Raw genomic sequence first — 267,001 nt, forward strand, 5'->3', positions numbered from 1 at the left:
ATGCAAGTGAAAATGTTTATATTGATTTACGTAAATAGGAATATTATCATAAAATGGAGAAAGTACTTGTATATCCTTAATGGTACTTCGTACTTTGTAGTTCAAGTTTTGTGTTGGAATAGATACCTAGTTTGATTAGAATATCTATACTATGTATTAAAAGATGTTTTAAATCAAGTTGATATGTCACGTGGTACTCTCCATGGCATTTTGAATCAAGTCTACATGCCACGTGACATTATCTTTTACCCTTGACCTCAAGGTTAATTAATAAAAACTTAAATAATTTGTGTCTTTAATAACAATAAAAGCTACTCTGTATAATATCTTAACTAGTTTTAGGCCAGGGCGATGCCCCGGTTTACCCACATTATTTCCATGATACAAATCCTTATTAATATTTAAATTTTATTGAATGACATGTAATATGGCAATAGCTTAGCGGTTAAAATGTTGGAGTTTAAACTTGAGGTCGCGGATCAAATCTTGTGATACATGTAATAATTCAAGGTATCGCCCGGGCCTACAATTTAATTTGAAACACATGTAGTACATGTATGATGTATCTGAGTGTAATAAAAATAGTAAGGAGTAATAATATTAATGTTTTTTTGTAGTGCAACAACCATCGTAGAAATAGTGAAAAATCATTCCTGCAAATAAAGATCTTTCACTAGATCCTCCAATTATGAAGCCCAAAAAAATTGAGGAACAAAAATTGAAGACCAAAAGAAGGCACCCTACTCATTTCTATAAATTGATGCTTTCTCCTCAACAGTCCATCAAGCTGGTAACCTTTCTTTCTTGTTTTTTCAGTAATTCATACTAATTTAAGCTAAATTGGTTTTATTTATTCATTTTTAAGTCTTTGGTGAGATCATTTCACAAGGGTCATTGATTTAATTTCATGTTGTCTTCTAATTTTATTTCATAATTTCCATTAAGTTCAATTCTTTGATTATATATTGTGAAGGGGTTGAATATATTTGTTAGATAGTACAACTATTCAATGTTAATTTGCAGTTTTACTTATGGTTAATTAAATATGTTAATGGTTAAATTAAATATTGAGAAACATAAAAGTCAGAGGGTATAAAATCAGAGGAGGAAATAGTATAAATGTATAATACCTGTAATATTAAGATAACGAGAATGAGGGATAGCTCAAGTGGTTACTGGTTAGAGCTTCCTTCTCGATTTCAGGTAGGTTGGTGATGATCTCAAAATATATATACATACCATTTTTTTGCTAATTGAAATGGATTAATTTGTTGCCAATGTTATCCTTGAGTTGGTGATAATCTGTTGTTAAAGATATGAGATATCGGAAAATAATAATCTTAAGACTGTTTAAACAGTCTTGTTATCTCATCAACTGCATCTATACACATGTACTAACAGAGGATTCCGAAGAAATTTGCAAGGACACGACGCAATGAGCTCTCTAGTTCAGCCATCCTTACGGTTCCAACGGGTGAAACTCGAAAAGTGGAGTTAGTCGAAGAGGACAATGATCTATGGTTTCGAGATGGTTGGGAGGACTTTGTGGAGTACTTCTCAATAGGCCTTGGTTACTTCATGTTGTTTGAATATGAAGGAAATTCTAACTTCAAAGTGAATATATTTGACTTAACTGGTTTTGAGATATCCTATCCATGTAATGAAGGAGTTGAGTATAGTGATGATGATGATGACAGTAAGAAACACGAAATCATAAACACGTCTTCCTTTAGCTCGAAAGCATCTGATGTAGAGGTAACAGGACTAAGTAGTGAAGAAAATGAATGTGTTAGTGATGGTGAAGTGATGGATGATACTAGAGAAGGCTTTCCATTTGGTAAGTGGATATGTTGAATTACATGTGTGTGTTTTGCTTAATTTATCGTCCTCTTAAGTCTTAAATCGAGGTTAGATTAATTGATTTAATCGAATATGCAGGGTATCCTTTGTGGCTAAAGAGGTATGAAGGGTTAATCAATGTTGTTATTGCTGCTGGAATTCCCTTGCCAAAAGATCCTTTCTTTGTTGCTGCGATAAAGGACTATGTTTTGGGTAACGGAAAGTACTTGGTATGATTTATGTAAATTGTTGTTTATTATGTTTGTATAGTTGTATCATTCTATGTTATGCTAAGCTATGTGGAGTGTACTTGCTAAGATTGTTTAAAACACGATTTATTCGTGCAGAATATTCCTAAGGCTTTCTGTGATGGGCACCTCAGATGTGAGATATACCAAAAGAAACCCGTTAAGCTTGAGGCATATGATGGAAGGCAATGGAATGTTGATTGTGTTAGAGACAGAACAAAATACATTTTTAGTCGAGGGTGGATCAACTTTGCGCGACAGATTGGTTTAGAAGTTGGAGATGTCTGTGTTTTCGAGCTAACAGATGCAAAGAAGCACGTTCTGAGAGTTCATGTTGCTAAGAACTCAAATACCTGCTGGGTTTCTGAAGATACATTTTGATGGCATAGTGCTAATTGTGTTACTCTTGCTCCAACTTCTGTAATAAACTAATATTAATCTACGTAGATAGAATGGACTCTTAACTCCATTCCAAAAGGTCCAACCAAACGAACTCTAATATCATGTTAATATTGTGTGGTGTATGCTGTGTAGGTTTGTGTGTTAATATTTTGACGCTTCATTTTTTTTTTTCACAAAAGCTACCAAAAGCACGCCCAGGACGTTAGATTAAAGAACTAAATGTGAAAATTATAGAGTAATATTAACATTAATTTTATAGATCAACGTGTGAGTTGTCATGCATTTCTAACAATATAATTGAAGATATTTTCTCATACAATTGGATTTCTTAGGAAATTGTAAAATGTGTTTGATTAACCATAGAAAGTAGAAATTCTAGTTACCTAGGTCTCCCTATGTAATTAAGTAACTTCATTTCATGGGAAGTTGATACTTCCTATAAATTTGTTAAGCAAATACCACAAAAGATTTTCGGTTCTTAGAAATTTAAACTTCTCATTATTTTTTCTTCAACCGAATGACACTTTAAATTTTTTTTAAAAAGTAATTACGGATTTATGGTACGTACATAGTTATATTACTCCCATAAATCGATTCTCAATTTCTCATGTATCTTGTACTTGTATGAGTTGTATCATTTGAAGGTCTATAAACTTCATCTTTTTACGTTTTTTTTTTTTAATCCTAAATTTAGTGAAGGGTATAAAATTGAAACTCCAATTGGAAAATGATTTTGGCACACCCCTATGTGAGAGCACAGTTTTCTATGCTCTTCTCCCATAGGGGTGTACCAAAATCAATTGAGGGTGTGCCAAAATCATTTTCCACTCCAATACTTTAATGCCACATTGAGAGTTCCAAGATCTACTCCTTACTTCCTCCACATTATAAAAAACAAAAAAAAATAAATTAAAAAAAGTAAAAATAAAGTAAAAATAAATTTTTTTTTTAAAAAAAAAAAAAAAAAAGTCTAGAGTCTAGTCACAGTAAACTCTGAGAGATTGCCAAGTGTGAGGTCTAATCAAAACTTATATGGTCAATTTATATATAAATAAATGTGGTTGGAATTACCAAAAGCGCGCTAAATTTACAGTGGGGTTGACCGTGACTACTCAACCATGGACCGCAACAAAGAAGAAGAGAAGATAATTCATCACAGAAAACCTTGCTGTTTTTTCAAGTTGATTCTCTTTCCTAATTCACAATCTAAGAAGTTGGTACGTAATTTTGCATTTTTTTTTTTTTTGCTAATCTAATGTGCAAATGATGATTTTATGATATTAAAAAAAAAGTTGTATTCTTGAATTATTTAGTATTGGTGATATGGGCACTTTTGGCTGATCAAAGAAACTGTCATAAATGTCGTGATAACCTGTCTTTTGGATTATTGGATTACCATACGGAGTATTAGTAGAATTTGTTGTTACATACACACGTTACTAGTTCAAATTATACTATCAATGCACACGACAAATTCTTAGAGTGTTTATATGCCTCTAGGGGTTAAGAGGTCATATTATTGTCATGTTATAATTAAGTTCCTAGCAGTGTAGCATACATGGACAAATGTTTCTGATTATTGTGAAGTAAATTATTAATTGGATATTTAATCTGCATTTTCATGTTTTCCTCGGGTTTTGTAGGACTGGACATCGATTATGCTTGTATAATTATGTTGTATAATGATGCATAAATGCAACTTCATGTATCTGATGCTTCTGTTACTTGGATATTTGCATAAACAAAGACAAACTGGCCGTAAATTTTTTTTTTTTTCTTCTGTTGTAATTTGTTTTGGAAGATTTGTGTGGATGATCACACGGAATAATCAAATTTAGTTCATGTAGCCGACCCCACTTATAGCTTTGATTGTTGTAATTTTTTTGGTTATGTATAGAGGATTCCGGAGAAGTTTGCTAGGGCATTCCACGAAGAACTCTCTGCTGTTGCTATCCTTAGAGTGCCTACAGGTGAAACTCGAAAGGTTGCATTAGTCGAAGAGGGTAACAATCTATGGTTTCATGATGGTTGGCAGGATTTTGTGGAGTATTACTCCATAGGCTATGCATCCTTTTTGCTGTTCAAATATGATGGGAACTCAAACTTCAGGGTGCATATTTTTGATCCATCTGCTTGTGAAATATCATATCAATGCAATGCAAGAGATGTTTTTAAAACACGACTTGATACTTGTCCTAAAGAAATCCATGATGATTCTGAGGACAGTCGCGTTGATGTGAAAAATTCTGATTCAGAAGAAATAGTGAATTTGGATAGTAATGATGAGACAAATGATGCAAGAGAACGCAGTCCATTTGGTAATCTACTAGAAAAATTACTAAAATTTAACAGGTTTCTGCATAATAAAGATATCAAAGCTATTCTTATTGCAGGGTATTCTTATAGTTACAACTTGGGGAATATAGAAGGGGTAATGAACGCGATAGCTGCTGCTGGAATTGCCTTGCCTGATAGACCTTTCTTTGCTACTGATATCAAGATGTATGCTCTGCATAGAGGAATGTACTTGGTAAGTTTTTTTCTTGTATGTTGCTGAAATGTGATCTGAATTCAAGCTTTTCCAAGATTAAAATCCAATTTATGCATCATTTTTGCTCGATAATTTACCTCTTAACATGGACATAATCTTGCAGAATGTACCTGTGTCTTTTTGTGATGACCATCTCAAATGCAATATAATGGAATCAAAGTTCGTAAAGCTTGTGGCATACGGTGGAAAACAAGTGACAGTTAAATGTATGAGAAGTCAATCTAGATGTACTTTTGGTTCAGGGTGGATCATATTTGCGCGAGGGGCTGGTTTGGAGGTAGGAGATGTATGTGTTTTCGAGCTTACTGATGCAATTAATTATGTGCTGCATGTTCATATTGCTAAGAAGTCACAGATCAAGGCTGCTGCTTGACAACTCTTAAGCCCCTTGTATCATTTTGGCTTAATTTGAGCTGCATTTAGATAGTAGGATTATGTATTTTGTGTTCTTGCATGAATGCTTTGTTAGTATGTAGTATCATGATATATGTTGTATATGTCGAACCATAACAGTCGTGCATTAGGTGAAATCTTTGTTCAATCTTTGCGCTTTCTTAATTTCAGTTGCATATTTGGACATACAGATGCAGACAGACATTATTGCCACAATCGAGTAATGGAAGATTTACTTCTTGAAATCAATAATATATATATGTGAATCTTTTCCAAATAGATCACTAATAATTGATCTTATACAAGGCTAGTAATATTTATGATGTAATCTCACACAATATTATGACTGCATTGTACACTTGTACTGCTCTTGAATTGAATTCCAAATCAATATTCTAGTAGTAATCATGTAAATGGAGGCTTCAATAAATATATTACAGCAAGCTTTTTGCTGCATGAAGCCAAGAATAGACCTATATAGTCATAATTGATGACTTTTGCCAATTTACTGCAACTCTAAATCCTCTTGCACAGTTTGCTAACGCGATCTTGCTCTTCGAGCAGGTTGCCAATACTGTTTCTGAGCATGAGGCTCCATATGATAAGCTAAAAAAGAATGATGTAAACTAGGATTTGATGACTCCCAAAGTTTCTGGTTTGAGTGAGACAGAATGCCTAGCATCACCAATGTGAATTTTGTGATCACCCAAGGGAATTCGCCTAATTCCTGCTCTATCCACCACACTCAAAAACTTGCATACATGGATGTGGACACTGACCCTCTGCTGGGATCCAGCAGGTACGTGGACCTTCTCGAATGCAACGAGTTGCTTGCGTGGAGCCCATTGCCCTGCTGGTGGCCTTGAGAATACAAGAAGGGTATGAGCTCCATCCTTGGATCCTTGGTTCTTTACATCCACGTGTACAGACAAGGACAATTGGTTGCACCTTGCATGGGTCACACGGATGGCCTTACCGGCATTGCTGGCATTGGACCTCCGGTGGCCATCCAAAGGTACTACAACTTCCAAGGGGGCATCAGCTATTGTGTGGATGAAGTGGGTGTAACTTAGTCCATATCCGAATGGATATACAACAGGCCCTTGATAGAACCGGTAGGTTCGGCCAGGGTAGCCTGGTCCTGAGCGCATTGCCATGTTGGTCATAGGGAGATTGTTGAGATATTCTTGAGGGTACCATGTCATTGGCAACTTACCACCTATATAATTACAAGAAGTATGCTATCATAAACATTACATATATATAGAAATGAAAATTAAGATTCATAAAATGTGTATATACTAGTCTTGTTGTTACCTGGGTTAGTTGTGCCAAAGAGAACATCTGCTATGGCTTGTCCACCTGCTTGGCCAGGGTATCCAGCCCACACTATGGCTGATATTCGTGGATCATTCTTCGCGAATGAAATATCCACAGGACCACCACTCATCAAGACCAAAACTACAGGCCCCTTTGAGGCTGCAGCCACCTTGGACACGAGTTCCTGTTGTCGGCCTGGTAAGAGTAGCCCACCTCTGTCCCTGAACTCTGCCTCGATAGACTGGTCAAGGCCCATGATGAGAACCGTTGCATCCGCTTGCGTTGCTGCAGTGATTGCTGGCCCAAATTGTTTGTCATCATTGCAGCCCACATTTGCACATCCTTGTTGATGAATTGTCTTGGCATACCTCCCTATTCCTTGAAGTGGGGTTGTGTACCCACATGCAATACCTAAATCAAGTCAAATAAACAAATGAGCAATTTGGAGTAACGTATGTGACTAAAGTTGTCAATTCAAGTAAACAAGTCGATATTGTATTTCATTTTGTGTCGATTTTAAATTGTTTAGGCCAACCTAAAAAACACAAGCCCAAATCCTAGCTCGTGCTAGATGAAGTTAAATGAGCACGAACATGAAAAGACAGTCTAGACACAAGCTTACCAGCGTAGTTGCCAATCATGGTCACCGTGACATCGGAATTAGGCCCAATGACAGCGACTGTACGGTGACGGATATGGGATAACGGAAGGGTTGGGCCGTGGTTCTTAAGAAGGACCATGCCTTGTCGGGCGGCTTCGAGGGCCAACTCTTGATGGGCTGGAGAACATACATCTGCTGGACCAAGGTGGCCATATGGTTGGGCTGATGGTGGACCATCAAACATTCCTAACCTCATTTGGACTGTCAATGTATTTGTTAAGGCATTGTTTACATCTAATTCAGTCAGTAGGCCCTTCTTTATGGCATTTTCTGTGTGGATCCCAAGGAATGGCCCACAGTCCAAATCCAAACCTGTAACATTTGTAACAATATTATAATAAATGTCATTAAATCTTATTACAAGTAAAATGAATATAAATAGAAATAAAATAAATTTTTATCTTATAGTATAAAATTGGAAAAGGAAATTGATTAACCTGCTTTGATAGCATCAGCAGCAGCTTCTTCAGGTGTTGATGTATAATGTTGGTTACTATAGAAAACTCCAACTGAGTCACAATCTGAAACTATGTATCTGTTTATGCACCAGAAAACAAATCAATTTTTGTCATATTTTAAAGAATAATGGATTAAAATGTACAATAGTAGTAGTCGATTTATAGGTAAATTTACTAGTATGGTAACACGTTGTGACAACAATATTAAAATTACTCGATTTCGTTACTTTCTTTGTTTGATTTAATTGTCATGTTGATAACATATTTTAAACGTATAACGTAACAAATGTCACCTTTTTTTATACTAAAGTGGATTATTATGTTCATATAATCTATTTTTTGCAAGACATGTACGCGACAAAATTAACAACTAATTCCGAATGGATGGAGAGAAAATGTACCCATTAAGGCGCCAATCTCCTCTAATAGTGTTACGGAGGAGTTTAGGGTCAGCACAAGTAGGGATGCCATTGACTTGATTGTAAGAGCACATGACACTCGCAACTTTGCCTTCCATCACACATTCTCTGAATGGCACATCATATGTATCCACCATGTCTTGTTTTGTAACCTGTCCAACCATCATTATATATTAGGAGTAGTAAAACACAAGAAAAATAAGTATTTACAATTCCATTTATAGTAACATCTTTAGAATTATGTTGACGTAAATAGTAATATAAACATAATGAAACGAACATATCACTAAGGGTGGTTTTCAGCATGTGCATTGTTATGAATCAAAGACCTGAGTTTACGGAATTATACCGAACCATTATCATTGTGATTTGTGAGTATATTTATAGCTCCGCCATCATTAACTTATACGGAGTACTACCGTACTATATAGGAATCTCAATTGTATGAGGCATTTAATTAATCAAATCTAGGGGTGCTTATGAGACGAGACAACTCGCGAGCTACTCGAGTTCGACTCGGTCAAAACTCGACTCGAGTGAACTCGAGATTGACTCAAAATGTTCACGAGTCGAGTCGAGTTGCTCATTACTCGACTCGAAAGCTCGTTAGAAGCTCGAAATCCTTCCTATAATATAATATTTACAAAAAATGAAAATATTTTGATAAAAAACTTTTATTATAGATTATTTATTAATAAATAAACATTATTTATGTACACTTATCATCATATATATACTTATCAAATGACAAAATTAAAGAGAATGAAGAGATGTTATAGTAAATTAGGAATTTTACTAAAGACAGTTCAAATTGCAAGCTACTCGAGATCGACTCGATTTGGTCAAAACTCGACTCGATAAAGCTCGACTCGATACGTTAATGAGTCGAGTCGAGCTACCCCAAACTCAAACTCAAACTCGACTCGCATCATAAGCACCCCTAATCAAATCAATAATAACCATTGAAAAGAAGATCCTCATTAATTCTTCAATGCAATATACAAGTATGATCTTTGACTACACGCCTCCTTTTATAAGCAAGTTGGCACGGCCCACTCTATCCAATTATCTATATGTCGGCCAACTTGCACAACTTGTGCAACATAATGCTAACCAGAGATATTATGTTGGTTACAATATTCTTTCTTTATGATATAATCATACTATGATTAGCATAATACAAAATACCAAATACGAAGTATAAAATTATTATAGTATTATATATTTTATAATGTGGGTTATTGTTTTAAGAGTTTATAGATCAGTATGTCAGAGGTAAATCTCGTGAAGTATTAGTAGTTTAGTACATTCCAAATCTAATGCTTAGTTTCATTTCAACTATTTCCAAGATTGTCACATTTGCACGCAATTTCAACAAATAAAACATTGTTTTCTATATGAAATTACTTTATAAAAATGTACTTTATCTTCTTGATCAAATATCCCACCTAGTGTTTCTAAATCTGTGGCGGCATATGAGAACATGAGATTACGAATTGTAATAGTAGAGTTGTTTTTACACATAAAAAAAAAGTCTAGAAATCAATAGTTTGTCTCAAGTACACGTAAATGTCTACATGGGCGATCAAGAACAAAGAGTTTGTACAATTCTAAGCTTTAAATACATTTTAAACCCGATTAATTATTAACCTGACCGAAATTCGTGCTAGGATAAACTTAGTACGTATGTATAATTACTCTTAGTTACACTAGTAATAATTGTCGAATTACTCACATCATACGCGCAATATGATTAGTTTAATCCTTAGAATTAACATAATTATTACCACATTATAAGATCAAATATTTAATCATGACATTAAAAAAAATACCTGAGCATTAAAATGGAAGCGATCAACACCACTCCAATTATCAAGGTCATAAGCAGTGTAGTGTTTACAAGAAGCAGCAACTTTCAACCGGTCACCGTCTGTACCCTGTAAACCTCTGACATAACTTGCGGCGTATTTACCGGCAACAACAGGGTCTTCACCGGGAGTCTCCTGTCCACGACCCCACCGTGGGTCCCTCAATATATTCACATTTGGACTCCAATAAGTCAGGCCTCCCATCCCTCCGTTGTACATTGCTCTTGCTTCATCTGACACCACCTTCATTTTCAACCAACCATAATTTCAATTAATATAAATACATTAATATCTAAAGATCTGTTTATATTTACTGAACTGAACTAATTGGAATTGAACTGAACTGAAATGAGAGAAGGAAATTAGGAGCTGAACTGAACTGAACTGAACTGAACTGATTAGACTTGAACTGAACTGAAATTAAACTGAAGTGAACAGGCCCTAACATACTTCAACAGTTTTGTTATTGTTAATAAGGTTTATAGTCATGTTCGACAAAACTTTTTAAGGGTGCAACGTGACAGCAGACTTAGAATCTGGTTAAACACGAGATATGCTGACACTACACATATATTTAAATTATAAGCTTGACTACAATATTTTGTTTTTTTATTTTTTATTTTTTTTTATATTTACCTTTTTTTTTTTTTCAATCTTCAACAAATGTAATAATGGAGCCCACTTTGTGTGATACTTCTATTTCTTCGTTGAATAAATGATGTCCAATGCAATTTGCAAAGGACTTTATATCATACCGTCATACGGTATTACGGTCCATTCAATTTGCTGAATGCTAGCTACTCAGCTAAATTTAATTCCTAACAAGTTGGTACGTTATATTGAAGCTTTAAAGCTTCAAATACAGATTCTTTAGGGGTTACAAAAATATGAAGTAAATAAAACTTGATGACTTTAGTTAAGTATTAAAGAAAGTGACATTAAGAGATAAGCCATGAAACTTTAATTACCATTGTTTGCTTTTTCTTAATTAGGATGTTATCCGAGGTAAGCAAGGTATATTATTTAAATGTATACAACTAATACCAATGATTGTCATGCAATGTCCAAAGTTCATGTCTAATGTTCATTATCGTCCTAAGTTTTAGTTTAATTTAATGAAACTATATTAAAAGAAAAAAAAATTTAATATTAAACTAGTTAAGAGAGACTCTAAAGGGAGGATGGCTGGATGGATCCTAGCATAAAGGGAAGATACGCCTATATTTGACATCAAACTTTTGATCCAATAATAACGGATTTTAATGGATAAAGGTATTCTAACTATAGTTAAAAATAACATGTAAGGGACAATTTACTTTGATTTGGACGAATGCATGATATATTACTAACAAGAGACGGCATTATAATGACTTATATATTACATACCAAATCTTCCCTACTCTAGCTGTAGTCCACCATGAACAACTCTAACATTACTTACATAGTACGCATATAATATCGAGTGGTAATTTTTCAAATTTAGTTGGTCATCTAAAGGAAGAAAATCATAAACAAATTATAAACTTTGATAAAACAAGAAATATTAAGCAACTTATTAACCTCTAATTATATACCTTTCACATTCGTTAAACCAACATGTGCATGCATGTTTTTTACCTACTTCATTGAAACTTGAAAATAAGTAGACAAGTATCTAACACATAGCACAAGTTGCATTATTATAGTCCATCTTATCTACGAAAAAAATATACATTGGTATAACATTTTTTATAATTTTATACTTGTATTTTGCAACCTTATAGACTTATAGTGTATGAGTTGCCTGCCAAACTGATAAACACCTTTTATCACTTTATATGATACTTTTCTACCATAAAATGACATAAGCTAAAGTTGTTCTTCTGATATTTTTCTCACCCCATTACCTAAAACAAAAGAAAAATGCTTCATTTTTGTATGTTTTGGGATTGCATTACCTTTATAGCACCCTTAAAGAGAAAAAAAGATACGTATGTACATCATCTTGAGAATAAATATCATCGTAATATAATATTCTTAAAATGAGACAGATGATAAGGTAAGGACTAAGGAGTGTACACTCAAGAATTAATAGTCACCTTTAATTTTTTACGGCCAATAAAATTAAAAGGTAAACGTGACTAATTATAAAGTACTACAAAAATTATTTGTTGATCTAACGTAGTCAATGAAAATCAATTCAAATACTTTATATAACTATGTACTCGTATTTAATAAGGTTGCCTACTCTGCGTTACACGAGTAAAAGAATACTCGTACAGCACAATGTAAGTTTGTAACGATGTTAGATCATGTTATAAAACTAACCAAAATACGGCAAGAAACAAGAAAAATATATACATATATATATATACTTTGTACTTTGTATGAAACTAATAACAATTGTTGCAAAGACAAAGGAAAAAATCTCACCCGTCCAATTTCCTCCCACAAAGAAGCATTGAAAGAGGCAGCAGTTGTAATAACTTGAGGGAAGCTAGTTGCTCCAGGAAACTTCCCTCCAAATTTAGTCCCTGGTCCTACATTAGACACCCCATGTAACGCCTCGGACCACCACTCATAGTCCTGAATTCCAAGCCTAGGGACCGAGGCGGCATTGTCCACCAATAGCTTTACCTTCTCTTGCAATGTCAACCGTCCAATAAGGTCCCGAACACGTTCAGGCACGGACAATCTAGTTTGACAAAACGGGAAGGCTCGGAACCCTGCATGCTTGGGGTTACAAGCAAACGGGGCCCGGGCCTCCCCGTTTAAAATAAAAACACTAAAAAGAAGGAGATAGAAGAAAATAAGAGTCCCTTCCATTTTTGGTAGGGAAGTTTAAAATGGAAGGATGTGATATTTTGTGTGTTTTGGGCTTTAAGGTTTGTGAGTGGATTATGAAAGTGTGTGTTGTGTACAAATATATAGTGTGAAGCTACTTGTATATTTTATTATTTTATTTACTTATTTATTAATTTAAAGGGTGGCTAGAAATTAGAGTATTGGATATGATGATATTAGTAGGATGATGTGATGTGAGATAGGAAATATATTGGGTGATATGATATGATTTGGATTTTCTTTTAAAAGTATTGTTTGTTAGATGTTTGGATAAATGGTACTAATATATTTGAAGTAAAGAATTAATTATTTGACAGCCAAGAGGTGGGGGAATATATGGAAAAAAAGAGCAAGTGAATAATTTGAGTGGTGAGAAAAAAGTAGCTGTAACTAGCAGTTGGTGTGAGCAATTATATGACTTTTTTACCAAAACTGGTTTTTTTCAATGATTTCAGTTGTTAACTTCCTAAACCAATTAAAATCCTTACTTTCATAATAATAATGTTGTCATTTTCATTTTTACTGGATTTATTCATATTGCTTACTCCTAAAGTTCATAATTAGTAAATCAAATCGACAAACCTAACGAACACATTATCTTTAAATACATACGACATATATAGTGGGTATCCATCTTTCAATCATGAGATTTGGAGTTTCCTGCCCCGTCCCTCTCCATTGTCATAATACCTCACCGATGATCATTATCATGATAGAGATATCTAATAATAGTTCACCGTATGTATAAGAACATGAAATTTTCGATTTCTTATTATCAACTCCAAACATCATGGCAATTACTCTACAAAAATTAAATTATAGCCAATTATAGAGTGATGAAATAGTGGTGTACATATATACCTTTAAGTTGCCAAAAAACAAACAAATTAAAGAAGGCCATGAAGTTATGGGTTGATATTATATGCATGCCCAAAACAAAAACTTGTGAAGTTAGCTATTGGAGGTTGGGGCCAATATATTCTGTGGACCCCCTCATAAATAGAGTCGAGGGTATTTCATATTTGGATATTGTTATTGTGGCCTATTGAAGATAAGAGCAAGTCAGATGTGCTTTTCTGATCATCATCAGTTCATACAACTTTAGATCTCTCACGCAACAAATTATAATCTAGTGGATGAGCTATTTGAATTGGTTGGGTTAATTAAGCTAGTGATAGAGACTTTACCATGAAGTGTTTTGGAAAATTATATGGATTGGATCGAGATTTTTATTATGGTATTTGGGTAGATTTACATTTAATTCGACTTGAAATAATTATGTTTCAAATTGATCGAGTATATTTAAGTAAATAGAAACTAGTTACGATTTATATACAACCTTAGTTAACTTTTAGTTGCAACTTTGGGGTATTATTTGTGAGATATAAAATATTCCAAAGTTGCAACTAAAAGTTAACAAGGTAGTAGAACTTTGTTTGATGTTAATTGCGCTCAACACCAAATATGACTTGAAATTGAGATTTAAACTTAAGTGATACTCAACCCTGGTCAAATAACACTTATGACATTCTTGCTTCTATTAAATTTGAATTCGTACCTAAACTCTTGAATTAACTACTTCATTTAGAGTCATCTTATTTTGAAACGATTCAATATAAATTTTGCCAAAGACAAAACCATTTAAAAAAATTACAAATTTTTGTGATGGAAAATCTAGTCATGTACTAGGTACAAGTAGTTGCTATTAAATTTTAAAATGAAATTTTCCCATACAAGAAAAGATAGAGCAATCACAATTTACAAATGACACAACTCTAACAACAATGATGGTTTAAATGTAACAAGATTGGCTTAACATATCATCATAATATCACATACTATACATGATGCAATAATAGATAAGAAAGCCAGCTTGTTGTGTCCCGCTTTTAACTCACTTTGGTGGCTCCAATTTAATGTAGAATGGGCAAGCTAAGCACAAAATTTGTTCTAAGGGCTGCTTATTAAATCTGTTCTTTACAAATTTGGGGCCTTAGCACCCATTTTCCGTGTGATAAAAAGCCAACCAAAGAAATTCAGTCTGGTGACAAAGATTAAACTCATTTAACTATTTAAGGCATATGCGAGGAAATCTCAGTTTACCATTTTAAATTTATGATAAAATTAAAAATTATTTATCTAGTGACAATTTTGTAAATATAACTCAACAAAAAAATTCAGTTATTTTGTCATTTTCGTGAATAAATCAATATACGTAAGTCGTGAGGATTCACATTTAATAAAACTAGGTTAGATCCCGTGCCATGCACGATGATCTTTATATATAGACAATATAGTTATATATTATTGATTGAGAAATATTATAATTATAAATTAGTCAAGACACAATAAAAGTATGTGATATGTTAATTTGATATTTGCAATTTTAATTGTAGCTTCCAATACACAACTAAAACAAAGTAGGCAAAAAAATCCGAGCCATATTTTTTTTATTGTAAAATAGGCACTAATTATTTAAAAATGTTTATTTTGGTATATATTGCCCAATTTTTTTTTTGAGAAAGATTTTTGAATAAATCTTTTATTTTAAATATAATAATTATTACATGCCAATAGGGAATATGTACAAAAAAAATAATGTGATTTTTTTAAATAATTTGTTTCCTTAATTAAATATTTTTTTAAAAAAATGAAAAAAATAACTAAAGACACACCAGGAGATGACACGTGTCATTGCTGGTGTGTCTTTTAGTATATAGGTATTGATTGATTGATGTTGTTTATTTATTTACAAAAAAATGCACGGTTGCTTTATCCTAAAATAATACAAGTATATGACTCATATCGAAAAATTTACTGCTTTCAAAAAAAAAAAAAAAAAAAAAAAAAAAAAAAAAAATTTACTTCTGGGTTTTGGGCTGAATGTATACAGATTTGGGCTACTGCTTTATCCTAAAAGAGCATGAGCATGGGGACTGAATGTATACAGATTTGGGCTACTGGGTTTTGGCCTTGAGAGAGGCAACCCAAAGTAACATATTATATTATAAAATGTGTCTATTTCAACAAGTTTAGACTAAAATTGAATTGAAATTTAAACTTTTGTTATTCACATTTCACAATAATAGTATAAAAATTTATTTAATATGGAGTACTTATAAAGAGAGAAAAATAACGTAAAGCCATTTTTTTAATATTGGTTTTTTTTTTTTTTTTTTTTTTTTTTTTTTTTTTTTTTTTTTGGGTATAGTGCCTATTTGCCTAATAATATACTTATCATTGCTTTACAATATAATGGACCAATTCATGGAAAAAAAAAAAGTTAAAAGATGATGCCATGAAATGATTATTACTACTACTATGCTTCTTACTGGCTTTGAAGTCACCAAAGAGAGTGGATGGAATTGGTCGATGATTTGTCAATTGCTTTGCTTAAAAGATAATAGAGATCCAATTGCTTAACTATTGTAATCTTCAACACATAATGGTTAAAATAAAAGTAGTAATTTGCATTACCTTTTTAGATCTTACAAAGTTTCAGCATAATTTTGATAAATTACAAAGTTACAAATATAATGTAGAGTGAGCCACAAGCACAAAATGTTGTTATAAGGGATGCTTATCATAAATGCTACTTCGGGTATACTAGTATTTACAAGAGAATTAGTCAAACGTGGAACCTTAAGAGCAAAGCCATTCCCCCACAATCAAAACGCAACCAATAAGATTTTAGCCATGTGATAGATATTGAGGGTCTATGTACGAAGGATCGTGCTCCCTTTTTGTAATTTATGCTCCTTTTGTTCTTGTTTTGAGGAATGCATGGAAAAATTGAGTGAAGGTAAGAAATGAAATAATAAAGTAAAAGAGATGAGTAAAGATCAAGGTGGAAGTGTAATAATAAAGTGGATAAAATAACAGTATTATGGAGTATAAATTTTGTTTGTTTTTTTTTTACAAAAATGTATTCAAACCCAAAAAAACAAAATTAGAAAAGCAACCTTCTTATTGTAATAGTTATCACATATATAATTCAAAGTGGATTGGACTGGAGGGGTTTGGTGTATGTATGTGTAAGATTTGGGCTACTGGGTTTCGTTCTTAAGAGAAGCAACCCAAAGTTACGATGAAGTCTCCACATATTCAATTAAGTGCAACCTAAGAACTTTCTTGAGTTCAAATTCAATCTAATCTAATTAAAATTCTTTTAAATTGGATGGACTATCCAATTCCAATCTACGTAGTAAAAATTTTGGACTAGGGTATTTGAATTCAAGTTCGATTTTAGTCAAGTCCAAATTTAGGGCCTGTTCTCATAGGTTTATTTTCAGTTAAGTTCAGCTCCTAATTTCTTTCTCTTATAAAATATTCATTGCAGTTCAGCTGAGTTCAGAGCCTGTTCTCATACGCTTATTTTCAGTTCAGTTCATTTCAGTTCAGCTTCTAACTTCCTTCTCTTATAAAATATTCATTTCAATTCAGTTCAGCTCTAATAAGTTTAGTTCAGCTCTAATAGGTTAAGTTAAGTTCAGCTCAATTCAGTCAATGAAAACAGGCCCTTAATAATTTTCTTGAGTACAAATTTAGTCCAATCTAAAAATTTTGGACTATGGTATTTGAATACAAGTTCGAGTTTGGTCAAGTCTAAACTTAATAATTTTCTTGAGTACGAATTTAGTCCAATAGAAAATTTTTGGAGTCAGGTATTTGAATTCAAGTTCAAGTTTAGTCAAGTCCAAACTTAATTATTTTCTTGAATACGAATTTAGTCCAATCTAATTCAAATTTTATAAAGATAATTTGTTTCTTTATAGCTCAATCATATTTCAAATCAAATAAAAAGTAGAAATTTTTTTTAGAAAATATAAATTTTATGGACATATTTAAATTTAGAGTTTACGAGATTGAGTTCATGTCTAGTCCAAAAATTTTTGATTTGAAACTTTTCAAATCAAATAAAAAGTAGAAAAGTTTTTATAGCTCAATCATATTTCAAATCAAGTAAAATGTAGAAAAGTTTTTTAGAAAATACAAATTTTATGGACGTATTTAAATTTAGAGTTTACGAGATTGAGTTTATGTCTAGTCAAAAATTTTTGATTTGAAACTTTAAAATCAAGTCCAAATGTCCAATCCAAAATAGAGTCACATAATACCCATAAATCAGAAAATAAACCAGATGAAAAGTCTAATTAAGAATAATGTCATATACGAGTGAATGAGTGATAACTTAAAACTAGATATAAACAAAATAAAATAGACTACGGCCATCATCAGCAGGCAGCAGAAGCCCAGAACAACACCATCAAGTGGCTGGGTAAGCTGCAAAAGTCCAATAGTGGCCGAGATGGTCCCATACGAACCTCTAAGGTGCGATCTGTCTCTCAACCTGAAAGGTGAAGACCACCTCGCCCCCATCTTCCCTACTGAAAAAAGAAAACGAAAACAAAATTAAAAACGGGTACGACAGGTACGGAAAAATAAAGAAAAATACAAATATACTCGAAATAAAAAGTTGTTTAAAAAAACTCCATACAACACAAATTTAAAGAAAAAAAAAAAGATAATCAAAACATGACAGAATCATCTTATTAAAATACTCCAATAATCACAATTCACAACCATCAAAAGAAAAAAAACATTGAAAAATAAAATAAAAAACAAAGACAGAGGCTGAGTGGTGGAGAAGGCTCGCGAGGTGGCAATCGCTACTAATCGCCGGTCTTGACTAAGGGTGGTCGCCTTTCTAGGGTCCAGATCATGAAATTGTTTCAAATCAGTTCTAGGGTTCAGATCTAGAATCAAATTGAAGGTAAAATAGGAGCCCGGATTTCCGTACCCATTTTCCGTGCATCACAAATAATACTAACAACAACAACAACAATAATAATAATAATAATAATAATAATAATAATAATAATAATAATAAAGTTACCTGAAAATCTCATCTGGTATCAGATCCACCTTCAGGTACATGCTACGTGCAATCGGGAGAAGATACGAGTCGATAGCCTCATTGTTGTTCCTCTTCCAGCGAGTTGTCTTAGAAACTTCAACTGCAAATCGCATCACAAACAACCCACCTAGCTAGCTTATATTGTAAATACATGTAAAAGACTTTAACATCTCGTTTGGTAATTGGTTATAAGAATGATAAAGAAATTGAACTACGTAAACTTGAAAGAAAATCACTATTCATTCTCATGATAACTCAAAATGATCATCAATATTAATTGTTCATTCCCACCTAATACCTTTTTTAAGTCGTAAAGTTTAAAAAAATGTTGAAAAAAATAATACATGCTCATCTATATCAAATGAGCGAGTAACGGTAAGTGTAACACAAATTTTTCAATTTGTATCTAATTTTTATGTAATTTGTTAATTATCAATTAACTGACGATAATAGTTATATTTGTTTGACGATTCAATTCAAGAGTGAAGCCCAACATATACCAAAATGTCTGTCAATAAGATTTAAACAAGACGATTATGAACAATAAGACGATTTTACTTGGAAAGTTTGATTGATTCCCTAGAAAAAAAGAAAATTAATTATTTACTATCTTGTAACTTCTCCTGCTATCACGAAGAAGTGGGAGAAACACCGTCGATATTTTTCTGTTTTTCACTTCCTATATAATTAATTGATTACGACTCTTAGAAATTTACCTAATTCGATCTAAGGAAACTTTACATACTCCTAAATTTTGATATTTTTTAAATTACCAAATTCTAAGAAAACTTTACATATTTTAATACTATACCTAATTCTAAGGAAACTTTGCATTCTTTTCATATTTTGGTTCTAGATTTTTTTTTTTTTTTTTTTTGTTAACATAAAAGGATCTTTTATCAAAACGGCTAGTTTGATAAAAGTATTTACCAAAACGGCTAATTATTAAATTTAATTCCCAAACTAGCTAATTTATTAACTTAGAAGGAATTTATCTATTTCTTATTTCCTTTGAACCGGTTTGGTTCACTTTCTTTCTTTCTTTTTTTTTATTTTGTTTTTTTTTAGTTTTATTTTTATTTCCTTAAAGCTTTTTTAAAGTTGAAAATTTAAGCAATATACAAAACTACGTAGAACGAACGTTAATAGTTGCAGACTCGCAGAACCCTAATTTCGATTAAAAAAAATTAAAATCCCTAATTTTTCATCTTGATCATATCAATCACAAAAATTTGGAATTTCAAGTAGTATTGTTCTATCAAGAATACCGCAAATTTATACAACGATAAGGGATTTTAAGGTTTTGTTTATTTTTTCATGTCTATTAATTGTATACTCTTTGTTAATGTCGGCTAATATGAATATTTTGAGTGGTTGTTTATTTTGTGTAACTTTTTTTAAAAATTGAGAATTGCTGCATATATAATATGTTGATTGTTATTGTTCAAATTAATGGGATATTTTAAACTATGGCATTAGAATTTAAACTAAACCATTTTTTTTAAAAAAAAAAAAAAACCAATTCTTTTTTTTTTAAAAAAAAAGACATAAAGTGAACCGAACCGGTTCAAAGGAATATAAAAAATAAATAATATCCTTAAATCAATAAATTTAGCTAGTGTGGAAATTTTATAATTAGCCGATTTGGTAAACACTTTTGTCAAATTAGCCATTTTGGTAAAAGATCCAAATAAAAGATTAACAAAGTTAATTACTCTTTTTTTTTTTTTTTGAGAACAACAAAGTTAATTACCTGGGCACTTAGTTGCGACGCAAACTATAGTTATCATGGCAAGCTACACGTACCTATGATGTATATAATTATACTCGTATAAAGATAACCTACTTAAAGATAGATGCAATTTTTTCCCCCTTGGTACACCTATAATTTGACAAGAATAACTCTTGTACAAATTAAGTCTAATAATAGATGATTCTCATGCAATTTAATGCAGGAATATTAATACAAGGCAATAGGTACGAGTACTAAATACTTCTCTTAAGTTTTTACATCAAACCTTTTTTTTTAAATTTCCCTTTCTTGAATGTTTTTTCTTCACTTTAGGTTGTGGAAAGTATATTACAATGGATGAACATGAACTAGTACATACTTCATACAATTAATGTTGATGTGTTTTCAACCCCAAACTAAGCCCTTAGAGTGTATCCTCTTACCAACCTTATTTGCAACAATCACCCAATTAGACACCTTCTTAATCTCATTTTTCTTCTCTTCTATGGTGTCTAAACTTGGCTTCCAACTTTTTCCCGAGACTTGCCTACTAAGATAATCCGGTTTTTCAATCAAATCCAAACCCTCATCATCAAACTCGCCACCCTCTTCCATTTTCCTATCCTCAGAATCCAATACCTCTCTCTTAGACACCGCAGACTTACCATAGCTATCTTCAATATTACCCATGGCAGGACAAATCTTAGCGAAAAGAGGGATGAATTTCGATGAAGAATTCAATGTTTTTGACCTAAGTATCGCGTTCACCCTAAGAAGAATATGATGAGCCTCTTGGGGAGACAAATGAGCTAGTTTACCTTTCCTTAGAGGAACCATAAGGTAAATTTTATCAACCTCTAGGGTTTTATCAGCTGGCAAAGGAGTAGGCTTTTTTTGTGTTGTTGTTGATTTTAGATCAACCACCATTTGTTGTGGATACTCTAACATTAACTCAGCCACAGTTAAGGGCTTGTCAAATTCTTGGATTGAACCATCTAGAAGGATCACTTTTCCGGTCACCGGCGAACCATTAGACACTTGATTGCCCATTGTGGTGATGATGATCAATACACTAGTAAAAAAATCTAAAGGAACTTTGTTACAACTTTCTTTTGGGTTGTAATGAAAGCTTAGAGTACAAATTTTTTTGAGAGTAGAATCATGTATAGGAAAAATTGTAATCTATGTATAGTTTAATTTGTAACATTAGATTTGTATTTAAGTAGAAATTGTAGGAAGGTGTTTGTTAAACCGCTCCATCTTTCAATAGATAGAAAAGGTGGACTTGGTAACAACTAAACAAATATTAACACTTTCGTATGACATGTTCATGGGGTTGTTGAACTGAGTCCAAGTCCAAATTTAATCTTTTTTTGGAATTGATGATGACATTTTCTGTTTAAGAGGACTTGTTAGATGGAATTTACTTGTTGTTCGTAAGATTTTCTTTCACTTTCTTTATTAAAACTTAAAGATAGGTTTACTTCTTAGATTAGGTGTTAGAGGAAGTTTAATCAATACTATAATTACAAAGCCGAACTACTCATATTTGACAAACAATACTCTCTTCATTTGTAAATGATCAATGTATTTTGGAGTATGTTTTAAATTCTCGTAATTAAGAATATGTCACATCAATTTCATAGTCCCCTTATACTCATGGTAAGGCTATATTGAGTAGGTCATAATGTTTTAAGTATACTTCTCTATAGTAAAGAATGCAACAATGTAACTATTTATATACTTCTTGTGCTAAATGTTCAAGGGTAGATTGCCAATATGTAATAAATGTAGTGTTACTTGGAGTCTTGGAGCACCTAAAGCTAGAAATGTGCAATGAACCGTTGAACTATAACCAAGTACGTCCGTAACTAGTTTGTGGGGGGAGGGTTGAATAAAAATAAAACTTAAGGTAAACGAAGCATACGCCATACGGTAACATTAATCTCTCTCTTCTTTTTTTTTTTTTTTTTTTTTTTTTTTTTTTTTTTTGAGGTAACAAAAAGAATTGCGTAAATTAATCATTGAACAAATTGTCCATTAATACATAGGGAAAATCTTCCAGGAATAGTGATTGTCCTAAACTTGTTTAACTCCGATCCAAGAAACTAATTTAAAGGTGATTAGAATCCAAGACACAAAATAAAAAAGTAGGTAACGACCTTTAAAAGACGCAATCAAGGTCAAATGTGTTGGTTGGTCACTTGGCTAATGTTTAACACTTGCTTAGTCCGATTAGAATAGGCCCATTATCTAACTTCATTATCTAAGGGCCCAGTTTGAGGAACTTTTTTTTTTTTTTTTTTTTTTTTTTTGACAAAAGGTTCTAGATTTAGCTAAGGGGTAGATTTTAGATATGAGTAGTAAATTAAAATAAAATTAAAAAAAAATGCAAGTTTTGAATATTAATGATGAAATTAATATGGCTAAATAAGTAAGTACTCGTAATTATCTACTCTCTGTTTCTTTTTTACTTTCATATGCCACTTTTGTACGTTTTTTATTTTTTAATTTTTTAATTTTTTTTATTTATTTTACGAGACTTTCGCACGAATTGTCGATTTTTGGAAAAGGAATTTTTTTTAAATTTAAAAAGTTAGACGCGTATTATTCTAATTAATCAAGTAAACAAGTTGTACAAAATTGGACACATGGAATTATTGATTCAATTACATCTTAATTCTAAAACTTATGCTATTATGCCTATAAATCTTCACAATTGCCGATCATTGCAACAAATTAGTACAAAATAAGACCAAATTCTTGGGAATTTTTTTGCTATGGCTAGTGTTTAAACAGCATCAATAACATACGATTAAAATCATTAGTACAAATTAAACAAGTCCATACATCAATATTATGATCAAGAATCATTAATTAATTAAATTGCGAAAATATATAACATCAATAATAACATAAGATTGGAAGTTCATAATTCCATTGTCTGAATTACAAACTACACAAGAAAGAATGAAATTACATTACAATTTTACGTACTCAACATCCATTAGACTAATAATATCATTAATATTAGGGTTTCAACTCATACTAATTAATATATATTAGGGTTTCGATCAACTTCCTAGCACGTACTCTTCCAAGATAGGCTCAAGAGCAGGCTTCCAAGCATTGCACCTCCTTCTTGGCTCGATTACGACGGTGATCCGACTAGCCTCACCGGGGGAAACCCTAGAGCCGCCACGTTTCCTTCTACCACCCAACAAATCATCACAATAAGAACGTATCACAATCTCATTAATAAAATTTAGTTGCACTTTAGACACTATAGAGTTGACTTTATCAACCGGGACTAGTAGGTAAACTTTCCGAGCAAGTAACACGTCATCAGCTCTCAATGCCCGAAGCTGGTAAGTTCTCCGGAGTTCTTCAATTGAAGTGACCGCGAAACCCGGGTGCTTAAGCATTATTTCAGCAGCTGTTGAAGGTTGGACTAGGATTGTTTTTCCATACGAATCAATTATTTTTGCCATGTTTTCTTTTTTTATTTCAAAACATGAACTCAAATTTCCCATCTTTTTTTTTAAGTTTTTTGCGAAGATTTGATGTGAGGAAATTAAAAAGGTTTTTGTGTGTGTCTTTTTTTTTTCATCAAAGAATAATGAAATAATAATTATATAGAACTAATAACATTGTGATGTCGTTATTTTAGGAAAGTAAGGAAACCAAATAACAGTAGGAAATTACGACTTTACGAGTAATAAACTTTACAAAAATATTAAAGATAAGAAAATAGGAAATAAAAAGGAAACTACCAAAAAACGTACTACAAATTAAAATACTTTCCTAATAATGAAAACAAAATAATTAACTTATTCCCTAAGAAAAAAGTGAGAATATAAATCAAGTTGGTAATCCTATTATTAGACTTACCTTTTTAGACGATTTAGATTGGAGTTATATCACTAGCCAATTAGCCATAATCTTTGGAAGTCATAATATAAAGTTTTTATAATTTTTACGTATATAAAAATAGAGATATAATCATTTTAATATGCGTCTTGGGAACTGAGTAAATTAAATTATATCCTTTGTACAAGAAAATAATAATAATAAAAAAAAACTTTTCGTTTTTAATTGATTTTTACATAAGTATCAAAATTACTACTCAAAACTAAAAAATCACTAATGAGTACTACTCGTATAGTCGTATATATACTTGTACATTCTAAATTTAATTAGCACCCTTCTAAAATAGGTTCAAGAACAGGTTCCCAAACTTTACAAAATCTCTTCCTTTGACCGGTTAAACCGGTACACTTCTCACTCAAATCCTTCACCAAGTTCTCCAATTTTTGACCATCTAAACCATTAGCCTCCAAGTCAGGAGAAACCTTCGAACCGCCACGTGTCCGTCCACCTACTTTTCCATTACAAGAACAAACAAGTGAGTCAATAGCAGCCAGTTGCAAGTCAGTCAACCTTGAGTTGACTTTATCAACCGGCACTAGTAGGTAAACTTTCCGGCCAAGTAACACATCGTCTGCCCTCATCGCGGTTATACGACGAGTCTCCCGGAGTTCATCCACAGGAGCGATCGCGAAGCCGGGATATTCTAGCATTAGTTCAGCAACCGTTGTAGGGAGGTTCACAAGTTTTAGTTGCCCTAGTGAATCTACTAACTTTGCCATATTTTTTGAGTTTGATGAATTTTCAACCTTATAACATGAACTCAAATTTCCCATATTTTTGTTTTTCCTAGAGAGAAATAAAAGGGTCAAATTATTTTGATGTTGCTAGTTTTGAAAGAAAGGGTCTATTTATATAAAATTTGGTGTAATCATAATATAATGTCAAAAGAGAGTGTAGTACGTGTGATTTAAGGGAAGAGTTCAAAAGTCAATAGTAAAATGATTAAACGAGTATAAGTTGAATGGAAAATGTCTTTGTATTAAATAATTGTGACGTAGAAGAAAATGTGTGATTATATTTTTAAGGGAAAGTTCATGGGTTATTTCCTTTTGGTTTTGGATCAAGATTATTTAATCATGGGTTATTTCCTATGGTTGTCTTCTATTTGACTTTAGTCTCGTATGATGTGAACATTTAGGAACGAAAAACATATGTGAGATATCATTCATACTCCTAGAGTCCTAGGCGTCCTACTGTCCTAGCTTCCTAGCTCTACCGACCTAGTGAAATTGATTCGGTCCGACTTGAATGACTAAATTGGATCGGTTGATTTAGACTCGGGTTTTGTTCTAAATATTTCCTCTGTTATTAAATGTTCTTCACATCTTGATTGCGTACGTTTGTCAATATTTTAATTTAATCATAAATATCTATGTTTACACATTGTAAAAAGTTATTACAGTTGAATACTAATAAACTACTCAATGAGACAAATCAAATTTGACCAAATAGACCTAAATCATATTTATATTAAGAGTGATTAAGAAGATTATCTCAACTTATGAATAGGTTAAGATTACAAATAAGAAGAACAAAAAATATCAAAGGGAGCAGAAATGAAAAGTAAGTTGAATTTATCAATAAATTAAATAAAAAGAATCGGTCGTCTAATTTCCACAATAAAAACAAAACGTAATCCAACTAGGTTAGATATAATCCAAATTGAAATGCTCCTCATTGATTCGTTATTAACCTCTTCCAACTAAGTAGCCTACATATGTAACTTCAAGCTCCAAAGAGAACTTTTGACATGTAATTGTGATAGCTAAAATCTACTTCGAGTGTGAATAATACTCCTTATGAGTGTGAATAATACTAGCATGTATGTTATGTCTCTTATGAGTGTGAATAATACTCCTTTTGTGCCATTTTATTTCAATATTCTTCGACTGATAGTTTTAAGTAATTTTTTTTTTTAGTTAGTACGTAGTAGATTTCTTCTCTTTTAGAGGGATGTTACGTGATAAGAGTAATACTATGAATTATACTCTGTGAGAGATAGACAAGCACATGATATTACTCTGAAGACAAACTAGGCCTAAAGGTTTAAATAAACTTCAAGCAGATATAAACTGTTAACTCAAAAGGGGTAAAAATCCTGATTAGACTGCATGATACAAAAATTCATTGGCTGTTCCATGCAAATCCGAGGCAGTAAAATTCTTAATCCCAGCCACTTAATTAAAAAAAAATAAAACGATTTCAAACTAAGTGATGTATAACATCAACCTCGCTTAATATTTTAGTTCATACCCTACATTCGATTCCTTGTTAACAAGGTGTGAAAACTTAGCCAACACAATCTTCTAGTTGATGTACTCAGACATCCACTTGAATCCTTCACCATAACCCATTTTGCGCACAATACTGCACATGAAAACCTCGAGAGGTCGGACATTGGAGCCAGCCAGGTTTACTTTGCCTTTGCCTGTTGTACAGTTGGACAGTCCAAGATGGTAGCGCAGTTCATCCTCTGAAGCTGCATATGGTATGTCAATTTTGTTGCCTAGGATGAGAAATGGAACGTTAGCCAAGGCTTCATCGGATAGAAGGGCATCTAGCTCCTTCTTTGACTCAAAAAACCTCTCCTTGTCGAATGCATCAACCAGGTACACCACAGCATCCACCTGCAGTCAGAAGATACATACATAACTTGTACCAAATAAAGCAAACATGTTCTATTTCATCAATTAAATGGCAAAATATAGAAAAATGGAATGAAACCCTGTACAAATATCCCAAAGATTTATTCTTTTCCGCCAGAAGTCCAGAAAGAAAAAAATAATCCTTTATTTATAATTAATCCGAATTCCACACAATAAAAAGCTTACTTTTATAAAGATATCCACTTTAAATAGAAGACACACAAAATGGGTCACTCTAATTGACAATTATGAATGATGGATATAAATTTCAGCATTTAAATATCTACAAGTATCTATTGTCACTGCAACTGTAGTATACAGCCCGTTTAAATGGAAAAAAATTAAAGAAAGGTGGAAGCGATTGAGAAGGAAAAGGTTCGCTATTTTGACCTTATTAGACTTTACTTTGTTGAATAGGGAAGTATGATTGAAGGTTTAGGCCGTCATCTCATCAGCCTCTCCTAGAGGCCAATTACTTTGACATTCCATCCCCTTATATTCATAAACCAGTCAAATCATCATCAACAAATTACATGGTTCAACTTAGAATCCTATAAACATTTTCCTTCCATCACCCTCTAGGAAATTCAACGTTCACTGTACAGAGTTTTCGGCACATATACAGTTATACTAGAACACCCAGACAAGAACATCCAGTGGTTCACCTCCTTTAGCTTCTGTCCTTTTCAACTGTATGGGTCCGGTTCGTATCAGAGTAAAAACAAAAAGGAGGGAGCTATCTAATTACTCCCAGCTAAACAGAAGTTACACTAATAGTCAAATCCAGCTATATTACTTAACCTATCTCAACACGGCAACACCACAAACACAAGCCACCCATCCCATATAAACTCACTGTATACCATCTTAGATTTGTTCTTTATTATATCCATCTGAATAAAACTTCCTTTCTCATTTCTCTTCCAGTCTTTCTACCAGAAGAAGGCCCTATCCCGGTTATAGACTAACAGGCAGAAACTTATCTAAGCAGGACATCCTGAATAACCATGCATAGAGCTGTGTGACCAGAATTTCGAAGTTTTTGTACCAAAAAAATAAAATAAAATAAAATAAAAAAGAGAGACCTAGGCCAAGTCCACAGCTTAAAGAGAAATACAAAATGCAAGCACGTTGGAACTTGGAAGATAAAGTGGAAATCATGAAATACAGATTAAAAGGTAATAGTACCATAAAACTAGCAAGGCGAGCTACAAATTATAGGCGAAGATGATACACAAGACTCATGGTAGTTTTTTAAAAAGACTTTAATTCCCTTACAGATTATAAGTACTAAGAAGCCCCTATATTAGCCTTAGCCAGAAGTCAATACAAGAGGAAGACCTCATCAAGGCTGGTATGATGTGAGAAAGGAGGCTAGTTTGCCCATTTTTCAAATACCAGTCAGTTTCACAGCCAATCCTGTATCAGATTATGCAAATTTCATTTGTATGCGCATTTTTTAAGTAAATATTGTAGGAGAGTCAGAAAGTTATTCTTATACGAAGTATATTTAAGCAATATGCACCAAGCTAAGTCTCTTGCAATATGCACCAAGCTAAGTCTCCTGCTTGCTAAACCTAGCTACAAGAAATCTGTAAATGAGATCTCATACTACGCATCTCCAAACAAGGCTAGATCAGAAGAACCAATTTCACTATCAAAGAGAATGCTTTCTACTCCATATCTAATTATTTCAGTCAAGCACTCTACCCGTGTCCAGGGCCCTCCAGGCCACGCCATGCCATTTCACTGATAAGACAAATAATCAGTGAAGGATTGTTGGCTTCTTTAGAGCAATGTAAAGCACTATCACTCTTTAAAGAACAGATAATTACATTTTGTCCCTTTCCATACTAAAAGGAATCTTTTATCAAAACCCTTAGTAGAAGTGTTGTACATACAGTGAATATGAGTTTTGGGTCTCCCAAGAGAATATTCCATTGAACAATGTGATTGTCTATGCTTGCGGCTTGATGTGGTAGGCTAAAAGGATCTGATATTGACCATTCCACAAATATTAACAGCACCTCTATCTTACATTGTTCAGTTTATTTGCTGTTAGCAGCTGGAATAACCGATTACCCTCAGAGTCTCATGCTTTCAAAACTCAATAGAACGAAAAAAATTAAAAAAAAAATTTGTTTGCGTCTATGTTACTTGGACTCGGATGAAGTGTGAAATTAGACACGGGTGTCCAAGCGTCGGACTCGCCCAATTTCTTGAAAAAGTTGCGTTTTTAATTAAAAATGAAGTGTCCAAGTGTCGGTGTCGGTATCCGACACGTGTCGACACAAACACGTGAGGTAAATGAAAGAGTCCGAGTAACATAGGTTTGCGTTGTTAGCCATATCCGAAAGCTTAAGCATACTTTTTCGTCCTTACTTTCCTTTTAGGGTTGTACCTAAAAGATTGCCCAACAATCTCTCTACTTTATTTACAAACCCACAAGCTAAAGAACTTATCATACCACTTAAATAAAACTCTTAATAAAGTGAAAAAAAAGGGTGGGGCAGTCTTTCAGAGACAAAGGAAGTGCTAAATAGATGCAGGCCATGCAGCTCATCCAGATCGATCATTGACTACTTCAAATCCCTCCTTCAGTTAATACTCCGTATTCTACTAGTTGAGCTACTATTTATAAAACCTATTGGTATTTAAAGCAAGCTAATTGCTAAGGGCTGTATCTATTACGTATTGTTTACACTGACCTCCTATAGCAAGCAAAAGAAGTGTGATTGCATGCCACTGTGTAAGCCCTGTAAAGTAGCTATAGCCTAATGAAGCAGACAATCTGACTAGTCTTAGAATTTGATTATCAATGTTTAATCACCAGCAGTTACTCCTTTTCGTCTTATGGATGCTAAGAAGGATGGTTCGCCTCCAGCGTCAACCATAATATGAACAATGCTTGCAATATATTGTACGTATATAGATTATATTATTCACTAACAAATAATTTTGCAATTACGAGAAATGACAAAATATTACAACCAAGTTAGCAGATGAAACACAAGAATATTGATCACAGCAACTTTGACCAACAATACCAAACTTCAACAATTTCAAGAACACCGTATAGTACATATCACTATATCAACTCATTATCAACCAAAATAATGTACCTTGGCATAGTAATCCTTCCAAACCCGGCGAGCAATCTGATGACCTCCCAAATCAAAAGCCTTGAACTTGATTTTCCCAATGCTCAACTCTTCCGATGTCGGGTGCTGTGTTGGCTGATGTTGAACCAGTCTCTGCACTCACCATCCAGCCATTACATATATCAAACAATAGCACACTTAAAAATCCCAACAAAGATTAAATCACCCAAATCACTTCAATTTCTTCATCATTTAGCCACAAATCAGAATACAAGAAATAGAAGTATATGCAATAATCAAGACCAAATTACACTTCTCTACATTACAAAGATCATAATAATTTTAAAAAAAGACATGCAGACACCCAACTTGGCCAACTATATTACTCATAAATCGGATCACATAACACATCGAAACTCAAATCGATCATATTTTTCTTGTTTAAGGCATTCCAAATATTCAATTTTTCTCCCTTCACAAATATAAGATGAGCATTCCGAAAATTCAATTTATTCTCAACAAAATTCATCAATATGTGATGGGTAATCCTTTTAATTCAATTTTTTCCAGTAAAACTCAAACAAATGAGATGGCCTATCTTATAATTCAATTAATTCCCAATAATCATACATATGAGAAAGGTATTCCAAAAAATTCAATTTTATTTCTAACATAATTCATTAATTTGAGATGGGTATTCCTAAAAATTCAATTTTTTTTCTAACATAATTCATTAATTTGAGATGGGCATTCCAGAAATTCAATTCTTCTCAGACAAATTTCATAAATATGAGATGGGCAATCCTAAAATTTCAATCAATTTAAAAATCAAAGCACAAACCATGAAAAAGAAAATTCAAATTAAATTAATTACAACAATACATCAATACTGATCAACTATAAATTATGAACAAATAAGACAAAATTAATAGTGAATATTACCTCATCTTTGAGCATATGAAGGAGGGTAGTTTTACCGGCATTATCAAGGCCTAAAAACAAGATCTTGGCCTCTTTTTGCCATAACCCAAGAGAAGCTAAGATCCCAGAAAACCAATCCCAAAGAAACATAATTATAAATTAACTTTTTAAATTTCGATTTTCTGGGATCTGGAAAAAACAAAAATTGAGAAACTAATTTGAATCAAACCCAGAAATTGAGATTAAAAATGTGGGATGATCAAGGAAATGAAAATGGTTAGTAATAAATGCAGCAGACAAGAAGATTAATTGGGAGAGAAATGGAGTGATGAGAATTTCTGGAGAGAGAGAGAGAAAGAGGGGAAGGTGATGTGAGAGTGGTGTAAGGATGTGTCATTGGGTTGGTGAATTATGGAATTTTCCAAACTATACTCTATTCAATTTTTAATTTTTATTTAATTTTAGAAATTATTTATTTTATTGTATGAAAGATTTTTTACAAAATTAACTAAATTACTTCATCAATAAAAGGTTATTAGGTCAAAAAAAAATCAATAAAAGATTATACAACATATAGGGCTTGTTCACATTTGCTAAACTGAACTAAATTGATTGAAGCTAAAATGAACTGAATTGATTGGAGCTGAACGAACTGAATATAACTGAAATGAATAATTTATGAGACAAGAAAATTAGGAGCTGAACTAAACTAAATTGAACTGATTGGAGCTGAACTAAAGTGAATTGAACTGAGTGACAGACCCACAATCATTACTAGAAAAAAATAAAAAAATTAGATCAAATAATATTTTAATTGGGCAAAAGAATTTATTTTTCAAATTCAAGCCTCTTTCCTTTATGGTTCAACAACACCAAAAAGTTTTTTTTTTTTCCTTTTTATTCAAATTGGTTCCTTAAATTGTGATGGTTTGTGGTCATGTGGAGGATAAGGAGTGGAGGGATCCATCTCCCACCCCTTCCCTGTGAGGTTGTAGTTACCTTTAGTTTTTGACAATTTTAAACAATCAAAAAGGAAAAAATGGGTTGAGGTGCTTCTCATGAATCCCACGAGACTTCAAGAGTCCATTTCAGTGGTTTTTAACTTATATGATCAACTAGTGGTCATATAACCTTGAGGTGAACCCATTTCATCCGAAGAGTTTTTAACACCAAATTTCAAAACCTTTAAAATTGGTCTGATTTCGTGTATTATAGCCTTGAATTCTGGGCAATAGTTTTTGACTTTTTCGAATCCGTAAAGAAAATACTTCAAAGTTTCCTATGGCCCTACGATATGTCTAGAGCTCAACTAAGTTATCGATTTAGTGATGAGTTACTTTCATGTTTAATCACTTTTTTGATAAATTTTGTGGTTTCAGTAGTTGAGATATAAAGTTTAAGATCTTAGAAACATTTAATTGAATTTGATCAAGATATCAAGTCATGTAAAATTTTACCAAATTATAAACACGTAGAATATTAAATTTAACGTTTTATCACTTTAATAATTGAAGCATTTTGCAGTTAGTTATTACTTTAATTTATATGGAGTAATAAAGTCAAGAATAAAAACTAAAATGAGAAAAAAGGTTCAAAATCAAATCTCTTACTATATTGTAAACACTATTCACTTCATTCCAAAACAATACACGAAAAGTCAAAAGAACAACTTGGAAAATTCGTCTATAGAGACAACATATAAATACAACTATGTACATGTATGTAACATGTACAACAATTGTTTGTGTGATTAAAACTACATCATCCTAATTAAATACATTCATTATTGTTAAACTTACACAAAAAATAGGAGAAAACAGCTTAATGAGCCTTTACCATTAATCATATATATATAGGCTTACAACATTAACCTAACTTACCAAAAACTCCTAATAAGATATACACAAATATATTCACAAAATATATCTAACTTAACATAAATATATCATAACAATTATTGTACAAATGCATAATTTGGAGGTTGAAAGTGTAAAGGGAGATAATAAAGATTTATAGATTTAAAGTAGCCACTTCATGAAATGTTCTTGGGATGCTTCACTACCACCATGGGACACTTCACTTGTTTTGCACAATCGTAGCTTACACTTCCTAGAATAGCCCTGTAATCATGAAGTTAAAAGTTGTCAAATTTTGATTACAATTTAGATTATATAATAACCTTAATTAAATTAATATTTTAATATAAAACTTATAAAAATAATACCTCTTTAAAAATCCATAACCATGACTCCCCATAACCAGCATATCAGCCCCTAATTTCTCAACTGTTCCACAAATCACTTCTCTGGCATCTCCACTCCCAACTTTCTTTTCTACCTTAATCTGTAATTTTAAAACATAATTAATAATACAATTAAAAGTGTTACTATTAATATTAATACATATTAAAACTAACAAATATAACAAAAATTAATTAATTATGCAATACAAGTGTACATACATTGATGTTGGACTTCATACAAACTTGTTGTGCTTTAGACATAACAGATTCAACAAGCTTCCTATAGTAATCTTCCAAATCTGCTACAACATCATTTCCAAACAAATAACCTGCCAAAATAATTTTAATCTTAGTACAAAAATCATAAAAGGGTTCCTAAAACCCGATCTAGTAAGCTGACCAAACTCGGTCTAGGATATATAATAAAATTATACAAATAAATGGAGTACTTCCTCCGTCCCAGAATTAAGTAATTAACATTAATAGATGCTTACCGGCAACATCGAAAGCGGAATAATTAGCCGGAGGAGGAGGCTTGACATAGAGAAGAACAAGAGTTGTAGAATTGGAATTATTTTGATGTGAATTAGAAATTACGTTGTTTAGAAACCATGATAAGGCATGCATACTCTCTTCACTTTCATCTACTGCTACCACTATTTTTTTCTCTCCTCTATTTTCTACTTCCATTTTTTCTTATTAAAAAAATATTATTATTATTTTTTTTTTTGGTTTTGTTATTTTTGTTTATTTTCTACAAAAACTATTGCTTCCTTTTTTTAAGTAGGTGAAGAGAAAAAAAGATTTTCATATTCTATTTATAGAGAAGATGAAGGTAGTGTTAATTATGATTGTTTGGATTATTTAGTTTGCTGAGGTGTTGTTTGATTTGTAAAGTCAAGGGTTTAAGAGTAAATTAGCTTTCTAGATATTATGAAATTGAAAGGCTTATTATCTTAATATAGGTGTTGTGTGGTTTTGCTTAATGAATCAACAGTTGTGAACCTTGACGCTTTCTTGGGTTACGTACTTTATATATAGTGGATAATGAACGTATGAAAAATAGCTCAGTTGATTAGAGTATTGCTCAAGTTTTAAGAGGTCATGGAAGAAGGAATTATGACACGTTAAATTTCTATATAAGGATTCCGATCCACTCTTTAAAAGTAATTTTAATGTTTACATGCTAAGTATAGAGTTTTATAGCGAGTCAATAACCAAATGAAAAAGTAGTTTTAAGGAGAAAGGATCTAGCTAGTAATAATTTTTTAATTTACATAACAATGGACGGAGGTCTAATTCCTCAAGGAACTATAAGGTAAGTTGTTTCTTATAAACAATAATCATGATTTTTTTTTGAAATAGTAGTCGCTTTAAACACTTTTTTGTTAATGAATACTTCACACAAATTAAAGTAAACTTTAAATAAGCAAAAAAACTATTCGAGAATAATTATATGATTTGTCTAACGTGTGTCTATTGTTACAAAATAGTCACTTTGAACATTTTTTCATTCATAAATACTCCTACTCCGTACGAAATAATTAATAAGACTTATGCAAATTAAAAGTTTCTTGAGAATAATCTACTACGGAGTATATACTTACATTAAGGACGACAGAAGTAATTAAACTTATAATATAATGAATCAAGCTAATGAGCTTAATTAATCAAAAAGCAACAAATCATTGAACCAAAGTTGATAAGAAGCTAGGAATTTAAGCAACCCAAGTAATAATTATATAAGAACAAAGGGTTAGTTGTTCGGGTTTCAAAGGTTTCCAAGTGGGTGATGCCACAACTCCCACATTGATTGATAATGAATTAGAAAGTGAGAGAAATTTGTATGAATAATGTCTTTCACTATCTAGTGATGGAAAGTGGGTAGATTGTAGATGGATAGAATGAGGGAGATCATGAACAAGTAATGTACACAAACATTACTTTCATCGTTTCACTTATAAATCTTTTCTCTTTTTTATACTTCACAATGGAAATTAATTAAGTGTACCTGAAATGAAAGTAATTAAAAAAAAACTAAAACAATCATTGTCTTTAACTTAACTCTCGTATATCATTCGATAATAGCTTTCAACTAGCTTTAGAGAGTATGAAGATAAATAAATAAATAATATTGTTTCATGATAAATAATGTTTTAGGGTATTTTTGATGCCTAAGGCGAATCATAAATAGAAAATATTAGTAAATCAACGCATAATTTTATCATTTGTATATTCTTAAATAATTTCAATTAACTAAATAAATGAATAAAAATACTTATGTACATCCTTTAATGCAAATGTCGTATAAATGCATGATGTGCTTTATCATGAAAAAGGCTTGTTATGAATGTTATCTACATATATAGCACTTTATAGTCCACATATACTGGAGGGCTTGAACTTTCTTGACAATTATTGATGCACAAAAGCGACAAAAGACTACAATAAGTCAGTGCTACCTATAAACAAATATCTTTTGTTTTTGTTTTCTTGATTGAAACCTACAAAAATATCTAGATATGAAGTAGAAGTATGAACAATGAGACTTTAAGTTTAGATTTGCAATATTCACATTGGAGTGTATAGTCAATAGTGTATACTTGTATAGTTGTATTACTTACAGCCTAGTGGGACCTGAAGAGGTTAATCGATGACTAAAGCTTCGGTTTATTGTATGTACATTTTTAGTTTTTATCTGGAAAGTCACTCTAAAGGCCTGATTAAATTTACTGAATTGAGCTGAACTGAACTGATTATTGAAGCTGAACAGAACTGAGCTAAACTGAACTGATTAGAGTTGAACTGAACTGAACTAAAATTAAGTAAATGTGAACAGGCCTTAAATCAAAGAATGTACGGAGTAAAAGATAAGTGTTAATAAGGGCTACATAAGCTAACTCTACGACTAAAATAAGTTTTAAAAAGTTCAAAGTAATCATTAAATTTTAGGTGAATAAAACACATCTTTCTTCCACTTGTTGATATTTGTTTCATTTTAATTTTTATAGTACTATTTAAATGTTAACTCATCCCTCATTTCATTACTAATATATGTGAAGATAAATGTTATTGCGTGTTTCATAAAAAAAAAAAAAATGTTACAGTACTATGTATTATATTGGTCGTTAATGAAAATCTTGATGTATTAGTTCTCGATTGTCAAATAATTACGTTTAACAAACACAATAATCAAATTGATGCATGTAGTATATTATACATGGATGGAGTAACTATGTACTTCCTCCGTTTTTTTATGGTTGCAATAGTTTGACTTTTACAGTATTCATGTGTTCACTTTGACTAGCTTTAACAATTTATACTTAAGTAAAATTATAGTCATGTGAGATCTTGTTAGATTCGTTTCAACTTATACAATTTTAATATCTAAGATTTATAATTTTTACATATTGATAATTAAAGATGTTAACTATTTAAAATATGTATCGACAAGCGTGAAAATACTATTAAAAAATATAGAAAGTATTTATATAAGGAATTAAGGATGCAATAATGGGCTAGATTGTTTGCTATTGCATTCAAAGGCGAAGCCTCCACACATTTAAATTAAATGGGCTTTTCACAGTGGGCTTCTTAGACCCGTTCATAATTTGGGCTTCTTCTACATTTGGGCTTACATTATTTCATTCTTGGACCCTTCGAGGAAATCACCATTTCGTTCCTCTTTACTAAGCACAATGCCCACAATAGCAAGCAAAAAAAAAAAAAAAAAAACAAAACAAAACAAAGTACTTTTAAGTGTTTGCAAAACTAATGTTTAAACAATCCCTCCGTTTCACAACAAATTTTGTATGTATGTAACTTGGTGTGTTTAAGGTAGATTTACAATTTTTTAAAAAATAAAAGTTATCGATATAATTTTGAACTAAGACTAAGCTAGTTATATCAGATGTTAAATTAATCACAACCACTTCTAAGTGTCAATTATTCGCATTAGTGCAAATCACTATCTTTAATGAGCCATTTCATAAGTTCTCAACCATATGTTTGAGGTAGTTCTTAGGTCGATTTTATTAAGCTAGCATAACCAAATCTCTTCAACCCGAATAAGGAATGTCATATATCGACTTGATCCTCGCCTAAGGTTTCAACTTTCAATGAATGATTCCAAGAAATAATTTTCTACCTGAAATTTATGTGTTTTGTTCTTGTACATAGAAAATTGACTTAAGTCTACAATAATTGTAACATCAACAGTGTTTAGAATTTAATAACAACTTTGGTGTTCCACTTAATTCTTAGGGCCTTGACTTGAATTGAATCTTCATAAAACAAATTATTGAAATTAATCAAATGTTGTTCTTTACAACTTAGCCAACTTGTTTAGATCTTTTGCCAAAAAAAGATTCAAGTCTAAAGGTGTGAGAGAGTGAGACCCACACAAACATAAGAAGAGAATTGACAAGAATTGATGATAAGAACAACAACAGGATAAGAATACAATTAACCACTATTTTATGTCAACTTACACAATTGATCAAATGATAATATATAATCCAGTCAAATAAATTAATTTAAATTACATGAAACATTAATTTGTATGCTGTCCTTATCTTTGATGCATTATTCATAAATTATGGTGCAATTATACAAACTTCTCCAACTAACTACCTCCTATATTAATTTGCATGACTAATCATCCAAACGACCAAACGTTGAGAGATTTTTTATACTTTGATCATAATACTTCCTCCGTTAATGGTTATTTGCAACAAAGAAATATTTTATATCTCACAAATAATACCCCTTTGTTGCAATTAATCATTAACGGAGGAAGTAATTACATTGATGAAAAATATTTTGTTTGGAAACTACGTCATCCTTCCTTGTCTCATGATTTCGCTCCTCTCATCTATCCTCACATTCTCGCTTTCATTATTTTCTTTGATTTTTTTCTACGTAACTTATTAAAATGTTAGGAAACAAATTAAATAAAGAAAAACTTTGTTACTCATTAATCATTGCACAAAAAATCAATTTTTATTTTACGAGTATATTTATTGTGAGGAAATTCAATGCCAAAAATTTCAACCTAACCTGTTTTAATCAATTTTTAATAAGAACTTGATTCAATTGCCTAAATGAGTGATTGGATTAATGTACATGACAAATGATCGTTGAGTAATATAAATCAATCACTTTATGTTTAATAGAAATTGTAACATAACATCAGTACATCATGCAATAGATATTGAATGATATGAGTATATGACTTAACAAGCTTAGCTTTCTTTTACCACGTACATATATATATCATGTTTCATTATATTAGTCCTCACACCTCAGATTCCTCACTCCTCATATAAAATGTTTCATGTCACACTTAATTATAGTGCAGACTACATGTTCCATTTAATTTAAACACGTAAATACATATTAGATGTTGACATGTTGTCCATAACTCTATATTGATGAATCGGTTTTAACCGTTAAATTATACAATAGGAGATGTGTGAGCCATGAAATACAGGAAAAAAAAAAAAAAAAAAAAAAAGAATGCAAATGCCAAGGTGGCATAATAGCAAAAAATTAGGTAAATAATATGAAAAATTAAAGCATAATTATTCCCCGCGTAATAAAATGGAAGAATACAGCTTAGGAGATGCTTTTCGGAGAGAGCGTGTTGTGAAATTTTATTTGTACGTTTAGAAAGTTTGATGAATTATGAGCTGAATCAATCATCAATTCGTCATGTCCCCACTCTTTTTTTAATTCAAGTACTCAATTCTACGTACAATTCTTTTGCCATTCTAGCCGTTAATCGGTTGGTAGCTCCTCTTTATTTATTGACATAAATTTGAAATTCCCACAAAAAAAAAAAAAAAAAAAAAAAAGAAAAAAAATGACAACGTCTTTGTGAAACCTACATTAAATTTCGACTACAGATATTATCCATATTATACAGAGTATTTACTTATTACATACGGAATAAATATATATCGTGATTTGAATAAAAATAAATATCTTAATTTAATCATAATACAAGTTTTTTGATTTAAGAAATGACAATATCACGGACTCACGGTTAATACTTATTAAATTTCACTTCGTATTTGATTTATTTTTCGGAGTTTAAATATTTTTTGCTTTGATTTATGTTAGTGATTTATACAGCAACATTAATATAGTACGGAATACTTGTTTTATTATATCTATATATATAATTCACCATTATACATCAATGCAAATTTAATTGTACATATAATTCGATCAAAGTGTATCAACCAGTAAAAAACAAATATTATGGTTATTTAGATACATAGGGATAGGGTGCATGTATTAAAAACTTTTAATGGATGGATCAATAATACTCAACGTTCTATGATTCTTAAGCACCAAATTAAATTATACATATAAGTTAGATTTTATTTTATTTATTATTTAGGGCGGCTCTAGAGGGACCCACTAGTTATGAAACCGCACTTGTTATTTATGTTCTCAATGGTGCAAATATTCTTCTAAGAATTGGTTTAATCTAAGGATATCATATCATGGTAGATTCCACAAGTTTTTAACGATAACTCTGTTTCATTGGTGTCGTGGAGCCAATGCATGTGCCACATCATAATGAAAAGAAGTTTCCTCAAAAAAGGGGGAAAAAAAAAAGAAAAAAAAAAACTTTTATCAAGCATTATACAATTACATTAACCCTTCAAAGAATTTAGAGTATTATTGAATTTAGGTGTGCCATTCCCCTAAGGTGCCACATGTTCTAATCAACTAACGACACATAAACAAAGGCTCAACCTAAGGGAATGCCACATGGCCCACTTCTACAAATACAACGTGGCAAAATTACAATTCTCGTAAGCACACTTCCTCTGTTCTATTTTAGCCATAATGTAATTTTTTTTTTGTTGTAATTTATTTTTTAAAACGTGTCAATTAACCATTACATCTTTATGTTAATCCTTTAAAGGAGCAATTTGATAAATTAACCTCATAACCGTCAATTATCATAACATTAGATAATATTTTGCGTATATTTTCAATCGAGTTTTGCAGTTCTCCCTAGCCAATCAAAATTAAGGAGCACTCGTTCACTCCCTCATTAAGTCATTGGTGAGGTCATTAGTGACATTGGACAAATCGTATTAATGGTATACCAAGTATATTGTTAGTTTAATTTGTTCTTTTGTCTCTCAAACTAAAAAAAAAAAACATTTCTAGCGTTGGAGATTTTCAATTTGTTTTTCTTTCTCAATGTCTTGCAAAAACATTGTGGCATACCGCATACGTCATATGCATACCCTTATTGTTCAAATTCGTCGTGCCTTACAATTACCATTGCTAATAATAGACATTTTGGTATAATGGTAGGCTACACTTTTGAATTGAATCATCAAACAAAAATAGTTTTTCCTCTTTTTTTGGTTTTTGAATTACCATATGTATTAAATATAGTAGTAATAACTTGCATAGCTTATTTCACAATCAATCTGTTTTTCGAGTTGATGTATCACCACCATACAACCCCACCACCACTAAATAAACACACATACAATAATTACACAAGTTAGATTTACACAAGTTAGATTTTCACCACCATAATAATTTATCTATAAATTTACATGTAAATTCATTACCGTTATTGTTATCTAGCTATTTATTACCCCGTGTAGAATCTGTGTCACACTTACAGCTTCTTTGACAGTTGGTAATAAATGCGATAATGAGAATGAATTTAAAGTATAAGATTATATGAATTACAAGACCTATAGAATTCATGGAAATTCGATCACATCCCCTAAACATCAAAAACATGTACAAGTATATATCTTTCTTCATGTTTACATTACCATCCAATACCACTTGAAAAGGTGATATTAGGTGGGAATCAGACATTTTGATATTCACCTAGTGATTATGCGAATGAACATTGATTTTCTTTTCAAGTTTACCTATATGTTAATTTTGATTACCATCATGGTTACCAAATGAGACGCGACGTTTAAGTCCTTCACATGTATTAACAATACAAGCTAGCTAGCTAAGCTAGGTACCTACAAGAAGACTATTAATATGAAAATTGAAGAATTGTAATAATGTGGAAACATCTAAGAAATATGTAATAATCCTTCTAAATCAAGAAAGTTGCACACTCTAATAACAGATCATTTAATGCAAGATTGGCTACAACATAATATATTGACTTTACAATAAGGTTTGATTTTTCTCCACTCAAAAATTGCAAAAATGAATAATTCGTTGACAATTAATGGAGAAATTCCATTGCTAATAAGCTATACAAGAAATGGTCAAGATCTCTCTAAATGCGTCGCTTAATGTGTACCCCATTACTACTTACAACCCAAGATCAAGAAAAATATGTAACCGAATTGTATGTAATACAAAATATTATGATACAAAATATTCTTCAAATTCATATACTTCGTATATTATATTATATATAATTGAAAAACGTGGGGCATTTTTTTAAAAAGTTGTGGTACAAGTAGATTCATTGCAAGTAATGCTACACGCCTACACCTCAAAATGGAAGAAAAAAACAAGATTGTTTTTTGTAATTAGTGATCTACATTTTGGCTTGACTAATGACTAATAGAGACTATTCATGAAATTAAGATTCTATCTGGTGCAAACAATAAAGATGCACTACTTTTGTTTTTATGAAATACATCTTATTTGAATTCTCGAGCATAAAGCTAAAATTTTGATTTTGAATATCCACAGATTATAAACTCCTTATTCCATATTGATATAAGATTAGACTGAAACATATACTAATGTGGAGCCTTGATAGATACATGTAAGGAATCTATGGATATTACAACTCTTTGAGGGTCTGTTCTCATTGACTGAACTCAGCTGAACTGAACTGAACTGAATATTTTACAAGAAAAGGAAATTAGGAGCTGAACTGAATTGAACTGAGCTGAATTGAACTGAATTTTAACGTATGAGAACAAGCCCTACATATAAGCATTTAATACAAAACATATACTGGTATCAATTAGTGACTTATTATTTAATTTTTATTTTTTTGGTATGCAATTCTAAAAAAAAAAATTCGTATATTTTTTATATTATTAAAGAGTATTCTTAAATTCAAGTTCAATTCCAAAAGTCTTTGTTTAATTATTTATTTGTCATCCCTTTTAGTATGACATACCCTAAGTCAATAAAAAAAAAAAATTTTAAAAAATATTAATAAGAATTAAATAAACCCAAAATATAAACATAGATAAATGATTATTAATGGCCTAATTTCACCCATATATGAAAAATCAAGTGATTCAGTCCTAAACTCCTAATTACTTTGTCTTCAAAAACAAAAAAACAAAAACTCCTAATTACTTAATTAGATGTAGTAATCAACAATTGGTATTTCTAGTTAGGAGCCTAGGAATCCAAATGATGTAACCCTATTTTGGACTTTTCCTAGTGAGAGAAAGTTTAGGAGAGAGAATCAGCTAAGACTGCCAAAGTGGATGAAAAAACTAAACATATCCATTTCAAAAAATATTATTTTAAGGGTATTATTGTCATTTCCTTTCTCCTCTGATCCTTCCATTTAAACTCCATTTCAAGCTCAAAAAAAAAAAAACAAAGGAAAACAGAGCAAAAAGAACCATCAAACCAAAAACAGAGAAAAGAAGAAAAAAAGCTGTAAAACTAGAAAAATATTTTGATTTTTTACAAATTTCATAGTTAACTATTTTGAATATGGGAGAAGTTGTATTATTTATGGAAAATTTGGATAATAATTTTCCAAATTACTGTAGAATTTGTCATGAAGCTGAGTTTGAAAGTTGCAGAAAATTAGAAGCTCCTTGTTCTTGTTCTGGAACAGTCAAGGTAAGTTTTTTTATAATTTAATTAATCTTAATCATGTTATTAATTCAAAGTTATAATCTTTTTTGATTGGGTAATTTATAATTTTTGTTATTTTGAGCAGTTTGCTCACAGAGAATGCATTCAAAGATGGTGTGATGAAAAAGGAGATATTATTTGTGAAATTTGTTTACAGGTTTGTTTTATTTCCCCTGTTTTTTCTCTCTTTCATTCTTTTTGTTCATTAATTTTAAAAAAATAAGAAAAATAGCACCATATTTTACTTGAAGTAGCGAATTTTGTGTTGAACAAAAATAAAAATTAGTAAGCTTAATATTATGATTTTTTCAATGGAGTACAATTTTAGTTAATTTCTGCACTAAATTAATTTTATTTTTGGATAGTCAAATGTAAGAAAAAAAATTGTTTTCATATAAAATTAGAATCTTTTTTTCCCTCCCTAACGTTTGGCTTTGCCTTCAGTTTTAGCTGTCTTCAACTCAAAGTTTTTCCTGAACCCAGAATTTTAAAGTTCCAATCTTTTTTCCTTCTTTTTATTTTTTTTTAATTCCATATTTAAATAAATAAATAATTCTTAATAATTAGGCAAAGGAGGAAAAAAAAAAAAAAAAATCTTTGACCATTTTTATAAGTTAGAAATTTATTGACTTTCTGGGTGTTGTACTTTTTTCTTACAAAATTTAAGTGTAATATGAAATGATATACTACGTACTTTTTTTTTTCCCCTTACTACTTTTGTTTCCTGTTTTATGAGTATTATTTATGACCCACTGTTTTATTAATTATTGGGCTATCTTATGTTTTTTTTAGGAAATTTTGATTTTTGCTGCCTCACAAATACTTCGATTTCAATTTTGCTACTTATCAAAATTTTTATTTTATTTTGCTACCTAACACTTGCCCTTTTTTTAAATTTTGCTACCACTGAATGGAATCCGTTAAGGAATCCGTTAAGTGGGTCCATAACGACACGTGTCGTGTTATTATTGGCCCAAAAAAATAAAAAAAAGGAAAAACCTAAACTACCCAGCCACCACCCCCTTCCCCCCACCTCACCGCACCCCTCCCCGAAACCACCAGGCGCGTCGCACCACCACCCCCTACCCACCGGAACCCTTCCCCTCCCTTTCCCGCAATCGCCTCGCACCCAAAAACCACCAAACCCAAAACCCTAGATCCCGAACCTGGCCACGAATTTGGCCACAAATGGCCGATTTTGGGTCTCAGTGGCCTTGATCGGCCGATTTCGGCCTTTTAAGGCCAAATTCGTGTTCGTTTTTGGGTAGGGGGTGGTGGTGCGTTTTTGGGTTTGGCGGTTTTTGGGGGCGAGGCGGTTGCGGGAAAGGGAGGGGAAGAAATCCGGTGGGTAGGGGGTGGTGGTGCGACGCGGCTGGTGGTTTCGGGGAGGGGTGCGGTGAGGTGGGGGGAAGGGGGTGGTGGCTGGGTAGTTTAGGTTTTTCCTTTTATTTTTTTTAATTTGTTTTTAATTTTTGTTGGGCCAATAATAACACGACACGTGTCGTTATGGACCCACTTAACGGATTCCGTTAAGTGGTAGCAAAACTTAAAAAAAGGGCAAGTGTTAGGTAGCAAAATAAAATAAAAGTTTTGATAGGTAGCAAAAGTGAAATTGATGTGTTTGTGAGGTAGCAAAAGTTAAATTTTCCTTTTTTTTATGGTGGGAAATTTGAGTTTTTGATTTTAAAAGTGACTTTAAATTCATGCAGAAATATGAACCAGGCTACACTGCAATTCCCAAACAACCCAAGAAAATTGTGGTACTTGATCAAGTTGTAAGCATCAGGTAACTTCTACACCAAACTCATCTACTTCGTACATTCCACCTAGTAACGTCTAACTTTTTCTTTCGGGTTCAAATATTTTCTATACATACAGTAACATCAACGTTATTCCAAAACCTCCAATAGACAAATACAATGAACATAATAAGTAAATGTTAGATAATTAGCCAGACTCATTACAAATGCCGAATATATAAACTATTCCATAGGGCCAGAAGTTACATGCTTACATCCCCTTGTGATATATAACTCCAAGAATCATGTCATTAGCTAGTTTTATCTAGTGCAAGTGGTGGCTCTTTTGAGTTGTTCATAATGATGTCAAGTTGTCAACGTTTTCTTACTTCAAATTAAAATAAAAATAAAACTAGAGCACGCCTAAGTATTTTGTAGTGGCACACTATACAAATAAAATTAAAGTTGTTTTTTCTTCTTCATGGTTTTCATACTTTTGTTGGCAACTTTACCGACTACTAAACTTAGGTAAATTATCACTAATATTTTAGTAGTTCAAACATAATACTTATGTCACTTCTTATGTTTTATACTATGGTTTATTTTATTATTTTTGAGTGTCACACTCTAATACTCAATGATTGAGGATTTAAATTGTTAGTTCCCTATGTCATAAGAAACATCTAGTAACTTTTTTGTCAACCCTTTTTTAAGGTATACTAACAACTTTGATTTTGCTTTTGCTTCCCTATATTCATTTGCTTTATAATTCTAAAAGTAAAAAAATAGCGTTTTGTATTATACGTATAATGCTATGGGTTTAAGGTTTAGACCATAAAAAATGTAATATATTAAAGTGACCACCTTAAGCTAACGTCTTGTTATTTTAACACTGAATTACTCCGTATATGACAGTACGTCGTAGTACTTTAATCGATCAAATGTTTGTCGTGTGATATACTAATAGAGAATTCGGAATATGACAACAGGGGAAGTTTGGAAGTTCCAAGAACAGAACAAGAATCTCAAAATTCAGAGTTATTAGCCATTGCTGAATGCTCATCAGAAGCAGAAAGAAGTGCATCTTGCTGCAAAACAGTAGCCCTTATTGTAAGTAATTTAATTCATTTATATATTATTAACAAAATAAGTTATACACCTAAAAAACAAATTTACCTTATTTGTGCTTATAAATATACAAGAATCTAAACTAAGGATAATGTTTATAATTAGCTCAATATATATGTCTTAATCTTAAAGAGGGTCCACAAAATTGCACACTTTGCTGGCCCATACTTACAAAGAGCTGTTATACACAATTGAAAGTTATATTTATAAGGAGTATATAATTGTGGAAATAAATATAGAACATCATAATAGTGGCTGATTTGTTAGGTTAATGATGATCGCTAATGTCACTATCTTAATCTCATACTAAGCTAAGCATGTTAGAAGAGAGACCACCCATAACATTATTACAGCTGGCGCTTAATCATCATCCTTTCTATTTCAAGTGTATGAGATTAGGCTAATTGATTTCTACTAGGCTCACTTGATTATATCGGCTTTGAACACATTAAATATGTCCTTAATTCGCCAATTTTCGTATTTGATTTGCATTCTTCTTACTTTAAGAGCGTATGTGTGGAGGGTTTCAGTGATTGATTACTTTCTCTATAGGGGTTTTCGGTGAATAAGTATGATAATTGATAATAGTTCAAAAAAAAGGATCGCAAATATTGACTTGAGTTATTGTCGTATCACTTAACTACTTGAGAGATCAATAGAGTCTTTAGGTGTCATGCACGACTTTTTCCAAGGATTATTGTCTAAAAACATAAAATTAGCCGAATGAACTTATGGTCTTATAAAAAAACACCTTAAACACTCGACAAATTTACAATCCTTTAATCACTTTCTTATGATTTTCTTTTGCTTACTCTTCTAACTTAAATTTGTGGTCATATTTTGCTCCCTTTTCTTTGGAATTTCTAAACTAATTCATGAATTTTCTTGTTATATTGGCAGTTTACCTTCCTTTTGTTGTTGAGACACATGTTTGATGTGCTACTTGAAGGAGCAGAACAACCTCCCTTCTCACTTTTAACTGTAATAATCTCCATCTTTTCTTTGAATTTGGCATTTGATTTTAGCTACAATTATACTTCATAAATAAATATTAAGTTGTATAAATTACTAAATATCTACATTGATAATTGATAATCTTATTGCATAATATTGCAGGTAATAATCCTACGAAGTTGTGGAGTAATTGTTCCCATGTACATTATCATTCGGACAATATCAGCAGTCCAAAACAACATTAGTCGACATCGAATCCTTCATGTAACTTTCTACTCCTTTCAATTGTTTTACTCCCTTTGTCCTTTTAACTTTTTTCGCGATTTCCTTTTTAAATTGTCCCCTAACCTTACTACACTTCTATATAAAAAAAATCTCTCCATTTTACAATAAGCTTGATTTATCGGTATGAATTTAACTAACAAGATTGTGTTTTTTAATTTCAGGAAAATCTTATGCAAAATAGCAATGATAACAGAGATGATATATATGATGAGGAGGAGCAAATTCATCTGAGATAACATGAAACTTTGCACATTTTCACCATTATTTACACACCAATGTACATCAATACTAGGAATCATACAGGAAAAAATAATTCCTCAAGGAAAATAGAAAAGAAATTAGAGTTTACATACACATTTATTAATTTATTATAGAGTTGCATAATTCAATTTGTTTTATTCCCCTTCAATCTTGGAAAATAACACTTCCACCGGTTTTTTTTTACAATTGCTACGACTAAATTTGACTTTTAAACCGTCCGTATACTTGCATTGACTATATTGAATAGACCACAAATGTCAAATACTAATAGTTAAATTGTTGCAATTATAATCTTGAGAAATTGAAATGGAAGAAAGGTAGTTTGCTTATGGTTGTCACAAGTGCCTTGTTAGTTGAAAGCTTGTCAGAATGCAGAAACAAAAATTCAACAAACCAACCAACTGCTTTTGCTTGTTTTCCGATGACAGAAGATAGGCAGATGAACAGCCAAATCTTGGACCAAGTTTTATGAATATATAAATCCAGAATATATAAATATAATAAATACGAAGTATATTATAATCCTTAGTCTTATAAGCAGTTGCATCAAAGACAGATGAACAGCCAAATTTTGCAACAAACTTTACTGCCATCAAAAGATTATAATATGATTCCCACACGTCTGATGAAAGAGGTGGGTGAAAATGAAGTCAAAGCATTGAATATTTGTTAAATTTACCAATAATATCATAGATTCATAGTAGTGAATAACCAAAATATAAATAACCATCCTTAAGTCAGTGTTATTCTGAAAATCATCTCAAACGTTTTCATCGTCTTATCATTTTCACACAACCACCGATCCCTTGTATCGAGTTTTTATATCGAAAAATAACTAACAGTTCAAAAGTTTTTCGCTATAATGTACCTCTTCAATGATCCCTTTATTTGGAAAATTATCCATATATGTTGGTTTTTTTAAAGATTGATAAAATTTCAAGTAACCAAATATGACATGCTTTAATTACATGTTGATAACGAAATCAGGAAAGGTAGTTTCCTGTCAAAGCCACAAGGAAAGGATAACAGCAAACACACATATTTCAACATCATAGCTTCCAGATTAGTCCTCATACTATGCAATTTCATCATAGTTTCTTGGGTTATGTCAAGCGCGATAATTAAACTAGCCACTTCAATAGGACAAAATAGATTAATGATAATCCAGAATATATTTGACATTGACGTAGATACAATAGTCATGTACAAGATTAGAAGGATTACCTGATATAGAATGCAAGTGCCCTATTTCTACATGGTTAGGGGATGCAGTCACAGGATCAGAATAACTAACAAAAACCTAATCCTGGATATTAAAAGGCTTATGTGCAAGTGCTTGAATTCATAACGAGTGACTATCTAGACTACCCATAATATTAATGTTAGAGAGACATGTACCAGTTGGAGATAGGAGTGATCGTATGCAAGCAAATCAATTTTGTTCCAAAAGAAGCCTGGCTTGGTGCTGAAGCTGACTGAGTGTGGCAATACTTGAATTTGAAGAATCATCTGAAGTACTAATACCGATCAGATTTTGGAAGAATTTAATGGTCTTTTCATTCCAATCCGGGACATTGTTGTTGGATCTTTCTTGGTGCCTACCATAAACAGCCTCAAATTCTTTCGACTTGGCAGCAGCTTTAAACAGTACACCATCAGGAATTCCTGAAATTTCAGACAGATGTTCATATTCATAGGAACAATGATTGGGAGATGATCATAATATGTACTCCCAGCTCAAAGGTTGGTGCTTCTAAAAGTGCAAGAATTTTCATAAAACTTACCAGCTAGCCGTGCAACATTAACACCATAACTTTTGGGACAAGCACCTGGAGTCAGCCGGTAAAGAAATGTGACTTCTTCCAAACCTCTATCACCTTTTCCTACTTGACATGCCATATGACATAGAGAGACCTGTAAATGAGAGAATATTAGGCAATTCGAGAGACAAAAAAAATCATAGCATAGACTCGTCTATTTGCATCTCTCAATTGGAAAAAAACACTCAATCAAACCACAGCAATGGAAAAAAACACTTATTTTCTAGAAACTGAAGATTGACCTTGAGATCTCGTTTATAGTCAATAGCTAATCGGTGGTAATGAGTAGAAAACATTCCGCGACACTGAACTTTGCGGACAAAATGTTCAAGGACAGATTCCCTGTAGAGAAATGGAAAAGGCAGAATAAGCAGTTAGATGACCCTGCACCAGTCCACTTGATCTCAAATTCTCAAGTAAAAGCAAATGATGGTCCATAGTAAAACTTTTAGGCAGTCAAATGAGGCAAAGCTGCTAACTAATTTGATAAAAGGCACTTACGCAATTGCTTGTCCATCTGAAGTTGAAGTGCCACGTCCAAGTTCATCCAACGCCACAAGTGAATCACGAGTAGCAGATGTCTGTGTGCAACCAAGTAAAAGAGAACTGTGAGCTAAAAAAAAAAAAAGAGGGAGCAAAAATTGCTTCCATATTCATTTACACGAGCTCGAGTCTTGATTAATAATCTTGAGCAGATTAGGAAGAAACTATTCAGCACAGATTTGAAATGTGTAAACTAGATTCTCATAGCATTGACAATGAGTTATAATTAATCTAATATATGGTTGCCCAAACCAAGGCAAATTTAAGCTGGAAATGCCTTGAGATGATTGGCTCAAATGAAGAAACTTTAAACAATGTGAAGCAAATCTCATTGTACACTTTATTAATGTATTTTCGAGGATAAAATAGTAACATGAAATAAGATCCAGAGTATCTTACCAACATAGATGCAGTTTCTGAAAGCTCTGTTAAAAATGTGCTCTGTCCTGCCATAATGTGATCTTTTGCTCCCATACGAACAAATATCCGGTCAACAAGTGATAGCTCAAAGTGTTCTGCAGGGACATTAGCTCCAACCTGCAATAAAGCCAACTGTGAGGGGAAAGAAATGAAACAAGATAACAATTCAACGTAGTTGTATGAGAAGAGATGTACTTGAGCCAAGATAACAGCCAAGCAAATTTGGCGAAGAAGAGTTGATTTTCCACCCATATTAGGACCAGTAAGCAAGATGAAGGAAGCATGATCTGAGCCACCAATATTAATGTCATTGGGTACGAATGTACCCCTGCCCAAAGAATCGCTTTTAATTACAGGATGTCCCAGACTTTTAGCTGCTAATTGAGGTACTTCATTAGTATTGATCCCAGTTGAAATACTTGGACGGCATGTCGGTCCTTCATAGTAATCACTTGCAATTACCAAGGTGATCAAGACATCTAGTTCTGCATGAAGAGTAGGGGAAATTAAACCATAGTTAGATGGATGCCATGTATAGAATACATTATCTGATAGACTACATTAAGGCTCTGTTGATGGAAAACATTTTAAATGTAAGTTGATTTCCCATGGATAAAATAATTGCAAATTAATTTTCCTTTGTTTGGTTCCTTGCAAGAAAAATTATAGAGAAAGAAAATTTGAAGTGGAAGGGAGAAGATGTAGAGGAAAAAAAAGGTAAGGAGTTGGGAGAAATTGTGATTTCCATTCCTTACAAAAGATAAATTAATTCAATCCTAGGAAAAATTATATTCCACCCTTGAAATATCCGTATTCCACCCCTTTACAAACCAAACTAAGGATATTGGGAAAATCACATTCATGAAAAATGTTTTCCACCCAACAAAACACTGTCTAAGATTAAAATTTTAGATGTGTAGAATATAGAGACAACGGAGAACTACATTTGTTGGTACCATATACCTGCAACAGCAGCAACCAAGCTTCTCCACATTGTGTGATGCTCACAAAAACGTTCTACCAAATCTTGCAACATGCATTTTAGTTTTGATTCCTTCACAGCTTGAAGCTGTGTCAGCTCTCCTACCATCTTCTTGATAAATGGTGTCCAATATCTGGAGAAACCCTGTGGGAATCAGGTAAGAAACAATCAGATAAACAATCAACTAACTTGCATCTGTATCAGACTAAAAATTTTATTACTAGATAATGTGACTGGTCTTTTCATCACTTAACTCAAACAAAACACAAGATTAAGAACTACGAGAAAAAATAATCAGTCAAATTTCAAAAATATAACACCCACGATACACATTGACATTGATGCAAGCACAAGGAGGTAAAGATGTAGATAATGTTACATTTACATTAGCAGACGACATTAGTAGAAAAGGGAAAGGACTATAAAAGAAGTGAAAATAGTACTAGAATTTACTCTCTAATAGAATAGCGGAGTGATTGTGGAACAAACATGGAGTTCAAGGATCTGACCTGTCCCACATTAGAATTCTAAATACTTCACAAAACTATCTAGTAATAAAATTTTAAGGATAATGGAGAATATCTATTATTAGGATCTGACCTGTCCCACATTAGCGAATGAAAACCCATTACAAGTATTTCACTTACTTCTAAATCACAATAGAATTCTAAATACTTCACAAAATTATCCCAATAACAGTCAAGGGATGATTATAGTCTCATACAAAATCCCACATCTGCCAATTAATTCAAAATACATGTATACAATGACTATTAGCTCAAGTATCATCCATGGCAATAGCTCACCACTTATAGCGCTTACACACCACTATACAGGTAACAATATGTCAATATGCCAGCCTACTGGGATCCAAAGTCATATCAGTAAAACTTGATTAAATGCACAATTGGATTCTTTTCCGCAACTTCCTTACCTTTTTGGATGACCGTAACTCATAGTCTTTGGGAACACTTCCACTCAATCTTTCAGGTACTTCTAACAGGTATATGTCCTTTCCAATGGTAACATATGTAATCTACAGACACCAGAAGGAGACAAATCAATGAAGCACATAAGATGCAACGAGAAAGTTTTATTTTTGAGTTAATAAAGTGTTCATTACCGATGTGATGCCAAGTGATTTTTTCTGTTCCACAATATGTCTCTTCAAATCAGATTCAATCTCCTCAATCTTTTTACTGGCAGAATCAAATTCTGCATCAGCTCCTTCAAGAGGAATTATACGGCCTGTATTATTAGCATCCACCCAATCAAACGCATCCCTGAATTCCTTTATAATGGAACTCATATTGGGGAGACCTTTGCCTGCACATTACATGCTATGAATATCAGCACAGCATATAGAATGAATAAAATACAGAAGTGCTGATATGATAGTTTAGACAGTACCAGGAACTAACAGATGATGTAACAATTTAGAGTCGGTATTATCCAGGATGGAACCTAGAGAAGAGCATGCCACAATCATAACTTCACAAGCACGTAATGCTGCAATGAATTCTTGAAGCTGTTTTTTTGCAGCATCTTCATATAGAACAATCTTACTTGCATTCCTCCCATTAGCTTCACTGCATGAAACAAGTGGACCAAAAGGTGAACTTCTGGAACAGGAAATTGAGTAAATTTTACAGATCCCTGGATTGCTGTACCTGCTAACAAAGAGGCGCGTGAGCAACCTCTCCATGTCTGGCAACTTGGATAGCTCTTTTCGAAATTCAAGTGCCAATGATATGTTTCCCTATAAAAACAAAAACCATGGTTTAGAACCCATTTTTCACAAGAAGCAAAACAAAACAGTTCTATCAAGGATAATGAATCATAGTGTCATAGTCTAAACCATGACTCTAAAAGATGTATGGTTTATTAGTTGAATTTAACAGAGGACATGTTCTCCTGCTTTTTATTTGCATCTGTGCAATTTAAGTAAAATTGTGACATAGTGTGTAAAAGGATGTTAAAAGCAGAGAAACAAAAGCAGAAAATGTATAATATAATCACATCAGCAAATAACACGGGGTATAAAAGTCATGATATTTGAGGAGTGAAGGACCATTCCAAATTAAAGACATTCATTTAGTTCAGGAAATATGAAAACAACACAGATTGCTTCATAATGTTAACCTCTACAACACTTCAAGCAGGACAAGGTATCTATAAAAAACTGCACTTTAGATGACACTGTGATACCAAGATCTATAAGGCAAGCTAAGTTGATTCATGTATCTAAACCAAAAAGGCATAAAGTGGGCAGTATACTTCATTACTCAGCACAGCACCAGAAGCTTTCTATCCTATATGATGTTGCAAGAAGCAGGTCATATATCCAAACTACAAAAACTGACAGCAAGTCTAACGAATAGCTGTAGTTTAAAGAGAAAAATCAATGAAGGCAATGCTTCCAAACCTATGTGAATTAGTGGAAAAGCCATGTGGACTTCATAACTATTAAGTATTGACAAATAAAAAGTAGCTAATTCTCCAATCTACAATACTGGTAAAAAGTGACACATGAGGCATATATCTGTGACCAACAGATCTGGACTCACATCACATACAAAATTAATATGTAAAAGCAAAAAATGTAAAATAAGCTTAAAAATAGCAGAAATCAGAGCATACCCTAAGGCCTGCTATAGCATCTTGTCGTTCCCTGATTGACTCAGCATGATAAAGAGGCCTTGCTAGCCATGTTTTAAGCAACCTCTTCCCAAAACCGGTCACACAATAATTAAGCTGGGAGTACAATGTCCTTTACAAAAGGGGGAAAAAAATAAAAATCAAATCAATCCAAGCCATATTTGCTAAAAACAAAAAAGACTTCATCAAACTCAAAAGTGTGAAGGTACCTACCCGGAGGAGCCCCCATTCTTACTGTTCTCAAATATTTCCAAATTCTCCAATGCAGCAGCATCTAACACCATATAAGGTTTCTTAAAGACATTACAGTACTCAGAGCATGGAAGTGATTCAAATTTTGCATATCTAAGCAAATTTTCATCCAAGAAAGCCTGTTTCAAGTAGTAAAGGATCCCTCCAAGGGCTGATAATGCAAGACTGCCATCAGTTTCAGCACTCAACAGCTCACTTATGAGCTTTGGAAGCCAACATGACTCATCTTTTATACTGGAGCTGGTGGCATCAGTTACTTCCTTTTGTTGCGAGGGAACCGGCGAAATATTGATGCGACTGTAGAAATTCTTGACTTCACGAACAGTCCTATCAGCATCCCAAAATTCCTCATTCGGAAGCAGCTCATTGATGAGGGGATTCCTAGTATACCTGGTAAGAGCCTTTTCAGTCTCAGGACTAAGCATTTTAGCAGGTTTAACAATCTCAACTGGCCTTAATTCAGATAGAAGACTGCATAAAGTACTGCACTCCAAATCATCCTTTATCTGAAGAAGGGAAAACGAGTTATGATAAATATAAGGGTACATTCAACACATTTTTGTTTCAGGTGGAGGGAAGGCAATTCAAAAACAAGTCTTTGACCATTAGAAACTGAAATCTCAAATTTTACCTAGCCCTAGGATGGAGTACTCTTATACAAGAGACAAAGGGTCCATATTGATCTTAATTCGAGATAGATTAAAAATGCAAGGGGAAGGGTATTTATTAAAAACAAATCCTTAAAACTGGGCTTAATACATAATTGACTAAAAATAAGCATGAGATTGAAAAAAATGAAGGCATTATTTAAACCACCACCAACAGTGCACCACCCATGAAATAGAAAAACAAGTGAATACAGTAAATCAAGCTAATAGCAGTGTTCAGCAAATTGTTCATTGAGCAAAACTGGACATCACCTGTACTAAGCTAAACCTACACCCTCAAAATACTTAAACAAAATCATCAATGCCATCTTTTAATGCAAGCCCACATAGACAGATTAGAAGAAAATATACATGGAGCTTTGAGTTTAAAAGAGGAACCTGGCCGATAATTACTTGGCTTGTAGTGACATCAACAACGCATACACCAAACAGGCGTTCTTCCTTATTTGAAGAAAGTGAACAACTTTCATTCACTGACATAATGTAAGAAGCGTCTGGATTTGCAGACAACATCTCTCCCTCCGTCAATGTTCCTTTTGTTACTACAGCACATATTTCTCGTTTGACTACCTGTATGTACAAATGGTTAGGAGGTAGAACCGGGTAATAAAAAGCTCAAAGCTATTAAACAACCCATCAACCAATCAACAAGAACAAGGGATTGTGTTGATGGTCTCAGGGGTTATAACGGCATTTTTCATAAATATAAACAAGTTGTATAAATACTGCCTCCAGAAGGAAACTGGATATCTTGGCATTGCCAATCAGTTAGCACAATGTTAGCTCGTGAGTAGCTTACTTTCCTAGTTTCCCCTATAATTTTCCTTTTGTTTTATACTTTAATAGAAAGCATGTATTATAGCATGGGGCTTATAAGTGCAGCATATTAACTGATTGCTCAAAGTAAAAACCCTGAATGTCCAAACCTTGTCTTTCGAACCCTCTTCTTTGCGGCGCATATCAAGCTGGTCTGGAGTTTCAGTCTGCTCCACTACAAGGACTCGATAACCCTGCAAAGCCAAAACAGTTCAAATGAAATCATTTCTCCGGCTCAAGTCAGGTTCCATCGAATATATGTAACAACACACTTAAATTAGATAGATACACAACAAACCTTTCTTGCTAATTTCTCTACGTTGATTGAGAAATTCTTTTCAGGAAATCCACAATGTGGCTGTTCTCCCTGGCAATATGAACAACTTTCAGACTCTTGATAGAAAGAATAATAGACAGTGAGCAAATGAAAATAATAAGATTGGTAAGATCTAATAATACTTTCATGTTTTCTCAAAAAAAAAAAAAAAAAAAAAAAAAAAAAAAAAAAAAAAAAAAACCTTTCATGTTGATGCAAGGAATCAGTATTTGAGGGAGGGGCACATTAGTCATAGCCTATTTAGTGTCTTGAGGAATAAGTTAGAGTTAGTTATGAGACTTTTTCTATAAATAGACCTCATTAGGAGGAGTAAGGATCATGTTGAATATTGTGAGGATTCTTATTGGGAGAGAGTGAGCCTCTCGAAAGCTCATGTTAGGAGAGCATCCACCTCTCGAAAGTGGAATTATCGTTTGATTAGTGTAATTCACATATTATAAATACAATCATCATTTTCAGTCCCTAATTTCTGCCATTGTTAAGCTGTAATTATGCCAGAAACCATGCTAATTCCTAGCAGTTGACTTCTCTTAATTTACTTGTTTTAAACAGGAACTAAATCCTCAAAAAATTAACAAGGGAATAGGAATGCACATTAAAGATAAATATAAAGCAAAATTTATATACCCTCATGTACTGCAAATCAAGTTCTTTTACGCCAATATGTGCATCCATTTCAAAAATCTCGTAGAATTTTCCCATCTGATACAACAGTGCAATCACAATCATTACCATGCTACACTGAAATAATCAAAAAGCAGGAACCATCGCAGCATAAAGTCTTGTGTATCAGTCTATCAGATATGATTAATGTAATACCTTAAAGAAAAGAACCTTATCCATATGCTTTGATTTAAACTCCCACCATTGTCTCTACAAAAGGAATTACACCACAAAATCAAAAATACTCAGCAACTAATATTTATTACTTTGCATTAAACATTGTTAATTGTTTAGCATATCTACCTGGCCACCTGTCAGACTTTTTAGAAACTGAGGGGGCAAATAAAGAGTTCTGGGATCATAATCTGTATCACCGGGGCGTCTCCTTTTGGCATCTTGTCGATCCCTATAAGTAGAGAAAGGGATTCACCACAGAATAAGAAATCACCTCAAGAAAATCAAGAGAACTAGTCCAGTAACTTCCATCGATCACAGCAAACAACAAAGTGCATTATAAATACACAACATGACAATGAAAACATGAAGCTAAGGATTGAAGTAGCACATACTTTCCAAGGAATGGAAACTTCTGTTCTTCACGAATACCAAACCTCTCCAATGCATCAGTAGTGGTGCTCTCAACAACATTATGTGATTTCGCCTCTGCAGAAGATAGTTCAAAGCCAAAATAAAAAATACATATAAAAACAATACACTGGCAACACTAGCCAACATCAAACAATCAAACTAAATTGAATAGAAACTAGAAAGGCATTGTGTTTGTTTCAAATCTTTCAGTCAAGTTTTAAATTCAACAATCATAAAGTGTAAAGAGAAAAGGCTTAGAAAGTTACAAAGAAAAGTATGATCATTGATATTTAAGTTAAATAGTTCATCAGTATACATAAGCATGTAAAAAGCTGATACCAGGAGAGAATACAAGACTTCTTGAAACACATAATTACTGCAAAAAAGGGTACTAATTAAATGCATTTGCAAGCTACAAATTATGCATCAAAGCTCAAATACTATATTTCATACTATCATGATTGGAAACAATGTGTATTACTAATACAAAGGTCATAAGTAGACAGACACCAAAACAGTATTGTCATTAATAAACCACCAAGGACATTGACAGTTAATACAGATTTCTATAATTTAATAAATCAAAGAAACCATATCTTATTCTGATTTGAAGAACCAATATAATCTTGTTGCTTATCAGAAAAGCATAATGTAACATCATTTAGCAGTTATATGAAGTAATGAACTATAGATGTCACAAAACCTTACATCTGATACAATTATTTTAAAATGACAGCATAACAGAACGAATAATCGAATATCAGCTCCATCAAATCATCAATTACCTTGCACATTGGCAACCGGCTTCGCCGGCTTGCTACCAAAAACACAAACCTCAACCTTCTTCTTCTTACATGAATTCGCCGCCTCTCCACCGCCTTCCTTACCCTTCTTCTTCGCCCCGCTCCCTCCAAGCTCCCCCCTCTTCCTCTTCAAACTCCCAACCTCCTTTTCCTCTTCTTCATCCACCAAATCCATCTCCTCCAAACAATCTTCCTCCTCAACCACCACATTCTTCCCCCAATCCTCATCGCTCGAATCGTCCTCCACCAAACCCACATTCCCCTCTCCCTCCTCCTCTTCCTCATCATCAACCACAATAGACACCTTCCTCAACCTCCTCTTCCTAGACTTCTTAACAGAAGACCCTCCTTCAACTTCAATCCACTCAATCTTCTCCTTAGAAATATCAATCATTTCCTCCTCATTATCATCATACTCCACCAAATGCTTCCCAGAAACCTTATCAAACGACTTCACACACCCCTCATACCACGCCTCATCCATCGGCCAATAAACCCTAATTCTCCGATTCACCACCTCTTCACCAAACAAATTCCCCTTCAAACCCACTTCCTTCGCCGATTCTTTTTGCGACCCAATAACTAACAAAGGCTTAGGTGTCGATTTAGACTTCGATTTTGCATTAATAGGAGAAGGGGTTGTTGGGGGAGATGACCCCGGACTAATATTAGGGTTAGGGTTTTGCGAATTGGGAAATGGGGTTTGATTAGATTTAGGAGGGGATAATTGGGGTTTAGATTTGGGTAAAGAAGAATCAGCTTTAGTGAAGAAAGAGGTGATTTGGTATTGTTTGTTTACCAATGGTGATCTGCCATTAGTGACCTTGCGTGAAGGCGCCATTGATGAAAGCTTCACTGTAAATTGTTAGAGAGAGAAAGGAAGGAGATGAAGAGAGAGAGAATGGAGGGAAGGAAGAACAAATAGTGAGGAAAATTGCGTGAAAATGGTGGAAGATGGCGGGAATTTTACAGAAGACAGAGAATGTAGTTTGGCGGGAAGATTGTTTTGCTGGTTTTCCGGCTTTATTTTTTTGGGGAAAATAAGAAATACGTAGTAAATAGAGTGACCTAAATAGACCACCTAGTGGCTAAAGAGTGGAGGAATAGTCTCTTTTTTTTTTTTTTTTTTTTTTTTTGAAATGAGTGGAGGAATGGTCTTAATTGTATTATAATCTCTTTTATTTTAATATACTTTAGTCACAAAATCTTAAACCTAACCTAGGGTTTACCTCATGTATTCAGTCTGTTTTGGGAAAAAAAATTCAAAATTATGTATTATAACCTTTAATTTTGGATTTTTTTTAGACCGCCAAAAAATTGTCGAGATGCTTCCCATAGATCCTAATATATCATGGAACTCTATTTGGGTGGATGAAACCTTTTACAACTTACGTCAATTTCATTAACTCAAGGCCACCACAGACATTTATGATAACATATAATGATCATATATGATTTCAAACGACATTATGTGACCCCGAGATGCATCCCCTATTATCTAAAGATTTTTCGACACTAGACCCCAAAACTTCTGAAATTGCTTCAAAAACATGAATTATAGTGTTCAATTTTGCACAATTTTTAACCTAGAAATAAAAATTGTCGAGATGCTTTCCATAGATCTAAATACACTTCGGAAGTCCATTTGGATGTGTAAAACCATTTGATCTTTTATAATCATTTTTGCATTGCAAAATTTATAATCGACTATATTAAATAAATTTATCGGCTAATATTTGAGCGAAAACATCCAAATCAGCTCAAAATTAGGCAAACTTAAATTTCATAAATTACCAAACCTAACTCGATACACTTTTTCACTCGATTACACTGTTCTTAAAAAAAAAAAACGGTTCTCGTATCCAACAAAAAGGAACGGAGGGATGAGTAAAAATGCAAGTACAACGGGTAAAGTAAACCATAACTCTCAAGAAGTAACCACGCCAACCACTGCCAGTCTGCCATCCATCGACTACCCGCCGCACCCATCTAACCACCCGTCTCTCCTACAACACTCGACACTCTCACTCTATCTCCTCTTTCATGGCCTACGAATGACTCTCTCCTCCTTAACTAAACGCACTCTCACTTCACTTTCTCTCTCCTCAGCAACCTCCTTTCATGGCTTCCACCACCATTATTCGACCGCCTTATGCTCCGCCTACAGTGCGGGACGATTACAACGTCAAAGAGGAGTTTGCTTCTTTCGATGGCAGCAACAGCAGCAAGTGTGCTTTCTTCAAGGTAGCTCTGTGCCCTTGTCTCGTTTTCATCAGTCTAACTTTGATTGTTGTGTTCATCGTTTTGATTGTCAAGTTCCATCTTATTTGTCATCTTCCATTGCACTACCTAATTTACAAGAAAGATTGTTAGATTCGGAGTTTAGGGGTTGTAATTTGAAGAATTTTGAACATGGGTTTTCAATTTCAGTTGTTCCCAATGGTTATTTTGTTAGATCAATGCCATTTTCTGTATATTCTGGGGTTTCTGTTGATGGGTTGTTGGTTTCTGTTTGTAATTCGAATTGGGTATTGCCTAAATTTGGGGGTTCGAAAAAGATGGGGATTTTGGGGTTTGGAGGATATTATAGGAGATTTTCTAGTTGTGGGGAGGAGAGAGAAAGTGATGGTGAGGATGGTGAGGAGAGAGAAGGGAGTGAAGGAACATTCGAGTCGAGTGCTGATCCAGAGGAAGTTAGTAGGGTGGCTAAGTTGATTGGTGAATTGTTCGCCTTAGATCGAAATATGGAGGCTGTGCTTAGTGAATCTGGGATTGAATTGAGTCATGATTTGGTTGTTGATGTTTTGACAAGGTTTAAGCATGCTAGGAAACCGGCATTTCGGTTCTTTTGCTGGGCTGGGCAAAGACCAGGGTTTTCGCATGATTCTAGGACTTACAATGCCATGTTGTTGATATTGGGGAAGACGAGGCAGTTTGAGACTATGGGTTCGTTGCTAGAGGAAATGGGGGAAAAAGGGCGTTTAGAAATGGAAAGCTTTATGATTGCTATCAAAGCTTATGCTGCTGGTAAAGAGAGGAAGAAAGCTGTTGGGGTGTTTGAGTTGATGAAGAATTATGGGTTTAAAGCGGGGGTTGAAACTATTAATTGCATGCTTGATGCCCTTGCTAGAGAAAAGATGGTGAAGGAAGCTCAAGCTTTGTATGATAGGTTGAAGAGTAGGTTTACTCCAAACATGAAGACTTATTCAGTTTTGCTTAGCGGTTGGTGTTGAGTGAAGAATCTCATGGAAGCTGGAAAGATATGGAATGAGATGATTGATCAGGGTTTGAAGCCTGATCTTATTACCCATAATATAATGCTAGATGGATTGCTGAAAGTTAATAAGAAGTCTGATGCAATAAAGCTTTTCGAGGTCATGAAAGCCAAGGGGCCAACTCCAAATGTCCGGAGCTATACTATATTGATAAGGGACTTGTGCAAACATTTCTAAGTTGAGAGAAGCTGTTGCCTACTTTGATGAGATGATGGCTTCAGGGTGTGAGCCAGATGCTGGTGTATATACTTGTTTGATAACAGGATTTGGGAACATTAAAAAGATGGACATGGTATTTGGTTTGCTTAAGGAGATGAAGGAAAAGGGTTATCCACCAGACGGGCAGCTGTATAATGCTTTGATCAAATTGATGACAAATAGGCGAATGCCTGATGATGCAGTTCGCATTTACAAGAAGATGATTCAAAATGGAATCCAGCCGACTATTCACACTTACAACATGATGATGAAATCCTATTTCATTGCCGGAAACAGTGAGATGGCTTGTGCCGTGTGGGATGAGATGGTCCAAAGAGGTTGTTGCCCTGATGAGAATTCTTACACCGTTCTCATTGGTGGGCTTATTAGGCAAGGGAGATCTGAGGAGGCATGTAAACATGTTGAGGAAATGATCAATAAAGGGATGAAAGTTCCAGAACTAGATTTTAACAGGTTTGCAGCCGACTTCTCTAAGGTTGGACGACCTAACATACTGGAGGAGCTGGCTCGAAAGATGAGGCTGTCTGGCAACTCTGAAATATCTGAAGTCTTTGCAAGATGGGCTCAGATGACCCAGAAAAGAGGTACTAGAAGAGGCACTTTTGACCCTGATGCATAAACTTCATAGACATCTTATTATTACAGTGAAGATTTATAAAGATTGATTGATATCCTACTGAATATTTCTACCCTGTATAAGTAGTTGTAATTTACCTTGGCTTGCCTATTATTCGGCTGATATTTCTTGTGAATAGTAGTTGAAATTTCTTTGTTTACACTGATAATATGATTCTTGTTCTGCTTTTATGCATATCTGCCTTGCTCAACTCTTGTATTTAACATAACCTTCCTGGCTTCCTATGTCTCATATTGATGAATGTATGACTAAAACACATTCAAACTCTACATGTTCATGTGAATGCAGATTCGTGTCGCTGAGGATTGTGGTTTTGATACAGGTGTACAGTGTACTCCTCCATTCCCCTACCTGAAATTGACTGGCTGCTTATGAAAAACTACACTGTTCATTGGTTTTTCTGAATTTTTGATTTTTTAACTTGATAGGAAGTTCTATACGAAGTATATTCTTTTGTTTGCCATTCTCTCTGCACTTTAAGAACATCTGCAATATTGAATTAGCAACTATTCTTTACTTGACTGGAACTGACTGCCTCACCAGGCCGTCGTGATCATCATACATCTATATTATTGGCTTAGCAATCATCCTTGTCTCTTATGCTTGGTGCGAAAAAAATCATTGTTTTAAAATTCTTCTGGGATGGATGACTGGTGTGATGGGGTGGTTTCCTGAGTAATTAGATAGGATTCTGTATATGGGTGATGGTATGGAAGTATGGAACTACAGAGGAATTATCAATCACCTCAAAGGCTGATTGTACCACAAGTCCACAATGGATCATGGCTAAAAGCCCAACTCATGAAATTGTTGATTTGATTCACTCTTTTTTTTTTTTTTTTTTTTTTTTTTGAGGACTTATGCATTATTCACATACTCTCTTTTTATTTTCATTTTTTTTGGACAGAGTTTACATATTCATGTTAACTTATTATTTTTTTACTACTCCGTATTAAAATGAATAAATGTTACTTCCTCCATGTTTCTTTATTGCACCATTTGGATTGTCATGTGAGATAATATAGCTGATTTTAACTAGATGATTGTGATCTAGTCAATATTTATAATAAAATAAACATTGTTTTTTTGAAAGATGGTGATAATCAAATTGAGTCTTACTAATAAAGGTGATAAACAAAAGATGATTAAATAATATACAAAGCTAGTGTAAAAAGTAAAAAAGAATCATCTCAATCTCAATATATATTAAGAGTTTAAAAATCATTTCATATATTCCCTGATACAGTCAAATATTGCACACATGTCCAATGTAGCTTGACCTTATTTTTTATAAAAAAAATTTGAGGCCAAACACGGGAAACATTATATTAAATCAAGCTCCTTATTTTTTATAAAATTAAATACTAATAAAAATTAATAGAAAGTTAAATTATGAAACTTTATAATTCACCTATCTAGCAACATATTTTATGATAAAATATATTTTTAGTATGTTAATAAAAACCTATATATAGTTAAAGTTAATATATGAATAGTGAAAAAAAAAACCAACGTGATAATTATTCTAAGATGGGGGAATGGAAAAACATTTAAAATTAATTTTTTTGTGCTAAACTTTATTAATTAAGGAGCATTATCACCATGATTATAATAATATCCAATGAGATATAATATCTATAGTATCCTTGCATAAAAATAAAAATTTATAATATCCAGTGAGATATGATATCCAACCAGCTGCATTATAATTGAAATATAGAAATAAAAATCAACCTTTTAGCTAGAGAAATCTCACACAATGAAAAATCTGAGATAATTATGGAAACAAATCAAAAGAATTACTTATATAAGAAGGATTTTGTTTGCTTTTGTTACAGTTCAGAATTTGGTATCAAGCCACATAAACATTTTTTTCCATACCCATTTATGATATATGTGTTCTATTCACCCGATTTTCACTTATATGACATTATTTTATCATATCTGAACTTATCTGAATTTACTTGAACTTATTAGACCTTATGAAAACTTATTTTAGTTGTAATTTGTAATTGGGTAACTCTTATTAAAACTTATTTTTCTTGAACTGAACTTATAAGAATTTATCAGAACTTACTACAGCTGTAATAAGTGAAAATAAAGTGAATAGAATAGGTCCTAATTCTACATAATACTCGATTAAAGCCTAATAAACATTGGTTTTAACAAAATCATTTGAGATTATAAGACTAGGGTCAAATTCCAATTTCCCCTTGGTAAAAAAAAAGGTCTAAAAATAAAATAATAGTAAATTATAAGAATTTTTTTCATTATTATTATTATTATTATTATTATTATTATTATTATTATTATTATTATTATTATTATTATTATTATTATTATTATTATTATTACTATTATTTATAAGCATTTTACCCTAAAAAATTTGTCACACAGGCTATCAATTCATATAATTACTTATGTACAAAAATTTATAACTTGACAAAGTTTGCATTGATTAAATATAATGTCGGTACAATTTATCTTAATTTTCCGATTACATGGTGCTTGAAATGGAAACTTAATACCATTAGATACTCGACTGAGAGATGATAGATTGTTGTCTTTTTAATATCATGATTGTAAATATTGCATGAAAAATAAGTACCTAATTAATAACAAAATTAAAGGTCTACTACTGGAAATAGGCTATTTCCGACGGAATCATTCCACCGAAAAGTGGAAAATGGTCATTGAAAAAGTATTTGTCGGAAAAACGACATTGATCTTTCTATTGATCGTTACAACATAAATTCATTATTATATCTCAAATAAAATTAAAATTAACATTTGAGATATAATAATGATCAACATGCATGTCTAGCTAGCAAGCTCATCAACAAAAGACCTATATATAGTTACTTCGATCGTGCCACTGGCTTGGTCAGATTGCTTCATTATTTTCTTCTGATACCTATTCATTCTTCTTTAATATCAAAATTATGGTGTTACTTGCGCAAAAAAAAAGGAATTCTAAAAATGATAATTAGTGCTTTTGAAATGATTTTCCCGGGTAGTAAGAAACAACCTTAACTATTACATACTTTTCATAAGGTAAATTAATCACAGACTATAGTGGTGCTCTTTGTTTAGTCAAAAGCGAAACTTTCTTGCTGTGTAGTAGCATTTATCTCAACCTTTACGTATACATACATAAAGCTTCGTGCACACTTGACAAAAAAATGCATATATATGATAATCTTTCATTTAATTGTAACATTTGCATAGAATTGTCTTAAATTATCTAGAAACTAAATTTTAGCTAAATGTTAAATACCTGACATATTATTAGTCTGCTAATTACATTTATCCGATAATGAGGCTACCACACTGATCAATATAATATAACTTTTTTATATTGCATATACGTATATAATAAATAATATACAATTACAAAATACTCTAAGCTAAGCTTAAATGCAATAGACATCACTTCATATTATAAACTACTTCATGTATAATTATCATTATATATTACTAATTATTGGATATAATAATAATAAATAATAAAAAAAAAAAGAACCATAACAAAAAGAGTTACCCCACCTACTAACAAGGTTAATTTTGACATTTTAGATAACATTGGCCAATAAAACCTTAATAGATTTTATAAACTCTAACATAAAATAGTATATAAATAGGGCATCAAGCTCACTCTTCAAACACAATAACAAGAGCTTAAAACAATCCTTTACATTAAATCCCTCATTTCTCACTTGTTAAGTTGCTATACATTTGTTTTTGGCAAATTCTCCTCTTCATTTCATCTTGCTACCTATTGGTAAGTAGATCTTCTTGAATCCACAAATTGGTCCATATGATATAAATAAATACATTATTGTCATATTAAGAGCTTTGCTATATACATTTATTTCATAATTTATACATTTTTAGACTGATTTTAACTTCATAATATTTATTTTTTAAGGTAGTAAATTTTTTTATTCAAAAGAATAATTTTGACAGGTTTTATCAATACATGTCAACTTCAAGCTACACAGTTCAATGTAAAAATTTATTCACTAGTACATTTTCTTTAACCCCCACATTAGTTTATCTATTTTGTGCAAAATCAATTTTAAATTTTAATATCTTTCAGCAAGATCTTTTAATTTTTCAAATAGCGCGCGTAAAAGTACGCACGTGCTTCATCACTTTGCAAACTCATACACGTGCTTCACCTTGCAAGCTCACACACGTATCTACTCATGATCAACATCAAATGGATTTGGATTACAAAAAAAAAAAAAAAAAAAAAAAAAAACGACTTTAATGTTATGATAAACCTTTTTTTTTTTTTTTAATAATTTTTACAAGATGATAAACCTTAGCTTTTCTCATTCATGTTTTTTTTTTTATTTTTTATTTATTTATTTTTTTTTTCATTTGGATTCAATTAAGCAAATCTTTTAGCATCTAAAAAGATTTTATATACTTTTTTTTGGTGTGAAAGAAAATGTTTATATGAAAAATCTCTGATGATCACAAGATTTGTTCATTGCTTTTCTCTCAAATCTGATTGATTTGTTTGAATATCATGATTGATCCTTTTTTTTTAGGCAAATCTTGATTGATCCATTTTTTTATTTTTTGGTATAAATACCCAATGTAAAAATGATACAGTTATTTTCTTCATTCATGCAGTGGGAAGAAAAATTTTTGCAAATGAAATTTCCAAACAAAATTAGAGAGTACAAATAAGTTATAATATTTTTTCTTCTGTACAGTTTATAAGAAGTCACAGTAAATAGTGATGTAAATGAGATTCAATCTCAGGTCTTAATTGTCTTTTATCAAAACATTTAAAATTATTATCTTTATTTCATTCAAAGTTTTAAGTTTATATAGTTTATAATTATAAAAAAAATATTTACTTATAATTTTCAATATATTAGTTTTCTTATACCTTTTGTTTTCTTCTTGTCCCAATTTACTACCAAAAAAAAAAAAAAAAAAATCTTTTGGGTTCAAAAACAGGAAAAGGGCCCAATTTTCTTTTTTATTATTAGATTAACTAAGGCATAATTAATTGCCTCCACAAAAATATAAGGAACTTTGTTACATTTGAAAATTTGGATAAAACCCTCTTCATAATTAGCTCTGATTTCTTGTTGATTTACTTTCTTCTTGATTTTTTCATACATCTACAACAATGGGATACAGTCTATCATCAACTTGCAAGCTTCAATGGCAGAAATTGTCAAAAAAATCGCGTTGAGGCCCCTTACATTTTTTGCTCTCTTGGTAAGCAATAACCACTTGATTTTTACATAAAAAGTTATGATTATTCCTTACATATTATTACTAACATATAAAAAGTTGATAAAAATATTTTTTTCCCAAACCTAACTTCATTTGTTACTAGATTGTTTAATAGTCGAGGAGAATCCTTGGTGCTATGATTATTTGAAATTTAATGGTGCTTTGTTACATGTTACATACAGACGCTTGCTGTGTTGTTGCTGCCTAGTGTCATCATCCCGATATGGTATCAGATGATGAAAAACATTGAGATGAACGTGGGCAAGGAAGCAATTTATGCTAGTTATGATGAGCTAGTTAAAAATGTTGAAGATGTAGCAAAACTAATTCCTCCCATAAATTCTTCAGCAATTGATCTAGCAAATGTTTTGAACATTGATGATACGCGTGACAAACTTTTATTTCCCGAGATTCAAAAGGAGGTTCGTGATCTTTTTTGTTTTGTTTAATTATGAGATTTGTTTTAACTTTATTATTTTCAAAAGAGTGTTATTTATTTTGGATTATCCGATCAACCATGCCGATTATATAGCAAAAATATAGTGATCATTATGTAAATATTATTTATATCATGAGTAAATTAATCATGTTTATTGATAAGTTAATCTTTAGCTTGAAATGCCACAATCACCATTGATAATAAGAATCACAAAGATATTCTATAGAAAAAATAAAAAAGAATCACACATATATTTAAGTAACAAGTTTTATCTTGTAATTTAAATATTTTTTATTTGTAATAATAAAAAGTAATCAAGTAATATATTTTAAACAAATGGTATGTAATAATCTCAATTACTATACACGGACTACAATTATTTTCAAGATTTCTAGAGTAAATTATTTGTTACTGAGGTATTATACAATAACTTTCCAAATTATAAGATTTTCTATTGATATGACAACTAAGGTTATTAGGATAAAATAGACGTGGCACGATGGTATGTAACTAATAGGTCACATACAGCTTTGATACCAGTATGTTATGTGAAATTGTGAATGAATAATAATTGGGGCAATAATATTTATAATTTAAGAAACTTCTCTAAATTAAAATGATTGATTTGATTGTACAATCACAACCATTTGCTGTCTTAAAATCAAACTAATAGTCTAACAATCATTTTTAATTCAAGAAAGAATTTTTTTTTTAAAAAAAAAAAAATTGGTGGTCTTTTGCAATATTTTTTTCTTTTATGAGGTGGTTATATGGAAAAAAAAAAAGATTTAAAAGGTGATTTTATGCAAAATTTAAATAATAAAATTGAGTTTAAGTTAGTAAACGAGTAAACAAAATTCATGTTATGATTAATGTTCATACTGTACTTATTAATGTTAATATCGTACTCTAATACTCCGTAATATTTTTATTATTTTGACTAAGTTTCAACATATTTTCAGGTTGCGCCTGCATTATTTATATCACTATTGGTCATACCTCGTACAATCCAAGCTTCATACATTGGTTTAAATGGCCTCTTCTTTTCATATATCAAAGAAGATGATCAAATATTTGCATTATACTCAAACTCAACTTTTGCAAATAATCTTGATCATTACACTTGGTATACTCAACTAGTAAAATCTACTGGTGGAGAATTACTAGGAGAAGCCAAGATCACAAAACCTCTCATTGTAGTCAATGAGATATGGTTCAAAATAGCTATGGATAGCGCGAATGGCTATGCATCATTAGGGTCTCGATGGAGTAACGATGAAAAAGAATCGTTGAGTCTATTATTCTTAGACACCGCAAGACTAGGTAGAGCCGGAGCTATCTCTCTCGAGTTTTCTAGTGAAGAAGTAACAACAACGTTCTTCTCTAGTACAAAATCTTTTGGGTGCAAGCTTGTACATGGCAACCCTTGGTGGTGACAAGGTACTAATAGAAGGTATAAAAGACGTCGACATAACAATTAAGGAGGCTAAAGCTTTGGTGCAAGGTAGCAACCAAACTTATATAGGTGAAATTTCATGCAATTCCAACAACAATGGTGTTACCAATATTGGTGGTACCGCCTTAGACATTGGAGGAGCCAATTTCATTTTCTATTGCTCGTCGATTGATGTTGCAAGGGTGCCAATGGTATGATTTCTTCTTGTTTCACAATCCATATGAATTACATTGTCAATAATTACATTTTCATTTTTCATATGTTAATAATTGTATGATTTTTTTGTAGGTATATGTATTGGCTTATCCAAGCAATGGACTTATAATCAATGTCCACAATCACACAAAGGTGGAATTGATACTTTTAATTAGCATGCTGATTGGCATGGTAATCTTTGTTTTCGCGTTTGTCACCTTGGTTGTAAGAGCGGCTAGGAGGGAAGGGCACTTGCGTGCAGCATACATGAGGGAAATGGAGAAAACAACACAAGCTGAGAGAAAGAGCATAAAGCAAAGCTTGGCCTTTGCAAGTGCTAACCATGATGTTCGCGGCTATTTAGCTTGCATCAAGGGCTTGACCGAACTCTCTGGTTCTGATCTTCCTCCCTCTTCTCAAGTTGCTTCTAACTTGCGGAAGATAGATACTTGTGTTGAGGATCTTTTAGGTAATACGAAATATATATAAACACGTATAGATACATGTTTTATTCAAGGAATTGTTCGTAACAACTAATTCATCTTTTTTTTTTTTTTTTTTTTTTTTTGTTGTTGAAATGCAGCATTAGTGAATTCCATCCTAGATTACAGCAAGATAGAAGCAGGGAAAATGCAATTGGAGCAGAATGAATTCAACTTAGCTCAACTGCTTGAAGACGAAGCTGATTTACACCACCCGGTTGCCATGAAAAAGGGAGTAGAGGTGATCCTAGACCCTTGTGATGGTTCCATCTTCAAGTACTCCCAAGTAAGAGGTGATCGCGGCAAGCTCAAGCAGATCCTTGGCAACTTGCTAAGCAATGCAATCAAGTTCACTTCACAGGGGAACATCTGTATCAAATGCCAAGCAAAGAAACCGAGCTTTGAGAACTCTATCATTGCTTCGAATGATCTCGAAGACATGAAGAAAATCAAGCAAGATTCAAACTGCATGGAGTTTGAGTTTATGGTGGAAGATACAGGTCCTGGGATCCCTAAGGACAAGCGTAATTCGATCTTTGAGAACTTTGTTCAAGTCAAAGAAAACTCTGCTGGGCAAGTTGGAACTGGTTTGGGACTAGGCATTGTCCAATCTTTGGTATGTATGTTTGGCATTTAAATTAAGTTAATTTATTTGCTAAGATGTTATTGTTTTTCTCATGGACTCATTCGAAAAATTACTTATATTACTAATGAGGTGTATGAAAATAATTTGTAGGTAAAATTGATGGGGGGAGACATAGAAATTGTAGACAAAGCCAATAGTGAAAAAGGGGCATGCTTCAAATTCAACATCTTTTTGACAGTACAAGAGAAATGTTTGGATAACCCACAATCGGAAATTGAAGAAGACAATGGGGATGAGTCTAGTGATGGGGAGATCAAGCAAGAAGTCCCTTGGGTTCTAATGAGCTCTAGCAGAGATAAGTCTACGTCGATGCCTAATACTACTCAGATGGGAGAAATACAGGAAGTTCCAAGGTAATGTAATGATATAAGTATATTCATCACTTACAATTTGTGGTTGATCCAAAAAAAATGTATTCAATTTCATATTTTTGTGTTAATAGGGATGCAGAGACCGAGAAATCTCCCTTGGAAGGGATAAAAATACTGCTTGTTGAAGATCATATGTTGCAAAGAATGCTTGCTGAAGCATGTGTTAAGCGCTTAGGTGCCGAAACTCAAACATGTGAAAATGGCGAAGAAGCTCTTGAGGTGGTCTGCAAAGCTTTGAGCAACCAGCCAAGTGGAGAACCCTCTAAGTTTCCATATGATTTTATAATCATGGATTGTGAGGTAATAAGCTACACAAAAATTTTTCTGTTCAGCTTATAACTTACAGTAATTCACAATTTTTACTAACCTGAGGCGTCTTGTGTTTATCTCAGATGCCAGTGATGACCGGCTTTGAAGCAACACAGAAAATCCGAGAAGAAGAGAAGAAGTACGGACTACACATTCCGATTATTGCACTGTCAGCTCACGAGGTTGATGGAGAGGAAGGCAGGAAGATTGCTGAGGCGGGAATGGATTTCCACCTGACAAAGCCACTCCGTGGTGAAGAGCTTCTAAAAGTACTACAAAATCTGTTATAAACTAAGATTAATTAATCAAAGCCTTAATTCCAAAAGTATCTTATACATGTACGTTATGTAGTAATAGGTCCTTAGAAATGTGCCTGCAAAATCCTGTTATTTATTAATGCAGTGTGCAGGTACATATAGGCTTTCCAAAGTAGGTACTAATTGTAATCCACATGAATGTTAGTTTACTCCTACAGTTTTATAAATATAAGCAACCATTTTTATGTTATGTTTTCCTGTCAATGGTGATACTTTAACAGCAATATGAGCGACTGCACACGACCCTGTAATGCTTGATATTGAGACTGGTAAATGCTAACTATTTCCAACTGATTATACAATATACATACTCCCATACTACCATACTTCGATTATTGAGTTACTCCGTAGCTCTTTACGTCCTTTGACTGCTAAAAGCTACTACATATAGCTCAAGTTTTTACTGACAAACGGTTCAATAAGTGATCTGCATTGCTCAAGTTGTCAACACAAGTATTTTCGATCAGAAACAAACCATACAGTATATATTTCATATTGATAAACATTCAACAAGTATGAGTATATAAGATAACGGAGATACGAAGAAAACAGATTCTACTACTATATTGATCAAAATTGTTGCCACTCACATTTATAATTTCTGGATATAACAAATTGCATGTAACAATGAAAGCAATAAGCAAAATTGGGTGAATATACTTATCACAAGAAAATAAATTAAATATTGAATCACTATTTTTTACTAGTGAAGTGAATACCGGCCTGGTTGAAAACTGATAATAAGTGAATGAACTCGTTTTGTGTGAGCTTGGATGATCTTTTGTCTGCGTAATCATACTGCTTCAACACATCTATCACCTTAGCTTTAAAATTAGGATCATTTGCTTGCATATCATTATCAGAGTCAGTATCCGAACCTTCAACCTCCATTTCATCTTCATCGGCTTTTCCATTATCCACTTCCATAGTTTCACCCTCGTCTACCTGATCTTCTTTCTCATCGGCTAAGACAGACATATCAATTGCTTCTGAGTCGTTCATCAACTGTCCTAAAGACTCTAAGGTCCTGTAGTTCTTCTCTAGCATTTCAAGAACCTTTTTTTGACCAAATATTGATCCAAGCGTTTTGTTCTTTCGGCTGAAACATAGAGAGAGCAGCCCATTCCACTCTTTAAGTTTGCCAGCTGGTATAGGAAGAGGCTTTCTTGGTTCAATACGAACAACTGAGGAGTCGACCTTAGGTGGGGGTCTAAAATTATTCTTCCCAACTTTGAGGAGATGGAAGACCCGAGCAAGGAGCTGAGTGTTCACTGAGAGACGGCAATAGAGCTTGTCACCTGGTTGAGCAACCAGCCTCATCGCAAATTCTCTTTGGAACATTATAATTGCACATCTGAAGTTTTGCCTTTGATTGATGTCCAACAACTTGAACACAAGTGGGGAAGAGATCTGGTAAGGGATGTTAGCGACGCAGATATCAAAAAAAGGAAGTTCACACTTGAGAACATCTCCTTGGATAACCTGTTGACGAATTGAAGAATGTCAGTACTCAGGAGGACATAACAGATCAAGATGCTGTATAAATGAATGATTCATTAATTTGTCAAGCCAAAAAATCAAGCAGAGTTTACAGTCTGATATGTAATCCAAACTTGTCTAGTTAAATGTTAACAGTCCTATCTCCAACCGATAGTAAACACCTTTCAATTCAAAATTCAACAATTAACAAAAAGAGTTCATTATGCTACAAATTGAGATGAAAGCAATAGATATGCCAGTCAACTGTATTGTTCCAAGGAAACCTCAGAGAAACCACAGCAGCAAGCTCTTTGGGAATCAAAGGTGCATGATTTACTGATTTAGCATACTGATCATTACCATACACATGAACGGGAATTCGATACAAATACAGTGGAGGACCAAAAAATCAAACTTATAAGAAATCAGGAGCTATGAACCCTACAAAGCCTGTTTATGAAGGTCCAATTCATTCCTCTTTTGTTCTTGTAGCCAATATTGCCTAAACTAAAGGATAAACCAGCAAGTACAATAACGAAAATTTGATTATAACACACCCAATTTAGATGCATCTAAAATCATAAATTTCTATAAACTAAAAACAACAAAGAACAGGCCCTAATTCCCAACCTTGAGTTCAAATCAGCATCACAGAACTCCCATTGACCTAATTTCTTCAACAAGTTTCATTCTTGCAACTCAGCAAAAGCCCAATACAACAAATAACCAAAAATTTTTTTCAATTTTTCCCCTTTAACAATTTATAATTTCTAACCATTAACAATTTATAAGAAATTCAAGCTCCACAAAATCCCATCAATTAAATAAAAAAAAAAAAATCAAATCTTTTAACAAAATTATAATAAAATAAGGTGGGTAAAAGAACCTCTAAATTAGCAGACAAAGGGGTGCCTTGAAAACGGCGTTTAAGCTCAAGAACCATACGAGGATCCAATTCAACAGCAACAACTTTCTTGCCAGCTTCTAGAAGCTTCTTAGTAAGATTACCAGTACCTGGACCAATTTCCAGAATAACATCTGTAGGTTTAATACCAGCTTTCTGAACGATTGATTCAACCAACATTGGATTTTTCAAAATATGTTGTCCCTTTGATTTGTGAAAGGGTATTCCTCCTTGAAAATGGTTGCTACCCTTTTGCTTCTCTTTTCTGATTTTTCCGCCCGCCATTTTTGTGCTGCCAAAAAACCTTCACAAGTTCGCAGTTTTCAGAGAGTGAAAGGAAGGTTTGGTTGTAGTATGTTAGGGTTTTAGAATAGCTGTTAATTTGTTGATGTTTGGGTGCCCTTTCTCCGAGAGAAAATACCCGAGTACAAGTTTATTGCAAATGGTAAAACTGGGCGTAAAATTATAAATAAATCAACAACTTTGAAATCTCACGAATATTGCTATAATTATAAAATTTTCACGTGATTGGATATTTTTTTTTTATTTATTTACAATTTTGCCGTTGTTGATTGATAAACGAATTTTAAGGCTCCAACCTCCCTTGAATAATGTCGCCAAATGTTCTACTTTCAATAAAACAATCTATTTTATTTTATTTTCCAATTCTGTCATTCACTTCAACAAATTCAACTTGGATTTTTATGATTTTTGTAAGCCTCAAATGCTAGCTAAAGTAACGGGTTGGTTTAAAAGCCAAAAATTACTAATTTTTTAGGCTCATGAACCCTAATTCTACAGAGTGTTTTTCTCTGAACTTTTAACAAAAAAAAAAACTCCTCCATGTTGATCTGGATTCTGGACAATAGACTGAAAAATTTGATCATATTTATTAGCGTTATAATAATGGGAATGCGAAGTTGTGAAAAAATAATTATAATAATAATAATAATAACAGGAATATATAATTAATCATCATAATTAACAACATTGTGGCTGTAGTTTAGTGGTTAGAATTCCACGTTGTGGCCGTGGAGACCTGGGCTCGAATCCCAGCAGCCACAAATTTTATGTTATTTTTTAAATTTTTTTTTAAAAAAACTCCAATCAATTCCCCTACCTTACCACGTCATCAACCCGCGCTTTTCTTCTCCCATTTTCCCGCCAAAATTCTCCCTATCTCTCCCCCTTTACCTTCTTTCTCCCTCCTCAAAGCCGCCATTTCTGCAACTCTCCACTTTCTCTCTCTACATTCACACGGTCTCTCTCTTCTGCAACTGCAAACATGAACAACGACGTCGACTATGAACAAGATCGAGGTATTTCCATGTCCTTCTTCTTCTATTTTCTCTCTCCTCTTTTTTTCTCTCTCTTTTTGTAATTGCTTTTTGTTTGGTTTTACAGGTCTTGCTCGAGATTTTCTCGTCAACTTTGCTGATATTCATGGCGAAGCTAAGTATATGAATATTCTTGTAAGTTTTTACTTCTTATCTTCGTATTTTTTCGTTTTAGGGTTTATGCTTTACTTCGGAAATTTGCAGTTGTTAGGGTTTATGTTGAGTTCGGAATTGTGCGATTATTAGGATTTTGATGTTAATTCGAAGAATAATTTGTTTATTTTGAGTTCGGAAATGTGTAATTGTTAGGTTTTTGATATTAATTTGAACAGTAACTTGCTTATTTTGGGTTCGGAAATGTGTAATTCTCACGTTTTTTGATGTTAATTGAAGAATAGTTTGTTTGTTGAGTTCAGAAATGTGTAATTGTTAGGTTTTTTTACGTTAATTTGAAGAGAAAGTTGATCATCTTTTTTATAATGTTGATTTTGATTATAGCAAGATGTGGCAAATCGGAAGAGTCGAGCAATACAAATAGATCTGGAAGATTTGTTCAATGTAAGTTGTATTTTTAATTTTTAATTTAATTTTATTTTATTTTTTTTTTTTTTTTATAAATGTAATTAGTGTTGCATTTTGATGTTTAGAGGTTCTAAGTTCATTCAATTTAACATGTGTAGTACAAGGACTCGGATGATGAGTTTGTGAGGAAAGTAACCGAGAATACAAAGAGGTATATTGGAATCTTTGCGGAGGCTATTGATGAGCTTATGCCGGAGCCCACAGAGCCGTTTGTTGATGATGATCATGACATTTTGATGACTCAGAGGGCCGAAGAAGGGACTGAGAACGCTGATGGAACGGATCTTTTTCAGAAAATGCCGGCTGAAATCAAGCGGTTTTAGTAAGCACATTTTTCATCTTTTGAATTGTCTATAGCTTAAGGTAGTGTTAGGTAACTGAGTAAATGCTTGTATGTGCTATTACGAGTTTGTGTTTGTCCATTGCAACTTAAAGAGAGTAAATTCTGAAATGTAGACAGAAAATGTGTTGGAAATTATTTCTAGAAAACATGAAAGAAAATTTAAGGGGATGAATGTGAACTGTGAAGTGCTGAAAATTATGAAAAGATTGTTCCTTTGTGTGATGAGTGCTCATCACTTATGGTGGTTGGTTCAGAGAATTATTTTTCATTCCAAACTAAGTGTTTATAAGGTTAAGTGCACAATGGAGTTATTCAGTATTGCATTAATATTAAGATTTATAATCAATAGAACATTATCATTTCAAATCATCGGTGATATATTGAATAAGAAAAGCTATATACTCCATTTCATATTATGAATCCATGAATCCACTTGTCTACTTTTTCTTATTTTTGTATTGTTTGTATTGAGGAATAATGTTAAAATGCAAAGTTTATTTTGCTAAACTCAATGACTTGTCCCGTTGCATAGGCTTTCAGAAGTTAAGTCCATATCTTTACCTAAATTAAACATGCTTAGTTTACTTAGTGGCCGGCTTTCCTTTTGTAAAGGAAGGTGCCTTAAAGGTGGTGCTACCTGATAGCATATGCTGTTTCCTAACGTGTCATTTTGTTTTATATACAGTGAGGTTTACATACATGCATCTTCAAAGGATCGGCCTTTTACTATACGAGAGGTCAAGGCTTCCTACATAGGACAGCTTGTCAGGATATCAGGGATCGTGACTCGCTGTTCGGATGTTAAGCCTTTGATGCAGGTGGCAGTTTATACTTGCGAGGATTGTGGTTTTGAAATCTATCAGGTAACTTTACCGATGATTTTTAAACACGTTCTTGTAGACATATGTACATTTATTTTTATGATGGCACCAATTTCAATAGTAGTATCCATCTTCAGAAAGTTACTGGCTCTTTAAGTTTACATCATTTTGAAGACCTTAGCTTCTCATTTGCTGTTTTTATTAGCTTATTTAACTTTTGTTGTGAACAGGAAGTAACAGCCAGAATTTTCATGCCCCTGTTTGAATGTCCTTCAAATCGTTGCAAAACAAACAACACAAAGGGAAACCTCATCCTTCAGTTGAGAGCATCAAAGTTCCTGAAGTTTCAAGAGGTAACCTGTTACTTTGTTCATCCTATTAGATAGGCAGATGAAACCATATATTTTGCCTTCTTGAAACTTAAGCAGTAGTTCCATTTTTTTCTTTTTTTTCTTTTTGTCTTTGTGTCTATTTCGATGCTTTTTATGTTTCTTGACACACTGAGTTTACTTTTGATACTTCCAACTTTCAGGCCAAGATTCAAGAGTTAGCTGAACATGTTCCAAAAGGGCACATCCCAAGGTCCATGACAGTCCATCTAAGGGGCGAATTGACTAGAAAGGTTGTGGCTTCTTCTTGCATATTGAGGAGGGTGCAGTTATCCCTGTTTAGTTTTATATGAGTGGTAGTTTCCCTGTAGTTTGTATTTACTTTTCCTTGGTAATATTTTCAGGTTGCACCAGGTGATGTTGTTGAATTATCAGGAATATTCCTGCCAATCCCTTATACTGGATTTAGAGCTATGCGAGCTGGCTTAGTGGCAGATACATACTTGGAGGCTATGTCCGTCACTCACTTTAAACGAAAATATGAAGAGTAAGATACTTTACTACCCCATCTGAACTCAGTGCCATGATCTACTTATATTCATTTCAATCTTTCATCTCACCTTTCCTCACTGAGTTCTAGTTCAGAAGAATCTGAAGTCATTTTGGATATTTATCCTCTTTGACTCTGAAAAATTATTAGTAGTCTTCTTTTTCTTGTTTGTTGCACAAGGGTTTGAAGAGAATAAAATTTATACAAGAAACACCATGAAAAAGGCCTTTAATTTCTTTTTTACAGGTATGAGCTGGGGAATGATGAGGAAGAACATATTGCTCGCTTATCTGAGGATGGGGATATCTATAATAAGTTGTCACGATCATTAGCTCCTGAAATTTATGGGCATGAAGATGTTAAGAAAGCCCTACTTCTGCTCCTTGTTGGTGCCCCTCACAGAAAACTTAAAGATGGAATGCAAGTAAGCAGACATAGAGAAAAAAAAACATTTTACTATTCTCATTTAATACATTTAAAGCCCCCCTCCCTCTTTCCCCACTTTACTCAGGTTGCTTATACTTTGAAAAGATCAGTTGCTGAGTGAATCATCGGGTGGTTTTGTATTACTTGATGATTGGATACTAAAGATTCTTTATTATATTTTGTATTCCTCTCAGAATTTATGTCTGCTTGAGCTACACTCTTATCCTGTTTCATTAATACCTTAGCTTTCCTGTTGTCCATTATTTAAGTTATACAGTTGCCTTAAAAATTGTTGGGTAGTAAGGGCAGGTTTTTTATGGCTGGGGTGGGAGATGGATAGCACTTGGTTCTTGATAAAGCCATTGTACAACCAGATTGAAGTTAATTTTTGTGTTCGCACATATGAGATTCTATTATTCTTTTACATTTCCGGTTATACTACCTTCAACCTGTAAAGATCTCTTTTTGGATTGCAGATAAGGGGAGATGTACACATATGCTTGATGGGTGATCCTGGTGTTGCCAAAAGTCAGCTTCTGAAGCACATAATAAATGTAGCTCCAAGGGGTGTCTATACCACTGGAAGAGGAAGCAGTGGAGTTGGTTTAACTGCTGCTGTGCAGAAAGACCCAGTCACCAATGAAATGGTCCTTGAAGGCGGGGCACTGGTAATAATACTTTCACAAGAATCAATGTACCCATTTGCTAAATAAACAGACTTGTCTTAGATTTATTATAAAAGTGCAACTCTAGATAATATGACAAGTTTGGCACTTTTCTGTAATGAAGAATTGGAGAGAGTGGTTTTTAATGCCTTGAGCTGTTTATTATTGTGTTGCAGCAGTTCATTGAAGATATCGTTTTTGTTAGGTGATGTAGAATTCATAGGGTTTCCTTAAACTATGCTGATTACTGGCTTCTACAGGTGCTAGCGGATATGGGTATATGTGCTATTGATGAGTTTGACAAGATGGAAGAATCAGATCGCACAGCAATACACGAGGTAATGGAACAGCAGACAGTAAGCATTGCCAAGGCTGGGATCACAACATCACTAAATGCAAGGACTGCTGTTCTTGCTGCTGCAAATCCTGCTTGGTAAAATTTCAAATCATTTGTGCAATTCACTTTTTTCATTGACTTGTGGCTTAAAAGGTTTTTATTAAGGCATTGTCAAAGAACTTAAAGTACCTCAGTTAAAGCTGTTGATCTGGAATGTTTCAGGGGACGGTATGATCTTCGGAGAACACCAGCTGAAAATATCAATCTTCCTCCAGCTCTTTTATCAAGATTTGACCTTCTATGGTTGATCTTAGACAAAGCAGACATGGATACTGATCTTGAATTGGCAAGGCATGTGGTCTATGTTCACCAAAATAAGGAATCTCCTGCTCTTGGGTTCACTCCTCTGGAACCATCGGTTCTTAGGTAGGACCTACTTTTAATCTCTTTCTTGCACAATGGATGTGATTGGGCTGCCAATTTTCTAATAGCATTTCTATGTGATATTTGGAAGGTTGATGTCCCTTTCTTTTGGAATAAAATATCTTAAAACTTTCATCTTGTCTTTTCCGTGTTTGTTGTATTAGCTGAACTCTAAGCTCCATTTTACATCTTATTCGGTGAATTACCCTCTTTGTGAATTACTATGCAAGCAAAATAATCCACAATGTTGAATGTTTGAATCCTATTACAGCATATGGATAGAATGGTTCAAGTTTTTACTCTTTAATCCTGATTCTCAGGGCATACATTGCATCTGCAAGAAAAGTGTCTCCTAGTGTACCTAGGGAGCTTGAGGAGTATATTGCTAGTGCATACTCTAGCATACGACAAGAAGAAGCCCGGTCAGACACTCCCCATTCCTATACAACTATCAGAACTTTACTCAGCATTCTGCGGTTATCTGCTGTAAGTCAACGAGCTTATTACTGTGAATCTAGGAAGGTGTTAGGCACACCCATAAGGGGGGAAAGAAGCTAGATACAGAAGATTTTAATTCTTCTTATTGAGATTGCTTTAATGTGTGCAGGCACTTGCTAGACTGCGTTTTTCAAATACTGTGGAACAAAGTGATGTCGATGAAGCACTAAGGTTGATGCAAATGTCAAAGTTCTCCCTGTACTCAGATGATCGCCAGAAATCTGGCCTTGATGCCATATCTGACATTTATTCAATCTTAAGAGATGAAGCTGCAAGGACTAACAGATTGGATATCAGCTATGCGCATGCTCTTAACTGGATTTCCCGAAAGGTAATTAACAGATCACATTGACCATAATATGAGGTTATCCAAATTTGAGGATGGTCATTAATCAGCTTTATTTGCCTTTTTTTTTTAATTACATTATCGATTTTCTTTTTCCTTTTTGAATTTATCTGTACTTGACAAATCTTTTGGTATCTTTTCTGTCTCAGGGATATAGTGAAGCCCAATTAAAAGAATGTTTAGAAGAGTACGCGGCCTTGAATGTGTGGCAGATCCATCCCAACACCTTTGATATTCGATTCATTGATGCCTAAATGTAGCCAGATGTATTTATTATCACACATGCAGGAAAAGCTTTGGGTGCCCTTCATGCTGGGTTGTAATTTTATTAGTATGATAAATTTGTAATGTTGAGGTAGATTTTTTTTTATTTATGTTTATGGTGATTAAATATAGTTAGCTGCAAAAGTTTGGGGATTCAACTGATTCTATGAACAGACAAGCAAAAAGAAGAAAAATTCAGGCATCGCAATTGCATTGGACAAACAGTTCAGGCAAAGTTAATGTAAAAGTGAACTGATGAATCAGTGCTACTTCAATTATAACAGAATATTGAAAATTTCAACTTTCTATTATGAATTTATGATGTTGAAATTATCTTATCAAATCATCAATCTTTGTACAAATAGGCTGCTTCACACTTGAAAAACCCGGTGAAGCTACAAAAGCTCTAATTTATAACCTTCTGACTAATGATACATTACATTATGTTACAGGATGTCTGAACATGTAACACGGAATATGCAGGATCAAAAGTAAATTGATAACTTTTTCTCAATATCATCCTGCAAAACATTACACTGATCTAACAATTGGCTAAGCCTATCAGCTCGCTTTTCATCTTCAAGAACCAAGGGTGTATTATTTTTTCTTGGATAGATATCAGAGTACTGAACAGTATGATTTTCTGAGCATTGATTTCTTTCTTCCACCAGATCAGGCATAGTAATCACGAAAGTATTCTCACTAGAAGCTATTGCTGCCACTTTTTGAAGACTCTTGGGAGAAGATCTTACTCTTTTGGAAACAATTGGGCTGCAACTGACCTCGACCATCTCATCCAGCGAGGGATGAGTAATGTAGCGAGATTTAGGAGCTTCAAGTTCCAACTTGTCAAAAAACAGAGGACTACCGGTTGATAAAGACTCCTCAAGAATGTAAGCTTTACGTGAGAAGCTTGCTGAACTATTTATATACCAGTTAAATACTCGTCGGAAAATGAGCACCCAATCTGGGACCACCTTGTATTCTGTATCATGAAGCTCAAGTCTAGTGTATTTTTGAACCATCAAAAGAGCTTCTTTAGTTGCCATCATTAAATTCAACATACTAACTGACTCTGTGAAGTATCTGATTAAACAGTCTTGAAGAAAGTGATTTTGATCTTCAATATCCTTTTCACTACTGCAGCCTCTGCTCAGCCGAGATACGTCATCAGGAAAAAGTGGCAGCATGCAATTTCGTAAGGCAGATATTAACGGCTCTACTTCTTCAGGCGAGCTCCATCCCAAAGTTGGCAAGAACTGCTTCATGGCTTTAAACTCAGCAGTAGCATCACCCAACAACGACAATTCAGGGCAAGGCCACCCAGTTGGATTCATGTTAGCAGCACTAATAATATTATCTATTGATTGATCCAAAGCTTGATTAAAGGCTGAGATACACTGGTATGGACCTACTTTATCACCCATAAGGTTGAGCGCATCCAAGCATGAGTTCAGATGAAAGGAAACTAACTCGCGTATTGTTACACAAAAAAGACCAAGTTGTGAGCGTGATTCAGAGGCTAACCACATCAGCCCCTCCTTTAACTTTTGATCGCTAAAAAAACCATGTAACTGCCCCTGACCCTCCTCATTTAGGCAAAATACCATAAAATTACCGATTCGTGACTTATCAAGGTCTTTAAGCCCAAGATTATCAATTATACTGCAGGAAAATTCTGCAAAGTTAGCTTCTCCAGAACCACTTGTAATCAAAAGAGGAATGCAAGCACCAGCAGGTAGTAATGTCACGAGATTGTTAAGCTGAGCCTTTTGAATGTCCCATGGGAGAGTCTCTGATATGGGAAACAGTATAGCATTAACTCCAGCTAGATTCTTCTCGAAAGCACCAGGCTGTGTTTCCTTGATGACAGATAAGCAGCACCTTAAGTCACCAGACTCATCAGAATCCCACTTCCTCCAAACTGACAACCCTGGAGCTGAAATGACCAAATTCTCCACAGATTCCTCTTTTCTGGCAGGAATCAGCTTGTAACGCAACCATTCATCTAGTGACAAATGTGATACAGGACTCCTTGCTTCCATTCCATGTTGCAACCAAGAGAACAGGATTACCTTCCAACATATGCAATTCACATTTTCATTTTTTTCCGCCAGCTTACTTGCCACAAGGTCAGAGACATTCCATCTCACCAAAGACAGCTGGCTCTTTTCGTATCTTTTGTTCATAGCTTGATCAATGTTTAACTTCTGGCAAGGTGTAGGCTTCTACACAAAAAAGGGACATTAAAAAAATACAGCAGCAAAAATAAACTAGGAAAGAAGATGAAATGTTGAAACTAACCTCATGGTTTTGCCGAATTGGTGGCCCGAGAGAGAGTGAACTTAAAGCAACATTTGCAGCTAATCTGTTCTGTTCACGGATAAATTTCTTCCTGACAGAGCGCCTCCTCCATAGTCTGCACAGAGAAATGGAATGTAAAATGATACCAAAGACGCATAAAAAGACTTTTAGTGTACAAGAGCAAAACCTTAGCAACAGCCTAAGCTTGGCCTCAGCAACTTCTTCGTCGTAGTTTTCAACAATATCAACATCAGTTTTCTGCTGCACATCATACAATTCTTCGATTGGCATTTCTTTCATGGACACATTATCTTGTGTTGAGCTCACAAAACTATTGGTTTCAGAAACAGGTGTTGGCACTTTTACAACATTTGCAGGCACCACTTCTGGTCGTATTGATTTGGGTTCAGAGTGAACCACAATCTCCGGAGAACTTTTGAAAGGTTCTTTAAAGTTATCCTGCCTTGTCCATACAAAATTGGATGAGTTGGCAACTGGAACAAACGGTTGTACAGGGAAACTCTGGGGAGGTTCCTTAAAGCTCAATTGACCAGCATCGGCAATAAAAGAGCCATGTCTTGGGATTACTGGAGAAGGTTGATTCAGCACGCTATGACTTTGAAAACTTGCAAAAGTGTCAAAGTTTTCTTTCGGAGATTTTGCAGAAATCATGTGATGGGGATCCATGAAAGATTGACTATCACGTGATATCATGTTTGTTGATATTTCAAGATTTGGTTGGTCTTGTATGTTACGTATTGGTGATGAGATAGCTTCAATTTCCATCAGTCCATCATCAGAAACAAGAGGACTCTTTGTTTGTAAAGGTTTCACTGCTGCATTATTATTCTTTCTCTGCTTGTCTGACTGAAGCTCCTTTCTAGGCTCAGATGGCAATAATGTTACTTGGTGTGAAGATATTACATCCTTAACAATGGTATCAGATTTCTTTCTGTGAACAAGTGTTGAACACCGAGTGGGATAATCTTTATCATCATTCAGAAATGGACCTTCCTTCACCATATATGGCTCTTCAAATTCCTTAATTAAGAATCCGTGATACTCCAGGAGGCTCTCAATGTCCTCACCCTGTAAATGCACAAATTCACGTTTTAAAAAAAAAAAAAAAAAAATCCACGTCTTCCATAGAGGCGGTGAAGGGACAAGGAATTACCTCCATGCCAAGCCACTTGGCAACTTGTGCCACAGGGATACCTTGATTATTCTGCAGACCAGAGTGTAGAGAAGCAAGTGCCTGTGTCCTCAACTGTTCAAGGAGACACAGCAGGTCAAAACACAGTACAAATACAAATTTTTCATAGTTTTGCTCTGACTGAAAACTAAATTTGCATTCATCTGCTAATAATACAAATACAGAAATATACAATGAAAGAAAAAGTTCGCATAAATTTCATATACTAGTCATTATTGTATCTAATACAATGCGTCTCTAGTCAAAAGTTTGAATACATCTTGCTAATACTTTGCCATTTCTTCTCTGATAGTAACATGATACAAAATTGTATCCACAGATGAAGGAAGCCTGTACCATTAGTTGACTCATTGTTCTAAATTCTCATAAAATCAAATTTGTGCCACCTCAGCCTCCTTCCATAAAAAAGTTATAGTTTGCAACTTCCCAGATTAGGCCTACTTCCTTGAGGATTGTTCATTGCGCCAGAATAAAAAGCTATCAGCTCACCCTCTTTGAGCTGCTTGGTTCACTATATTAATTGAATCGGTGCTAAATACACTTAAGTTAGGTTGCCTTAACTCATAGCTTCACCAAGTTCGTCATAATCGGTGTCACCCATATAAAACAGAGCACTTAGACAAAAGGAGAGAAAAAGAGAAAGATTCAGGCCCTCTTTGGCTATGGCCCAAGCTGGTTTATAATATATAAAGTTTTGACAAGCGATCATGCATTAGTGTCAAGATCAGACAAGAACCATGACAAGTAGGCATACTTGAAAAACCTTTTGAAAAAATTCGAAGGATTAAATCTGATACAAGCAGCATCAAAAACATACCTTTGAGAAGTGAGCATGCATCAGACATGCTTGAAGATAACTTGCTCTCCTTGCATGCCGGAAGAAAGCTACAAAATTGGCAGTTCTACAGGATCTGAAATACACAGATCATGCTAGTCATTATATTACTCTAAAAATGAACCAACAACAAAACTTTCACCAGGAAACAACCTCGCAACATCACGTGCAAATAGAACATCTAGTGTTTGCCTTATCTCAACCGTCATATTAGCAAGATCAAGTGAGAGCTCTGAAGGTTCCACCTACATAAGTTCATCCAGTTAAAGACATAATAATGTCAAGGTAGTGATTAAAGGAAATGTCGAAAAAAATTTGTTTTTGTTTTTTTTTGTGTGTGCGAGTGTGTGTGTGTGTTGGGGGGATGCTTTCAAGCGTGGCTTACTTTGTAACCAGGATGTTTGTCCAGTTTGAGGAGAGCATAATAACCACGAAATTCCTTTTCAGTAGGAATAAAGATTCCTCTCTTCCTGTGATCATCATACATCTGAAATAATTCAACAGATGTTTTGTTCATCTGTTCAATATTGAGGTGAGCGTCAAATCCTTCAGAAAAGCCTTCTCCTTTTGAGAATTCGCACAATTCATGCATAGCTAATATGTGAAGCCGAATCTGAAAATTTACAAATCAAAATTAGACCTTGAAGGTTATCATCTGATTTAAGTTTTCCTACCAATGAAAGAAAGGGCAGCAACAGGTCAGCGCACTGAAGTCAGCATAAAAACACATTGAAGCAAAAGCAAAGAATACAGAACACATCGGAAAAACAAAATAAGTAGTTTCCAGAAAATGAAACGGATGCAGTGAGATAACCAATATGTGAATCAAAGCCAGACCAAAAAAATACAATTACAGCACCCAAGAATGCAGCAATTACTCTACTTCCACAAACAGCATGCCCTTAGAATAGAATAGCATTGAACTGGAAATGTGGGAAAACTATGCAGAAACACAATGATCCCAATATATAACTCAGTTTCTTTTTACTTGCAACAATTCTCATTCCGCGCTTGTCAATGTGTTATTTCAGTCAATAAAATTTTTAGTTATCAATAAGTAAGAAAATACAAATATCAATTCAGATAAAATTAACAAGATCCCACATGACTATTTTTCCTTAATTAAAAATCATCAAAGTAGAGCATTTGAGTAGTAAAACAGCAATTAAACGTTAGTCACTGACTAGAGTTTTCCCAACTCCATCAAGAACTCTGTCCAAATCATAATGAATGGCTTTCATTCTAATTTCACAAAAATCCCAAGCATTCCCAGATGATTCTTCTTTTGACAACAGACCCAACGGATCAGCCTAAAGTTCAAAAACACACAGCTCATAAACACACCAACATTAATAACAAGCACACAGCTCATAAACACACTGACATCAATGGCACACAGTAATCTCCACCCATATAGCATACTTGGAATGAATTTTGGTGCTAAGACAGGATGTAAAACAAACCATTTGCTCCAGCATAGTTATGGCCCTTTCATTAAAGATGTGTTGCATTCTCAGGTCCATTCGTATTGCTCTCATCCTATCCCACATGAAATTGTACAAGCGAAGGAATCTATCATCATAAGGTTGATCTAGCAACCCTAATAGATAATCCATTGTCTTCTCCAATATTGGCAAGGGGCGAATTAACTCTGCCTCCCTTTCAGCAGTTCTATTATACTGAAATACAAAAAAGGAAAAAAGACCCATGAAACATATAGTAACTCCTAGATCACTGAGTATCCTATCTTAAAAAGAAATGTAAAGTGTAAATTGCTTGTGAAGTTAAGAGGCATAGCTGACATTACCTTCTTAACAGCGAGTGTCTCAGTAGTTTGATTTCTATCCCCATCCAATCTCTCATACTGATCAAGATCTCCTTTCCGTTCTCGTTCACCCCTCTCTGATTCTGTATATCACAAAAGATTAAAAAAATACTCAATAGTAGAACTTTTGACGTCACAATTTGAATGCTGATGCTGGTCAATTGAATGCATCCCTATCAAGTAAACTCTAATTTCCTGGTGGATAGGCTAAACTGCTACAGCATAACAGCTTGACTTCTACATGCCCTAACTTTGATAAGAGCAGGTCATACTGCATGCCTATGCAACAGACGTGATTGTTGTCTCAAATCTAGATACTTACGAATGGGTACTTGGACAGTTCACACAAGACAAAAACCCTTCAGAGGTCCAGAACGGACTAGACCCATGGTTTGAATTCCATAGAGATAAGCGATGATATTCCTGGTAAATTGCAAAATTTCTCATTCGCATCAATCCCTTGACCATTGACCACACAATAAAAATAGATGGATATGCATCCACAATCCACCAGCTTTGCTAGAAATAATCAAATTAATTTTTCACTCAAAAGTTAAACTGCAGTTTGGGGTTTTGGCAATCAAAATTGACAGCATCAGTTCTGTAATCCAAACACAGGATGTGGAGAGGAAGAAAATTTTAACTTCAGCACTTTTCCTCAAACAAATTCAAGCCAAGTGTAGAAAGCTGGTTACTGTAGAGAAGTTATTAATTTAGTCATTAAGACATATACCTGGACACATATCAGTACACAGCCCCACAATAGCACTGCTTGATAGCAAGTCTTCATTATCAATATCCTGGTTTTCCATTGATCCTGAAGGGAAGTCTCCCAAAGACTTTTGTTTTTCCACAACAGAACGATCAGTGTTTATTGAAGGAACTTTTCCCTTAGTGACATTTTGACCACGTTGAATTGTGTCACCTCGTTCACTTTCAACTATGTCATGCTCAGTCTTAAATCGAGCCAATCGCTTTGCCTTGGCTTGTTCTTCTCTGAATCATATAACAAAGATTACACTCTGGAAGAGTAATACATATTCAAAGAAATATAGAAGCAATCACAGCTGAAAATATGGAAAAAAATACATAACAGTTGTACCTATCAATATCATCTTCAGTAGGATTGGAGTTCATTTGAATAATTTGACCTGCAGAAGAGCTAGGTGATCTAGTTCGCTTCGAAACAGAGTGGCTCGCAGGCTTGGTCATAGAAGTATCGCCATTAATTCTATCAACAGATGGAGACTGTTGATGATTATATTGTGAATCAGGTAGTTGACCACTACTCATTCCAATCCTTGACTTAGGAGGAGACAAAGAGGGCCTGAAAAAGATATAAGCACTATTAGAAGTTAGATCAACACCAACAAAAGCACGTAAGGGGAGAGTTGACACACTACAGATGATCTGAATCAAGTCATACATGTACATGGATGATCTGAATAGTCAGACAATAATAGCCCCTTCCCATGTTGTAAAAAGAAATGCTGGCCCCTAGGCAAGATAAATAGGCCCTTCCCATTTTGTAACACCCAAAGTCATTGCCATAGTTCATTCTAAAATGAACAGCAAATGGAGATCAAGTTAGATAAAAAATTTTAAGATGGTAAATAAGTTGGAAGTCAGTAAGTCACTGATTGAGAATCTTTGGCTGAAGGAACATCATCAAAATAATCATCACTTATCGTAGTTTCTATGATAAATTTCCTGAAAAATAGAAGAATATATGCTACCTTTGTTTCTTATTATGTGCAACAAAGGGGTATACTTTGTAAGACATAAAATATTCCTTTGTATATAAGAAAGACCATCACGATACCATCCAATTACTCATGACTCTAAAGCAGTCTGCTTGAAGGGGGCCCTCCTCACCTCTCTCCTTCCCCTTATCATTCAACAAATTGGACGGCTCGGCCAAAAATAGGAATGCTCTAGTTAGAAGCGCAACCCCTGAAGTTGACTACACAGATACACAAAGTTTTCAAGACATATAAGGCATCCAAGGCAGTTTCAAACAAAGCAATTTTGATTTCTGAATAAAGGCAATTACATTTAATATTATGTTCCAAGAGTTGACACCACTAAATAAAAAGTGATCATATTAATCGGTGAAGTTGTGAACTTTGACACAATTGTAGTTTAAAGTTCCAAACTGAAAGAAAGTGAGAAAAAGAATGGAAAACAGAAAAAGGAAGAATCATCAAAAGGTGGTACAGTTCAGGAAAATCTTACAGAAAGGTTTCCTCTCAAGAAAAGTTTATCATCTGTAACATATAATGCATGCAGCCAGAATTACCTTCAGAATCTACAAAATTAAGTACTTTGTTTGACTCAAAATATATTAAGTACCCAAAACTGGCATGAATATATGATGTGATTTGAGCCCAAAACAGACAACACGTTACTTATTTATCTTTGGGGTGTGTGTGGGGGTGGGGGGGGAGGGGGGAGTGGGGAGGATGGAGGAGGAAAAACGGACAATGAGGACACCATTACACATGTAATAGATCACATAGTTTGTTTGATCTCAGACCAAAATGAAAAGAAAGTTGACAGTGAAAATAGTTTACTTCACCTTCTAGACACATCTCGGTGAACATAAGAACTCTGAAAATCATCCTCAGGAGACAGTTCTTTTGAATTCCAAGTATTAACATTTTTTGTTGGGGATATGCTTCTTTCATTTTGTGAGCTAGTGGTGCGCCCACCAGGTCTTCCAAGGACACCCCAAGTTTGAGAAAAAGTAACAGGTCTATCAGAAAGATAAAAACCATCAGCGTGAAATTCAACCAGCAAGGCCCAGAAAAAATATAGCAGCTACCTAGATGTAATAAGTTCCCAAATAAGAGAGGAAGAAAAAATAAATAAATAAAAGTTAAAAAAGGTACTTAATATTATACCCTTCCTGATATCAAGCAAGTAAGGAAACTACTGACTAATTAACAATGGAGCATTAACTGACCTTTGAGGATTACTCCAAGAAGGTTGGGGATGGATTACTGAATGACTTGCAGCAATAGTTGAAGAAGGTGACTGTCTTCTCTGTGTAGTTACACGGTCATGATAATCAGAGGAAACATCTGCATTGCTAAATAATATGGAACAATCGAGGTTAGGAAATACATTCAAGATGGAAAGTACCATAAAACAGATTTTTAAACAAGAGGATAATTTAGAGAGTTCAAAAGGTCCCCTAACAATTTTTCAAAACAGGTAATAGCTCAAAGTTGAACATTCTAACGTTGGAATACAATAAGAAAAATTGTTGAGCATACAGAAAACAGAAATAAATAATTATGACTTGAAAGTTGTAAGCTCTACCTCCCAACTTGTCAGTAAAGAAACCAAAACCCAAGTGAAATTTGAAGACATACTGAAATCTATAACTGTAGGCAAAAGAAGGATCAAAAGCCAAAATTCGATAGTCCAGTATGACAAGTCCATGAACCTAAAAGGTTGCCTAACTTGCCTTTATTGTAGAGAACATCGCCAACAATGTAATAATTTTAAAATGAAAAACATAAGAATAGTCCAAATACCAGTGGCTCTGAAGGATTTTGATAAGAGTATAGAGTGACATTTGCATAAACTCCTCCTCAAATTTAACCAGGGGATGCACAATATAAAGAGAGTATGCTTGTCACGGTTTCTGCACTTTTGACATCTACTCGTCATATAAGAAAAAAATTCACACACACACACACACAGGAGAGGGTATTTTAACTTGTAAAAGATAACCATTGCCCCTTCTCATCCGAAACACAAGTAATTGTACATGTATCTTCATATAGCACCCACAAACGCAATCGACCTAGGAATTACAAATATACAAGTCGCCCAACAGATGAATGACTAGACATTTACTTGCTAAGTGCACCTCATATTATCATGAAATTACACAAAATTAACCTTAAATATATTGCACTAGTTAGTCATTACAGAGGGAAGAAAAGAAAACTCACAAAGGGCCAAGACAAGCTTACCGTTCCATGACATCACTACCAGGATCTTGCAGAAAGTCATCATCATACCGAATAGGAGGTGATCTGGACCTCTCCGGATTTTGAAAGTGTGGAAATTTAGAAGATGTGCTTGTTCCAAGATCTTGCGGAGTAGATGGAAAAGGTCTCTTATTACTTTGGTTACCAAAATCTCCAGCTAATGGGATTTGCTTATCACCCCTATGCAACAAAGGAGCTCTAAACACAGGAAAAGGAAAACACAACGCCCGCTAATTAACAGTATTTCAAATTGAAAGTAAAATTAAAAAGTAAGAAAGTACTAAATTAAGGAAATAACACCTAGCCATGAAGACTCCCCAAAAAACACAAAGTATGCACAATCACTTGAATTAAGAAACTCAAATGTAGAGTTGATAATATTACTATCAGTCCGCATAATGCTTTCATCCAATAGCTAATCTCATTCGAAAATCAACGGGATAATGATAATTCAGAATTACCAATTCGCTATTCCCCACACCTACAATTTTAGGCTAGTTTAACAAAACTATGAAGTAAATTGAGTTCCCAAACCATGATTTAGGTTCAATTTGATCAAGTCCTAAAAATTAACCATTGCTTAGATTGCGAGTTCTTAAACTACAAGTACTGTAATCTAGAATCATCTAGCTAAGTTAGTACCATTCGGTGACAAACAAGTTTTGGTTAACTATTGCCCTTTGGTGATTGCCCCTATGTACTTTCGGATACGTTATCCATTGATTAATAAATTTGCTCGACGGTTTTCCTCAAAAATAAAAAATCACTATAAAGCAAATAAAATAAAATGAGAAAAAACATGATCATGATCTTACCTAGCTGGTGCAGCATATGGTTGAGACGGACTTGTTACTAGACGGGCGTTATGGCCATTATCAATAGGAGAAGGCGGTCGTATTCTAGCATGAACATCAAATGTCCTACAATCAAATTAAATAAATTAAAAAAAAGGCGGTATAAGAAACAACAATCAATTTAAACAGCTCAAATTCTTCAACAATGACTAGATATGAGAGATATACCGGGGGCTCGGAAATCGTGGACCGGGACCGGCAGAGAAACCGGAATCGGAAAAGGGAGGAGGAGACGGAGACGGTGACGGAGGACGAGAGAAAGACCCGAAAGAGGTTGGCCCACTTGGTGGAGCAATCGGCCCTGAACTCTTCCCGAATCCAAACGACATTGCTCAATCTAAACCCCTTTTCCTCTCCTCTCAAACAACCAAACTAATCACTGATTTGAGTATTAGTGACCTAAAATTCAAAATTTCTTCAATTTCAAGTGTACCCAGATCATTGATACAGCTAGAACTTCAAAAAATCAATGATAATGTAAATCAACACTTGAAATTTCCCAAATTCATAACATAAATTAGCAAGTAAAAAAGTGGAATTGTTGACGATGATGAGATTCACTCTAGTGTTATTGCGATTGAATTCTGGATATAGGGAGGAATTTGAAAACTGAAGAATTAGGGATTAATGGCGGGAGAATAAATTTGTGGAAAAATTAGGGTTTAGAAGTCGGTGGATTGAAGTACAATTGATTGAACAAAGGATTTTAAATAAAAAGGGGCGGTTTAGAGAAGATGCAAATTACAGTGACAATAGGAGAATAGAAGAAGAGAGGATTGAGTTTGAAGTTTGATTCTGAAATTTGATATTCTCATAAAGTCATAATCTAGTAATACGGGCCAAGTCGGCCCACCCACCACGCATGGTTAGTTCACCTTATATGGAGTGTTTGGCCTGATTGCTTATCTGATCTAATTTGATGTTCGGTAATATAATTTGAATAAACTTTGATCGTGTAAGGTAAACACACTAAGGAGTAAGTATAGGCCTATACAGCTATACCTAGTATGGTCCCTTGGTACTCCGTATATTGTTTGATTATTGATTTGTATAATGTTTTCGTCCCTTGGTATGGACCATACCTGGTAGCGGCCCATCACGCCTCCACACTTAAGCTATATCTATGTCATAATCTAGTAATACGGGCCAAGTCGACCCACCCTTGACGAATGGTTAAGTTCACCTTGTACGAGTGTTTGCTTATCTGAAGTTTTTGGTCATTTACCTCATCGTTTTATTAGATAATGTATCAATAGGTTGAGGGAATACATTCTCAACGAGCTAATGTGATGATTCTACTGAAAATAAATAAAAATAAGAACTCATATAACACAATAAAGATATAGGAAATTCATGTGATATAACTAGTTTTTAGCTAGGCTTAGTCGATATAACTTCTAAATATATTAGTATTTATACTAATATATTAAAAGGCGTTCATAAGAATGTCCATGTGCCACATAGTTCCTATTATGTTGCACCACGTCATCTTCCCAACATCTCATGACGCCACATTATCACTCAAACAATGTCACATGGTTCGAACCCTCGACTTCTTATAATACATATGACTATTTAACCATCTAAGCCAAAATCAACTATGTTATTTGTAAGAAGAAAAAAAAAAATTAAATAAGTGCAAACCACAAGGTTTATTTTTTAAATTTTTTTTAAAAAATCAAAGAATAACTCATTTTTGGTTTGACAATGACAATTGCAATTTTGAAAATCCTTTTTAAAAAAATTATCGATTGCACGTCTACAACAGTAACAACCCGGGGCAACACCCGAGCTACTCACTAATTTCATATTACGAAGAACATCATTTATTGAATGGTTAAAATTTTAATGTATAAACTTGTAGTCATGTGCTCAAATATTTTGCGAAAGCGTTGTGATAGATATATGTTTGTTCTTACGTAGTAACAAAAATGTTGTAATAAAAATTAAGGTGTTACTATTTGAAAAAAAAAATAAAAAATTGAGGTTTATTACCAAAGGAGATTAAATCTGGAATCTTGAATTGAGATATCCTTTGGTAATAATTTCAAATGTATTTTTTAAATCTCAATTGAATGAAAAAAAAATGTAATAAAGTGCTTTCATTCAACTGTACAAAAACACAACTCGAGTCAATAAACTTTTTATAAACATTCAACTTAACTCCAATGGCCAAGTTGTCTATTGCATTTGATTACAACAAAGTACCACATAAGGAATGCGAATTATTGACATTGTAAATTGTCATGATTGTAAGGTTTTAATGTCGGTTAAGGAATGTGAAATATTCCTATAAATCTACTATTATAGTATAATTCATAAAACTTATTTCGTTACAAACATGATCAATCCGCTCATAAATTAATTATAGTTTTGCGTGTATCGAGTATGGAAGACATAAAAAAAAATATAAATCTTTTATGGCTTGATTTTTTTTTTTTTTTTTTTTTTGGGGCATTTAGTAATTAGTATTACGTAATTGGTAAATTTAGTATTACTAGGTTGTGCAAAACTTTAAGTTTTAAAATCCGAATGAATATACACTTCATACAATTTATTAAGAAGTGATAAAATGTATCTATCAGATCGTATTGGATTGAGATCATATTGGATCGAGATTACTCTTATGGAAAATTTAATCATTTTAAATACCTAATATATGAGATCATATTGGATTGAGATCATGTCGGATTGAGCTTATTATTATGGAAATTTTGATCATTTTTAATACCTTGCATGTTTTGATCATTTTTAATACCTTGTATGTTACAAAGATAATTATTAGTCATGTAAATAAATCAATAAATCATGTTTCAACAATAAAATAATTCATTTGTAAATCAAGATTAATAATAATTTCATTTCATTCACCATCGTAATTAGCCTCAAATCCCAGATTTCGACAAAAATCGTTGTTTACTGTTCTCCCTCTTCCTACAACACAATCCAAAAATTGCAATGCCCTGAAATTCGTACCACCATCACCTGAACTAAAATACCCTTCATTTTCTCTCTCCTAAACCCTCATTTTCCGGAAACCCTTCTCTTTCTTCACACCAGCCTTTGTTCTGGGTTTTCTACAACGATTCAGGAGAATTAGGTAATTACCCATTTGATAATTTTTGTACTTTCATTTTGTTTTTGTTGTAAATCTCTCTATTTTTGTTGTGGGTAGTTTGAATTTCTGTTTCTTGGGTTTTTAACCAAAGTATTGAATTGATTAGGGTTTATTTTAGTGATTATTTGAACGAAATTTATGTGGGATTTTTTGCTGACTTGGGATTAATTGGAGGGTTATTAATTGTTCTTTGTGTAAAGTATGAAACTGTGAAAATTTGAGGGAGAAAGCTTAAGTTGAAAAGTTTAATTTGAGCTAGTTGATAATAGTAAAAGCATTGATTTACAAGAGACCTTCAATATCATTTTGTTCTGAAAGGTGTTTGATACTTATAGTTGTGACTGGAGTTTACTTTCTGATTGCTTCAGGTGGTTTTTGTTGGTCATGTAATCATGGATGTTAGAAACTGTACATCCACTGATTATATGTCTTCTATTCATTTAAAAACATCGAATATTTCGAAGAAGGTGGCAGATAATCGTCACCTTGAAGGGCGAGAGAGAGTTACTGGCCCTGTTGTTGTTGATAGAGTGCCAGAAAGTTCTCTCTCTGAAGGGCGAGGACGAGTCAATGGTCATGCTGTTGCAGCTGATGTTGATATTGATCTTAGGGAAATATACTTTTTGGTCATGCAATTTCTATCAACTGGACCATGCCAGAAAACTTTTGCACAATTGTCGAACGAACTTATGGAGCATCAGCTCTTACCCAGAAGGTATCATGCTTGGTATTCAAGATCTGGGATTCAAAGTGGGGAAGAGAATGATGATGGTGTCTCAGTTCCTTTGACGTTTGAGAAACTTCTGCATAGGTATGTGAGTAATAGTTCAATGTTGCTTTGCGTTTGCCCTGCTATATGTTTTATGAGGGTTTCACATGGAAACTGGTTAGATACACTCATCAATATAATGCACAGTGAATCTAGTATTAGTTTTTTTGTAAGTATTATTATATCAACATTAGTTATATTTGTTATTACTATTACCATTATTGGTGGTAATTTTTATTTTGTATAGGTATGTGAGTTATAGTTCAATATTGCTTTGCATTTAGCCTCCTATATGTTTTAAGAAGGGTTTCACATGGAAACTGATTAAATACAATCATCAATATAGTGAATCTAGTATAGTTTATTTTAAGTATTATAATATCAACATTAGTTATCTATGTTATTTCTAATTTTCTATTACCACTATTGTTGTTGTTTTTACTTTATATAGATACTTGAGTAATAGTTTAATATTGATTTGCGTTTAGCCTGCTATATGTTTTACAAGGGTTTCACATGGAAACTGGTTAGTAGTGACTAGTGAATCTAGTATTTCCTATGTTCTCTTTTAAATGCAACACTTTTCATTACACGTTTGCCAATGCGTTAAACCGCGACGAATCTAACAATATCCCACATAACAATACTTTTCCTTAACTATAAATTTTTAAAATTAGTCATAGTGGGTATATGAATAGTGTAAAAGTCAAAGTGTTGCATTCAAAAGAGAACTGAGGAAGCATTAGTTTTATTGTTAGTATTATAATATCAACAGTCGTTATCTTTATTTTGAATCCGGGGATCAAGAGTGTATTTTTGATGAGGCCCGAAACATTACCAATTGAAGCCATGTTTCATTGAAGTTAGGATGGAATGTCTATCTATGGTGAAATTATATTATATTAAACACTTCATAAGTTTCATATGTTCTTAACATCATCCGATTTTATATGTTCCATAATATTCTTAGCATACTCCGTATCTACTTTACTCCTTTTTTTGGCAAACCCTTTTACCACCAATAACTACACCTTTCCACTCTTACTTAATCACCGTTTTTCTTACACCCACTCATCCTTTTACATTCTCTTTCTTACTGTATCCGTCTTTCTTCTACCCCACTCACCTAACTTTACTATCTCTCTCTTTTGCCTTAATTTCATGTTCAAATAGTAAATGTTAAAAACATTACGAAAATGAGGTAGTATATATGGAAGCTCACGTAATGGTAATAGTAGCCTGGAAATGAATCCAATGGTGAATGATGAGCTGCAGCAAAAAGGGTTATCGTTAAGATCACTGGTTCTGTCGAATCTTTCATTTTTTGGTTGAAAATTTATTCATGTTTTCTCTCTGGATAAGAGGATATATTATAATGTAAGGTTATTGAAAATTACATGTGAATTTTACTAATATAGTAGACAATATATTATCTTTTCTTATAATTTTTTTTTTTTTTAACTGTATATCTTGTTATTTAGAGGTTACTGATTTAGATTGAGGCTTGAGGTCTGAGTGTTCTTTCCCCCCCTTTCCTGTCAACAGGTATTCCCACATCGCAAGAGACCATTTTGTTAGGCTTTTGAAACAGCTGATGCTTTGTTCCCCTTCTCCATCTCTTGGCATGGGCCATGCTCCAAATGCTGCTGATGTTCCTACTTTGTTGGGAACTGGTTCCTTTTCTCTTCTGAGCTGTATGGTCACTAAACTGCTTTGCTGTATTTTTTTAAAATTTCTTTTTCATAATAGTTGTCTGATTTTGCTGCGAGAATTTGTGGCTGTGTGGAACTGAAATTCTATTCCCACCTTATGTCTTAATTCTTATGCACCAGCTCATCTTATAATTTTTGTAGAAGACTATTATGTCTTAGACACCTATTATCATTAATACATTAGTTGGTTAACATTGAAAATTTGTGTTTGTGTCATTATGCAATCATGTCCAAGAATCAAATTTTGTTTCGTATCCACTTGAAAACAGCGAAAATTTCAGGCCTGATTTTCTTTCTCAAGGGGATGCCTTTTTTTTTTTTTTTTTTTTTTTTTTTTTTTTTTTTTCTTTTTTCTTTTTTTCTGTTCATGCCTTGGAAATTATATACTGCTACTATAAGATATTGCTGTCATATCTGACATCCTAAACATGTCATTAGCTCTTTTACTGGAACCATAATTGTTAGTTTTGAGGTGATCTGTTCTTCACAAGAAACAGCTTATTGCACCGAAGGCATGTTAATTTTTGGCTCATGTTATTGTGAAAAACGTTTATGTTCAATGCTTGACCGATAAGTTTATGGTGATGGTCTCTGTTTTCAGGTGATAGAAATGCAGTGGATAAACAAGTCAAGCTTCTGCCGCGTTACTTGCGCTGGCCTCATATGCAGGTTGATCAAGTACATGGATTGCATTTAAGGGCCATTGGTGGGGGCTTTACCCGACACCATCGTGCTCCATCGATACATGCTGCTAGTTATGCCATTGCAAAGCCATCAACTATGGTGCAAAAGATGCAGAATATAAAGAGACTTAGAGGACACCGGAATGCTGTTTATTGCGGTAAGTTTCTCATCATGTTTGAGTATGTGCTTGCAGCTTGCATATATGTGGATGTGATTGGAAATGTGTGTGCTTGTAATGTCTCATGACAACAGTGAAGAAGATAATGATTCGCATGGTTCTGTTTGTATGATTTAAGTTGGCAATAACTTTTCCAAATTTTGTACCCTAAACCTATACTTTATACTGTATGTGCGGGAGTTTATTATTCCTTCCTCTGAATCCACCTTGGCCGAAGTGACCTGTTGCTCTATTGTAATTTGTCTTTCATAGTTTCATCATCTCACTCAAACATTCATATTTTTAGCTGTTGCATATTCACTGTTTATCTATTTGGCTTCATCTTGCCCCGTTATGTCACCTTTGTAATTTTTTGGGGCTGTATTATGACTGTAACATAATTAATATTGCTGTTTCTGTTTTGTAGCCATATTTGATCGAGCAGGCAGGCATGTAATTACTGGATCTGATGATCGCCTTGTAAAAATTTGGTCAATGGAAACAGCATTTTGTCTGGCAAGTTGCCGTGGGCATGAGGTGAGTTGACTGTTTGCTGCCTTGCTTGCTTGGACCCAAGAAATTTAATTTGAATTGGTTATTTATTAGTCTTGCTTATGATGAATTTAAATGAACTCCTTATGCAAGGGGGATATCACTGACTTAGCTGTTAGCTCAAACAATGCTTTGGTGGCATCTGCTTCAAATGACTTTGTCATTAGAGTGGTGAGTCTCCTACTTCCAGCTTAATAATCTTGGCCATTACTTTCATTAGTTGCTAAGTATTAGTTTTTTTTGCAATTCAACAGTGGCGTTTGCCAGATGGGCTCCCGATTTCAATATTGCAAGGCCATACTGGTGCTGTTACTGCAATTGCATTCAGTCCCAGGACTGCATACCAACTTTTGTCGTAAGTTCTATTTCCAGATGAGTTTATACAGAAGTTTTTTTTTTTTTTTTTTTATTTTTTATTTTTATTTTTTATTATAGAATTCTTTTATCCGGATTTTTAGCAGGGGATGATTCTGTTAATTTTTAATTTACTCCTCTTTAAAGAAGTCTCACGTGAGATTGTCTTGCAGATCGTCTGATGATGGAACCTGCAGGATTTGGGATGCAAGGAATTCACAGTTTAAGCCTCGAATCTATGTGCCAAAGCCTGCTGATGCTGGGACTGGTTAGTTTAACATATGTAAATCTTGTATTTTACTGTAATTGGATGATTTTTGATTTTATTGAAATCTGCTCAGTTGCAGGTACAGCTCAGCAGAGCCATCAAATTACATGCTGTGCATTTAATGCTAATGGAACTGTCTTTGTGACTGGTAGCTCTGATACTTTTGCAAGGGTAAATTTTTACTATCTATTTATGTTTTAAGTTTAGACTATCTGGCGTGCAGCACTTATTGATGTGCATTTCCTAACATATCCTTGGTTAAGAACTATACAGCTATTCTTGTCATATACTTTTAAGGTCCAGTTCATTTGACCTTTTTTAGATACACATCTTAATCTTTAGATAATAAAGATCATTAACTGCACAATGGTAAATAATAATTGTTTTTCAATGTTTGAAATGTAAAATCATTCACGTGGAATCAAATTACAAGACTTGCAACTTAAAGTTTTTGGAGCAGGAGAAAGATAGAAAGACATTTAGTGGCTTTGGCAGATTTTGAATCCGCAAGTTGGTGGTGGCTTTGTAACTGTTGGTGGTGAATCTAATTGGTTGAGAAGCTGACTGGATGACAAGAAAGAATTACATTGGTAGGTGAGAGGAAGGGATGACAGAGATAGAGTCACTGGAGAAATTTGTTGGCAACTGGCAAGCTACTTATGCTCAATATTTTTATGGAGCATTAGAGCTTACAGGCTTCTATCATATTTTGTGACAGTCGTGTTTGAGAGTCATTCAACTTGTTACTTAGGAAACATACGCGACTTTGACTGGAAGCGAGTGAATTGGAGGGGTTAATATGGAGTTATATGCTCGTCTTCCAACTTCCCTGCTCAATGTTGTCCTCCTGTTACCACTCCTCAACTTCATATATCTAATCTTTCTCATGCTGCTTTGTTTTTTTTTGGTTTTTTTACCACTCATTCTTATTGCTCCATAACTGCTTTCTTAAGAATGGTTTTGGGATTGAGATCATTTCAACAAATCATCTGAAACTTAGGTTGTGAAGTAAGAAGGGTTGGCTTCAGGGAAAAGATTGAAGATGAATGTTAGGAAAGAATGACGGAAAAGTAAGGACAGTTATTGCTTGTTGGGCTTTTAAAAGAAGGAAAAGGGATGGAAGTAAGTTTAAGTCACCTGAAAGTGGAATTAGGTAGTATTGGACAGGGTTTGGTTGCTCCCCACAGTAATTATTAAGTTACTTCACAGATTTTTATTGTAAAAGGTACTATCTGACTGTTAATGCTTAATCTTGTCATCATCCGAACCATGATAAGAACTGTGTTAGCTAGCTGGATCCAGTCCAAAATACTGCTAAAAATTAATATAGATGGCAAATAGTGATAAATCCAGCACTAGAACTTCGTGCATACAAAAGCTGTACGCAACTTGAGAAAGAATGGGTCAATTGTTTTCTTTATGATGTATTTCGTCGGTTCCATCTTATTTTCCATTCTTAGAGCTAGTGACTATATAAAAATACTAATTTTTCTTGCTGCAGGTTTGGAATGCTCCCAAGTTCAGTCCTGATGATTCAGATCAACCATATAATGAAATTGATTTGTTACAAGGACATGAGAATGATGTCAATTATGTGCAATTTAGGTCTGTCTATTGCTCTACCAAAATAATATTCACCTTTAAGGAAATTATACCTGAAGGAATTCTCTTCTTGATTGCAGTGGCTGTGCTATTACTGCAAGATCAGTCACTAGTGATGCTCTTAAGGAGGAACAATCACTAAAATTCAAAAATTTGTGGTGGGTACTTGTGGCTATGATCTCTGGTTGTGATCCATTTTGGCATGTTCAATTTCTGTTTCTAATGCTTTTGAGCTTGAATCACTGTTCAAGTCGGTGCCCCAAGACCCCAACACCCTACCGGGAGGATTTTCTTGATCTCTTCTTTATTTGTGTTTTCAGGTTCAGTCATGATAACATCGTAACATGTTCTCGTGATGGAAGTGCCATCATTTGGGTGCCAAGGTCGCGTAGCTCACAAGTGAGTTTCCCAATTTATGAGATTAGCTTTCTCTTTAAATAAGTCTTCTAGAATCTGCCTAGTTTGTGTTTTAGGATGCCCTAACAAGTTTGGAGTGGAAGAAGGGTTACATCTGGAAAATTTTGTTCATGGTTTTAAGTTCTCTCTCTTTCTTTTACGTTTTAGTTTTCTATGCTTTATGATGCCATTTCTCTTCTTTGAGGAGTGGGGGTAAGTTGTCTTTCTTGTTACATGTAAAGAATATCTTTTTGATGATTTGTAGTTTCCACACATGAAATAACTTCAGTCATGAATTGTTTGACTCTCAAAGGGAAAAGTTGGGCGTTGGACTAAGGCGTATCATCTCAAGGTACCCCCTCCACCATTACCTCCACAACCACCTTGTGGGGGACCACGTCGGAGAATCCTTCCAACTCCTCGTGGAGTAAATATGATTGTCTGGAGTCTCGATAATCGTTTTGTGCTTGCTGCTATTATGGGTAACTTTCTTTTTGTTGTTTTGATTAAAGAAGGGTTAAGGCATCTGAGTGTAATCTTTATTTTTCTGCCTTGATTACATGTTTTATAGGCAGAATGAATTTTTCTCTACTGTCTGGTGTTATTGGAAAACATTTGTGGATTTGTCTGCTTCCACTTCTTTGAATAATAATTGAGGTTACAGTTACAACTTTTAGCAAACAATTAAGCAATTAAATAACCATTTTTTTTAGTTATCTATCTTATTTTTGATATCAGTAGACTTCTAATGTACATATTTTGTTCATTAAGTAATTGAGACTGTTATTGTACTTCCTTTGTTACCCTAATATTGCAACAAGGGGAGAAGACACGGAATTTACGATTAGGAGAGAGGAACCCATGTGATAAGTAGAGAGATAGAGAGAGACTGTGCAAGTATTGTATATGTGTGAAACTTCCTAAAATGGTAATAGTTGTAATATTAGGGGAACGAAGAAAGCAATATTCAATGGTAGAGTGGTATGTAATAAATTTATATGTTCAAATGCAATGAAATTCATTTTATAAAATTTGTGAAGTATGATGCACAGGCTTGGATTTGAGTGTCGTGTCCGACGGTGTTGGATCCTTCGACACTTCAGGTTTTACAAAAAATTCATATAAGGCCATTATATATTTGGGTGTCGTATCGTGTCAAAGTGCTGAGGATCAGGCACCCGACATACAGCAGGGTGTCGGAGTAACGTAGGTTGCAAATAAGTGGTAAATTGAAAAATAAATTAATTAATTGGTTGATAGTTAAACTGCCTGCTTCTTAATAGGTTACTAATAGCATAAATGAATATGTTTGACTGAATCGTTTAGCTTAAAACCTTTACATAGCAGCATCTAATTTGCTCTGATTTTTTATTTTTATTTTTAATTTTTTTTGGGTTTGCAGATTGCAGAATATGCGTATGGAATGCTGCAGATGGAAGCTTAGTGCATTGTTTGACCGGTCACACTGAATCTGTGAGTGCTGGTTAATTTAGTTTGTGAATACTAAGTATTTCTTCAACGAGATTTCTTTTGTAAGCATACATAACATATCATTTCATCGCATGCGTAAAAGGTGGAAGCATTGACTTTTGGAGATAAGTAGATGAATTTTGTGCAACTGTTTGATATAATTATCTTCTCTCATTTTCAGACATATGTTTTAGATGTGCACCCCTTTAATCCTCGGATAGCTATGAGCGCTGGTTATGATGGAAAAACCATAATTTGGGATGTAAGTCACACGCCCCCCCCCCCCCCCCCCCCCCCAAAAAAAAAAAAAAAAAAAAAAAAACACTATTTCCTTGCATCTTTTAATTTGCTTAATCAATTTATTTGGTGCTTTGAACTTCAGATATGGGAAGGGACTCCAGTTCGGGTATTTGAAATTGGACGTGGTAAATTGGTTGATGGAAAATTCTCTTCGTAAGTGAAAACCTTTTTTTTTTTTTTTTTAATTTTTTATTTATTTATTATTTATTTATTTATTTTTATTGTATTTGTAAGAAGAGTTTAATTCCATCTGGTTGTGATAATTCAAGATGTCACTTGTCCTCTAGTGAACTCGTGTTGGATTCAGAATTAAAATTAAGTTAATGCTTTTTATCCATCATTTGCAATGTTTCTTTTCGTTGAAATCTACTTGCATTTTCTGCAACTTTATATTTGTCATGCAATGATGTAAACTATGCTGTTTGTGAATCAGAGATGGGACATCAATTGTGCTCTCAGATGATATTGGCCAGATATACCTGTTAAACACCGGGCAAGGGGAATCTCATAAAGATGCCAAATACGACCAGGTGTTGTTTTATCATGCCCTGGTCTTTGCGTGTTCTTTCAAATAAAGATTTACATGCTTGCATCATGATGATTGCATCTGCTATTCTTACAGTTCTTCTTGGGAGATTATCGTCCTCTTATCCGCGATGCTCTAGGGAATGTTCTTGACCAGGTCAGAGAAAGTTATTTTCTGTACACAGTATACCATACACTAGACGATCATTATATATGTGTTTGTGTGCTTATTATATGCTATGGTTGATTCTCTGAAATATCTAAATATTATGATCTTCACAATATATGTCGTTCTCTTGCACTAATGTTGGCTTCAGGTAAGAATTAAGAGTAGTTATTTTTATTTTATATTATTATTTTTTTTTTGACAAATGTGCTACTTTAGATTTATCTTTTGCTATACTGGATTTGTCACTTGTTAGAATCTTTCTTTATAATCGTTAATTTATTGAGGACTAACTTTTGACTAGTATGTAACATTATGGTCATTGTGGATGTACAATGCAGGAGTCGCAGTATAGTCCATACCAAAGAAATCTTTTGGACCCTCTTTGTGATTCAAGTAAGCTCAAAAATAATTTAATATATTATGCATCTTCTCTGTTTCTGCCCCCATTGTGTTGAGCAAACGGATTGCAATATCAGGCATGATCCCATATCCTGAACCTTATCAAAGTATGTACCAGCGCCGGCGTCTTGGAGCACTCGGTGTAGAGTGGCGTCCATCTAATATAAGATTTGCTATCGGTCCGGATTTCAGCTTAGGAGAAGATTACCAGATGATGCCTTTGCCAGATCCCGAAGCGATTATTGATATTCCAGAACTTTTGGATGTTGCTCTGTGGGAACCAGAAAATGAAGTTTTGACTGATGACGCAGATTCAGAATATGATGTAGCAGAGGAATATTCCAGTGCCAAAGAGCAGGAAAGTTTAGGGACCAGCTCCTACGATGATACGGATTATGATGCAGAGAATTATGATGTTAAGCAAAGGCAAAAAGACGCCCTTCGTCGATCCAAAAGGAAGAGTGAGCGAGCGGAAGTAAGTCTTGTTTTCTTGATGTAAGTTACTTTTATCTCCTTCTGAAATTTACTGAGGATGATTTTTTGTTGTTTCTTAGGCTGAGTTTACTGCTTCTGGGAGACGCATTAAGAGGAAGAGTGTGGAAGCTTCCAACGGATCTTCTTCTGAGAATCGTAGGGGTAAGAAATTGAAGAATGGTCGTAAGGCTTCAAAAAAGAAGTCTAGTAAAGCTCAACTATTCAGACCTCAAAGAGCTGCAGCTAGGAATGCAATGAGTGTATTTTCTAGAATCCCTGAGACGTCTTCTCTTGGTGAGGATGAGGAGGATGGTTCTGAAGGAGATTCTTCAGACAGTCCATCAATTTCTCAAGATTCTGAAATTGGAGTGTATGAGCCAGCTTGGGATCTTCAGAATACCTCAGATCAAGGTGGAGAAAGAATTCCCTTTCATGAATCTGTTGCTGTAATGGATCCAATTCAGCTGTCTGAAGCTCAGACATCTGTTGGAAATAAAAAGAAATTGGTGCTTAAATTAAGTGTCCGTGATAAGAAAAATTCCTGGTCTACAAGTGATAACCAAAGAATGTTGGAATCTTCATCTTCTTTACCTCAAGCAGCAGATCACAAGCAGCGCAACTTTGGCGACGAGGATGTGGATTTACATCCTCTTGCTGCTGTTGACCAAAAGCCATCTCAAAGTGTAAACAGAGTCACAATCAAGTGTAAAGGCCTGCTAGATAAAACAAGTTCTGCTGGAAGTGACATCCCTGTGGAAGCCTCTTGTAGTAGATGGCTTGAAAGTGGTTCTAATGGAAATGGTGATGGCTATATTAAGGAAAATGCTGTTGATGTCAGTAATGGTAACTCTCATGATTTGGAAGAAACTGTTCAGCCAGTACCAAGACCACCAACCAGAATCAAGATTAAATCCAGTGGAATATTGAAGCAAGATAAAACTCCTAAACTAAAATTGGTCACTGGAATAAAAAAGCTGGGTGGTACTGATGATTCTTCAGCATCATATGTAGCTAGCTATGTTGGTGGTGTTGAAGAAAATAATTACAATACTGGTTACTATGAGAACTATTCTGGTGTTGATTTTCCTGATGCTGAAACTGATGTAGTACGCCGAACTAGGTCTATGGAGATTAAAGCAAGCACTCGTGAAGCTGGCGGAGGATGCCGTATGTTGAAGCTGCGGAAGAGTGACAGATCAGCAGGGTCATCAAAGATTTCTGATAAATCTTCAAGGTCTGCTAGAAGTAGGCATGACACCTTTTTTGAAGATGGCCAGGGCCCTCCAAGTACAAGTCTGTCTGATGCTGCTGTTGGGAAGATATCGTGGCTAATGTTGTCTGAGCATGAACCAGGTTATCGTTATATTCCCCAGCTTGGGGATGAAGTAGTGTACTTGAGACAGGTAATTCCATTGAGTCATATCTCGCTGTTGTGGTTTCTGTACATGACTGTACTTGTATTCTGCAATTAATGCTTTGACTGATTTTCAGGGCCATCAAGAATATATAGAAAAATATGCTCCACATGAAAGGGGTCCTTGGAATACAATGAAGGGACGGATAAATGATGCTGAGACCTGCCTGGTTGAAGGCCTTCATTATGCCTATGTTCCTGGTTCCGGGGAGAGCTGTTGTAAGCTCACACTTAAGTTCATAGACGATTCTTCAAGTGTTTTTGGCAAACCATTGAAGCTGACTCTTCCAGAGCTGCTTCATGCCCCTGATTTTTTGGTTGAGAAAGCATGGTATGACCTTGCTGTCAGTAGAAATTGGACTCCCGGGGATACTTGCTCAGTATGGTGGAGGCATGAAGATGGAGAAGGTGGCAGCTGGTGGGAAGGTCAGATAGTTGATGCAAAACCAAAATCTGTTGACTTTCCAGACAGTCCATGGGAAAGATATGCTGTTCAGTACCTGGGTGATCCTGGTATTGAGTTGCACAGTCCATGGGAACTGCACAATCCTGAATTTCGGTGGGAGCCTCCGCATATTGATTTTGATACAAGAAACAAATTTCTTGATTATCTTTCTAAATTAGAGAGGAGGAGACAGGTAACCCTCCCTTTCCATCTGGTTTCTTATCTCTTTGGGTAATTTGTCTGCTGTTTGTTCTTGATCCGTCTTTCCAAAGATTATGTTGTATTATTATTGTTCTGAAATGAAGAGAAGTCAATGCATTGATGATATTTCTGGAAAAAGATATAACCTTGTCTTGTTTTTTTTAGGACTATGGTATGGTCAATTTGGAGCAGGTCTCTCAAAGGCCAGATTTCTTAAACCGGTAAGTCTTTTCATGTTCACCCTTTTCTTTTCTTCAGGTTTATACCAACTCTCCTCAAGAAAGTATATAGTGGTCATCCATTTATGTGGGTATTACAAAGTTACTTTGATCTTAGGACACTAGCCAAGTGGAAATATAAAGCAGTGTTGATACAGTCATAAGCTTATAGAAGCCCTAAAAAATAAAAATACATTTAGATAATAGACACCAAGGGATGAGCAAGCCTATCCCTAGGTACCAAGCATTCGATCTCATCATCAATTTCCAGGCAATCTGGTTAGCGAGTTCACTGCCTTTGACATTCTCAGAACTCCTGATTGTCTAGATTTTCTGATATAAGTTTTGCATAACTAAAGGTGTGACAAAATCAATTTGTCTATCAAAATTGCCTGTGATTATTTGAATTGCACACTTATATTAGTTTTTTGGGTGCAGGTTTCCAGCCCCTTTGTCATTGAATGTGGTTCGATCTAGGCTGACAAACAATTATTATCGAAGCGAAAAAGCAGTAAAACATGATATCAATGTGATGATGTCCAATGCTATGTCATATTTTGCAAAGAATGCAGGAGTTTTCAAGAAAATGAAACGCATGGATGACTTTTTTGAAAGAACATTGTCAAACTTGTGAAACACATTTTTTGAGATTTAGGTTACATCACCAGACCACATTTTTTCAGTTCTCCCCAGATTTTGTTTAGGCGAGGTGTACCAGAGACCTTGTTCTTGTATGCATACATTGCAGTTTCACCCTTTAAGCTAACAGGGACCGTCTTTCTTTAACTATAGAGCTCCGAGTTGCTCCCAGAAGCTTCGGAATGTGTACGATGCATCTGGTGTAAATTTTACTTCACTTGGTACTAGATCCTGCTGCAGTTGGTGGTATTTCTCTGAGCTGTCATAGACAAATGAATAACTCTCTATTAATACAAATTGCTATAATTTCTTGGCTAGTAATCCTTTGCATGGGCAAGCCTACATGTCTGATCTCAATTTTTATTTTGTTTCTTACATTTGATGAGGCATGCTTTACAGTAAACCCTTGCTTAAAACCAGGAAAATCTGCCTATGTTCTTTCTTTCTTTCTTTGTTTTCCTGGAAGTTACATGGGGGTTGAGTTACTTTGGGTAAGGATCCTTTGTTCTTTCCTTGGCTTTCAAGTGTTTAGCCCGTGAAATATTTGGCCAAAAAATATGTGAAAGACACTTATTACTTCAAATTTGACATGTTCAAAGTTAGTTACACCAATGTATTAAACGATTGTTAAAACCAAATTTTACAAATTACTCAATTACAATGTGATATCTTAAGCACACTCTTACAAGTAAAGACGACTCTAAATGGTTTTGAGTCATACCTTTTGCTAAACCCACGTATCCTGGGATTAACTAGGCGGACTAACAAGTAAACCCGCTAGCTATAGGTATTGTGTAAATTTATTAAAACAACGGCTCAAGGAAGATTCAAGTCTGTATGTGATGTAGTTTAGAGTTAACCGACAGTAAGACACACACGACAAGGTGTCACGTCAAGCTTGTCTTATCCCCTTTGTTGTGCGCTGTCCCTTGCATTTTCATGTTATGTCAAGCCATGTCCCGACCTTAAGCCCAAGCTAATGCCATCTTTCATTGCTAGCAACAAAAAAACCCTATAAAATACATTGTTAATTTGGGTATATGGGTCGAGTTTGGTGAGATTGGGTAGGGTTAACTCTTCCAAATTTGACTTATTCTAAAGTATTGTGTATACACTAATAAATTAGATTTTGAGAGTGAGGGATAGCTTAAATAGTTAGAACTCCCCTCCCGCATCTAAGAGATCTTGGGATCGATTTTCATCACTTGTACCTGTGGCTCTCTAAACACTCAAAAAAAAAATAAAAAAATAATGATAATAAATTGGATTTTATTCGATTTGGGTTAGGCTTTGACACCTTAATAACAACATCCCTAAAGTACCCTTTCAAAACCCTACTGCAACCAAAGTATCAAACCTTAATCCTTTCACTCTCTGAAAACTGCGAACTTGTGAAGGTTTTTTGGCAGCACAAAAATGGCGGGCGGAAAAATCAGAAAAGAGAAGCAAAAGGGTAGCAACCATTTTCAAGGAGGAATACCCTTTCACAAATCAAAGGGACAACATATTTTGAAAAATCCAATGTTGGTTGAATCAATTGTTCAGAAAGCTGGTATTAAACCTACAGATGTTATTCTGGAAATTGGTCCAGGTACTGGTAATCTTACTAAGAAGCTTCTAGAAGCTGGCAAGAAAGTTGTTGCTGTTGAATTGGATCCTCGTATGGTTCTTGAGCTTAAACGCCGTTTTCAAGGCACCCCTTTGTCTACTAAATTAGAGGTTCTTTTTCCCCCCTTATTATATATTTTGTTTAAAGATTTGATTTTTACTTATTTAATTGATTTTTGTGGAGCTTGAATTTCCTATAAAGTGTTAATGGATAGAAATTATAAATTGTCAAAGGGGAAAAATTGAAATATTTTTGTTATTTGTTGTATTGGGCTTTTGCTGAGTTGCAAGAATGAAACTTGTTGAAGAAATTAGGGCAATGGGAGTTCTGTGATGCTGATTTGAACTCAATGTTGGGAATTAGGGCCTGTTCTTTGTTGTTTGAGTTTTTAGATTCTGAATTTAGTGAGACTTTTGATGTTAATAATTGGAGGAAGTATTACCAAGTATGTATTACTTTGCTATTATGACCGTAGATGCATCTAAATTGGGTGTGATATAATCATAAACAATGTTACAAGAAGTAGGGAGGAATGAATTGGACTTTTCAAAAAGAGGTTATGTAGGGAATAGGGATTATATAGCTCCTCATTTCTTATAAGTTTGATTTATGATGCTCCACTGTTTTTAATTGTTATGGTTTTGGAATTCTGGTTTGAGTTGAACTTAAATGTTTATAAATTGCTATTGTGGAAAGTAGAGATGGATGAAATTTGAGGTGGATAACGAATGTCTGTTTATCGCTTTGAGAAGAAGGTGATAGAGGACCCTATAATTGAAGTTTCATCAAAGAAGTTGATTGTGCAAATGGCAATTCATGTTCTTGTTTGTTCTAGAAGCAAAGAAATCTGGGAGCAAAGTCATATTATCTTGTTTCGTACTGTGCAAAAGAGGGCCCTAAAATCCAAATAAATCGTGCACTCCTATATCTTTGTGGTATTGTGTTTGGCTGAAGGCAAACACACACACCTAGGAGAGAGGTAGAAAGCATAATTTGTGTACCATTAAACTTATTCATTAGCCTCATTCACTACTTTTTCATTCTAAAATAAATATCTTCTGTGCTCACCATTGAATTTCCATTCGTGTATGGTAATGATCAGTGTGTTAAATCACGCACCTTCGGTTCCCAGAGAGCTTGCTACTTTGGGTTTGCTCTGAGCTTTCCTTGGAACAAAACAGAGTATCGTGACTGGCATATGTATTGCTATCATCTCTGCTTGTAGCCTATTGAATTCTTTTATTTGAGTTAACTGTTTAGTTTTGAATTTGAATTGATAGATAACATTTAAATAGACAAGATTACATCAGATTTAAAACTCTGCTTGATTTTGTGGCTTGACAAATTAATAAAGCATTAATTTATGCAGCATCTTGATCAGTTATGTCCTCCTGAGTACTGACATACTTTGTCAACAGGTTATCCAAGGAGATGTTCTCAAGTGTGAACTCCCATTTTTTGATATCTGCGTTGCCAACATCCCTTACCAAATCTCTTCCCCGCTTGTGTTCAAGTTGTTGGACATCAATCAAAAGCAAAACTTCAGATGTGCAATTATAATGTTCCAAAGAGAATTTGCGATGAGGCTTGTTGCTCAACCAGGTGACAAGCTCTATTGCCGTCTCTCAGTGAACACTCAGCTCCTTGCTCGGGTCTTCCATCTCCTCAAAGTTGGGAAGAATAATTTCAGACCTCCACCTAAGGTCGACTCCTCGGTTGTTCGTATTGAACCAAGAAAGCCTCTTCCTATACCAGCTGGCAAGCTTAAAGAGTGGAATGGGCTGCTCTCTTTATGTTTCAGTAGAAAGAACAAAACACTTGGATCAATATTTGGCCAGAAAAAGGTTCTTGAAATGTTAGAGAAGAACTACAGGACCTTAGAATCTTTGGGACAGTTGATGAATGACTCAGAGGCAATTGATATGTCTGTCTTAGCCGATGAGAAAGACGATAAGGTAGACGAGGATGAAACTATGGAAGTGGATAATGGAAAAGCCGATGATGATGAAATGGAGGTTGAAGGTTCAGATACTGACTCTGATAATGATATGCAAGCAAACGATCCTAATTTTAAAGCTAAGGTGATAGATGTGTTGAAGCAGTATGATTACGCAGACAAAAGATCATCCAAGCTCACACAAAATGAATTCATACACTTATTATCGGTTTTCAACCAGGCCGGTATTCACTTCACTAGTAAAAAGTAGTGATTCAATATTTAATTTATTTCCTTGTGATAAATACATGCATCCAATTTTGCTTCTTGCTTTCATTATCTCATACAATATGTTATACACCGAAATCAAAAATGTGAGTGGCAACAGTTTCGGAACTAAATAGTAGCATAATTTGTTTTTCTTTGTATCTTCGTTATCTTATATAACTGTTGAATGTAGTCTCCATAATAACCACCTTGGAAAAGAGTAGTCTCCATTCTCTGGTTCCTCGGTTCCTCCACCTCTGTAGCACCACCACCAGTCACAGAAGTCACTTGGCGGCAAAGAGCCATGTGACCCTTGAGAGCATGACTTTCATAAGGAAGATTTATGAGGCGGCAAAGAGCCCCATGACCCTTCAGAACATTATAGAACCGATTTGACTGCAAGTGCAGGTAACAAGTAAACAAATCAGTCAGACTGGAGGAAAGAAAGTGTTTACGAAGTCTAATAGAAACGGCTTTTATTTATACAACGAAAAACAAAACAGGTAAACATCTGAAGAAAAGCTCTAGGAAGTGTTTGACATAGTTCACTGATACTTCTTTCCAGGCATATTAAAGAGAAGTAATTAAATACCTGCATTGTCAATGTTCCTGAATAAGTTGTCTTTGCCAGTAAAGCAAAAAAATTAATCTGACTCTAGATTCTATTGGGCAGACAAATACTGTATTACTTTAAGAAGCTCTTCACGACGGAGTGGCTTTGTCAGGTGGAAATCCATTCCAGCCTCAGCAATCTTCCTGCCTTCCTCTCCATCAACCTCATGAGCTGACAGTGCAATAATCGGAATGTGTACTCCGTACTTCTTCTCTTCTTCTCGGATTTTCTGCGTTGCTTCAAAGCCATTCATCACTGGCATCTGAGATAAACACAAGATACCTCAGGTTAGTAAAAATTGTGAATTACTGTATGTCATAAGATGAACAGAAATTAATTTGTGTTGCTTACCTCACAATCCATGATTATAAAATCATATGGAAACTTAGAGTGTTCTCCACTTGTTTGGTTGCTCAATGCTTTGCAAACTACCTCAATAGCTTCTTTGCCATTTCCACATGCCTGAGTTTCGGCACCTAAGCGTATAACACATGTTTCAGCGAGCTTTCTTTGTAACACATGATCTTCAACAATCAATATCTTCTTTCCTTCTAAAGGAGATTCCTTGATCTCTGCATCCCTGTCAGCACAAGTATATAAAACTGAAGACATTTACCTTTGAATCAGACAACTTGAAATCATGAAGAATGTGAATATATATATACATCATTACCTTGAAACTTCTTGTATTTCTCCCATTTCAGTAGTTTTAGCTATCGATGTGGACTTCTCACTGCTAGAGCTCCTTAGAACTTGAGAGGATTCTGGCTTCTGAACATAGTTATCACTACAATTAGTAAGTTTCAAACTTCGTCTATTCCTTGCTGGCTTGATCTCCCCACCACTAGACTCGCCTATATCTTCTTCAGTTTCTGATTGTGTAAATAAAACTGCAACACGAGTATTGGATCTCTTTGATTTTCCATAAGTAGATCTTACAGAGTCACCTTCAAACTCTGGGAGAAGCCTTATAATCTTTGATAAGCGTGACCCATGAAGAGGTTCTGATACGATAAGATCTGTCGAAGGAAGACTCTCATCTTGTAAGCCTTGGAAATGAGCCCTACGGGTGTCAGGCCTATCGAGCCAAACTACCTTGATGCATGTCATGTATAAGTCCTTTCTAAACTCAGACACTGATCTCTGCATTTTCTGAAAATCATCCCCTGCATTGCAGTCTATTACAAGTAGTATGCATTTCACTCTCCCTCGAATAGTGGACCTTTGTACACCGGAAGGACCTCATTAGTACCATCCATCATACTGAGAGGAAGCAGTTTTGACCAACCTCTACCACTGTGATCAGAGCTGCTACTCAAGTAGGTTCCACGATGAGGGCTCGTGTCTGACATCCCTGACGATGAGTTGTAATACTGAGGCTCAATGAGCATAGATTTGACCTTCTTAAGAGTTGGAGGGAGTTGCTTCCCCTGGCTCAGGACCTTCAAGTTTATTCCGAGGCTCTTCATGTATCTATGGATCATTCCTCTTCGAGCATCATTCTTGATTAAGAGAATCACTAAAGACTTTTCAGCTCTAGGGCTACGAACACATGTGCTTAACCCTGAACCCGAATTGATTTCCCTATGCTCTGTCAATTCTTGCCTCGGGTTGTCCAAACCTTCCTCCTGTACTACCAAAAAGATGTTGAATTTGAAGCATGTCCCTTGCTCGCCATTGGCTTTGTCCACAATTTCTATGTCTCCCCCCATCAATCTTACCTGCAAATAATTTTCATTTAACACTGAATATTCAATCATAACATAAGTTGTTTTTCGAATGGGTGCAAGAAAACATCAACTTATTTTTTGATGTTAAACATACATACCAAAGATTGGACAATGCCTAGTCCCAAACCAGTGCCATCTTGCCCTGGAGAGTTTTCTTTGACTTGAACAAAGTTCTCAAAGATCATACGACGCTTGTCCTTAGGGATCCCAGGACCTGTATCATCCACCAGGAACTCAAACTCCATGCAGTTTGAATCTTGCTTGATTGTCTTCATGTTCTCAAGATCATTATATGCACGTTCATTCTCATGGAAGAACCGCGACAACCTGTTTAACAAGTTGTTCCTGTTTGAAGCAATGATAGAGGTCTCAAAGCTCGGCTTCTTTGCTTGACATTTGATACAAGTGTTCCCTTGTGAAGTGAACTTAACAGCATTACTTAGCAAATTGCCAAGAATCTGTTTGAGCTTGCCGCGGTCACCTCTTACTTGGGAGTACTTGAAGATGGAACCATCACAAGGGTCTAGGATCACCTCTACTCCCCTTTTCATGGCAACCGGGTGGTGTAAATCAGCTTCGTCTTCAAGTAGGTGCGCTAAACTGAACTCATTCTCCTCCAATTTCATTTTTCCTGCTTCTATCTTGCTGAAATCTAGGATGGAATTCACTAATGCTGCATTTCAACAATTAAAACAAGAGGAATTAGTTGTTACAAACAAACTTCCTTGAGTAAAACATGTATGTATAAATATGTTTATACTTCTTATTACCTAAAAGATCCTCAACACAAGTATCTATCTTCCTCAAGTTAGAAGCAACTTGAGAAGAGGGAGGAAGATCAGTAGCAGAGAGGTCGGTCAAGCCCTTGATGCAAGCTAAATAGCCGCGAACATCATGGTTAGCACTCGCAAAGGCCAAACTTTGCTTGATGCTCTTTCTCTCGGCTTGTGTTGTTTTCTCCATTTCCCTCATGTATGCTACACACAATTGCACTTCTCTCCTCTCCGCTTTAACAAGCAACGTGACAAACGCGAACATGCCAACCCACAAGATAATTATTAGAGGTATCAACTCGATCTTCATGTGCTCGAGGACATTGATAAGTAATCTATTGCTTGGATAAGCCAATACATATACCTACATTATAGTTATATACATATGAAAAATGAAAATTTAACAACACTTTGTATATGATATGTAATATTGACAATGTTATATATATGGATTATGTGTAAAACAACAAGAAAACATACCATTGGCACCCTGGCAATATCAATCGACGAGCAATAGAAATTGTAATTGGCTCCTCCTATGTCTAAGGCGGTACCACTACTCTTGGTAACACCATTGTTGAGATTGCATGAAATTTCACCAATAATATAAGTTTGGTTACTACCTTGCACCAAAGCTTTGCCATTCTTAATTTTTATGTCGACGTCTTTTATACCATCCATTAGTACATTGTCACCACCAAGGGTTGCCATGTACAAGCTTGCACCCATAAGATTTGTACTAGAGAAGAATGTTGATATTACTTCACTAGAAAAACCAAGAGAGATAGCTCCGGCTCTACCTAGCCTCGCGGTGTCTAAGAATAGACTGGACGATTTGTTTCCATCGTTAGCACTCCAACGAGACCCTAATGATGCATAGCCATTTGGGCTATCCATTGCATTTTTGAACCATGTCTCATTGACTACAATGAATGGTTTTGTGATCTTGGCTTCTCCTAGTAATTCTCCACTAGTAGAATTTACTAGTTGAGTATACCAAGTGTAATGATCAAGATTATTTGCAAAAGTTGAGTTTGAGTATAATGCAAATATTTGATCATCTTCTTTGATATATGAAAAGAAGAGGCCATCCAATCCAATGTATGAAGCTTGGATTGCGTGAGGTATGGCCAATAGTGATATAAATAATGAAGGTGCAACCTGAAAAAGTTTTGAAGCTGGTTATGCGATTTTTGAATAAGTATAAAATAAATTAAAAGTTATCTGTTCAAAATCAATTGTCACGGTACCAACCCTTTGTTAGTCTCATTTAGAATTTACCATGATTTTAGCTCCATACATTATTAAGTATGTTTGTTTGAAAAGATGGGTGTAAACGTTTGAATTACATTTTAACAAACATCTTCATAAACATGTTCATCCACTTCTTCTACACTCATGCTCTCTTTGCTTCTGAATTGAATCAAATCATTATCACAATTTTTAATTAGCTAATATCAAATTATCTCTGCTTTTCTTTAAGGTTTCATAATTATCACCTTTTAACTCATCATATGGACTACAATTGTTATGAATATTAATATTACTGTTAGTTGTAGCCCAAATTTCATAGCCCAAATTAATTTTGCCTAACTTAATCCATGAATGATCATGATTTATTCAGAATGTTCAATTGCAAAGAAGTCAACTTAATTAATTAGATTTTTCTAGTTATGAAGTTTCTAAAGGGTTTGAAGGTGCAATACACCGCCACTAATTACTATATATAAGGAGAATTTGGTAATTCATTTGATCATCCACAAAATAAGAGCATTCCTCCCCAATACTCTCTTCCGTCCTAATTAAAGAATGCTCTTTTTATATTGCTTGTTTTGCATTTTATGTTTATATTTTCTCAATTTATTATACGAATTCCATTATGTGTTCATATCCTAATAATTTCTAGGTAATAAGATGAACTAAACTAAAATTTTATTGAATAAGTATATATATGTAGTTTTAAATTTTCAGTACAAAATCCACTCTTATTGAATTATTTATATAATATTAAATACCAATTTCAATTAAAATATTAATATCCAAGCAATTATAAATAAAAAATCACGTAATAATGAGATTTTTTGAAAATTATTATTGCTAAATTTGTTGCTATTTTTAAAATTTTGAGTATGATTAAAAAATAAAAATAAATGCAAAACTATCTATGCAAAATAGATGTAGAGTTATAATGATAAATATATTTGTTGATTGCAATCAGTGTAAAAATTCTGATTCTGTTTATATTACAAATAATTTTGATTCCACTTTTCTTCCGCATAATAAGTTAATAATTGAATAATTAAATCTAATTACAAATCTTATGATAGTATATATAGGCAACATAGCCTTTTAATTATTTATTTTTTTTTTTTTACAAAAATTATTAATTTTACACGTAATATATTTAAATGGACAAATATACCATATCAATGATTTTTTTTTTTTGACGAGACCATATCAATGATATTAGTTGTCATATATTAATTCGGGAAAGTTATTGTATATGTAGTTATATTTTATTATTTATCAAAAAAAAATCGTAATCTTTTATTAACTAATAATTCTACAAGGTAATTGTGATTACATAATACTATATTTATTATTGAGTAATATTTTGTTACCTTATTACAATTTATTTTTAATATATATATATATTTTTAATACATGTACTTTTATTTGTAATAAAAACAATAAAAACAAAAATTCTACTTCTTGACACAGTCACACAGAAGGTATAAGGGTTTCCATTCAAAAAAAAAAAAGTATAAGGGGTTTATCATCTTCTTATAATATAAACCGCTCGATTAAGAGGAAGAAAAAAATATGAACATAATTTGTTTATTTTTTAATCAAAAAACTCAATTTTTAATGCAACTTATTTACGAAAATGTCATTTGATAAACATAATTTGTTTATTTATGTTATAAACTGGGGCTTGCTCATAATATAATTATCCTTCCTCAAAAAATTTAGTAATTTATTATTCATGGAATCAATCAACCCAATTAATTATTTAATCCAAAAAGTATCAGCATATATAAAACAAATCCTAAAAACTAAATAGGAAGGAAGATCACAAACCTCCTTTTGAATTTCAGAAAATAAAAGTTTGACTCTCGTATTACTGTCCAAAACACTTGTTAGATTGATTGCTGATGAATTTATGGGAGGTACAAGTTTTGCTACTTCTTGAACAAGTTCATAACGAGTAAAGCTTGCTTCCATATTCACATTCTTCACGATGTCTTTCATTATTCGATACCATATTGGGTTGATGACGCTTAGTAGCACCAACGCGACAAACATCTGTACGTGATAACATGTACAAATGCACGATTAAGTTACATATCATAACTTAGACAATCTAGTTACAAACTAGCTTAGCTCAAAGGAAGGGTTTTGAAAAGAAATACATAACTTCATATTTTTTTTTATCAAATTTATATGCAATAATATATACAGAAAATCATATAATTTAATTTTTTTGGCTATAAAAAATATAATGATTATTGCTTATCAAGATTATGAAGAAAGTAAGTAGCCTCATCGCGATTACTCTGATAGTATCTCCCATTCAAGCTTGTGAGTTAATGTATGAAAAAATTCAATACGAAAGCAAACTAAAAAAAAAAAAGAAATGAGAGCTAAATGTGAAAAGGTTTGCTCCTAAAAAGTAATTAAACTTCCTTTTATTATTCGAGAGACAATAAAACCTGCCTTAGTAAATCTATTAAAATAAGAAAATTGGGCTCTTAGTATCAGTGATTTTGAAATTAAAACAAAAGGAGTTAAATTATACTCGTATTACTATAATTATAATAATCTATATAAGCTTGAACTTCAAATTCCTTATGCAATTCTTTCAAATAAAAAATAAATTTTATGTAATTAATCTGTGAATAATTTGAATGAAGATAGTAATTTTTTAATGAATTAAAATTTAGAAAGAGACACTTGAGAGAGTCAAGACTTGGGATCGTATCTCATCAATATCACGATTTTCCTCAAAAAGCGTAGCCTTCAATTTTGTAATTTTTTGACCTTTTTTCGCCCGGAAATAAAAATTGCCGAGATGTTTACCATAGTCCCGAATACCCTCCGTGAGTCCAATTGGGTCGGTGGAACCATCTAATTTACCTTAAAACGGTCAATTTACCCGTTCAAAACTTGCACCGATTTCGTGAACTTAAGCCTACCACGGACATTTTTGAGACCATCTAATGGTCATTTATGGTTACAAACGGAATTATATGACCCTAAGATGTATCCCCTAGGGTGTCACGACCTTTCTCCACAGGGCCCCGTAACCTCAGAAATTCCTCAAAAAGCATGGATAATAACCTTTAATTTTGGAATTTTTTGACCTTTTTTCACCCGGATATAAAAATTGCCGAGATGTTTACCATGGTCCCTAATACCCTCCGGGAGTCCAATTGTTTGGGTGGAACCATCCAATTTACCTTAAAACGGTGAGTTTATCCGTTGGAAACTTGCACCGATTTCGTGAACCAAAACCTACCACGGACATTTTCGATAGCATATAATGGTCATATATGGTTTCAAACGTCATTATATGACCCTAAGATATATGCCCTAGGGTCTCAAGACTTTTCGCCACCGGGTCCCGTAACATAAAAAATTCCTCAAAAAGCGTGGATTATAGCCTTCAATTTTGTAACTTTTTGACTTTTTTTCTCCCGAAAAAAAATTACCAAGATGTTTACCATGGTCCTTAATACCCTCCGGGAGTCCAATTGGGTGGTTGGAACCATCCAATTTGCCTTAAAACGGTCAATTTACCCGTTCGAAACTTGCACCGATTTCGTGAACTTAAGCCTACCACAGACATTTCTAACAACATATAATGGTCATATATGGTTCCAAACAGCATTATATGACCCTAAGATGTATCCCCTAGGGTCTCACAACCATTCGCCACCAGGTCACAACCATTCGCCACCAAGCCCCGTAACCTTAGAAATTTCTCAAAAAGTGTGGATAATAGCCTTCAATTTTGGAGATTTTTTACCTTTTTTCGCCGGGAAATAAAAATTGCCGAGATGTTTACCATGATCCTTAATATCCTCCGGGAGTCCAATTGGGTGGGTGGAACCATCCAATTTGCCTTAAAACGGTCAATTTACCCGTTCGAAACTTGCACCGATTTCGTGAACTGAAGCCTACCACAGACATTTTTGACAACATATAATGGTCATATATGGCTCCAAACGTCATTATATGACCCTAAGATATATCCCCTAGGGTCTCAAGACTTTTCGCCACCGAGCCCCATAACATCAAAAATTCCTCGAAACGCATGGATAATAGCCTTCTATTTTGGAATTTTTTGACCTTTTTTCGCCCGAAAATAAAAATTGCCGAGATGTTTACCATTGTCCCTAATACCCTCCGGGAGTCCAATTGGGTGGGTGGAACCATCCAATATGCCTTAAAACGGTCAATTTACCCGTTCGAAACTTGCACCGATTTCGTGAACTAAAGCCTACCACGGACATTTTTGACAATATATAATGGTCATATATGATTCCAAACGTATATAACCATAAGATGTATCCCCTAGGTTCTCACAACCTTTCGCCACCGGGCCCCGTAACCTTAGAAATTCCTCAAAAAGCGTGGATAATAGCCTTCGATTTTGGAATTTTTTGACATTTTTTCGCCCGGAAATAAAAATTGCCGAGATGTTTACCGTGGTCCCTAATACCTTTCGTGTGTCCAATTGTGTCGGTGGAACCATCTAATTTGCCTTAAAACAGTTAATTTACATGTTCGAAACATGCACTGATTTCGTGAACTTAAGCCTACCACGGACATTTTTGACAACATCTAATGGTCATATATGGTTCCAAACGACATTATATGACCCTAAGATGTATCCTCTAGGGTGTCACGACCTTTCGCCACAAGGCCACGTAACCTCAGAAATTCCTCAAAAAGCATGGATAATAGCCTTTAATTTTGGAATTTTTTGACCTTTTTTCACCCGGATATAAAAATTGCCGAGATGTTTACCATGGTCCCTAATAGCCTCTAGGAGTCCAATTGTGTGGATGGAACCATCCAATATGCCTTAAAATGGTCAATTTACCCTTTCGAAACTTGCACCGATTTCGTGAACTGAACCTACCACGGATATTTTTGACAACATATAATGGCCATATATGGTTCCAAACGTCATTATATGACCCTAATATGTATCCCCTAGGATCTCAAGACTTTTCGCCATCGGGCCCCATAACATCAAAAATTCCTCGAAATGCGTGGATTATAGCCTTCAATTTTGGAATTTTTGGCCTTATTTCGCCCGAAAATAAAAATTGCCGAGTTGTTTACCATGGTCCCTAATGTCCTCTGGGAGTCCAATTGGGTGGGTGGAACCATCCAATTTAACTTAGAACGATCAATTTACTCGTTCGAAACTTGCACCGATTTCGTGAACTTAAGCCTACCACGGACATTTTTGACAACATTAATGGTCATATATGGTTCCAAACGGCATTATATGACCTTAAGATGTATCCCCTAGGGTCTCACGACCTTTCGCCACCGGGTCCCGTAACCTCAAAATTTCCTGTAAAAGACGTGGATAATAGCCTTCAATTTTGTAACTTTTTGACTTTTTAAACCCGAAAAAAAAATTACCATGATGTTTACAATGGTCCCTAATATCCTCCGGGAGTCCAATTGGGTCGGTGGAACCCTCCAATATGCCCTTAAACGGTCATTTTACCCGTTCACAACTTGTAGTGATTTCGTAAACTAAAGCCTACCACGGACGTTTATGACAACATATAATGATCATATATGGTTTCAAACGGCATTATATGACACCGAGATGTATCTTAGGGTCTCAAGGCTTTTTGCCACCGGGCCTTGAAACCTCAAAATTTCCTCAATAAGCGTGGATTATTGTCTTCAATTTTGTAATTTTTTTACCTTTTTTCGTTTGAAAATAAACATTGTCGAGATGTTTAGCTTGGTCTCTAATACCCTCCTGGAGTCCAATTAGGTCGGTGGAACCGTCGAATATGCCCTTAAACGGTCATCTTACCCGTTCACTACTTGCAGTGACTTCGTAAACTCAAGTGTACCACGGAAGTTTATGACAACATATAATGATCGTATATGGTTTCAAACGACATTATATGACCCTAAGATGTATCCTTTAGGGTGTCAAGGCTTTTCGCCACAAGGCCCCGAAACCTTAAAATTTACACAAAAAACGTTGATTATAGCCTTTAATTTTGTAATTTTTTGACCTTTTTTCACCCGGGAATAAAAGTTGCCAAAATGTTTACCATGGTCCCTAATATCCTCCGGGAGTCAAATTGGGTCGTTGGAACCGTCCAATATGCCCTTAAACGGTCATATTACCCGTTCACAACTTGTAGTGATTTCGTAAACTCAAGACTATCACGGACGTTTATGACAACATATAATGATTATATATCGTATCAAACGGCATTATATGACACCGAGATATATCACCTAGTGTCTCAAAATTTCCACTGGGCCCGAAACCTCAAAATTTCCTCAAAAAGTGTGGATTATAGGCTTAGTATTAGTGACATTAAAATTAAAACAAAAGGAGTTAAATTATACTCCGTACTACGTATTACTATAATTATAATAATCTATATAAGCTTGAACTTCAAATTCCTTATGCAATTCTTTCAACTAATAAAAAAATAAAATAAAATTCCTTATGTAATTAATCTGTGAATGATTGGAACAAAGATAGTAATTTTTTAATGAATTAAAATTTAGAGACACTCGAGAGAGTCAAGACTTGGGATCATATCTCATCAATATCATGATGCATTGTAACTTTTTATAAACTTTATAAAAAAATGAAAACTTTAATTTGTGCTCTAGAATTTCGTTTGGAAAAATATTTCTTCCATCCCCATGAATGAAGAAAATAACTATGGCATTAAAATAGGATAACCCAGCTTCTAATCATGGTTCACAGAGTAAAGGCGCATCATACTGTTCACTCTAAAACTGTAAAGATTTACTCCCTTCATTTTTAAATACTTGCTCTATTTCTCCATGTGCGGAGTTTTAGGAGAAATTGGAGAAAGAAATAAAATATGGAGGTAGTGGGGTTTGTGGAAGAATAAAAAAAATTGTAAAAAGCAAAAGTAGTGGAAAAATTAGAGGAGAGAGAATATGAAATTAATAAAATATGATATTTGTTGGGTCAACTAGGTGAGAAAAACGAATTCAATAATGTAAAAACTTTCTAAATAAGGAAATAGAACAAGTATTTAAAAACGGCCGAAAAAAGAAAGTGGAGCAAATACGGAGTATTTAAAAAAGGAGAGAGTATAAAAATAACGGGTCCTTTTTGTAAAGGTTTCCCAACTGCATGGGAATATAAAATCACAATCACCTGCCAACATCTTAAATGGTGCTCAAACTGCTAATGCCATCTCCAACTAGAGCAAAGGTTTCAAGCTTTTGGTACAATTCACTCATACATAACCATTATTTTTCGATCACGAGAAATTGTTGCTATAAAAAGAGAGAGATGGGAGAGAAACAAAGAGAGAAGGAAAACTGAATATGTAAAGATCGGGTGTAAAAAAATCTGTTTTTTTGGTATTAATCCTGTCAGCATTACAAATCTGATCCTTGATGATGCACTGTTCTAATAAACATTGCAACGACAGAAACCAATGCACAGAACAACTGCACAACTCAATTCTCATATCCTTTACGTGATACGTGCTCCACTTGTCCAGAATATCATAGAGCGCGCTCCTTACTTGGACTTCGCACAAGGCATGTATGGGAGATTAGCGAAGGAGTTGTTAAATGTATCAAATGCTACAAAGAGATTGTTCACAACTATGGATTGGCAGCTGTTTGTACCCTGGGTTTTTCCAACTTTACTTGTATAAGTCTGTCTAAAACTGGGGGCTCTAATGGAATTGGATCCAGACAACGCTCTACAGCAGCGTTAATTACCTGACAATTTAAACAAATAGCCATTTCAGTTTTGTACTTTCACTGTTATAAAGAACACAAGCAAGCCAATAAAATTGAGCTTGTGACTGGGTATTAGATGAGACAGTGATCAAAAGTTAAGAACAGCATACAACACTTTAAGTTCTGTTACCTCGTCAAGTAAAAAATCAACAGCGGCTTCATCCTCCACATTATCCTTTATAGAGTCCCTCAAGAACTGTGTGTCCAACTGGATTTGCTGAAATCCACTCCGGTTGAAGGTCTGCAATCGAACAAATTCTTGCAGACTTTTCAGGCAAAGCTTCACTATTGTAGTTAGGACAGAATCCTGAATCACACCATGCCCACAAATTAGCTGCAAATTAGCAACAGCTGCACTGACGTCATACAATAGTATCAAGGATTTACCTGTGTGGCATCAACTTTGGTAAAAATTTCCATTTTCTGCTTAAATAATTTAGCTAGATGGGTCTCAAGCAGATGACTCCTGGCCTTTTGAGGGTTAGATCTGGTTAGCAGCTTTTCATCACGCAATGGATTACTACGTGAAGATGTACTGCTGGCATTGCTCATACTATCAGCACGACGATGTTTACGGGTGGGTCCCTCAGGTAAAAGTTGTTTCACTTCGGACATTACTCCTCCCAACTGCAACCAAAATAAAAATCAACATGAAACGAATGTGTACCTAGGTATTTGTTTTCAGACGATACATCGATAATTGTACTGTTAGAGCCTGATTGGGATCCAGAATTCCAGATACAAATTGAAAAATGTCATAATAATTGAAAATATTAAACAAGAAAACAAACCTCTTGAAGAAATAAGTCATCAAACATGTGGACTTCTCTAGGCTCCTTGTGCTGTAAGAACCACCAAAAGCTGGATATCAGATTATTATAAACATACCAAAACAATCATACATGAAAATATAACGTAACTGTGAATTTGTACTTACCTTGATCCAATTGGGTGTTGTAAACCGCTTTTTCAGGAGAACTGAAACTCTCTGAGTTTTCATTTTTATGTACTGAAGGATGGAGAAAAAAAAATCGCAAAATGAGTAGTTACACAATATTTCAGTAAAAAGAGGGACAAGAAAGATCACAATAATAGGGCATGGGAAGAATTGTGACTTCTGTGAGAGAATACAACCTACTAATTTAAGTTTATTAGTTTTCAATATATAAATTCTTCAAATGGAGGCATACTCCATACACAATTTATTTTACAAAAAAAAAGTAAAGAAGGAAACACCATGCACTAGATGTGCTCAGCACAGATATGTAACCCCAATTCTCCCAACCCAAAATATAAAAGAAAGCAAACATGTAGACGAGATCCACTGTGAGCTATAGATTGTTATAGTGCCATGCATACATTTCATAAGAATCATAACAAAAATTAATATAGATAAAATTAAAATAAATTCCAATGGTCAAGTGTTGAAGTGCATGGGTGGATGCCTAAGAGTGTATTTGTGTCTCGGTGTACATGCACACACACACATAGGCAAAACAATGGCTCATAATTTGAGAATACTGTAATATTAATCTACTAATTTACAGTGTTAGATAATTAAAAGCAAAGAGCAAGGAAACCTACAAGGTGCAGAAATTTTTCAGCAGCTGATCGATAAATTCTGCAAATTTCTGCAGGGACAAACGCAGGGCCACTCTCATATTTCCGAATACTACCACCAGAAAATGAAGTTGCGATCTCCTGATAAAAAAGAAGTGCACCGTCATAGGCAATCCCACATTGTAGAAAGACAATTTAAGGACTCCATAACCAACATCAACCTAACAAGGATAGAGAAAACTCAAGAAAACTTGCCTCAGTGATTCTTGGAATGGCGTTTTGATCTATAAAAACAGAGAGCTGTGCCAGAACAAGAACAAGTCCAGCAACAGTCTTATCTCCTTGTATGCCATCATGAAAGATTATATCTTGAGTAGCTGAATTATTTTTCCCTGAAAGCTGTAGAAAGCGGTAATATAGTGATCTGAAGAAGTCTTGAAATCCTTCTTGAACCCAATCAACAATCAGATCTCTCAGGCTACTTAGCAGAGGCAGGCTATCATCCAGGAGTTGGCGAAAATCCTATAAGAAGTCACAAAACATTGATTTGAATCATTGACACAGCAACACTAATGAAAAACAAGAAAACTGATTTAGAATTAGAAATATGCCAGGGTGGCAGGGTATCTTGAAAGTAGACAAAGGGCAAACAAAATGTTAAGAATGTCTATGAAATTAGGACTGTGGTACAGAAAGCCATGCCTAGACTGCTATGATGTTGTGTTGCCTATGGGACAGGTAATGAGCATTCTTGCACAAGACATGACATAACTTTATAGAGTAGAAAATGCTTTTCTCAGTTCATGTAAGTTATGCACATATGTAAAGGTACATTTCATAGACACATGTATTACCAGCAAGACACCCATACTCCCTTGTATAACTGCCTTCTTGCTGGCCTCCAGTATTGCCTGCAAAGGATGCTCTTCTTTCACTGCCTCCTTTTGGTTGATTTGAACTTTCACCAGTGAGTCTGCAATTCCAAAATGTTTTATTAAATATAACCCATCAACCAAACAATTCCAAACGATGATCATTAACATTTAGAACCAATTTGGGTTGAGCACATATGCTATACAATGTGGTACTATAAAGTGTCCAAAGTCCACAGCTACAGAACTTACCATAACCAAGGGTGTATAACCTAAATAGCTAATAGCATTCATCACCTTCTATCTAGGTTTATCTCAATGACTTAATTCCTGTATGGTAGCTACCAAAACAAAGTTAGGACTCATTTAAGACTAAGCTCCATATTGACCTAGTCTGCTACAACAGAAACACATTTTGTATCACCATTTTCTCAATCTCTTTCACTTAATCAATTCCCTCCATTTTGGAATAATTGACACGCTATATTGGGCACATAAATTTAGAAAATAATGGGTGGGGGCATATTTTGAGTTGTTTAAAATAAAGGCAATATATTTATTTAATATTTTTAGAAAAGTGGATGTGTGAGGGTGAGAGAGTGTGTGCACTATGGTGGGTGAGATAGATACAATTTTATAATGGTGGTCCCTTTCCAATTATTATAGTGTGCCACATATTCTAAAGCGGCCACAAGAGAGAAATATGTTAAATCATTTCGAAACAAAGGGAGTAACTAGTAAAGCTCCGAATTTTTTTTTACAATTAATAAGAGTTGCAGCACCCCCAGAAACTCATAATTGCCATATCGACAACATAAAGAAGATAAATTTAAAAATTAAATCAATTATATTAGGGCTTGTTCGGTATGGCTGTACTTTATTTTATTTTTTTGGTTTTTTGTTTTTCAAAATCATATGATATAGGTCATATAATGAACCAAAAATTGGTCAAATTTTTAGTACCTGGATAATTTTTAAAACTGTCAACAGAAAAGTGGAGACAACTCTGTCTAGTTTTCTGTTTTTGGTTTTTTTTTTTTTTTTTTTTTTTTTTTTTAAGAAAACAGAAAACAAAAAACATTCGTGAACAAGCCCTTATTAATTTGTCGCTTGTTTCTTTTAATTGAACAATTAACAAATTTCCATAATATAGCTGGTATATAGGATTAGCACCCAGAAACAACTCAAACCTCGCTGACATAGTGACATGTACAATAATCCTAGACATCTTTTCTCGGATTCTAAATTATCATTCTTTTGAGTACCAAGTTGGGGATAATATAAGATATACATGCAGTGATGCAGCTGCTTGGCAAATTGCAACCTTATCGAACCAAATCCTTATTAGTACTTCCACTTATGCAACTAAAAAAAAAAAGAGGAATTTACCAGATATATCCTGCAAAAGATGAGAAAAGGCGCCAGCAATGTACTGTTTGACGGCATGGTTGGCAGCCTGGTCACAAATACAGGACAAGAAACAATAAGAACAGTATCCTTTAAAAGAGATGTGTCATGATGCAGGCTCTCATGCGTCAAAGTGGCAGAAGTTTCATAGAAATTATGTAAATGTGCAAGGAAAAACCTCCAAACAAGCATCGGCAACAGCTGCTTCAGGCAGTACTTCATCCATCAGCAGCACATCATCCCAGACAAGTCCTAAACAAGAAAATAAATTAATTTAATAACCTTGTGACATAAACACCTTTTAATGAAATTCGGAGGTGTAGTTTAAGAAACTAATATTTACTACCCAGAGCATGTTAGGAGCTTTACCCACAGCTCATCCCCTTTTTATAAGTAATAAAATGTAAACAATTACAGTCCAATGACCATCCCACAGTAAACAACTCTACTTAAAGGACAATGAACTCACAATTAAAGGCAAATTTACAGATTATGATGGAATAATCACAATATGCATGACCCATGTACTATAGGCTTTGGCTTAGCAAACCAAGTTACGGAGACTCTGCTACTCTGCTAGAGACCTTTAACAAAAAGATGAAGTCCCAAAACACCACAAGTTGCACTGTTATAGTCCTATAGCTTCAGACAGGCAGATGAGATCCTATAAACTATAAGTTTTATTAACACCTACTGACATTCCTCTTATTATGAGGTGTAGCCTGTAGGAGTCATATGAATTTTACTGTTTCCTTACTTTAAATGTACAAAATAAGTCAAGCAGAAAGCAGAAAAATTAGAATAATTATTCCAAGTAGCCGAAAAATCATGAGCAGGACCAACACTTGGACATAAGCAGGGGAAAATGAAACTTACGTAGCAGTCCCAACAATTCTGCTGAAGAAATTTGGTTCTTTATGAGCTTCTCAATGGATTCAAAGTGCCTGAAGCAACATAGTGATCAATTATCAATTAACAGATTATGGTAGATAAGTACAGAGAATGAGTGAAGCGATCAATTGAAAATGTTGAAGGTGATTCAACTTCTAATTACTTTATAACAAGATCGTGTGAGATTCTGATAAGTTGCTGTTCAGAATCCGGAAATATAACACGGTAAGCACGTACAGCCTCCACCAGCTCACGAGTTGAAACCTGTTCATGGAATGTCAAGTAACTTAAGGGACCACATATGCAAACAAGGAAAGATGTATCTAGTAGCTATAATGACTTAATGAGCAAGGAACCTTGGTACAATATACACATAATCGTCAAATTTCACATAATTCATGGATATTGTGTTTGTGCCAGCGGCATCACTTACTAAGGTACGGTATAAGAGAATTAGAGTCAGCAACCGTTACTAGGCTACTAGCAGATCCAAAGGCTTCAATGGCCATACAGCCCATACTCCTCTAAATTCCATATTTCTATCACTTTACAAAAAACAATGGGCTTTCCTAATGCTGTTAGGAAATTAGCGTCTCTTTTCTGGATTTTGAACAAAAAGTGGTAAGTGAATAATAAAAATAAATGCCATAATAGAAGCTCAATGACCCAGTCACATGTCCAGCGCATAAAGCAGGTTATGCAGCAAACCATACTAGTAGGCTACTAGGCTAGATATCACAAAGGAGATCTATCATCACAGGAATAATTGAAGCTCAGGCATGTACCCAGGGGAGTCCAATCCTTTGAACTGCTAGATCAGGACTCAACGATTTAGAAAGGTCTGCTGCTCCATGATTAAGGTGACAGCCACTACATGCATAAATTTAAAATGAAATAGGTCCGATTTCATGTTGTTTAGATCAATTACAATTGTTATTTCAACAGAAGTAAATGCATTGCATACCTCGTGAGCAGCAGGGATGTGATCTGGCGATTCTTGTTTTACAGACTCGTCTGCTTTTGCAGAATGGCTGCTATATCCGTCAAAGTGGAGTTGTACATCCTCAAGGGATTGCTCCAACTTTTCAAATAATTGATCTTTCAAGTTGTCCACCTGTTGAAAAGAATAAATTGTCAAACAGGGTACTGAATGAATTCACCATTGAGCAAAGTGCACCGAAACCATTTGGCACAACTTCAAATGCTGGAAATGACTACAAATCATTGTTAAGCTGATGTGATAGAGATGAAGAACACACCGGGAAATCCAGCTGCTTGAGAAGCATTACAGCCTCAGCTCTAGCTTGGATGGATTCTGAATCTGAAAAAAGCTTTCCCTGAAGTACAAAGAGCATGGAATGCTAAAGTTATCCTTATCTTCACGATTAAGTATAACCAGATACAATGATGAAGTATATAATGAGTATTAGCGTCTTTTTCTATTTTTTGTTTTTTCCCCTTCTACCAGATAAAGCTGCTTCTTTTAAGAGGGCGAGGAAGTTTAAGAAGATTAAGTGTCAGACTATCAGTTACAGCAAAAATTACAGCACAAGCTTACGCTGCTCCCAAAAGAGGGAGGGAGGGAGGGGGGGGGGGGCAATGAATTTGAAGAAAAGGTACAAGCAAAAATACTGCATCAATTCTTTGATCCTGTTTTCGGATACACCAACTTTTTTCATAATTTTCTTCCTTAAACAAATTTGAGTATTGGGTCTTAATTATCTTCTTATGGGGAACAACAAGTTTCACCTCAATTGTATCAAATACTTATGAGTTATGTAAACTCAAAAAACTCACTTCAGGAGTCAGAATGGAATAATTACCTGCAGATTCTTAATTATGATACTCACTGCTTCTTCAGATGCTTTCTTACAGTCTTGGAATGATGAGTCTCCATATACCTAATGGAAAGAAATCAAAGAATACAAAAGGGTGATTTTGAGATATCTAACTTCACTTCTATGCATTGACTCACAACACAGAGAAAAAGTTGGACCTATAAATTCAGTGCAGAGGGAAAACCTTAAAAATAGGCATAGCTCCAGTGTAGAACTTGACTGCATCAGCATAAGCTTCAGATTTAATGCACTTCCCAAGTCTTTCAGGTAAATCATATATGAACTGTTCTATTCCAGACATGTAAAAAAAATCAGTCAACTTGGTTAAATCTATGGTTTTAAGAAGCCTGGGAAACAACAAAAAGAAAAGAAATCCAGCACACTCAAACAATGGATTATTAACAAATCATGAAGAACCAACATCTAATTAAGTACTTTTATATATGTTTCAAATTTTAAAAGATAAATAATTTACAGCTCTATGACAGATGATTTCCAAAGTGCATAGTCGTACAAGGGTGGCCGCCAGTAACATATTACTGAAGTAAGCACAAGACCCCATAAGAAAATGGAACTAATCCTATTCCAGCTACAAAGGTACGTAAATAGATTCCTCAATGGGGCTCCTATACCAGAACATAATATCAAACCATCACCAATCAGGGAAGATATGGAAAAAGTGAAACTATAAATACAGTAGACATGAAGTTAACAAATTAGCCACCCACTTAAATACCTGAATTTTGCGAAGAAGGTTGCGGGTGCGGTGCAGCTTTTCAATGTGTTCCCTTTTCTCAAACAGTGATGTGTTGACCCCATCACTTCTAGATTGCACTGATAGTATCTGCAACACAGTCAAAGTTGAAAAATCAAAACAAATAAATGTTTACTTCAGTGGGAGATTGTTGGATAGATGACTCTTAATTTTTAAACTACTACACTACCTTCTCGAGTAGCTGCTCCATATTTGCCTCCATGCCCACTATGTTACTGTTCATCCTATAATATTAATAAAATCAAATTGATCGTAAATTACATAAAACAATCACATTGTAAAGATACAAGTATGAATCATAGATCCACAAGCATAACCATGGTAATTGTGGTATACAACTCTATATGTGCAAATTAGCAAGCATGACTTATGTGGATGCAAGCTCAACCACTTTCTTAACAGAGATCAATAGGAAAAAAAAATGAAAAAATATAAAAATAAAAAAGCAACAGAATTACAAATAATACAAGGCAGAGACAACATTAAAAGAAGACACAAAGGATTTACAGAGTATTAAAGCTTCACGCACATCGTAATACAACCAAACCCCCCATCATTAAACATCCAAATGATCACTTACCTTTTGATTGTATCCGTGGCACTAATGAACTTATTGTAGTTCTCATACACTAACATCTGCAAATCAGTGTCCAGATTTTTTATCTCAGCCGCCATTTCAACATGTCGTTGAAGTAGTGTTTCTAAGTTCGACTTTTGTACCTGTAAATGGCATTTATAGAATTATCCAAGTATAAATACGCAATTGTAGATATAATATACCTCCCAAGATTCGCAAAACTACTAATATAAGTAATTCTGAGAACATCTTCCATAGTAAATGCACATACATTACAAGATTACAAAACAGGACAATAACAAAGTTATTAATAAACTGTATCCTGGCAATAACAAAGGTAATGTTAATGAAGCTTATTATTCATTCTAAACTCAAATCCAAGACAACCCTCCAACAAAGCAATAAACAACTAAGATCAAACAAAAACGTAATAATGAAGGTAATATTAATGAAGCTTATTATTCATCCTAAACTCAAATCCAAGAAAACCTTCCAACAAGGCAATAAACACTAAGATCAAACAAAAATGAAATGCCTTCAGTACTCTATATAAGTTCATCCTGCAGGACAAAGTACCAAAGATAACTTTGCTATGCAAAAGTGTAAAATGAGTAAATGACAAGTTGACAACAAAAGGCCAAAAATTTTGGCTGTCATAGTGGTTGGTTTGTTGAGAGGAAAAATGGAAGATAAGAATATATCTTGAATCTCTAACCAGACATGCTAATGAAGCTTCTCCCAAAGGTTTTTTCAAAGCGTAATCCGCATTTAGACAATAAAGTACTTTTTGTAATTCTAGCTTCTAAAAAATTCCTAATCCTCCATCTTTGTTATAAACTTTGTATTCTTTTATCTAGTAATCCAAAAGATCAGGGAATCTAATGCAACTCCAAAGCATCTACTTTTCCTTGCATAACCATGCAAGCTATTTTGCTAGGCAATTAAGCAATTAGACATTGGACCAAGCAACCCTCTACATAGTCATGACTCACGAGTAAGAACAAATTTATCTCATCGTGCTTTTCTCAACACTGTCCTAATAAATTGATGTAATGAAAAGTGACTACAAATACCCTGGGTTTAAGAAAATTATAACATGCATCCACAATTTCTCCCTTGTCTTTATAGCGCCTCTCTCCCATTCTCATGGTCTTTATTTCTTGTCTCAATGGCAAACAAATGCCAATTGACCAATCTCCCTCTCAAATATTCCTATTATTTATCAACATGATGCCTAATGTTAATGGGGCAAACCTACGGGCATCAAAATTCTCCGCAAAAGCAGTCAACTAAGTATAAGTTTTTTTTAAATGCAATCCAAATGGTCCAATCTCCAAAGATCAACACTATGCTCCTTCCCAATCGACACAAAACATATAAACATATGTACAACATCAACACCATCAAAAAGTTTATCTACACTAAACCAAGAATTACAAAATTCTACCATAATAGGTCTTTGCATACAACAGAAGTACATCACATAAAATTCAATCATTTTCGGAGTTGAATTTCACCTAAGTTAGGGTAGCTAGCCCTATTGTACTCAATACACCCGTTGGTATACAAAATTTTGCCATTCTCACAGTCCCACTGGGATCAAGTAGGAGTCTAAATCTCTACGCCAAGCTCCTTTCTCTGTTTTTAGCACATTGCAATGACTTTCGTTCGGGTTATATCTACTACTATGATACTACATTAGTGTACATCATCTACCTCCCAAGTCCCAACTACAACGAGCTAGCCAACTCGACTATCGGCTAAAATTCTCAATGCCAGCCCCAAAATAAAGTAAACATCTTCTAAATCATTGATCAACAACTCCAAAAGCCGAAAGCCGATATCAAAACATAATCAAATCACCCACTTGATTAGCAAACATTACACAACTAAGTATCAAAATGCTTATAAAACAAAACTTATTCCATCAATAAAGAAGCTAAATCAACCAAATTAAACACACTAAAAAACTAAACCAATGATTTCAAGAAAGAAATTATAGAAGAGAGAAAGTACCAATAGATTCATGTAGTTGTCAGGATCAAAAGAAGGGGAATTAATCGTATCCAATGTAGCATACTTTGAAGAAACTGCATTTGAATAAGCTCCTGAAGTTGATTGATCCGTCGAATAAAAGCTCGATAACAGATCTCTCATTCTCTTCGATTTATCATCCAATGGCACATCATCTGCCGCCATTTTTCTGTACAATTAATTTCTATAATTTGAATTTTTGGGAACGAATTATGAATCTGAAATTACAAAGTTTGAAACAATTAGGGTTTTTTTTCAAGTTTTGATGACTAATTGGGGATTTGTGGGTGTGATGAATGTTTGGAGTCAAGAAATTGAGCAGGAGTTTTTTCTAACTGAAATTTGAGGTTTTTTGATCTGGAAAATGAGGAGAGAGAAATGGATGTGGTGTTTGTGCTACGACGTCGTTTGGTGAGTGCTGCTGATAAATTGTCCTTGTGATTGGTTTGGGTTCATATTGGGCTAATCTAATGCTTATAAAGTTATAAGTTATAACTCCATAGTAGTTAGGCCCCATGGTCTTGTTTATTCAATTGGATGTATTGTAATGACTTCCACTCGATTTTGAAAGTTCTTATTCGTTTAGGTGTACTCGGGTATATTTAAAATATAAAGTATGTAACGTTGTAAATCATTAGAGGCGTCAGTGATTATTATTATGTTCTACAATGGAAATATATGGCCCCATTTACACATTATAGTCTTAGTACATTCATAATTGACAATGCTTAAAGAGTGGCGATAATTCAAGTTGTTTGAGCTTTCATCCCAATTTAGGAAATCATGGGATCAATTCTCATTACCTGCTATTTTAATGTCTGAGTGACAAAAATTGCGGGGGGGGGGGGGGGGGGGGATAGTACTTTGAATGCAATCTCAAATACTAGAAATCTAGAATCAAACGCAATGATAGTTTAAGTGAGTTCGGTGAAAATTTTACCTATTTGCAACAGATTTCTACTTAGAAATTACATGCACGTAGGCAGAAAACTAGTTTTTGGTGTATCTTGTAATGCATTACAAGTAACTTGGTGAGGATCCTTCTTTCATGTGTATCGTACACCCACTTAGGGCCTGTTCACATTTACTGAACTGAATTGATTGGAGTTGAACTGAACTGAACTGAACTGAAATTAAGTAAATGTGAACATACCCTTAATGTTAGTTTTTGCTCTTCATTTGACAATAAAATGAAAAATAATAATCAAAATGAGAACAAATACTCATGGGTGTACGGTACACCCGGGTGTATATAAGAATGATGAAGGTGTTTCAAACTTGTCAAGAGAAGAAATACTACTTAATTATGCAACTTTAGTTTTTAAAAACTATAATCAATAAAGAATGGAGTAATATATATCATTACCAAAAAATAAACATGTCCAAAATGTAAATTATATTTAAATGTATAATTAAGAAGACTAATACGTAAATTACGGAGTCTATGAAGAAAAGTAAACCAATAAATAAAAGGATTATTCACCCCTTGTTCCTTTTTTCTCACCCAAAAAAAAAAAAAAAGGAATCTGAAGTAGAATACACGGTAATGCAGGCACGAAAGCTGACGTCATATAACATGCTGCACTACCATTTGGCATGTGCCAGCCAAAACTTGCCAAATGTACCACTTTTTATTTTTTATTTTTTTTTCTTTTTTATTTATTTTCTTATTCTTGTTTTTAATATTTCTTGCTCATATTGGAAGATTTCTTACCCACCTAACATCCATGGCCCCTCCTAATGTGCGCATCACATAATGACATATTGACATAAATAATACCGATGCACTTTGTATTAAAAAAATAAATTCCAATGTGCTCCACCTTTATATTATAAATAAATTACAGTAACAAAATATTTTAAATTGACAAAAAAAAAAAGGATAATTTGTTTTGACTAAACAAACAAACCAACCAAGGGAAGTACTTTTATTAGACTCAATCTTATCTAGAAACATTTAGTCAATTTTCTTGACAAAAAATTCAATGATTAATATTTTGTATCGTTAATAAAAACTAATCCGTATATCGGATAAAATACTAAGATAAGGACAACTAACTTAAAAAGGCAAAAAAGCCTAAGAAAATTATACTTTCACAAGTTTTAAAATGACAAAAAATTGTTCAAACAAATATGTATTGAGTAATTAAAAATTTGTACAAAATAGAAAAATAGCAATTATAAATAGGAAAATGATAAACATAGCTCTCAGGATTATGTATAAGAAACTTAAAAAGGAAAGATTGAGGAAAAATTAACATTAATTGCACCGATCTGCGCGTGATTTTGTCACGAATTCTCAACTTAATTTCAATTTAAGAAATACTCCCTCCGTCCCTAAATTACATTCCTCTTTGGAAATTTACACGGGAATTAAGGAGGAATGAGTAAGACAAATAACAATGATTAGATAATGCTATGGGAAGTACAAAGATAAATTAGTTATTACTCATGACATGTCATCAATCCTTTGCAAAAAAAAAGGATCAATCACATGCTCCTAATTGAAAATTTTTAACCAATCATATTCATTGTAATTTGGCACATGGATTATGAGTGAGATAGGTAAGGATGAGTGTGAAAGCATTAAATATAAAACAAAAAAAGAGAGTTGATTTACTAAAAAAAACTTATCAAAAATAGAAAGGAGGAATGTAATTTTGGAATACCAAAAATAGAAAGGAGGAATGTAATTTAGGGACGGAGGGAGTATATTTAATCTTAGGACTACATATATCATTACTCTTATAAATTAATGCAATTCTTAATATGAATTACCGATTACGGAGTACAGTACATAATTAGATTTTATAAGATCAGATTATTAGGAGTATTTAAAATAGGCAAATATCTTGTAGATTAAGGGTAAAAATTTGATGACAACCAAGATCTTAACAGCTAGCTAAAATATGTCAATAAAATAATAGGAATATAGGATAGGATAAGCAGCTTCCAAGAAAAACAGGAAAAAAAGCCCTTGAAAATTCTATAAAAACCGAGCTATAACCTTTAACAAAACCTTCTTTCTTCCTTTCTTTGCTTTGATTGCTTACTTTGCGTTTTCATCTTCTCTCTCAGATAAGTCTTTATCTTTTCTCTCTTTTTCCAACTTTCTTCTTTCTTCAAATTCCTTATTAAATCCCCAAATTTCTTCCCCCTTTTCTTTCTCAATTTGTTCTTGTTTTTAAGATCTAGGGTTTTTTTTTCTGATTGTATAGTGTATGGTTTGAAATTCAATTCAATGTTTTTCGAGCCTATATGAGCTACCAAATTCAGATGCGGAGGATTCGAATTCTCCATTCATTTTCAGTTGTTTTCCTCTACTGGTTCTACGTTTTCTCATGAATTAATCGCTTCAATTTCATAGATTTAGTTGTTTTTTTCTAGATTTTTAGATTTCGTCAAACCCTAACCCTAATTTCCGATTTCCCCCAAATAAAATCCCTTTTTTTTAGAGGAAAACAACCGATTTTCCGAATTTAGTAGAAGTTCTGTGTGATTTATAATGCAGCAATCGCAGCCGGTGAGTTCCGGGTCGGATTCTGACCCGAGGTACGCGAATATGGATGAACGGAAGCGAAAACGGATGCTTTCGAACCGCGAATCGGCCCGAAGGTCGAGGATGAAGAAGCAGCAGCATTTGGATGAGCTATTAAAAGAAGTGAATCAGCTAAAATCTCAGAATTCTGAGATTGCTCAGAAGACGGATGTTGTTACACAGCATTACATTGCTGTTGAATCTGAAAACAATGTTTTGAGAGCTCAGATGATGGAGTTAACTGATAGATTGAGATCTCTGAATTCTGTGCTTCAGTTTATGCAGGATGCTAGCGGTTTCGCCATGGATATCCCTGAGATTCCTGATAGTTTGCTTGAGCCGTGGCAGCTCCCTTGTCCCGTTCAAACGATCCCGAATGTGTTTCAATGTTAATGATAAATCAATGGTGGGAGTAGACGATTAATGTGTCTGTTTTCGAGATAATCTCGAATGCTTAGTAACGATCAATGGTGGCGAAAGATGGGATTATTATTTCGTTTTCGATTGCGAAGAAGGTTGCTGCTGTTTAATGTGGATGGATTGATGTTTAGTAGCTTGTCAAGTTTGTGGTTTTGGTGATTTAAGAGTCTTAATTGTGTTGGTGGTTGTTCTTTAGTTTGTTATTAGGTGTTTGATTGTAATGTGTTTGTTGCTTCTTTTATTCAAGTCTATTGGTGATTGTGTTGGAATAATAAGGTTGATCATGTAATACTATATTTGGTTTATGTTTAAATTTAGTTCTTGATACTTTATTTATGAAGATTTTATTAATTTGCAAGATGATTTCTTTGGTTAATGCTAATGTATGTACTAGTCATTGGTTCATTCATCATTTGAACAACCTTGTAATTTCTCTAATGAACGCGATTTGGGTACATTGGTTCCTTTCGGCTGCCCATGTACCAAGCTCTCAAACAAATTGTGTTTACTCAAATTTTGCATACAAAGTTTATTGCTTGAATTGAGCAAAGATAAATCCATTTCGAAGATAATTTTTTGCTTTTAATTGTGGCATTCTTAAAGATTGAATTTTGTGAGCATCTCTAACATAATTTATCATGGTTTTGGACTTGAATTAGCTATAAACTTGTACCATGTTGAGGGAAAGTGATATTTTGAGGCTTTATTCAAATGTTGTATTTTGCTGGAGAGCACCACAAGATCATGAATCTTGTGGTATGCTCTTTTAGCATAAATGTGCCTTTTATTGTAACCACTTTTGGTTTCTTAAGAGGGTGAGGAAACATGAAGAGGGACAGATCTTTTTACACACCACTAGTCCATTATAATGCTTTAAGGTGGAAGAGCTTTATGTTTCAGTGGATTGGCCTTTAAAGCTAATTAAAAGGGTTTGAAAAAGAATATCCTTTATATGCTTAGCGAGCTATTGATGATTTGTTTTTAATTGTGTTGGCATATTTATAATCACTATTTTAATCACGTTTGTCAATACACAAATTCATTAATATGACTTTTTTTTTTTTTTTTTTTTTTTTCATTTACATAAGAAACATAGTAAAGAGGAGTATGTGTATCTTGCAAAGAATTAATGTTAAAATACGAGAATTAAAAAGATAAAACAGCCCTTTACATGAAATGATTGGATTCCGACTATCACTTGTACTTAGCATTTCATAAAATTGCTAGCCTGATCCTAATATATATAAGAAGTGGCTTTGACTTCGGGCAATAGGAGTAGGTTTGAATATGTTTTGTTTTTAAACGTCAAGTTAATTGATCCGAAGGACTCAAAACAATTCGAAACTCATTAGTGGGCAAGTTAGCATTAGTCAAAACTTTTGTAAACTCTTCAAATTACTCGTGTTGTACTTGTAGTAAGTTTCCAAAACCATTGTGATTCATGCTTATAATCTAATGGTTTAGATAGAGCCACAGAGATATTAATAACTGTGTTGACTCGACCTACCCCGAAAGTAACCCAATTTGAATTTCGACAAACCCAAACTAGACTTGGTCGAAATTGACCTAGTACCCATTTCAACTCCTCTTGGTTCATGTCATGAAAGTGAATTGAGGCTAACTTTCTTTTTCCTTGTTTCATCCCCCCCACCCACAACAATAAAAGAAGAAAAAAAGTGAATTAAAAGGAAAAACCCTCCAACGTTTAATATTGCCCCCTTCGTAGTTTTTTCACTGCACCCCTCTCTCTTTCCCTCAATCTCCTCCATTGAATTCTTCGTTGAAGCGGCTTGTGAGCTTTCTTTCCTCCATTGAAGCAGCTTCTGAGGTAAGACACTTCTTTTTTATCGTCGAATTTTAATTTCACAATCTAGGGTTTCGTTAATTTAATGTCAGTGTACTCTATTTAGGGTTCGAATCACTGAACTATTACTTTGATAATTAAATCATATTTCTTGCTAATGTGTTGCAGGATTTTGTTTATACAATTCTTTACTATGAAAATGCATAATTAACGTGAACAATTTAGGTGAAAAGGGTCTTTTGGATGAATACCTTATCAATTTTTTCGAGCAATTTAGGTTTTGTTCTTATCAAATTACTAAGTAATTTTGTTACAGATTGATATTACATTCAGAGCTCCTCTGAAGCATTAGAAAATGGTAACTTTCATTCGTAATTCAATACTTTTTGGACTAACCTGTATTGCTGAATAAATTTAATTGAGGTCCATGCTTTATTTTTGGTGTTGGCAGCTATTCTTCTCGTATTTCAAGGAAATCGTGGGGCGTGAAGTGGTTGTGGAACTGAAGAATGACCTCGCGATAAGGGGCACCCTTCGTTCTGTTGATCAATACCTCAATATCAAGCTGGAGAATACTAGGGTTGTTGACCAAGACAAGTATCCTCACATGGTATCTCCTGCTCCCTACCATTTGATTTGTTTCCTTGAATTTTTCACACCCTTTCATATTTTGTATGATTGTATGGAGTATGTTGAAACTTTATTAATCAACGAGGCAATGATTTTGTGAGGATTGTGGAGCTAATGCTCCTTTGTGTTATTGATCTTAACATTTTGTTATTACTTCAGTTTTCACTTTGCGTAGTAATTATTGATAGGTTTTAATCAGGGATGAAATATTGCGTTCATTTTCTTTTTCCTTAGACATTTGTATATGAATGCATTAGTTTGAATGATGTATCCTAGGCTGCGTGATGCTCATATATGCTAGAGTCTGCTGGCCTGTGAACTTATTTTATCCCTAGATGGATTTCAGCGAGGAACATGCATTTCATCTGTTCTTCTTTGACATCCCCAAACCTCTCTATTGACTTTATTTGGATTGGTGAATGCTTTAGATAGTTTCAGACCTTTCCCTTATCCAGTCAATTTGCCTTGCTTGATGGTTTTAATTAGCTGTAGAGTTCACATTTGATTTCTCATCCCCTGAAGACACTGTTATCATTTTTACCTTTAGTAGTCTCCTTTGTCCAATGGTCTCTTGATGATCTTTTATTTCTTTATCTTCTCTTAGCTGGTAACTACACAGGGTGTTGGCTAATCTATGTTATGAGTTGGCTGTTCACCCCTTTAAACATAGATACACAGATCTTCTACTGTAAGTATCCTGTTAGGCAAGAAGTAGCTTTGCTAGTTAAGAGACATGATTTAAATTTACCAATCACCCTTGTCATACTTGTGCTAAAACCAATTTACTTGGGTTCTGACTTGGGATATTAGTTGGACTTGAGAAGGGAAAAAAAGGACATGGTATTCTTTTGCTCTTTGTTTTGGCAATTCAAGAAGATTTGTTCCGGGGAAAAAAAATCACAAATTGCTTTCAGTTGGAATTGGACCATAATTATGCATGGAAATGGAATGGATTTTTTCATTTTTATGGCTAACTATCTTTGTGGTACTGACATTGGCCACATTGGTTGTGGGTGGGGGTGACGGTTGTTGTTGGTCAATGAGAGAATTGTATGCAGAAAAGGTGCTGTGGCTGCATTTTCTGCTGTGAAGTACTTTCTTTCTCTAAATAATAAGCAAGTTTTTCATTTTGGCCCCGTTCATTTTGATGGAAAACATTTTTCATGGAAAATTATTTTCTAAACAATGGAACATGATTGGTGAAAAGGTTTTCCTTTGTTTATCATAAAACTTTTGAAGAAAAATAAGAATGGAAGTAAAAAGAGTGGAAGGATAGAGGAGAGAAAATAGAGAAATGAGGAGTAAAGAGGAATACGTGGCATACCATCTTACAAAAGGAAAATGCCCAAAATGGTTTTCTTTCGTTAGAAAGTAACGTTCCACTTATGGAGTTATGGGAATTCTTTTTTCCAACTATAACAAAACAAACAAAGGAAAATCATTTTCCATGAAGATGTTTTCCACCAAAACAGATTGAGCCTTAAATGAAGAAGTGGATTAATTGTAGCTGAAAATTAGCGTATAATATTTATTTTTGGCAGCTGTGTCCGGATCTGGAATTTTTTGCACCTTCAACCATGTCTCTGCTTAAAAATTAAATTATTTCAACGCTTAATTTTCATATCCCCACTCGAGTTGGAAATCCATTTCTGAGACTGAGCATCATAGGTTTAGTCCGAGCCTGCTCTAGACAAGTGAATGCTGTCATCGCCTTATAGGCTAAAAAACATCTCCCTTATCAAGTATCAATAGTTTAGCTTTTATATTGATGCAACTGTGATGTCATGACATGAATCTCAATCCCACTAAACAAGACTTATAAGATACTGGAAAATTTGTGGAATGGGGAAGTAGAGGAGGTTGTTGTAGAACCTTTTGGAATATTTGGTTGTATCGGAAAATTCCAACATTCTTGGGAGTAATCTAGAATTCTGTCTAAATTATCCTTGGGATGTGAAGAGTTGTCTCAAAGGTTACTTCGGCATGTATTGACTATTGTTTATGGTGCTGCTTAAAACATATTCAGTGTGAGTGGGTTCTTAATTTATAGTATTCTACTATGATTTTTATCAAGGAGTTTTATACTGCCACAGTGCTGTATTTTGCTATATCATGAATTGAGGGGAAATGTGCAGATCTGCTGTTGTAACTACTAACTAACTACTAACTAATTCCTCTTTACTAAGACATATGTGTAGTAGCTTCTATAAGTAGAGATCAACACCAGGCTACCAGCTTTTTTTTGGACAATTAGCCAAATTGTAAAATACGGAGCATTAAATAGGGAGATGATAAGACATATTCAGTAGACCCGTGTCCATTTTTGTGGATGTGTATCAAATCACTTTAATTTCTTTCATTTGTGGCTGATATCAACTTAGGCAGATTGAGGGGAATAGGAAAATTAGTAAAAGCTTCTTTGTGCTTTTCATTTGCCTTGTGAAATTAAAGCGAAATGTCAGTTGATTTTTCTCCCATTTTTTTCCATGAAAGCTCGGCCTTTTTATTTGCCTTGGAAGAGTGGCAACAGGACATTTCTGGTTTTCGCAAATCTAATCATCACATTGTATGATCACTTTGGATTCTCTTCTTAGTTTGGATCTTTCATATCACTGGTGATAGTCTTGGTTGGCAGGTGGAGCTAGCCACTGATAATGATGATATTTGTTTGCTTTCAATCATCAGTTTCAATTCCTTTGGCTACAGAAATTGACAATTATACTTGTTTTCTGCAGTTATCAGTGAGAAACTGCTTTATTAGAGGTTCAGTTGTGAGATATGTTCAATTACCACCAGATGGAGTTGATGTTGAGTTGCTTCATGATGCTACTAGAAGAGAAGCTCGCGGTGGGTAAATCTGGCAATGGTGCAGACTGACTTTCCTTGTACGAGCTTTTGGTGGATCATTAGTAGGTGCCTTTATTCGATGCTCTGGACCTTCTTTATCTGTTCTGGGGCATGTTAGTTTACCAATTGTAATGATATCAGCTACATGACCTTATACATTTGTGATAGTGAATGTTTGGAAACGCTGATATTATGAGATATGCTTGCACAAGTGACATACTGAAGCTGTGGTTTTATGTGCATTTGTCAAGCCCATGTGCCAATTTTCGCTATTGTTTCTGTACTTTTGTTATCTTGGTTCCATCACTTCTATGTTATATGAGGGGCAAAGAAGAATGGGTGTGTAAAATCCATGACATCAATGTGTGCATTTCTTCAAAGTGCCTTAGTGTTTACTAGACCTCGACGCATGTTGTTACCGTGCCTATACTACTAAATACAAATGGCAATAGTGTTAGGCTGTTAGCAAACTCTCCCACCACGCAAATCCTTGGTAATTTTTTGTGAATGCAGTATAATGCAAGTGTAGAAGCTTTGGATCTAAATACCTCCCTTATTCCGCTCTTTATGTTGTTTTTCTCAAGGTTATTTATGTGTTGTTCTTATTTAATTGCGGTTATAATACATCTGTTATTACATGTGTCAATTTTCAAATTAATTTGCATGTAAGTCATGGCAAAGAGTGTCGTGCACATACGTTGATACATGAATACATGATGTGTTAAAACACGCCATGCAATAAATGACTAAACGTCCTAGCATGTCATCCTTTCGATATATCCCGGAGTAATTTAAGGAAGTATTTGCAATTTTGCATATGCGATACATAAACACCCTAGCATATCTATTTTTTTTTTGATATATCCAGGAGTCTACAAGGAAGGATTTATAAAATTCATCAAAGTGAAAAAATTGTGTTCAATTAATTAACACATTCATGATTCATCCACATCCGAGAAATATTTGTCTAAATCCGCTCAATAGCTTCCTTAATTCATACATTAATGAATTTACCAAACATAATAAAAGTTTAAAAATGTCAAAAATAACCAGAAAAAGGAAACCAAATATTCATCTTACCTTTGTATAGAACGGTAGAATAACTTTGGTAAAGATTTTATCCATAAATTAATCCATTTTTTTTTTTTTTTTTTTTTTATGGCAATTTATCAAAATCTTTTGTAAACAACTGTAAAAACTCTGCTATATGTAAATTATTATTAAGGCTTTATATTATCCATATACTAATCCAAATTTATCCAATACAATTTTCTGAAGTAATACAGTTTAATTCATTCTCTCTTGTTCATAGTACTAAACAGAGATGACGATGCAGCAGGAGGCGGCGAAGCAAAGGCGAGCACAGTCGAATAGAGAGTCTGCTCGACGATCAAGGTTAAGGAAACAGCAGTACATTGCTCAACTTGAGAGCAAAGTGAACGCTCAAAGTGTCAGGATGATGATGTTGAGTGATAAAATTCGGTCTAAGGATGCCGTCATTCAGGCTATGAAGGAAGCTACTGGGATTTACGTCGATGATAGATATACGGATCATAATCTGCTGCGCAATCAGTTTCTTAGCGATGTCTGTGAGTATGCCAAGGGGTTTACTGATGTCCCTCAGACTCTGATTGCTGAGCTTGTGAATGTGCGAGGTTACTGAAGTTCTAATGCTAAATTAGTCTTTTTATTAGTATTGCTAGTTATTATTATGATTTCTTGTACTAGTACGTAATAATTGATAGAGTTTATATCCGATTTTGGTACTCCAACCAAAGGCCTAAGCGAATGGTTTGAGTCCCAAAATTAGTTTTATATTATACTCGTATCATGACAAGTTTATGATTTATGTTTTTTATTTTTATGAATTACTTTACTGTAAGGGTCCAATTAAACAATAAATATTATAGTCAACTACTCGTCTAAAGATCTATATATACAAAATTACACACCGTACCGTAACTCTAGGCATCATCATTCTCATTGATCTTCTTGGCTCGGTTTAGACTTGACTTTAATTTTTGTAGAACGAAAGAGCTTAATTTTTTTCTTTTCTAAGAGATTAATCTAGTTTTTTACTCTCGAAAAAAGCAGAAAACTCTAGCAATTCAAACATAAATTTAAATCAAGCAAATTAAAACAAGCTAAGCAAGTGTAAAAAAAAAAAAAAAAAAAATCAAATACCAAGCACAGGATTGAGCATTTACATTAATATGATTATGTATATCAAAGATTCAAGGGTTACAATAGCTTCCCCCTACCCTTTTTAATTCGAGCATAGAAAAGATCGTTAGAGCCCCTTAATTTCATCACATAATAACATAACCCCGTGCATAATTTAATTGATCATCAAGATAAGCCCAACAACATCCTATAATGATAATAACAACTAGAGCAAATTAAATATATAAAGTATACAATAACAAAATAAAAATTACTTAAAATAAAACTTATAATAACTAGTTATCATAAGTCTTGCATTCATCTGTCTCAGGGTTATCCTTGCAATACTCCTCAAGGGGGTCACTATCCTTGGCCTTGTCCCTAGCATGGCTAGCCGCGGCACTAACTTCCTCCACCACGTCCCAAGCTGCTACACACTCGCTGCTGACCGGGTCATCCGAGCACGTCTCTTGAGCCTCCTTGATGCTCTTCTCCACATTATCCGAAAGCTTATCCGGTGCGGCTCGAACCGCCACCAAACGGCTAGCATGCATGTTACTTTTTCTTATGTACGTGACCATGTTACATAACTTTGGTGTCTCAAAGTTGTTGCTAGGCTTATTGGTTAGCAACAATTTTGGGCTCATAGAAACACTCATACTAGCCATTTTTTTTTTTTTTTTAAGGCTTGTTTTTCTTAGCTTATTATTTTTGAGATAATTGATTACTGTGATAAAGGAAATATAGGAAGGAGAAAGTTTGATATTAATAATGTGGATTGATGAGTGAATTTTGTGCACATATTTCTTATCATGATATAGCCATTAATATGCTCACACGTAGAAATGTGTGGGATATTTTCTTTATTTTTAAATTATTGTGGATCTTTTTGCTTTTTTCTTTTGGATGTATCATTGATTTTTATTCTATTTTGTTTGTTATTGGAGGTGTGGTTACCTACAATTACGTAGTAAATTTGAGTAAATGTTTTTGAATTTTTGACTTGTTATGATTTTTCTAGATATTTTGAAGAAGTCCATTTATAGGTAAGAAAATACATGTAACAAGCAAGTAATAGTGAATGTTTTCAAAAAAAAAAAAAAAAAAAAAGCAAGTAATAGTGACTAATTTCCTACAATAATATAGATATAACATTAGTCAAGTTCGAACCTATTTGATTTGATAAAAAGGAGATTGCGTAATCCAATAAATATAATAAGCCTGAAACATAGCCAAATACATATTGGCTCGACGCTTTACCTAACTCAACTCGATTATTTGGCATGGAACAAATATCGTTTTTCACCAAATCGTGACTCGTCTTATATTTACCACTGTAACTTATTAGTTACTCAATATATTATTGATTTATTATGATGTGGCTCATGTGAGTAACTTGTTCAACACCAACTCACCAAGAGAGTAGTGAGAGGTTGTTATATACACCAACACACCGTACACCTATGTATTTTGTGTCTCATTTTGATGATTGTTTTTATTTAATCATTCAATAACAAAAACTAACCTTGGGTTTGTTGGATGGACGGTGGACCCGGGTGTATATAATAAATTCTAGAGGGTAGGAGACACAAACAACCAAAATCGTTAAATCACGTGTCAAATAATGATTGTGTTAGAGATGTGAGATATTGAAAAATATATATGTGAAATATTTTCTATACATATCATTAAGAGAATAATATATTTAGTTTTATGTATATCAAATATATAATTTAGAGAAAATGAATTATATCTTTACTTCTTTAGGATTTATGGTTATACAAGTATATCTTTTAAGAAGATTGTTTCACATCTTATTGAACCTATGTTTTGTATAATTACTCTAACTATCGGTGAATAATTATCCGGTCATTCTATATCTCTTTCACCGGTGAATTTGCCATAAGAGACCAACATTCTCTCCCTACACAAGCATGCAAAATTACAATTGTTGTACAACCAGTTCTTTTTTATCTGGTGAATTTGATTAAGTAGATCAATGATTACAACATTTAAACCAAACCAACTTTAAACAAAACGAATCTCACTCTAACACTCTACTAGTAGAATAGTACACTACATTTTTTTTATGTAATCTTTAAAGAATAATTCAAATCAAACTTTACATTAAAAAGATGCGACTTCATAAAGTCTACCATCGTTTTTCTTCTTCTTCATTCATCATTCAACACCAATTCAATCGATTTTCTCTCTCTTTACCTTCATCTTCTTCATCATCTTCTCTCTCTTCCATTTCCTTTAAATTCCCAGGAATTCGAACTTCCCAACAATTTAGGACTGTTTCTGGGAAGCCTTTTATTAGTACAATGAGTAGACTTCAAAGTCTTGTTCCTGTTGAAGCAGTTTCTGGGGAATTTAAAGCTGCTGCTCCGTCTAATGGGTCTGCTTCTAATTCTCAATTAGAAGGTAATTTTCACTTTATTTTTTCTGGGTTTTGTTTGTTTTGTCTTGTTTTAATTTGGGTTTTCTTTTGTTTATTGGATTGAGCTATAATAGATTTTTGATTTTTTTTTTTAATTGAATTTGGCTTTTCTTTGGTTTGATTGGGATTTGGTTTGGTTTGTTGAATTGGGGAGGTTTTAAATTTTGTTGGGTTATAAAAATAGGAACTTGAATTGAGTTGAAGCTGAATTGGTGAATGGTGAAAATGAATTGGACTAATTGAGTTGAAGCTAAATTGGATGAATTGGTGGGAATTAATGTACTATGATCGTATTGTCAAAAAAAATTGTAATATGATTGAGATTGATACTAATTGTATTAATATGTAGTTAGGGTCAGGGTTTAACCATTGTCTTGGATAATTGGACTGTAAATATAGTATATTAGTATACGACATGTTTCATGCTTCTTTTTTGAATAGAAGTCTTCATACTAGTATAATTTGTTATTTCTAAGTTTTACATGTAGAACAAAAATTTGTTATAATAATAAACTCCTATTGGCCTTGTGTTGTTGGATGGTAGATGTATGGAGTATATATTAATGTGGTGCAAAATTGTTGTATAGATGATTTGGGAACAAATGGTGGCTATCAACTGCCTCCGTCTGAAATACGAGACATCGTCGATGCTCCTCCCTTGCCGGCATTGTCTGTTTCGCCCCACAGGGATAAGATTCTATTTCTCAAAAGAAGATCTTTACCTCCCTTGATAGACCTTGCTAAACCAGAAGAAAAGCTTGCTGGTATTCGCATTGATGGAAAAAGCAATACACGAAGTCGAATGTGAGTATTTATGTGCAAAATGCTCTATACAATCCCCTTTCATGAACACCCCTTCAATAAGATTTATTTATTTTGACAGAAAGAAATAATATCATCAATGAATAGCCACACGACATCTACAATAATAATAAAGATTTGTAAACACCAATTTAGGACTGTTAATCATGTATATGCGCTTCATTATATATATAATGCTTTCACATTGACATCCCACCAAAGCATATATACATTTGTTCAGAACCATACATGCTTTGGTTTTCTCACTCTCAATGTGTAGTTTAAGGTGTATTTTCCTTGTTTAAAATGTTGGCAGATAGCTATAGAGAAAGTTGAAATTTAAATAGTAGATAACTAGATAATGGTACTACATTAGCAATATCCTAGTGCCTTTCACGATGCTTCTTTAATATTTAATATGGTACTACTTAGCAACAAACAAGGAAATGATAGTTTAGTGACAATGTGACACGAGTGAGAAAATGCATGTTGCCATATTAGGATATCTGTATATGCTCAAGGCCTCAAGCTAACATTTTCTTTCTATCTGGTGTATATCACAAGCTGACAAGCTTAATCATTTGTGTGCAGGTCATTTTACACAGGTATTGGAATCCATCAATTGACAAGTGATGGTACCCTTGGGCCAGGAAAAGAAGTACATGGCCTACCCGATGGTGCAAGGATCAATTTTGTTAGCTGGTAATCTGAGCAATTCCTTAACATCATTTAACTAATTATGCATTTACTAGAGTTCAGGTGCACTAAATGCTGATTTAAATAAAATTGACTTGAAGAGTTGTGTGTTCATTGTGATAAGTCAGTGAAATTGTTTTTCTATTAAGTGATGAGATTTACCTACTTTTATTACTTTGCTGTTAGGAAGTGATAGAATGGTACCTATGTGAAAAGTTGACGAAAATTTTCTCTGCTGGTAAAAGCTCTGGTCTTTTGAACTCAACAAAAAGCTAGTTTTAGGCCAGAAGTACATTGATAGTTTGCATGTTGAAAAGCTTTAAATGTTGTGATGTCTTGGATGTTAAAAGCTTAGTTTCAATAGCTATCTACTGTTCAGGGCCTCAATAATTTCTTAACGATTCTCCAAACGTGATGAGATGCATGTAATTATATTAAAGCTGTTGACAACAAATTTGAATTTTGTACTACCTTAGTATGGTCTTGTGGCTACTGAGGCCCTTACTTCCCCCTACAAACTCTTCTTTCTCATATCCTTCTTCAGGAAGAAGTTACCTCATTTTGATTTTTTTAACAAGCACAATCTTTGGTCTTATAGTACTGAGGTGTGATACTATGTGATCAATATATTTATGATTATTTATGTTTCTTGGACATAAGATTCTATTAATGTGCCTAACCTGTGAAAAATATTTGTGCATCACATAGATAATTACAATAAGGGGGTTTTGTTTTAATGAGGCTGCAAAAATGTGTGTGGTTTGCTGGTTCTCTGAAAAACTACCCATGGGATTGTGAGTTTAATTGGAGAATTTAAAGTGCTAGAATGAGGGTGTTAATAAATCTTAAGTAATCATGTTGTTGCTGCTGAGAGAATATACATGTGATTCTGATGGAGCCTTGAATGCCTCATTTTCTTCTGCAGATGAGTTTCTCAGAACTCACAATGTAGCTTCATCTGTATATGATGTATTTGGCTCCCAATAAAAATAAATATGTTGTGTATGGTGTTTAATTCTTTTTTCATGGACAAAATTTTCTGTGTACCTTCCCTTCCCCCTCTTCCATACAAGTATACAACATAACTTATTGCCTTTTATTTGTCTGACTTTCTCTTTATGATGATTTTCCAGGTCAAATAATGGTCAGCATTTAGCGTTTTGTGTCCGAGTTGATGAGGTAACCATCTTTCGCTGGTCTTCTTGCTTGTTGCTGCAGAATCTTTTAAATGTGCAATTATGTTTGCCTACTGTTCCCTTTTCCACTTCCTGCATTTAAAGCTATTTATTTCTTTTGTATTTTGTATTTTTTATTTATTTTATGTAATTAGATTTTTTCCCCCAATACGGTACACATATATTTTCCTTTTCAATTCTATTATCTGATCACTCTTCGATTTCATGATAATATTCTGTTTATTTTTGAACTTACTGCATGCTAAAAGGTAAATATTCTGAACGTTATAAACTCCTGGTGTGACCATTCTCCAACCCATCTGATGCATATTTTTTCTTGTAACCTGTTGTCTGGCACCCACTACCAAAATACTTTATCTTTTTTCAGGCTGTATCATATTGACCTTTTGCACTATTCACATACTCCACTTTGGCCATATATGGTTATTTATTTATTTATACTAAGGATATTAATGTATCTTAAGACATGATTACGAGGGGTGATAAGTCATAGGCCAATGCATAAGTTATAGATGGCTCCGTGAACCAAGTAGGCCTCCTGGGGTCTGTTGGATGCCCTAGGAAGCGCCTCAATGCCGAAGACAAAATCTGAAGGCAATATTGGACTATTTTTGGAGATTTCGAGATCCGGAAAACTCAAGTGATGACTAGGGATCCCAGGGTCATATTATGTTGTTTGAAACTATATATGCCCACTAGTCGGTCACATAAAGACCCATGGTGATCCCGAGTCAATGACAGGATGTGTGGACGTTACTGACTAAATTGATAATTATTATGCAAAGTGGATGGTTCCAACCATCTAAGTGGCCTCCTAGGGTTTCGTTTGGTCCATGGAAAGCACCTCATCCTCTATCCCTTTCAGTCCCGAAAAAGAATAAAATTCTCCACAATTGAAGGCTAATCCACGCTTTTCGACCAATTTTTGGGAAAGGTTTTCAGAATTGAATTGGATGTGGGGGTCATCTCCCGGTATCATAAAATTTAGGTTGGAACCATGGCAGACCTACCAATAGATCTATAAAGTTTCCAGAATGTCATGTGGGATTTTGTTCGATTCGTTTCAATATATATTTCGAAAATATCAACTTTTTATAATCTTTACTTGTAGATAACTAAAAGATACTAATGGTCGGACAATGTTGGCAAATGTAAAAGTCAATATGGTTAAATTACATAAATCAGAGGAAATTTATTTTTCATGTAGTTCCATAATTGCAAGTCCAGTTCCATTTTGACTGACATGACTATTGTTTGGAGCAGGATCTTGGTGGCAATGGCAAGCTTCAGTTGTGGGTTGCTAATGTGGAAACTGGACTGGCTAAACCCCTGTTCCAATCAGCAGAAATCTATGTAAACGCTGTGTTTGACAAGTAAGTGTCTTTATCACTTAAGACTTGTCAAATTGATTTATATATTATCTGAAGCTTTAGTTGACAGTTGATATTTCTGTGTTCCGTATTAGTTTTGTCTGGGTGGATGACTCTACTTTACTGGTTTGCACCATTCCATCCTCTCGTGGTGATCCGCCTAAAAAGCCTCTACTTCCTCCTGGCCCTAAGATTCAATCGAACGAGCAAAAGAATACTATACAACTAAGAACCTTCCAAGATTTGCTTAAGGATGAATATGATGAAGATTTGTTTGATTATTATGCAACTTCACAACTTGTACTGGCTTCTTTGGATGGAACAATGAAACCTTTTGGGCACCCAGCTGTGTACAAATCGCTGGACCCTTCACCAGATGATAAATACATAATGATAACTTCAACCCACAGACCATACTCTTATGTAGTACCTTGTGGAAGATTTCCAAAGAAGGTTGAATTATGGACAGTTGATGGAAAATTTGTTAGGCAACTCTGTGATTTGCCCTTGGCAGAGAATATTCCTATTGCCCATAATAGTGTGCGAAATGGGATGCGCTCTATCAATTGGAGAGCTGACAGACCCTCAACTCTTTACTGGTAATCTTCTATCTCTAAAGAAGACTCTAGTCCTTTCTTTTGTGAAAAATTATCAACTATGAGACATTGTGTTGTTAGCTATATGTTTCTGGTAATCTGGTAATGTGGGATGATTGAAGTATTCCGTAATATGTTTATCATTTTGTGGCATGTTAACTGCACCTGCCAGTAAGTAGCTCACATGGTAAACAGAAAAAGTGAACTTTGTGGTGTCTGTCTTTTGGCTTATAGAGTTAAAAAAGTCTTTCTATGGTTATTTCAGACGGTGGGTTTTGTGACTCGTGAGTTACACATGCCTTAATTCCTTGCTTTCCATTGTACATGCCTTAATTCCTTGCTTTCCATTGTTACTACAAAGATGAATTTATAAAAGATTTTGATTTCATTAAAATTGTAGGGTGGAGACTCAAGATGGAGGTGATGCCAAGGTGGAAGCTTCTCCTCGTGATATCGTTTATACACAGTCTGCTGAAGCAAGTGAAGGCGAAGAACCAACTGTCTTACACAAGCTTGATCTTCGATATGGGTATACTGTAATGTGATATTTTTGATGTTATTGACCCCCCCCCCCTTCCCCCTGACTGACAGCAATGTTGTTGCTACTGTGTTTGTTAATATAATTCTAGATTTCATGCATTGTCAAAAGCTTTCTGTCTGTGAAGTATAGATTACTGTATTCATATGTTGTGGCATGGCATTATACACTTCTTTGGTGATCTAAACCGTGCTTAATTGGGTTGTAAACTATATTTTGCTACCTTTGTATTGTTGTGTATTTTGTGTGATTGCGACTGTGGGCTTTTTTATGGCATAACATGACAAGTTTCTCTTGTCTTTTCTTTCAAAAGTAGAAATCTGTTTTTTCAATGAATTAAGTGCTAGCTTTGTGCTCAAACAACCTTTGGGATATGCCATAGTATCTAACAAATGGAAAGTATGTCTTCAGTAATTGTTGGTGAAAACATCCTCTATTTCCTCATTCATTTTTGTTTTGTTTTTTCTTAATATGTGGTCAAAGGCTGAAATTTTGGCAATATTTCCATACCTTTGCAGGGGGATATCTTGGTGCGATGATTCTCTAGCTCTAGTGTATGAATCTTGGTATAAAACACGGCGTTTAAGAACCTGGGTCATATCTCCTGAGAGTAAAGATGTTAGCCCACGCATATTATTTGATAGGTCATTTGAAGATGTTTATTCAGATCCTGGTTCTCCCATGTCACGAAGAACTTCGTATGGAACATATGTCATTGCAAAGATTCGAAAGGAAGGAGATGATGCAACTTATTTATTGCTGAATGGTAATGGTGCTACTCCTGAAGGAAACATACCTTTCCTTGACTTGATGGACATGTAAGTGCTATGAGGTTAAAATGAATTCCCACAGTCAATGTCCGTCTGATATTAGTCTAATGTAAGGTGCTTTATCCTCTGTCTGACACGTAATTCTATCAGTAATTCAGGTAACAAGGAAAGAATATGGCAGAGTGACAAAGAGAAGTACTATGAGTCAGTTGTTGCATTGATGTCTGATCATATTGAAGGGGATATGTTTGTTAACCAATTGAAAGTACTTACTTCAAAGGAATCAAAAACTGAGAACACCCAGTATTATATACAAAGCTGGCCTGATAAGAAGCCATTCCAAATTACCAATTTCCCACATCCATATCCTCAGCTAGCTTCATTACATAAAGAAATGATCAGGTATCAACGTAGTGATGGGGTGCAGCTTACTGCAACTTTATACTTGCCTCCAGGGTATGACTCCTCGAAAGATGGACCTCTTCCATGTCTTGTCTGGTCTTATCCTGGAGAATTCAAGACCAAAGAGGCTGCTGGGCAAGTACGCGGTTCTCCCAATGAGTTTGCTAGCATAGGCTCTACCTCGCCCCTTCTTTGGTTGGCCCGAGGGTGTGTTTCATCCTCTTCGACTGAAGCTTTAACTTTCACAGTTCTTATTTGTCAATTTACTTGCTATATCCTTGTATTATCATCAGTTATATCAAGTCTTGTCTAATTTTCATCAACAGGTTTGCTGTTTTGTCGGGACCAACAATTCCTATCATTGGCGAGGGTGACAAAGAAGCAAATGATTTGTAAACATTCATGCTCTCCTTAAAACTTTTTGTTCTTTGCTGTACACCTGTAATTGTATCAAGTTCTTCTGAATTTACCATGGTATTTTGGGGGATTGTGGGGAATCTTGATAATAGAAGATATTGCTAAGGAATGTATGATAAATGTCATCTTCATGACTCATATATAAGTGGACGGAGGGTACTCATGTCTGACAAGGTTACTTGTATAATTATCAGACTTGACTGTTTTATTAGGAAAACTTCTGATTTGATCCAATGACATGTCAAAATTTCTTTTCTTGGGCTAAAATGTTTAGGATTCGACATGGGTACTAAAGGTGAGATAAAGAGTCCAAGTGACTTATCTCAAATTGAAATTTAACTTGTAACTAGACCTTGCTAATTGGTATTCCAAAAAACTACTAGCTACTGTATTACTTTAGGCCCTTCCTTGTCAAGTCACTTGTGGAAAAAGGAGTTCATTTTCAATATTTCAGTAATCTTTAAGTTCTTCAGCCTCTATATTATGATTTATGGAGAATATTGAAGTTGTTCCATTTAATTATTTTTTTAATCTAGTGTGCTACAATCTTTTATGGAGAGATCCTCATCTCTTTCTGTTTAGTCACTTGAACTTTTTTCACCCTTCTGGACTGAATATCTTTTCATCAGGTATGTAGAACAACTTGTTGCTAGTGCTGAGGCTGCAGTACAAGAGGTCATTCGACGAGGGGTGAGCTGGTTTGCTTTTATATAATTTTTCTTTTGTTATCTGTGAATTGAGCAATATGATTTCAGAAAGCTGGTACTGGGCTGTAATAGGATGCTGACTTTTGACTGGCCAGTCTATGGACCAGTCCCACAGCATGGCACGGTCCCTGCTTAGGGCTTGTGCTGGTCTTCGCAAAATGTGGCCCTTGCATGCCCCACCAAGGGTTGCATCATGCCAGGCTGAGCCAAATTTGTGCTAGGACTGGCCAGCCCATTGCCAGCTTTTATTGACTTGGATAAACAGAAAGTCGTGGTTAGAATACCCTTTGCTAAAACATTCTGTAATTTTAAAGGTGGCTCATCCCAACAAGATAGCTGTTGGAGGTCACTCTTATGGAGCATTTATGACTGCAAACCTCCTGGCACATGCTTCTCATCTTTTCTGCTGTGGAATTGCTCGATCTGGAGCTTATAATCGAACTCTTACACCATTTGGATTTCAGGTACATATTTTGTTTCCTGTTACTTGACAGTTGACACACTACCCTTGTATTCCCCTTACGTAATCTAATTCTGTATGTACTTTTAATATTTTGGTGCCAAACTTGTAGAACGAGGATAGAACACTTTGGGAGGCGACAAATACTTACATAGAAATGAGCCCGTTTATGTCAGCCAATAAAATCAAGAGGCCTATTTTGCTTGTTCATGGAGAAGAAGACAGCAATTCAGGAACATTGACAATGCAGGTATTTGCTTTTGCGTTACTTCTCTTCTTGCCTGGAAAGAAGTATAAATGAACTATACCAAACGCTTCCAAGAGCATTTCTTCAGATGTTCACCTATGCTGTTAGTTGAATGTAAAAAACTTATAAAATCATTTCTATTACTATTTACTTTGTAAACACTAATTCACTTTCATGCCTCCTGTCTGATGATGTATTAATTTGTTTACTTGTTACCTGCACTTACGATATTGCAGTCAGATCGGTTCTATAATGCTCTGAAGGGTCATGGGGCTCTTTGCCGCTTAGTAATTCTTCCTTATGAAAGTCATGGCTATTCAGCAAGAGAAAGCATCATGCACGTTCTTTGGGAGACAGACAGGTGGCTGCAAAAGTTTTGTGTTTCAAACACATCTGAATTAGATGCAGATGCTGGTTCCTTTAAGAAAGAAGATAGCACAGGGAATGCTGATGGCAAAGTGATTTCTGCGACTGGTGGTGGTGTTGCTGAGACGGAGGAACCAGAGAATGGAGAATACTCTCTTCAGAGGTCATTGTTATGGTAATTTCTGCCATCAGAGAACTTAAAGACTTCAATGAGACTTTTTTATATGCCAAAAAAATAAATAAATTATGTTCTCGGATGTTAGAGTTTATATCATACCTGAGTATGTGCCCAAGTGTTAAACTTAACTATTATATGAAAGTTTCTTCCTTTATGGTCCAAAATTAAATGTTGAGGTACACCCATGTTAGAGTGTTGAAAATCTAACTCGAGAACACTAGGTAAAATGAGGAGTCTCAGCGACAGAGATTTTAGATTTTTTTCCTTTACAATATGCTGCTGGTTTGTTTTTGTTGGAGATTTTCATGATTTTATCTCATCTGCTGACAACCTTTTATTTTCTCTTTCTGGATTTATTTTTTCTAGAATGAATTTAGAGCTTTGATAGTGACACTGAACGAGTTTGAGCTATGGCGAGCGTTCCCTGAAGAGAAGTTTAATAAGATGAAGTTCATGATTTGAACCGATGATTCATCCACTTTGCTACGCTGCTTGCTCTGCTTCAAACAGGCTGAAGGCACAATAGTATGAAAATTATTGCATTATACTTGCTCATTATGCAAAAGAAATGCAGTTCCCATTGAAAAGATTGTACTGTTTATTTTTAGGACATATTCAAAGACCAAAGTGCGATTTCCATTTGGGTGTAGCTCACCAGCATAGCACACAACCATCAGCTTACCTGCTAATGTATACGAAATATTAATAATAAAGCAAATATTTTTATTTATAGACCCTCCTGTCTCAACTAATGATGACATTGTCTGATTTATTCTTTGTGAGATCACAGATCCATAACATAAACAAGAACAAATTGAGGGTTCGACTTTATTTTGCCCTTGCAACGAAAATAAACCAACTTATCTATAAAAATATGTTAAACTATACGTCAAATATTGAAGATGGACATCTATACTTTTTCTAATCCTATGATTAAAATGTTATTTCGATTTCAATTACTATTCCGGTCAATGTACATTGTTAATGTTTAGTGTCCAATGCCTAAACCATCTTTGTAAGTTGTAATCATCCGACCAACAGCTCGTAAATTGTTTATAAGTCCATATAATCTTTGTAACCGTACCGGCACATCAGTAGCCGTTTTTATGCAACCTAGGCCTTGACTGTCATCATTTGAGTCATTTCATATAACCCTTTCCCTCTGTGTCCCCAATCCCCTCATTGAAGGCGCAAAAGTGCTGGTTGATTACGCAATACTGCATTAGGTAAGAAAAATTCCATGACTTGTCGTTTATCTGTGTTCATCGAATTACAAGTTCCTGAGTAAAAAACAAAAAAAATATTAGGGCTTTCAGAATATTCATCTGTAAATATGAATTTCCAGAATCCCACTTATAATCAAAGCCTAATTCTGCTTTCTCATATAATTTTTCTCCCTTCCCTCCTTTTTTAACATGGATTATATAACTTCAATTTTTTTGTACAATTTATTTTTTAGTTTCGTGTTTATATTACTGATATTTTAGAAATTTGGAAAGGAAAAAAAAAGGGTGATTTTTGGGGATTTGATGATGATTTTGGATTATAGTTAGCTATTTGCCATATGTTATTTGCAAAAAATAAATGAAAAGAAATGATTTTTTAGAAAATATGTGAACTACTTGCTCTTAGTAGTAGGAATTGTGCTGCTCTCTGTTGTATGATCATATGAACTGCTGACATGATCAGAAAGAGAAGATTGTATTGAAATTGTGAGAAATCATCAAGAAAGTAACAAGTATTGATCTTTCTGGTTAATTTTATGGTGTTGTTGAACTATTATTGAAAAATATGGCTTTATAAACTTGAACACATACATGCAGTAGGAGACGCAGTGGAGGACTGTAGCCTGTAGGAGTAGCGAGGTGTAATCACGATTTTCGGACGAGAGTTATCGTTTAGGGGTTGATGGATGAACTTAGTTTTGTATTACTATCTCTATGAAAAGAATTTGTGATTATGCTAGATTGTTTTAAGGAGACTATATGATGAGCAGTTTTTGGAAATAGTCATTGCAACTTTTTCGACCTTTAGGGATTTACAACTGAGCCTGAAGTTCTTCCAGTCATAATCTTCTCTCGTTTAACACTGTCAATAATTCTTTTGTTGAATGATCTATCAACAAAAGAATTATTGACAGTAGCTTCAGCTATAGGAAGTCCTGAATCCTTTTTTAGAAGTGTAGGCTATGAAACTCGGATCCTTCACTTGTTGCCTTGGCTTGTCGTAGTCTACCTGTGTCAGTCATGTGTGTGATTAAAGCTGACTGAAAACCTAAGAGAAAACTAAGTATGTCTTTGTTGGAATCCGTATTTGATTCTGACACTTTTAGCGTGTCTGAGTAACATAGGGTGTAGGATATATGATTTGGAGGTTCAGAATAACTGCCTGTCCAAAGGTTGCAATGAGATTATTTATGTCTTGGGAATACTATTATGATTATACCTTCTTACAAGTGATGCTGCATTCCTTAATATATCTGTATTTGATGATCACACTTCGGAGTTCAGAAGTAGAGAGTTAAATTAGGATTCAGTTCAGACAAGTAGTGGTGTTTAGTTGAAGAAGTCTGCTCAATATTTGATTTGAACTACTTTGTATGCTATATGAACTCATAGTTACTTGGCAGATAACAGTTTTTGCAATGGGAAGCGAAACTGAGAAGGAATACACTGCCTTTGAGGAGAAGGTGAAGCGAACTGTTTATCTTGATAACCTCTCTCCCCAAGTTACTGAAGAAGCACTCAGAAATGCATTTAAGCAATTCCACGGTACTCTGACCAACATCTGCTTCATCCCAAGCTACACAGAGCCCAGCTACAATGCCAAGTTTGCTCTTTTGGAGTTGATCATGCAAATATGACTGATGTTTCTGGAATTTGATAGATTGTTATCAACTCAACGCCACCTTTTCTAGAATAACTCCAATCACATGTAATTAGTGGAATGCATGCAAATTACTTGATTTACTGCAAGTAATAGCTTTGAGGTTTTTTATGCTGTCATTTAATTACTTGTAAAGAGGCAAATTTCATTGTCATGTTCATATAGCCAAGTGAACTTCTTTGATTACTATCTCCAGGTATGTAAAGGTAAAGTGCACTTCTTCGCTGAAATCATTAGTTTTTCGAGTTGTAATTCATTTCTTATTTTCTTTCATGAGCTCTCTCTTTCAAATAAAGGGTTTGCCAGAAAATCCAGCCAGGTGAATAAGTTATTGAGAGAAAAGCAGTGAGTTCAGTGCAATCATCGAAGATTGTTCGAGTACATTTGTTTGCAGACCTCAAATATGTTTCCATCTAGATCAACAATAGTCCAACATATATGTTAATTTGATAGCATTATACACCAATCTGAAAAACCTAGGATATGACTCATATGAAGAAATAAAACAGAGCAAAAGGACAATTCAGCAGTCCAAACATTCAGAAATTATGACAAAGCAGGAACCCACCTAATTATACATGATTCATTGGCCTCACCACATGCTCGTTGGGACGATGAACGATTATATACAGTTCAGAAGGTCATATCTGGAGACGGGAATCTCAACTAGTGATGGAGTCAAGGTGAAATATGAAGGTGGAAGCTAGAAACAACGGAAAAGAGTTATCTGCATGATAGCCATCAGCACGCTTGTTGGAGTAACCAGGGTAGTCAGTCCTACGAAAGGGCACCTTCTGATGGAAAACAAGCCCAGTTTTCGCAGCCTTCTTGGCCAAGTCCCACTGGCTATAAGGCTGCCCTTCCTTGTGGCTCACATGCACCTCCCCTGCTGGATTCATTAACAGCAATTTCGCGTTCATCAGGAACCCCTTCACCAGCTGCTTGTTCAGCTTGATTTGGCAAATGCTGTCTTCAGGAAACATAAACCCGACATGAGGGAAATTATAGATAACGCGATCAAACCTCTGAGTAGAGAGGAAGTAATGCTGGCTCATTTGAGTGGCATCAACCCCATGTAATACAATACATCCCCTCTCTTCCAATTCCCTTACATTATCAACTCCAGTGCTGTACTTCTTTCCTAACATCTCAAGAGAATCAAGAGATGTCGCGACCATATTGTATGCCGTCTCAAATGCTCTAGCTAAACACAAAGCAAATGAAAAATCTCCTTCTCCTACCAACAATATCTTCTGTGATGATGCATAATGCATTATCGATTTCTCTCCTTGTTCCCACTCATTTTCGCTATCTTCTTCATCAGATTCAGTTTCGACTTCCTCCTCATCTTCTTCTTTCTCCTCCTCTCTTATATTGGGAATTGGCATTGCCCTTTCTTTCAGTTTTTAAATGGTTCATGTATTTTCGGGCGAAAATGTTCCAAAAACAAATTAACACAAAGTTATTAAGAAGCAGCACATTCATAATTTATCTTCATCTCAACTCAAACAGTGCAATTCTAAATAACTTGATTAACAGCAATTCCCTAAAATAACAGGACAATATCATAATATACATGAAATCCTACAAAAACAGGACAATATCATAATATACATAAAATCCAGCTATCACAATTTTATGATATTTAATTATGCTCATAACTAGCAGAATCATCCATTAATTCAATCATGAAATCCTTTGAAATAACAGTAATTCTTGAATTTCAACGATTTCCAAACCAAATAACACTAATTCACAATTAATATAAAAGAACAGGATTTCTGCTATTACTATTGTGAATCATTTAGGCAAAATTAAACAAAAAAATTCAGATTTTAACTAAATTGTAGCCTATTTGAGTAGCGATTAATAATCCAAAAGTGATCTACTAGAAAAATGGGAGAAAATCAGAATTTCAAAGAGCTACAAAAAAGAATGAGATCAATATTATTGTAAATATGATTATTAAGATAATTAACTGAAGAAACAGATCAAATTTTGATTAAAAATTAGGGTTCTTACCAACTATAGCTTGTTGGAGCTCACAAATCAAAAAGGAAGAGAGAAAAGTTGTACTCGTAGTAGTGAAGTATCACTGTATCAGGGTAAGCTAACTTGGAATATGTGTTAATTAACGGTATATGTGACTCAACAAATTCAGTCAACATTTACATATGAATTCATGCACAATTTATGGCTTATCGACATGCCTCTCATGTATGTTGTGTCAAGCTTTTAATGGGCTCATGTCAAAATTGATAATTTTCATGTCGTGTCTAACGTTTTAATCTGATAATTTTCATGTCGTGTCTAATGTTAGTCGACTTTTATGTGACTACTTTCTTCTCCAACTCTAACTAGTTTTAAGTAACCTTTAGCGCATATGGAGTATTACTAAAATTTGTAATGAAACTAAACATCTTCCTAGGCAATAAGAGATTGCGTGATGAATTGCAAAATCTGACTGGCATTTTAACCTCTTTTTTTTTTTTACAAGAGAATAAACTAAATTAGTCTCTTAACAAAGGACCAACTACCCTCTCAAATCAATACAAGAAATCAGATTTGGAATGACATAATTAGCCTCAAAATTTGTTAGTTGGCTGCCCTATCTTGTTTGTGGTTAGACTTTAGAATCTTTGATCATTATAAATTTATCATCTAGAGTTTTATAATGAGGTGATTAATATCAAATATAGTAATTAATTTCATATAAGTCCATTTTCTATTTTGGATTATCGTATAAAAAGTGTGCATTATCCATTTAAATTACTTTTAATTGCAACAATTAACTAAAAATGTTATAGGTTTTTAGTCAATTTATTGCAACTAAAAGAGAACGAAGAGAGTATATTATTCCCGAATGCAGTGAAAAAAAATGAGTGGGTAGAGCAAGAGTAGATGGAGCCATACGCCCATACTGCCATAGATAGATACAACATATGTGATTTAATTAAGGAGAGTAGCTTTTAACTTGTTTAACGAAGTATATGGAGCAGTTTACAATCTAATCGCTCCCAAGTACCAACATGGCAGCATATAGTGCTTCACTGCTTCATATTTCCCTTAGTTGTTAAACGAACAAACGATGCTTAAGAATCAATTAAGCTAAACATAAGAAGCTTAAGCTCATTTTTCAAGAGAAATTAAAAATAAACCTACCCATTTAAGTTTTACGTAGAACTTAAGTTTGTAACATATGTCTAAAATGCTAGAGTACAGTACTTAATTAAGTCATGTTAACAAAATTCGATATCAAACCTTGCTTAGGTATATATATATACTTTGAAGTACCAAATAAATTGTTTGAAATCCATATATTATATTATTATTTAGACACGACTATTATAGTAATATAGTAATAATAATAATTAAGCATGTCAACTTGAATTAACTTATATTATATAATGGGTTTGTTTATTAATACATGTATTAGATTAGCTGAGATTAAATTAAGTCTTAGGCTTGAGAAATTCCTAATTGTAATTCATGTATCTTTCTTCTTTTGAAATGAATTGTTATATGGTGTGATTGTCTGATTGAAGAAGCTTGTATTTATCCTTATCGAACTATTCAAGTAAGGGCGTGTGATCGATGGAAGTAATTACTTTACATAGATTGGATTGTACTACTCTAATTTTGATTCAAGACTTAAAATTAAAGTTTCTTTAGTTATTGAAAGTTCTGAAAAAAGTTGCTTTCTAAAATCTAAACTCCAAAATATCATCGAAATTAAATCATACTTAAATCATTGATATTTGTTAACTAGATTCGTGCTAATAAATACATCTAAATTAAATGGAGAAAGTATATACTTCGTATTACAAGTAATTTAGAAACGGATTACTATTTTAGTGATTTTGCACGTGGAAATATGCATGTGTTGTATATAACGTGGTTAATTAATAATTAGCATTAGCAAGAGTACAAAGACTAATAGTAACAATATAGATTGACTTCGTCGTTATGTGGAGCTCGAGCTGCACGAGATTACTTAATCTTGGCTTTCATGAATATTGCCAATCCATAATAATGTATTGTGTACAATATATTTTATCTTTTCTTAATCAAGTAAATTGGACCCCTCATACAGTCATACTCCATAATTTTTTTACCAATTTTGATACATTGTTAGATAAGTTATTTATAGGTAAAAAACTATGCAATAGATAAGCTGTTTTCCAAAAATGTGCGGTATTTATTCCATGGACGTGTCACATTAAAGATGTAATGATATTCATGTACCTTTTAAAATTTAATGTCTAGTGTACTATTGTAATATGAAGGGTAGTTGCTACTAAATTAAATAGGTGGTTTACGATATTAATATGTTGTCCAATTTAATCGTTTTGGTAGATGATTTTTAATTTTTTAGGTAGAGATCATTTAGGTCTGTAAATGAGCAAGTGCAAGATGCGCAATGGAACAGGGCCCCCGAGAAATGGGACCCCTAGTTTGTATAATACATAATTAAATTTGGCATGTACTTTATGCATTTTGCTCGTCATCTTAAATGTTCAAACTCTTTGATTACCTAATTTAGCTCGTCATCTTAAATGTTCAGACTCTTTGATTTACTTATACCTAATTTAGCTCGTCATCGTAAATGTTCAAATCTTGCAATAGTTGGATTGATGAATTTAGGCCACCACCACATTAAGTGACACAATGTTTGTGTTTGTCAGATATAATATAACAAAGCTTCATTTTTTTTTTTAAAAATGTTTTTGTATGAGTATTATCTTAACTAAAATTTTGGTAACTTTACTTTAGGGTTGTGAATTAACTTTTATTTGGTAGATTAGAAGGAGCAACCTAACTTCAAAGTGCCTATAGTATGGAGTATGGACACAACGTATGGTATGATTAGACTCATGGATATGAGATATATTGTACTGTTTGGGTAGTAATTTCACTAATGAATGAAGTAATTTGTTAGCGTGTACAAGTAGGTGGAAATCAATTGAAAAAATGTTTAATGATATTATAAAAGAATCGAAACAAATATTTTTTTTTTAACAACTAAACACATGTGTGAATTTTCCATCAAATAACCAAATTAAATTACTAGTACATAAATAAAATACGGAGTAAGATCTCTAAACAATAACAACTGAAAATGGACAACTTCTTATATTTTGGAGCAAAAACATGAACCACCTTTTTAATTTTATTTTGATATGAAGTAATTTTCTAGTTTTACACGGACTAAAATTTCCGTATATATCTATTTTTTTTCCCAAATATTACCAAACCCCACCACTCATCATACACATATTGTCATATTGGCTTCTTTTTTAACTTTTTTTTCGTTCATAAACAATTTAAATAGAAAATTCCAATCTAATCACAACTTTACAACCTAACATGCTCCTCAAGAAACTTTTTTTTTTTTTTTTTTTTTTTTTTGATTCATGCTCCTCAAGAAACTTTAAATAACGCTTTGAGAATAAAATACACACATTATTAGTTCTCAAATGTTACACCAACTCACCATCCTACCTAGTTCCTATACCTTGGAAACCATGCATCCTTCTTTCTCTAACCTCTTTTCCACCACTTCCCACCCATCTCCTACGTTCTCCTTACTAAAAATTTCACCCATCTAATCGAGTTCATATCCTGTCAATATCATTATCATATATAACCTATATTGTCACGTTCTATTATACTGTACACCAAAAACGTATAAATTTTCTATCACACACTCTAGAATTAATAACTAAAGTATTGGAATATAAGATAGCTTAGCTGGTAAAGTTTTATAATAATTTCTTCCAATCTTATTTTAGTTAACCAAACCTCGATCTATAAACATCGTTGTCGTTCAAATGAGATTAAGACATTAGTCACTATAATGGAATACTATCATACTATATACTATCCGTCTATCCCATTACTTTGTCAATTTCTTGCAAAAGTCACAACTACACTTACACAAAAGAAGATCACAAAATAAGGAATAAAATCAACCATATTATACACAATCAATTTTATTACCCCTTTAAAAAAAAAGAGATTCATTTCCTATTTTCCTACCTACAAATACAAATAATCTCAGTCCAAAAAAAACACCACATTCTTTTTTTCTCTCATTCATTCATTCTCTCTCCTCTCATTTTAACAATGGGTTGCATTTCCTTCATATTTTCCACCAAATTCATTTTCTCTCTCCTCCTCTTCTCCGCCATTCCTATTGGCATCCTCATCACCCTTGAGAGGACCCCACCATCAACCCACGTGTACCAATACCATAGCAACAGCTGGCTCAGGGAATGTGCCAAGTGGGATGATCTCAACCGTCGATTTCTCGTCTCCTACATGGAGGGTGGTGTAGGAGAGCTCAAACTCGAAACCGATGATGATCGTGTTTTGGATGAAATCACAGCTTTTAAAGACGTTGACTTGGCTGGTAATGCTTCCGTCGGTATTACCATTGACCGGTTGAGGAATCGTCTTCTGGTTGTTGCGGCTGACTTGATTGGTAATCGTTACGGTGGTCTCGCTGCTTACGACCTAACCTCTTGGCGTCGTTTGTTTCTAACTCACCTTACTAAACCGGGTATGTAATGTTTCTCTGTCGCTAAATGTTGTTCCTACTTTAATTTTTTTTTTTTTTGGGTAACGATGATTCTAGTAAAAGTAGGCATCCGCCAAATCAGGTAAAGTAAAGCATGGAAGATTTTGACTTTTTTAGTTAGGATTTGCTAGACTAATAAATCCTGGCTGATAGTAAATGTCGATTTTATTGGTAGACTACTAGAATTAGTTAGACCGTAATTTTACGTGAAATAAATAATGTTTGATTTTTTTTTTTTTTGAATATGGGATAATAATTGGTAGATTAGGAGGATATCTTTGTGACGAAAGAAATTTTGATTTTAAGGATTTGAATGAAAAATCAAACAAAGAATTTGAAAATGAGTGGCTCGCAATTTGACAATTGTTATGCTTAAAATATTAAAATTACCATATAAAATAGTACCAGATTTTTGTAATGTTGTTGATGACTTATTGACTTGTATTATCTTCTTTTGGATTGAGATTAAACTTTTCCTCCTGTCAAAAAATTAAAAAAAAAAAATAAAAAAAAAAAGAAAGAAAGATTTCCTTATAAAAGTAGCTACTACGGAGTACGTATTATTAACAACTCATGTCAGAATACAAGTACTAATACAATTTTAATATGTAGTACTCGTATTAATTTGGAAATTGTTAAAGATAGAGAAATTAATGTTTAGTAAATTATAATGGCATTTATAAAATTTTAATTACTACGAGTAATGATTAGAGAAATTAATGTGAGAATGAGCTTAAGTTTCCCGATCCCTAAATCATCATTTACATATAACTCGTTTTTATTAAATTTGAATGTTTGCTTGATTGATAATCGGTATAATCTTTGGTGATCCGATGACACATACAATCTGATAATTTTTGTTATCAAATCTGGTATATATATAACAACTTGATTCGTGATTATCTATCTGCACACATATAATATAAACAATGGATTAGTGATTTACGTAGAGCGTGTAACACAATAAACAAAGAATGGAGATCCGCATTAATCGTGTAGTGTTTTGTTTGGCGCACACAAATACACGATACCCAAAACTCATATTGTCCTTACAGTCAAACCTTCACCTTTGGTTTCTGTTCTTACTGCTCGACTATTATCGTAGGCAACAATATACCCCTTCCGTCTCACTTTACTTGTCTCGTTTGGTCAAACGACACAAGTAAATTTGTATAATATTTTTCTTTTAACTATAAGTAGTTTATTAGCAAATGAGAACTTTAGGAAATATTTTGAAATGTGTCAATTAATAAGAAATGAGTGAAGTCATTCAATTCGAGTCTAGTCATAAGAAATAGGTGAAGTAATAAAATTCGAGTCTAGTCCAATTGTTAAACAAATATAGGCCTCTAGATGTTCAAGTACTAGCAGATAAATGTCAGTTCATTTAAGTGTCAAACCAATTCACTCCATAAAAACTTCAACGTATTGTCTATTTGTCTTATCCACCTTAAATTTGAGAAAAATAATTTAAACAATCAAGTGGAGTAAAACAATAGTGTAGGGCATCAATTAAATTAATATGGTGAGTAAAGTAAATGTTATGCCTAAGCCTAACCCACCAATTTGACCTATATTAGTTACGGAGATACGTAGTAGGTAGTGCTCCGATCCTTATATTAAAGTCAATATTGATATAAATAAAGTACCATTGATATGATGTAATACGAAGTGAGTCGTATAGTCCATAACAACTACTCGTAACAAGTACTTAAAGCCAAACTCTGAGAGATTGTTATATACATCCGGGTGTACGGTACACCCATGAGCATTTTGTTCTCATCCTGATGATTGTTTTTCATTTGATCATGAAATGAATAACAAAACTAGCTTTGAGTTAGTTGGATGCACAGTACACCCGAATGTGTATAAAATATTTCACCAAACTCTAGAGAACATATGAAATACAAGAATAGTTTTATCAAAGCCGATATTAATATAGGAAATGTAGTGTCTCCTATTCTACTATATATGTGACAATATTATACGATAAATAGTTTTGAATTTTGAATATAAAACTAAAACGGAAATAGATACGGATAAAAAAAAAACTATTCTTTTTAGGGATGTTGTACCAATAAATGTAACTTTGTTTACATCTTACATCTAATACTAATTGCATACTAGCTAGCATTATTATATTTGTACGTAAGATAATGATTTGTGCATCTTCTAGCCCAATATTTACACCAACGACACCTAATTAAACTTACAAGCTTATTACTAAATGTTCAGGAGATGAAAAAGCATTTGCGGACGATGTAGCCGTTGATGAAGAAGGCAATGCATACGTAACCGATATAAAAAATAGCAAGATTTGGAAGGTTAATGTTGATGGAAAGTTGTTATCAATCATAAAAAGTCCACTTTTTACTCCAAAAGAATGGTACAAAAATTTGGTAGGACTCAATGGGATTGTGTACCACCCTGATGGTTACTTGCTAGTTATTCATACATTTTCGGGTAATTTGTACAAGATCGATTTGAAGAAGGGAGAGGAAATCACGTTAGTGAAAATCGTTAAGGGATCACTCCAATTTGGTGATGGGTTAGAGTTGTTATCTCCGACTAAGCTCGTGGTTGCAGGGAACCCTGCAGGGCGGTTGGTGGAGAGTACCGATGGGTGGGAGACTGCTTCCGTGGTTGGGAAGTTTTCCGGTGCAATGCATAGGTTGGCTACGGCTGCAACGGTGAAGGATGGGAAGGCGTATATAAGTCATTTGATTGGGATGGGATACCCTAAGAGGAAACATGTCATTGTGGAAGCTGTTTTTAGTTCTTAGAAAGGAGTTCATTTGTGGGTTAATTATGTTGAGTCATTGATACATTATTGTCTTAGACTCTTAGCTTAGGTTACTTACATTTTTTTATGTGTGTTTTCCTTGAATTAAGAGGAAAAAGAGTTGAAACAATATTTGAAGGGGGCTAGTTAATCGTTTCCCTAGCCAAGTTATAGTACAATATTGGTATAATATTGATTTGTAATTTGGTTTATGAATCAAATGAAGAAAAAGAAAAAGATGGTTTGGTTTGTTCTAGCTTTAGCCTAGGATGAAAGTATGACTTTGCCTGACTTTTCTTGTTCTAGTTATTCTTCCTAAGTTTTGTTCAACAACTCTAATTTTGGAGCTTTTGGGACATAATGTCGGAAACTCACAAAATGGCAAGGGATCTATCTTGAAATCATATAATGCCTTTTGGAAATTGGAACTATGTACGTTGTGTATATAAACAACTTAATTGACAGTTTAAAGTTAAAGTAGACGATTCCAACCATCCAAAAGACAACTTGGGGTATGTGGGGACCAATGGGAAGCATCCGACTTGTTTTATTGTCGAGTTCAAAAAAGTAAAAAATTGTCCAAATTGAAAGCTATTACCCACGCTTTGGACCAATTTTAGAGATTTCGAGACCTGGTGTCAAAAACTTTTAGAGTGGTAAGGGATGCATTTTGAGGTTATATAATGTTGTTTGGAATCATATATGCCACTAGTCGGTTATATAAAGACATGTGGCGGCTTTGAGTTAATTAAAGGAGGTGTGTTCGTAAACTGTTAAATTAGCAATTATATAAGGCAAAGTGAATAGTTCCAAGTTTCCAACCATCTATAATGTCCTCCCGAGGTGTCATGGGTCAATAGGAAGCATCCTGACCAAATTCCTTTTCAAGTCCAAAAAAGTCGAAAAATGTCCAAAATTTAAGGTAAATTGACCGTTTTAAAGCAAATTGGATGGTTCCACCCACCCAAATAGACTCCCGGAGGGTATTAGGGACCATGGTAAACATCTGAGCAATTTTTATTTTCGGGCGAAAAAAGGTCAAAAAATTCCAAAATAGAAGGCTATTATCCACGCTTTTTGAGGAATTTTTTAGGTTACGGGGCCCGGTGGCGAAAAGTGTTGAGACCTAGGGGATGCATCTTAAGGTCATATAATGTCGTTTGGAACCATATATGACCTTTATACATTGTCATAAATGTCCGTGGTATCCTTGAGTTCACGAAATCGGTGCAAGTTGAAAACGGATAAATTGGCCGTTTTAAGGCAAATTGGATGGTTCCATCCACCCAAATAGACTCCCGGAGGGTATTAGAGACCATGGTAAACATCTGGGAAATTTTAATTTTCGGGCGAAATAAGGTCAAAAAAATTCCAAAATTGAAGGCTATTATCCACGCTTTTTGAGGAATTTTTTAGGTTACGGGGCCCGTGGCGAAAAGTGTTGAAACCCTAGGGGATACATCTTAGGGTCATATAATGCCGTTTGGAACCATATATGACCATTATACGTCGTCATAAATGTCCGTGGTATGCTTGAGTTCACGAAATCGGTGCTAGTTGAAAACGGGTAGACCGTTTTAAGGCAAATTGGATGGTTCCGCCCACCCAAATAGACTCCCGGAGAGTATTAGGGACTATGATAAACATCTGGACAATTTTTATTTCCGGGCGAAAAAAGGTCAAAATTTTTCAAAATAGAAGGCTATCCACGCTTTTTGAGAAATTTTTTAGGTTACGGGGCCCGGTAGCGAAAAGTGTTGAGACCCTGGGGGATACATCTTAGGGTCATATAATGCCGTTTGGAATCATATATGACCATTATACGTTGTCATAAATGTCCGTGGTATGCTTGAGTTCACAAAATCGGTGCTAGTTGAAAACGAGTAAATTGACCGTTTTAAGGCAAATTGGATGGTTCCACCCACCCAAATAGACTCCCGGAGAGTATTAGGGACTATGATAAACAATTGGGCAATTTTTATTTCCGGGCAAAAAAAGGTCAAAATTTTCAAAATTGAAGGCTATTATCCACGCTTTTTGAGAAATTTTTTAGGTTACGGGGCCCAGTGGCGAAAAGTGTTGAGACCCTAGGGGATACATCTTAGGGTCATATAATGCCGTTTGGAACCATATATGACCATTATACATTGTCATAAATGTCAGTGATAGCCTTGAGTTTACGAAATCGATGCAAAATTGACCGTTTTAAGACAAATTGGATGGTTTCACACTTTCACCCACCCAAATAAACTCCCAGAGGATATTAGGGACCATGGTAAGCATCTCGAAAATTTTTATATCCGGGTCCAAAGAAGTGGAAAATCCACGCTTTCGGGCCAATTTTGTAAAATTTCAAACCTGGTATCGAATACTCAAAGGATTGAAGGAAATGTTGTTTGAAACTATATAAAAAAATTAAACGATCACATAAAAGTCCATGATGACCTTGAATTGATTTAAGTCAATTGTGTACGTGCATAATGATCGGACAAATAGAACTTAATCCAACGTACCCATCTACCACTCATGATTTATAATGTTGATTAGATTATGATTATTGATTTATAATTAATTAAACAACTCTCAACTTCTTATCTTTATGAATTTTGGACATGTCTCACACGTTCTTTTACTCTACAACTCACTCAGCTCCACCACCTCCCTTAAAAATCGATTCTTTTTTAGCATAAACTTTACCAAATAAAAAACTTAAATTATATTATAAATCGGCAAACAAAACTATTCTCAATTTAATTTTCAGATGCATTTCTTTGTTGTTCAAGCTTATTGCAGTAGCAAAGATGGAGAAGCAGAGAAATTGCTTCTCATTTTGGAAATCCACTAAATTTATGGTTATTTCTCTAACTCTTTCTCTCTGTTTAGTGTTCTTTTCATTCTTTTCTTTCTGGTTTATGCGAGCTTCTCCATTGATTCACCAAGAAGCTTATGTTCTAAGTTTAAGCTTTAATTCCTTAAATCTTCAGTCTTTAACAGTTCCTAGTACAAATCCATCTGATTTTAATTTTAATAATTCTACTAATTTGAAGAAAACCCAGTTACAAAAACCTGAAATTTCATCTGGGTTTGTTGTTAATAGTTCCATTGAAGTGACCAGTAGTAGAAATTTTACTGTTTTGGGTAAAAATTTCTCAGTTTCTAGAGTGAAAGTTGTGAATTTGGGGGATACCCATTTGAGGGAACTTCAAAATTCATCTGAGTTTGAGAGATCTTCTAGATTTAAGGATGGAATTGGTGAAGTTACTACTGATGAAGTGGTAAAAAATGAAGTTAGTTGGGTTGAAAATGAACTGAATTTGACCAAAGTTGGTAAAATTGAAGAGAAGAAGGGTAAAAATTGTGATGTTTCCAAAGGGAGGTGGGTGTTTGATGATAGCTACCCATTGTACACAAATTTCTCATGTCCATTTATAGATGAAGGGTTTAATTGCCAAGGAAATGGGAGGTGGGACAAAGATTACATGAAATGGAGATGGCAACCTCAAGATTGTGACATTCCAAGGTATTTGTAGTTGATAATCCCTTTTGCAATCATTTGTAGATGAAGTTAAGTTGATACTCGGACTTGCATTGTTGTTTTCGAAATGAGTATGTGTTCAAGTGTTGGACTCGAGTATTATATGAAGCGTTTTCGTGTTTTTTGACATTTTGATCCAAGGAATTATAGTTGTTTTTTTTGTAGGTAAACCAGAATATTTGATTTAGTTATATGTGGTAATTGGTAAGCTAGGATTTGGACTGTTTGAAAATACTAGTAATACTCTTTGATTCAAATGTTAGGTTCAATGCAACAAATATGCTGGAATTGATTAGAGGAAAGAGGCTAGTCTTTGCTGGTGATTCAATTAATAGGAATCAATGGGAATCATTGCTTTGTTTATTGACGAGTGCTGTTAAAGATCCCAATAGGGTGTATGAGACACGAGGTCGAAGGATTACTAAGAATAGAGGGGCTTATAGTTTCAAATTTGTGGTGAGTACTCAGCTCCTTCAGTACTTGTGTGTTTCCATAAATTGATTTTACTTCAAAATCATCCGCCTTGTTTAAATTCGTATTAGCTTTTACAGAATGTCTGAACTGATAGTGATCACTACTGTGGTGATTTTGCAATGTAGGATTATCAGTGCACAGTTGAATTCTATGTGACCCATTTCTTAGTGCGTGAAGGCAAGGTGAGGATGGGTAGGAAGCATAAGGAAACGTTGCGAATTGATAGCATAAATAGAGATTCAGCAAAATGGAGAGGAGCTGATATCTTGATCTTTAACACTGGAAATTGGTGGACTCATTTCAAGACAAAAGCAGGGTGAGTTAATTTTTATAAAATGTTGAAATAGACTGTTTAATACTTGTTGAGTTCAGATTGGAAAGCATCAGCACTATTAGGAATTATGAATCACATTTGTTATGTAAAGGCATATAAAAAAATTGTCACATCTCCTAAAATAGCAACAATTATGATTGGGAAGGGAATGAAAACATCGAAAGATTGTCTCAATTCTCTCAAAGTTATTATGTATCTTTTGTACGAATTCTATGTCTTTCTGAATTTGTATTAAACAATGCAATTGCATGTAGGATTAACTATTACCAGGAAGGTAAGCAAGTTTATCCCCACCTTGATGCTATAGCAGCTTACAGAAAAGCTCTTCTGACGTGGGCTACATGGATCGATAGATTTATAAATCCTCACAAAACCCAGGTTTTCTTTCGAAGTACAGCACCAGCTCATTTCAGGTTAGTTCTCTACACAAACATACAACTTACGTAAGATTATGTGCATCAAAGGTTGCAGTGAACCTTTTCACTCTAAAAACCTGTCTGGTTTGCTGAACAGAGGAGGGCAATGGAATACTGGTGGACATTGTAGAGAAGCAAGGAGACCGCTAAATGAAATGTACATAGACAATCTTGATAAAGATCATATTGCTCGGGAGGTCATCAATACGATGAAAACTCCTGTTACATTTGTGAATGTAACAGGATTATCGTCATATAGGATAGATGGTCATCCTTCCAAGTATGGGAAAAACCCAGGAAAGAAGGGATCGTCAGAAGATTGCAGTCATTGGTGTCTTCCCGGGGTTCCAGATGCTTGGAACGAGCTGATTTATCATCAGTTACTTATAAAACAACAGAAGAATCTGTATGCTAGGTGGTGAGCATTAGAACAGTATTATTATAGGCGTTCACACATTCTTTGATTAACTTTTTACATTTGATCTATTCTCTGCTGTTAGATACTTAGATTCAGATTTTTTTTGTAATGAATTGTAATGAAAGAGGGAAACAATGTATGTCTATTGACTAGTATAATACTGTAACAACACGATATTGTATGGTTAAGGGATTCAAGATTCGAGTATCAATTTACAATGGATTGTAATAAGATTTGATAAGACCTAAAATGGATCTGATTATCTTACCTAAACATAGACCTATGCAAATTTACTATCACTTGATGTTATTTGGAGCTTTAGATTGGTTTTACAAACGGAGTGAAAATTAATAGGCAATTGATATGAAGATGATTCATTCAAAAATTGACCTAAATGAACCATACTCGAACCATTGACTATTCACTCAAATGTGACTCAAATAAAATTAGACCAAACGGAACATGATCAGAAAGACCACTTTGGCACCTCTAGTCTAAGGTTAGGCTTTGATGAACAAAGGTGGTAGTGTGATGGGCGCATATAAATGATTCTACAGGATCATAGAAAAATGATTAGATCTACCCTAATTTGATACGAACCAAAATAATAATCACATTTGCTAAATTTATGATAATAAAAATGCCTCATACATGTTACATCTAAAAGCTGGAAGCAAGGTCTAAGCTACAAAGGCGCAGTACGAGTAAAAAAAAAACTTTCTATTGCCTCTATTTGTTCTTCCTACTTTGACTTTGTTTACCTCTTAGAAATTTCAATTAAAAAAAAAAAAGAAGAGAGAGACGGAGAGAGTATGATTCAACATGACATTTTTACTTCGACCTCTTACTTTAGAAGAAAACATAGGGCATAAGTGACCAGCTATTGATCAACCAACAGATATTGTACAAGTAAAAAAGAACACACACTCAAAAGTAATAGTTCAACTCTAGATTAATTTCTTATTTCATCTCAAACTTTTGCTGCATAACTCTTTTTATAACAGCATTACTTATTTGGGTAATGAGTCATCAACAGAATTTCCTCAAAAATTAAAAAAAAAAAATCCAGATTTCCATAAGCTGTAAAATTTCAAATTTTGCCTTGTCTAAAATAGTAAAATTATTATCTTCCTATTAAGATTATTATTATTATTATTATCATCTTCCTACTCCATATGATTATCAAACATACTGGCTGATTGACAAACAGCCACACAAGTCCACTCGAGTTCCAATGGAAAACCCATGATTATGTAAACACATACACTGACCACATACAGCTCAGCGAGACTGATGTTTCCTTGCACGACGACTCTGAGAAGATACGAGTTCATCCTTCTTAGATTCCTTAGATCTCCTGAACCACGAAGGTGCTTGATCAGGACCATAACGATAGTCATAAAAGATTTCATCCATGGATTCAATCTGTTGTCCGGCAAAAATACCAACCCGATGATCTCCTCCCACCAGTAATATCTGGTCAAAGGCACCATATTAGTTGAGCTGATTAACTCCCTATATTGGAGGGCAAAGAGAGTGCAAAACAGAAACTAGGTACCTTGCAATAGCAGTTGGGGTTTGCTGAGTGATTTGCAAACTTCAATTTGTCTCCTCGACGGCAGGCATCAAGAACATACTGTGATCAAAAGAAGTTGTCATTTAAAGATACAGAGTAACAGAATTTTAATAATGTTCAAACTCATGCTGAACAATTTGAATTTCCCCCATTGTTCAACTATAAGTAAGCTCATTGCTCCAGATACACTCGAACAGTGTTAACTTAAGCATTCTACCCCTATTAGCGAAAAACAAACATCTAATAACATAGCTATTTAGCATATGATTAAAAACACACACACACACTTACGTGATCATTCAAGTCAAATAGATATGATGAATCTACTCGATCATATATTTTTCCGCGTTTATCAGCTTCTTGATGCGATATCAATTCGCCTGTATATTCTCCAAGGTAATCATGTTTATTCACAGTATTCTGCAATATCATGACACACTTTGTTAGAAGAGCTTGAAAATAGCATTAACCATAGTTACTCTATACCATGTCTCTAACCTTGATAAAAGCTCCCCATCCAACAACATCCGACCGTCCCAACAATATCTGAGCAAACATCATATCAAATTAAGAATCTTTATTTAAGAGCAAAACACTGTCAATGAAAAATATTGCTACTTAAGCATTCAAAGTAGTCTACCCTCTGCTGTTGCCTCAAAAGGAGCCTCATATTTGCACATTGTCCATCTCCTCTCTTTGGTGGTTCGCCTAGATCACCCCCACCGCAACTGGAAAAAGAAAATGCAGGAAAAGAGGTTTTAGCAAGTATAATTAAAGCAACCAGCTAATTAAAGCCACATATAGACTCTAAAATCATCAAAGTATGCCATGTAAATTCCAACCAAGCTCTAAAATGGTGCATCCCTACCACCTAAGAGATCCAAAAGGTTTGCTCTCAAATTGCAGATAATTTCAACTCGACCATCTTTATTCCATGGTTACCAGACTAAAAATACCTAATAATGTGATGAGGAAATACCGAAATATGCAATTTTCATATTATGACAGTATAATTGTTAATAATTATTCTTCTACATTAGGAACCAGAGCCTTGACCTCTGCTACGTCCAGAGATACACTTAGGTTTATGATTCAGTAGAGCACAAGTAGCACAACCTTAAGAAGGTATTAATCATATAGTGACAGACTATTTTCGCAGATGAAAAGACAAACTGAAAGTTGTAGTAAATAATTACCTAACCCAGCAATTACGACAAACATCTGGATCACATTCACGATTAGCTGCAAAACATGGGCACTGCCGGCTTCTACACTGACTCTTTGCACAGTGGCATCCTCGAAATCTATTTTTGCAGCTTTTTGAACACCTGTTATGGATTATTTAGCTATTATAATGATTATTTCTTTCCAATTGATATTTCTATCATGATTTTTGGACTGGAGAATTTTTTTACTGCATTTTTATTCAGACAAAACTCAAAAGGTATGTGTCTTTACCCACAGTACTTTTCGCAACAGTTTCCGCTTACTACACAGTAGCAGTCCTTCCCACACACAGACTCGCATGAACATGGTTTGTACAGCTTGTATGCCTTGCTTGCATCACTATCTTTTTTCAAGCTAGATGGATGCCCATTGGACTTTGTAGAAAATTTTAGTCTTCTTGCCCTTCCTTTTTTACGAACTATTCTTGATCTGGGTCTCATTACTATTTCGTGCACCTGGATAAAAATACTCATTAGTCTGTAAAAGTGGTACTTGGTAAAAATTGAAAGCCAGTACCCCAGAAGTTACATATATTCATACATACTGACCACGAGTTCTAGACATATTATTTGCACAATGCTAGAAAATACACAAGTGGGAAGCGAAGAGATTGAAAAACAATTTGCTGCTAGGAGTGCTAGTTTCAAGTAAGCAACATGCTCCAAAGGAAAATGAGAAAGCATAATAAAAAAGAAGGGACAGGGGGCATCAAGCCATCAAAAAATGCATATTATATTATCTGAATCAGCTCTTACATTGTCTTCTGACGAGTTTGCTTTATCCATTTTCTGAGTCAACAAAGCCCCATCATTCTGCAGGTAACTGGACACCTCGCTACAAGTCTTCAAACCAGGTAGAAAGTTTCTAGCTATCAGGCAACTGCAAAAGTTATAAAACATCTTTAGATTGAGAAAGTATAATAACATAAAATTTCATAGTCGGGTGTGAAATTAACCTAATGTCCTAGTCTACCTTACAAAAACTTGCTCTCTTTCCATTTCAGCTATACATTTTTTTTACAATAGCATATATGCCCTGTTTCAGAAAAACATGAGCAACTACAGAACGCAATTTTCCAGATTATTTTCCAAACAGCTATACAACTAGGTCTTTACCAATGTGAAATAGTACATCATGCAATATCAATCTTTTTTTTATCAATCGTACTAGAACAGCTTAAAATTTATATGACGTAAATCATTTGACAAGCCTATTTCAGCCATGTCAAAACTTTTAATGATCTAACAACAAACAAACCATGCATAGACTACCACTACCAGACATTTCTACTGTAAAACACTTATGAATTGCAAGACATGACTAAAGTTAAAAATATGGAATAACTAGATTGAACAAACAAATAAGTGAATAACAAAGCCTGACTTCTTTTAAAATAAAAAATAAAAGGGAAGCTTTCATCTAGATTGAAGCCTGAAATCTCTATATTTAATGTTGTAAAATCCACAACTTTTTGATGAAAAAAGAGTATCATCTATATTCTAGAATGGCCAACAATAGTAATTTAAAAAGAAAACTAATGTGAAATAACCAAATTAATTGCTCACTGACCTGCTTTTGCCAAACATTTTCAGCCCTTCCAGAAATAGAGATTTCTCCAAAGGCTTCCACTCACAACTGCTTGACAAATTTCTCCTTCCAAAAGAAACTGGTGGCTTCAGTTCCACCCTCCTACTAATGTCACTAACTTCTTCTCCAATAATATCATGGGTATGAGAACTTGAAGTGTCATCAGAACTTATATCATATAAAACGCCAGTAGCATGCCCCTCCATAGGATGTTTGCCTGTCTGTTGATGATCCAGATATTGAGATGACTCAACACTCAATTTCTTGCTTTTGCCAGATGAAATTGCACTTGCTGATACAGCTTTACTATTGACAGTCGTTGATTCAACAGCTTGAATTTTTGCCAGCTTCTTATTAATGGAACTTTCGAAGCTACCAGATCCCTCTAACTCTCTACCATTGTCATCAGTGATCTTGCGCTTTGCCACATTTGCATGAACTATAGGCGCAACTTTTAAAGCAGATAGGACTCCTGCAGTAGAACCTTCCCCAGTAGCAGACTTCAAAGTACAGCCTGTACCAAAATTTGCACTGCTTATATTCACTTCACAATTGAGAACACTAGAGCCTCTACTTTCCTCTTCTAAAATAACATGATCCATATTCTGTAATAAACGAGTATCTGAGCTTTCCACCAATTCTTCAGCAGTTTGTCTAGCCTGGCAGTTTCAAAAAATTATAACTACATTATTCAAGCTTTGCACAATCAAAGAAAAAGGAAAAATGCACCCCAGACAGATTAATAATGTACAGTTGTCCGTTCAGTTAGTTAAAACATAATACAGCTTTCCTTAGAAAAAGATCAGGTCCAAAGCGAGTAAATTTGAGTTCACATAATAATGATTCTATGTAGCATGACTTTAACATATCCATAAGTCAAAAGCTGCGGCTAGCCGGCTAGCAAATGGCAGGTTAGATTCACCAGTCATTGTGAAAAACATATGGATGATAGAAAGCCACACTTTACTTCGAGAGAAACTCAGCTATATCACCACGACCCAACATATCAAACCACAACCATTTCACTTGCATAAACATTTTCATGAGTGTGCAAGAATTGGCAAGCATCACAATGATCACTTGCTCTACTTCTCACAACTACATCATATTATTGACAGTTATTGACTCGATTTTTTATAATAAGTACAACCTTTGAGTTTCAATTCTTACAAGCCACTATCACTTCAAGTCTTCAACCACGAGTAGGAATAAACGATTTGTTAAGCAACAATGTTGTAAAACTAGTACTGCTAATTGTTAATCAACAACCTTTCATAACCAACCACCACTTTAACAAAACCTCTAGTAAGACAAACATCTACGGATCTCATCAATCATTCAAAAATTGAACATTCCATAATATTTTTACACTACCAAAAGTACACATTTTAAAGGGTAAAAAGCGATCCAATGACCCATTGCTTTCTATATACTTTGTATGTTAAAGGATGTTGAAAACTTGAAAATACAGGTCAGAATCAAGCATGAGATATACCAGGAGGTAGCACTGGTCACTGCAAGGTTTCCTGCCCTCAGGTTCAGGCAAAGATGATAGTTTTTCTCTCTGAAAAACCAAATGTTTAAAAAGATCAAGGGCTGAATAATTGCAGGGAAATAAATATGAATATGAGGAGAAAATAGAAAGAAGATCTCACAGGGTTAGCAGGAGGTTGAGAGAAGTCATGCGAACGACAGTCAAAAGCCTGTTAGAAAAAATGCCATAACAAGGAAAGGATGATAAAACAATTATAGGATACAATAAGCTAAATAGAAAAATGGCTCTAATCTATTATAAGGGTTTATAATACTAAAGATTGAAATATACCAAACATCGGCGGCAAAAAAGATAGTCAAAAGAATCTAAACAAGCACTTAAACTCTTCTCAAGAAACATGTTTTTTCCAGAAGAACCTTGTTCTTCAGACGCCTCAAGCTTCAGCTTTAGTTCATTGTACCTCTCCTGAAAAATTCAAAACAGAAGAACCTTACCTATCAGCAAGGGGGATTCATGAAAATATGCGAGGTTGGGATTTTTCAACTAAAATTGGGTGTCAGGCAAAAGTGCAACAGGAAACATCCACATCACAACACTAAATCACAGTTAGATTCAAGATAATAATGAGGATACCTGGATTTCCACAGGGGTGCCTCTGACGAAATGGCTAACCACATCAGCAACATCATCATCTAATCCATGCTCCTGAAAAGCCATCCTTAAGAAAGGAAATAGGGAAAGTTCCTTTATATCAAAGTACGAAGTAATATTAACCATTCATACAAAAAAGGAACCAATATACCACTATAACAATAATGCGATAAAGAAGGGAACGTTGGATAATACTCCGTAGTTTCTCATTAGTACTTCTATTAAGTCACGGAAAGCTCTACATCACTCAACAGCTGTAAAATCAAAAGGAAAATGTGCACTCACAGACACCACAAGTACCAAACACAAGTGCATCAATAGAGGAAATCAAGTCTATTTATAAGTCCTTAAAAAGATACACACCAAGTGTACTATTGACCAAAAAGGGCCCTTCAGTCAAAAATTTATGTGAAATTAGTAAGAAATTTTTATAAGTGAGATATTAAATGTCTTCTTGTTGACTCTTATGAGTCTGTTGCAGTCCAATTTTTGGAGACTTAAAACAAATTAAATAAATAGCCAATAGAAAAACCAGATACTGAAGCTATGAGACAGGGGATCACCACAAACAAAATTTGATTTTTGGCGAATGAGTTCAAGAAATATAAGCAAAGGAAACATGTATACACATTGAACATGCATTTAAATGTAGAAAACCTTAAATTAACATTTTTAACAGCTCGGGCACCTTGAATATGCTTACCATAGAATTCGATCTTCACCATCAGAAAAATCACGCTTCTCTGCCTCAGCTTCTTGAACATCATCGTCACTGTCACTGCATATCAGTGCCTCTTTTCCAGATTGATCATAGTAGATACGTCTCCTACCAACGACTGACTGGTCTTCCGCCATTCTCTGATTTCTATGTTACATGAGAAATAATAATTGGCATGAAATTGTGGAGATGCTTAATCTTAATCAGGAGAGCATAAATCTTAAAAGGCCATTTACTTATTCTTTTTAGACAAATCAACATCCATTACATACATAAAAATATGATGTTCACACCTATCCAGAAAAACCCATGTTGTATATGTCGGTATCCTTTGAATCCTAGGTAGCTTGATGCTTTTGGTAGATATGATTTCATGAACATTAGCAAAGCCTTTGTCTGCTGAATCAAGTAGATACCCATTCATCATGCTGAGAGATGTTTCATTTCCTAAACAAGGAACTTCACATGGTTCATTTCTCACTGCAGAAGGTATCCCTTCAAATGTTGCTGCCATGCCTCCATGTATATGACTCTGTAGTTTCTTCTGACACTTATCAAGTTTTTCCTTCAGAAAGATACAATCACCATTAGTAAATAAGCCCTCAAAGTGACAGTGTCTATTCCCCAAAACCCTGAACCCCATGAGAATTATGATTAAATCATGCCTCATCAAAGAGGAAGCAACTGTATTAGTCTCTATCGAAGGACACTTGAAAACAAGGTTTAACATACAAAATACATAAAGGATCAACTGACAGCTAACCTTAATTTTCACTTTTCGATCTGCTTCAATTTCTTCTTCCAGACGGTAGATCTTGTTAATTAAGTTACCATAGCCCCTTTCCATCAGATCTTTCAAAGACGCCTGAACATTGATAGACTTAGCAAAATATTCCATACCATGTACAAATTTATTAATGATTTTTTTAATTAACGGGCATGACCCAAGTGACCGTGACAACATTCACTCAAGATAAAAGCAAACACAATTAAGCTGTCAGCACCTGTTAAGTCCAAATACTTTCTTGTCTACATCTCATCTCAAAGATGAAGATAATTAACACCAACGACATTGGGACAAGTTGCTATTGAATTGAACTCAAAATCAGACACATTCTAGTTTATAGTTTACCAAAACCCTTTAAATGCAATTTTATCCGCGTAGTTGTCACTTGTCAGAACCACCTATGGATCTGGTCATATGAGACAGGAATTATGTTGAATATATAAAAAAAAAAAAAATTCTTATTTGGGCTTGTGTCACTTTGAATCAAGCTAAATATGGGACAATTTAGTATCATACTGAGTTCAGGTTGGGTCAGTAAGATGTAAAACAGGGTCAGAAACTGGGTTGGTCTTGATTATATGCATTTTACAATATAAGAGAGCCAAAATCTAGAGATCATGACTCATGTTTGAATAGAGACTACAGGGGGTCCAAGTTGATGGGAAAAGCCAGCCAAAATTCATGACACCATGACAAGTTGCAACCATATATCTCAACAACATGACTATAATTGATAGCTCACTCACCTCACCAAGCAGTCAATCTCAGGAATGTCACATGTTAAGTGCCTCTAGGATATCTATAAAACTCTCCAACGCCTTACTAAGTACCAATATATAGAGCCTTCATTAAATCACACTTAACTCGGATATATATTGACTTAGGCTATAGGGCAAAGAATCCCTCCAAGACTAGTTTCTCTCTATTCTAAAGATCTTACATCATAGAGCCCAACTTCAAGCAGAACTATTTGCCACTCTTAATTTTAGACCAAAATAGAGACCATACTTACATAAGACCTTAAAAAACCTTTTATGTAAAAAAGACTAAGTCCACTTAATTCAGAGATAAAATTAAATAAATCATTGCAAGTTATATATAAAGATTGATTCTGCCATACTAGTTTCTGACATTCTGTAAGCTAAAGTATGCCAATACCAACAAAACCAAGCAATTTACATCATATAAGCTCCAGATAGGCAAGCAGTGACTTAAATAATCGTTTCCCATCACCATACAGAATTCCAGTTTATTTTTTTTAACCAACTAATATCATTCTACGCGTTAGACTGTCAGTGATACTAGAGAATGAAGGAAACAAAAATGAAAATACAAACATTTGAGCTGGCTAGTAACTGCAAAGGCTACATGCATCAGGATTTAGCAAAACCCCTTGTATCTTGCTTAAGATCAGTTAGGGATTCAATAAGGTTTAAAAGGACCACTATGCCTAATTTGAGACATAATTTTAGGATCCCAACTCCTAAGAAATAGACCCTGCAAACCACAATAAGTTTTTGATGGCGATGTGCTAAAATCTCTATATTTTGTTTTCTTATGCAAGCTTGAGAGAAGAATGAACAAACCAAAAGTTTGTACTTGCAATATGACTAATTTAGAGAACACCAAAAAATTAAAACTATAAGGGGAAATTGGTCAGTATTCATGCTCAATATGACCATAGGAAACCTTCATGTATAATAAGAGTTTGATTAGGGAACATTGAATATGGGCCAAAATTCACATCTATGTATTCTGTAATGGTGAAATATACGCCTAGTAGGTCTTTCCTAGATATAACCTTATACAGTTCATTAAAAGGGGTAGAAACCTCTTTTTTATAAAATCAATGCATCCTTTGAGAGATAACATTCAATGTAATGTACATCCACTTTATCACTATAGACCTCCTTTGTACTCTCTTTTTTATGCAGAGATGGTGTCAGTGTATTGCTTACACTAGTTCGTCATAAAAGGAATAGAACGTTATTCCTATGCTAGACATGCATATTAAACAGCAAGGCAGATTAAATTCCACATAAACTCCAGGTATATTCAGCTGTTCAATTTCTGTATTTAATATTACATTAAAAGCTTATATTTAACTAATTTAAGGATGTATAGTAGGAAAAAGTATGGCCAATAACTTAGTAACTTCCTACTTCAACAGGTGATCGATGCATTAAATAAGGCATTGCTACATCTCTCTATTGACTTTTATACTTATCTAAATTCAGGATGAATTCATGACATCACCCAAAGTCCTCAATAACCACTGAGAACAAGAAAACACAGTGACATATAGCTAAAGCAAACTATTAACACCATATTCTCCCACTTCATCCTACACGTTCAAGTATTTCATAAGGAAGCAAACAGTGCAAGGAGGGAAGAGATGCTGACCTTTGGCTTGGACAATGAATCATGAGTTCCAGACACCATGGCTCAGATTCAGAGGACAGCCAAAATTGTAATAAGAGTCCAGCTGCAGCACAGAAAGTGGAGGACTACTGTTAAAAACCCGATGTTACAGTACACCAGGCCCACAGTCCCTCAATGTACGTAAACATCCTACAACAAGAAGAAATAAGCTCTTAATGGCATCTAGCATTCTCTACAAGCCCATTGCTATGTAACAAACTTTGAACTCCCAACCAATAATTATCAGTTGAACAACATTTCGCAAATGTAGCAAATACAATATTACTTGCTGGAAAACTAGTTCAAATATTGAACATCACATCATTCAAAGGAACAGTGTTGCTTTATGGTACAGAATGTTGGGCTTCTAAAAAGGAGCACATTAAAAAGACGGAGGTTACGGAAATGTGCATGTTAAGGTGGATGTGCGGGAACACTCTCAGAGATAGAATCAGATTTGACTCAATGAGGTTATTCGCAAGAAAGTAGGTGTGGCAGGCATTGCAGACAAACTAAGGAAAAAAAAGTCTGCGTTGGTTTGGGCATATAAGATGGAGACCCGAGTGTGCACCGTTTCGAAGAGTGGGACCATGGAGGGGTTAAACGAGGGAGAGGGAGACCAAAAAATGACTTAGTTAGAAGGAGTTAAGAAGGATATGAGTTATATGGATTTGCATGAGGATGAAGCATTGGATCGTAAGGGATGGAGGAGGAAGATTTATGTCGATGACTACACGGAATAATCAAATTTGGTTCACGTAGCCGACATCTCTTATGGGATTAAGGCTTTGATTGATTGCTTGAAGAAAATTCTTCAAATCAATCAACAATCAATCAATCAAAGCCTTAATCCCAAAAGTGGGGTCGGCTAACAAGAAAATTCTTCAAACTTGGTGTTAATTAAGAAAGATGTCGATTCCCCTCAAACGTAATTAATAGTATCTGTCAGATGTGTAATTGTTACAGCTTAGCATAACACTGATTAAATTTCATGATAGCTCAGTCAAGTTCAGGTCCAATATGTTAGGGTGCAACTGTGAGAGTCATTCTCAGGCTAAAATCAAGTTAATAATATTTGTTCAAGGCTCCAAACACTCAACTTCAGTTCCCCTTATACTTTTAACTTTTTAATTCTAGCACTTAAAGTGAATTTCTCAGAATTTACTTGGTCCAACCTTAAAACAACCCGACTTAAAACCAATTTGGGAGATATAGATCAGAATGTCAGATAGGTCCATGATCCTAAACATTGAAAAAATGCCAGAAATAGGTTCCTAGGGCTGGACTCCATCAGAATTCTACTGTCAATGGCATGAAACCAAAATTCTAGAACTGTCATTCTCGAATTATGAGGTTAAGGGTTCAATTAAAGTCGGGTCGGTTTTTGACAAGCCTATCATGTCTCCAGAAAGAATTAAAAAAAAAAAAAAAATACTTTGTATATATCACAACTTTTTTTGGACACCCCAAATTAGAGAGGGAAACAATTTCAAGATAAATTTGATCACCCTTTCTTAAGCTCAATCAAATTATCAAATAAACAACAACAATTCCCACCCCACAAAAACTAGAACAGCATAAAAATCAGCAATATTCAATGAAAATTCATAAAAACAATTCCGTCAATACTTCATATAAATATGATCAAATTAACCAAAAACCAAGGAAATGATCAAAACATTCAAAACCCATGTCAATAAAAACTGATTATCATGGATTGTTTCAAAACATAAAAAAAGTTGTGTCATTTCATCAAAAATATCAATAATAACAGATACAAATTGGGGATGAAATCGAGAAAGGGGGATAACATACAAGATACTAACTTTGAGAAAATTTCATACCCTTTTAGCTTTGTTGGTCCTCCAAGCCTCAGTTCAAGGTCACCAAAACAGAGAGAGAAAATGAGAGAAAGAAAGAGAAAGTGGGTTGAAGGAATTTGGGAGAAAAAAAATGGAGAGGTTTTGATGATGAAGATGGTGGAAGTGGAGGGGGGGAACTGTAGAAGAAGAATTTGCTACTTTGAAAAGTGAGATATTTTGCAACTTTGGCCCATTTTAAAGGAGTGAATTCCTTAGGTGGGTCAAGTTGTGTATTTTGGTTGTGTTTATGAATGAAAAAAAAATTAGGGAAGCTAGAAATTGATCTAACATCTTTTTTAATCTAAGCTTTGGTAATATCGAATTAGGTTTATGCTATCTTGAACTATTGGTCAAATGGATAGGCTGGATGAAGCTGGCACAGGCTGTTAGTCAAAATGGATAGACTGGATCAAGCTGGCACAGGCTATTGGTCAAAATGGATAGACTGGATCAAGCTGGCACAGGCTGTTGGTCAAAATGGATAGACTGGATCAAGCTGGTACAGGCAATTGGTCAAAATGGATAGGCTGGATTAAGCTGGCACAAGCTATACTTGGTGAAGGCATTATCTATGGATGTTGCTGCCAGCTAAGTCATTGCTAGACAGCTTCTTGTTTGGTAATAGTAAAAGGAAATTTGGCCAATTGGCTGAGGGTATGGGTATTATTGTCATTTATTAGTCAAATTATTGGTCAATAAATTGGTTCACGTCATAAAAGTATAATATCTCATAATACCTTAAAAATCTTCCAGCATTAAAAGATGGAGGATATCAAAATTTAATAGCGTTGGTCAAAATGAATAATTGAATATACTAGGTCTAGCTGGCACAAGGATTGTACAGCCACGTCATAAGACATTAAGTGGAGGCATTATCTATGGATGTTACACCCACCTAGGTATCTCTGGACACCTCCTTGCTAATGGTAAAAATAATTTGGGTCAATTAGATGAGCGCGGTGGCATTAGTCAATTATTGGTCATAGTTCATGTCACAATAGCAAGATATTTCATGATACCTTAAGTAATCTTTCATCATTTAAATAATGGAGGATACCGAATTAGTATTGCCATCGTTTAAAGGATGGAGGATACCGAATATTAGTGATTTAATTGAATTGATCAAAATGAGTATACTAGGTTAATCTAGCATAAGACTAGTACAAGCCACGTCATAATAAGACACTAAGTGTTGGCATTATCTATAGATGTCGCTACAACCTAGGTCATTGTTGGACACCTCCTTGCTTGGTAAATGTAAAAAGAATTTAGGTCAATTGGGTAAGGGCATTGGAAGTATGGTCATTCATCTATCAATTATCGGTAAGCAAATTAGGTCACATTATAAACGCGTCATATCTCATGAATTTTTTAAAAATATATCTCCTATCATTTAAAGAATGAGGATATTAAATTCATATAAGACTAATTTAGTAGAGTTGGTAAAAATGAATAAAATAGGTCAAGCTAGCGCGAAATTAGCACAAGCCGCGTCTAAAAATACTAAGTGGAGGCATTATCAATGGACGTTGTTGCCGCCTAAGTTGTATGTGATACTATGATACCAATTTTCAAATATTATAATCTAAAAATTAAAAATTTGGGTATGTTATCATATTAGTCTTAAGATGAACGATTGATAGCTAAGAGCAACTTCAACCACATAAAATTTTTAAGTATACCTCTTTTGGAGCTATTTTGTGCCCCAATAGTTAGTTACTAGTATAATACGCGAAATCAGAGCGATTTAGGAGGTGTCGGGAGGTGGTGTTGGAATTTCACATAACACTACGGGATGAATCCTGGGATCATATAATATTGTGTGGACCCATATATGACCATTAACCAGCAACGTAAAGACCCCGTGAGAGCTTATAGCCAATACAAGAGGCATGTACGAAAACGGGTAAAATGACCATTTAAAGGCAAATTGGATGGTTCCACCCACCCAATTAAACTCTCGGTACCATGGTTTCACCACTGGGCCCCAAAACATCAAATTTCCTTTAAAAGCGTGGATTATAGCCTTCAATTTTGTAATTTTTTGACCTTTTATCGCCCGAAAATAAATATTGCCAAGATGTTTACCATGGTCCCTAATACCCTCTAAGAGTCCAATTGGGTCGGTGGAACCATCCAATATACCCTAAAACGGTCATTTTACCCGTTCACAACTTGAAGTGATTTCGTAAAAATCAATCCTACCACGGACGTTTATGACAACATATAAAGATCATATGTGGTTTCAAACGGAATTATATGACCCTGAGATGTATCCCTTAGGGTCTCAAGGCTTTTCGCCACCGGGCCTCAAAACCTCAAAATTTCATCAAAAAGCGTGGATTATAACCTTCAATTTTGTAATTTTGACCTTCTTTCGCCCGGAACTAAAAAATTTCAAGATGTTTACCATGGTCCCTAATATCCTCCGGGAGTACAATTGGGTCGGTGGAACCATCCAATATGCCCTTAAACGGTCATTTAACCCGTTCACAACTTGTAGTGATTTCGTAAACTCAAGCCTACCACGGACGTTTAGGACAACATATAATGATCATATATGGTTTCAAAAGGCATTATATGACCCCGAGATGTATCCCTTAGGGTTTCAAGGCTTTTCGCCACCGAACTCCGAAACCTCAAAATTTCCTCAAAAAGCATGGATTATAGCCTTCGATTTTGTAATTTTTTGACCTTTTTTTGGTCGAAAATAAAAATTGCCGAGATGTTTACCATGGTCCCTAATATCCTCTGGAAGTCAATTGGGTCGGTGGAACCATCCAATATGCCCTTAAACGGTCATTTTACCCGTTCACAGCTTGAAGTGATTTCGTGAACTCAATCCTACCATGTACGTTTATGACAACATATAATGATCATATATGGTTTCAAACGGCATCATATGATGCCGAGATATATTCCCTAGGGTCTCAACACTTTTCGCCACCGGACCCCAAAACCTCAAAATTTCCTAAACAAGTGTGGATTATAACCTTCAATTTTGTAATTTTTTGACCTTCTTTCGCCCGGAACTAAAATTTCCAAGATGTTTACCATGGTCCCTAATATCCTTCGGGAGTCCAATTGGGTCGATGGAACCATCCAATATGTCCTGAAACGGTCATTTTACCCGTTCGCAACTTGCACTGATTTCGTAAACTCAAGCCTACCATGGACGTTTATAACAACATATGATGATCATATATGGTTTCAAACGACATTATATGACCCCAAGATGTACCCTTAGGGTCTCAAAGCTTTTCGCCACCGGGCCCCGAAACCTCAAACTTTCATCAAAAAGCGTGAAATATAGCCTTCAATTTTGTAATTTTTTGACTTTTTTCGCCCGAAAATAAAAATTGCCGAGATGTTTACCATGGTCCCTAATATCCTCTGGGAGTCCAATTGGGTCGGTGGAACCATCCAATATTCCCTTAAACTGTCATTTTACCCGTTGACAACTTGTAGTGATTTCGTAAACTCAAGCCTACCATGGACGTTTATGTCAACGTATAATGATCTTATATGGTTTCAAACGACATTATATGACACCGAGATATATCCCCTAGGGTCTCAACACTTTTCGCCACCGGCCCCGAAACCTCAAAATTTCCTCAAAAAGCGTGTATTATAGCCTTTAACTTTTTAATTTTTTGACCTTTTTTCAGCCGGAAATAAAAATTTTCGAGATGTTTACCATGGTTCCTCATACCCTCTGGGAGTCCAATTGGGTCGGTGGAACAATCCAATATGTCCTAAAACGGTAATTTTACCCGTTTGCAACATACACCAATTTCGTAATCTCAAGCCTACCACGGACTTTTTATGACAACATATAATGATCATATGTGGTTTCAAACTGCATTATATAACCCCGAAATGTATCCCTTAGGGTCTCAAGGCTTTTCGCTACAGGACCCAAAACCTCAAAATTTCCTTAAAAAGCGTGGATTATAGCCTTCAATTTTGTAATTTTTTGACCTTTTTCGCCCGGAAATAAAAATTGCCGAGATGTTTATCATGGTCCCTGATACCCTCCGGGTGTCCAATTGGGTCGGTGGAACCATCCAATATGCCCTTAAACGGTCATCTTACTCGTTCACAACTTGCATTGATTTCGTAAATTCAAGCCTACCACGTACGTTTATGACAACATTTAATGATCATATATAGTCTCAAATGACATTATATGACCCCGAGATATATTCCTTAGGGTCTCAACAATTTTTTCCACCGGGCCCCGAAACCTCAAAATTTCCTCAAAAAGTGTGGATTATAGGCTTGCTACCTTGTGATTTAAATGAGCCTCAGCTTTTAAAATTACCTTTTATAATTTAGCGGTTTGATTACTTGGTTAGCATTTCATTAACTACAAAGTTTATAAGTTTACTAGCAACAAAGTTTACATGTTTACTTCTCTCTGACTTTCCCAGTAAATACGATTTACCCTCAAGTTATACATTTTTCATCCTATTTTAATCAAAAGTTCCCCCCTCAAACCTAAGTATGTTGCCTTTTACACTCCCCTAATTAAAGTTATAATCAACAAGACTCCACTATCTTAATCTTTTTATCCACCTCGTATACAAAAGACAAACTAGCGGATGGAGAGGGATTCGAATCCCTAGTATTCCTACAAATAATACTTCGGTTTTCAAGACCAACTTCTTCAACCGCTCAGATATCCATCCCCTTCGCCCGGCGTTATGCCTCTATTTCTTAGGCGTAAATACTTGATTTAACCCATGGCCCTATAAAACCACTCACAAACCAATGTCCATAGTCCATAGACCCAATAATTAATACCAAGTGTTACAAATTCTTACAGAGACAGAAATTTGCAACAATCACATACTTAAAGAGCATATGAGCATACATGTTAAATGATAATGTTTTCAACATGTATACCTTTCTTTTTTTGGAAAAAATATGTTGATAATGAAAATACTATCAATGCTTTTAAGAACATCTTCCTGCAAAAAATTGTTCTCATGTTCTAACTCTAGTACTAAAATTTTGAGGTAAATGAACAACTCAACTTTCAAAATTCCAACCATTTGGTATAGTATACACAGGTTACTGGGGAAATCACACCATCAGGAGCACAATGGTTTATTCGAGGACAAACACCACAAGGTATCATAGAGAAAGCTCCCACTTTAGTGCGTTGTGATTTGAGTTTGTAACAGTCCTCATTGATAGGAAACGATGCCAACTCCCCCATTCCATTGCCCTTCACTCTACTAATCTGCTTCTCCAAAACCAGATTATCAAGTATATCCTTCACCTGTTCGACCGTAAAATCAACTTGAAACACCCCTGTCATCTTAATCTCATGGCGCATTCCATCAGCTGTAGCAACCTTCTGCTTAGAAAGTCTTTGTAAACAGACGCGCTTCAAATTTACAATTAAATCCTCATCAAGCATACCCTCATGATACCATACACCACCAGTTAACTCCTTTGAGGGCTCAAACTCCATAGCCATGAGTCGCTTCTTCCCCTTGGCTTGAACATTAGGCACCTCTTTGATCATTTGCTTCAATTGGAGAGACTTAACACAGTTATCAATTGTCTTTGCGTTGGTGATGTTCAACTCTTTTCTTATGTCTCCCTTCCATATACCCATATCTCCCTTGCTTTTAATCAGATCATATACATTACGCTCATCAGCTGTCAACTCCTTTGATCCATCCGAACCTGGGCGTGGCCGCTTGAGGCCTGAAAGCCCTCCTCTTCCACTCATCCCTCCTCTTCCACTCATCCCTTAGAAATCAAACCTCACTACTGGAAGAAAATTGTATACTTCCTAAAAACAAACAAAAGCAGCAGAAAGATAAGTTCTATTAGGTCAAAAACTAAACCCTACAAAGCTACACCCTCATAATCAAATCAAAAGAATCAGCAACAATCATATTAACTAGTTAATAGAGAGTTCTCAAAATTCTTCATTTTTTTTTTTGTAATTCGTGCTTAAAATTTAACTTATTAAAAGGCCGAATGGGTTGAAGCACGCAAGCAATCATTGGCAAGCCAGTCGCAGAGCTAGGGCAAGAGGGGTGGTCAAAGAGAAAATGTACATTTATAAAGTTCCATCCCACAATAAAGGGGTAATGATCTTATGAACAACATCCTGCAACACATTCACAACCAAATATGAGCCGATTATCAAATTAAGCTCCTAAATTCCCCTCAAATTCTTCTCGCTTAAGAACATCAACATAAATAGCACATAGTAAAATCCTAGCAACAAAATTGAGGGTTACGAGCAATAATTTGCAACATATTCGCAATCGAATTTGACTCAATTATCAAATAAGGCACAAAAATCCACATCAAATTAATTTTGCTTAAGAACATCAACATAAATTGCACAATGCATCATTCTGGCAACAAAATCAAGGGTTATGAACAACAGCCTACAATACATTCGCAACCAAATTTGTCTCAATCATCAAATTAGGCTCCAAAAATAAAATTAAATTCGTCTCACCTAAGATATCAACGTCAATTGCACATAGCTAAATTCAATCAACAAATTTCGATCGTTTTATCGTTCATAGCATAAAGTAATTATAATCAGAAGTTCAATAATCCAGCCTCGAAGAACCCTAAATTGACTATACTGACTATTAAGTTAACGATAAACCCTAGATAGTGAAATTGAAATTCAATAACTTTTTTGGAAAAAGAAAAAGTTCTTACCTGAGAAGTTGCTTCAATGGAGGAGAGAAAGATCTGAAGCCACTTCAATGGAAGATTCAGAGTACGTACTTCAATGGAGGAGGGAGATGAGAGGGTACGGCATAATAAAACAGATAACTCCAAAAAAATGAAAACTTAGGAAAAGAAAATTTTATACGGAGGAATGTCAACCGTAGATCTAAATAATATCAACGATCAATATTCGTTTTTTTTTATTTTTATTTTTTATTTTTTTATTTTTAAGAATAGGGCTCTATTGGGCCGTAACCGACATGTCCTCCCAGCCGGGGTTAGCAGGGGCACTTTGAGAGTGGGGGGAAGGGCAAGAGAATTCACACCCCAAAGTGTCTCTAGTAGAATTTGTTCCTTCAACCTTATGGTTGTGAGGTACAAATTTTACCACTAGACCAAGCTATGTTTGGTAATATTCGATATTGGTTACGGAGCACTTTTTATACTCTCCATTTTATGGAATACAAAAATAACTCTAACAAACTAAGTTTGGTCTAGTGGAAATAAGAGTATAGAGAATCCCCACTAGTGACAATTTGGGGATGAGATATTCTCCCAAATTTGTTTAGCCCACTAGCCACTACCCTAGATCGGGTTGAACCGTGGAATTTTGCCTGATAGAGCTCTTCATCTTATCTAAAATATATTATGCTAATATAATGAAAAGATTTGTCATCTCCTCTAAAGAAGAAAGGTTTGTCATCACCACTAGAGAAACTTTAGGGTGGAATTTCGCCATCATTCCCTCTATTTGTCAAATGCATAACCTTGATTTTTAACATTCGTAATTGTGTTGGACGATGTGTTTTAAATTACTCGTAGGAAAGAAAATCAAATCAAAGTAACTATGTATTGTTGGTAATTGAAACTCTATCTGAAGCCAGAAGTTGGTTTTTCATGTATGATCACCTATACACCATTCTTGCAGTCTTGCTGTTGAAGCCTCATAATTCTTCTCTACGAAATATTGGCATATTATTGCCCTACCAACTATTGATCCAATTGCTTACCAGTAAGTCAGTAACACCAAATGCAGCTTTACCCTACATTTACTCTATCTAATTTTTTCAAATTGCATATTATATCGGACATAAAGAAATTTTTCTTTTGAGACGAAGGGAGTACGGAGTAGTATATGCAAGATCATCAATTGCCGATCAAGCTATAATCGGATCTGTATTACTTCATTTATATCACATTTACAACTTCTCAAAAAGATGTAATACATTATACAAGTTGAAAAACTTCCCACAAATATTTAAGGAAAAAAAATTAAAAACTATGAAAAAAAAATGTAGTCTTGAAATAGTTGACTTACATCAAACTTTATCTTCATCCTCTCTAATGAGCTCAATATTAGAATCTTGATCAATATTTGTTACTCCCCTTTTAAAAATAGTCATACCAAACCAAATAATTGACTTAATAATCCTAGCCATCCCAATTGCAACGGTCAAATAATACAACCACAACCCAAGAAAATCACCCAAACCAACTTTCATCATCATTTCCCTCTTAACCTCCACCACCACCACCAATGACTCAACCTCGTCTCGTAACCGCCACCACGACAACGCCCCGAAACAAGCGGCGAGGGCCCACCTCTCGGCCATCCTCTCTTGGCGGGCCCCACCGAAGATCGTGTCATCAACCACGGGCCTAACTATGGTCCTAGACCAATGGATCATGGTCTCATGTAGGCCCAAAAAGAAAACCAACTTACTCAACATGGACCTTTCATCACCAAACCCTGCCCCATCAACCCCTGCCTTAATAGTGGCCTCAATGCCTAGCCCTACACACACTTGTAAGGTGCATAGGAAGATCCACGCCGCGTGCACCCGGGGCCTAAATATAGGCCCTGGGTGCTCGCTTATTAGGCTAATACGGCCCGTTAAGGCATGTATTAACGCGGCTAAGCTAATAACGGACACAAGGGCGTGTAGGATGTTTGGATTAGTGTTTAAAAATAGAGAGAAAACAAGGGATTTCGGAGGCGAAATCGAGGCTAATGACAAGAGGTAATGAGCACTTGATAATCTTGCTAATAGCAAGAATGATAGAGGTAGTAAAAGGCTAAGAAGAGTTATGGAAATAGCATAAAATGGTTGCACCAAAAATGGGTAATTAACTATCTCAAATTTGGCTGAAATTGCCTTCTTTTTCCATAATTTCCAACCCATAATTTTATTTCTTGATGTTTCTAAGAAAAAACTAGAGTATTTGAAACAAACAGAAATTCACCTAGAATTTGTTGGGAATTTTGGATCAAAAGGAAGATTATATTGTAAAGTTTTTATATGAAATGAAGTTTGGTAAGGCAGCTGGTAAAAGTGGTTGCCACGATTAGATGTTAGTTGACTAAGAATCTTTAATCATATAATATAGTAATAATTAATATAAACGTAATTAAATAATTTGTAATATAAGTTGTATGTTGCATTGGTGTAATATTTGATTCATGATCATGGTTAGTTTTAATAATCATTAAATCATTTTGCATCATGTGATGCTTTACCAGCATTGTTGTTAACAACTTCTTATAAGGAAACAGAGTATTATTGTTAAATTATTTTAAAAGAATTAAAAAAAATAAAAGAATTGATTATGAATTGGATTATTATAACTTGATAACATCATCAATTATTAAAAATTATTAAGATATCCATCTGGATCAATTAAAGTGTGGCTAATGACAAAATATTATTTTTATTTTTTATTTTTATTGATCAATCATAGGCGTAATACACCAAAAAATAGGTCACATATACCACGCACATAAGATAAATTAAATGAATGAATAAATATACTCTGACTGACCCTCCTTTCATACTTATAGACTATACAAGTGTAAATATATATACCGACTATATTGTCATCTAAATTTCTACGTATTACACAAAAATAGTTTATGCGTGAATGATAAATCCTAATTGCACACCTTTCATTTATAATGATACAAATAACACGACAAACTCTTAATTATGAGGGGTGGGATAAATATAAACGTGCAGTAGTGTAAAGACTAATTTCGGATAAAGGGATTATATCTTATACTCCGTATGTCATATTCATAATCCAAATAACTGATTAATTAATTAGCAAAGTAGAAAAAAGATGTTTTGGATGTTGGCAAGTCACTAGCGAGCATTTAGTATTTGGTAATGCATAATTGAAAATAAGAATTCAATTAATTTAGAGACGTATTATGATATACATATACCTAAGGATGTGTCCAAAGTTTAAGAGATGACATTAATCATGCATGTAAATATATAATTTTTTTTTTTTTTATATAATTATGATTGAAAATTTGTAATTAGCTAAATAGTTAATTCTGGTTCCTCTATGCGTAATTACTGTGGTCCTGCAAAATGTCTTAATTATATTTTGTGTTTCTAAAGCTATTTGTTGGACGTTGATCTGGTTTTTGTGATCAACTTTATCCTAATAATTTTCATAATTATAAGCACGTGAAGTATTAAAATGATTTACAAAATATTGCTTTCTATTTTTTCATTTAATCGAAATACGAGTATTATAAATTGAGGAATATATAGGTTTTTCAACAGAAAGAAAACTATCCAAGAAATTCTTTTGCATTCTAGTTTATGTTTAGTTGTAAGGAAAAACTATAAATTATAAAATCATTGTTTAATAAAAAAGACATTCGTAACTTGAGTAGTACTTAAAACGAAAATTTGACCTTTGCTTGTTTAAACAGTCAAATCCTCTTTTCTCTTACATTACATGCTAAAGAATTAAAGATCACACATACATTAATCTTTCTTAAACTTGCACCAAACTGCGTCAACAAACAAATTAAAAACAAAAATCGAATAAATTAAATAATATGAATGAAACAAAAATAAAAAACAAAAACAAAAAATTTACACCAAACATACGATAAGAGGGTATCGATTTAATTGGATATATATGATCATATGTTGGGTGGACCAGCTTGTTGTTACTTGTTAATTAAATTATTGCTTAGAAAAATGTACGTATATTACACGAAATGATTATTTTTATTAATTGTTACAAGTTGTTTAATTATGTAGAATTGTAAGATTCCTCCTAATCATTCATATCTCCTAGATAAATATAGATTATAGATAGACTCCTTGTATTTACATGCATGATTAAATATGGGGTGAAACAAGTAGTGGGAACGAACTTGGTGACTTCAAACTTCTAAAGTCCAATCCTAATTAAATTAGTTCAAGTTCCCCAATTATCGTATAATAGTAAGATGGTTATAATTTAGAGTTTTAAATGAAACATACATGTGTGACAATATCCTTTGCAAAAGCTATCTCATATCCTAAAACACGTAAAATGGTTAAATAGTAATATTAAATTGTTGGCTAGCTTGTATATTTAATTTGTATTTGTATTTGTATTTAATTAGAGTAATTTATGCTCGAGAGAGATCAGTGTGCATTCTATAATTATTGTAGAAAGTCATAGTTACTTCAAAATTCTAATCTTAATAAAAGTCTCCAATAGCAACATGTTAACTACTTATCTACCATATTATCCCAATGTTTTCGCAATTAATACAATTAACATGATATGACATTACAAAAAGAGAACATTAATCCCAAACGAAGAGAGCATAATGCACCCTCTAACCCTTCTTTTTTTTAAAGTAGTCCAATTCTACTTTTTTTTTTTTTTTTGGTTTTTTTTTTTTTTATTCAAAATCAAAGTTGTAAATTCTTACCATCAAATTAAATATACTAAACAAATAGCTAGATTGAGTAGTTGCATTACTTTGCATGAATTTATGGAAGTATAGTTATTATATATATATAAGGAGAAAAAAGAAGGTGGGGTGGGCAAAGTAGCATAATAAGAGGTTATTGAGATAGGAATGTATATTGTGATATGATATTATGAGAATAATATCATATGAGATATTATGAGAATAATATCATATGACAATATACATTCCTATCTCAATATATTTTCCGATATTATCTCTAACAGAGGTGTTGTTATACAATAATTTTGTTGATTATATTATATATCAATTTATGTGATTTGACCGTTATATATACACACTCATTTTGTTCCAAAGAAAAAATAATTAGCAAATCAACCAAAAATAAATTGCTCTTATTATGGATGGTTCTTCTACTTCTACCTCTCTAAAACCGCAGAGAAGTTCAATGTCCGAAAATCAGGCCTCCAAAAAAAGGTGGGTTAGTTCTTAATTATTGTCTCTAATTATGATCTAAGAAGTTAATTAATTAACTTTTCTTCTTGCATGTAAGAAACATAAGCTATATAATGAAAGTTTATGCTTCTTAACACTGACTTTCTCGGGCTTTAGTTATCAAATGCTAGTTCAAATTACGCTATCAACATGTCAATTAATTCGGGACGAAATGAGTTTGTTTATGATGGTTTGTGCTAACTTATTGAATCATTTGGTATCAGGAAGCTAGAGGATGATGAGAAGATAGTAGTGAAAGTTAAGATTGAAGCAAAAAAGGGAGATCAACAACAAAACACCAATGGGCCTCCTTCTGATTCTTGGTCTTGGAGAAAATATGGACAAAAGCCCATTAAAGGATCTCCCTATCCAAGGTTATTTTGTAATAATGTACTCCGTAACTATTTTTCTTACTTAGTTGTTAAGCCCGTGCGTTGTCCTTGTTCGTGGTTCGCATAGCACGAGTAACGAGTCAATTAATCGATTAATTATAATGTTGTTGCAGGGGTTATTATAGATGCAGCACAATAAAGGGATGCTCAGCTAAGAAACAAGTAGAGAGGTCCAAAGAAGATGCTTCAATTCTTGTAATCACTTACACATCATCCCACAACCATCCTAGCCCAAATTACCAAAATACCCCAAAGAAGAAGGCCCAAGAAAAAGCCCAAGCCCATATCATTGAGGCCCATTCTAGCCCAAAAAATGAACAACCAAGCAACAAGGAAGATAATGTTGAAAATAATCCTTGTGATGAAGGGCACCAAGGTAATTTCCATTACATGCAATCTCCAACCTATAGCTCAAATGAGACACAAAAGATGGTAAAGCAAGATGAAGAAGAGCCTTATGTGGTACCATTTGACAGTTTTACCCCTTACTATCCACTAAATACCTTTTTTGCCACTCTTCCTCTTCTCAAAAATATTACATCAAAAATAACACAAGAAAACTTTGATTTCTTTGATGAACTTGATGAGCTAGATTTTACTACAAATAATAATGTTTTTCATAAAAGAATGCTTGAACAATAAATTCTCTTCTTTATTTTCCTTTTTTTTTAGGTATGTATCGGTTTAGTTTAGGTAGTTCAAGTGAAAGTCGAAGAGATGGATAGATATTAGTTAAATTAAGGTGAAATGAGTAAGAAAGAGGTGCCAAACTGCCAACCCTCGATTTTTCCACTCTTTTTTTGCTTTTGTATATGTGCTCATATTACTTTGAGGAAGATCTATTGTAAATTAATTATTAAGACATGTTAGATATATGCATGATACTCTGCTTTGCATGTATAGTACTCCCTCCGTATTTTATTACTTGCTTCATTTCTCCATATGCGAAGTTTTAGGAAACATAGTAGAAAGTATATTAGAATATCCGAAAAACATAATCACATTTTTAAAATGATAATGGTCGTGATACTATTAACATATAGATCAGAGTTATTGTTAAAATAGTCATTGTTGATGTACATAAGGAATTTTATTTTTGAACGAGGCACTACATTAGTATATAGTATAACATGTTATCTTTGTTTATGATGAATATGGAGAGGTGATGCACATCGTTAGTAGAGGGGACATGGTATTTCCCTAGAGAAACAGAGACATACTTGAAGAATATTTTGTGTTACGACACTCGCCTAATTTGATAATGATATGTGGGCCCAAATATTTGTGATTAGTAAAAACGCTAAGTATAAATTAAATTCACCTAAAATCAGTACTCGCGTATATTATTTTAAGATGTCTAAAAAAAGTTGTGACATCTCGTAAAATACAACTGTTTTTCCTCAATTTTGCTATGAAAGTATGAACACCATAATCAGTGGTAAAGAGGAAAACAAGACATCCATTATCAGGAATATTTGGTAAAATCACGGTGCATCTTAATCAGAGTATATGGATTGGAGACAAAAATAAAGGGGTATAGATTATTAAATTGAATTAAACGTCAGCTTCCTTGTGACTCTTCCCTCGACTTAAAGCTGACGGGCAGAGGAGAGAATCAAACCAAATACGAGCTGCTAGAGTTCTAATCTACATAGTAATATTCTTTCATATGATTGTAAAAATTTACATAATTTGGCATGATTATACCTTATTAATTCCATAGAATTATGAATCATACAATACTACCAAATTATTCTCACTCGTAATAGATCATATCACATATTACGACTTATATTTTCTCGGTGAATGAGGGCCTTTGAAGGTGAACCCTGCTAGATATGAGCAGCTGCTGTACATCCTGCAGGACCAACACCTGAGGCAAAGGATAAAAGTATGTATTTGTATATATCAGCAGGTAGCAGTTTGGCTTGGTATATTGCCCTGAACTGCCTTGTAACACTGTAGGCTGCAAAGTGGCAGCTTCGTCTTTGAATCTCTGTACTTGTATGGATTCGTACAAGATGGGCCAGCACATCTTTCACGAGGTGGAGGATAACTGAAAATCCCAGAAACCGAGAAGAAAAAAGAAAACAGGAAAATAATCATAATGATATTTATTTGGAACTCAAACATGAAAAGAGCTAGTATTGTAGCATTCTACAAGGCAAGTTAAAGTTCCAAAGAGCATTAACACAAAAGCTACATACTTTCTGAACTACAGCAGGATATCTCAAAGGCATTCTCAATTAATCAACATTCAACACACAGTGAACTTTTATCAGGAAAACTAATTACATAGTACTACTTGATGCAACCAATGGTACCCTAAAATTAAGCTGATAGATATAAGCTTGTAATTGGTTTTGATTTAATATATAATGTTTTGTGAAAATCAGTTTATAAACTTCACAAGTTTCCCTATGTTTGGTTCCTTGATACAAAAAAATTACTTCGTAGGAAGGAAAGGAAGAAAGGAGATAGAGGAGGAGAAAAAAGGTATGTGAAGAAAAATATTGTGTCATTCCTTTCTTGAGTTCTTCTACAAGGAAAAAAGTCAAAAACAATCCACCCTTGCAAAAATACTACTCCCTCCGTCCATAAATTACATTCCTATTTCTAGCATTTATTCCTCACGTAATAGAGGAAAGTAGGAATGTAATTTAGGGACGGAGGGAGTAGTACTTTTTACTAAATAAATTATTTGCATCCCTTAACGGCTTTACATTCCAAATGTCCAAATAAATTATTAAATACTAGATTATTTTTAGGAGGGACATTTACAAAGATGAAAAGAGTTAATAATAAAGACCATCAAAGACTACAAAATCGATACAACTGTTGATCCAGAAAAGTGGATAAAACATCAAAATACTCCCAACACTAAAGGTATTGAATTTATTAGGACTTGGATAACCCTTAACAACTCTTATCTAAAGTTATCTGAAATAATTAGTCTTAAATACGTGAATTAGGTGAGCTGAACAGGGCCTAGATCTGCATCAATGGCCACTCCGATTCTTCATAACCCAGTCTCACTTCTCCTGCCAAGGGATACAACCTCCCAGGTTTTTGGCACTGGAGAAAATAATTTCTTCTAGACAAGTGTTCTTACAAACATGTGGCTGAAAACAGTCTCAACCACAAACCTAGCAAACATTTCTTCATATTCATATAAGATAAGATTTACTCCTCACTACTAACACATAATATGACCACTATAATCTATCCTCAGCCAGTGTCCAACTTTGACATTAAAGACACACATACAACTTTGGGACTTCGAGTTCTTCTATATCCACAAAAAAAAAAAAAAAAAAAAAAAAAAAAAAAAAAAAAAAAAAAAAAAAAAAATTAGCAACAAACAAGCACTTGCACAACACACAACCACCAAAAAAAAGTACAGCCAATACACAAGAAAAGAGAGAGTATAACAAGAGATGAGAATGTAATATACACATATATACCTGCAGGGTTTTGGGTCAAAAAAGCTAGGCAACATCTCCTTTGGAAAGGTAACAGTTGTCCCACTAGGTCCCATGATCATTCTGATACTATTTGATGCACGCATAAGTTCATCAGCAGCCCTCTCCTGCAAAAAAAGACATTATCAATAATCTCTTCCGTGTTATACTACTCTTGAAAAAGGGAAGTAAATAATCCATAGACTATCCAGTACCTGGGCAAGCTCTTTTACACGTTTCTTCTTTTTGTCTTCCCTCTTTTTCCTATTGGAGTCTTGACCGAGTATTCTTCTAATTGCCTCAGCCTGTAACAAAGCTTCCATACTCAGCTCACTTGAAAAAAAATGTCCACACAGTAGAAATAGCAAAGGAAGTAGTTAAAAAACCTCTGACTCCTTAGCTGCCTTCTCATTTTGCATTTTACGTCTCTGAGCAGCCTCAACCTTCTTCAATTGTTGATCCACTTCTGAAAGCTTCTCCTTTTGCTCTGTTAACCAATTTACATTAATATTTAATTAATAACTGGATCTAAAAATATATGAGATGATGATAAGCAGAACAGATTAAAAATCATACTTCTAGATGGTGCTGGAGGTAACCCATTCGGAAATTCAACTGCAGTTCCACCAGGTGCAGAGCAATCTTTCCCTGACTGAAGTGCCCGTTGACGAGTTGTAAGCGTCAATTCCCGCTTAGGCTCAACAATTGCGTCAACAGGTTCCTTCTTTGCTTTCTTCTTTTTCTTTCCCTCAGCTTCACCATCAGATACAAGTTCCTCCTCTCCCTCATAGTCAGTATCCTCAGAAGGTGATCTCTTCTTTCCATCTTTCCCCGACCGTGAAGAAGCACCAACTTCTGAATTTTGAGAAACATTTCCTGAAAACTTAGACAATCTTCTGTGCTTTCTGCTAGATTCTTCTTCATCCTCTCCAAATCCATTAAAATACTTTGCATTTTTTAGTTTTTCCAAATATCTGATCTCATCATCATCGTCTTCGTCATCAAAACCATCAAGTGCACGCTTCTTTGATGCTCGTCTACTCTTTCGCGCTGAATCAGATTTGTCACCTTGCTTTACAGAGCTATTCTTCCCAGCCCCCTTCGTAGAAGATTCCTCCCTTCCAAGGGTAAACCCCACTTTTGAGAAATCTTTCCAAGGAATTCCCTGTAATCCACCCTTTTTATCTCCAGAAGGTGAGTTATCAATTTCTGAATTATCCTGAAAACCAGAATTTAAACTTCCCATTAACCCTAGATGCTTTTCACTACCAAATTAAAATGAGATCACAACAGAAGAACATGTCTTAAATAAAAGAAATTGCTTCCAGCAATTAAATGACATGTAAGCCTTCTACGTCAACAGGAAGTAGTTCAATATGCCATATTTCAGACAAGGCGATTCAAATAAGTGCTGATCCTCATACAAACATGAAGAAATCTAAAACCAAACAAATCCTCTCTAATGGACACAAGATTTTTACTAAATTGCAAAAAACCACACACCAATCATCAAGCACAAAGTGAGTAAATCGAAAATAAAGTTGTGGCATATATTGGCAAACTCTAGCATCATAACAGATTAACAGCTATACAGGTTCATACATTGATTAAAATTTAGAAGAATCACCTACCTTATGCGCTGACTTCTGCCGCATATTTGTAGCATCCGAAGCACGAGAACTCTTTGAATTAGCATCAATGGTACGAGTGACACCGCCAACTTTGAGCTTGACTTTCTTTACCTTGTTATCATTTCCCAGCCTATCTTGAGATGGAACTACACTATCATCAGCCTTTTTATTTAATGCCATGGTCTTCTGTGGTTCCGGGCTTTCATTCTCCCTACTAGTACTTCTCCAATTAGCGGGTGCAAGAACTCCTTCGCTGCTTCTTTTGTGATTTGAGCCACTCCGTCCCTGCTCTGTAGTGTCTTTTGAACCACTATTTCCATATAATTCATTGAGTCCAATATCTACTTTCTTATTCTTTCTTGAAGATTTTTCTCCCTCCACACCACTAGGTCCAGGAAATCTTGATGCACATTGACTAAGGCTAAGCTCTTTCCTCCTCGAATTTTCACCACCGCTATTCTCATCACTGGAGCCTGCCTTTATTTCATCCGATGGAGGTGTTGAGGATAAGGATGAAACATCACGCCCATCCGAAAGAGGTTGAGATTCAGGGCGAGGTCGCCTGGAGGTATGACTCCGTCTCTTTCTAACAGTGTTCCCTATGCTTTCGAACCGAGAAGAACTGTTCTCTTCCATTTAGGAACAATATAATCAAACAAAACTTCCAGTATAGCCACTAACGCCTAGCTCATGTAGTAGAGATTCACACAGAATCAATACAGCACTGCAATACAAACTCAACAAATAAGTCTCATGATCAAGCAGTGCATAAACCATACTAACGAAAACAACATTTCATAGAATATCAGAACTAATGCAATAGCTTAGAAATTGAAATTGAATTTACATAAAACACATAAATCCAATAACACAAAATAATAAGCATACAATGTACACTGAAAAAAGGAAAGCGAATTCTAAATACAATATACACAACAGCAGATTTGCATTAACAGCATTAATATAATCAATTTGAGGGAAAATAAAACCAATCAATAATATACGGAGTATAAAATTACAAATAACAATTTCCATTTACATAAACCTCAATCAATCACATTAGCAAAACCCTAATTGCCAGGATTACCCAACCAAAACCCCCAAAATAATTCATCACAAAACACAATCAAACACAACCCAAAAACCTAAAATTCGAACAACAGCATGAAAAAACTCAAAAACCCACAAAATTACTCCATCATACATAACCAATAAACAAAACCCAGATGCCAAATTACAAATTAAAACCAAAACACCCAAATATAAAAACAAATTACAAGAAACATTACCTTGAAAGATTGAAACTTGGAGAGAGAAAACAACCCGAAAGAAGCGAAAAATGGAGAGAGAAAGCTGAGAAATGGGAAGTAGTGAAAAAGAAGAGAGAAAAAATGAGAAAAGGGGGTCTAAAATATGAAGGAGAGAGAAAAAGGGGTAAGCTTATTTTAGGGCAAAGAAGAAGATTTAAGATGATAGTAGTAATTGGAGAAGAAGAAGTTGGTCTAATAATAATCTTCACCATTTTTTCGATACTATAAAGTTTTTTTACAAAAAAGGGAAAAATAAAAGAAATAACAACAATAACAAAGACCACAATTCTTCACTTTCTCTCTCTTAAACCAGGCAAGAAGTTTTTTCGTCTTTCTCTCTCCTACAGTTTTCTTCGCTTCGTTTTGCTTCTACCAGGATTGTGTTGCGTATTTGTCTGACTTGTGAAACTGCGTCTATTTGCACCAACACATGGCTTGTTTTAAGGAGGCATCAGTCTATCACTCTATCGTCGTAAAACTCAACTAGCTTAGTCGGTTAAAGTCGTGTGAAAGAAGTGGAAATTTCAAATTTGGTTTTATTTACATTTCGTTTGTGACTCTCTAAAGCCGAAAAAACTTTAGAAATTTAATATGGTTAGATGTAAGACCTTTTTTAGTTTGGGAAACCAAGATCGACAAAACTATGTGTCTTTGTTTAACTCGACTGACTCTTTGAATGTTAATCCCACAAACTTTGACCTTTATTGTAGGAAAGATAGCTTCGTGTACGATATTGTTAATTTCCTTCTTCCTTGTACTGTATTATATTTTTTTTAAAAAAAATAAGAGTTATATAAGGCAAACAAAAAGGGACAGATGGGGTATTATGTATGGTGTCACAAATTTCAAAAGAAAAGTCCAACATAGTTCGAGCTCATAAATAAAGTGCCTAGGCCAGTAGGCCCACAACCTAACAATTGTCATTTGTCCAAGTGTATATCTCAATGTCTCATATTTCAAATAGTATTTTTTATCGTGTTGGATTATGTCATGTCTTGAACCAACTCAACCTAATGTCATCTTTACTTTCTAACCTTGGCAACATTCACAATTGATCTCATAAAGAATTTGTTTCCACCACATTTTATACACGTAGAATTGTAATATAAGATAAACATGTATAAAAACTTGAGAGGAATCAATTTATCAATTGAGAATAAACACAAGAACTATCAAACACACTTGTTATCATCATATACAATATTACAATGTCCATCTTCGAATCAATTCACTCTTACATGGAAGGAAAATGAAAATTAGCACACTTGATCAAACTTGTAACAACTTATACTCTTCCACCAAGCATCCTTCTTGCAGTCGCAGCAGTAGACTCAGCAGCAACATTGATTGCACCAGTACACAGCAATTGTGTTCCGCTCACAATTATCATGATCACCTCCAAAGTCCTCTGATTTTTATACCAAAATCAAAGCAACTTTATTAGTTTAGTTTTTGTTGCTTCATTTTTCCCTAAATAGGTTAACTTCATACTAAAGCAAAATGATCTAAAACATAAATAAAGGTAGAGATAACAAATTACTCACCAAGTTAGCACCAGTATATCCAATATCAATTTCCTTACATGCCAATCTGCAAGAACAAAATCATGGTGCAATACTCATAAGTTCAATCAATCTTCGCGTGACACTTGGTGTGAAAGAACAAGAAAAGTACATATTCCCTCCGTTCAAAAAAGATTATCCTCTTTCACTCTTTGTGACATTATAACATGTCACGGTTTATAAATTTAAAGTGGACAGGTTTTTAAGGACCGAGGGAGTAACATTTCAATGACGAAAAATATTACTAAGACATAATAAGCATAAAAAAAGTTGTACATACCCCATGGCAAGAATAGTGAGTGCAAATGTCCCTAGAGAAGAGGTAGCAGCAGCATACAAACTAGCAACACTCCATTGCATTACATTGAGCATTCCGAGAACTGAAGTTGTGATGCCAATAACACCGATAAGAAGAGAGAAAATGATGAAGAATCCGGTCGCCATGTTCCCCATTGGAAAGTAGATTGGGAAGATTCTAGCAGGAGTTTGTAGTACAGAAGCTGCAAGCACCAAATATGCCCGACCAATTATATTATAGTCGCATAAAAAGTCAAAACAGAAAGAACTTTTAAAGACGAAGGGAGTACTTCTTACCTGACTCGTGGGTTTTTTCAATAGCATGGTTAACAGCCCAAGCAGAAATCAGCATGATAATGAAATAGAGTACTAAATTGACAACCAGGAGCAGTAAAGCTGCTGATCGCGGGCCTTCTGAAGCCATTAGTAATTAATTAATCCTAATGATCTAGAAATTGGAAGGGAAGAAGAGTTCTCTTTTATTCTTTTCTGGACAATTACAAGCTAAGGTTAAGGGAGATATATAGGTGCATTGTTAAGGGTGGTTCTTTGCTTGAATTGTTTGGCATGAAAAGGAGAATAATTGGTAGGAAACAAAAGCAGGATTGGAATAACAGTTCATTGCTTGAAATGTTTAATGTTTGTAATCCCCACTTCTTGGATAAATACAATTAAATTCTTGGGTGAAGGTTTCTTTAGGTTAAAGGAAAGGTTCTAAGAGGTCCAACCTCTTGGTTTTTAGCTTTTCCTTATCTATGGACAAAGGTTCCCCCGAGAGCTTCTTACGCATATACCCGGATGCACATAGAAGCTTAGTAAGTGCACTTAAGGATAATGTTTTACTCATTTGATATTCTTTGCTCCCTCAATTTTTAAGCAAATAATATCATTAATATGTGTCTGGACAAGAGTACACAGATTTAGGTCTCTAGTTTATCATAAGTTGAAATAGGTAAGGCTAAATAGCAGCCATCAATTTTAGAGATCAATCATACTACATATAGAACATGATTATTATGATTCCACTGTCTCTTCATTACAAGTTATATTTGTAGAAAAAATATTTGATAAAGAAAGATTAATCAACAAACAAGAACACAATTTTTATATGGTTCACCAACAATGAGTATGCGAAAGGAAAGTTTTACTGATTTCGAGGATAATTTGGATAACTCAATATAAATACACGGCTATTATGTTCACTGTACTCAAATGCACAGCAAATCTGTCATTCTTGCAATAAGATAAGTAAAATAATTCCAGAAGAAAACAGCAGCCTGCACATTTGTTTACAAATTCACACTAAAACCTAAAAATAATCGATTGAAAAAGAGACAAAGAAATTCTGCTATGAACTTTCTAGTAATCCAAGAATAAAACAGCAGCCTGCACATTTGACTTTAATTACTGAACTCTGACAATTGAAGTTGAATGTACACGGATTTTGTACTTTAACAAACAGGGTAAGAAAGGTAATCCCATAAAAGAGAAGAGGATAAATCAGGTGAGTAAAAAAGTAAGGAATGACCTTAACTCATAAATCTTGTAGGCCCTTGTAAGATAATGAAAGAACCTGATCGAATCATAAGCAATATATACATTTTATCACAGTGATGCAGCAGGCCAGCAACACCACAGCCTCACCGCTACAATCGGGAATATCACAATAATTGTCTATAGAAGATGAGGATTTTGATTTCCTGCTAAGTAAACCTCATTGATTCCCACTTCAGCCTTGAAATGCATAGAACAACCTGCAAAGCTGACTAACATGAGCCGATTCCTTGCTTTCTCCCTGAGTAAGCAAGTGGATGGACTGTAAAATTCAACTACCACCACCCTTTTCATCTGCCTTCATGAAGATCTTCAGAAAAAACAGCGGTTCGAGATATGTTTTCGTCGAAGGTACTCAAACCAGAGTAAGGACCTGATGAGAAAATTGAGGAAGTCCCATCGGATTCAAAGGTAGTAGAAGACTGTCTAAGGTTTGGTCGCATGTTAGCAGATCCCGTGGCAGCGTCTTGATACTCAGTCACCCGTTGTACCATTTTAAGAGATTGCACCACCTCGCCCATCGTGGGCCGTTGATTTGCTTCAGGAGCAACACAAGCAGCTGCAATTGTGCAAACCCGTAAAAAATCTTCCTTTGGGTAATTTCCCTGAAGCTTCGGATCTACAAGCTCTTCTAAACGATCTTTATCTCTCAAAATTGGCCTTGCCTGTAAAAGTGCAGAACAGTCAAAATTTTGTGAATACCAACAGTTACCAATTTATTCAGGAGACCCTCACCCAAAAGAGAGAGGGAGAAGCACATGAAAAATATAACTAACCCAGGTAACAAGGTTCTCCTGGCCAGCTGGCTGTGACATATCTACAGGTTTTCTACCAGTCAGCAACTCAAGCAGGACCACCCCATAGCTATAGACATCACTTTTAACAAGTAAATGACCAGTCATGGCATATTCAGGGGCTACATACCTGTTGGCATCAATCAAATGCATTTCAGAAACTACAATCTTACATGAGGAATTAATATGGTAACTGCAAGAATAAAGATGGGGGCTGACCCAAATGTTCCCATGACTCGAGTAGACAAATAAGTCTGCCTGCCTTCAGGCGCCTGTTTGGCCAAGCCGAAATCGGCAACCTTAGCATTGAAGTTATTTTCAAGTAGTATATTTGATGCCTTGAAGTCTCTGTGGATGACACATGGCTGTGAGTCTTCATGCAAGTATGCAAGTCCTCTAGCAGCATCAAGTGCAATCTTCATTCTCGCGTCCCAATCTAATGGACAATTTACCCCCAAAGGACCTGTAATACGGAGTAGAGGGCAGCATTCTTTAATTTAACGATTATATTATACGATCTAAGAGAACACATAGTATAGACACAAAGTTCTACAATTGACTTAAATTAAAAGCTATCAAACAGTTTCATCAAACCAACCATGAAGCCATGCCTCCAGACTTCCATTAGGAACAAGCTCATAACAAAGCAGATTTTGAGAGGCTTCACGGCTGCTATAGTAGCCCACAAGTTTCACAAGATTGCGATGATGCAACCTACTAAGCATATCAACCTCAACAAGGAACTCCTTATCGCCTTGAGGCCCACCATTTGTAAGCTTCTTGATTGCAACAGCTGTGCCATCACTCAAAACACCTTTGAAAACTTTGCCAAACCCACCCTCTCCAAGTATGCTGGATTTTTCAAAATTATTAGTTGCCTTTTTCAGTTCTTCATAAGTCAAAAATCTTGTACTGCTAGGGTGAGCAAGAGATCCTCCTGCTGTGCCTCCATCTGAAGTCCTTGGCCTTGATCCCAGAATCTCTATAGAAAATGGAAAAGTAATCAAATGTCAATAAATACCATACCTGATTGAAACAGATAAGAAAGGAAAACAATGGGTGGTGGAAGAAATAACATATACCAGGTGCGTTAAACTATATAATTATGAACAATTAATTAATTATATATACTACCAAAAAAGCAATGGAAATTCGTGTGAGCTTCAGCAGACAAGATAAACAGACCCTTAATGCTTAACATTGCTTTAAATCTTTAAAATAGCATATCAAAGTACTATGAACTGAAAAGATATTATAAAGGGAAATGCTGCTAATGTAGATAGAGCTAGTGTTGAGCTTGATAGTCATACCTGGATCTTTCATTAATGGTTTTGGCTTCTTACGGGATGAACAAGAGCACATAACTAGCACAAATACGACGACAATGATCAAAATTCCAGCCCCAATACTAAGAACAAGAACCAAGCTTGAGTTCTTGTTATTAGGAGCCTCTGATGTTGTAGAAGCTGAAGCCTTATGATCTGGTGTTTTCATAGGTGATGCAGCAGATACTGGGGCTGTAATTAAGAGAAAGACTAGTGTTATAACTCGTAATACACTCCAGAAGTTACATATGCAGAACAAGGAAACCTATATGCTAAGTCAGGCTGCTGCTCAAATAGACTGCTGCTCAAATAGTTTCCAAGTTACAAGCAATCATCTAGATTTTCCAGAATAAAAGTGCAGAATAACAAATAAACAATAAGAAACAACTAAATGTAATGCAACTGCAGAAAAATCTAACGCAACATATACAGAGCCTAAAAAAAGAAGTATTCGCTGTATAATTACCTGGTGATGGAGCAGGAGGCTGATACCAGGTCACATTTAGAAGTTTGTAATCACCCACACCTACTATATCAGGTATGGACACCTTATGCAACACAAGTGAGGAGTTTATAGCAGATGCGGCACCAGCTGAGAAACTGATCCCAGTATGTGGAGTAATGTCCAGTGAAATATTCAAGCTTGTCAGGGTAACCCAATAAAAGTTATTCATTTGCATCTGAGGAGCACGGAGGCCAAGTGCAGAAGAGAATCCATCAAGGAAAAGACTCCAATTTGGATTTTGTGACACATTGAAAAGCAGAAGATCAACCTTAATTGGATAGACACAGTGGCAGCTGGGGGTCTCTCGTTTCTGCACCATATCAGGTTTACAGCAGCCTGGAATGTAAGAATACACACCAAAGTCACAACAAATGAAATAATTAATAAGCCAACGGAGGGCACTGAATTTTAATACTATTTTGCTAGTTACACGTACAACAGACAAGTTAGATTAAATGCACATATACATTCTAACCGATATACCATCACAGTCCTAGTCAAGCTATTTCTTAAAAATGCACAAGGTAGGTTGGTGTCAGCATGTGAAGCTTTAGGTAAGAGAACAACCCTAATGGACGCAAATTGCGTGAGAAACATAGAGCACTGAGTGAAGTGGCAAGAAGCAATGAGAAAAGGGAAGAGCAAGAGATAACAATATAGAGTATGAGTCGAGAAACATGCAGACTACTACGGAACAGAAATGATAAATGAATAAGGAATCTTTCCACATATCTTTGTGCACCTCATGAAGACAATGCACTTTGTTTTGCAATTGGCTCATTGGTGCTAGGTGCAGAGGAAATCTTTTTCCCCTTTTCAAGAACAAGATGCTAACAGTGTACATAAGCTTCTAATGACAAGCACTCTTACTTGAAACTTCTGGAGCGAGAGATGGCATTAGGCCTTCAGCTGGTGGTACTGATCCATTATTATTCTTAGCCAAATTAGGTAATCTAGAACCGGCAGGAGGATGACTACTTGCTTGTAGTGGCTCATGTGGAGCCTGAACTGGTGCTGATGCGAGATTCCGCCTCATGAATTGTGACTTTTCCTTCAGTCGAACAAGTGGTGTATTGGCATTCGCAGCAAGAATGGGAGCTGTCAAAGGTCTTTTAGCTGCTAATACTAATGATGACTGTAATGGAGATTCATAGGATTCCACATCAATATGGAATGCTGTACAATATGATACCAGAAGCCATATCAAAAGCTTATTTGGAATATCTGCAGTGGTCAAAAACAAAATAAGACACCTTCAAAAAAAAAAAAAAAAAGTATAAAACAAATTTTGAATGACAAAATCCAATGGAGAACATGTCAACAAAGAGCATGACACAACTAGAACCATTAGAATAATAGAGGCAAATGCTGTAAGAGCATCCCTAAGATACAGAAACTAAAAGGCAAGGGGTTACCACTTCATATAATTTCTTTAAAACGTAAGGAATCAGCAACTAAAATTTTCAGATCAGAATAGTATTTATAAGTGCAGTTAACCAGTTAAATTATTGCATTTTTTGATAGAAACTCGTCAAGATTTTTGTATCCAAAAATAAGGATGCATGAACTTCTAATGACTCCAGCTAGTGAGAGATGTGAGACCAAACTATACATTATTTTTTAATATCAGTAAAACGAATACCGCAAACCTCATGTTGCTATGGTTAGCTGTCTTTTTTAGTGTCAACTACAAACCTTAGAAGTCAAATAAGCAAAATACAAGGTTTGCTAAGCAGATAATCTTATATCAGCATCAACATTATACTCAGTGTGAGAACTGACAACTGAAAATATGTACTTTTTATGGCCTGGCAACCAAATACGGAATAGTAGCTTAATTTACTCAATTCAACTCAAAATAATACACAAAATTATCATACTCACGATGATACAAAATAAACATTAAGCTATTGGTTTGAGGTTTCTCTCTCCTGAATGTACTCACTGATCCAACACTGCCCATTTAAAAAATGTAGCATACAACATCATATAAGACATCAGACTTAATACTTCAAAACTCAAGCTTATACAACATCACAGGCTTCAAGCAACAAATCTTCATGTAAGATAGAACCCCAAACATACCCACTTCACTTCATTGTTCACACACCAATTTCGATTTTAGTCCTATCTCTATCTCATTGTACACATACACGATATTAGGTTCTTGGCCAAAACAATATATTGCGAATATATAAACAGGCCCTCACTAATGTGTAGAGAAGCAACAAATTACCAAAATCTTCAACTTTCCAATCTATGCCACCACCATTTATATCCAACACGTCAGAAACAAAACCAATAGTAGCCTTCCACTCGGAACACGATTCAGTAAACGAATTTCCAAACAATCCGATACATGAATAACTAAATGTATCTAACTACAATACTCGAAGGAAGGATCCTAGAAACATCATAAACTAAATCAACAAACCACCTTTAGCTCCCAATTCCTAGACTCCTATTAATTCTTCTTCAATTGGTTCAACATTTCACACCTCACTAAACATAGAATAAACAAGAATAGAAACCTAATTCATCCACTAATTCCGAAAATAAGATTCAAATAAAACCTCAACATAATCCACAATTGATCAAGAACACTAATTGAAGAGTAATGAGGTACTCAATCTTAATTCCAGACAAAACCCTAAATTCCAAACCCCTAAAAACAGCTAAAATCATACAAAAAAACAACAAATTCCTGCAAAATCCCCAACATTTAACAAATTCACCGACAGCAAATTTCAGCTAAACAACAAACAAAATCTAACATATAATAATAATTAACAAATCAAAACTAAAAGACAAACCCCAACAACAAAATTCCCAATAATTAAGAAATCAAATTAACCCCAAAACAAACAAAACCAAATTGAATTACCGGGAATCAGTGGAAATCGCTTCATCGCCGCCGACACAAAGAAGAAACGAAGAGAGAGAAAATAAAAGGGGGAAGAACTAAAGCAGTGTTTGGATCTGAGAAGAAGAAACCCGCATCAGAAAGAAGCTTGCAAGTAAAGCAAACAAGGAGTTAGTAGTAGTAGTAGTAATGAAGGAGTGAATAGTAGTAGTACTAGGAAGAGGAGCAGCAAAAACCGCCATTAGAGGTGAGAGGAGAGAGAAAATGGAGGGGAAAAAGGAGCTGGTGTAAAACCATGAATCGAAAAAACGGGAGGAATGGAGGAGAAACGTTTCGAAACTGGGACGCCATAGTTGGAAAGAAAATCGGGGGAAATGAAATCTGGGGAATTGAGAGAACTTTCAAGTTTTATTGGAGGAGAGAGAAACTAAAAAGAGGACTCTCCTCGTGCTGTGAGCCTGTGAGGGTGTACACTGTCTTTAGTAATTTTTCTTTTTTTATACAAGTATTTTTAAGGGTGTCACTTCGGATAATCGGATCGGGTCTGATATGGTCGGGTTGGGTAAATTTTTAAAGTTAAGTTATATTAAATTATTATGTCCACGCGAATCCAAATCTGAATCAAATATTTTCTGGTCGGTTTCGAATCGGGTCGGGTCAGGTGTGCTTTTGACACCTCTAAGTATATTGAATTATCAAACTATTTTTTATGGTTGGCCGGTGGCCATTGGCTACACCGTACAATCAGTCGTCATGAGAGTTTTTCATTAATATTATTGGAATTAGTTGGTCCGTGTTATAAGGTTACTTTGTTAGTGTTATAGGGTTGCTCGATCAATGTAATAAGGATTATCAATCAATACTTAAATTTTTATATAAATATAACAAAAAGTTGATATTGTTTTATAGTCAACTTAAAGTTTTTTCGTGAAGTTATTTCTGGATAAATATGTGTTAGAGAAAATGCATCAACGATTCAACGGCAGTTTGCAAGTCAATTGAGGAAACATGGTTATATGGAATAGTCTATATGGAATTATGAAGTACTCCTTAAACCATAAATTTCCTTCAAAGTATTCCCAAGTTATGGTAGAAAATGACTACTCGTAGTTTTTAATATGAACCTAACCCCCCAAGAAGAAACAAGCAATTAGTCACTTTCTTGGATATACAAATACAATCAATATTTTTATACCCAATTGAAATTGAAGGGATCTTTGACTAATTTGGTCACATATTCTATATTCCAATGCGTTTCTTCAATCTTCACTTGTATAATATCGTTTTTAATTTCATTTATCTATCAACTAGCTGAATTGACCGTTGAAAGTAATAATAATACCTACGAAGTATATTTTTGTAAAAAAAATAATTTAAAACAGTTTTATTGCCTTTTTACTTTTTTTTTGGGTTAGTATTAGAGTATATGACACTCTATCCAACCATTATTTACTTTATGATATTATATATATACACCTATCAACCTTTAGAGTGAAGCTATTGTAAGGGTTTTTTCTCTTTAAATTATTTCCCTTAAAAAAAATATATAAAAATAAAAGAGTCAATTTTATTATGAAAATAATGGCGGGAAAAATTAAAAGTGGTATGGGTCAATTACAAATTGGTATGTAACTTTTGTACAACTATTTGTTGTTAGCTATAGAGTGCTTTACTCAATATTCGCCTAAGCCCTAAAAAATATGTAACTAAATCATACTTCGTACATATATACTCCAAATTACTACTCATACCCCATCAAACAAACTCCTATTTCCTTGACCGAACCATGCAAATCCTTGTGTTCTTTGTTTATCATCTTTATTGCTTTTCTCGTTCTTATTTTCATTGATTTGTTCCGCATTAATCAAACACAATTGCAACCTTATTTCCTAACAAGTAGTATATAGAGCCAGGTTTTAGGTGTTTATAGATTAGTTTGATTAAATTATGCCAATGAAATTTGACATTGAGAAATTCGATAGGCAAGTGAATTTTGGCCTATGGCAATTAAAGATGAAAGCCATCTTGGTTCAAAGTGGTTGTCACAAGGCCCTTGAAGATGTATCCAAAAAACCTTCGGGCATGCATGACGATGGATAAGTGGGAGGAGATCGATTTGAAGGCTCTTTCGGCGATTCAATTATGTCTCTTTGATGATGTTTTGAGAGAGGTTGCCGAGGAGACAACTGCTGCTAGTTTGTGGTTGAAGTTGGAGTCACTTTGTATGACAAATAGCGTAACCAACCATCTACTACTCAAATCTAGACTTCATGATCTTCGTCTAGAGGAAGGTAAACTGCTTAATTAAGTACTTTTAGATGAATTCTTCTCTATTATTATGGATTTGCAAAACAACAGGTTGAGATCGACGATGAGGATATGGCTATTAGATTGTTGTGTTCTTTACCGCCTACGTATAAGCACTTTCGAGATACTTTATTGTATGGTAAAGATAATTTGAGTTTGGAGAATGTTAAGGATGCCTTAACTCATAGAGATTTAATTAATTGACAATATTGGTTAATAAATCGAATAATCCGGCTCAAAATAATGCTTTAGTTGCTCATGGTGGTAATAAGAATTCCGGTAAAGGAAAAGTTTGTAACTATTGTCATGTGAAGGGTTATATCAAAGCCAAGTGTTGGAAATTAAAGAAGAAGAATGAGGAGAAGTCCAATGAGGACAAATCCGTAAATTTTGCCATCCAACACCGACGATGATAATGACTATGCACTTTAGGTTTACGAGCTTCGGGGTTGCGGTTTCTACGATCTCTTCATGATAAGTAAGTTTAGCAAGAATAACTTAATTTTAGTAAAAATAATATCAATTCAATAATAATAAGGTGAAGAAGACAAGGTTACTTGAAATCATAACACACCGAAATCAAATTAACATACATGTAATGATGTAAACAAAAACACCTTCCATACTATACCAATTGGCGATAAATAGTAAGCCGATTCTACCGTACTTGAAAATGATCCGGCTCGTATCAAACCGAACGACCGCCTATACGGGCTATACCGATAAGCCACGATCCACCAAATCACAACCCATTTAAACAAAGTCACAACCTGCCCGCCATCGTGTCACTCTTTCTTCCTCCCCCTCTACCTCTTTCGTTCTTCCCCAATTTTAGGGTTTTACTGATAACAATTTGGGGCTTTTCATCTTCTCCCCAAAATTCGCCATTGATTTGAGCTCGACCTTCAAATCCCTACCATGTCAAAGCGCAAATTCGGCTTCGAAGGCTTCGGAATCAATCGCCAACAAACCTACAACTTCGAACGATCTCAACAACAACCTCAACGCCTCTACACTCCTCCTTCTTCTTCTTCGCGACCTCATGACCACCACGAAGATACCGACGTCGACAACATCGACTTCGACGACGGTAGCAACAACAACGTTTCCGACGCCGGAAATCTCGCCGGCGACGAAGAGATTGATCCATTGGACGCTTTTATGGAGGGAATTCATAAGGAAGTGAGTGAAGCGCCCCCGCCGAAGCCGAAAGAGAAGCTTGATAAGTATAGAGATGATGATGATGAGGAGGATGATCCAATGGAGAGTTTTTTGAGGGCAAAGAAAGATGTAGGGTTAACATTGGCGTCGGATGCGCTTCGAGCCGGGTACGATTCCGATGAGGAGGTTTACGCTGCTGCGAAAGCGGTTGATGCTGGAATGGTTGAGTATGATTCTGATGATAATCCGATTGTGCTTGATAAGAGGAAGATTGAGCCTATTACTGCATTGGATCATAGTGAGATTGATTATGAGGCGTTTAATAAGGATTTTTATGAGGAGAAGCCTTCAATTTCTGGTAAATTCATTAGTTTTGCTTACATTCTTATCAATGGAAAAGTTTTAGTTTGCTGTTATTTTATGAACGTGCAAATTAGGTTGATGAAATTTGTTTTGTTTGAGTGTGAATTAGAGTTAGAAGTTTCTTATAAGAAATTATGCAGGTTATATGATAAGAATAAAGTAGTTGGTATTAATTGGTTGGCTTCTTACATTGTTCATACTGTTTTTTGCAAATTGGCATTCAGCTGAATTGGGTTTAATGATATGCCAATTTTATTTATTTATTTATTTATTTAATTTTTTCTGAGGGACGGATGATAATGTATCTAGTACCAACTGTATAACAAGGGACTTCATAACTTTTTTGCCAAATTTGATTACGAATAATGGTCAAAGAATGAGGCATTTGTAGATGGGTTTGAAAATCAGTCATGAATTGAGCTCTTCATGACCGATACTCGTTTTTGAGGGGGCCAATTCGTTTTTTCTGTTTTATATTCCTGGCTTAAGCACTTTCAAGTTTCAATATCCATGTGAAGTCTGAACAGCATTTTAGACATGGAGTAGTTATTTTATGACATTGGAACATTTTTTGGCAAGTTTTGGTAAGGTTTTCGGAGAAGCCTTGTTTGATTATTGAGGAATCAATGCCAGCATCTGTTGGTATTATGTGACAATTTATTGTTTTGCCATGCTGTACTGTGATAATTTGCTATATTAGTATTGAGCTAATTGTTTTTTGTTATTTTAGGAGCTAACTGTTATATTATGTACTTCCCATATAGCTTGCATTGATATACTTATTATGGCTTTTTTTACTAGGCATGAGTGAGCAGGACGTCACAGAGTACCGGAATGCCTTGAAAATTCGTATTTCTGGTTTTGATGTTCCACGGCCAGTTAAAACTTTTGACGATTGTGGCTTCCCTCAACCACTGATGAGTGCAATCACAAAACAAGGTTATGAAAAGCCTACCAACATACAATGCCAAGCTTTACCAATTGTGCTGTCAGGAAGTGATATAATTGGTATAGCAAAGACTGGTTCTGGAAAAACTGCTGCTTTTGTGCTTCCTATGATTGTGCATATAATGGATCAGCCTGAGCTGGGCAAAGGAGAAGGACCAATCGGAGTGATATGTGCACCCACCAGAGAATTAGCTCATCAGATATATTTGGAAACTAGAAAATTTGCAAAACCTTATGGGTTACGTGTGTCTGCAGTCTATGGTGGGATGTCCAAGCTTGATCAGTTTAAAGAACTCAAGGCAGGAGCCGAGATTGTTGTTGCTACTCCTGGGAGACTGATCGATTTGCTGAAAATGAAGGCATTAACGTTGAAGAGAGCAACATATCTGGTGCTTGATGAGGCGGATCGAATGTTTGACCTTGGTTTTGAGCCACAAATAAGGTCTATTGTTGGTCAGATCAGGCCAGACCGTCAGACTTTACTCTTTTCAGCAACAATGCCCCGAAAAGTGGAAAAGTTGGCAAGAGAAATTCTTTCTGATCCTGTACGTGTTTCAGTGGGGGAGGTAGGCATGGCAAATGAAGATATAACTCAGTTTGTTCAAGTGCTTCCATCAGATGCAGAAAAGTTACCTTGGCTCTTGGAAAAGCTGCAAGGAATGATTGATGAAGGTGATGTTTTGGTTTTTGCTTCCAAAAAGGCCTCCGTAGATGAACTTGAGTCCCAGCTTGCACAGAAAGGGTTCAAAGTTGCTTCTCTTCACGGTGATAAAGATCAGGCTTCTCGGATGGAGATTCTGCAGAAATTTAAGTCCGGAATATACCATGTTCTTATTGCTACCGATGTTGCTGCTCGAGGTCTGGACATTAAGTCGATCAAGTCAGTTGTCAACTTTGACATTGCAAAAGATATGGATATGCATGTGCATCGCATTGGTAGAACAGGTCGTGCTGGTGATAAAGACGGAGTCGCATACACTCTCATCACACAAAAAGAGGCCAGGTTTGCTGGGGAAATGGTCAACAGTTTGATCGCTGCTGGCCAGAATGTGTCCGTGGAACTGATGGATCTTGCCATGAAGGTAATTGCGTTCTGTTTTCTTGTTACCTTATCTGTTTTTTGAATGCTTCCTGTATATTCTTTGATTGTGGTGTAGTTGTAGCTTGAGATACATATATTTTTTGTAATTTTTTTTTGAAAGTGCTTGCTTAACAATATTGTATTACAGTGTTATAATCTAAAGGGTTGTATCTTGTGGGTGATTTGGCCATTAATTGAGGGGGGTTATCTTTAATACTGGTCTGATGATCAGTTTGTTGTAGGACTGTGCTGTATGACTGTGTATTGCATATTAATCAGGCATAGATGCTTTGAATTACAGATTCTAGGATTCTTTTGTGACTTATGTTGTCCCTCTTTTTTTGCTACATTGTATTTGGAACTGTTGCTTGTAGTTTCTACATTTATCTTATCAATTACTCTATATCTTTAGGACGGAAGATTCAGGTCTAAACGTGATGCAAGGAAAGGAGGTATGACACTTGCAAATTTGCGGTCTTTCATATTAATTGCTGATTTCTAGTTTTATGCTTGCCTTGTCACTTTCCCATGTTATTTCTGGAATAATGTCTACAACATTTTTTGCAATTTGCAAGTGTAATCCTTTTAACAATTCATGCTGAATATTGAACCATATATTTACTATCACTAAATGGTGTTTCATGTATTCATGCAGGTGGAAAGAAGGGAAAAGGGAGAGGAGGAGGACGAGGAGGTGGAGGTGGTGGTGGTAGAGGTGTCCGTGGAGTGGATTTTGGTTTGGGCATTGGGTATAATACAGAATCCAACAGTGCTCCCTCTCAAACTCCCAGTCGGACTGCTGCAGTTAATTCACTTAGGACTGGTATGATGGCACAGTTCAAGAGCAGCTTTGTGGCTGCTTCACCTGACTCTCAGAATCAGGCGACAAACAATTCGAACGTGTATGCCAACAAGCGCCCAGCTATGACTGGTTTTGTTTCGGGTGGTACCATTGGTGGGGACACCAACAGACCTCAGGCAACCCCTACAACAAATTTCATGCCAGCATCCGGAGGGAGCATCGGTGGTCAGAATTCTGATCAGAAGAGCAATGAAAGGTGAGCTACTCTCTCCACTCCTTTGTGCATACTTTCATGGTTGCTTACCCCGCCCCTAATTAAAGAAGTAATTCAAAATTTAAAATAGTGATGAGTGTTACGCCACTAAAAATTTATTACTCTGCCATTAATTGAATTTGTTAATTCTTCTTGATAGATTAGTAAAAAGTGGCATAGTGATTTTGGATAGCAGTGAGTAGTGATTTTTATTTGCTTATAGAACCTTAATTATTTTCATTTTATGTTATTTCAGCTCAAGAGAAAGGCAAAGGGAAAGGCGAAGGCCCTCAGGCTGGGATAGATAGCAAAATTGAAGTTTTCTGTTACTTTCATTGTATTTGGTTCTTTTCGTACAAAAAAATGCTACATGTAACACTATTTTATACCTAGTATAATTACTATGAGAAATTTTGACTTCTACTCTGTTATTCTGTAAAAAATTTCTGCTCCCAAGTTTCATGTTTCAGGATGCTGCTGTTAAGGAATTGTAAACCAGTTGCAAGCCTTCCAATTCAAAAATTTTGAGTTCTACTCCTTTTGTCTGTAAAAATATTTCTGCTACAGAGTTTCATGTTTCAGGATGCTGCTGTTAAAGGAATTGTAAACCAGTTGCAGCAACTGAGCTTTATTTTTATTTTTATTTTTTATTTTTTTCCGAAATAATGGACTTCAACCTTTTATGTGTGGGTATGGCATTCTATGATCGCTATTAGTGGTCTAAAGTTGCACAAAATCTTCATATACAAATTGTTTACTTTTGCTCGAAATGTTGCACGTACTTTGGTACTTAACCTTTTATGTGTGGGTTATGGCATTTTATGATCGCTATTAGTGGTCTAAAGTTGCACAAAATCTTCATATACAAATTGTTTACTTTTGCTCGAAATGTTGCACATACTTTGGTACTTGTATATTGTTTTATGAGCAGGTTTTGGTGAGACTACATTGATTGTTCTTGATAGTGTAATTATTAGCATTCTAAGTATAATTACCAACAATAAATACAGAATATCAGTATTGAATGATGCATTAACCCCAAAACAAATTCCATCAGGTAATATAGTTGTCATCTGTCCGTGAGTTCGTGTAATATGGAGTATAAATCGCGAGTTTGCATTCAAATATATCACCATGCTTTACACTTACGAATATATGTACAATAGAAATTTTTTATACATTTTCAATTTTTCTTTGCAACAAAAGCAGTACTCTACTTATGTTCAGTTCATCACTCGTATATGAAACTTGAAAGTTGAAATTACTACCTCCGTTACATACGGAGTATTTTGCAAATAATATGTAACGGAGATAATATATAGAAATCAAAAATACTCCTTGACTTATTGTTAACCAAAAATCATGCTTAAAAACAACCATCCAAAATAATAATCATGTTTTTTTTTTTTTTTTTCCTTTCCTATTTTCGGAAAAATACTAATAAATCAAAGAATCAGTCAACAATCAACAAGGTAGCTTAAATCGGCAGAACGGGCAAAAATGAGTCCTTTCAAGCCACCGTATAATACACTCCGTATGATAAACATGTAAACAGGGTAACATTATCACCTCCGTCCCGATACCTAATTTTTCCAAACATATCGAACATTCTCCCTCGTCTTCCACTTCCGCCACTCTCTTCCTCTCCAAACCCTCCACCACCGCCTCTAACGGCGGCGCCACCTCCATCTCCGCCACCGCCGCAACTCTCCGAACACCTCTCTCATTCTCTCTCCTCCCTGACTCGATCCTCCGCTGTATCGCCTCCGCTCTCTCCGGCGAAAACTCCTTCGCATCCAAACTCACCTTCACACAAATCGAACCTCTCCGATTACAACTTCTTCGCGATAATCTATCGACGTAGAAATCGAAGTGCGCCGCCATATCAGACCTAATTGTTTCCGGAACTTCGAATTCCTGCAACGTATTCATCATCATCATCGAAGAAGTTTGATTGCGAGGGATTCGAATTGATCTTGAAGATTGTGATCGTGATTGAAAGTTCCGGTACCGGAATTCAATCTGGAAAACTTCATCTTCGCCGGCGCACGACGCCGCCGTGTCGCTTTGCACGACCGTGAAATCATACAGAGTGTTTCCGGATAAAACCTTCATTGCAGAATCAATTCCAATTCCAACAATCAAGAATTGTTTTTCCGATTATTGGACAGAGAAAATCGAATGCTAAATCATGGTGATTCAAAGAAAATTGAAAGCTCTGCTATTTCATTATGAAGGAGAAAATTAGGTTTCCATTTTTTGAGATTAAAAAGATTTCATTGCTGTTTTTTTGTATGTTATGCGAAGAAGAAATAGCTTTCCTAGTTATATAGGAGTGTTTACCGAAATTTGTGATTTGTTTTCGTGTTTTTATTTTTTTATTAAATGGTACGGAGGGAATTAATTAAAATTTAATTGGACGAGGAGGCGGCGAGCCTCAAAGTCTCAAACACATAAAACCCTACTCATGTCGTTTTTTGTATTATGATTTTTTTTATTGATTTGAGTAAATATTTTTAAATGACTTTTAAATTTTATTTTATTTTTGGTGCAAACTTTTTAATTTTATTTGATTAGTTGGTCCGCTTGACTAGCATTGGTCATAATTACAATTTTTGTAGGTTTTAAAACTTTGGATGCAAGGAATTGAAGTATTTATGCTCAATAAGATTTAATATTTTTTTAAAAAATAGATATTTTATATTTTTATTATAAAATTATTAAATTGGTATAATAGTTTAGAAAATAATACGTATGTATAATAATCAAAGTATTAAAATTGTTAAATTGGAACGAGTATTACATTATGGATGTTAAAATTGTGAAATTGATACTTTTACAAGTCTTTGTTTGAACTTGGTGTGCAAGGAAACATAAAAGCTCTAGAATATTCTATTGTAAAAGCAAATAAATCTTAATTCGTATATTGTTCCTTAACAATACGATTATGATTATACTAGTAATTGTATAGAACTCAACTCATGTTATAAAGAAACTTTCAAACATCAACAACATACATAATCACACTAAATTAACTATACTAAAGACTTCTATAAATAATTAACTACTTGTCCAACAACTATTAACAATTAAACATAAGAATGATGAAAAAAGATCCTCTATTATTACAGTTTACACAGGACTAAAATCTTATGATCTAGGGCATTGTGTGGTTTTTGACATCCTGTTACCACCTTTCGAACCTCCTCGAGCAGGAGCAGCATATGGGCAACCATCCAAACATGGCTCTTGCAAGGCACTATCATTTTCCGGTTGAGGAGGGGTAACCCCAAACTTGAACTGTCACGTACATATGCATAGACTCGTTAACAAACTAAAGCAACATCAAAATTAGATGGTGACACACATATAAGTAAGATATGTACATGTTTACCTGACAACTATAATCTGTAAAATTAGGTTCCATAAGAAGTGGAATTCCCATATGATCCTTGAAGAAGGTCTAAGGCATACAACAGTTGTTTGTTAGATGAACGAAATGTACATCAATTAATGTATATAATTTATAGTTGTCTTAATCTTTTTTAAGTACTAACCTGAGTTGGAATTTTACAAGTATTAACACAAATTCCCACACATTTGCTTTCTTCCAAGTACTTGCATCTCTCTACCAAAACCTACAAATATGGGAAATCATACAACATTTTCAACAATCAATGACATTACAGACATATTACTATCCAATATATATTTATATATTAACCAACCCCGCTTTGACATGAAGATCCATCGCGAAGCTCAATAGTGTTAATCGAGCAAGGTCCCATGAGCCATTGACAAGTGAATATCGTTACCCTGGCTTCAAGAACAAACAAATTCTTGAGAAAACAGAGGTAGTAGTATAGACTATAGACTAAGTATGCATAGCAATGAACAAAGGTGCGTAGTAGTGTAGCACTAGTAGTGTTAACTTAGTATTTTGAATGGTTACATGAACTAGGGAATATCACGTACCAACCATCATAGCCGCGATCCTTCCTCCTCCAATCGGGGTTATAAGCATTTGATAAAGTTCTAGCAGGTATGGAGGGAATAGAGACTTGAGTATTCGAACCTGCCATCATCATCGAGGAAAGATATAAAGAACGTGAAAAGGCATACATAACACAGAAAACGTACAATTTTATTACTTTAGTGGAGCTCGATATGAGGTGGGTAGGGTTATCTTAGGCTATGATCATCTTTTAAGTTTAAAATTTACCTTACCATACATTTTCAGTTCTCCCTTTATTAGAGGCTTAAACCTATGCTTGTACATAAATCCTTAATAATTAATCGAAACAAATTGTGCATTATTTAAATGCGCGTGGCAAAATTCAAAACGGATAAAATATACGAATTAGTTTCGAACTTTTAATGGTACCATTTATTTTTTTTTATTTTGGTCACAGATTACAGCACAAAGGACTCAGCCTGATAGGAAGAATGAGAGTCTTTTAGAGGAAGGCCCAATAAAGAAATTTGGCACCCTATCACAAAAATTTATTTAATAAATACAAAATAGACAATTTAGAGTCAACAATATGCCTTCTTAGCTCAGTGGTAGAGCGCGTGGCTTTTAACCACGTGGTCGTGGGTTCGATCCCCACAGACGGCGTTTTTTTTTTTTTTTTTTTTGGCGTGTGTAATCGACTAACTAGTTTATATGCTACAATCTAATGAAATGGGAATAGTAAACTGTGGTAACAAAGTTTTTCATCAAAAGATTAAGGATAGCACATTTGCTAATTGCTATATACTCTAATATTGGAGTACACTAACAGTCTAACACACAATGTCTCATGACTCGTGTAATCATATCACAAATTAGCATACATGTTAGTTGACTTTGGTACACGCGAGTATAAAATAGAGTAGATAAAATAGCGGAGAAAATGTAAGGACAATGAACACATACCGCTGCTTGATTAGTTTGCTGAGTAGTTCTTCCAAGCATTAGCCCATTTACAAGTTCCATCATCCCATCATAGCCTGCTTTCTCTGAATCCCATCCAACCTCCTATTATTTCATCACACATCAACAATTTTTCATCAAAAAAGAAAAAAAAAAGAAAAAAGAAAAAATACAATCCTCGTTTCTAAAAGTTTTTCCTGTTTTAACCTGATTTTGCGGACAATCACTGTCCAAAAAAATCAAACTTTTAGAGACGAAGCAATCACTTTTACCTCCACTAATTTCTTCCTAAATGAATCTAAAAAGAAACCATCTAGCAAATTGTGCTTGTATTCTGATCTAGCCACCAGTTTATCATCTTCTACCTGCCAAAAAATAATAATAAAAAAAGTCAATGAGCTATACTGATGTATGTTGAGAGTTGGGAAGCAGGAAGCTGAAATTCAAGATATACCAATTTGGATGAAGATGATGAAGAGCAAGAAACACGAAAATTTCGAGATTTCGAGTACGATTTGATTGGCAGGTATTGATTTACGGAATGAAAATCCAAGCATGGAGGATGTCGATACTGAAGAGGATGGAAATTGCTCTACATTTTTACAAGTAAAAAGAATAAAAGAAAATAATTAAAGGACTGGCTTTGCTTTGCTGGCCTTATATATACTCTTCACTACAAGATAACGAATTTTTAACTGCTTTTAGCGGGTTACCATTATTTTTACTCCTTTTCTTTTTACCCTTTTTACAAACCTAAAAAGGTTAATACTTTGTATTTACCATCAATCCTTCATTTATCATTAATTGTAAGTATAATTAAGTAATCACGGGTGTGAAATAACAATCTTTTATAATCAAAAGTGAACAAAAATTAATTTATGGAAAGTTAGTACGAGATAAAATAAAGGTCAAATTCAAAGCTCGGCGTTAAGTTAGTTTTTGTGGAACATAGACAAACAAATCAGCCAAAGATTTATAATTTTTCCGGTTATGATACTGTGCATAAATAAGACTCTCATATTAGACCGATTCGGGCATTAATGGCCACATATTGGACCAATTCGGCCATCAATGTCCACTCAGAAACAAGAACAAGGATGCTATTGTGTTTACATGACACGATTAATCGTGCAGCAGTTGAACCTTTTTGTTACGGGTATGATGGCTGTCAGTCTACAAACAATACTGATAGGCCTTGCTATGAATCTGGCTACTGCAGCTGCTGCGTGAACTACCCTGGTTCTGCTGTCTAGAGACCGTAGCAAGCCAACACGGCTTATTGCAGACTGGTACAAGATTACTGTAAATTTGCTAGGTACAAGTACATGACAGCAAAACTAGTGAGCCTAAGGTGGAAGAATCATACAGCTCAAAGGCCTCAAACCAATACAATAAAGTCTGATTAGTTGTAACAGTAATAACAATATAGTGAATAACACAGAGATCAATATATAACTAAACCAATGATCAGTCTCAGTATAGCTTTCACACTTCAGAGAAAGAGAGAGACATAAGGGAACGAACACCAATATCCTGCTTCACACGGAGTAATATGTAGTCATGTACACCGTTCTAAAGTCATAAAAGCGAGAACTTCACTATAAAACCAGAGAGAAATTGTTATAAAAGAGACTACAAAATTTTTGGATACCATTTCACTTTATTGTAACTAATCTAAGAACTAATTTCCTCAAAATTTTATTGACCAGAAAGGCCATCAGCAAAAGCTATGATAAAAAAACATTGTATAAAAGAATAATGTGGTCTATGATATTTCGACTCTTCACTTTTTCTATCATACCAATTTCAAATACCATTACAACTCTACAAGACACAGAGCTGTACAGTTATTGACAATGCCGATTTTCACAGCAAGATTTTAAATAGATCATGAAACTGACTCCAGGCTCCAGCCAATGGGTAGTGTAGATCATGAAACTGACTTGAGAAGAAAGAAGTACCACAAGTGCCACTGAATGACTACCAAAACTCCAACAACATTGCATCCCAAATACTCATCTCCCTCCTTCATCCATCCGTACATTTCCCTCCACTTTTGTGTGTGTGTGTGTGTGTGAGTGTGTAACGGTAGGCCTGTAGCCATTCTACGGCTTTCCGCCACTACTCTTTGGTTATCCTCTAGAATCCTACCGCCTTCTTTGAGTTGAATGAACTGCTGGACTTGGATGAATTGGTGCTAGATGGCTTATAGAGCATATTGGAAGCAGTCCCCAGACAGTCACACCAGGTCTTCCTGGTCACAAACTACCTCCAAATACACTTTGTCAGGGTGCATTCCTAATCCAGCCTTCTGATACAAAAAAGTTTTAGGAGTTAAATGGACGTATTAGCACAATGATTAAATGATCATATCCAAAATTCTATCACTACTTTCACAGCAAACACATTTACACAGTGTGGCCTTATGTGGATCTAGAGTGACACAATCGACTATGCTACTTTTGAAGATTTTCTTAAGTATGCACGAGCAACTCCACATTTGACAATATCAAAAGTTTAGAGAATAAGAAAATACGGAAAATAAAGTATAGCATACTAATTGATATTCGCCACATTAGAAGAAATAAGGTTCAGCATCCAACAAAAGCTTAGATATACAAACAATGCAAGGCCTTAGAACACTCTTAGATTACTGGACTTGGTACAGTTAAAGTGAAAATTTTACTCACTCCTGTCCGTGTTGACTAAGCAAATAGAAGTATCTACAAGAAAAGAGTATAACATAGCAGACACAATGCTTGGGATGGGAATTGAGACACTACTGAATGTGAAGTTGCATACTAGCTGATGAGAGATGACATACACTTCTAGCAACTAATAGTCATAATGAGAGTCTCTCTCACTAGCAATTGAAAAAAAAAATTGATTTAAGTTCTAGGAGTTCTAGCATAGTCCTATAGCACATCAAAATCCAGCTGTGAATCCAAGTAGATATTACACATAAAATTTGGGTTGAAAAATACAAGAAAAATCAACCTAGGGTTTCCAGTTTAGCACTCACAAATTTGTGACCAATCAGTAGTTGCAAGAATGTGTATAAAAGTCGCAAATTTCTGGTTCCGGTAATCTTCTCCCAGTCTTTAAAGCCACTTCCACATTTAGCAACTGTCTTTGCAGTACCAAAAAATAAAATGGCAATCAAAAACTGTGGTAGCATCACTTTGCAGATGACTTTTACATATACTTTTTTTTTAAAAAAACCTGGGTTTAAGGGCCATAAATTTATGGTTTCTGACAGTTACTAATATTAACTAGCTCATAGTGCTCAATGTTTTTTATAGTGAGAAGATACAACAATTTATTGTTGCTCAGCAAAGTGACAAATTACCAAGTAGTAACATGCACTTGACTTCATCTAGCTGCCATAGATCAAATCAACACCTTATTATGGAACAGACAGCCTAAAATAGATAAAGAGCTGACCTTTACAATATACTTTGCTCAACTGACTATCCAAATACAACCTATAACTTTGGCAGATGGCCCGACCTACCTGCAGACAAAACACATTTTGAGACACTGGACACAAATACTCTAGCCATAGTTACCTCACTAACCTTTAAGAAATACTCCAGATTCAGTTCACCTCAAAGAAGACTCCTTCACTTTCCTCTAACACACCACATGTCCCCTGGCTGCTTAGATAGTCAATTAGCAACCATTCATACATCGCCTAAAAAAAAAGTTCAAAAGGTCCTACTCGGCTATGAATACAGGGTCTCAAGTCAAGAAAAGGCTTCATCTCATTCTTGTAATGGGAGTGAATGCATCGAAAGCCCAGACAAGTTTCTCTCTCAATTTGCAGCAGCGGAATCCATATATTATAGCTTTATAAGTCATTTCCTAAGACGACCCTTTCTCAATGAATGAAATGTTACCCAAATGAATTTCAGTTAAGTTTGTCATTAAGCACAAATAATTCTTCAACTTCAGAGTTACATAAAATTATATTAATTTCTTAGCAGAATTGAGGGTAAAAAAAAGAAAGAAAAAAAGATCCTCAGATTTCTTAAACTGTACTTTAAACATAGAATGAAAAAGAAAGATATTGAGCAAAACCCTGCTAAAGAATATAATTGAATTTTGAACATAATTAATCTGATTTAATTTGAAAAGTAATTGTTAATTAAATCTAGCATTTGCTGCAACAGTGAGACTTTTTCCTACCTATTTGAAAAATTCTACAATTCTGCAGAAGAATAAACTTAGCCAAATCAGAGGCAACTTGTGTAAGATAAAGACTGCAAAATAATACAGCTATGTGCAAGAAAACTGTTTGAGGTGCTAAGCTCTTCAGAAATCCATAAACAGAAAGAAGAAAAGACAGGTTGAGATCTATGAATGTCTAGATAAGGGGCTGAGAGGGTAATGGGACACAGTGGAAGAACTCAGGCTTTTTTGACAATCAAGAAGAATGGACTTATTAAACTACTAACAAGAAGCAATTGCATAATAATAAGAAACCATTGCCCGAATTATCCCCCACATTAACATGAAAGTCATTACTTGTTAATAAATGCATCACATTTACATAACAAAACATCATTAACCTTATACATGTATTTATGCTAATGATTTACTGCAGTCTGCAGAATATAACAAGCAACTTAAATTGTTGAACTACTTGCTGGCAGTTTTATGGATTCAACAAAGGAGTAGAAAATATGAAAAACTTGTGATTGTCAGAGGAGAAGAGGACAAATATTAGCAGCATACTATTATACTAACAATTTTCTTTATTGTAATTGACAGTACACTTGGCTGGAAAGTAACAATTGTGAATAACCTGGTTCAAATTATGTGATATGATAACCACACGCCTTCAAATGGAAAAAGACAATTCAATCAAATTATAATTTGCAAAGATAATGGTATAACAAACTGATTCCCCCATATAAAAACTGATCTTCAAATCAGCAACATCATTGAATATATAGGTAGTCAAAGTTTTCAATTGAGTAAGAGTATATGTATATATTCCAACTTACAAGCTTATAAGCAAAGGGACCCTACCATAGCTACTGGCTGCAATGATGTAGGCTGTCCCTCTCTTCAAGCATAGTTCCCTTTGCTACTAAACTTGACTTGAACCTCAGTGCAAAAACCAATGAAACCTAAAATGTCAATAGAAGGAATCTTGTCAATAAAAAGCATCCAAATAAATATCAACCAAGGGCATTTACTATGGTTTTGATAACAATTTTTACGCGAGATAAGAGTCTAACCATTGCTTTTTGTTTGGTGTACGTTCTGAAAAATCAAAAGCCCGCACAAACATCTCATACTAGGGTTGCAAGTTGCTGATGCTGAATTAAACAAGATACGGTAACTGCAACAACTCTCTGTGCCAAAATTAGTTATAAGCAGATTTTGAAGTAATCCTGGCCCAGAACTCATGGAATCCATTGCCATTAATTGAGGACTCAACTAGTTAGCGCCTCACCAACAGGATCAAATAATGCTTTGCTTAACTATGAACTGTCTTTTGAATGGAGTGCATTAATTAGTTTTTCAGAGATTGATCTATCCAGAGTAAATCCCTTCTCCATCATCTGATCCCACAAGCTACAAGCCACCGAAATCTTGTTTTTTCGTATCAGCCCTGTAATTAACAATTTAAAAGTGACCTCATCAGGACAGGGTCCTGCCTTTTGCATATTGTGATACAAACTCATAGCCTCGTTCATTCTAGAGACTTTACACAGCCCAGTTATAAGGGCATTGTATGAAACTACATCTGGAGTTGTCCCATTCTCGACCATGTCTTTGAAAACACTTTGACCCGCATCAACTTTGCCCGTCTTACAAAGATGATTAATAATTATGGTATACAAAACACAATCGGGAAAAATGCCCATTCCTGTCATTTGATCAAGAAGACTCTTGGCAATGTTGGAACTCCCTTCCCTGAGAAAAGTTTTTATGAGGATGGTAAATGTCATAGTATCAGGGGTGATACCTTTCCGGAACATTTCCTCAAATAGCTTGTAAGCCCTTTTCGTGTGTTGGCCACTGCATAGTCCCTCGATAATAATATTATAAGAGACAACATCACATAATCCTTTCACTTCCATGACATCAAGCAACAAGTACGCCTTGTCCATGCGCTTAGCTTTACAAAGACCCTTCAGAAATTGGTTGTAGCTGTATATATCAGGTTCAAGCCCATTCATTTCCATCTTTTCCATCAGTTTCTCAGCCTCCGTCAGCATAAGCTGATCACAACAATAATTCAACAGTATATTATGTGTGACCCGATCTGGCTCACATCCATTCCTCTTCATATAAGATTTGATAGTGAGTGCTTTATTGATCTGGCCAACCTTACAAAACCCACTGATAAGGGCATTATAAACCAGTATACTTGTAGGCGCTCCACATTTCATCATATCTACTATAAGCTCGTAAGCTAAATCAACTTTACCACCACCACATAAACCAAGAACCAAAGCTCTACAAGCTTTGTCATCTGGATTCAATCCAATCTTTATCATAGTATGCCAAATCTCAACAGCATTGTCAAATTGCCCTACTTTACACAATCCACTAATAAGTATAGTAAAAGTTACAGCATCAGGTTGTCTGCCCTTCTGCATCATATCCTGTAATAAGCTTAAAGCCGAGTCTATTTTATTTTCCTGGCACAACAAATGTAAATATATATTGTATGCCCATATGTCCGGCACAGATCCAAGCTTTTCCATATCCTCCAACAGATACTCAATGAGCTGATGATTCTTCACCTCACACAAAGCACATATAAATCTCGAATATGTAAAAGAAATCAATGAAAACCCTTGTGGGATCATTGTGTGGTAATAATGCTCGGCTAAGTCAAGACGGGATTGTTTAATTAGAACCCCGATAAATCGATTGTAATCTATACTAAATACTCGACAGTTTGAAGTAATCATCTCGTCAAAAGTTTCAATTGCTTGATTTATAAGCCCTGCTTTAACAAATCTTGATATAAGAGCTCTATAGACAGATCGGCGTTTGCCAAAACTGCAAATCATATCATGCATTCAACTCTATGTGGAACGCAATAACACTACCCACTGGGGTCAAAACCATGTCGATCAAAGCCTCGACACAGTTCAGCCAAAGTTGTTTCTCTTTCTTTTACTTCAGCTTTTCTCTTTCCTTTCAATTTCAACACTCAAGGTATCCACAATTCACCCCTGTTCAATAATTTCAACCATCAAAACTTCAACAAATAAAAAGCATCATAACAACAATATCTTAGCTAAAGTAGTACTCAAGCTCAACAATGTAATACATTACTTGTATAATCATTACCCAATTTACAAAATAAATGCCATAATGGTATTAAATAGCTTATTTAGCTAGAAAAGAGCTAAAATAACACAATCCACAATAAGAAAGCTAAACTCAAAAGATCAAAATCACAAAAAAAAAAAAAAGGCTTCAAAAACTAATACGAAGTATAAATTATGCAAAATCAACAAAACAAGCCCAAATTCATCCAGATTAAACACTAACAATCAAATCTTTTTTCCTCAAATCCTAATCAACAAAAACAAATTCTTCAACTGGGTATACATCAATCTTAAATTTCTGATATAATTACTAATTAGAAACCCCCCCAAAAAAAAAACCCAACAATATGCTCCAGTCAATCACAAACCATTAAAAACCCCAACTGTACAATACTTACACAAAAGAAACAATCTTTAAGAAGTTTAAAGCCAAACATAGAAGAAATTTGCAATTTTTATGAGAAAATTACCTTAAACCAAGCTTTAATCTGAGAAGTAAACGAACCCCAGCAATGTAGGAGGAGAAAGAAAAGTGGGGAAGTTGGCAGAAGAAGTTGCGCCACTAGCAAAAGCGGCGGAGATTGGGAGGTCAGGTGGGTGGATTGATGGGCGGCAGAAATGTCAAATTAGCGAGTGAAGTTCTGAAACGAAGAACTCCATTATAGGCTAAAACTGGTTCTTGTTCAACTTTCAGTTCAATTGGTAAGTGGGCTTTTCTTGTAGATTGAGCACAGATGACTAACGGGCTTCACTAATGTTGTGTTGAGCTGGTTCTATTCATAAATTCTAAGTAAAACCCTAGTAGCTCTAGGTTGTTTTTTTTTTTGTTTCCTCTAAAATCACTCGAGCGGGAGAGTTAAGAGGTGTCAATTCTGGTCATTGGTTGGACATAAGTTAACCTAGTTTATATGTATGGTGCATGCTATTCATTTGATTTAACTTATTTGGACTAATTTAAACTTATTGAATACATTTGCTATTAATCTTTATCCTAACTATTTTTTCTTCAAATCTATCTTATTTATAGATGTTAATATGACTAAAAAAGATAGAGTCAAAATGATTGACTTGTCATCATTATGACATGAATAAGATTAATAAACTTAAGAATTACTTCACTTATCTCTTAATATCTTTTTCCACTAATGTCACATGACACTCTTTAAGAAGATTATAGTCAATTCACATCACATCATTACACTTATATGACATCTATATATTTCATGAATTTCAAAATAGAGTCAAAAACTCATTCTTGGTAGTTTATGGACATCTTTATCGGTGTCTTATGGTTTCAAACCTCCTTGTATGACCCCAAGAGTCATTCAATACATTCAGTTCATTTTTTTGAAAAAATGTCAATTACTAACCCGAAATCTTTTATTATATCCTTCAATTTTGGCCAATTTTACACTTATTTTTACCCGGAAATAAAATTTGCCGATATGCTTACCATGGACCCTAATACACCCCGAGAGTCTATTTGGGTGGGTGCATCCATCCAATATGCCTTTAAACGGTCAATTTACCCGTTCGCACCTTGCACCGATTTCGTGAACTCAAGCCTACCACAGACATTTATGACAACATATAATGGTCATATATGGTTCCAAACGGCATTATATGACCTTGAGATGTATCCCCTAGGATCTCAACACTTTTCGCCACCAGGCCCCGTAACCTCCAAAATTCCTCAAAAACCGTGGATAATAGCCTTCAATTTTGGAAATTTTTTACCTTCTTTCGCCCGAAAATAAAAAATGCCGAGATGTTTACCATGGTTCCTAATATCCTCCGGGAGCCCATTTGGGTGGAAAAAACCATCCCATATGCCTTTAAACAGTCAATTTACCCGATTACAACTTGCACTTATTTCATAAAATCAAGCTACACCATGGACATTTATGACAACATATATTGGTTATATATGGTTCCAACGTCATTATATAACCCTGAGATGTATCCCATAGGATCTCAACACTCTTCGTCACCGGACCCCGTAATCTCCAAAATTCCTCATAAAACGTGGATAATAGCCTCCAATTTTGGAATTTTTTGACTTTTTTTCGCCCGGTAATAAAAATTGCCGAGATGTTTACCATGGTCCCTAATATCCTCCGGAAGTCCATTTGGATGGAAATAAACATCCAATATGCCTTTAAACAGTCAATTAACCCGATTACAACTTGCATAGATTTCATAAAATCTAGCTATACCACGGACATTTATGACAGCATATATTGGTTATATATGGTTCCAAACGTCATTATATGACCCTAAGATATATCCCATAGGATCTAACACTTTTTGCCACCGGACCCCGTAACCTCCAAAATTCCTCAAAAACCGTGGATAATTGCCTTCAATTTTAGAATTTTTTGATTTTCGCCTGGAAATAAAAATTGCCAATATGTTTACCATGGTCCCTAATACTCTCCGGAAGCCCATTTAAGTGGAAAAAACAATCCAATATGCCTTTAAATAGTCAGTTTACCGGATTACAACTTGCACCGTTTTCATAAAATCAAGCTACACCACTGACATTTATGACGACATATATTGGTTATATATGGTTCCAAAAGTCATTATATGACCTTGAAATGTATCCCCGAGGATATCAACACTTTTCGCCACCGGACCCCGTTACCTTCAAAATTCCTCAAAAACCATGGATAATAGCCTTCAATTTTGGAAATTTTTTTGACCTTTTTTCGCCCGAAAATAAAAATTGCTGAGGTGTTTACCATGGTCCCTAATACCCTCTGGGAGCACATTTGGATGCAAAAAACCATCCATTATGCCTTTAAACAGTCAATTTACCCGATTACAACTTGCACTGATTTCATAAAATCAAGCTACACCACTGAAATTTATGACAGCATATATTGGTTATATATGGTTCCAAACGTCATTATATGACCTTGAAATGTATCCCCGGGGATCTCAACACTTTTCGCCACCGGACCCCGTAATCTCAAAAAAATTTCAAAAACCGTGAATAATAGCCTTCAATTTTGGAATTTTTTGACCTTTTTTCGCCCGAAAATAAAAATTGCTGAGATGTTTACCATGGTCCCTAATATCCTCTGGGAGCCCATTTGGGTGCAAAAAACCATCAAATATGCCTTTAGACAGTCAATTACCCGATTACACTTGCGTTGATTTCATAAAATCAAGCTATACCACTGACATTTATGACAACATATATTGGTTAAATATGGTTCCAAACGTCATTATATGACCCTGAGATGTATCCCCTAGGATCTCACCACTTTTGTCACCGGACCCCGTAACCTCCAAGATTCCTTAAAAACCGTGGATAATAGCGTTCAATTTTGGAATTTTTTGACCTTTTTTCGCCCGAAAATAAAAATTGCCGAGATGTTTACCATGGTCCCTAATATCCTCCGGAAGACCATTTGGGTGGAAAAAACCATCCAATATGCTTTAAACAGTCAATTTACCCGATTACAACTTGAACTGATTTCATAAAATCAAGCTACACCACGGACATTTATGACAGTATTTATTGGTTATATATGGTTCCAAATGTTATTATATGACCCTGAAATGTATCTTCTAGTATCTCAAGACTTTATGATACCGGGTCCTGAAATCTCCAAAATTCCTCAAAAAACGTGGGTAATAGCCTTTAATTTTGATAATTTTTGACTTTTTTGGGTCGGAAATAAAAATTGCCGAGATGATTACCATGGACCCTAATACCCTCTGGGAGTCCATTTGGGTGGGTGGAACCATCCAATTTGCCTTTAAGCATCCAATTTAATTAACCATTCTCGTACACGCCTCTTGTATTGGCTATAAGCTTTCACGATCAGGGCCTTTATGTAGCCGAATAATGGTCATATATGGGTCGAAACAATATTATATAACCCCGTGATGCATCCCGTAGTGTTCGTGAATTTCCAATACCGGGTCCGAACAACTCCTAAATCATCTTTATAGCCTTTATATTTAGCTTCCGTATATCATTTTTTTTACCCGGCGAGATTATGCATCCAAGTATGTTCATGGGTTCTCAAAAGGCCTTGGGAGTACATAGTACCCAAAACCATCTCATTCATCCTTAATCATCATGTGTTAACACTTTTAAGGGCTTTTCTTTCAAAAAAAAAAAAAAAAAAACAATTTTAAGGGCCTTGGGAGTATTTTTGAGTAAAAAATACACAATACTTCATAAAACCCTTTAGGGGGTGTTTGGTTCAAGCATATTAGGTATAAGGTATGGGTTTGGAATGACTAAAACCCATACTTTGTGTTTGTTTCTTGAAATTTCATTTTTCAAACCCATACCTCAAGGTATGGGTTTTTGAAACCCAAGGGGGGAGGTGGGTATGGCTCATACCCATTTTAGGTTTAAAATTAAAAGGAAAACTATCATTCCTAGATAAAAACCAAACACATGAAATCAAGTATCAAGTTCCAACCCCATACCACCCAAGTTTCATTCCTTATTCCAAACTCATACCATTGTTTGAACCAAACGCCCCCTTAACACTTAAACCCCAATACCAAACCACTATTCACCATCACCAAGATGATGCTACAATCACTGAAACACAAATTAAAGCTCACAACCACCATCACCCGCCTCATCTCCGGCAACTCTCTACTTCTCCGGCGACTTTCCACCGCAACATCACCACTTCCGTCAACAAAATCGCCAGAAAACCGCCATTATATCTCCAAACAAGTTTTACAGAAGAAATTATGGGCAGTGTTGAACACAAGCCAAACGGTTTCAGATGTTCTACACCATATTATTCGAAATGGCGAGCATTTCACTAACACTGACTGTCACGAAAATATGGGGTAGAAGCAGTAGCACGGGGTTGTGAAGAGTTTTCAGGCACAAGAGAACCCTCACCAACCTCTAATACATATTCCAAATCATCAAGAAAATCGTGATCAACACCAACATAGTCATTAGGCACACTCTCGGCACCCACAGTAGAAGAAACCGAATCACCATCTTTCACAAACGGGAATTCATTCTCATGGAATTTAACATCACGGGAAACAAAAATATCAGCGGTTTCCAAATCATACAACTTCCAACCCTTCTTGCCATGAGGATAACCCACAAACACACACTTCCTACTCCTAGGTGCAAATTTGTCACCCTTAGCTTTTTGGTTATGAGCAAAACAAAGACAACCAAACACCCTCAAAGCATCAAAATCGGGTTCTTTGTCAAAGAGAATTTCATATGGGGTTTTATTGGCTAGCAAAGTAGAATGAGTACGATTAATCAAATAAACCGCCCCAAGGACACACTCACCCCAAAAAGTAATCGGCAAATTACCTTGAAACATCAAAGCACGACTCACATTCAATATATGTTGGTGTTTACGCTCTACCCGACCATTTTGTTGAGGTGTGCCAACACAAGAGGTTTGGAAAAGAATGCCATTTTCAGTAAAATATGGGATCATGGGTTTAAATTCTGTGCCATTGTCACTCCGCACACACTTAACATTGACATCAAATTGACACTTAATCATAGCAAAGAAAGAGCAAAAAGAAGAATAAACTTCGGTTTTGTCATTCAATAAATAAACCCAAACACCACGTGAAAAATCATCAACAATCGTCAAGAAATAATGGGCACCACAAGTAGAAGGCGTGTTATATGGTCCCCACAAATCACAATGTATCATTTCAAGAATATGACTAGCACGACTATCACTATCAGGAAAACTGGCTCGGGTCTGTTTAGCAAGAGGACAAATTTCACAAGCTTTATGTAAACACTTAGTACCAGTAGTACCTCGAATAGTAGGAAGCAATTTGATAATTTTTTCCGATGGGTGCCCCAAACGTCGATGCCACAACTCAAATGTAGAAATCTCTTGACTCGGGAGTGCACATACTTTTGGGAGACGCCGGAAATAATATAGTCCATCTATCCGTTCACCGCCTCCAATTAAGCTCCCCGAGGATTGATCCTGTATAGCACAAAGAGAATTAGTGAATCGAACAAAGCAATTAAAATCATCAATTAACTTAGACACCGAAATCAAATTACAATTTAACTGCGGAACAAATAGAACATGTTCAAGAATAATTCCATCCGCCAAGAAAACACGACCCTCCTTTGTTGCAAAGGCTTGAGCACCATTGGGAAGACCAACGGGGCATGATAAAATGGAGTGAGTATCAAATAATGAAGACTCGTCACCCGTTACATGATGTGAGGCGCCCGTGTCAATAATCCAAGATAGAGAAAAATAATCACCGGTAATACGATCGGAAGGAACTTCAAATACCCCACCCACAATTGGGTTAATGTCGGCAGTTTGCTTAGAATGAGAAGTAGCAACAACATACTTATTAAATACTCCACCCAAAATTGGGGTAGTTGTGGCAGAGTGATTAGAAGACAAATTAGCAGCATCATACTTATCAAATACCTCAGAGTGATTAGAAGAAAAAGTAGCAGCGTCATACTTATCAAATATCTCACCCAAAATTGGGGTAGTGGCGGCAGATCGAGGTAGAGTAGTAGCCAGAGAAGAAGAACTACCATATTTTTCAAGCCACCATTCGGGTAGCCCATGGACAAGAAAACAAGTGTCATAATCATGACCCGATCGATTGCAATGGGTACAAATTATTTGTGACTTAGCATTCACCGTTGTTGATAGCAATGTAGCAAGTCGACAATGTAGAATAGAAATTCAGAAGAATAATTCAAAAGAAAATTTCAGAAATTCAGCAAGATAGCGATGTAGCAATTCGACAATGTAGAGTAGTAGCAATTTAGAATAGAAATTTAGAAGAAAAAATTCAGAAATTTAGAGTAGAATTTTAGGGTTTTTAGAGTATTTTGGCTCCGATACCATGTCACGAAAATATTTTCCGTAGTTTCATTAGAGTGTAGAGTAGAGTATTTATACAAGTAATTAGGGCTCAAGAAATAGGCCCGTTAACTATACAATATAAACACTAATTATAGGCCCTAACATTGACCTTCGTGCTTGCATACATACTCTCCGCAAATATGGCCACTACAGCCAATGCCTTGAGGTTGATTTTTTTTGCTTTGCTTCATTTATTTTGATGTTTCTTGAAATGGGTATTTGAGAAATTAGGGTTCTTGTGATTATCTGATTCTGGGTCTTGAGTTATCATCTCGAGACTTTAACGAACTAAGCTAGTTGATATCGACTCTATTTTTGTGAATTACTATATGGGTAAACTATATATATGTACAATTTTGTTTTTGCAATGCTTAGTGATAGATTCTAAGACTCAAGTTAGTGACTTTAGTTTTTCATGGTTGATGCTTAAATGAAATAGATGGTTGCTTTTTTGATTAAGGATTGAGAATTTATGAAGGGTAAGGTAAGGGGTATTTTTAGGGAATATTGTTGTTAGCTTAGGTTTTTTTAATTTGAACATAGGAATAATAGGAAATGAAACAGATGGGATCATAAGTATCTTATTTGCATTGCTTGATGAAGCAATTATTACATTCTGAATGACAAACCATGTAGGACGAGTAGTCGAGAAACCATATATATGAACTGACAGGAGTAACAAGACATCCTAATATTTGTTATCCTAATTGAACAGGAAACTGATTCAATGCTACTCTATATATGTTTAGTTGATTGCTTGATTATACAATGGAAATTGGGGAACAAAGTAGTGTGTAACTCTGGCAAATGTACTCTATGTTCTACATGTTACAAAATTTGACCTTTATGTAATGTATTCTATATTCCACATGTTACAAAATTTGACCTTCATTTGCTGGTCACTTCGCGAATATGTATTCATGCTAGCTCTTAAAACAGATGCACTGGAATGAGCTTGATTGCCATGCTAACTTGACGTTGCTGGTTAAGTGTTGAATATTGCAGAACTTGTTTAGCAATTTATTTAGGCTAACAGTGTTGCATCTGTTTGAGATAAGCTTCATTTTGTTGTATTTGATCAAAGAAGGCGACCAAGTTAAATGTAGGGAGTATATGATTTGGTTTAATTTCCCATGAATGTGAAACAAATGTGGAGCTATTTCGTCCTTGACGATGGGCTTTAAAACTCATTATTCAGACTGCTATCTGCAAGTCTAGTCTTTAATGGAGTACTTATCATTATTCTAGAGACAACTGGTAAAAGTGTAATCTTTATTACAGAGTACTGCAATAGAAGTGCCCTTTGTCAAAGTTGTTGCTCTTATCTTTTCTATAGCATGTCCTTTTCTCTTCTTTATATCTTCATATCCTCCTGACATCGCTTTCTGAGAATAGCTCATGTATGGATTATGATTTTGACATATGGATAAAAATTGAGTCCAAAATGTTTCAACTGCTGTTAATGTGTCTTTGCCTACTGAGGTTTTCATTATGCTGAATATGAACTGCAATTCCCGCATGATATTTGCATTCAATTCTCTCTCTTTTCTATTGAATTGCTACTTTAGATTTTGTTATCCTTCTGGTCTTGAGTATGCTTTTAAGTTACTGCACTCCTAATTGTAGGCACTTCTATCTTTGATTTTTGCAGATACTTGAATGGATGGATAAAGGTAGATCTGAATATTCAGCTATAGACTATAGATTGCGTTTGAGTTTAATGTGTCACGTTAAGAGCATTGATGATGTTGAGAAATACTTCAACAGCATTCCTAATGATGCCAAGAACCATGATACATATGGAGCATTTCTAAATTGCTATTGTACTAAAATGATGACGGATAAAGCATTGGCTGTTTTCAAAAATATGGATGAACTGAAATATGTTTTTAATAATATGCCCTTCAACAGTCTCATGGATCTATACATTAAAGTAGGCACGCCGGAGAAGGTGCCATTGCTTGTAGAAGAGATGAAGCAAAGAAAAATTCCACTTACCAACCTCACTTACTACATCTGGATTCAGAGCTATCGATATGCAGTTGACCTTGAGGGTCTTGAACAAGTTATGCATGAAGTTTATGAGCAAGACTCTGTAAGGGATGATTGGAAAATATACAGCAACCTTGCTGCAGTGTACATCGAGGCTCATCAGTTTGAAGAAGCTAATACTGCCTTGAAACGAATGGAGGAACTTTTTGATAATCCAAGGAGTGTTGACCGCAAAGCATACCATTGCCTGATTTCCATGTATGCCAAAACTGGTAATTTAACTTCTGTTTATAAGGCATGGGAGAAACTGGTGTCAAATTTTGAAGTTTGTCATAATGCAAGCTACCTTACAATGCTTCGAGCCTTGTCAGCGCTAGATGATATTGAAGGTCTCAAAAAATTATTAGAGGAGTGGGAGACGGGTTGCTTAGCTTATGACGAGAGGCTACCAGCTGTCGTTATAGGTGCTTACCTGAGGCATGACATGCTTGAAGAGGCTGAACAGCTGCTGAGAGATATAAAAGTTAAGGCTGATCGGCAACTAAAGTTTGCCCATGTCCTTTTCATGAACTACTTCCTGGAAAAACATCAATTTGATTCCGCATTGAAACATATGGAAGCTGCAATGGCTGCCAAATGGAAGCCAGTAGTAGAAAAGCTTGATCCTTTCTTCAATCATTTCAAAGAAGAGAAAAATGTTGATAGTGCTGAAGAATTTTGCCAAAAGTTAGAGAAAGTCCAGCCTCTCGATTCGAGGATCTACTTGTGGTTGCTTCAAACTTATGCAGCTGCAGGTGAAACAGCCCCAAATATGCGTCAAAGGATGGAGGGAAGTGGTATAGATATTACCCCTGATCATGAAGAGTTGCTCCAGAAGATATGCTAGCTATGCCCTTTACACCTCCAACTCCCCTGGCAAGTTGGCTCCCTGTTCTGTGTAATCTTTTGAATAATATTGCTCAATTAGATATGACCGAATTAACTTAGGAGTCACAGTTAAGCTTTTGTTTGGAGTAATGTTGAATGTTATTTCCAAGAATTCCAACCTGTAAAGGCTGTAATTCTGTATACGATCACTATCAGCAATAGAATAGGCACGAACAAGTGATATTACTGATATGAATAAGAAATTATTCATGTAATTTTGTTTTTGCATTATTTATTTTCCTTCTCTATTAAATTGATCAAACATTTTAGTCTTATGTAAACTTTATCCAGTAGGAGTCATGTCCATTAAAGACAGTCTATTAAGGGCCTTGTAATATTGGCTTTAATCGTGTACTCATTGTGCTAGCCTACTCAATAACCAGGTGTAGTTGCCTGTTATATATTTCTTTTCTCATGTACAAAAATTGAACAAATTTATTTCGCTCATTTCCCAAAATAAAGCAAGTTTTTTTTGCTTATATTCTATTGAGTGCACAATGAGTAAATTCACAAATTATTCATGAATAATAAAAGCAAAACCGACTTGCTAGTTTGTGCAAATTTATCAAAATGTACCTATGCATGCGTGCAAATACGAGTAATTAAAATTGGTTTACCCCGACAAATGATTAAACCGATTGTATGGTGATTAGTGAAGAAGTTGGTCGCACCTCGTAATCCCTAATCACCCCTCCATAGTAGGGATGTCAATAGGGCGGGGCGGATGTTGGCTTTCCCATCCCCATCCCCACCTAACATTTTCATCCCCATCCCCATCCTCGCCCCGGCGGGTACAACTCCAAAACCATCCCCGCCCCACCCCCCACTTGGATATCCATCCCCGCCTAATCCCCACCAAATACTCGCCTAATCCCCACCCAAGACCCACCAAATTTCCGTGTCTCAAATACACAATCCTACATAATTAATACGGATTATAATATTAAAAAAAAATTCTTAATATTACACACATTTTTGTTTATAATACTAGTATAAGTGTAGTACAAAATATTATAATTAATATTTATTTCACGTAATTATTTTTATAAAATAATATAAAAGTATATAGCTGTGGGTATGAGGTGGGATGGGGCGGGTACGAAGTGGGGCGGGGCGGGGCGGGGATGGGGCGGGTACAACTTAAAATCCACCCCCGCCCCATCACCCATGACGGGTATCGTTTTCATCCCCATCTCCGCCCCACCACCCGCCAAACCGAGACCCATCCCCACCCCACTGGGGCGGGGATGGAGCGGGTCTCCTACTTAACCCGCCCCACTGACATCCCTACTCCATAGTCCATCCATAACATAACAACATAAACCCTTGATAAACCCCAACTCCAACAGCATTACCAAACAAACAACACAATGTTTTTACAATCACTAAAACACAATTTCAAGCTCACAACCACCACCTTCCGTCTCATCTCCGGCGAGTCCCAGATTCTCCGGCGACTCTCCACCGCCACACCACCAGTTCCGTCTAAAACTCCGCCGGATATTCGCCGTAACATCCACAGAGAAGATTTGCGTCAGAAGATATGGTCGGTGGTAACTTCAGGCGAAAGGATTCACGATGTTTTATTCAGGATATTGCGAAATGGGGAGCAGTTTCTTAAGACTGATCTTATATTTTGTCTTAAAGATTTTCGTAAGATTTTCGTAAGGTTAGGTTTACTTTTGTTTCTGTTTTGGGTAAATTTATGCAAGAAATTTGATTTTTTGTTTCTGCCCAGATTTTATTTTGCAATTTTCTGAAATGGGTATTTGATTAATTGTAGATTTAGCTAGGTCTTGACTATTGAGTATAATCCAATGTTTAAAGTTTGCATTTTTGTTTGACTTAGTTAGGGATTTTTTCTCTCTCTCATGTATGAACTATGAAATTATGAATGAATTTGTAATGTTGATCAATTGGTGGTTAAAAAACTGATGCATATGCAAATTGCAATGCTTAATTTAGAATATTCTAGGCTCTAGCAGGTAAACTTGCTGCTGATTTTTACTATGAACTATGAATTAACTGTGTGGAACTTTTATTATTATGCAATGGTTGATACCTTAGTATATGGACGGTCGATTTCTTATATTGATGATTGAGAATGCATTAATGGAGGAAAATAGGGGCGTGAAACGAGATTTTGTTGCTGTTTGTGTAAATATAATAAAGGAATTGGTGGAGATACAATGGAGAGGATCCTTATGTCTATTTGTAGTGCTAAATGAAGCAAAAACTACATTCTAAGAGACAAACTAGTGGCCGACTAAGTCAAGTCGGAGTTCTTGAAGATTTTCAATACCTAATATTCTAATAATAGGTTCTGTGTGTTTGATGAAAGTTGTTGGAATTTTGGCATTAACTTATGGTTTAGGCAATAATTAGGCATATGAGAGGTCTAAAAGGCTCAATTTTGAATAAGTCCAGACAGCTTTAATAAAATAATAAGGACAGTTTAGATGAGTTCAAACATGTTCACAAATTCTTAAGTGAAAGTAAGTTCAAGTAATTGTAGATAAGTTCTGATATATTTATAAAGATATAAGTCAAAATAATTTGAAGAGAATACGCCCTTTATTTTGCTGGCAATATAGTAGTTTAAAGGGCTTATATCTTAGCATAATCATAGGGTTTTACTGGTACACAACTCTTGCAGTCTTGCCAATTTACTTGCAAAATTCTACATGTTATTCCGAACAAATCTTTACCTAAATATGTTGGCACTTGGCAAATATGCATACATGCTTGCCTGTCGATTGTGAATCTCACTATGCTTGTTTCGCAATTTGTATGTATCTGACCCTATATGACAAATATGAGTAAATAGTTTTGCTTCTACTTTGGTCCTATATTTCTTCAAAGATGATGACCAAATTGATTGCAGGGGGTATATAGCTTAGTTTTATTTCCCATGATTATAAAACAAGTGCAGATCATTCTGTCTTGGAAGGCGAATCTTAAAACTAGAATTCAGCCCAATATCTATGATATCCAATCAAACCTACTATCCATCATTTTCTAGATAATAGTAGCCCATACAACAGGTTAAAATGAGTGTTCTTCAATCTTTTATTATCACACTGGACGATATATTGATGCTCCCTGCTTCTTTCTGGCATGCATTAGTTTGTGTTCTTTCTCCCTCCTATCTATAAATCACGCCCCTATTAATAGCTTCAATGTGTGTTCTGTCTATAGACATGTGTGCATAACCTTCTCCTTAATCCTTCCTCCTATGTACTCTAATGGAATGCTCCTATTAATAGCTGTCTTAAATAGCTATCTAATTTTGACTTTCGACTGCGAAAAATTGAGGACCTGGAACATCTTAATAATAATCAGGGGATTGATGATCGTTACTCCTTCAAGGGGAGGCCATGGCCATTGAGAAAGTAATATCCTAGGGTAGATTTGTAATATGTTAACACAAGTCCCATATTATTCTATTATAACAACACAATAGCTTATAAAGAATAAGTGAGTTGCTAAAATGAAGCATAATCAATCAATCAAAGCCTTAAACCCATAAGTGGGGTCAGCTATATGAACCAAAAGTGATTATTCCGTAATATTCATTCACAAAAATCTTCCTCCTCCTTCCCTTATGATCAAACCTCATTCTCATGCAAATTCATATGCTTCATATCCTTCCTAACTCCTTCCAACCACGTCATTTTCGATCTCCCTCTACCTCATTTAACATCTCCATGATCCCACTCTTCGTACCAGTACACCCTTGGTCTTTGTCTTACATGTTCTAACCAACAATGTCTGCAACACCTACTTTCTTGCGAATAACTTCAATTCTGATTTTATTTCTTAGAGTGTTCTTGCACATTCATCTTAATATGCGCTTTTCCGTAACCTCCATTTTTTAATTTGCTCCTTAGAAGCTCAACATTCTATACCATAAAGCAACACTAGTCTCACGGCAGTCCTATATAATTTCCCCTTCAACTTTAAAAGAATACTTTGGTCACATAACACTCTCGTGTTCGCTCTCTATTTAAGCCACCCCGACTAAATGCTGAGGGTCGGTCTTGATTAGTGTCACCATTTTTATGGAAGAACGACCAAGATATTTAAAACACTCACCCATGGTCAAATCCTTTATGTCCAAACTCACTACATCATCGCTTATTCCCCTATGTTTACCAAAGCGGCGTACCAAATATTCAATCTTGCTCCGACTAAGCTTAAACCCTCTAGATTCAAACCTTTGCCTCCATTGCTCCTATTTGGCATTAACCCCATCTTGAGTTTCATCCACCAAAACAATATCATCCGTAAACAACATACACCATGGAACCTCATCTTGAATTGGATTGGTTACTCCATCTAGAACCATTGCAAAAAGAAAAGGGCTTAACATAGACCCTTGATGCAATCGAATTGTAATAGGAAAATCTTTTGTCAACCCACCACATGTCCTCACATTTTTTTTGACACATCCTTAACTAGGTCCACCGTCCACATACCTTCGTGGGATACCTATCTTCAATTTTACCCACCAAAGTACCTCAACTTAAATTACCAAAATTTCTTTTTTCTTTTTTTTTTTCTCTAATTTAGGAGCATTGCTACAACTTTCTTTCTATTCTTGTCAAAAAGATTCGTATTAATTTTCCCATTTAGTTAGGAACAGAATACCTGTTTGAGATGATTTGATTGTTTGTATTTATGAGCTACTTGTAGATTAGAATTTTAACTCCATCACAGTGTTAATTTTTGCATTCTCTCTTTCTTTCAAATTGCTACTCTTAGGTTGTTATTTTGGTGTTGAATATGCTTTCTGCGTTGCAGATACTTGATTGGATGGGTAAAGGTAGATATGGCAATGCTGCTACAGACCATGCATTGCGTATAAATATAATGTGTAAAGTTAAGGACATTGATGAGGTTGAGGAGTACTTTGACAGCATTTCTCCTGATCTCAAGAACCAATATGTATATGGAGCACTTTTAAGTTGCTACTGTACTAAAATGATGACAGATAAAGCATTGGCTCTTTTTGAAAAGATGGATGAACTGAACTATGCATCCAATGATCTGACCTTCAGTAACCTCATGAGTCTTTATATGAAAATAGGCCAACCAGACAAGGTGCCTTCTCTTGTAGAAGAAATGAAGCAAAGAAACATCCGACTAACCAACCACATATACTACATCTGGATTCAGAGCTATCGATATCGTGTCAATCTTGAGGGTCTTGAGCAAGTTATGCTAGAAGTTCAAGAACAAAGCTCTGTAAAGGAGGATTGGCAAATCCATAGCAACCTTGCTGCAGTGTATATAGCGGCTGGTCAGTCTGAGAACGCTAACGCTGCCTTAAAAAAGATGGAGGAGCTTTTTGACAAGCCTAAGAAAGCTGACCGCAAAGCATATCATTTTCTGATTTCCATGTATGCCAGTACAGGTGATTCAGAGTCTGTTTATCAGGCATGGCATAAACTGAAGTCAAGATTTAGTGTTTGTCCGAACATGAGCTACCTTGTTATGCTTCGAGCCCTGGCAACACTAGATGATATTGAGGGACTCATAAAGTTTTTGAAGGAATGGGATACGAGTTGCATAAATTATGATGACAGACTCCCAACTGTCCTCATAGATGCTTACCTTAGGCATAATATGCATGAAGAGGCTAAGGATCTGCTAAAAGACGCTGAAGATAAGGCTGAACAGAAAATAAGGTTTGCTCATGTTGTTTTCATGAACTACTACCTGGAGAAACATAATTTTGATTCCGCTCTGAAGCATATGGAAGCAGCAATGGCTGCCAATTGGAAGCCATTAGCAGATAAGCTTGATCCTTTCTTTGAACATTTCAAAGAAGAAAAGGATGTTAATGGTGCTGAAGACTTATGCAGTAAATTAGAGGAAGTTCAGGCTTTCAACTCGAGGACCTACTTGTGGTTGCTTCAGGTTTATGCAGCTGCAGGTAAAACAGCCCCGGAAATGCGTCAAAGGATGGAGGAAAATGGTATAGATATAGGTGCTGAGCATGAGGAGTTGCTGCAGAAGATATGCTAGCTGTCCAATGCCCTGGGCATTTTTCTTATATGTTTTAATTAGAGTTGCTGAAGCCTGAAGTAAGTATCCCTGAATTAACTTAGGAGTCAAAATTAATATTTGGTTTAGTGATGAAGTTTTAGAAACATGCAACCAGTAGATTATTGAATTCTGTTGATTAGTGATGTTATATTTTTTGAAATTTGATGTCATAATTAAAAGAGTTGTTATCTTTAAGATTCTTATGAGTAAATGCCAAATATCTCAAAGGATATACTAATAAAGCTGTCTATATGTACTGCCTCCGTTTCAAATTTTTTTCAACTTTGGGGTATTATTTGTGAGATATAAAATATTCCAAAGTTGCAAAAAACATGAAACAGAGGTAGTAAGTTATTTGACCATTCTAATATTACTAAAACCGCGTAAAGGGATATCCGGGAAGATTTTGTGACTGGCGTGAGTGGTTGTACAACACTGCGTGACTAATGTAAGTGGTTTTTACACTACATGGCTAATGTGAGTGGTTGGTACAGTACGACAATTATTTTGGGAGAGGATTTGAAATTTGAGTCTAATTATTGTCTTTTAGCTGAGACATCCAGCTATAAAACCCCGATGATGGGCATGGGAGCTAACAAAAAACATACAAAATGATGCATAGACTCTTAACCAAAACAAGGTCTTTACACACCACCAGGCGTGTGACGATTCCGGCAGGCTCTCACCTTTTCCGGATTCATTTTTCAACAACACCGAGCTTTACCCCTGAAAATCCACCCATAAGGCGTCCGGAATTCAGCAACCATAATCTTTACAGTAGATTATCGTTGGTGCGATCCACCGGCGAAAAAGTTTCTGATGTTTTGGACCAGATTTTGAGAAACAACAATCAATTGAAAAGGGAGGATCTTGTTCAATGCATTTTGATGCTACGTAAGTATGGCCATTACCAGCTTTGCCTTGAGGTAACTTAACTCATCCTCTTTAATTTTGATATGGGATTTAGCCAACCCTTGTGTTGTTTTGACATGCACAGCATCTGGCATGAATTACATTTCCTATGATATTTATCTCATGATTCATGACAAAATCACATGTCCGATCCGTTGGTGTTGTTAATGCTTACTTTTTCTACTATTAGCCTTTGATACGCATTGAGTTGTTGGCATTGTTGTATTAGAAATTCTCCTAAGTCCTGATCCCTTTGCCTTTTCTGTAATTGATTCTAGATTGTATCCGTGCTGATGATGCCTTTTCTGTAATTGATATGTATACATATATGGTATAAAATGAATTTGGAATGACATTAGTGAGACTGAGAGTAATCTGAGTATTAATTTTTGTGCTTGTTTCACTTGATTATGATTTTGCGATTTTGTTGATTTGTGAGTTTTTTGCCCCTATTGATAATATGGGAATTGAATTTTGTGGAATTGCTTTAGATTCTGGAATGGATGGAGAAAGGTCAAATTGGTCATTCAGCGTTGCATTTGAGTATGATATGTGAAGTTAAGGGTATTGATGAAGCAGAGGAGTTCTTTTATAGTCTTCCTCCTGATGAGCAAAACAGAGATACATATGGTGCTCTTTTGCGTGGCTACTGTAATGAGAAGATGATTGATAAGGCATTGGTTCTTTTCAATAAGATGGATGAGATGAATTTTGTATCGAGTGAGGTGGCCTATGCGCATCTTATTTCTCTCTATATGAAAGTGGACCAGCCTGAGAAAGTGCCTCCTCTAATACAGGAGATGAAGCAGAGAAATATCCCCATAAGCTGTGTGTGCTACCAACCATGGATCCTAAGCTATGCGTGTCTTAATGATCGTGAGGGTATAGAACGAGTCATGGAAGAGGTTCGACTACAGAGATCTGTAAAAGATGAGTGGCTTATATACATCACTTTTGCTTCAGCATATCTCAAGATTGGCCAGTTTGAAAAAGTTGATCAAACCTTAATACTGCTTGAAGAAATTTTAGATAATTCATTTGATGATCCTGACAATGTTGGATATCATGTTTTAATTAACCTTTATGCTTCTTTAGGCAGATTAGAGGCTGTTAATAGGATATGGGAAAAGTTAAAGTCAAGATCTGACGCCTATGACAACTTATGCTACTTAACTATGCTTCAAGCCCTATCAAAATTGGGTTATATGGAGCTTCTGAAAAAGTGCTTCATGGAATGGAACTCCAACTATAAGAGTTATAATACCAGGATACTTACTGTTGTAATTGGTGCTTTCCTGAGGCATGACTGGTTTGATGAGGCTAATCTGATTCTGAAGGATGCTGCAGATGGAGGTGGAGATAAAGCTTGTGCTGCCCATGTCACTTTCGTGGATTACTACTTGGAAAAACGCCAGATTTACCCTGCTTTGAAGCATTTGGAAGTGGCGCTGGCTAACCAATGGGCTTGGCATTCATTTGCAGGGAGGCTTAATAGATTTTTTGAGTATTTTATAGAAGAGAAGGATGTTGATGGTGCTGAAAATTATTGCAAAATGTTAGAGAGAAGCCAGCCTCTTGTTCCGACGACCTACTTGGGGTTGCTTCAGACCTATGCAGCTGCTGGGAAAACGGCACCTGATATGCGTAAGAGGATGGAACAAAGTGCTATAAATATTGGAACCGAGCTTGAGGAATTGCTTGAGAAGGTATGCCCTAATTGAGTTAGGTGTTGCAGATTTACAAGCTGTGGAATATCCTGAAACAGCTTCACTGTTTTGGGGGGCTCTAAATAATGTCAGAGAATTGTTTCTCTCTCATTTGAATCAGACTGTTTGAATTCTAATGTGATGTTATTTATGATTGTGTCATTGAGCCCTGTTTCTCTTTTATTTCTTTGTTTTAATATGAAGTAGACATGATTTAATACTGCAAAGCCTACAACAGTTCAGAATGCATACCAAAACACAAGTCCTTATTCTCGAATGCTCTTTCCAGCAGTGAACAATGACTACTTGTCTACAGTAGTCTGTAATGTTTGTAACGAGACCAACAATAATGCAGACAACACACTTTGACCTAAGCTGAGGCTTGTTTATGTCTAGATGCGTGTGATGATGCATACTGATAAGGCTGAAGTTAAGGTTTCTTCTGTCTGCTTGATTTGTAATACATTGCTGCATTAGCTTATGTCTTCTTTCTGTTTCTTATCCTTTCAGCATTCTATTTATTTTTTCCCTAAAATTGCATGGTGTTTGGTAGGCACATTGAAGCCCTTGCAAACTTCCATGACAGGCTGTTGGTCTAAATCTTTGCAAAAAAGGTTATTTTGGCCTCTATATTGTATAGATGATTCAGAAGAATACCACTGGCCTGTCATGAGATCTAATCTTTAGTGGCTTTAACATTGCATGCTGTTGTGATTTCCACCATCAAATACTGCAGGACAATAGTCTATATGCCTCCCTTTGTTTTAAATTTCTTTTACCAACTAGCTTAACCTGTGTTACATATGCATTCCAACATTTACAGGTCAGAATTCTTTCAATATAAACAATTTACTAGGAAAACTGAACTTACCGCCTTACCCACAGCCTTCTTGTCAAATAGACCACTAGTTTTATCTGTGTTACATATGCATGCCAACATTTACAGGTCAGAATTCTATCAAAATCAGCAGTTTACTAAGGAATTCTGAGCTTACCCACATCCTTCTTGTCATATATACCAACAGTTATAACTTGATAATCCGATAACTTCTGAAGCATATCATTCACAAGCTATTCTTATGATTTCAAGCCATTTTAGGACCTCTCCAACAGTTAGATGTCGAGTCACTGCATCTTTAGGAACAACAGTAATTTGTTCAATTTGTGGTCTTGTGGAGTGATTTAGCCATAGCCTGTGCATTTTTGCTGCAGTTATACCTGTGAGATGGATTGAAATGGTTTCTCAGATATCCTGCTTCTGTTTGAAGTTTGATCATATTCTCTCTATGGGCATATCCTGTAAACTAGATGGATGATTGTTCAAGACAGAATATTAATGCAGTTTCGCGTAAATATTTGAGCTGTATGTATTCTGCAACTTTTCCCGTTGGAAGCACAGTTTCAAGCACTTGGTATTATAACTGAGTGTAAAATGTTTATTTTGGAGTGTTAAAAACATTAAATCACTCTTATACAGTATTTGGTAAGACACTGTATTTCATAATCAATCAAGCAGACTTTTGATCAGCAAACTTAAAAATTACAACTCCTAAATTGGATTAAATTATTAAATGGAGCAATCTTAGTGGGACGAAAAGAGTACTAGTTTTACTATAATTCTACCCTACATACAAAACCTTTTCAAAGTATCACCCTCGCAACACACACTATCCTGCAAATCGTCTTCCCTTGGATGAAGGCGTGACTGCTTCGAAACATTCGAGTATTCATCTGATATTTCAAGGTGGACGTCCAAGCAGAGGGAAGCAGGATTATGAGCTTGGTAGTAAGAACACTTAAGAATACTATCAATAACATATGCATGGGAACACTCATCTACCTTCATGTGCTCCAACCACCCTTCAATCTTCTTACATGCATTGGACAACTCTAGCTCGAACTCCGGCCCACCGTGGTTTGGAAAGAACCCACGGGCATTGTCTATGAATGTCATCGCCTTCTCGGTGTCAATGACGCCTTTGCGGAGGTCTCGGCAATATATATTAACGGTGATGGTGTCTTGGCTAGCCTTGGTGTAGGAGACAACTACATGAGAATTCATTAACACTCCCTTATTTTTCATTTTTGTTGTCACAACTAAATATTAGTAAGGTAAAGGTATACTACCCTGTCTCTAAATTACGGTTTAAATAGGAAAAACTTTTGAAATCGGGGAAATACGAAGTAGTAAACAATCCCTTCCAATTGAATTGATTATGTATTAGCAAAATTATTTGTATAGGCGATCAAAGGCTTGAATTATACGAAGTAGAATTGTAGGGCATAAAAAAACCTTGATCCCCAAGGCTAAATATGCAACCCGGCAGTCGGCATGATTACATTCCTCTCACCAAAACCCTTGTCGCATACACTTGGGCTTGGCACAAGATGAAAGGCCCAACAATACACTTTTTTTATTTATTTTTTGAAACCAAGGCCCAACAATACAATTTTTATTTTTTTAAAAAATTTGTTATTTTAAGTATTTTTTTTTATTTATGAAAGTATTTTTTTTTACTTATATCGTGACAATCTTGTATTCCATAGCATGTACCTTTCATAAAAATCATTCACATTTTTTTTTTTTTTTTGAAACAAAATCATTCACATTTTTTGTTCAAAAGAAAAAAAAAAAAAAATTCACATATTCTACAAAGTAAGGGTCTGTTCATATTTAATTAATTTCAGTTCAGTTCATTTCAACTCCAATCAATTCAGTTTAGCTTCAGTCAGTTCAGTTCAGTTCAGCTCCTAATTTCCTTCTCTCATAAAATATTCATTTCAGCTCAGTTCAGCTCCAATCAGTTCAGTTCAGCTCAATTCAGTAAATGTGAACATGCCCTAAATTTTAGTTAAATTATGAAATTTAGTAATTTATCATGAATGATTAAACAAAGCATGCATTATATATATATGAAGCAAATTTTTAAAAAACGCATGTAATTTACCCGAAAGTCTAAAAGTTTATGAGAGATAGTGTTTGACTACTAAGTTCAATCAAGCTTATCAAACCTAAGTTTTCTGAATCTACTACTCATGTTTGAAAACCTTTGATTGTTAATTGACAACTAGTCTCTCCGTCTTCAAAAAGATCAAGCAACTTCATCATTATAGATGATTAAAGAACTAATCAGTAATCATTGCAAGATGTGAACTAGTAATGTATAAAAGTTGTAAGAAAAAGGGTGACTCTACGATGAACCCTTTTTTTTTTTATGGTCAAATGGTGCTAATTTTTAGGAACATAGGGAGTACTCCGTATAAATGTCAATTTCAAAAGAGTCTAAGACAACTAGTTAAAATTTTTAGACCATACAATTAATTAGTGTTAGGTTAATTTAGGGCCTGTTCACATTTACTTAATTTCAGTTCAGTTCAGCTCCAATCAGTTCAGTTCAGTTCCAATCAGTTCAGTTCAGTTCAGTTCAGTTCAGCTCTTAATTTCCCTCTCACATAAAATATTCATTTCAATTCAATTCAGTTCAGTTCAGTTCAGTTCCAATCAGTTCAGTTCAGTTCAGTTCAGTTCAGTTCAGTAAATATGAACAAGCCCTTAGTAGTAAAAAAGTTTGCTTCTTCAAATTTAATATTTCTATCTAAAAAAACAAAATGTTAGAGGTTCAATTCCGAACACCTTTAATTTTAAAGTTGGATTCAATTCCGAGCTGAGACACTTAAAAAAAAGTAGGAATCCCTTCCTTTTCTCATTGGAACAAGGCTTCTATCATTCTACATTTCTACTCCGTATGTCAAAACTCAGAACCCTTGTAAAACCCCAATTTGACAAACAAAGAAAATCACACACTCAAAATGATACATCACTCGATACAACGCATACTCAAGCTTTCAACCATCAATAACCGTCTAATTCCCGGCGCTTCTCAGATTTTCCGGCAACTGTCAACTTCTCCGCCGGAAAAACCACCCGCATTTCGCCGGAAATTCAATAAACATACTCTTTACACTAGATTATCGAATGTGTGGTCCACCGGCGAGAAAATTTCCGAAATTTTGGATAGTATTTCAGAAAAAAATTCCCAAAAATTTAACAAATATGATCTTATTAATTGCATTAAGAAATTCCGTAAGTTTGGCCGCTACGTCCATTGCCTTGAGGTAATTTAGCTTATAAATTTATTGTTTTTGTTGATTATAATTGCTATTTTTGTTAATTGGGTATTAGTAGATATTAAAGATCGAAGCTTTGTTTGTTTGATTATGATTATGACTTTATTATGTGGAAATTAGTAGTTTGTTTTGATTGAAGCTTTCATTTGTTTAATTATGATTTTGATTCTATTGTCTGGGTTGAGTAATTTGAAGTATGTGGAATTATTCTCGGGTGCTTGATGTTTCATTGTTTAGTTTCTTATATTGCCATTTTTGTATAATATAATGAGCTTTCTTGGTCCCATTTGTCTCATAGGGTTTTGGTGTTCATATTGTATATTGTGAAATGTGAATGAAGTCATGATTGGTGACTATTATCTTTATAGCCTCTATGTTTAGATTTGAGCATTTGTATTGTTACGTCTTCGTGTTCGTGTTTAAGCCTTTAGGTGCTTGCTTGTATGGATGTATGTGTGCTTGACATGTTACTATGATGTTGATGGTTGGTGAAGAGTTTTATCATTAGTGATGTTGTGGAATTGAAGCTTGTGATGTTGCTTCATACAGATCCTTGAATGGATGGAGAAGGAAAAATTTGAGCATGATTATTCGTTGCATTTGAATATACTTTGTAAAGTTAAGGGTATTTGCGAAGCAGAGAAGTACTTTGATAGTCTTCCTCCTGAAGTGAAAAATGTCTCCATATATGGAGCTCTTTTGAATTGTTACTGTACTGAAAAGATGACTGATAAAGCATTGGCTCTTTTCGAAAAGATGGATGAGATGAAGTATGCCAATGAATTGGCATTCAGCAATCTTATGGGTCTCTTTATGAAAGTAGACAAGCCAGAGAAAGTGCCTCTTCTTGTAGAGAAAATGAAGCGGAGAAACATCCCTTTAAGACTTATCTCCTACCAAATGTGGATGCATAGCTATTCATGTTTAAATGATCTCGAGGGTGTAGAACGAGTTATGGACGAGGCTCAAAGACAGGAAAATATTAAAGATGATTGGCAACTATACTGCAATTTCGCCTCAGCATATGTCAAAGCTGGTCAGTATCAGAAAGCTGTTCCATCCTTGAAAAAGGTGGAGGATATTTTGGATGATTCAAACTATCCTGATCGTTTTGGATATCATCATTTGATTAGCCTGTATGCTGGTGTTGGTGATTTAGAGTCTGTCGTTCGGGCATGGGATAAAATGAAGTCAAAATTTAAAGCTTGTAACAACTTAAGCTACTATACTATTCTTCACACGCTATCAAAGCTAGACAATATTGAGCTTCTGAAAAAGTACTTCCAAGATTGGAACTCAAAGTATAAGAGTTATGATGTCAGGCTCCCAACTATTGTTATAAGTGCTTACTTGAGGCATGATATGCTCGAGGAGGCTGAACTATTGCTGAAGGATGTTACAGATAGATCTGGAAATAAAGTATGGAAAGCCCATACCCTTTTCATGGATTATTTCCTGGGGAAACGCCAGATTAATTCTGCTTTGAGACATTTGGAAAAGGCGATGGCTAACCAATGGAAGCCACTTGCTGGGAGTTTTGATCCTTTTATTGACTATTTAATTGAACAGAAAGATGTTAACAATGCTGAACAATTTTTCCATTTGATTAAGAAAGATCAATCTCTCCTTTCTACTGCCTACTTGGGATTGCTTCAGATCTATGCAGCTGCAGGAAAAATAGCCCCTGAAATGCGTGAGAGGATGGAGCAAGACGGAGCAAATATTGGAACTGAGCATGAGGAATTGCTTGAGAAGGTATGCCCTAATTGAGTTTAGCTGTGGAGTGTTCTTGAGCTCTTGTATTTCAGTTCATGATCCAGAATGGTTTTGTGACATTGGGAAGTTATATTTTATATGCTAGAATTTTTTGATCTCTTTGTATTCTTTATAATCAGGCTGGTAGATTTCTTAGATGATGTAAACCATGAATTTAGATGATAACTAATGAGGAATGATCTATGATGTGTCATTGAGCCTCAGTTCTCTCTGTTTTCTTCAATATTGAAGAAGAATGCAGACAAGGTCAAACTTGCAATAGTCTAGCATGCTTACTTTTTTATAAATGTGTTTCATTTCATTGGATACTGACTAATTTATGTATTCTAGAAGGATTATGGTCATGCAGACACCATTCTGTGATCTAGAGCTGAGGTTCATTCATGTCTAGAATTTTTTTGACAGTACAATTAGTTCCATATCCTTCTTGGTTACACCTGCATGCGTTGTTGAATGGTTTATGCATACTGATAAGGCTTAAGATTCTGGGTCTTGATTTGCAGCTCATGCTGAATAAGCATATATCTTCGTCTTGTTGATTTGCTAACAACATACTTTCATTCTAATCATTTTCTTCCCCAAATGTGGTCTTAGCAAGACACATTAAATGCCTTGCAAACTTTTTTGATAGGCTGTTGATCTTCTGTGTTTTGGGTATTTTGCCATGAACGTTAATGAGAGCTTGTGTTTAGAGAAGGCATGGGAATGGAGGTCGTGAACTCTATTTTTAAGTATGAAGGTCCTTTCATCTTATTGCCAGCCCATCCTCCGATCCCCTAACCTTGGTTTCTGTACTGGATACCACTCAGTTGTATTGTCCCTGAGCCTACAACATTTTTGTATTGGCTTCTTTGTGTAAGGAATAACATTGGGTGAGAGAGGACTAGATAACAGGGTGAACTAAGCAAATTCTTCATGAAAGAATATCCGGGCTTCATCTAATTTGATGGAGGCCAGTTGCAGAGTTGCTTCATCTCGTGTTTCAAAGAAGAGAAGGTACTGAATAATAAAGTCCGGATTCTCAATTGAAGTGCCTGCTAGAAACTGGTTCACACTTGTGCTCTGTAACCGATGTCTAGAATCTATCAGTGGATGGAAGAAGATGGTGCAACTATTGGACATAACACAAGAAGATGCTTTGAAAGGTATGCCATAATTGATTTAGGACTTTAGGAGTAAAAACATCTCTGACCTCCTGTGAATTTGGTATTTTGGTGAAAAAAAACTTTGTAATCTGCAATTCAGCAAACATTTTACTAGAACTGTGGTTGGCTCATGGATACACTGTTAAAACCTCTTAAACCTTTGCTAGCTGCTGTTTCTTAGGTAGCAATACTAGCAACTAAACGCGGTATTGAATCACTAATGCATATAATTTCATTCTGATAGATCAGCTTCCGATGTTAGTTCTGCTTTCTTGCTATCGTGACAATAGGCGAAGCCTCACTGCATCAGCCCGTTGATTTCAATTGGCCTTGTCCAATTTCTTTCATGTATATTTATTGTATACCTGGATTGTGAATTTTTTATCGCACTTTATCCCAATCCGGTTTTCACTCCATGCATTGAGAGAGTACTTGATTGATTTCATGATTTTACTTAAAAATCCACAGTACTTTAAGTTAGGGTCTGTTCTCATTGACTGAACTGAGCTGAACTGAATATTTTATAAGAGAAGGAAATTAGGAGCTGAACTGAGATGAACTGAATTGAACTGAATTGAATTTCAACGTAAGAGAACAAGGCCTTAGTGTGACCTACACTTTAAACTCGAATAAGATGAGCATCAATAATTTAATATTGTGCTCTTATTAGTTTAAACACATGAAGCCCATACTATACAAGATAGGCAAGATAGGCACCTAATTTAGGCTCAATTGCCAAACTATTCGACGACTAGACTAGCCCAACTACCGAACTACGCCATAGATCATAGTACTTTGTAGTATAACCAACTACCGAACTACGCCATAGATCATAGTACTTTGTAGTATAATTTACGAGTGCAAGGAGATCTATTTCTAGCATAATCAAATTTACCAAAGGTACAAGTACATTGTTACATGAGTTACAAATATGCACAAAATTTTCAAGCCCAAAGAGCAAGTATTGACATAGAAGCAGAACCAAGAACCAGAGCAATATAACAACCCTTCTTCATCTTCGTCTCTGAGCTCATCAACTTGTTATGAAAGAAATCTGCAGATATTAGGTCGACTAGAGCCATGTATATGAGTATACCGGATGATAGTGAACCAAGCAAACCCTCTGAAATCAACGCGTTAGCACTGCTGTCATCGTACCCTGTCAACGCAAATATGATCATCCCCAATATTATCCCTACTGACGTCGTAACTGAAAACATGAAGCACATGTAGGCTGTTGTCTTGAAGCTGAATCCTGCCTGGTAGATGGTATCAACACATTCTTAATTTAGTGTTACTTCTATTAATATACATAATGCTCTCAGTTACATTTACTATTTTGAGATGAAGTTTGATTGTCAACTGGTAGAACATGCATCATAAATTCATAATCAACATTATCCAAGACTATATGATGCAAACTAAGGAAATTGTACACATGACTTAAGCATTACCTAATAAGTTGCTGTCCAAAAAAAAAAACCTAATAAGTTAGGAATAAAATCATAAATCAAATAGAATACTTATATTTTGATGATCACTTAATTTGAGAATCATAAATCATATACTATTCTTGTACACCATTTCATATTAGGAAAACTAACAACTTCATTAAATACTAAAATAGTGTTGTGTGATGGTTAATTAAGGAAATATAATATTAAGTTGTGTATAAAATAACAGCAACGTGAACAAGAGTGTGATAACACAAGATTTGCCAAATCAAGCACTAAATTAAGAGAAGCTACCCGTAGATAGACTAATAAATTCAAGCATACTTTCTGGTCTTTCATTTTGTTTTTAAAAACTACCACATTGTGGGTAAATTAATACGAAGTATTGTTCGTAGGTAGGTAAGATGAAGAATCTTATTAGATCGGAACCCCTCTAAGACGATATGGGTAAATTAGTGGTCAATGTTACTAGTCATTAGAATCTCTAATTCCATAGTGCAACCCCACAAAATGCAAAAGATGAGGTCCCATTTTATTTTCTCGTCAAAGTAAGTGACTTTATGAATCACGGCACTTGAAGCATAGTAGTATTGTGACTAGTCTATCCACTATCAACGTCCTATAGTAAAACCCCAACTTACACTCCTAACTTATATACTGAATTAGTGATACCACCACTAATTAATGTGGCACACAAAACTACAATCTATACGCCTATTGTAACATAAATTTAAGGACATCGTGACCAAAAAACAAACTTAGGTTGTGTACTTCTGTTTGGTCGAGCATAAAATCTAAGTATCTAACAATAGATAAAAAAAAAAAAAAAACACGACAATGTTCCTAGAAACAAATACAACGTCATACTAGGTAAGTGTGTTTAATGCAACCGTTGTATAGTAAATCTTCCTACTTCCTAGTTGTACCTTGTACGGCCACGGCCTAATATAACAACCAACAACCTATTTATATCTCGTAAACACGTGTAATTAATAGATTAAAAAGTTAAGTAATACTAGTAACATTTTAATTATAGTAGTACCTGAGCAATGCAACCACCAAGTCCCATGCCTTCAAAAATTTGATGAAAAGAAAGAGCAGCAACGAGTGGTTTTATTGTACAAACATTTTGTGACATACCCATGGTCACCCCAATGATCACCGAATGAAATATTATTCCTATTTCCAACACTTTTGACACCATCCTCTGCCTCATTTTCTCCCTTGCCTCCTCCTCGGCCGCCTTGGCCGCCACTGATGATACCTTCTCACTCTCCTCCACCACGTCACCGTTCTCCCTCACCACCACCACCATCTCCACCTTCCCTTCACCACTGCCACCGTGGCAGTGGGGGGCATCCAGCTGCGTATACCCCCCACGCGCGTGTACCTCCGCGTGGGAGGAATTCGCCACGAGATCAACTAACAAGGCCAGTAGCGCCCCGATAAGCGTTACGAGCCCCGCGAAGGGGAAGTCCTTCCAAGGGTGGCGCGTGGCAACTACGCAATCACCCAGCGCGTCGAAGGCATCAGGTAGGACATGCACGAGTGAAGTTGACAGGATTACCCCTGCTGCGTAACACTTAATTACCAAAGTAGCCATGTCGTAGGCTGGTTTTCCGGCGAAGGATTTTGCGAGAACAACTGGGAATGAAATTCCGGCGACACTTGTGGTGAAGATAACGAGAGTTGAGAGAAGCTTTATGTGAGCTGCCGACGTGCTGTTACGGCACGTGAGAGCACGCGCCACCGCGTTTGCGTCGCCGCACGTCGGCATGAGGAGGTCACGTGATGAGAGAAAAGAGGAAGAAGTGAAGAAGAAGATGAAGTAGAAGAAAGAAAGAGTGAATGTTAGCCTTGGAAATGGGGGTTAAATTAAGAGAGGAAGGAAGTTGGATTTTAATGGAGGTGGGGTCGGGTTTTAGAGAGCGGTTATTAATTAAGGAGTGTCAAATTTATTGGGCTTTTTATTAATTTTGGGTGGTGTTGTGTTTGTGTGTGTTGGTGTTGGGTTTTATTGGTGGTTTGATGTGTGTGATTTTCATTGAGTTTGCAAGTACACGTTTTTATGTTTATGTGTACATGATGATGTGAACCTTGTTTTATTGGGTTCTTTTGTTCATGGACTTGTTCTCTTCATATATGTGGACCAGACTACTTACCCTTAATTTTTAATTCATTTGTCAACACCTTACAACAAAAAGAATTATAAGATTTTGTTGGTTGTTATTTGATATAGTTTAAAATGACTAACAAATAAGATTAATTGAAAAAGAAAGTTAATAAAAGATCTACGAAATATATCGCATTGAATATGTGAATAAGTAGTTTTCTAATAGCAAAAATATTAGTTGGAGGGTACTTTTAGTGGTGTTGATTATCAATATAGAATGGAGTGATTTCATCATTGTTTCTCCATATTGAATGTTTTATATTTTCTTCACATACATAATCTAATTAGTTTAAAATTTTAAAAAGTGTTATTCAACTACATAATCTTTATTTAATACGGTGTGCTTTTTGTGAGGACAAATAAAATTCAACTTGAAAAAGTATAAAGACATTAGAGTTATCTCTTTAATTCTTTAAAGATGAGGTCATCTGCATGAGCTTATAATATACTCTGAATACTTATATATCTCATGTGATAATAATGTAGCGAATAGACAAGTTATTTATAGATTCATTTTCCTGTGCAACCCAATATGTCGAGTAGGTTGAAAGATATGATCAGATTTTAACTTGAATTATTGTTTGAATAACTTACTTTTAACTCTATATTTGTTCGAACTAATTGTCTGAATTTATTTTATCTTCTTTAATTAAATTTATTCTATCTAAAATATACTTCCTCCGTTTTTTTTCACAGTTGCAACAGTTTGACTTTTACACTATTCATGTGTCTCACTTTGACTAGCTATAACAATTTATACTTATTAGATTCGTCTCGACTTATACAATTTTAATATTTAAGGTGTATAATCTTTACATGTTGGTACCTAAAGATATCAACGACTGAAAACATGCATCAGCAAGCCTGAAAAGAGAAGTGTTGCAAGTCTTGCAACTATAAAAAAACAGAGGAAATATCTATTAAAAATAAAAATAAACAAACTTTCCATAAAAAATACAGTAAATAAATAAAATTATATTGCATCAAAAAATAAATCACAATTAAGAAAAATTATATCTTTATGTAAATCCTATAAGTATATCCTCTTTTTTTTTACGAGACTATAAGTATATCCTTGGTTGTTAATTGAAAGAATAATTTTAAAGCTCAGAAACTTGATCAATTAAATTTCATTAATTAAGCAACCAAAAATAGTTAACCATGGCTTCACCGTTTCCATGTATCACTAATCAACGTCTTTTCCTAATCTCGACATACGAGGTCGGTGAGTCAAGCACTCAAGCCGCCACGGCTTCCTTTTCCGGCGCTAACAATTCTATTCCAAACACGACTCTTCCACCATTAGGTTTCAATGTTCATGCTTTAGATATCACCTCCGAGACTTTTAACACATATGTTTCGAAGCAGTTGCGGCATCATCCCAGGGACGAAGAGGCTGACAAGAGTACATGTATTGGCCGTGACTTGAAGAGGATTTGTACGAGGGAGGTAATTACGGTCTTACGAATTACCTAGAAATATTATTTTTATATACACTAATACACCCGAATGTAAAGTACACCAAAGATATTCTTAGATGCGCAGTGTGCCTTGCATCTAGGAGTATATTAGAGTTTTCAATTGAATTTGATCGGATTAAGTTAACATTTGTCGTATGGAGTTGCTTAGACATCAATTATTTACAAAGTATTCTTGAGTAAGTTTCATCTATACGACAATTATTTACTTATTTTTGAAGAAATTATAATTATAATATTCTACATTAATATGCATTACATACTATTTAATTGGAATAAAAAAAAAATAAAACAAAAACTCATAACTATATATATTTAGGAAAACTGAAATTCTGCATTATAAAAAGACTAAAACAAGATGGAGCTAGGTCACATTTTTTTGATATTCCGTACCTTTTTTTTTTGATGCAAAAGAGGGACAAGCTAGTAAAACAAAGAAAACTAGGGAGGAACAAACCGTGCAAAGCCACACCAACTACAACATTATGCAAAATACGACCTAAAGCTATAGGCAGGAATTGATATACCGTAATTAATAGTTCCTAGCATAGAAGTTGTTGCCAATATAGAAAGGCAAGATAAGCTCTCCAAGTCGCAGCTTCAATTTGGTCATGAGATAATGTACCAAAACTCCAATGACTAAGAGCTGCACCATTACATTTAGTCAATACTTCATCCTTATCAAACGCATGATAACTAACTAAAACAGCCAAATCAACCAGTTTATATGTCCCTAAAATGTTAAACTGTGGAAAAGTTGTTGCTGCCAAGTCGCGCAGATCAACCGCGTTTCTACACTTAATCCCGCTACTCGTGCCCAATGCCTCGAGGCAGTGCTTGATCCCAACACCCACGAATGTTAACTCTTGGAGTTGAAGGAATTTGGAGACCAAACAGAAATCGAGTGCGGTCAAGTTACACAGATGAATGATCAGGCAAAAGTCCCCGCAACATAACATCAATGCAGATACGTAATCTTTTACGGGTAAACGCTCACAATTTGAGGAGCCTGCTGTGTAATAAGGATTATTCTGATAGCGTTTCTCTATGTCAAGCCCTATTATACGGTTTACACCGTCTTTTCGTGCAGTTCCTAACAAATCTCCTAAGCCTTGATCTAGCTCGCCTATAATGGGATTGCTGATTATTTTGGTGGTGATATCTAATCCTCCTATTTCAAAGTGATGGTCTAAATTTGACATTGTTGTAACTTGTAAGTGTTTGTTGCATCTACCTAAGAGTAATAGTGCAATTTTAGTGAAACGAAGGGATTTGTATATCGTAGACTTTGTTAAAAGTTTTGATGATAAGAAAAAATGTCATGGATTATGGTTATTTATACTTGTATATGATAAGAAGTGACAATAATTTTGGACTGGGAATGGTCAATTAGAATTTAAATAAGCAACTCTTGGAATTCTTAGGAAGTAACCCAACAGGTTTATTGTTTAATGCATTGGAAATAAAGGTGTTGATTTTAATCCAAGAACTATAATGACATTTCAATTGACAATTTCTAAGCTAGTGGACTAACTTTTTTTTTTAAAGAAAAAGGTATGAAAAAATAAATATTACGAAACCCTCCTTCACCAAGAGTTCCTAGTGTATCAAAAGAAAGAACAGAAAACGCTAGTGGATTAACTGAGGTAAATAAATTTACACATAAGTTGTGCTAATATACAGTTAGATTCAATGTACCGGTAAATAAACATTATAAAGCCATTTAGTATTCCTAGTACACTAAAATGAACCGTACCGTCTATTTCCAAGTTAGACTTTTGAGCTCCACAACCAGCAGTTATATAGCACAGACAGTTCTAATACAGAGTACAGAGCAATTAATATTTTACAGCAGAAAAATTAAACTTATATGTATCATGTATTTATGTGTAACACAATTTAAACAAATTGAATTGACAGTTCTAATGTGCATCGATCTATCAAGTAAAGCAAAACCATTAACGTGCAATGTCCATCTTCCAAATGCTCAGTGATAGACATGGAAACGAGTGTAATGACCTTAAACATGTGATATAGTGAGCACCAAAATTGATACATCTTCTTATATATTGTGGTTTAGGCTAGCAAAATACTCTTGGAAACTGATACTTCTTCTCATATATTGTGGTTTAGGCTAGCAAAATACTCTGTATGTCTCTAAAGGAAGTATACAACAGAGTACCCTGTAAATGATTATATGGAAAACTCGAAATCATCAATTGAGTATCCAATTAATTGCCTAATTGAGAACTAGAATCAATTTTATGATAGAATAACAAAATTGAATAAGTACTAATCAAACAAAACAAGGACGGATTAAATAAAAAACCATGTAGCAATAACCAAAATAAACCTCGAAATAATTCCAATTTCACCGTACAAGCATAGCTTAATTAGATGGAATTCCTTGCACCAATCACAACACTAATCAAAGAGAATTCGATACAAATTTCTACAAATCATAGAAACTAAACACACCATAAGCCAAAACCAATAGACCAAACATTCCACAAATATCTGAAATTTTGATATAGTATAATAGTGATCATAATCGTGTTCCCAGAAGTTAAAACGCTTGCAATACCCATCATACAAGTAGTTGCTTGTATAGAAGCATGTATAAGCACGTAACGTTGCAGCCTCAATTTGTCGTAACGATAAATTCGTTACACCCCAGTCACATAGATCAGCACCATTACAAATACGTCTAGCCTCTTTTAAGTCCAAAAAGTTGTGCATTTTCGCCGCCTTAGAAGCCAAATCAATCAATGTGTACCCCTCTAAGCACTTGTCATAACTATTTAATATTCGCGGTAATTGACCCAAATCCAAGGCATTCCTACACTTGATTCCGTAATCCCTCTCCAATGCCTCAAGGCAATGCCGAATTCTAACACCTACAAAGGTTAGCTCTTGCAATTGGAGGAATTCGGAGACATAACAAGTCACGTAAAGTGAGTCCATGTGAAGTAGTTGGATGATTAGGCAAGAGTTTCCGCATCATAACTCGTGTTGAGTAGTGAGCCATAGCAATTCTCTTAGGCTTTGACCGAGTTGTTCCATGGTTGATATTACGTGGGTTGTGACCACTACTTTTCCTAGGTGAATTTGGTGTATACTTGACATTTTTAGAGATATTTTTGGCAAGTATATAGTTAGAGACTTAAAGAGTATCAATTGAGCAAAGTTGTTATATAATGAGAGACGTTATAAAAGTGCATGCAGGAACAAGTTTGATTTAAATTGTCTTGGAAATTAGACAATATTGTAATTCGTACTAGCTCGTATTAATTAGGATCCTATTAATTATGTTATTATAAAT

General features: G+C 34.8%; 35 protein-coding genes, 2 non-coding genes and 4 pseudogenes across 43 annotated transcripts; 19 read left to right on the forward strand and 22 right to left on the reverse strand.

Annotated features, from left to right (window-relative positions):
- Positions 1-613: 613 nt before the first annotated feature.
- Positions 614-2,603, forward strand: LOC145599352 (B3 domain-containing transcription factor VRN1-like). The gene is made up of 4 exons (XM_081655744.1): positions 614-790; positions 1,402-1,837; positions 1,939-2,069; positions 2,187-2,603. The coding sequence occupies exons 1-4, from the start codon at positions 689-691 to the stop codon at positions 2,466-2,468; spliced, it is 951 nt and encodes a 316-aa protein (XP_081511870.1). The 5' UTR covers positions 614-688; the 3' UTR covers positions 2,469-2,603.
- Positions 2,604-3,598: 995 nt separating this feature from the next.
- Positions 3,599-5,486, forward strand: LOC145597264 (B3 domain-containing transcription factor VRN1-like). The gene is made up of 3 exons (XM_081653404.1): positions 3,599-3,706; positions 4,387-5,019; positions 5,144-5,486. The coding sequence occupies exons 1-3, from the start codon at positions 3,608-3,610 to the stop codon at positions 5,411-5,413; spliced, it is 1,002 nt and encodes a 333-aa protein (XP_081509530.1). The 5' UTR covers positions 3,599-3,607; the 3' UTR covers positions 5,414-5,486.
- A 168-nt stretch (positions 5,487-5,654) lies between these two features.
- On the reverse strand, positions 5,655-13,042 carry LOC145598130 (putative beta-D-xylosidase 2). Its single transcript, XM_081654441.1, has 7 exons — positions 12,572-13,042; positions 10,124-10,402; positions 8,274-8,443; positions 7,852-7,949; positions 7,376-7,726; positions 6,751-7,164; positions 5,655-6,652 (listed from the first exon to the last, which is right to left on the reverse strand). Exons 1-7 carry the CDS (start codon positions 12,962-12,964, stop codon positions 6,060-6,062), a joined length of 2,298 nt encoding a protein of 765 aa, XP_081510567.1. The 5' UTR covers positions 12,965-13,042; the 3' UTR covers positions 5,655-6,059.
- A 7,933-nt stretch (positions 13,043-20,975) lies between these two features.
- On the reverse strand, positions 20,976-21,773 carry LOC145596513 (uncharacterized). Its single transcript, XM_081652691.1, has one exon. The coding sequence runs from the start codon at positions 21,679-21,681 to the stop codon at positions 21,037-21,039; it is 645 nt and encodes a 214-aa protein (XP_081508817.1). The 5' UTR covers positions 21,682-21,773; the 3' UTR covers positions 20,976-21,036.
- A 3,054-nt stretch (positions 21,774-24,827) lies between these two features.
- LOC145597265 (uncharacterized) lies at positions 24,828-25,280 on the reverse strand. The gene has a single exon (XM_081653405.1). It carries the CDS (start codon positions 25,278-25,280, stop codon positions 24,828-24,830), a length of 453 nt encoding a protein of 150 aa, XP_081509531.1.
- A 1,369-nt stretch (positions 25,281-26,649) lies between these two features.
- Positions 26,650-31,616, reverse strand: LOC145596636 (small COPII coat GTPase SAR1A-like). Its single transcript, XM_081652846.1, has 3 exons — positions 31,250-31,616; positions 30,329-30,460; positions 26,650-27,188 (listed from the first exon to the last, which is right to left on the reverse strand). Exons 1-3 carry the CDS (start codon positions 31,376-31,378, stop codon positions 26,868-26,870), a joined length of 582 nt encoding a protein of 193 aa, XP_081508972.1. The 5' UTR covers positions 31,379-31,616; the 3' UTR covers positions 26,650-26,867.
- Positions 31,617-33,035: 1,419 nt separating this feature from the next.
- Positions 33,036-34,268, reverse strand: LOC145598585 (uncharacterized). Its single transcript, XM_081654957.1, has 4 exons — positions 33,965-34,268; positions 33,690-33,799; positions 33,453-33,571; positions 33,036-33,348 (listed from the first exon to the last, which is right to left on the reverse strand). Exons 1-4 carry the CDS (start codon positions 34,158-34,160, stop codon positions 33,261-33,263), a joined length of 513 nt encoding a protein of 170 aa, XP_081511083.1. The 5' UTR covers positions 34,161-34,268; the 3' UTR covers positions 33,036-33,260.
- An 8,775-nt stretch (positions 34,269-43,043) lies between these two features.
- LOC145598738 (uncharacterized) lies at positions 43,044-47,880 on the forward strand. The gene is made up of 7 exons (XM_081655124.1): positions 43,044-43,310; positions 43,411-43,482; positions 45,035-45,111; positions 46,054-46,174; positions 47,093-47,173; positions 47,309-47,410; positions 47,593-47,880. The coding sequence occupies exons 1-7, from the start codon at positions 43,179-43,181 to the stop codon at positions 47,665-47,667; spliced, it is 660 nt and encodes a 219-aa protein (XP_081511250.1). The 5' UTR covers positions 43,044-43,178; the 3' UTR covers positions 47,668-47,880.
- A 951-nt stretch (positions 47,881-48,831) lies between these two features.
- Positions 48,832-59,083, reverse strand: LOC145597602 (DNA mismatch repair protein MSH6-like). Its single transcript, XM_081653805.1, has 21 exons — positions 58,225-59,083; positions 57,421-57,514; positions 57,155-57,257; positions 57,008-57,061; positions 56,816-56,890; positions 56,150-56,218; positions 55,962-56,045; positions 55,414-55,605; positions 54,329-54,873; positions 54,098-54,227; positions 53,128-53,216; positions 52,868-53,046; positions 52,581-52,783; positions 52,392-52,493; positions 51,439-51,601; positions 50,671-50,960; positions 50,455-50,592; positions 50,014-50,093; positions 49,755-49,854; positions 49,477-49,606; positions 48,832-49,357 (listed from the first exon to the last, which is right to left on the reverse strand). The coding sequence occupies exons 1-21, from the start codon at positions 59,081-59,083 to the stop codon at positions 49,125-49,127; spliced, it is 3,912 nt and encodes a 1,303-aa protein (XP_081509931.1). The 3' UTR covers positions 48,832-49,124.
- Positions 59,084-60,169: 1,086 nt separating this feature from the next.
- LOC145598046 (uncharacterized) lies at positions 60,170-62,541 on the forward strand (annotated as a pseudogene).
- Positions 62,542-67,560: 5,019 nt separating this feature from the next.
- Positions 67,561-71,823, forward strand: LOC145597266 (histidine kinase CKI1-like). Its single transcript, XM_081653406.1, has 9 exons — positions 67,561-67,617; positions 67,818-68,057; positions 69,037-69,397; positions 69,462-69,721; positions 69,819-70,194; positions 70,309-70,823; positions 70,944-71,206; positions 71,296-71,524; positions 71,617-71,823. Exons 1-9 carry the CDS (start codon positions 67,561-67,563, stop codon positions 71,821-71,823), a joined length of 2,508 nt encoding a protein of 835 aa, XP_081509532.1.
- A 565-nt stretch (positions 71,824-72,388) lies between these two features.
- On the reverse strand, positions 72,389-74,604 carry LOC145597905 (ribosomal RNA small subunit methyltransferase-like). Its single transcript, XM_081654173.1, has 2 exons — positions 74,216-74,604; positions 72,389-73,332 (listed from the first exon to the last, which is right to left on the reverse strand). Exons 1-2 carry the CDS (start codon positions 74,516-74,518, stop codon positions 72,544-72,546), a joined length of 1,092 nt encoding a protein of 363 aa, XP_081510299.1. The 5' UTR covers positions 74,519-74,604; the 3' UTR covers positions 72,389-72,543.
- A 621-nt stretch (positions 74,605-75,225) lies between these two features.
- TRNAH-GUG (transfer RNA histidin (anticodon GUG)) lies at positions 75,226-75,297 on the forward strand. Its single transcript has one exon. It is a non-coding gene; the product is annotated as a tRNA-His (tRNA).
- A 163-nt stretch (positions 75,298-75,460) lies between these two features.
- LOC145598144 (DNA replication licensing factor MCM7) lies at positions 75,461-81,368 on the forward strand. Its single transcript, XM_081654454.1, has 15 exons — positions 75,461-75,552; positions 75,638-75,705; positions 76,069-76,128; positions 76,251-76,474; positions 77,181-77,358; positions 77,547-77,669; positions 77,849-77,938; positions 78,050-78,192; positions 78,442-78,619; positions 79,098-79,289; positions 79,547-79,719; positions 79,846-80,049; positions 80,367-80,532; positions 80,654-80,875; positions 81,040-81,368. Exons 1-15 carry the CDS (start codon positions 75,519-75,521, stop codon positions 81,142-81,144), a joined length of 2,160 nt encoding a protein of 719 aa, XP_081510580.1. The 5' UTR covers positions 75,461-75,518; the 3' UTR covers positions 81,145-81,368.
- A 72-nt stretch (positions 81,369-81,440) lies between these two features.
- On the reverse strand, positions 81,441-92,950 carry LOC145598143 (SAC3 family protein B-like). 2 transcript variants are annotated; one of them, XM_081654453.1, is made up of 16 exons: positions 92,358-92,950; positions 92,151-92,255; positions 91,318-91,533; positions 90,297-90,422; positions 89,910-90,086; positions 88,434-88,658; positions 88,065-88,327; positions 87,314-87,414; positions 86,970-87,185; positions 85,892-86,119; positions 85,660-85,751; positions 85,489-85,582; positions 84,633-84,725; positions 83,646-84,547; positions 83,459-83,573; positions 81,441-83,379 (listed from the first exon to the last, which is right to left on the reverse strand). In XM_081654453.1, the coding sequence occupies exons 1-16, from the start codon at positions 92,516-92,518 to the stop codon at positions 81,640-81,642; spliced, it is 4,854 nt and encodes a 1,617-aa protein (XP_081510579.1). In that variant the 5' UTR covers positions 92,519-92,950; the 3' UTR covers positions 81,441-81,639. The 2 variants fall into 2 exon arrangements, with proteins under 2 accessions (XP_081510579.1, XP_081510578.1); XM_081654452.1 differs by having other exon boundaries at positions 81,441-83,382.
- Positions 92,951-95,085: 2,135 nt separating this feature from the next.
- LOC145598152 (uncharacterized) lies at positions 95,086-108,397 on the forward strand. 2 transcript variants are annotated; one of them, XM_081654463.1, is made up of 24 exons: positions 95,086-95,289; positions 95,676-96,118; positions 97,622-97,770; positions 98,390-98,629; positions 99,057-99,166; positions 99,275-99,352; positions 99,436-99,536; positions 99,709-99,803; positions 99,877-99,974; positions 101,305-101,408; positions 101,486-101,563; positions 101,726-101,804; positions 102,115-102,283; positions 103,204-103,274; positions 103,453-103,533; positions 103,654-103,724; positions 104,005-104,101; positions 104,194-104,253; positions 104,604-104,658; positions 104,742-105,139; positions 105,219-106,541; positions 106,630-107,190; positions 107,364-107,419; positions 107,855-108,397. In XM_081654463.1, the coding sequence occupies exons 2-24, from the start codon at positions 95,700-95,702 to the stop codon at positions 108,048-108,050; spliced, it is 4,689 nt and encodes a 1,562-aa protein (XP_081510589.1). In that variant the 5' UTR covers positions 95,086-95,289; positions 95,676-95,699; the 3' UTR covers positions 108,051-108,397. The 2 variants fall into 2 exon arrangements, with proteins under 2 accessions (XP_081510589.1, XP_081510590.1); XM_081654464.1 differs by having other exon boundaries at positions 99,883-99,974.
- Positions 108,398-109,376: 979 nt separating this feature from the next.
- Positions 109,377-112,028, forward strand: LOC145598153 (ribosomal RNA small subunit methyltransferase-like). Its single transcript, XM_081654465.1, has 2 exons — positions 109,377-109,774; positions 111,083-112,028. The coding sequence occupies exons 1-2, from the start codon at positions 109,472-109,474 to the stop codon at positions 111,869-111,871; spliced, it is 1,092 nt and encodes a 363-aa protein (XP_081510591.1). The 5' UTR covers positions 109,377-109,471; the 3' UTR covers positions 111,872-112,028.
- On the reverse strand, positions 111,997-113,629 carry LOC145597267 (histidine kinase CKI1-like). Its single transcript, XM_081653407.1, has 4 exons — positions 113,154-113,629; positions 112,832-113,060; positions 112,557-112,742; positions 111,997-112,263 (listed from the first exon to the last, which is right to left on the reverse strand). The coding sequence occupies exons 1-4, from the start codon at positions 113,627-113,629 to the stop codon at positions 111,997-111,999; spliced, it is 1,158 nt and encodes a 385-aa protein (XP_081509533.1).
- A 50-nt stretch (positions 113,630-113,679) lies between these two features.
- On the reverse strand, positions 113,680-118,235 carry LOC145597269 (histidine kinase CKI1-like). The gene is made up of 5 exons (XM_081653408.1): positions 118,065-118,235; positions 115,464-116,144; positions 114,981-115,347; positions 114,309-114,883; positions 113,680-114,201 (listed from the first exon to the last, which is right to left on the reverse strand). The coding sequence occupies exons 1-5, from the start codon at positions 118,233-118,235 to the stop codon at positions 113,680-113,682; spliced, it is 2,316 nt and encodes a 771-aa protein (XP_081509534.1).
- Positions 118,236-123,573: 5,338 nt separating this feature from the next.
- On the reverse strand, positions 123,574-134,365 carry LOC145597472 (vacuolar protein sorting-associated protein 51 homolog). The gene is made up of 20 exons (XM_081653652.1): positions 133,935-134,365; positions 131,922-132,061; positions 131,511-131,565; positions 131,303-131,410; positions 130,751-130,849; positions 130,552-130,629; positions 129,988-130,065; positions 129,693-129,842; positions 128,892-128,992; positions 128,714-128,781; positions 128,016-128,089; positions 127,820-127,886; positions 126,413-126,531; positions 125,814-126,080; positions 125,583-125,699; positions 124,936-125,007; positions 124,790-124,840; positions 124,386-124,625; positions 124,129-124,305; positions 123,574-123,977 (listed from the first exon to the last, which is right to left on the reverse strand). The coding sequence occupies exons 1-20, from the start codon at positions 134,115-134,117 to the stop codon at positions 123,858-123,860; spliced, it is 2,364 nt and encodes a 787-aa protein (XP_081509778.1). The 5' UTR covers positions 134,118-134,365; the 3' UTR covers positions 123,574-123,857.
- A 2,613-nt stretch (positions 134,366-136,978) lies between these two features.
- LOC145599000 (bZIP transcription factor 53-like) lies at positions 136,979-138,268 on the forward strand. The gene has a single exon (XM_081655413.1). It carries the CDS (start codon positions 137,458-137,460, stop codon positions 137,881-137,883), a length of 426 nt encoding a protein of 141 aa, XP_081511539.1. The 5' UTR covers positions 136,979-137,457; the 3' UTR covers positions 137,884-138,268.
- Positions 138,269-147,375: 9,107 nt separating this feature from the next.
- Positions 147,376-157,273, forward strand: LOC145598166 (putative glutamyl endopeptidase, chloroplastic). The gene is made up of 15 exons (XM_081654479.1): positions 147,376-147,781; positions 148,385-148,601; positions 149,190-149,300; positions 150,428-150,473; positions 151,754-151,863; positions 151,956-152,459; positions 152,857-152,985; positions 153,513-153,812; positions 153,915-154,373; positions 154,493-154,558; positions 155,213-155,273; positions 155,605-155,754; positions 155,863-156,000; positions 156,234-156,538; positions 156,908-157,273. Coding segments are annotated over exons 1-15 (2,889 nt in total). The 5' UTR covers positions 147,376-147,489; the 3' UTR covers positions 156,909-157,273.
- A 2,594-nt stretch (positions 157,274-159,867) lies between these two features.
- On the reverse strand, positions 159,868-161,569 carry LOC145598475 (uncharacterized protein At4g26485 pseudogene; annotated as a pseudogene). The gene is made up of 2 exons (XR_014103564.1): positions 161,450-161,569; positions 159,868-160,823 (listed from the first exon to the last, which is right to left on the reverse strand). The product of XR_014103564.1 is annotated as an uncharacterized protein At4g26485 pseudogene (transcript).
- A 3,816-nt stretch (positions 161,570-165,385) lies between these two features.
- LOC145598423 (uncharacterized) lies at positions 165,386-169,045 on the forward strand. Its single transcript, XM_081654774.1, has 2 exons — positions 165,386-165,989; positions 168,243-169,045. The coding sequence occupies exons 1-2, from the start codon at positions 165,554-165,556 to the stop codon at positions 168,788-168,790; spliced, it is 984 nt and encodes a 327-aa protein (XP_081510900.1). The 5' UTR covers positions 165,386-165,553; the 3' UTR covers positions 168,791-169,045.
- A 2,412-nt stretch (positions 169,046-171,457) lies between these two features.
- LOC145598637 (protein trichome birefringence-like 6) lies at positions 171,458-174,175 on the forward strand. Its single transcript, XM_081655015.1, has 5 exons — positions 171,458-172,309; positions 172,588-172,780; positions 172,924-173,114; positions 173,387-173,545; positions 173,646-174,175. The coding sequence occupies exons 1-5, from the start codon at positions 171,591-171,593 to the stop codon at positions 173,968-173,970; spliced, it is 1,587 nt and encodes a 528-aa protein (XP_081511141.1). The 5' UTR covers positions 171,458-171,590; the 3' UTR covers positions 173,971-174,175.
- A 559-nt stretch (positions 174,176-174,734) lies between these two features.
- Positions 174,735-186,436, reverse strand: LOC145597964 (histone-lysine N-methyltransferase EZA1-like). Its single transcript, XM_081654243.1, has 18 exons — positions 186,273-186,436; positions 184,411-184,578; positions 181,984-182,085; positions 181,514-181,785; positions 181,206-181,367; positions 180,485-180,569; positions 180,182-180,316; positions 180,012-180,059; positions 179,852-179,920; positions 178,339-179,015; positions 177,525-177,648; positions 177,001-177,224; positions 176,739-176,870; positions 176,183-176,270; positions 176,041-176,088; positions 175,834-175,962; positions 175,525-175,602; positions 174,735-175,442 (listed from the first exon to the last, which is right to left on the reverse strand). Exons 2-18 carry the CDS (start codon positions 184,447-184,449, stop codon positions 175,248-175,250), a joined length of 2,607 nt encoding a protein of 868 aa, XP_081510369.1. The 5' UTR covers positions 184,450-184,578; positions 186,273-186,436; the 3' UTR covers positions 174,735-175,247.
- A 4,784-nt stretch (positions 186,437-191,220) lies between these two features.
- On the reverse strand, positions 191,221-193,130 carry LOC145598728 (putative DNA-directed RNA polymerase III subunit rpc6). Its single transcript, XM_081655113.1, has 2 exons — positions 192,996-193,130; positions 191,221-192,099 (listed from the first exon to the last, which is right to left on the reverse strand). The coding sequence occupies exon 2, from the start codon at positions 192,052-192,054 to the stop codon at positions 191,332-191,334; it is 723 nt and encodes a 240-aa protein (XP_081511239.1). The 5' UTR covers positions 192,055-192,099; positions 192,996-193,130; the 3' UTR covers positions 191,221-191,331.
- A 1,013-nt stretch (positions 193,131-194,143) lies between these two features.
- Positions 194,144-195,218, reverse strand: LOC145599143 (uncharacterized). Its single transcript, XM_081655553.1, has one exon. The coding sequence runs from the start codon at positions 195,188-195,190 to the stop codon at positions 194,327-194,329; it is 864 nt and encodes a 287-aa protein (XP_081511679.1). The 5' UTR covers positions 195,191-195,218; the 3' UTR covers positions 194,144-194,326.
- Positions 195,219-200,128: 4,910 nt separating this feature from the next.
- Positions 200,129-205,396, reverse strand: LOC145598960 (uncharacterized). The gene is made up of 7 exons (XM_081655357.1): positions 205,002-205,396; positions 203,713-204,436; positions 202,658-203,300; positions 202,468-202,568; positions 202,297-202,386; positions 202,085-202,209; positions 200,129-200,676 (listed from the first exon to the last, which is right to left on the reverse strand). Exons 2-7 carry the CDS (start codon positions 204,346-204,348, stop codon positions 200,529-200,531), a joined length of 1,743 nt encoding a protein of 580 aa, XP_081511483.1. The 5' UTR covers positions 204,349-204,436; positions 205,002-205,396; the 3' UTR covers positions 200,129-200,528.
- A 783-nt stretch (positions 205,397-206,179) lies between these two features.
- On the reverse strand, positions 206,180-207,488 carry LOC145599286 (membrane protein PM19L-like). Its single transcript, XM_081655683.1, has 4 exons — positions 207,179-207,488; positions 206,865-207,084; positions 206,567-206,612; positions 206,180-206,430 (listed from the first exon to the last, which is right to left on the reverse strand). Exons 1-4 carry the CDS (start codon positions 207,303-207,305, stop codon positions 206,308-206,310), a joined length of 516 nt encoding a protein of 171 aa, XP_081511809.1. The 5' UTR covers positions 207,306-207,488; the 3' UTR covers positions 206,180-206,307.
- Positions 207,489-208,247: 759 nt separating this feature from the next.
- LOC145598894 (uncharacterized) lies at positions 208,248-214,374 on the reverse strand. The gene is made up of 8 exons (XM_081655295.1): positions 213,944-214,374; positions 211,930-212,283; positions 211,021-211,395; positions 210,540-210,746; positions 209,828-210,211; positions 209,449-209,692; positions 209,212-209,359; positions 208,248-209,100 (listed from the first exon to the last, which is right to left on the reverse strand). The coding sequence occupies exons 1-8, from the start codon at positions 213,966-213,968 to the stop codon at positions 208,726-208,728; spliced, it is 2,112 nt and encodes a 703-aa protein (XP_081511421.1). The 5' UTR covers positions 213,969-214,374; the 3' UTR covers positions 208,248-208,725.
- A 2,622-nt stretch (positions 214,375-216,996) lies between these two features.
- LOC145597658 (DEAD-box ATP-dependent RNA helicase 24-like) lies at positions 216,997-221,371 on the forward strand. Of its 2 annotated transcripts, XM_081653876.1 has the most exons (5): positions 216,999-217,748; positions 218,555-219,783; positions 220,195-220,234; positions 220,438-220,840; positions 221,094-221,371. In XM_081653876.1, exons 1-5 carry the CDS (start codon positions 217,148-217,150, stop codon positions 221,143-221,145), a joined length of 2,325 nt encoding a protein of 774 aa, XP_081510002.1. In that variant the 5' UTR covers positions 216,999-217,147; the 3' UTR covers positions 221,146-221,371. The 2 variants fall into 2 exon arrangements, with proteins under 2 accessions (XP_081510003.1, XP_081510002.1); XM_081653877.1 differs by lacking the exons at positions 220,195-220,234; positions 221,094-221,371 and having other exon boundaries at positions 216,997-217,748; positions 220,438-220,752.
- A 2,484-nt stretch (positions 221,372-223,855) lies between these two features.
- Positions 223,856-229,315, reverse strand: LOC145597270 (beta-carotene isomerase D27, chloroplastic-like). The gene is made up of 11 exons (XM_081653409.1): positions 229,267-229,315; positions 228,775-228,878; positions 227,998-228,063; positions 226,207-226,344; positions 226,025-226,117; positions 225,756-225,857; positions 224,813-224,912; positions 224,566-224,657; positions 224,395-224,475; positions 224,232-224,300; positions 223,856-224,137 (listed from the first exon to the last, which is right to left on the reverse strand). Exons 1-11 carry the CDS (start codon positions 229,313-229,315, stop codon positions 223,988-223,990), a joined length of 1,044 nt encoding a protein of 347 aa, XP_081509535.1. The 3' UTR covers positions 223,856-223,987.
- TRNAK-UUU (transfer RNA lysine (anticodon UUU)) lies at positions 225,384-225,455 on the forward strand. Its single transcript has one exon. It is a non-coding gene; the product is annotated as a tRNA-Lys (tRNA).
- Positions 227,372-233,759, reverse strand: LOC145598464 (uncharacterized). 3 transcript variants are annotated; one of them, XM_081654825.1, is made up of 4 exons: positions 233,524-233,759; positions 230,999-232,954; positions 230,787-230,887; positions 227,372-228,060 (listed from the first exon to the last, which is right to left on the reverse strand). In XM_081654825.1, exon 2 carries the CDS (start codon positions 232,796-232,798, stop codon positions 231,245-231,247), a length of 1,554 nt encoding a protein of 517 aa, XP_081510951.1. In that variant the 5' UTR covers positions 232,799-232,954; positions 233,524-233,759; the 3' UTR covers positions 227,372-228,060; positions 230,787-230,887; positions 230,999-231,244. The 3 variants fall into 3 exon arrangements, with proteins under 3 accessions (XP_081510951.1, XP_081510950.1, XP_081510949.1); XM_081654824.1 differs by having other exon boundaries at positions 227,372-228,063; positions 230,762-230,887; XM_081654823.1 differs by having other exon boundaries at positions 227,373-228,063.
- A 3,855-nt stretch (positions 233,760-237,614) lies between these two features.
- LOC145597271 (pentatricopeptide repeat-containing protein At4g01990, mitochondrial pseudogene) lies at positions 237,615-242,815 on the forward strand (annotated as a pseudogene).
- Positions 242,816-244,226: 1,411 nt separating this feature from the next.
- On the forward strand, positions 244,227-249,105 carry LOC145597272 (pentatricopeptide repeat-containing protein At4g01990, mitochondrial pseudogene; annotated as a pseudogene).
- Positions 249,106-249,487: 382 nt separating this feature from the next.
- Positions 249,488-251,723, forward strand: LOC145599360 (pentatricopeptide repeat-containing protein At1g02370, mitochondrial-like). The gene is made up of 2 exons (XM_081655753.1): positions 249,488-249,833; positions 250,311-251,723. The coding sequence occupies exons 1-2, from the start codon at positions 249,519-249,521 to the stop codon at positions 251,538-251,540; spliced, it is 1,545 nt and encodes a 514-aa protein (XP_081511879.1). The 5' UTR covers positions 249,488-249,518; the 3' UTR covers positions 251,541-251,723.
- Positions 251,724-255,282: 3,559 nt separating this feature from the next.
- LOC145599062 (pentatricopeptide repeat-containing protein At4g01990, mitochondrial-like) lies at positions 255,283-257,690 on the forward strand. The gene is made up of 2 exons (XM_081655476.1): positions 255,283-255,641; positions 256,203-257,690. Exons 1-2 carry the CDS (start codon positions 255,336-255,338, stop codon positions 257,421-257,423), a joined length of 1,527 nt encoding a protein of 508 aa, XP_081511602.1. The 5' UTR covers positions 255,283-255,335; the 3' UTR covers positions 257,424-257,690.
- Positions 257,691-259,124: 1,434 nt separating this feature from the next.
- LOC145597987 (zinc transporter 6, chloroplastic-like) lies at positions 259,125-262,038 on the reverse strand. The gene is made up of 2 exons (XM_081654269.1): positions 261,071-262,038; positions 259,125-259,833 (listed from the first exon to the last, which is right to left on the reverse strand). The coding sequence occupies exons 1-2, from the start codon at positions 261,803-261,805 to the stop codon at positions 259,519-259,521; spliced, it is 1,050 nt and encodes a 349-aa protein (XP_081510395.1). The 5' UTR covers positions 261,806-262,038; the 3' UTR covers positions 259,125-259,518.
- A 2,183-nt stretch (positions 262,039-264,221) lies between these two features.
- Positions 264,222-264,881, reverse strand: LOC145597273 (uncharacterized). The gene has a single exon (XM_081653410.1). It carries the CDS (start codon positions 264,879-264,881, stop codon positions 264,222-264,224), a length of 660 nt encoding a protein of 219 aa, XP_081509536.1.
- Positions 264,882-267,001: the final 2,120 nt, after the last annotated feature.

This window comes from Chenopodium album, chromosome 20 (assembly GCF_948465745.1).
Source record: "Chenopodium album chromosome 20, dcCheAlbu1.1, whole genome shotgun sequence".
Lineage (NCBI taxonomy): Eukaryota > Viridiplantae > Streptophyta > Magnoliopsida > Caryophyllales > Amaranthaceae > Chenopodium > Chenopodium album.

What these genes read in the sequence shown, in the direction of transcription:
- LOC145599352 (XM_081655744.1), top strand. Translation starts at nt 689, where the DNA reads ATGAAGCCCAAAAAAATTGAGGAACAAAAATTGAAGACCAAAAGAAGG. An exon ending in TAGAGAAGGCTTTCCATTTG is followed by an intron (nt 1,838 to 1,938) that starts GTAAGTGGATAT and finishes TCGAATATGCAG; the next exon opens with GGTATCCTTTGTGGCTAAAG. An exon ending in TGGGTAACGGAAAGTACTTG is followed by an intron (nt 2,070 to 2,186) that starts GTATGATTTATG and finishes TTATTCGTGCAG; the next exon opens with AATATTCCTAAGGCTTTCTG.
- LOC145597264 (XM_081653404.1), top strand. Translation starts at nt 3,608, where the DNA reads ATGGACCGCAACAAAGAAGAAGAGAAGATAATTCATCACAGAAAACCT. An exon ending in ATTCACAATCTAAGAAGTTG is followed by an intron (nt 3,707 to 4,386) that starts GTACGTAATTTT and finishes GGTTATGTATAG; the next exon opens with AGGATTCCGGAGAAGTTTGC. An exon ending in TGCATAGAGGAATGTACTTG is followed by an intron (nt 5,020 to 5,143) that starts GTAAGTTTTTTT and finishes ATAATCTTGCAG; the next exon opens with AATGTACCTGTGTCTTTTTG.
- LOC145598130 (XM_081654441.1), bottom strand. Translation starts at nt 12,964, where the DNA reads ATGGAAGGGACTCTTATTTTCTTCTATCTCCTTCTTTTTAGTGTTTTT. An exon ending in TGCTGATGCTATCAAAGCAG is followed by an intron (nt 7,727 to 7,851) that starts GTTAATCAATTT and finishes CAAATGTTACAG; the next exon opens with GTTTGGATTTGGACTGTGGG. An exon ending in CATGATTGGCAACTACGCTG is followed by an intron (nt 7,165 to 7,375) that starts GTAAGCTTGTGT and finishes GACTTGATTTAG; the next exon opens with GTATTGCATGTGGGTACACA.
- LOC145596513 (XM_081652691.1), bottom strand. Translation starts at nt 21,681, where the DNA reads ATGGGCAATCAAGTGTCTAATGGTTCGCCGGTGACCGGAAAAGTGATC.
- LOC145597265 (XM_081653405.1), bottom strand. Translation starts at nt 25,280, where the DNA reads ATGGCAAAGTTAGTAGATTCACTAGGGCAACTAAAACTTGTGAACCTC.
- LOC145596636 (XM_081652846.1), bottom strand. Translation starts at nt 31,378, where the DNA reads ATGTTTCTTTGGGATTGGTTTTCTGGGATCTTAGCTTCTCTTGGGTTA. An exon ending in TTCATATGCTCAAAGATGAG is followed by an intron (nt 30,461 to 31,249) that starts GTAATATTCACT and finishes TGGTGAGTGCAG; the next exon opens with AGACTGGTTCAACATCAGCC. An exon ending in GGAAGGATTACTATGCCAAG is followed by an intron (nt 27,189 to 30,328) that starts GTACATTATTTT and finishes TTCTGACTGCAG; the next exon opens with GTGGATGCTGTGGTGTACCT.
- LOC145598585 (XM_081654957.1), bottom strand. Translation starts at nt 34,160, where the DNA reads ATGGAAGTAGAAAATAGAGGAGAGAAAAAAATAGTGGTAGCAGTAGAT. An exon ending in TTCCGCTTTCGATGTTGCCG is followed by an intron (nt 33,800 to 33,964) that starts GTAAGCATCTAT and finishes TTATTTTGGCAG; the next exon opens with GTTATTTGTTTGGAAATGAT. An exon ending in GTATGAAGTCCAACATCAAT is followed by an intron (nt 33,572 to 33,689) that starts GTATGTACACTT and finishes TTAAAATTACAG; the next exon opens with ATTAAGGTAGAAAAGAAAGT.
- LOC145598738 (XM_081655124.1), top strand. Translation starts at nt 43,179, where the DNA reads ATGGGAGAAGTTGTATTATTTATGGAAAATTTGGATAATAATTTTCCA. An exon ending in TTTGTGAAATTTGTTTACAG is followed by an intron (nt 43,483 to 45,034) that starts GTTTGTTTTATT and finishes AAATTCATGCAG; the next exon opens with AAATATGAACCAGGCTACAC. An exon ending in GCAAAACAGTAGCCCTTATT is followed by an intron (nt 46,175 to 47,092) that starts GTAAGTAATTTA and finishes TTATATTGGCAG; the next exon opens with TTTACCTTCCTTTTGTTGTT.
- LOC145597602 (XM_081653805.1), bottom strand. Translation starts at nt 59,083, where the DNA reads ATGGCGCCTTCACGCAAGGTCACTAATGGCAGATCACCATTGGTAAAC. An exon ending in TTGATTTGCAGTACATGAGG is followed by an intron (nt 56,219 to 56,815) that starts GTATATAAATTT and finishes TCATATTGCCAG; the next exon opens with GGAGAACAGCCACATTGTGG. An exon ending in TAGAGAAATTAGCAAGAAAG is followed by an intron (nt 56,046 to 56,149) that starts GTTTGTTGTGTA and finishes TTGGCTTTGCAG; the next exon opens with GGTTATCGAGTCCTTGTAGT.
- LOC145597266 (XM_081653406.1), top strand. Translation starts at nt 67,561, where the DNA reads ATGGCAGAAATTGTCAAAAAAATCGCGTTGAGGCCCCTTACATTTTTT. An exon ending in TTCCCGAGATTCAAAAGGAG is followed by an intron (nt 68,058 to 69,036) that starts GTTCGTGATCTT and finishes ACATATTTTCAG; the next exon opens with GTTGCGCCTGCATTATTTAT. An exon ending in TTATAATCATGGATTGTGAG is followed by an intron (nt 71,525 to 71,616) that starts GTAATAAGCTAC and finishes TGTTTATCTCAG; the next exon opens with ATGCCAGTGATGACCGGCTT.
- LOC145597905 (XM_081654173.1), bottom strand. Translation starts at nt 74,518, where the DNA reads ATGGCGGGCGGAAAAATCAGAAAAGAGAAGCAAAAGGGTAGCAACCAT. An exon ending in CTTTGTCTGCTAATTTAGAG is followed by an intron (nt 73,333 to 74,215) that starts GTTCTTTTACCC and finishes ATTCGTCAACAG; the next exon opens with GTTATCCAAGGAGATGTTCT.
- LOC145598144 (XM_081654454.1), top strand. Translation starts at nt 75,519, where the DNA reads ATGAACAACGACGTCGACTATGAACAAGATCGAG. An exon ending in CTAAGTATATGAATATTCTT is followed by an intron (nt 75,706 to 76,068) that starts GTAAGTTTTTAC and finishes TTTTGATTATAG; the next exon opens with CAAGATGTGGCAAATCGGAA. An exon ending in TCCTTGAAGGCGGGGCACTG is followed by an intron (nt 79,290 to 79,546) that starts GTAATAATACTT and finishes TGGCTTCTACAG; the next exon opens with GTGCTAGCGGATATGGGTAT.
- LOC145598143 (XM_081654452.1), bottom strand. Translation starts at nt 92,518, where the DNA reads ATGTCGTTTGGATTCGGGAAGAGTTCAGGGCCGATTGCTCCACCAAGT. An exon ending in ACTGAAGATGATATTGATAG is followed by an intron (nt 88,328 to 88,433) that starts GTACAACTGTTA and finishes TATATGATTCAG; the next exon opens with AGAAGAACAAGCCAAGGCAA. An exon ending in GTGTACTGATATGTGTCCAG is followed by an intron (nt 87,415 to 88,064) that starts GTATATGTCTTA and finishes TGTGATATACAG; the next exon opens with AATCAGAGAGGGGTGAACGA.
- LOC145598152 (XM_081654463.1), top strand. Translation starts at nt 95,700, where the DNA reads ATGGATGTTAGAAACTGTACATCCACTGATTATATGTCTTCTATTCAT. An exon ending in TTCCTTTTCTCTTCTGAGCT is followed by an intron (nt 97,771 to 98,389) that starts GTATGGTCACTA and finishes CTCTGTTTTCAG; the next exon opens with GTGATAGAAATGCAGTGGAT. An exon ending in GCTCTGATACTTTTGCAAGG is followed by an intron (nt 99,975 to 101,304) that starts GTAAATTTTTAC and finishes TTCTTGCTGCAG; the next exon opens with GTTTGGAATGCTCCCAAGTT.
- LOC145598153 (XM_081654465.1), top strand. Translation starts at nt 109,472, where the DNA reads ATGGCGGGCGGAAAAATCAGAAAAGAGAAGCAAAAGGGTAGCAACCAT. An exon ending in CTTTGTCTACTAAATTAGAG is followed by an intron (nt 109,775 to 111,082) that starts GTTCTTTTTCCC and finishes CTTTGTCAACAG; the next exon opens with GTTATCCAAGGAGATGTTCT.
- LOC145597267 (XM_081653407.1), bottom strand. Translation starts at nt 113,629, where the DNA reads ATGCAGAGATCAGTGTCTGAGTTTAGAAAGGACTTATACATGACATGC. An exon ending in TTATAATCATGGATTGTGAG is followed by an intron (nt 112,743 to 112,831) that starts GTAAGCAACACA and finishes TGTTTATCTCAG; the next exon opens with ATGCCAGTGATGAATGGCTT. An exon ending in GTCGTGAAGAGCTTCTTAAA is followed by an intron (nt 112,264 to 112,556) that starts GTAATACAGTAT and finishes CTGCACTTGCAG; the next exon opens with TCAAATCGGTTCTATAATGT.
- LOC145597269 (XM_081653408.1), bottom strand. Translation starts at nt 118,235, where the DNA reads ATGAAAGACATCGTGAAGAATGTGAATATGGAAGCAAGCTTTACTCGT. An exon ending in TTGTGTTGAGGATCTTTTAG is followed by an intron (nt 114,884 to 114,980) that starts GTAATAAGAAGT and finishes GTTGAAATGCAG; the next exon opens with CATTAGTGAATTCCATCCTA. An exon ending in TAGGCATTGTCCAATCTTTG is followed by an intron (nt 114,202 to 114,308) that starts GTATGTATGTTT and finishes AATTATTTGCAG; the next exon opens with GTAAGATTGATGGGGGGAGA.
- LOC145597472 (XM_081653652.1), bottom strand. Translation starts at nt 134,117, where the DNA reads ATGGCGGCAGATGATGTGCCATTGGATGATAAATCGAAGAGAATGAGA. An exon ending in TCACACGATCTTGTTATAAA is followed by an intron (nt 128,782 to 128,891) that starts GTAATTAGAAGT and finishes ATGTTGCTTCAG; the next exon opens with GCACTTTGAATCCATTGAGA. An exon ending in CCATTCCAAGAATCACTGAG is followed by an intron (nt 125,700 to 125,813) that starts GCAAGTTTTCTT and finishes CTTTTTTATCAG; the next exon opens with GAGATCGCAACTTCATTTTC.
- LOC145599000 (XM_081655413.1), top strand. Translation starts at nt 137,458, where the DNA reads ATGCAGCAATCGCAGCCGGTGAGTTCCGGGTCGGATTCTGACCCGAGG.
- LOC145598166 (XM_081654479.1), top strand. Translation starts at nt 147,490, where the DNA reads ATGCGACTTCATAAAGTCTACCATCGTTTTTCTTCTTCTTCATTCATC. An exon ending in AGCAATACACGAAGTCGAAT is followed by an intron (nt 148,602 to 149,189) that starts GTGAGTATTTAT and finishes ATTTGTGTGCAG; the next exon opens with GTCATTTTACACAGGTATTG. An exon ending in AAGCTTGATCTTCGATATGG is followed by an intron (nt 152,986 to 153,512) that starts GTATACTGTAAT and finishes ATACCTTTGCAG; the next exon opens with GGGGATATCTTGGTGCGATG.
- LOC145598423 (XM_081654774.1), top strand. Translation starts at nt 165,554, where the DNA reads ATGGGTTGCATTTCCTTCATATTTTCCACCAAATTCATTTTCTCTCTC. An exon ending in AACTCACCTTACTAAACCGG is followed by an intron (nt 165,990 to 168,242) that starts GTATGTAATGTT and finishes CTAAATGTTCAG; the next exon opens with GAGATGAAAAAGCATTTGCG.
- LOC145598637 (XM_081655015.1), top strand. Translation starts at nt 171,591, where the DNA reads ATGGAGAAGCAGAGAAATTGCTTCTCATTTTGGAAATCCACTAAATTT. An exon ending in CATTTCAAGACAAAAGCAGG is followed by an intron (nt 173,115 to 173,386) that starts GTGAGTTAATTT and finishes AATTGCATGTAG; the next exon opens with GATTAACTATTACCAGGAAG. An exon ending in ACAGCACCAGCTCATTTCAG is followed by an intron (nt 173,546 to 173,645) that starts GTTAGTTCTCTA and finishes TTTGCTGAACAG; the next exon opens with AGGAGGGCAATGGAATACTG.
- LOC145597964 (XM_081654243.1), bottom strand. Translation starts at nt 184,449, where the DNA reads ATGGTGTCTGGAACTCATGATTCATTGTCCAAGCCAAAG. An exon ending in ATCGAAAAGTGAAAATTAAG is followed by an intron (nt 181,786 to 181,983) that starts GTTAGCTGTCAG and finishes ATCTTTCTGAAG; the next exon opens with GAAAAACTTGATAAGTGTCA. An exon ending in CAAACTCGTCAGAAGACAAT is followed by an intron (nt 177,225 to 177,524) that starts GTAAGAGCTGAT and finishes ATTTTTATCCAG; the next exon opens with GTGCACGAAATAGTAATGAG.
- LOC145598728 (XM_081655113.1), bottom strand. Translation starts at nt 192,054, where the DNA reads ATGAGTGGAAGAGGAGGGATGAGTGGAAGAGGAGGGCTTTCAGGCCTC.
- LOC145599143 (XM_081655553.1), bottom strand. Translation starts at nt 195,190, where the DNA reads ATGGGTTGGAAATTATGGAAAAAGAAGGCAATTTCAGCCAAATTTGAG.
- LOC145598960 (XM_081655357.1), bottom strand. Translation starts at nt 204,348, where the DNA reads ATGGAAGAGAACAGTTCTTCTCGGTTCGAAAGCATAGGGAACACTGTT. An exon ending in GGCAGAAGTCAGCGCATAAG is followed by an intron (nt 203,301 to 203,712) that starts GTAGGTGATTCT and finishes TCTGGTTTTCAG; the next exon opens with GATAATTCAGAAATTGATAA. An exon ending in AGGCAGCTAAGGAGTCAGAG is followed by an intron (nt 202,387 to 202,467) that starts GTTTTTTAACTA and finishes GCTTTGTTACAG; the next exon opens with GCTGAGGCAATTAGAAGAAT.
- LOC145599286 (XM_081655683.1), bottom strand. Translation starts at nt 207,305, where the DNA reads ATGGCTTCAGAAGGCCCGCGATCAGCAGCTTTACTGCTCCTGGTTGTC. An exon ending in TGAAAAAACCCACGAGTCAG is followed by an intron (nt 207,085 to 207,178) that starts GTAAGAAGTACT and finishes TGGTGCTTGCAG; the next exon opens with CTTCTGTACTACAAACTCCT. An exon ending in CTCACTATTCTTGCCATGGG is followed by an intron (nt 206,613 to 206,864) that starts GTATGTACAACT and finishes TTGTTCTTGCAG; the next exon opens with ATTGGCATGTAAGGAAATTG.
- LOC145598894 (XM_081655295.1), bottom strand. Translation starts at nt 213,968, where the DNA reads ATGAAGCGATTTCCACTGATTCCCG. An exon ending in GCGATTTCCACTGATTCCCG is followed by an intron (nt 212,284 to 213,943) that starts GTAATTCAATTT and finishes TGACCACTGCAG; the next exon opens with ATATTCCAAATAAGCTTTTG. An exon ending in TCTCGCTCCAGAAGTTTCAA is followed by an intron (nt 211,396 to 211,929) that starts GTAAGAGTGCTT and finishes CTTACATTCCAG; the next exon opens with GCTGCTGTAAACCTGATATG.
- LOC145597658 (XM_081653876.1), top strand. Translation starts at nt 217,148, where the DNA reads ATGTCAAAGCGCAAATTCGGCTTCGAAGGCTTCGGAATCAATCGCCAA. An exon ending in GGAGAAGCCTTCAATTTCTG is followed by an intron (nt 217,749 to 218,554) that starts GTAAATTCATTA and finishes TTTTTTTACTAG; the next exon opens with GCATGAGTGAGCAGGACGTC. An exon ending in GATCAGAAGAGCAATGAAAG is followed by an intron (nt 220,841 to 221,093) that starts GTGAGCTACTCT and finishes ATGTTATTTCAG; the next exon opens with CTCAAGAGAAAGGCAAAGGG.
- LOC145597270 (XM_081653409.1), bottom strand. Translation starts at nt 229,315, where the DNA reads ATGGCTAGAGTATTTGTGTCCAGTGTCTCAAAATGTGTTTTGTCTGCA. An exon ending in CATCATCTTCATCCAAATTG is followed by an intron (nt 226,118 to 226,206) that starts GTATATCTTGAA and finishes ATTTTTTGGCAG; the next exon opens with GTAGAAGATGATAAACTGGT. An exon ending in TTACAGATTATAGTTGTCAG is followed by an intron (nt 224,138 to 224,231) that starts GTAAACATGTAC and finishes TGTACGTGACAG; the next exon opens with TTCAAGTTTGGGGTTACCCC.
- LOC145598464 (XM_081654825.1), bottom strand. Translation starts at nt 232,798, where the DNA reads ATGCATGATATGATTTGCAGTTTTGGCAAACGCCGATCTGTCTATAGA.
- LOC145599360 (XM_081655753.1), top strand. Translation starts at nt 249,519, where the DNA reads ATGATGCATAGACTCTTAACCAAAACAAGGTCTTTACACACCACCAGG. An exon ending in ATTACCAGCTTTGCCTTGAG is followed by an intron (nt 249,834 to 250,310) that starts GTAACTTAACTC and finishes GAATTGCTTTAG; the next exon opens with ATTCTGGAATGGATGGAGAA.
- LOC145599062 (XM_081655476.1), top strand. Translation starts at nt 255,336, where the DNA reads ATGATACATCACTCGATACAACGCATACTCAAGCTTTCAACCATCAAT. An exon ending in GCTACGTCCATTGCCTTGAG is followed by an intron (nt 255,642 to 256,202) that starts GTAATTTAGCTT and finishes TGCTTCATACAG; the next exon opens with ATCCTTGAATGGATGGAGAA.
- LOC145597987 (XM_081654269.1), bottom strand. Translation starts at nt 261,805, where the DNA reads ATGCCGACGTGCGGCGACGCAAACGCGGTGGCGCGTGCTCTCACGTGC. An exon ending in TTGGTGGTTGCATTGCTCAG is followed by an intron (nt 259,834 to 261,070) that starts GTACTACTATAA and finishes ACCATCTACCAG; the next exon opens with GCAGGATTCAGCTTCAAGAC.
- LOC145597273 (XM_081653410.1), bottom strand. Translation starts at nt 264,881, where the DNA reads ATGTCAAATTTAGACCATCACTTTGAAATAGGAGGATTAGATATCACC.